Source organism: Schistocerca serialis, chromosome 1 (assembly GCF_023864345.2).
Source record: "Schistocerca serialis cubense isolate TAMUIC-IGC-003099 chromosome 1, iqSchSeri2.2, whole genome shotgun sequence".
NCBI classification, from domain to species: domain Eukaryota; kingdom Metazoa; phylum Arthropoda; class Insecta; order Orthoptera; family Acrididae; genus Schistocerca; species Schistocerca serialis.
In genome coordinates, this window is record NC_064638.1 from 310,065,376 (window position 1) to 310,353,733 (window position 288,358).

Sequence of the window (288,358 nt, forward strand, 5' to 3'; positions counted from 1 at the left end):
AGTTTACTTTGGAGCCTAGTATTACGTTTTTCACAAGCCATTATTGTCACAATATTTCACACGATAACACAGAAAAGCACAATTTGAAGAGAAAAAATAAGAGAACACATTAACATAGTACTGAAAATAATATCTAGTTAATTGCAAGCACAGCTGCGAAATACTTGGTGCAAATTAACATGCATGCCACAACAACAATGAAAGACTGCAACTACAAAGGAGATTCTCTCTACAATTACACGCTAGCAATAAACAAAAGCTACACTAATTACACAAACTACAAGAAAAAAATCATCAGAAGATTCCAGTGAGGTATCCTGGCAGGGCCGCCATATGAAACGTCCCCTTAGAACAATTTATACAAGACTGTGCTTAACCTGACACACAATATTTTTAGCGCAACGCAATCTGACTATCAAAGATCCCTGCAAAAGAATGGCCCTGAGTAACATTAAACTATACCTTTCACAAATTACTTACCTCACAAAAATCTTCATTACTCGAACTACTGCAATACAGCGAGCGCCACTACTGCCAGCTAAATAAAAGATTCAAACTACGGAAGGCACTAACTACTGATAGGGATAGTTAGCAAATGAAAGATATTAATAGAGAACAAACAATGTATTTACCTTAATAGTCATAATATATATAGCAGTTCATGACAAATTACAAAACTCCGCCATCTCTCTCCGCACATCCACCACTGCTGGCGGCTCACCTCCAACTGCACAACGCTACGCGCTGTTAACAGCCCAGCTGCCCAACACTACAATGGCGAGTATTACAACAATGCAAAGCAGCCACAGACTGCACACAGCACAGCCAGTGATTTTCATACAGAGGTGGCGTTACCAATAAAAAAACCTAAACAGCCTACTTACACATGATGAACTTTTTCTGGCATCATGTTCCTCACGCTGCTTCACTTTATCCCCCCTGACAGACGCCCTGGCGAGCAAAACGATTTTCAGTGCATGCAAGGTGCAAGGGCCCCAAGGTATGACGTGCGTTTTCAATGGCCTCAAGATAGCTCTTAAAAACGCCCTCACTCTCGCACACCCAATTGCAGACCCTCACATCTCCATCACTATTGATGCAAGCGGATCTTCGATCGGTGCGGTTTTGCAACAACATATTGGTGACACCTTGCAATCATTATGCTTCTTTTCCAAAAAAAACCTTCCTCCTCATTACGCAAATGGTCGACCTGTGATAGAGAATAGTTAGTGATCTACGAGACTGTCCATTACCTCTGGGAGGACATAGAAGTGTGAAAGATTATGGTTTTTACCAATCACTGACTGCGTGTAGATATTCTTCTTAACCCTACAGCTAACTTCCCACCACGCCGTTTCTGGAACATAGATCTTGTCTGATAATACGCCGGAGATGTCCACTATAGTTAAGGAGCTGACAATGTTGTGGCTGACTATATTTGATGAGTGCACATTATTTTCTCCCTACTCGAATTAAATGAACTAGCTCACCTGCAAGTGCAAGACCCTGATGTCCAAAACCTGTTACATGATGTCTCTTCATCTTTGCCTGTGCAACCAGGTCACCTTCCCAGTTCTTCATTGCTGAATTTGTGCAACACATCTACGGGTTGACCACAACCTGTGTTCACCACATCTCTATGGCATAAAGTTTATATAGCCATTCATGACTTGGCATACCCCAGCATCAAGGCTATCATGTGCCTAGTGACCAAACGTTTCATCTGGCTAGGAATTAGCAGTGACTGTCGTGCATTAGCTCGTGCATACTTACCCTACCAATGCACCAAAGTTGATCGACATGCCCAACCTCCTCTGGGACATCCTGAGATCCCTAAAAGTCGGTTTCGTCATGTACATCTAGACCTCGTAAGCCCCCCCCCCCCCCACCTCTTCTGATGGTTTTACATACATTCTCTCCATGATTGACTGCGGCCAGAATAGGGGTGGTAGTAATGCCCTTGACTGACATTTTTTCCTTCACTCTTGCAAGCTTTCGTCGACAGATGGCTCGTCCATTTTGGCTGCTCCTCATCCAAGACAACCAACCTGAGAAGACAATTTGAGTCTCTTTTTTTTCAGCCTGCACAACTTGTGTGGAACCAACGAATTCAACATAACTGCATATCACCCTCAGAGCAACAGGTTGGATGAGTGTTGGCACTGCCCTTTGAAAGCAGATCTGATGTGTCATGACGGATTCTGGTTCGAAGCGCTACCTAGGGCGTTAGTTGATGTTCGTACCACTTTCAAGGAAGATCTCAACTCCTCATTGGAAGAGCTCGTGTATGGTGAACATCTTGTACTTCTTGCTAAGTTGGTCGAGGATTCTGCTCCCTTTCTCCACCTGAGCTTCCAGCACTAGTCGAGTGTGTCCACTCTTACATCACCCACATATGTACCTCCTCCATGTGGGCATTTCTGTGCCTCATGTGTTCATCCACAAGGAACTCAACTGTTGTGAGTTTGTTGCACTATGATGGCTCAGTTCAGGCAGCTTTGTAGCCCCTGTACTCAGGACTGCACAGAGTACAGCAGAGCCCCAGTAATTCAAGCCCCAGTATTTCGAAGTTCCATCTACATTTTAAGCACTTTCGAATGTGTTATATTTTGAATTTTCTTCCAATTTTCCATGTACAATACAGGTGAAACTGTCTCACATACGGTTTTCCTTCATAATGCACAGAAATAACTTTTGCTGAAGACTGCCAATACATTTCGATTACAGATGGGCAAGTATCATTAGGTTTCGATGAGTGACTTGCTCTCTCTTTGTCGACCCTCCACTAATTTATTGTTTCTCAGAAGATGGGGCGAAAATCTGCTAAAAAACGAAGCTCTATTTTAAAGCAAAGGACTATTGACAATTTCTTTAATATGTAACTTATATTTTTGCGACGTGGACATGTGTGCCCATATATTTACAAATAACACATGTATATAATATATTGTTTTTTATTTATTTTTAATTATTGCTGTGGTCATGAAACTTTTATTCATGATTTACCCCCTGGTCAAGTGATATTTCTGTATTATACGATGTTGTTTTTGTAATTTAAGGTATCGTAAGCCCCCGTTAGTTCGAATTAACTGAGCTATACTGTACTTCATTGTCGGTGTTCAAACAATACGATGAACATTTACGCGGACGACAAGCGCCAAACTGTAACACTCAGTAGAGACAAACTGGCATGGACACTCAACATGGGCCCTCTGCAGTCTCTGGTCTGGACAACGTTGTTCCTAGTGCCTTCTCCTTCGGGTGTCTCAGCCTGGAGCCTCCCATGTGCGATTTAGAGAGTGTGGCCTCAGATTCGAATGTTGTAGGTGCCATGTCCCCCCTAGTGCTCTTTCTTCCAGGTGCTGTAGTCCAGAGGCTCCCCCACTCTTCCGCCATATGTGCCCATAGATACAAGCGCTGCATGAACTGCCTTCTCCCCTGGTACCTTCTTCAACATCATCGCTCCCCACTCCATCTACTGTGGCGACTTTTTGCATCGACGTTTCATCATACTGCACTGGGGACCTCTCCCTCCAATTAACGATGGCACACTCTTTGTGCCCTTCATGCCTGCCCCTCCACTTTTTCAACAACCCTTCCATCAGCCATGGTATGCTCCTCTGTTATCATCACCTTCCACCTGATGCTGGTGATGAGAACATTTTGGCTTCGATCGACGCCAATTGCTACTCTGTGGTCATCATAACCCCCGTCTTGCCCCCCCCCCCCCCATCGCCATTCATGGTGCGCAACCAAATGATTCCAATTTCCCGTATGAGCTGTCTGTTACACTCACCATATTGGCTGCGGGTCTTCATCGTCTCGGCCTTCAGCATCGAGTTGACACCACACTACAAGAAATGGTCTGGTCGTGGCTTCCCGTGGGGCCAGCCATGACCTGACCAGTCTAACAATCCTACCACAACAAAGGTCAAAAATTAATTATGATTGTAGTGTTGCTCACGCTGTTAAATATTGCATTTTCGGGCAACAACAAAGTTATATTATGTGGCAGGTGTCATTAGAGGATAGTTAATAAAGTCATTTCTTGAAATAATGGATAAACTAGGCACTCATCTTTTCGTGTTTCCCACGCTGGTCTCGTTGTGAACTCATGGCTCAATCGTAGAAAATCTAGGTAGTGATCATTCCAAGCTCAGATACAAAGAGGCCTAGGTGTTATTCTGCGATATTCAAAAGTTTTATAGATGAGTTTCATAAACCATTCTTGAGGATTAAACTTTTGCAAGTTAGGACAATGGTGATGTAAAAAAGTAATCAGCACTCCGAATTTAAGTTACACTTCTTTTTTATTACTTTTGTTGCAATATCACGTAACTCGTTCCAAAACATCACTTCACGATATAAAACATACTTGAAAATATCTCCCTCACTGTTAAAGTTCACATTTCATAAACTGACTACAATTTGCGTCTTTTTAACATGACGACCAAAGCTTGACTCTCTAATAACCGCTTACGCGCACAAAAATCAGAGTTATAAGTGCATCAAAGATCATAATGACAAAAGAAAGAATACACATAAGAATAATATCATTGCAATATATACATATCAATGTATCGAAGTACCTCTACATTAATGAAATCAAATCTGAATGTTGTCACAGAAATATGTTAACTATTTTACAGAAACACAGTAGAATATTACTGGTATCGAGAGGTTGAGGTGAGGTGCCGTAATGGTTATGTAATTCAAGTACCATGATCCGAAGCTCTTTGACTGGACGTTACTCGGCTCCATCTTGCTCATGTGTACTGTAGCGTATGTCTCTTGCATCAGTGTATTGTGTAATAAAATCCCAATCTTCCAAGCATGCTATTCTTCAGCAAGTATAGGACCCAATTTCCCAAGGCGAAGAAATCCACTTCCGTACTGTTACATTACTCTGCTGACAACAAATAAGTGAAACAGTATCTACCATAATGTACCTAGGAGTAACCACCCAGAGAAATTTACATTGGAGTGGCCACGTAAAATAGAAGAAAAATCAGATGCCAGATTGAGATTCGTTGGAAGAATTTCAAGACAGTGTAATTCATATACAAAAAAAATTAGCATACATAACACTCGTTTGACTGATTCTTGAATAATATCCGTTAGTCTGAGAACCTTGCCAGATAGGATTAATAGAATGGGTGGAGAAGATCCAATGAAAAGAGGCACGTTTCGTCAAGGGATTGTTTTTGTACTAGGGCGTTACAGAGATGCTCCACAAAATGGCAGATAACAGAGGCATTTCGGATCATGGAGAGGTTTACTGATGAAATTTCGAAAATGTATGTTTCGAAGAAGAGTTGGTTAAGATAGTACCTTCTTCCACAGACGTCTTAAAAAATGACAACGAGAAAGTTAGAGAAATTATATGTAATATGGAGCTTCACAATAACAGTCTCCCCCACACATCATTCATGAAGGCAACAGCAAAGACTGGGTAATACAGTTGTACCAGAAGTACCCTCCACCACACATTGTAAGATGGCTTGCGGAGTTTAGATGAAGATGCGTTGATTTTGTTATTTTCTTCACTGAATATGTAAAGGAGTGGCATACTTACATTTTTTTGGGAGAGGGTCTATGCCTTTCATTTTACGATAGATCGAATTAAAAATTAATTTTATTGACCAGTACTAATTTAAACATATTTAATGTCCAAGACTATATAAATAAAGAGTGTCATTGGTTTATAGTTGTTAGAATACTAATGACATTACGAAAACGATTTATTGAGGTTATGAATTACACCATGAAATCAGTTTTATAAGGTTATGAAGCCGGAATAATTTCAATAAAACATAATCCACTTTCTGAGAGAATATTCCACACCGATTCTATTAACTGCCTATTTTTGCAGTCTAGGCCTAAGTTAATTTACTTTGAGGTGTATGAAAGTTGCTTTTGTGTGATGCTTTAACACACATAAATAGAACAAATATTAAACCATTTACTAGAAATTTGAATTACAAAAGAAGACGGCAGTCTCTTTGTTTGCGTATCACTTACCACAGTTTGAACATTGATCCCTTATTCTCGATGAATTGGCGAGTCCATTAAGACGTGCCTCACTACTTGTATTCCTTAAGTATGTGTTTATTCTCTTAAGGGTAGGAAACAGTGGCCGTTGTTACTAGTAGAGTTGTCAACAGCTGTAGAAATCGAAGCACATTAAGATAGATCTGCCAGTCCCAGACAACAAAAATTCCATTGTGTTTTGTGGCAACTGGTCCAGTCGACTCAGGAGTTGATGAAAATGTTTCAACTGAGCCGTTATAGTTGTCAAATCGGCGACTAATGGATCTGAAGCATAAAATGAATGATACTTATGTTTTCTTTTTGTGGTAGAAGACAGTTAAAGTAGTTAAAAAGTTCACAATACGTTAAGAACCGGTCCTGATGTCAACCAATGAATGCACGAAGAAAGGGTATGAACACAGACACTTTATAGCAACCCTCCACATCATCATCGGTATTCTGATTTGTATGATGTTTATCTTAGTAGAAGTACGTGTTTGCTTGGTTTCAACTCCATTGGCCAAAGGTAATTCCTTGACTTATAAGAAAAGCTGGCTGAAAGTATCATTAACATTTTCTTTCATTGCCAGCAGTTCCCTTTTGAGATCCCTGTCAATGTTGATTAACTCTGCAAAATCTATATTTTGACGCTGCAGTTGACAGCAGATGGACTCACCCAGCGCAAACACGTCAGAATGTATAATCGAGCAGTAGAAAAAATCTCCATTGGTGATGGCTACTGAGAGAATCATGGTATCGTGGGATGTGGTCTTGTTGTCGAATTCTTAAATCTTCCCCAGAGCTAAAACAACACAACCATATATTTTCTTAAAGTGTTGTGCGCTGCAAAGACACTCAATCCGTCTAGCATGTGTGGTATATTTCAAACTCATGATTCGGATTTTGGTTAATTATTCAGAGCAATGTTTCATATCTGCCTACACTTCGGTGGCCCAAAGAGTTATGTAACATTTCCAGTGTTCCTAATGAATTCCTGATAAGTAGAATCTTGCATGTGTCAGTGACAATCAAATTGAAATAATGAATTGCAAAATGAGAATTTACAGCTAAGGGGTAGTCCTGTTGTACGAATTCATGAACCCCATTGGCTTTTCCCGACATGGATGCTGCACTGTCATAGCCCTGTTCCCATAAAAATGACACATAAAGACCAAATTTTACCAAGTTATCAATTATAGATCCAGCCTTGCTCGCATGGATGTTGAAATATTAAAGAGCATGGTCCCATGTCCCAAACTTGGAGGTTACTAGGGCTCCAACATTTTGATGACTATCTTCACCCTACTTGTCTTAGAGACAGTATTTACAAAAGTCACTGTCCTGTTTGGGAGGGTATATTGATCAAAAATATTTCTCCTTTCCAACTTAGGTTAAATCTATGATATTAGTCACTTTGCAAAGTGATGGGATGTGTCATGAACGAAAAGATTTTGGAAATGTTGTTGCTTCATGTGGTCAATAACTTTTTTATTATTTGGTAGCAAACGATCACTTATGTGATACTTACAGTCTGGTGAAGGATTGTCAGAGCTTAATTTGTCAATGAAAGTTGTGATTTAATATCAGGAGTCAACAAAGGTAATTTTGTATTACCAATAATGCTTCTGTAGTTTGGAAACGGCAGTGGCGGCAACTGTGGTATATCACTGAGTTCCTCGGCCTGAGAGGACAGAATTTCTTTTGCTCATGGTGTTTTGGAGAAGTAGTTCAAAATGTTTTCACTTTGTTTTTTGTGGTGCTTTGTCTTAGATCTCAAAATCAAGATATCACTATAGAAGCTAAAATAGCACAGGTTTTTGCAACACTGTCGTACCAACAGTTTAACAACTGGCAACACAGAGAATTGTGTACAAAACAAGCTAGGATATTTCCTGGTCAACACATGCACCAATAATGAGTCCACCACTTCTATAATATTCATTGTTTCTGTATTCATTAACATTCATTTACCAGTACTGTAATATACTGAGACTGAGCTCGTTAACTTTGTATTTAATTCACCATTGATGTTAAATTGATATGTGTTACTAAAAGAAACCAGAAAATATGAAATGCTACTATGCAGTGGAACATGTTTTTTAAATAAATAAGCCTTATTGCTTAAAAAGCTCTATTTATTATTAACAGTCACAATGTACAACCACGCCAGTTATGGATGATTCTCTTTTGTGTGAGATTCGTTCGGAAACTGTCTGCTGTTGGCATACTGCAGAAGCACATGCCCACATTTTCACATACTGAAGCAGAGATGTTGTTAACCCTTGTTTTCAACTCCCATAGTATTACGATATTGTGTGCAGAGATGTAAGATAAACATATGTATAATTTCACATGTAGGCAGGGGAGGCATAAGCCCAGAAACCTACCCCCCCCCCTGCCCTCCTCACCCTTAAATACAGGAAGAATAATGGTCAGAAATTGTTAAATAGTTTCTCAAATTCTTCAGAATGAGAGCTGCAGCAGGCATTAAACACAGTTTCTTAACACCATTCTTGTGATTCGTCTCAAGTTATTCACATGTAAATTAAAGAAAATAAATGAAAACAGATTTAAAATGGAATATGATATGGAATTTAAGGCTTTTACATAATTGTAGCATGAATAAAGTTGACTTAAAAAGACGTTAGTATTAAGCGAAAAAAAAGTTCACTGATTTGGGAATGATACTATGAACTTGGCATTTGGAGTCTCACATGCTACCAGTTATGTTAAAGGTGATATTGTGTTGCAAGTTCTAAGTAATGGGGTATATAAATTAATTGTTACATAATCCGCAATGAAGAAATGTTTATATATCTCAACTAGTCCAGCAGACTTGTATGGGAATGAATCTTTCCTTCCAGTTCAATGTGGCCATATCTTGCACCTTTCCATAATCCTTTTGCCTAGTGAAATTTGAGAAGAACTTCTGTCCTTGAACAGCAATTTACTGCGCAACACTGTGGCGTTCTTCACTCCAGACAACTTGGCATGTTTTGTTAGGCTCTTAATTTAATATAAAATGGGTCTGTATGTTTCACACACCTCCATATACTAAGATAATGGCTAATTAGATCAATTCTCCCATTTACTCTCAGGTAATACTAATGGCTGCTTTGTACCATGTGATGTTCGGCTGACCAATCCACACATAAAAGGTTGTCACTGCTTCCTTTATGCAGGGCTTTAGCATGTGTTGCTTCTTATCAGCCGCACTGAGCTGCTCGTCACTACACAGCCTACACTGTGAACTGCCATTCACAGAGAGGTCCTGAGGACTCGAGGCTGACCAAAGCTTCCCCTTGCTCTACAGTTCCATGACACAAGCAGCAGTCGGTAATGAGATGTAGCAGATGTTAACCAGGGAGTCATAGAAGAAATGTATGGGGATACTGTGGAGTCCTTATGCGTGTGAGAAAATTTGCACTGTTACCTTCATAATATGAGGTGAAAAATGCAAACTGTTGTACCTTCATAATACAAGGAGTAAATTACAAAACGTTGAAAATTTATTTATTATGTTTCAGGCAGTGTCAAAGAATAAAACTACATCTTATTCTACCAAGTGGACCATCTGTCATTGTTGCTATTGACATATGCAGAGCATTTCCTAAAGACAGAGCAGATGTGACATATGGAACTGCTTAACAAGCAAGGCTGGGTTAAGCCATGTGGAGGTCCAGAACTAGAAACATATGTGCGGCCCATGCTGACTTCATGTACGCCTAATACATTTATGGGGAAGTACAGTAAGAGAGTTAAGGGAATACACATAGTTCAATGACATCAGCCGTGCCATTCATTAGATGGTATTATATGTAATGGAACTTTCCAAAAGCATAAATAAACAAAGTTACCTTATTAAATAAAAAAACGAGTTATTTTCTTCTCACACTACACAAAGAACATGTAAACGAGAAACCTATATACGCAGTGACGCCGTATGTAGGAACAATATCACACAGAGTAGTGAAAATATTCGGGAACAAAAGTGTTCAGATAAGCTTTAGGACTGAAAATCATCTGCAGAATAACATCCTGGTAGTAACCAATACTACCTCACCATTTGCAAAATCAGGGACATACAAAATTAATTGCAGTAGCTCTAATAAGTTCTACATAGAACATTAGAACATACAGGATGGAGCTTCAAGGTACAACATAAGAGACACACTAGTAACTGGAAAAATGCGTTCTGGGGCATTTTGTAAGCGTGGCTTGCATACATTTAGGGGCAAACTTGACTGATTTAAGAGCTCCTCCTATTCCCCTTACCTACTGTTCTGTTAATTGATTTATGACCTCTGGGGGTTGATTTATCAGCCCCTGGGGATAATCTGCCCTTCTGATAAACCCCCACACTCCTCCCACCCCTCATCACCCACCCCTCTGGGAAACCTCCTTGGGGATACAAGCACACATTAAATATCAAATTTATTGACTAATTAATCAAATCAATGGCTTAATTAACGCCTCATCCTTTGGGGAAACCCCCAGCTCTTCCATCCTTCACTCACACTTTCTCCCTCCCCCCTCTGGAAATTGGCAAGAAAAGGACTCAGCCTGTGCTGGAGAGAAAGGATCTCACGACAAGTAATTCAATTACGTAGCAAAGGATATACTGTTTGTTTATAAAACTCAATTCCCAGGGGTTGGATCTCTTATTTCCTTGGTGGGAAAAGCTCATCATTCTTTCCTGTTTCGTAAGATGCAGATCTTGTATAATACATTGTAAAGAAGTAATTAAATAGATTGCTTTTTTTCCCGATCGCGCAAGGAATACTGTCACGAAATCAACGTCAGCATAACTCTGTTGTGGCGTTACCATAAACGCCGGAACGAAGAGGCGGAATGCAAGACCAGAGAAGGCTGTGAGGAAACGGCGGCCAATGGTGCGCGGAATCAGACCGCGCTGCGCCAGGCGCGCCCCCTGCAACAAGTGCATATAAACGACGCTCCTACTAGCCTCGACCGTCCAGATCGGCCCGAGTCTGCAACGTAATCAGTATGAAGTGTTTCCTTGGACTTTGTGTATAGCAAGAACTGTACTGTTTTCATGTCGCCTCTCGCTAGCGACATTTGCTATAGTGAAGTGAAGTACGGTCAATATGCTTTCTGGAAATAAACTACTAATGTTACTCGATTGAATTGCTGTATAGCATTCCGAGAACGCTGCATCCCGTAGGCATCCTATTAGCAATGAGTGTGCAAGACCCCATGTTGTGTCGGCAGATTAGCCAACACAACGCACACTAATTGAGAGAGGAGGACGAAATGCACGCTATAAGCTCACGCAGGATAGCGTGAGGTCTGAAACAGGATACGTAATGAATGCTATAAAGAAAAGTACGTAGCTGTTGGAATACTTAACTTTAATCCATCCTTTGTATACATCGTTCTTGATGAGACATGCTTCATACGATAACTATCAATTGCTATGGCTCCTTGCTAGGTCGTAGCCATTGACTTAGCTGAAGGCTATTCTAACTATCTTCTCTGCAAATAAACGAGGCTTCGTCAGTGTTGCCTCGCTAGCTAAGTCGTCCGTTCAACTGGGGCGAGTGCTAGTAAGTCTCTCGAGACCTGCCGTGTGGTGGCGCTCGGTCTGCGATCACTGACAGTGGCAACACGCGGGTCCACATGTACTAATGGACCGCGGCCGATTTAAAGCTACCACCTAGCAAGTGTGGTGTCTGGCGGTGACACCACACCCCACATATTCAAGACACGTAATTACACTGTTAAAAATCTTCCAACTGCATCTTCACACCTACTGCAGGACAGGGAGAGAGCCTGCACTACACCTGCTTGCACCCGACGACTGTCGCACCGTCAGCTACCTTGCATATTACTATGCATTCATGTCAGCAGAGAGGCACACAGACAGGAAGTCACATTAATTCCCAAACAAAGTGTAAGTGATGGGACCCTTTGATATTGATACCCATTAAATTCCTGTCGAAACACATGCTCTCTCTCCTTCTCCCCTCCCCCCTTTTTCTCTCTCCCTCTCTCTCTCAAGTAGCCAGGTCCTGTTGTGTAGCACTTCTAGGCATGCACCCACCATCAGTCGTGGCCGGACTGAACTGCAAGCAAAGTAGCTTTTGCCTGGGAAACTCCAAAGCCTTGTAGTGCTACAACGATGAAAATTAATATTACGACGATGTCAAACCTTATTTTCATGATTTAAAGAAGTATTCATGATATTAAAAATGCAATTATAATTTTATTATTTTCATTTTTGTGCTCAGTGTATCAAAGACTTTCTAGTGCACGGAATAAATTAGCATTGTTTGTACTACGAAACTAAATATGATTGTTAAGGGTTAAGCATGTAATAATTCGATGCAAGACATTTTGTTGAGTCTGAATTTTGTTCTCGTACTGGTCGGTAGAGAAGGAAAAGTTCCTTAATCGATGTGAAGGTATAAAGGCTGTAAAAAGGAGAGAGAGAGAAGGTAAATACAAGTTATTCAAAACAAATATCTCTAAAGTGTAACGTCTTGTGATTTCCTATAACTAAAAATTGCAAGGTCTAATCTGAGCCTGTCCTGAATAACAGCTAAGAACATTTATGTTATCATATATATTCTTCGTTTGATCACGGTTGTGATTCGCATGTTTCTTTTTGTTACGCGACGTGTTATAGTATTTTCATTATACGCGCAAAAGTGCACACAGCTTTAATCGAACCTGCGTCTTTCGGAAACGATAACTTTTAATCAGTACAATTACGCGAATACCGTCTAAATCGCAACCGTGATCGCAAAAGTGTTTCCTGGATCAAATAAATCTTATAAAATGTGTATTCTCCAAAGCGAGCAGCATTGCACTATCGCTGACTCGCAACAATCGAAAGGGTAAAAACAGTGCTTAAATAAAATTGCCACGTTTTAATAACTATTATTATCCCATTAAATAAATAAATAGCAATTCAGTGGCTATCCAATCAATAAACAGAGAGGGCAATTCAGTGGCAACCTATTGACAGGACTAGCTTATATATGTGTGCTAATGTGTGTTTTTTCAATTTGTTTCTTGCTGTAATGAACGGAAATCTACGACGACCCTAAGCACGATATTTTTGCTGTACCATTCCATCCCAGCGGCAGCAGAACGAAGCACTGCATAAGGTAGGCACATCATCTTCTTCAACCTGGTGCTGAAAAAAAAATCACGTTTTGTGAGTGTGTCCTCTTAGGAAGCTATAAGAGTCAATTATATTTAAATAACTGCGAGAAGGATCAGTAAAATACAGCATCAAGTGTTTTCAGTAGAGGTTAACTGAACGAGATTGGAACTGAATTTTAATCAAACGAAAGTGAACATTTATAGTACTGATTCCAATCTGGTGCAGTGTAGTAATTATTTTATGTTTTGTGTGACGGAATAATTGATGTGTTGCGTGTGACGTTTTCCTGATTAGACTTGCACCCAAACATTTGCAAACATGGTGAAAACAGTGCGACGTGTAAGAAAAGCTACACAGCAGGAAGTAACTGTAGAACATTCAGAGGAGGAAGGAATAACTAGTGATGTAGAAATTGATAATATTTTTTCAGATCAGACAGAGGATATAGAACAGGACACTAATATTAAAGTCAGTGATCCATCTGCTGTAGAACACTCAGGTAGAATACAGACGGTAGTTCAAGTGCATACTGAAGCAGAACCGCAAGAAACACCAGTTACAGTCGATTTACAACCGGTAGAGCCAACACAAACAGTAATGGATCCATTTTCTCTCTTAATGATGAAAATGGAACAAATGTTTAAAATACAGGAACAATCACAGATACAGCGTGAACAAGAAACTGCTAAACAGCTTGCAACTGAGATTAATAATAATATTAGCAGAGTAGATGAACGGATTAGGACCTTGGATGAACGCATCAGCCAATTAGACGAACGTACGCAGTTAAGCTTTTCACAGTTCTCAAAAGAGATAGATCAAAAGCTTGAAAACCGGTTAAAAGAACACGATCGCCAGCTGCGACAGTAAACAGATGCCCACTTGTCTGCTATACAGAACAACATTTCAAGTGTGCAACAAACATACCATGACTTACCACAGAATGTAAAGCAAGTAACCCAGGATGTGGACAAATTGCAACAAACACACACTTCTTTGGAAGCAGAAATACGCAACGTAAGTACACGTATAGAAAACCTTACGGTTGATAATCAAAACGTAATAGAACAAAAATGCAAAGAACAAGAAGAACGCGTTGTGACCACATTCAACACACGGCTAAATGACAAAGACAAACAAATTAGCACTGTTATACAGAAGGAACTACCTGTGATGTTACAACGAGCAGGAACACAACTGATACATGAGAACAACATAAAGATTCATGAACTCCAGACTGAATTACAAAACGTGCAGAAAGTGCTTAATGAAATACGTATGCAAACATCTCATAACAGTTCACCGGAGTGTGTTAGTATCACAGAAACACACCCTGATCATTATGAAACGCCTTTAACTGAAAGTAGGGGGCAGACGGGCAATAATTTTAATCCAACACGTGGAGTAACATCCGTTTATCAAGACCATACACAATCATTGGTGACTCAGGATGCTTTAGTGAAGAATTCACAGTTTCAGAAGTTTACCAATGATAAGAACGGACCCCATCCAATTGTGTTTATCAAAGGGATCCGCGGAATAATGCCAAAAAGTTGGAACGAAAGGGAGAAAATTGTCTTTACCATTACCCATATTCAAGGTGAGCCAACGTTGTTCGCGACACAGAAAGCTGAACAATGCAGCTCCTTCCATGAATTTGAACAAGCTTTTCTAAACAAGTATTGGTCGCGTGGGATACAAGAACGATTAAGAAAAGAAGTTTATAGTCCTGAGCCATTTAATAGAAAAGGCGGTACTTTGCGGAAATATTTCGAAAAGTATCTGGACAAAGTGAAATATTTATCCACACCAATTCCTGAGTGTGATGTTTTAAAGATATTAAAGGAGAAGTTACCGCGTGATCTAAAGGAGAAATTGTTTCACATTCCTGAAGACAACGTGGAACATTTTCTATCTGTACTGGACTCTTTAGATTTGGTTATCGGAGAGGACAGACACCATTATGGGAATAATTCGTCGAATAATGGTAATGGCAACGGGCGAAACCACAAGAACAATAGTAATAGAAACACCTACTATGGGAATCAAAATCATTGGAATAGTCCGAATTATTCAGGATGGCAGAATCACAATATGAACACAAGTGGACGGTACGGTAATGCACCGAATCACAATTATCATCCACAGAACAATAGTGGACAAAACAATAACGGAAATTTTTCAAAGAAACGGAAACGAGATTTTAGAGCTAACGCCAATTACAATCACGGTAATTTTTCAAATAATCAGCAAAACATGCAACCACTACATAACTGGTCAACACAGAATTATGCACAACAGCAATGGCAGCAGCCTAGGCCACCGCAATATCACAACAACAATCATGTACAACCCCCGTACAATACAAATACGTCAAATAACATGCAGCAGCATATGAATGCGCAGCCATGGCAACCACCGAATCAAAATATCAAGATCATTGAGGTAAGTGAACCGCAACCATCAACCAGTACCAGTCAGTCAAACTAGATGCGACGACATTCTGCTCCCGTGTGTCAGTCGCAGGGTGTCTAGGGGGCACTTGCATGAATGATGTTAGTAATAACGAGCAACCAAGCGTGCAGACAACCAGTGTAGTAACAATGAGAATGTGTGTCGCATAGAATCAGCAGCGATCGGGTCGAACGACGCAAAAGATGCAGTGTGTAGGAATAATTCTGTTGATGTTGCTCAGCAACGTAGTTCAACTATGCAGATGTTAAGATATAATGACGGAGTTGATGTTCAGATGTGTGTGAAATCTTATGGGACTTAACTGCTAAGGTCATCAGTCCCTAAGCTTACACACTACCTAACCTAAATTATCCTAAAGACAAACACACACACCCATGCCCGAGGGAGGACGGAGTCGATATACGAGAGGAATTATGTCAAGATTTTCGGAAGAAGTGTAATGTGTTTGAACGGGAAGTTGTACAAGCAGCTATAGTTTGTGATATTTATGGTATTCAAACTACGGTGATATTAGATACTGGAGCATCAGTTTCTGTGCTGAATGAATCGTTCTTTCTTCACTTAAAGAAGATTAGAAAGATTCCGGTTTTTCCAGTCACTAATTGTCGAGTTACAGGAGCCATTAGTCAGAAAGCCCAACTAGTTCGTGAACAGACACGGATTTGTAATAATTTTGGAATGGGAGCCAAAGAGTGCACCTTCCTTATTGTAAAGAATTTAGCCGTGAACTGTCTCCTCGAATTAGATATTTTGCGAGAAACGGAAACTATAATCGATCTCGCAAAGGGTGAATGCAGCATGTGTTTCGGTGACACGAGAATCAGGTTAGACTTGGTAAAGACCAAAGAATTGCATGTCAAATTTTAAAGATAGAAGCGATTCGCACACATTTATGGCGGCTTCAAGATAGTTTCAATTTCAGTACATTCCCGGTCATGGAAGATGTGAAGGACGAGGAGAATATCCCCCTCTGAAATAGTAGAAAAAGTACAACAATCCTCTGGTGTTGACAGTCCGCAACAAAAGTAATTATTAGACACACTAATTATCGTAAAGTATTTTTGAAAAAACCTGGACTAATTAAAGGTTACATGTACGACATGCAAGTGTTTCCCCATGAAATTTACTGTCATCAAACGTACTCAGTACCCAGCACGAAAAGGGAAACAGTAACAAAAGAAATTAGACGAATGCTGGAATGGAGAATTATTGAGACCTCGTTATCACCATATAGTAACCCACTTTTACCGGTGATGAAATCCGATGGAAGTGTAAGGTTGGTTCTCGACGCTCGCCGGATTAATCAAATTATTATGCCTGTCAGGATGCGGCCTGAGAATCTAGAAGAACTATTACAGAAGTTCCATGGGATAAAGTATCTATCAAGCCTCGACCTCCGCGCGTCATACTGGCAGGTGGTCTTAACGCCAAGACCTAGGAAATATACAGCATTTATTTATAGAGGAAGAAGCTATCAATTCAGAGTATTGCCATTCGGATTGAATGTCAGTGCCGGAGTCTTTGTTAATGCGCTTGACACTGTCCTAGGCCCGGATTTGTTAGAGCAAGTTACTGTCTATGTGGACGATTTATTGATTGCTTCACCAACGTGGGATGAGCATATCAAACTAATTAACTTGGTGTTACACAAATTTGAACTTGCAGGTGCTATGGTTAACCTTAAGAAGTCCAAGTTTGGAAAGACGGAGATAAAGTTTCTAGGACATATAGTATCATCAGAAGGAATCTTCCCGGATAGTACAAAACTCAAGGCTATCAAAAATTGTCCATATCCAGCCAACAAAAGACAATTAAAGGCATATATGGGTCTTGTATCCTTTTTCCGAAAGTTCGTGCCTAATCAATGGCTTAACAGCGAACATCTATTGGGGCTTCTGAAAAAGAACGCACCGTGAGTGTGGACTGACCAGTGTGCACATGATATCGACACGATCAAGCATTGCTTGTTAAATGCTGAAATCTTGCACCATCCAGATCTCAGTAAGGATTTTTGCATAACCTCAGATGCTTCATGTACTGGGTTAAGTGCGTGTTTATTTCAAACAGAAACAGTAGACGGACACGAGCAAATAAAAATAATATCTTTTGCAAGTCGTGTATTATTGGAATGCGAACGCGCATATTCCACTACAGAGCTTGAAGCATTGGCAGTGGTATAGGCGTTTCGCAAATTTCATTATTATGTTTATGGTAGACACGTTCGGGTATACTTTGATATCAGGCTTTGAGTTTCCTGCTGACCTGTAAACTTCTCCATGCACGTTTGGCAAGCTGGACATTAGTGTTGCAGGAGTATGATTTCCAGATTATTTACATAAAAGGAAGTAATAATATTGTGGCAGATGCTTTGTCTAGGCTACCCGTGAACTCACAGAGCAAGCATCGAAATTTAAAGTGTTACTAATGGCGGACAATGTTAATCGTAAATATTTTCTAGACATGTGTAAAAATATGGCACAAAAACAGGATACAGATAATATTTGGCACGAGATCAAGGATAAACTGAGGACGGATCCTACTTCGAAATTGCATAAATATTACATGTTACATCAGGATGTGTTATTCTTTAGAAGACATGAGGATTCACGAAACTGGCTAGTATGTATTCTGCAGCAATGTGAGCAAAAGTTAATAATATATACACATAATGTTTGGGGTCATTTTGGTTCAAGGAAGTGCCTGGCGAAACTGAGAATGTATTGTCATTTTAATAACATGTATAGAAAGATCCTACGGATGAGGTGAGCATGTGACATTTGCCAGCGCGTAAAGCCGTGTGCTTTATCATCGCAGACATTAATGCAGTCAATTGTTCCAACTTCTTCGCGCCAACTTTTAAGTATTGACATCGCTGGACCTCTGCCAACCGCCAGAGGAGGGGGTCAAATACCTCGTAGCAGTTCTAGATAACTTTATTAAGTTTGTAAAGCTATTTGCTACAAAAACAACAGCCACGAGAACAATAATAAACCTATTGGAAAATGATTACATACCTCATTTCGGAACGCCAGAAACATTACTCTCTGACAATGCCTCAAATTTTACGAGTGTTACCTGGAAGAAATTCTTAGAGAAACATAATATAAAACCAATTTTCGTTTCGAAGTTCCACCCCGAAGGTAATCCCACGGGACGTGTGTTCCGCGAGTTTAATCGCTTTGTGAGAACGTACAGCTCAGCTAAACAAACTAAGTGGGTAGAATACACAGAGCCATTTGAAAGTGTTGTAAACTACATACCACATTTATCGACAGGTTTTACTCCAGCAGAACTCACATTAGAAACAAAAGAGAACAATAGTTGGGTCTACCCACTTCCAAAACTAAATACCAAACCGGAAGACTGGGAGTACAAAGTGAGACAAGCATTGGTCACACTATACGAGAATGCACAGAAACGGCAAGAATCACACAACTGGAGACTACAGAATACTCAACAATTTAACATGAGAGATGTGGTGTTAGTAAGGAATTATCCGAAGTCATCATTATTAAAGAGAAAAATAAAGAAGTGGTTTCCGTTATATTCAGGACCATTTGTGATCTTAGGTACACCACATAAAAATAGTTATTTCTTGGTCTATCCCAACTCAAATAGACAGAAAGGACTATACAATCACAAAGACTTGAAAAGATATGTATCTTAAGTACAGTAGATGACCTTTTACGTGTGTCGTAATGAGGTGAAGTCAAACATCAAAGACTCAAGTACTGTGCGAGTAGGCTAAGTGACAATTATTAATTAATGGACTAGTGTATAAGTATTTCATGGACACACTGCGATGTGGCGTGTGGGAGAATAGGAACATACAACATTGGAAGCATCAGTACTGCTTGGAGGAAGAGTCTCTCAGAATACCAATTAGTTGTAAGAAAATTTCAGCTCCAGTTCGATGGAGAAGAGGACGCCGAGCTGCAGCAAGGAGAAGAAGAATTGCTTCAAGATGATTCCACCCTAAGACACTTAATCAAACATAATACAAACTTGTTGAGATTTAGTAAACTTTCAGGAACTTATGCGTGTGAAACTACGAATAGTGAACAGAACTGCATATTTCACACAACAGTAGGATATAGTGACTTTAGAAAATAAACGTTTCATTTTGTTGATTGTTAACTATTTTGAACTCACTAGGGTGAGCAGGTTATGTTCTTTTTTTCTTTCAGACTGTGTACAGGATACACTTACAACATGTAAAGTTTACGTGAGTTACGTATAGGTTTAACAAATTTTCCACCGTAAGTTAGTGCTCGGACTTGCATGAGCTATAAACCAGGTCGAACAAGATGTTGTCCATGACTGAACAGATCATTACACAGACAAACATATACAGACTTGTGTTTATCACTGCACAATTCTTTGTAAGTCCAGGAGCACCTTTTCGAGAAAATATATGACTTAGGATTTGCTTTTATATTGTAAATGACTACAATTATGTACTTAATTTGACATGTACAATCATTCAGTTATTTATCATTATGTAACTAGACTGTGTAAAGACATTCTTATGGGTAGCACAAGGACTTTACCTTGTCAGACTTGATAACTGTGATCAAGTGACTACGTGGTAGAGTGAACATGTCACAGATGACCTATGAACAAAGACTTCCTGTGAACATTATCCTCTGCGCATACGAACTTTATTTCACTGGCAAAAGAGTGGAATTAAACACAAAAGTGGACACTTAATGGGTGCGTTGTGTTACCATGATTTCGTTTTCAAATTTTGTGCTACGAGTGTTTAGTAATGCCAAGTATTCAGAGCGTTATTGGGACCACATGCGTGGACATAACATTCCAGGCAAACTAAAGCTCAAGAGCAAGTGTTTTTATCGATCAGTCAGCAACAGTGGTGAGTCGTAACAGTGTTGGGAACTGCTACTGACTATATCATTAAACCCGTTGTAGAACTGTATCAATGTTGGAACGTAATTACATGAACCTTTAATTGCAGATAGTCAGTTACGTCGGAAGGACGAATGGACTTGCATCATGATAAAAAAACTCACAAACAGTCAAACACTTCACAAAAAAAAAAAAAAAAAAAAAAAAACACATTCTTCTTGTTGAGTGAAAGAGTGCGTGAAATATGATGTAATTTAGATGTTAATTTAAGGAACTGATACTGCTGTTTGAATTTCATGTGACTGTATGCTGCGATGCTGAGCACACATGCCGGTGAGGGCAGCATACTGCAGCGACATCGTCCGTCATCCCTTGCCGCACCCTGCCACGTCATCGCAGTCCATCGCAGACTTACCTGATGGGGCGAGACATTGGTGTTGCAGTACACCAAGTTGCCAGCCGTCGTCACCAGCAGCACTATCACGAAATTGTACCATTATTAAATGTCATACGAAGTGAATATTCAAATATTGAAAATTAAAAAAGAGGGTATGGAAGATGTGCTCGCTCTGCCGTGGTTTTTTTTTCCGGGGTTTTTCCCATTGGCCTTTGCCCGAATGTGGGAGCGTAACTCAAAATCCCTGAGGCTTAAAAGTAAACAAAGCACATGCTTCCAAGTGAAAGAACACAGTGAACTTTAAACAGAACAGACAAGGAAAATAAGCCTGCTTGGATGTCCAGTCAGACAAGTGTGACTGTACATCCAAAGGGGGCAATGTAGTGCTACAATGATGAAAATTAATATTACGACGATGTCAAACCTTATTTTCATGATTTAAAGAAGTATTCATGATATTAAAAATGTAATTATAATTTTATTATTTTCATTTTTGTGCTCAGTGTATCAAAGACTTTCTAGTGCACGGAATAAATTAGCATTGTTTGTACTACCAAACTACATATGATTGTTAAGGGTTAAGCATGTAATAATTCGATGTAAGACATTTTGTTGAGTCTGAATTTTGTTCTCGTACTGGTCGGTAGAGAAGGAAAAGTTCCTTAATCGATGTGAAGGTATAAAGGCTGTAAAAAGGAGAGAGGGAGAAGGTAAATACAAGTTATTCAAAACAAATATCTCTAAAGTGTAACGTCTTGTGATTTCCTATAACTAAAAATTGCAAGGTCTAATCTGAGCCTGTCCTGAATAACAGCGAAGAACATTTATGTTATCATATATTTTCTTCATTTGATCACGGTTGTGATTCGCATGTTTCTTTTTGTTATGCGACGTATATTTTCATTATACGCGCAAAAGTGCACACAGCTTTAATCGAACCTGCGTCTTTCAGAAATGATAACCGCAACCATGATCGCTAAAGTGTTTCCTGGACCAAATAATTCTTATAAAATGTGTATTCTCCAAAGCGAGCAGCATTGCACTATTGCTGACTCGCAACAATCGAAAGAGTAAAAGCAGTGCTTAAATAAAATTGCCACCTTTTAATAATTATTATTATCCCATTAAATAAATAAATAGCAATGCAGTGGCTATCCGATCAATAAACAGAGAGGGCAATTCAGCCTTCCCCTGCTGGATACCAGTGCATGGCAAATGCCTAACTGGGAATCTATTGAACTGGGTGTCCGCATGTATAGATCAGTACAAAACCACCGAAATACTTGGCAGACAGGTAGAAAACATGTTGTCCAGGCATAGAACCAGTTGTTTGTCATTGCAAGTCATTCTGCATATCGATACCGTCGAAAAAATAACTCCCAATCATACTGCTGACTGCCACGTAAATCACTGTGCACAGGGAACGTCGCAGCTGCAGAACCACACTAATCCTCTGCTAACACATCATCATGTAGTGACATCCCTCTGAAATTTGATACCAGACTCACTTCCTGCCTCACTCTCTCCCTCTCTCTTTCTCTCTCCCTCTCTGTGCCTCAAGTGGTTCCCTCCTGTTTGTGTAAACCAACATATGCAAACACACACGGACCAAGATGTCCTTCCACCTCTCCTCCTTTTCATTCCTCCCCTCCTGCCCTCCTCGCCTCTTTAGCAGGCCTGGCGTTAGTAGCCGGTACATCCCTTTGTTCTCACACTTCCACTCCTATGGAAACTCGTAATACATGGAACAAAGGCATTCAAGAAGAAATAGGTAGCATGTGTCACATGCCACACTAACCCTACATTTGTCCTGAACAAACTAGCGGGCACCTGGGAAATCCCCAGCTATGGATCTCTTGGAAATATTCCCCCACTCTGTCAGACTGATCGACTAATTAACTAATTAAATCGATCCTCTTTGTGTGTGGGCAGTTTTCCCTTGCATCCTATTGGTGGATATTAGGACTGGTTTATGTGGCAGGATTCTATCCTTCAACCGCCCCTTTGCCAAACACTTCCAGACTTTCTTTTCCTTGCCTGCTGTTGATGTATAATGGCACATTGAGGTCATCAGGCAGTAGGTCCATTACGTTGGAGGTAGCTGAGAATTTCAAATTTCAGCTCAGTTGCATGCCATGTTCTTACACAATCTGCTGAGAGGTTGGGTTGATGTGTGTGCTCTTAGTAACAGTATTGGAAACAATAAATTGACCAATCAGAGTTTTGAAGTCTTGATTGGAAACAGTGCTGTATGAAATGATAAGTGGAACTTCAAACTTCGGCGTGAATTTATACCGTCATAGTTGTGGAATTCCCAATCTCTTTATGTCTGCTCAGTAGTTGTCATGGCTAGATGCCTCAGATCACTGAAAACTCATGTACATACAGCCCACTCACTCACCAGATGTCCACATGCATCGTGCCGGTGCCCTTGTACACCATCCGTACCAATCCGCAGAGTTTGGGGAAAACTTCCACCAAGTTTGCAGTCATGGGTGCGTGTGCATGCTACAGTACAATGCACCAGCCATGGAGGACATCTGGGGATGATTGGAGTGATAGAAATTCGAGTGTTATCAGTATGTCCAACGCCAACAATTGGCAGTGATTGATATTAAATTGCTCAATTTCCCACAGAGAATACATGCAACACACACAATCACAGACACAGCCAATTACTACTGAATATTGGTTCGCTGTTTAGCTACCCAGAGAGCGCCGCGAGGGCCACCAATGGGATTTGTCACCGCAACTATGGGCAAGAACGGATTATCCGGCCAGGTGGAACTTGCCTTTGTACCCACTGCTCATGACAGTTAAACCTGAAATGTCAATTTGTTCTGACCACAAACCTGAACAGTCGTCCTAAGAAATCCAGCCACATATTTATAACTGTAATTACAATTAAATATTAGAATTGGAGCACTTATCTGGTGACATTCGACAATGAGTGAAGCACTGAAAATACCTCCTCCTGACAGTTGTGGCTCTGGGACGAGTCTCACGTTGAAATATCACTGTCTATATCCTCCTTATGACTGGACATAATTTTCCATGTAAAATCTTTCATCCTCCTCATGGCTATCGATGGGCTGAAATCGCAGTTTTCCACGTCAAATCCATATCGCCCTTACGACTGGAGATAGTGTTTTTCTTGGCACGTGTCATAACACAGTAACTTGACACCTCAACAAACACTTTATAAACTTGCCGATCACAGCGAATCTATCATATATCCCCTACTAAATATAATACTTTCTGGATAACTGAATGCTGGAGGTGCAGTTAGCCTTCTGCCACCGAGCAGTGTGTCAGGAGGGCGCAAGTAGCAGCAAGTGGCTTATTTAGCGTTCATATAAGTGTTGTAGTCAAGTTGAAAATTTGTTGAGTGTTCTTAATGCACTTGTTTAGTTAAATCCGCCAGATCATTGTGTGGTTTCGTATTTAGCAGGGGTAGATTTGCATTTTTAATATCTGTGACGTGTAAAGTCGTGTAGTCATCTGTCATTTGTTTTTTTCTTTCAAATAGTCTTTGTATGTTACTGACAGTACAGTTAGCCTTCTGCCGCCAAGCAGTGTATCAGCAGTGCGCAAGTAGCAGCATTACTCCATTTACTAGGCAGTCTTGTATTTTAATAACTGTTTAAATCTTGTGTTGAATTGTTTGTGCTCTCTGTAGATTAGTTCAGACGTTCTTTGAACAACAATATTTAGCATGGATAGGAACTTCAACTGCTGTGTTCAGATGAGGGCTGAGTTGGCATCCCTTTGCTCTCAGCTTCACGCAGTGTTGGATTCGGTCACACAGCTTGAGGCTGTTGCCAATGGGCATCAGTGTGGGGGTCCGTACGGGGGTTTGTGGGGGACGGCCAGCTCGTCCCACGCATCCCCTGATCGGACTACGGCTGTGGCTGCCTGGGATACTGCCCATACTGAGGCTGACCCCTCACCAGTGGTAGAGTGGGAGGTCGTCTTGAGGTGTGGGAGGGGGCGAAAGACATTCCGGAGGGCTGAACGGAAGGCCTCTCCAGTTTGTCTGACGAACCGATTTCAGGCTCTGTCTCTGGCTGATACTGATTTTTCGCCAGACACGGCTGCTTGTCCTGTTCCAGGGTTGTCCCTCAGTCTACAAGATCTGGGCGGTTGCAGAGGGTGGGCTTACTGGTAGTTGGGAGCTCCAATGTCAGGCGCGTAATGGGGCCCCTTAGGGATATAGCTGCAAGGGAGGGGAAGAAAACAAATGTGACTACTAATGTGTTTTGCATTCACGATATTGCGAAGAATAAAGCCAAAATATACATTTATCATAAGGGTATTGCCAGGAAGGGATGCAATGAGGTATGTTCTTTCTTGTATAATTACCTGCAGGACATTCCTGCTGAAAATACAGAGCTACATTTGTATTCCATTAACTGTGCAGGGCAGAATAAGAACCACACTTTAGGAAGGCTGCTTCTATTTTTAACAGACACTGGCCAATTTAAACAAATTGAGCAGTTCTTTCCAGTCAGAGGTCATTTTTTTTTTGCCCTGTGACAGGGATTTTGCTACAATCAAACGCACCCTTTGAAGGCATGATCAACTACATTGTGTGCATGAAATAACCAAACTGATCATAGAGAGTAGCACATCAGTGAAATTTAAACTATGTGACATGAAAACAGAGGATATCTTGGATTTCAAGAACTGATGACCAATTCTTTATAAAAGAAACTGCATATCAGAAGAACTATACTGAAGTCAGTACCATGAAACCAGAAAGTACACTTCGGAATCAGTACAATGATGTACTTTTCATACAGTAGCCAACTCTGTCTATGTATAATAACATCCCAGTGTATTGATGATATTGTGAAACACACATTCCATCTGTCTCAACCTGGCCTTACGTCACATTCTACTTTTCCACCCAAATGTGCAAATCCCATGGGGAAAGCTCCAATAAAAGCAGCAAAAATAAAGGAAATTACTAGATTATTACCTTATATACCGAATGAGCATGAAGAATTCTACCACAAAGTGACACATTGTCCCACAAGGGACGTTGTTAACAGTGAAGAGCAAGATGACTAAAGAAACTCAAAATGATGTATTGAATTGTTTTTCTTCTCAGTTATTTTCTTAACAAATATTAATTGAAAACCAGTTGTTTTGCTTTATCTAATGCTCATGATCCTTCCACATTCCTAAACTATAAGCATATCCTCAAAGTAACAAAGGAATCATTATATTTTCCTCAAGAAACTACTAAAAGCCTGAAAATCTATTTTGGTCCATGCAGAAAGGACTTCAGTCCATCACCAAAAACATTTTTTTCCTAAATTAAAACACTTTACATGCCTGATACTCAGTCGATAAACAACATATATTTTTTCTCTTAGCTTTGATCTTACACTCTAGTGTCTAGATTTTTTTTTTTTTTTCCTCGAAATGAGGTACAATGGACTGAGGCCCCCTCTGCATGGAGTGTTATTTCCTGGTAAAGTTAAAAATCTATTTTACACTTCAGATTCACTTTTATAATACATCATTTAATCTCTGGAGTCCTCCTCTACTTCTCAACTCCTATACCATTAGTATGTACTATGTCTACGTACAATTCAAGTCTCACTATCCTACTATTCATCAATTTATCGAAGTATTTGCTACACTGACTTTTCTTAAATAAGCATCATGATTAGATAAGATGTAGGTTATTGGAAGCCACGGAAAGCAGGAAGGACTGCTGCGATAGAAGTAGATGAATATGGGAAGAGGGAAAAAATAGATAGGTCCTCAAATGAGAAGTAAGAAAGGAAATAAATAGAAATGGCTGCTAAGATCAAAGAAGAGAAAGAAGATAGCCCCAAAGACAGGAAACCCTTCCCAGCGCCCTTCCCCAGGATCCCTACCTTGTAGGTACTTGAGTGAGACACTGCAGGAGGTTTGGTGTTAAATTGTCTCCTACAGAATGGACATTCCCACCATCACCCTTGAGGTCCCAGAAAGAAATCTTAGCAAGCCTATGGAAATGGCAAGTGATGAAGAACCAGGCACCCTTGTTTGTGAGAGTCGTTTGTAAGGTGTCGTGTGTGTTTTGTGTTAGTCATGAATTATGTGTTCTCGTAAATCATGTTGTTATCCACAATACCCACCCCTTTCAAAACTGATATAAACCCTCCCATCTACAAAACATCTCATAAAAGGGATTCTGTACAAGGCAGAAAATCTATATACAGTGTTATCACAGTTGTTTAATTAGTCATCCAACATTATACGTTTTGCTAACTTATATTTCCTTCAGTTCACTATGAAAAATATGCATCAAGAAATATAAATTGGAACTCTGGGCTGATTATATTACATTCAGTATGAGAATAGTATTCTCATGACTTCAGAACTTACTTTGAAAGTTATGCACCAGGACACATTTCTCCATATTTACCTAGAAATATGTGACCAATCAGAGGATTACCCGGCATCTTTCAAGAAAACCAGTGTTGGAGTCATCGTAATGACACCTTATATCAATAATATGTAAAAAATTGATGACACTGATTTTACCAAGACCTCTACAAACAGGTTTGCAAAGAAACTGGTGAAGAGATTATGTATGAAGATCATTCCAAGCAAAAATATGACTTAATTATACGTGGAGACCACACCAGTCGAAACCGAGGGAGATGAGAGCTCACCAGGTGCACTTAATATATCTTGTCCCAAGGCTGGCTGTGCCAAATGACAGAGATTGGCGACAACATGTGTGCAAATTTCCACCTCATGCTGCACCTGAGCAAAATTGGGACAAGTCTGGATTGGGGACAGGCAGGTGCGAATGCAGTGTGCAAATCCCTACCTCATGCATACATAAGAGTAGTACCAGAAACACATATGCAGAAGCTTCTTGAGTCCCCAAAGTGATTTTATAGGGAGTGAGAGGTTGTTAGTAGTCTGACTGAATGGAACAAGGAAATCCCCCACCAGGAATCATTGGGGATGACGTAATCACAAACGCTATTTAATACTTTTTTTTTCATAGTATCTTTGAGTGTGGGATGGTAGAGTAGCTTAAAATTTTGAAGAAATTTGGTGCACAAAAAATACTATTGAAGAAACACTGAAAACAGCTCGGGACGCGACGGTCGTCACTCTGCCCGTTAACTCAGAATGTTAGCGTCCCTGGGGGATATATGACTCCGCCTGGGTCCCACGGATCTGATATTAACTTTTCTTGTGCACTGGCAGACCAGTATTTCTCTTCAAATTTCCTTTGAAAGTCTCCCCACTGCAAATCAGTCGCCACTTCCCTAGTTAACCCAACATTAGGTGAAGATACTCTTTTTTCTAGATGTTCCTGGATAACTTTGACTTCTCTCCAGAGTTCGTCTATGCACTTCCTGGTATCAGTAAATTCAGAAGAAGCCATAGGCAATGCATTCCCAGATGTTATTCTCTCTGTAACTTTGCAGTCTATAATTTACTCTACCTGCTCCTCCAGACTACTCACATTTATGATACCAGACCTTGCTATCTTCTCTTTGAAGCTTCTTTCTACACTGTCTACTCGTGTACTTACACCTGTAATTTGCGACTGAATGACAGGCATTAATTTGCTATGCTTATCAACACAAGGCCCTGGGAGTAGACAAAATTCCATTAGAACTACTGATGGCCTTGGGAAAGCCAGTCCTGACAAAACTCTACCATCTGGCGAGCAAGATGTATGAGACAGGGGAAATACCCTCACACTTCAAGAAGAATATAATAATTCCAATCCCAAAGAAAGCAGGTGTTGACAGATGTGAAAATTACTGAACTATCAGTTTAATAAGTCACAGCTGCAAAATACTAACGCGAATTCTTTACAGACGCATGGAAAAAATGGTAGAAGCTGACCTCGAGGAAGATCAGTTTGGATTCCGTAGAAATGTTGGAACACAACTTATCTTAGAAGAAAGATTAAGGAAAGGCAAACCTACATTTCTAGCATTTGTAGACTTAGAGAAAGCTTTTGACAATGTTGACTGGAATACTCTCTTTCAAATTCTAAAGGTGGCAGGGGTAAAATACAGGAAGCGAAAGGCTATTTACAATTTGTACAGAAACCAGATGGCAGTTATAAGAGTCGAGGGGCATGAAAGGGAAGCAGTGGTTGGGAAGGGAGTGAGACAGGGTTGTAGCCTTTTCCCAGTGTTATTCAATCAGTATATTGAGCAAGCAGGAAAGGAAACAACAGAAAAATTCGGAGTAGGTATTAAAATCCATGGAGAAGAAATAAAAACTTTGAGGTTTGCCGATGACATTGTAATCCTGTCAGAGACAGCAAAGGACTTGGAAGAGCAGTTGAATGGAATGGACAGTGTCTTGAAAGGAGGATATAAGATGAACATCAACAAAAGCAAAACAAGGATAATGGAATGTAGTCAAATTAAGTCGGGTGATGCTGAGGGAATTAGATTAGGAAATGACACTTAAAGTAGTAAAGGAGTTTTGTTATTTGGGGGGCAAAATAACTGATGACGGTCAAAGTAGAGAAGATATAAAATGTAGACTGGCAATGACAAGGAAAGCGTTTCTGAAGAAGAGAAATTTGTTAACATCGAGTATAGATTTAAGTGTCAGGAACTCTTTTCTGAAAGTATTTGTATGGAGTGTAGCCATGTATGGAAGCGAAACATGGACGATAAATAGTTTAGACAAGAAGAGAATAGAAGCTTTCAAAATATGGTGCTACAGAAGAATGCTGAAGATTAGATGGGTAGATCACATAACTAATGAGGAGGTATTGAATAGAATTGGGGAGAAGAGGAGTTTGTGGCACAACTTAACAAGAAGAAGGGACCTGTTGGTAGGACATGTTCTGAGGCATCAAGGGATCACAAATTTAGCATTGGAGGGCAGCGTGGAGGGTAAAAATCATAGAGGGAGACCAAGAGATGAATACACTAAGCAGATTCAGAAGGATGTAGGCTGCAGTAGGTACTGGGAGATGAAGAAGTTAGCATAGTATAGAGTAGCATGGAGAGCTGCATCAAACCAGTCTCAGGACTGAAGACCACAACAAAAACAACATATCAACACTATCTTTCAAAGTATGCCATCCCTGCTTCATAGCATTAAACTGAGCATTACATACATTCTCCAATGATCCAAACTTTTCGTTAATCTCTAATTCTACACTATTTATTTCTCCTCAATATTCAGTTCTAATTTTTTGGTCAAATTCTGAAAATTATTTGTCTGTGTTTGGTTGAATTCAGCAAACATTTGATTTACATGAATGCTTAAATAATTAGTTAGTTCCTTCTTTAAATCTAATTTCAAATTTTCAACTTTACCATTTAGAGTATCAAATTCAGTCTTTAAAGCATCCATGCCTTCGCTTAGATTACTAAATTCTCTACTCTGTGCGTCAACCTTGGCACTTAATAAAGCTAGATTGGTTGCTTGACTATTCAAGGTTTCACTCTGGACATCTAATTTATTATTTATTTGAGCATTTACTGAGTCTAACTAAAGACTATGGGTATCTATTTTTTCACTTAAAGTCACATTTAGTTCCTTTCTTACAGTAGCATTTTGAGCTTTGATTAGATTTACTAACTCAGACCAGTCTGGCCCTTCTTTACTTATTTTCATAGCCGTGCCTGGTTCTGAAGTTTCTCCGACGTGCTGTTCCTGATCCATAATTTTACAAGCTTTAGCCCTTGTGAGCATCTAAAAATTAACCTTTAAGTATAATAACTACACTAATAAAGTTCATTCAACAGTTTGTACCACATTGTATTAATACAATAAAGTTCTGCTTTACGCTCACCCGGCATAGAATTTGGGCTGCGTCACTGATCGGATGTGTGCACAGCACTGGTGAACAGCAATTGGTGCCAGCAGCGTCGGATGCTGGTTTCTGCATCTGCATACCCACGATGTGTGAGAGCGGTATTCTCCCCAGACAGATCTTCTTAGTCGTATCGTTCTATGCGTATCTCTTCTTAGTCTAATATGTCGAGATCATCTCTCCAGTTTTTCTCGTTTTGGTTTTTTCACTACTTCTCCCTTATTTACATTTACAAATTTTCTCCATCGGATATTTAGGCAGAATCCAATTCCATGAAATGGTTCTTTTGTCTTATGCTCGGTTGCTACAACAACACATGACAGCTTTTTCTCTCGTTTTTGTCTCAAAATTCCGTTTTTCCCCTTGGTCCTTTCACACCGGTCACCACGTTCTAATGTTTTGACGACAAGAATATGTGAAGCTGGATTGCTACCTTCTCACTTCTTTTACATGCGTAAACTTACTTGATATGCACAGCCCATCTTCTTCTCTGGATAGCCGGCTACGTCAGTCTCCAAAAACTTCTTCTCCGAAGAATGATGCTAGTGAAAGGAATATATATATATATATATATATATATATATATATATATATATATATATATATATGACTCTCTCTCTCTCTCTCTCTCTCTCTCTCTCTCTCTCTACTCATGAAATAAGTAGGTACTCAAAGGATACTTTTAGTTTACTGTCGGTGTGTTTCAACTTCCATAAAGAACAAAATTATCATTTCTTACATAAACATTAGACATCTTGTAAGTCACCCGTGTCATCTCACATACATTTACCAAATAGTTGATTCGTCAACCACAGAAGTTCCTTGGGGCTGCTGTGTTCTTTCATTACAACTTCCCTGGTGCTATCAACAAGTATCTGTTGGTGCCATTCGACCACTGTGTCTACAGTCTTCTCACTACACACTTCAGAACTGTACACAAAGACAGGTGACGCGCGCAGTAGATCGTCTCTCTCACACTTATATTTAAAATATTGTGTGTTCGAGACGGTAGAAGGCCGAGCGGTTCTAGAATTTACACAGAAATTATCAAAACACTACACCCTCACCTGTGGTTGAGTGGGAGGTTACCTTGGAAAGTGGCAGACTGTGAAAACCTTCCGGGACGGGTGGAGGGAGGGGGGGGGGGGGTGGATAATGCCTCCTCCGTAGTCTGACAAACATGTTCCATGTGCTATCTCCGTGGCTGACAATGCCCCTGAGGCAGATGCAGTCGCTTGTCATGTCTTAGAGGAAACCTCTCAGGTGGCAAAATCTAGCCAATCATGGAGGGTGGGATTACTGGTAGCTGGGAATTCCAATGTTAGATGCGTTATGGGACCCCATAAGGATGTGACTGCCAAGGAGGGGAAGAATGGCAGTGTACACTCTGTGTGCATACCAGTTGGAGTCATTTGGGACATGGAATGGGTCCTTCCAGATGCCATGATGAGCACAGGGTGCAGCCAACTGCAGGTGGTGGCACATGTTGGTGCCAATGATATGTGTCACTTTGGATCTGAAGAAATTATCTTTAGTTTCAAGCAGTTATCAGAAGTGGTAAAGGCTGCCAGTTGCTTGCAAGATGAAAGCAGAGCTCACCACTTACAGCATAGTTGACACGACTGATTGTGGTCCTCTGGTACAGAGCTGAGTGGAAGGACTGAATCAGAGGCTCAAATGGTTCTGTCACTGTAGGCTGTAGATTCCTCACTTGCGCCATAGGGTGGTGGGGTTTCGATTTCTGCTAAATAGGCCAGGAGTCCATTACATTTAGGAAGTGGTTACACGGGTAGCAGGGTCAATGTGCCATGAACTGAGCAGCCATAAACTGGGCAGTTTTTTTCAGGTTAGAAGGCCTTGGGGAGACCAAGAAGGGTTCAGTCTCAAAGGGCGCAGGTCAAATGCAGCAAGAATCTAAATCTGAGAAACACCAGTATAACAGTTGTAAATTGTTGAAGCTGTGTTGAGAAAGTATCAGAGCTCCAAGCACTAATAAAAAACATCAGTGCTCAAATCATTAAAGGCACTGAAAGCTGGCTAAAGCTGGAGATAAATTCAGCTTAAATTCTTGTGAAGGACCTAACGGTGTTCAGAAAGGGTAGGATAAATACAGTTGGCAGTGGCATGTTTGTTGCTGTTAGTAGTAGTTTATCTTGTAGTGAAGTTGAAGTAGATAGTTCCTGTGAGTTAGTATAGGTAGAGGTCACTCTTTAACACAGATGTGCTAGAGGCAAGACTTGTTCACGATTTCCATGGTTGTTGAATCAACTATGTGGTAACTGTATCTTAATTTGTGTCTAATGTGGGACGACATGGGTGACTTACAAGAAGTCTAATGTTTATGTGAGAAATGATAATTTTGTTCTTTATGGAAGTTGAAACACACCAACAGTGAACTAAAAGTATTCTTTGAGTACCTACTTATTTCATTAGTAGAGAGAGAGAGAGAGAGAGAGAGAGAGAGAGAGAGAGAGAGAGAGAGAGAGAGAGAGAGAGAGAGTGATCATATATATTCCTTTCACTAGCATCATTCTTCGGAGAAGAAGTTTTTGGAGACTGACATAGCCGGCTATCCAGAGAAGAAGATGGGCTGTGCATATCAAGTAAGTATACACATGTAAAAGAAGTGAGAAGGTAGCAATCCAACTTTTCACATTCTTGTCGTCAAAAACATTAGAATGTGGTGACCGGTGTGAAAGGACCGAGGGAAAAAGGAATTTTGAGACAAAAACGAGAGCAAAAGCTGTCAAGTGTTGTTGTAGCAACCGAGCATAAGACAAAAGAACCATTTCATGGAATTGGATTCTGCCTAAATATCCGATGGAGAAAATTTGTAAATGTAAATAAAGGAGAAGTAGTGAAAAAACCAAAATGAGAAAAACCGGAGAGATGATCTTGACATATTAGACTAAGAAGAGATACACCTAGAACTATATGATTAAGATGATCTGGTGTGGGGAGTATACCGTTCTCACACATCGTGGGTATGCAGATGCAGAAACCAGTATCCGATGCTGCCGGCACCAGTTGCTGTTCACCGGTGCTGATCACACATCCGCTCAATGACGCAGCCCAAATTCTGTGCCGGGTGAGCGTAAAACATAACTTTATTGTATTAATACAACGTGGTATAAGCTGTTGAATGAACATTATTAGTGTAGTTACTATACTTATAAGTTAATTTTTAGATGCTCACTAGGGCTAAAGCTTGTAAAATTATGGATCAGGAACAGCATGTTGGAGAAACTTTAGAACTAGGCGTGGCTATGAAAATTAGTAAAGAAGGGCCAGACTGGCCAGAGTTAGTAAATCTAATCAAAACACAAAATGCTACTTTAAGAAAGGAACTAAGTGTGGCTTTAAGTAAAAAATAGATACCCATAGTCTTTAGTTAGACTCGGTAAATGCTCAATTAAATAATAATTAGATTCTTTTACTGACCTCACAACGCAGTTGATAAAATTGCTGAAAGGTTCAATAAAACTTGAGTCTAATTTCAAAGACGAACCCAACTCATACAATTATAGTTGGTGGTGACTTCAATTTACCCTCGATATGTTGGCAAAAAGACATGTTTAAATTCAGAGGTAAGCATCAAACATCGTCCGAAATTCTGCTAAACTCATTCTCTTCAAATTATTTTGAGCAATTGGATCATGAGCCCTCTCAGGTACTGGCATAATTGAAGCTGTGAGGACGGGTTGTGAGTTGTGCTTGGGTAGCTCAGTTGGTAAAGCATTTTCCTGCGAAAGGCAAATATCTTGAGTTTGAGTCTCAGTCTGGCACACAGTTTTAATCTGCCAGGAAGTTTCATATCAGTGCACACACTGCTGCAGAGTGAAAATCTCATTATGGAAACATCCCCCAGGCTGTGGCTAAGCCATGTCTCCACAATATCCTTTCTTCCAGGAGTGCTAGTTCTGCAAGGTTCGGAGGAGAATTTCTGTGAAGTTTGGAAGGTAGGAGGCGAGGTACTGGCAGAACTGAAGCTGTGAGGACAGGTCGTGAGTCATGCTTGGGTAGCTCAGTTGGTAGAGCACTTGCTCACGAAAGGCAAAGATCTTTAGTTCGTGTCTCGGTCTGGCACACAGTTTTAATCTGCCAGGAAGTTTCACCTCAACTACTATTTTTGGTTATTATTCTTATGGCTCTTTTCTGGAGTTTGAAAGTTGTGTTCATGTTTTGTGCATTTGTTCCCCAAAATGAATTCTACTATGGCTGGATCCGTATTTTTGCCACTTCAGAAACCAAACTGTGATTCACTTAAAAGATTGTATTTATTCAGGTAATTCATTAATCTGTCTCTCATAATTGCTCCTATTATTTTTGAGAATGGTGACAGCAGGGAAATGGGCTGGTAATTTTCTGTGTTTTCTGCATTACCTTTCTTAAGCAAAGGTACAAATATTGCCTGTTTTAACTGCTCTGGAAATGTCCCTGATGTTAAGAATACATTTATTTTACTTGTTAAGGGGCCTTGTATAATACCTACGCATTGTTTCACGATACACATTGGTACTTCATCTAAGCCTAGTTACTTTTTTTTTTTTAGTTTTTGACCAGTTTTATTGACTTCATTCTCTGTGGTTGGAAGTAACATCATTGTATTTAGTGCAACATTATTTACAGGTGTTATATTTGTTTTGGGGAATTTTTGCTGTAACTTCTCTGCAATACTTGAAAAATGATTGTTTACATAGTTTGCTAAGTGTTGTGGATCATTTATTACCTTATCCCCCTCCCTTACCTGTATGTTATTCTGCATTTTTTTGCCTCTCCCCATTTCCTTTTTTATAACATCCCAGACTGCTTTCTTTTATTCTCTGCATTATGTATTATCTTGTCATTAAATGACTTTTTTTACAGCAATCACCTCCTTCCTATAGATCTTTTTATATCTATGACAGAAATTTAAGAATTCTGGATCATTGCGACTCTCTTTCATAGATCTGAGATATTTAAGTGTTTGTGAGGACTTCTTAATACCTGCTGTTTCTGTGAGATGTTGATACAGACATACATACTTCTGGAAATAATTTAAATAATGTGGAGAATTTAGAGAATTTCTTATTCACATTGGTTTCCTTATACACTTCATCCAAGCTTTGTTTTGCTAGTTCTTTTGAAAAAGCTTTTATCTTGATTTATGATAAGGTGTTGTTTGTAGGCTTGTAGTTTAGGGAATGATTCAATGCCTGATTTTACTGTTGTTATTTGACAGAGATTGTGTGATAGTCCGAGATCTTTTACAGCTACATCAAATTTTTCCCTGTCCATATTTGTGGCCACATGGTCAATTACTGATGCAGTCATTGCAGTAACCCTTGTAGCACTATTGACCAATAGGGACATGCCAAAACTTTGAAGAATATTTATGAGGGTGCTACTGGATTAATTTATGATATTAGTGTTGATGTTAATGTCCCCACACAGAATTATGTTGATGTTTGTACTTGAGACTTTATCTAGAACTTCTGTTAATTTATTGAAAAAAATGTTCACGCTACCACTGGGAGATCTATACACACACAAAATGATTAATTTCGTGGTGATATCAAGTCCTGATAATTTCAAAGTGTTTGTCTTCACTTACTGTACTTAGGTCATGTCTTGATTTGAACTGCATTCCTTTTCTGATATAAATGCATGATCCTCCACCCATTGAAGTAGTTCTGCAGTAAGAGTTTGCCCTTTCATACAATGATAATACTACATGTTGGATTTCTGTGTCTCTACACCAGTGCTCAGTAACACAAACTAATGTGCAGTTCGAAGATTGGAGCTCAACTTCTAATAGTTGTATTTTATTTTTTATTGATTGCATGTTTTGATGGAGGATTGTTAAGTCTGTGAAATGCCCCATGTTACTCTTCCCAGGTTTTTTTTTTCTTTGTGACATCTGGCATGTGTGATATTTGTAGTGTTAAAATCTGCCTTGTGAGTGATTGTTTCAGTATTTTTTAAACTGCTGGAGATACTCTTTATGCAGGGGAACTTATTGTCTGGATTTATCCTAAAAAAGACTAAGTTTTCCTATCCACGACAACAGGTATTTGACCATGTGTGGTCCGAGAATCCTATCATCATGAATCAGCTGCTCCAATCTTCCCTTCCCAGTCCTGTTTAGGTGTAGGCCACACCTACTGATACGCCATCTGCTGATAGCCCCAATGGGCACCATAGAAACATGAACAATGTTGGCTGCCCTCAGAGCCATCCTCAACCCCACATTGATTCACTCACAGCTCCATCAAGGTACCAGAACAGCTCAACAAAGTGTACGTTGGTGCCGTGAGTTAGGGAAGCTATATTGTCCAGGTCACCACCTATGTCATATGCTCCATCCCTGTCCAAACTGTTTCCTGCCCCACCCACTATCACTACACCGTCCTCTTGTGTAAAGTCCTTACATGAAGACCGTAAGTCCTCTATTGCTTGACTTATACCTGCATTTGGCTTGTAAATACTGGTGGTCTGGAACACTGTCCCTAAACTTTCCTGTAACTGAGGGTCTACACCTCGCCCATGGCTACTACTTAGCAGCAGCACTTTCTTCTTCCTAACACTTTGCACATTCCTAGGCTTCTTGGTCTCTGTTGAAGTGTGTTGCACATTTCCTGCTCCTCATTCTACCTGAGGTGCTTCTCCACTTAACTCTTGTAGTGGTAGATACCTGTTTTTGGTGTTGTTGATAAAACTGTCAGATCACGTTCTCTTTCTTCCTATCCTCCTATCAGCTGCCAGTTCCCAACCTCCCCCCCCCCCCTCCCCCAAACACCCTTTTAATACCATACTTCACAATTGTCAGTGAAGTCATCAGAAGATCAAAACAAATTGCAAACTGATTTACATATCTGTATGGTGCAAAAACTGGCAGCTGACCCTAAATAATTAAAAGTGTGAGGTCATCCACATGAACGCTGAAAGGAATCCATTAAACTTCAATAAAGAGACTGCCACCACTACGTTGTCCATCCTCTTTTGGAGCACTGCAACATTGTATGGGATCCTTACCAGATAGGATTAACAGAGTATATCGAGAAAGTTCAAAGAAGGGCAGCATGTTTTGTATTATTGAGAAATAGGGGGGAGAGTGTCAAGGATACGATACAAGATATGGGGTGGACATTACTAAAACAAAGGCATTTCTCATTGTGGTGGGATCCTCTCATGAAATTTCAATTATCAACTTTGTACTCCGAATGCTAAATTATTTTATTGACTTACTCAAATGGGGAGAAACAGTCATCATAATAAAATAAAGGAAATCAGAGCACTCTATAGATGTAAGTTTTTTTCCATGTTTGAGAGAGCAACAACAGAGAATTATTGTAAAGATGGTTCGATAAACCCTCTGCCAGGCACATAAATGTGATTTGCAGAGTAGCCATATAACAGCACACGGATATAGGATTTTCACCATATGAGGTAGTATATGATCATAAGATTCTGTATGTTAAAATCCAAAAAAGGTAAGACAGAAGAATTGGTTGAAGAGTTCGTGAGTGATAAAGGAAATATGGAGCAAGGTCCACAAGGCTAGTACAAGGGCACTGGAAAAGCTAGAGGAAGCAGTGCGCTGTACAGCTAAGGTGCTGCAATGATGGTCAAGAGGCAATGTTATTGGCTTTTTACACTCAAAAAGGGGAAGATGAAGTAGTTGTTTTACAAGGATCAAGGGACATACCAAATTGTGGAAACTATTTCACCATTGAATGTCAAGATTCATTTGCTAACAAGGATGAAAACTGTACACGTGGAACATTTGAAACCATTTCAGGGGAGTCTGGAAGTTACCTCATGAATTGGGGAGTCAGACCAGAAAGGAAAAGTGAAAGAGAAGGCACAGAAAAGTGAACAGAAGGTTTTGGACAAACCAATAAGAAGTAGTCTGTTCACATTAAGACCTTGGAGACAAGAGTAGAATTATGTGTTGCATTTGTTACGTATAAGTATAGTGAAGGCATAGTGTAGGCAAAATGAACTGCTGTGGACCAGCACCAGACTTATTGGAGAGGAAAGGGTAGTCGGTATCGCTGTCCTCAGGTTAGGTACACCTTGTGACAAGGTGTAGTGTAATAAATATGTGATGTACTGAATCGACTGTGAGAAAGCTAAGTGGCAAAGATGTAATCTGAGAGACTCTATGATAATTATATCGTTGACTCGGAATATTACTCTCTCTGTGGTTTACTCGTAACTAAGGGTAACTAGAGTTTTCTGTTCGCTTTTTTTGATGTTTTGTGGAGAATTGTACAAGAGACACAATAAAATGTTATTATTTCATGAGAACAAAGGTGAGCATCACAACCTTTATTAGTATTTTTGGAAGTATTGAAATAGCAGAATTGTTTCAGATTGAATGCGACGTGTACGGGAAGAGACGTGGACAACAGCACTCGAACCTGCAATCTCACGTATGAATAGTTGCTAAAAATGTCCAGCCGTCTCTCCCAAGACTCTTCATATGCGCAACAAACATTAATTCTTTTAACAGCACTATCAGAGACAATTTTATCACGTTGTTACGACCTTTTACTGCGAGCATAATACATCGACAACAGACAAACAAAAAATAGACACACACATAAAAGAATCTACCACAAAGGACGGGTGGGATCGATGTTGGGGCTGACTTCTGAAAAGTGCGTTTGGAGCAGCTGACGAGGACACATGGAGGATGAATGACACAGTAGAAGAAATGAAACACTGGATAAAAGGAAACAATGCAGAAAATGAGTGGCACACCACACAGATTGCAAGTTTGGAGAAAGATGTTTTTAAACAATACTTGGTTACTACACTAGCTGACTGGGACAGTAGTGAAGTATGCGAAAACTGTGGAGGAATCGGTGAACCAGAACATTAGAACATTACAAACCAAAGAAAAATTACTGGGTATGGAACTAGTGGTGACAAATGGTTACGATTCTTGGAAAACAGCATGTGGGATGCACATGGGCAAGTATCAGAGTTGTTGGAAGCTATGCAGAAAGCTGCAAGAGGAAGACCAGGATTAAACTTGTCGTCACCAGATCAGTACGTAGAGGGGCTACAGGAAGAGCAAAAGGAGCTTCCACCAGGATTATGGTTGACTTCAGAACCTAGTCACAAAAACTTACATTTTTATTTTAACCTAGCCATCATGAAAGTAAGGACCAATGAAGCAAAGATGTACATTTCAGTTTCCCTTCCAGTCAGAGGGAAGCAGGCACAGTACCAATGTTACACTACATGATCAAAAGTATTTGGACACCCCCAAAAACATATGTTTTTCATATTAGGTACATTGTGCTGAAACCTACTGCCACGTACTCCATATCAGCGACCTCAGTAGTCATTAGACATCGTGAGAGAGCAGGGGGGATGGTCTGTGGAACTCATAGACTTCGAATGTGGTCAGGTGATTGGGTGTCACTTGTGACATACATCTGTACACAAGATTTCCACACTCCTAAACATCCATAGGTCCACTGTTTATGATGTGATAGTGAAATAAAAACACGAAGGGACATGTACAGCACAAAAGCGTACAGGCTGACCTCGTCTGTTGACTGACAGAGACTGCCGACAGTTAAAGAGGACCGTAATGTGTAATAAACAGACATCTATCCAGACCATCACACAGGAAATCCAAACTGCATCAGGATCTACTGCAAGTACTATGATAGTTAGGTGGGAGGTGAGAAAACTTGGATTTCTAGGTTGAGTGGCTGCTCATAAGCCACACATCACACTGGTAAATGCCAAACGACACTTCATTTGGCGTAAGGAGCATAAACATTGGACGATTGATCGGTGGAAAAACGTTGTGTGGAGTGACGAATCACGGTACACAATGTGGCGATCCGATGGGGGGGTGTGGGTATAGTGAATGCCTGGTGAGCATCATCAGCCAGCATGTGTAGTGCCAACAGTAAAATTCAGAGGTGGTGGTGTTATGGTGTGGTAGTGTTTTTCATGGAGGGAGCTTGCACACCTTCTTGTTTTGCATGCACTATTGCAGCACAGGCCTAAATTGATGTTTTAAGCACCTTCTTGCTTCCTACTGTTGAAGATTAATTCGGGGATGGTGATTGCATCTTTCAACACGATCGAACACCTGTTAATAATGCACAACCTGTGGCAGAGTGCTTACATGATAATAACCTCACTGTAATGGACTGGCCTGCAGAGTCTTGACCTGAATCCTATAGCACACCTCTGGGATGTTTTGGAACGCCAACTTCGTGCCAGGCCTCACCGGCTGACATCGATACCTCTCCTCAGTGCAGCACTCTGTGAAGAATGGGCTGCCATTCCCCAAGAAACCTTCCAGCACCTGATTGAATGTATGCCTGTGAGAGTGGAAGCTGTCATCAAGGCTATGGTGGGCCAACACCATATTGAATTTCAGCATTACCGAAGGAGGTCGCCACGAACTTATAAGTCATTTTCAGCCAGGTGTGGGTTGAGTTGGGCTGTTTGAGGGACGAGACCAGATAGCGAGGTCATCGGTCTCATTGGATTAGGGAAGGACGGGATAGGAAGCTGGCCATGCCCTTTCAAAGGAACCATCCGGCATTTGCCTGGAGCGATTTAGGGAAATGACGGAAAACCTTAAACAGGATGGCCAGTTGCGGGATTGAACCTCTGTCCTCCTGAATGCGAGTACAGTGTGCTAGCCATTGCGCCACCCTGCTCGCTCAGCCAGGTGTCGGGATACTTTTGATCACGTAGTGTATGTAGTCCATGCATACCCCATTAAGTGGGGTATACTGAAAAAGTTTGTCATAGTGAAGGTACAGTGGTTTGTACTGATTGAGGATGATGAGCAGGCATATGAAAATCGAAGAAATGGAGTTGCAGAAGTATTACAGAGGTGAAGTTAGAGTTTGCCCAAACAGAGCAGTTACAGAAGGTCAGAACCCCTGTACAGGGAAGATACTGGTGAGTCAGAAAATTGGAAATGATTGCAAGAAAGATGTGATTAGGCCTGAGTTCTATTTCTAGCATGTTGAGGCACATTGGCTGTACTCCACCTTTGATAAAGTGATAGTAGTAGCCAGTTGTTTTGAAAAGGGGAAAAACACGATAGCAAAATGATTGGAGCTGAATGGGAGCGGATTGTTAATGAATGGGACACCATTTGAAATAGTGGGATCTCCTTTCCATCTGCCTGCCACAGTTTCAAAAATAATCTGTCTATGCATTCTGCAGCCTCAATTGTATTGGCCGGAGGAACCAGTGGATGTGTTACCAGCCACAAATCTGACTACATTGAACCAGACATTAGGACCCGAGATAATTCAGTCCACAGACAAAATCATTAATGAGCAAGAGGGATAAATCTCTGTGGAGACATTGGTGCAGTATGTGACTCAGTACTGGAAAATCAGTACCATAGCAAAACACCGATCACTTCCATACCAGGTGCCACAGTGACACTTACTTGCTAAGCATAGCCTTTATTTGCATGTACAAGAAGCAAAACAAAAGACAAAGTTTGGACCTAGCCATTGTTCAAATCCTGATAGATTGGATTCCCAAAGCCTATGAGGCAGAAGAGGAGACTGTAACTGAATCTTCAATAGACAGCAGACCGCGCCAGTTGCAGCAGCCACCACAGAACTTGTCATTCTAGTTACATAAGAGTAACTTAGTTTAAGGTAACCCGAAGGACCTGGTCTAGGACTTATATTGGACCAGTATCAGCCACAGGCTAGCACAGATGCTATACCTTACAAAATATAACACAGCTGTCATAACATTGCAAAGCTAGCTGGTCTGGTAAGGTGTGGAAACAGTCTCTCAGCATTGATGGATGCTATGCACATAGGAGACTGTGGAATGCCACAGCCACACTCACACTGACACTGTCTGTAATGAATCACGGTGAGAAGCCACAATCAAGTCATTTGGAATTTCTGGCTGGCTGTCTGGCATTTTCCTGCTCCTCCTGACTCCATCAGTACTTTGTACATCATTTTGGCACAATATTCATAAAATTGTAAATCAGAGAAGTATAATGTTTCAAATGCATTTATCTGAAAATTTGAGAGGAAGATTTGTCAAGAAATTAATTTAAGAATTGTAATCATAGCAAACTCTCAACAACTTAGACAACATCACAGTTTGTGCATTACAAAAGATAAGTGTGCTACCAATAGTATCAGTACTTGACTTTGTGCTACAACTGTGGACCTGGGTCCAAAGACTATGTTTATGTGAGCACTTAACTGCAGGGGAAAACTATTTCTTTCATACATTTACACTTGCGTTTGTGAAGTCAGTCTTTCTCTTAGTGGATGTCTAGGGTAATGTCCCTGACTAGTAATCAAAACATCTTGGGTCCAGAGTTCAGCCCCATTGACTGTTTGAATTTCGATTAAACACCATAAGCAATGATGGCCAAAAACTTCCAGTTTTGGGGTCACCTTCATTCTACAAATAGCTTTGGTAAAGAGCTAGGGGGAGCTAACAAAGGTTTAGCGTACCCTCTTACCTTTGGGATGGGAAACTGCCGCTAATAGATGGAAGAATCAGCAATGATCGATAGCATATTGATGCAGAAGGTAATGGAAACCACTGTATCAAAGAGATACAATATGTATCCACAGAGCAAATGGACTGTAATTGAAAAGGTGTCATGATATCCTTTCCATTGCTGAAAATTCTAGATTAGCACCCTATCTGAATCCCTGGGAGACGAGTGCCAACAAGCAGACAACCATGAGAAAAAGGCTGAATAATTAATGGAAGGGTGCTGTATTGCAAATCAAAGTGTGGAATGTCAGATGTCTTAATGCAGTAGGCAAGTTAGACAAGATGAAAATTGAAATTAAAGTCTCAGTATAAAAACGGGGGAGGGGATGGGGTGGAGGATGGAGGTTAGTGAAGCAGAATGAAAAGAAGATAAAAGATTTGTGGTCCAGCAAATATAGGGTACTATCACCAGCAGCAGAAAATGATGTAACATGAGGAGGATCATCATGAATATGTAGGTAAAACAGATAGTAAGTTGCTGTGAACATTCCAGTCATAAGATTATTATCATCAGAATTGAGAGCAAATCAACACCAACAGCAATAGTTCTGCATACATATTGATGTCAGAAGCAGAAGATAAGAGATGGAGAAATGCATCAGCCAAGTACCAAAAATACCATCACTGGAAAAAATGAGTATTTTTCATCCAATAGAGGCACTAGTGTAAAAAGTGAGGTAAATGGGCAAGCAACAAATGATATATTCCCCGTACCTAATTTTAAATTGCTCCATCAGAATGTTCAATTGCTGTCCAATAAACTTAATGAAATAAAAATAACATTAAATAATCTGAATATTTCTGCCCTATCCTTTACCAAATACGGGCTTAAACAAGATATGTTGGAATTACCTCAGTTCAAGCTTGTAATGTGTAATGTAGGAAAATATCTAGTCATGAAAATTATAATTGGTACACTACTTTTTTGTGATCAGATGCTACAAGCAAGATACTTATTACTGTACATATGTTAAAGAAAATACAGAATTCAACAGTGTAACTGAATACCATAATCTGTCCAGTGAAGAAGATACATAACTCTTTATAGCTGAATTACCAAGGTAAAATGCAATTATTATTTGTGTGTAGGGGTCACCAGATGGAGAGAGAGAGAGAGAGAGACGTATTTTATAATCATACTGTAGCGTACCGACCAAATTTAGTCAAAAATGTGCAACACAAAGTAGGAAGTAGATTACAGTAGAGCCAGATACAGATGACCATGGATATTAAGCCTTACAAAACATAACACAGCTGTTGCACATTGCGAGGCAAGCTAGATAGGCTACGTGTGGAAATAGTTGACACAGCAGCACCTAAGCAGAAAAAGGCAGAAGCCTTTCCACTCCAGCAATCATGGAAGTGTTTAGTATACTTGCAACAATGCATAGCAGAGCCAAAGAAAGTGCAGATCATGAGCATGTAAATACCTAGCCTTTTTTGTACTGAAATCATTTTGCTTTAGTATCGCAGCACTACCACCATGGGGTTGTGACACTTCGGGTCCCATACTGAATGCTCTACAGGATCCACTGTTTAATCTTGCATCAGGGCACCCTGCTCTGAGAGACGAGACGCAGAGCCACCACTACCATGGTGGCAACTGTGGATCCACATCTGCTGCCAACCTAAAAAAATAATTGTGCTGCAGTCACTACCAAATGCTGTGTTTTGTGAATTGTGCATTGTTTTCTTTTCTTATTTTAGAATAAGTGAACAGACTAATCCTGCTCCATCATGGGGCTCTCGTGCAGCTCTCATTACACCAGAAGGAAATGGTCATTCCCATGACTGTGTGCCAGTCCAGCTTCTGCAGGAGTGCAAATCCTACTGGCCCAGCGAGAGGAATGCAGGGCTTGTTTCCCAGCATCACTCCTCACCACTCAGCTCTCCAAATTCTTACTAGTTTATGCTCGGAGCTGACTGCTTCTGTTATCTTTTTATGATCTGAAAGTTGACTATATAGGTAGATGAGTGTTGTTTGTCTATTTATGGTACATTCAAGAGGATTCGTGGTCAAATTCTCATCTCTACTCAAAATTTAAGGTGTCTGGCAATCATTTCAATCATTTTTGAAAATGCTTATATGGATCCTTTAAACCAGCCACTGTTGATTTCGTTCCCTTCATTGCCCAAGTGGGATGTCGTCCATCTCAAATGAGCAGGTGTCAATGACATGTCAAACTAAAGTCTTTGTTCTCTTGTTCCTTGTTTCAAATTAAGCATTACACTAGGCTATTGTAATCATTTCTATTTATAACTTTATTCTCTAAAAGATGTATTGTAGTTTTGGTTTTATATTTCCCCTTTCTTAGTTTCAGCTGACTTGCACAGTATTTTGTAATTAAATAAGCAATAATTATCATAATAATCAGTACAGAAAAACCTGTTTTCCATAGCATGGAAATTATACTTGGTACACAACTTTTTTGTGATCAGGTCCTACAAGCAAGATACTTATTACACACTTAAAGGAAGCAGTAAAACAAACAAAAAATTCATTTCATACTTTTTTTATTAACTGCCATTACAAGTGATAGATTAGGAGGAAAGTTGTGTGACACAAACAACATGTGAAATTCCATATCACAGGACAACAGTTTCAAAATAGTTTTAAGGATCACACACTGTGAAAATCAGTTCATTACAATACTTTTACTATAGTACTATCACACACTTAAAGAAATGAAAGATGAATAATTTAATACAAAACAGCACAATGTACATTATGGATAATGGAAACTTGAGTCAGTTATAGTCTTGGACGGACTGATTATTAGAATTGCAAATATAATAAAAGCTGTGCTTTGTGGTTGGCAATATTCTGCCACATTAGTAACAAAGACTGCAAAACGATAATTTCCCTAATCAAAATATCATCATATATCTGAAAAAATATACAATTATCCCCATAAATTAATATTGTGCTTTCCAAAGCAGCTGAATAATGCCATGCACTTTATAAATTGTGTTCATCTATACCTCTCATATAATATTTACATGTACAACAATGATGGGCATGAAAAGTTAAAGAAAATGAGTGAAATGAGGGAATGTGGGTTAAAAAGGAACAGCAGAGGTGAGGGAACAGAAATATAAGGTAGGTTGAAATAAGTTCCTCTTTTTGGGGGGGGTGGGGTGGGGGGTGGGGGGGGGGGGGGAGAGGGGAGGGGGTATGATGAAGAACTTCCAAGATGAGAAGAGAACGGCTAAAACAAAGAAAATGAAGATATGAGATTTGGAAATAAGAATATGAATGGGGAGCAAATAAGGTGAAAGGGATAGTGTTGTGCTTGAAAAGGGGAGATAAGTGGTGAAGACAACTTGAGATGTACCCATGAAGTCACTGACATATTAAAGCTTAGTCTTACGTTTATTCCTAATCATATTGTAGAGCAGGAGCACCTACTGAATAAGTTAATAGATGAAAAGTGAAGCCCAGTTTTAAAAGCAATTAAATATCTTCCTAACAGACATTTGTGCTTCCAGCCAAAAGATCTTCCTGTTAAGTAGAAAACATCCACACACACTCACACAAGTACAACTCACACACATGTGATCACTGTCTCTGGCTGCTGTGATCTGATTCCAGAGACAGCGTTCATTTGTATGTTAGTTGTACTAGTGTGAATGTGTGTGTGTTTTCTACTTCAAAAGAAGGCCTTTTGACCACAAGTTAAAATGTATAGCAAACTTTTTGTTGTGCTCATCTTCTCTATATGGTGAGTAGCAATCTATTCTTTTCATAACACTGTTGTTATTCCATCCCAGACTTGTCAGTGTTTAACTGACATTTGCATCACATGATTTCCTACTTATTAGTCAGTGCAGATTCTTTGGTACCAAATGCCAGGAAAGACTTCTGGAACTGATTGCCGCTGTTTTACGAGTTCATAATAATAATAATAATAATAATAATAATAATAATAATAATGGACCAGAACAAAAAAATCACCGAATGACTAGAACTGTTAATAATGAAAAAAAGAGAAGAGTGATCTCAAAACCGATTAAAAAATTGTGAACATTAGTTTGGCATTGAACATCAGGCAGTTATGGAATATGCAATTCAGAAATCTTAAATGTTTAAGTCTGACATTATAATACCTTTTATAACTAGCTAGAAGGAAAAAAATGCTCTTATTCTCAAGAGAAAATATAATGTACTATTCAACAGAAAATAATCTAGCTTTGCACAGAACTAACAAACTTTGTAACTGCTATAGACACATTGTGCATGAAATAGTTGGAGAATATGAAAGAAGAGCTATGACTCAGTAATCAAATTACTTTGTCAGTGATACATTGATCAAATTTATAGAGACATTACAAAGTACATACTACAGAGTTTCCTCCTTTTTAATGAGTTAAATTGTCAATATTTGCTGTGTGCTAGCACTCAGTACCTCCTAATGCAGATATTGTATAGTTTATGTAAATCTTTTTCTAACAACTTCTCCTACTTGGTGAATTGTGGAGAACAAATTTTTATTGTAAACTGTAATTTTAATGAAGTAGCTATTTGAGAAAATTTAATACAGGACATATGGTGCAAATGCTAAACAAACTGTGGCCTCTACTTCTAATGTTTGTAAGTACATGTGTATTTTAAATCAATAGATATTACTTGTTTTAAGGTCACTTATCCTAACAAAATACTAATTTGTTTAAACTAATGATACTCTTCCATAACAGTCTTTACTAAAAGCCACAGTACAAATTATCAGCTGATCTATCCTGTCTGTGAATGGAGTAGGAAAAAAACGTGACAAGCAGTGAGTACAATGACTCAGGAAATATTAAACATCAAGGATACTCTTGTGTAAATATTTCTGATTGATAAAATGAAAACAAGCAATGAGATATTAAGTGTTGTATCAGTAAACTGTGCTTGTACAACATATGTGTACTACACATAAGGAATTAACTATATCACTTTATCAATACTGCAAACAAAACAACAATGTAATATGAAACTTCCTGGCAGATTAAAACTGTGTGCCCGACCGAGACTCGAACTCGGGACCTTTGCCTTTCGCGGGCAAGTGCTCTACCAACTGAATTACCAAAGCACAACTCACGCCCGGTCCTCACAGCTTTACTTCTGCCAGTATCTCGTCTCCTACCTTCCAAACTTTACAGAAGCTCTCTTGCGAACCTAGGAGAGCTTCTGTAAAGTTTGGAAGGCAGGAGACGAGATACTGGCAGAAGTAAAGCTGTGAGGACCAGGCGTGAGTTGTGCTTTGGTAACTCAGTTGGTAGAGCACTTGCCGGCGAAAGGCAAAGGTCCCGAGTTCGAGTCTCGGTCGCGCACACAGTTTTAATCTGCCAGGAAGTTTCATATCAGCACACACTCCACTGCAGAGTGAAAATCTCATTCTGGAACAATGTAATATACTGTCTGGTCCCTTGAAAACAAGTATCAGAACAATATTTCTTTCATGGCAGCTCTTTCTGCACAATAGACTACTGAGATACTAAATAACACCATTATCTCAATAAGTGGCATTATCTTCCACAACCATAAAGGCACCTTTTGTGGAAATAAACTACTAACAGTGACTAGGAATGAGGCACATTTTGTACATTATTTGTGGAAATATTGTAAAAATATAGACTACCAAAATAAATTCTGATGATAAGAAACAAAATTCTCAGATGCCAAGAATGTACACCGATGATAATGATAATAATAAATAATAATAATAATAATAATAATAATAATAATAATAATAATAAAGATAATTACAAAAATTACTTGAGGGCATTTATATAAATTAAACACAAAAATTGTGTAACAGGTATGGCATAATGGAATGATGAGCAACAAATATCACTGATACTGTGGGTTTTCTTCAAGAAACTTCTTGAGCCTCGATGGATAATCTGTCATAACTCCAGATGCACCCAGTTCGAATGCTGTTCTGAATTCATCTTCATAATTAAGTACCCAGAGGTATGTCTAAAACGAAAAAAAGATAATTTTCTATGTTTCATATTTCTTAAGAATGATACCAATATTTAACATTTGTAAAACTTGTCTTGGTTACGTAAAATACACACTGACAGATAATGTATTGTACATCACAGTAAACTACATCAATTTTTTGCTATTCCAAAACTCATTTTGTAAATGGAGAAATGTGAGATCTCTGCTAATTGTTGCTTTCATTTCCAGTGTTTGTTCTCCATAGCTAGAACATTGTTGTACCATTTCTTTAGCCCAAGTCACAATGCTGGAGCAAGAGGCACCATTATCTGTTGTGCTGCACATTATAATCAAGTTTCTCACCACAGAAAGCACGAAACCATCCGAAATTTTTTAAAGACTTGCAGTACTGTTCGGGGCAAGACCCTGAGAAAGAATCAAGTGTACTCATGGCAAAACCAGCTTTTATGAGGACGAGAAACAATTTAGAATGCAGCATACTGACATCACCAAAAGCCATATCTCGGGGGAGGGGCAAGGTTTTTGCTAGAATCTTTTTTGATTTCAAAGGAATTCTTCATCAAATTTCTTCATGAAACTTGGGCTGTGAACACTGCATACTAATGCCAACTTTTGGGTCAACAAAACATGTTTATCAGAAGAGATGTGCATTTCCAATCTGGGATGTGTCATGCATCCTCAAAGTGCTGGACCCCTCACAGCTGCCCGAACTTAACAAAAAATTAAGCAATTGTTCTGGACCACACTAGAACATCCTACCTACAGTCCACACTTACTGTGCTGTGATTGTCATTTGTTTGGCCCCCTAAAGGAAGCAGTCAAAGGACACAGATCTGGTGATGATGGCACTGTCGAAGTGTTTGTGCACAATCGGTTGCTATAACAGAAATGTTCATTTTACAGAAACCGGATGAAGAAACTGCCTGGGAAAAATGTGTTTCCTGTTCAGGAGACTACATGGAAAAATAAGCGTGCGCATGAATTTTTCTGATTTTTTTTTTTTTTTTTTTTTTTTTTTTTTTTTTTTTTTTTTAAAAAGGTCTAGTTTGTATCTGATTCATCCCTGTACCTTGTCTGAATTCCACTCCATTAATTGAGTTGGCATCACTGTTATTCGAAGTATAGCAATAAAGTTTCACAATGTCAGTGCCACTGAAATTGAGAACAGATTTTGTGCTCAGTTTGGAGAGATCTTCTTTGCCTGGGCGTTGACCAGAGGAGACAAACATTTTAGATGTGATGTGACAGCCATGTATGTCAGGCAATAAGATAACAATTTATGTCTGGTTTCAATGACCAAAGGCACTTTTGGGCTTTAGCCTCAAAACTAGTTGTGACTAAATAAATATAGAAATAAAGTGTAGCAGTGGAAAAGTTAATTCCTAAAACTCTCGAATACAAACTTTAAATTTTCACAATGAGAAATTTGTGAAGGAAGAAATATAATTCAAAATGCAAGTCACAAACACTGAACAACCTCAATGTTTGTCATATTACTGAAGGTGATTGTTGCTCAGCTCTGATAGATTGACTTTTTTTCCTTCCTCGCCAAGGGATTCGTTATGAGAACAGCAGGGGTGTTCAAGAATATGAAAACTACAGAAACACAATACATTACCAAGTCTAATATGGTGTGGAAAAATGCTGGGTTCGAAAACAGCTTCCAGGCTTCTCAGAATATATAAATGCATGTCTTGTGTAGTTTTCAAGCGAATCTTGTACCATTCTTCCCGCAAAATAGTAACAAGTGCAGATAACGATAAGAGGCCTTTGTTGAGTCAATCACAAAGGCTCATAATATGGACATCTGGTGATTGTGGTGGGCAAGGGAAATGTGCCAATTCACCCTCAGGGTCATAAAAACAGTCCTGGATGATGTGAGCAGGGTCCCAATTGTCTTGGAACATGGTATACCCATTGGGGAACAAACAGTGTACCTAGGGATGGACCAAATCAGCCAAGATGGTCATGTAATCCTTGGCAGTAATGCGACCTTGCACACTTACCATGGGGACCATGGAATACCAAATATAGCTGTCCTGATCATCATCGAACACCAGCCATATTTCACTCTTGGGATGTAAACTTGGCCAGAAGTTGGAAACAACGTGAAACAAGATTCATCGGACCAAATGATTTTGTTTCATTGCTCCATAATCTAGGCTTTATGGCTATGGCAACACATTTTCCGGTTACAGGCATTTGCATCATTTATGAGTGGTTTAAAAAATTCCAGCTCACTCTACAATTCCCTGCTTACAGAGCTTCCTTAGTGTTATTTTGGTGCTGCATTCAATTCTGTAGTGGCTTTTGAAGCTGTTGTCCTCTTATTTTTTGTCACAATCCTCTTCAATCACCATCTGTCATGATCACTCAACATGCAATTTTGTCCACATTGTGACTTAGCAGATGACTTTTTCCACTCTCCACGTATGCAATATAAATCTTCAATACTATGCCTCTTGAAACACCAAATACTTTAGCTATCTTAGTTATGGAAGTACCCATTATACAAATACTAACAATCTGCCCATGTTTGAATTCACTTAGCTCTGACATAATGCACTCACAACTACACAGAACACTCCATTAAATTTCGGGCATGCAGCTGCGCAAATAAAATTTCCTCTACTGATATTTTGGCCGCGTATCGTCCGGCCATCTTCAGAGCAAGTCACAAGACTGACTCACTCTGAAGATGGCCGGACGATACGCGGCCGAAATATCAGTAGAGGAAATTTTATTTGCGCGGCTGCATGCCCAAAATTTAATGGATTATTCATTACGCCGCGAGAAGTTGAAAATGCACATACACAGAACACTATTATGACCACAGCTGACACTTGCAATATATTGAGGACCTTTCACAGGTGCCATTCATGGTCAAACACAACAGTTCAATCTGCAGGCTTCCTAGCATTTGCATTTATGTTCAAGGATGTCTTTCTTCTGGTGTTCCCAAATTTTTGTACAGCCTTTTTATGTGACCACAACATGTCTAACTCAAAGAAGGTGGGAGGAAGGTATAACATAAAGATAAAAATCTGTCAACTTCCATGTGGAAGGAACAACTTTGAGGATTCTGAAGGTTCTCTGCTAGAAAATTTTATCCTCAGCTGCAACTGATGACACCTACTACTGCAGCCTCCGGGAGGAAGCTTTGTTGACCAATCATTCCAATACATGTGCTTTCCTCATTCAGATAAGATATTGTTGCAATGACTGAAAATAAGATTAATGTGCACTAGGTGGAAAATTCAAGGAAGAGATAAAAGGAAGAAGGAGGAATAATTGCAATTGGTGTAGACAAGGGCTCATTGGGCTTCAACTGCCAAGTTTGGGTTGGCACGACATTTTCTGTTCCTGTAAATACAAAGAAAAGCCTCATTTCAAAATGGTTCAAATGGTTCTGAGCACTATGGGACTTATCAGCTGAGGTCATCAGTCCCCTAGAAATTTGAATTACTTAAACCTAACTAGACTAAGGACATCACACACATCCATGCCCAAGGCATGATTCGAACCTGCGACTGCAGACTGAAGCATCTAGAACCGCTCAGCCACACCGGCCGGTGCCTCATTTCATTCTAAGCAATGTCTATAGTTATCAGCTGTGTAATCTGGAATTAATGCTCTAGGCGTAGTACAGAGAGACCCAAGCATTCCTTACAACACAGATAACATAGAGCATACTTTATTTCTCATCAATAGCAGATAGTGATTACCACGACAAACTACCAATGTACCATCCATAGGAGTATTTCAGGCTCTAATTTGTGAGGAAGGACTCATGTTAAATGTGTTAACCTCTAACCTCTGTGAGATGGCTGCCGAACATTTTGGTGGACATCCCCTAACCTTCTTCAGTCATTTCACCTTTTCTCTTTTTGTGTATCTCTCAGTTGGAATGTTGACTTCTTGCTGTGAAGGCGGGGTGCCAATTGCACTAACTGACCATTGGTAAGTTCACAGTAAACCAGCCCTGATGTCTCGCATATGCACAACACAAGTGCAATTATTATTCGAAGACATGTTTATCAACATTTCATGTTTATTGCGATGATTCTGGTGTAATACTGTATAGTTATTATTGACTGTGTTTCCTAATTAATTTGCACAATGTGGAGTCTCTACCAGGTCCAGCTCAACTTTCAAATGCATTTGGAAGAAATTAATGAAGTTTTTGGTGACAGTCATATTGGTCCAGATTATGAGATAGAAAGTGATGATGATAGGAGTTCAAAACATAAAGTGGATGAGGGTGATGGAAATGGATTTGTAATGGATTGTAAATGGTGAAAAACTTTGACTCAGGTGTGGTAAATTATTATAAAACTGTAGTATAAACTGCCTGAGAGAATTGGGCGTTCCGTGCTACGGATGCATCTCCCCGGAATAAGAAACCAAATATGTATATTTGAGGACTCTGTGTGAAGTGGTTACGGAGATCAGGTGTGTTTTATGTTGGAGAGATTTTGCTATTGTTGTGCGATGCTATTAAGCTCCATTGTGAATGTTTACTTAGTCGATGGCACAATAAACTAAATTGAAGAAAAGAATACGCATTCAAGGTGTGTATTTATCAATTTATAAAGATTTGACAAAAATCCTTCAGATATCACGTGACGTAGATCGATTGGAGGTGCAGTGTGGAATGATAGTGCGAACCTGCATCTTGTCACGGTCAATATTCTTCGAGAGAATATCTCAGAAGCAATAAACTTTTCATAGATAAAAAAGTTAGACACATCAATCCATACACATCATACAACATAGCACCTGGTTGTGCCGAACGATCTTCATAGCAAACTAAACATTTTAGAGATTTCAGGTGGAGCTGTTCCGACTAGGAGTATCAGCAAGATCGACGCTGTGGTATTTAAAACCAAAAGACTTATATTCTTTAGCTTTTAAAGGACTGAAGCTAAAACCTAAATAAAACCACTGAAAATCATAACTAAAAATCCCAAAAATAAAGAAGAAGCAGAGAATTTTCTTAAACAAAATGTCGTAAGTAAATAAATAAATAAAATTAAAATAAAATATAATAAAGATTGGAGGGTATATAAATTGTTGAAGATGATCTGAGTAAAACAACAGTCATATGACTATGATTTCTACTTTTATTATAGGTGAAACTCTACTTTTATGATATGTGAAACTGATTCAAATGGAGAAAAGCACAATCACCAACTAACAATCAGAACAAGTCAATGTAACACAGTGTTGCAGATTCCTGGTCTGCACCTTTGGGCTAATGCCATGGATAATAGAAATCGAACTGCTGAAGAACTATGGGGTCTACATTTTGCTCATAACATTTTAGATGAGATTCTGCAGTGATAAAAGAATAAGCAGTCAAATAAAAGTTCTCTCAAAAGAATATATCATTTCTACAAGATATTGATGCTCTTGAACTGAAAGCTTTTATAGGCTTATTTGTATTCACAGCAATCTCCAAATCTGGTAACAAATCCATATATAAGCTTTTCTCAGTATGTGGAACAGAATGTACTATTTTTCATAGAACTGTAACAAAAAGTTTTTGTTCATATTGGTAGCTCTTCTATTTGCAGTTGCATATAAGGAGTCTACAATACATGCATTAAGAATGTGTATTAGGAGGAGGAGGAGGAGGAGGAGGAGGAGGAGGAGGAGGAGGAGATTAGTATTTAACGTCCCGTCAACAACGATGTCATTAGAGATGGAGCACAAGCTTGGAGTTGGGAAGGATGGCGAAGGAAATTGGCCATGCCCTTTCAACGGAACCATCCCAGCATTTGCTGGAAACGATATAGGGAAATCACAGAAAATCTAAATCAGGATGACCAGAGATAGGTTTGAATCGTCATCCCCCGAATGCGAGTCCAGTGTGCTAACCACTGCACCACCTCGCTCGGTTTCTATTTGCAAGCTCAGATGGTAGGGCTGAAAGGAAAAAGGGTAATGTGAATGCCACAGTGCCAAACATTTGTAACAGATTTGTTGTTAACTACGAGTAGTGTTGTTCCCCAGGCTGTACTATGTGCATTGACAAAATACTTGTGCCTTCCCCCATTTGATGTAGATTTCAGGTTTAACAGCTAAAAAAAAAAAATCAGTGAAATATGTGTTCAAGATTGTGTGTATGTCAGACAGCAGGACCCAGCCTGCACTGTGGCCTGAAAGTTAACATCAAAATGTGAATTTATACTTGAAATTTTCAATACTTTATATCTGTTTCTGATTCTTGGTCATTCAAGAAAGACTGGCATAGCATCAGATTAACAACTAAAAGTTTTATTTCTATATTTTCAAGAAACTTAGGGCAGTCCACTTTTTTGGAACATTGTTTGCATATTTTCTTTGTTTTCTTCTTGCTTATGAACCCTTTCACTGCGCATTTACTCTCAGCGGCTCCCGCCCTGTGCGCGTTATTTTCACCCGGTGCATATATATACGACTGTAGCAGTCTACTGTTATTATTGAGATAAAAATGAGATGCAAAATCGAGTATTGTCGGTGTGAATCGTTTCCTTTTTTTAAAATCTTTGTTCAGAAAGTCTTATTTTGTTCAAAAAAGGTACTTTATTAGGTGAAAAAATAGAAAACATATTACATTAGTAATACTTCAAAGTGTGATATCTCTTGAAACAAAAATTCAAACATAAAGGCACATTACATTTTACACAAATGTATCTTGTGTCACTTCGTTTGCACATACAATACACCTTCTCTGGGTGGCCTTCTTCTTTGAAGTTCCTGGGATTAGCGAGATAAAGTGGCGCTCGGTTAGGAGTAAGGGGATTGTCACCATCAGCCGATCTCCTGCCACGACATCCCTCTGTTTGCTTTTGGTGGTGAATCTCCTTGATAAGTTTCTGTTGAAAATCAGATAGTGAAAATTCGACTCGTTCCACATCATTACGAAATATCGTATTCATGATCCATGGAACTAGTATTAATCTAATCTAATCTAATCTAAAATATTTTGTCCTGTTTGAGTTTTATATAATGCATGTGCATTGAGCAGAGACAGATCCACCAAATGAAAAAATACTTTTTTATACCATTTTACAGTTTTTCGTACACATTCTACTGAACTTAGCATCATGTCACTCCTGTCGACAGCCCCCATATTTTCAGTGGTTTTGTTTTTGGTTAATTCGTGGTTCTGTCAATTTTGTCAGTCGCTGTAATTTCGCTTTTATGAAAAGTTGAAAGCATCCTCACCTCCCGCTTGTCCTGCCACTTCAGAGCAAGAAGTTTATGTGTTGACATAAACTCAATCTCGCCTTTTCTAAGTTTTTTTGATAAAGCAGGCATGCCTTTGTGGTTTGTTCTCACAGTTCCACAGGCATTAGTCACTCTGTCAAGCAAATAAGAAAATAACGTTGGGCTAGTGTACCAATTGTCAACGTATAATGTGTGACCTTTACCAAGGTAACGTTCAATTAAAGTGAGAACAATGCTTCCAGGTATTCCAACATTTACACTAAAGTCAGTTTCTTTTTTTACGTCTGCTGCTGCACTCGCATAAATAATAAAGTCAAGAATATAACCAGTTTCACATTCACATAACACAAAAAATTTTACACCAAATCTGTGGCTTTTGGAAGGAATGTACTGCTTGAAGAAGACACGACCTTTGAAGAGAACTAAACTTACGTCAATGCACAAATTTTTAAAAGGATAGAAAGCACCTGGAAATACTTTTCTTAAGTGATCCACAATTCGACGTAATTTCCAGATTTTTTCATCTGCAGGGTCCTTACTGTTATCAGCATAATGTAACATTCTAAGTAACAGAAGATATCTATCTCTCGGCATGATTTGTGCAAACATTGGAGTAGACAGTAACTGATCATTGGTCCAATAACTGTTTATTTCATTTTTTCTCACTTGAGCCATCAGAAAATTTACAGCAAGGAAACAGTAAACTTCGTGACTGTTTGTGTTTTTCCAACGTCGCAGTCTTGATTTTTCAATGGCATCATTGCAAAGGTGTTCATAATATAAAGTACACTGCTCAGCTACGTAGCTCACAATTTCTTGGCTAAAAAAAAACTTTGAAGCAGTCGTATACAGTACATAAATCATCTAAATTGACGATTTTGCAACCAGAACCACTGTTATCGAAATTATACACTTTAGGGTCCAAATCAGAGCCTTTCCATCTAAAATCAACTGTTTTGTGTCTCTTAGGAGATTTTTCAGTCATACGCTCAGGCTCTTCTTCAGAATCGGAGAAAGAATTGACGATAACATCAAAATCTGGATCTGCATTTACTGGTTCAACGTTTGTTGGTTCACAAATACTTTTTATATTTGAGGTGACAGACTTATCTGCCAGCTCGTCGTCGTCATTATCTGTCCACCCATAATCAGCTGGATTGGGCATGATGATGATGTCCTCGTCGTCACTTTGGTTTAGAATACTCAGCAGCTCATCGTCTGCAAACAGACGGTAACATCGTGTCATTTTATTCGGTAACGCGGAAACGGCCACACGCAAACTAGGTAATATAGTGATACGAATGAACTCAGCAGAAAGAGAATTCAGCATTCAATAGTCGTTCAGGTATTTCCTAGTATTCCAATGATTAAACTGCATACTTGCGCAACAATTACCTCCGACTCACTGGCCCGATTGTCGACGTTATAAGTAACTATACAACTGTAGCAGGGAACCGATGTAAGTATTTTTTATAGCACATAGTATATATCCGTCTGGAGCACTGAAACGATTAGCGTATATTTACGTCTGGAGCAGTGAAAGGGTTAATATTCTTTGAGATATTTCACTTTCATATGTTTGAAAATACATGATATGACTAGCTGAGGTCAATAAACAATTAATAAGTTAAGACAATGTATATAAACTGACAATAAATTTCTGAAGTCTGACAGACAATGTGATACCAATTACGTTACAAAATCGTATGATATGCGTAACGAGTTAAGCAGGGTTATGGTGTGGCTAAAGTGACATTGATGAACTGCACACTAATTCAGTGAAAGTTAGGAGCAGTTAATGATAAATTAGTCCAAGAAAGAATGAAAAAACTGTAGATTACAGCAAACACATTTATAAAGGTTCACTGAATGACCAGATACAATGTAAAAATAATAATCTGTTAACACATAGCCTAAGAAGGAAGGAATGTTAGATTAAACATCCTGTTGACACTGAGGTAATTAGAGACTGAACACATGGTACAAATGAACAAGGATGGAGAAGGAAATAAAGTGTGTACTTTCCAAAGGGACTATTCTGGCATCCACCTTAATGTAGGAAGCCCATGATTCAGGTCATATTCCTATACTTTTGGTGTCTCATGGAGTCCATTTTTGCAAATTAGGTTGTGTAGATTATATTAAATATATTTATTTATTTATCACAATATTTCAGTTACTATCATCATCAGATCGAAACTTAGAACTTGTAAAATAGCAATAAGGATGAGTCAGGCAACAGTGAGTTGTTGTACAATGAGCAAGGTAGAAGGATTTTTGCCAAACACAGATACATCAGTAATATTTACAAGGTGGTATCCAAAATGGAATTATTTTTTTAAAAGCTATATATTTTCAAATTGTTTACAAAACAATCTTATCCCATTCAAAATATTCTCCATTTTAACTAATACATTTGCCCTATCAGTGCTTCAATTGTCCAAAACATTTTTTGTAGTCATCTTTAAAAATGGATGACAGCTCCTGCCTCATTTTTTTTCCCCTTGACTTCTTCAATATTGTCAAATTGGTGTCCTTTCATGCCCCTTTTCATGCATGGAAATAAGAAAAAGTTGCATGGAGCCAAGTCTGGCGAGTAAGGAGTGTGGGGCATGCCATTTTTAGTCAAAAACTGTCCGAAACTGTCCGACAGCGATGGCAGTGTATGCAGTTGCACTGTCATGGTGGAAGAACCAGTCTTCTGTATGCCACAAATAGGGTATTTTTTGACTAACACTGTTGCGCAATCTACTTGAAACTTCCAAATAAAAGGTCTGGTTGATGATCTGGCCTAGGGGAACAAAATCTGAATATTTCCACTGATTTTGGCAGTTGATGGGTGTCCAGAATGAGGTTTGGCATCAATCATCATGTTGCCATGTTTCAATCATGCAAACCACTCGTACATTTGAGTTTTTCCCATAGCGTCATCTTGATAAGCTGTTTCCAACATTAAAACAATTTCAGCAGCATTTTTACTGAGCAGAGAACAAAATTACACAGCTGCATGTTGCTCACTTAAACATGCCACCACAAAAAACGAAACAAGAACAAAACAGCACTAGCAAAGACAATCACAGTAGATGAACAGAAAAAATGGCACTGAACTGGCAGTGAGTTGCACTATGCATGCCCATCTGCAGAAGGGTGTACTATGCAAGCTCCACCCACAGCAATGTTATTCAGGTTTTTTTTTTTTTTGTGTACCACCTTGTATGGACATTTCTTTCTGTTATTTTGGTACATGTCACACACTAAAATTATGAACTAACTATGAAACAGTTACATGCAAAATGGTAATCATGCATTGACCATAAACAAAAACGTAAACAAATTTCTGGAGTACTTTAAAGAGAATTTATTTTGTGGGCAGTGGAAGTGTTTGAGAAAGAAGTGGAGGTGCAGTAAGAGATGGACGTGCAGTAAGAGATGGAGGTCCACTGAGAGGTGGAAGTGCACAGAGAGATAGAAAGTGGAAGTAGAGGTAAAGGTACAGGTAGAGGTGAAGACAGATGCAGAAGTAGTGTGATGGAGATCAAATCAAGAGGATCCACTAAGTTTTGTATTTGTCACTGCACACACATGGGTTCGAACCCAGCCACTGCTTGAATTTTGAATACATATCATCAGCAATGGCAGCCAAAGTCTTCTGGCATAAGAAGACACTCTCATTGTGCCAATGCTCTTGTCAAAAAGGGTAGAGAATCAGACAGAGGTTTAGGGTACTCTCTTGTCTCTGGGGTGGGAAAGTGCCCCTTCAAGGTGGAAGAATCTGCAGTGATCATTGACATGAGGATGCAGAACACAATGGAAACTACTACATTAAGAACACCTAATGTGTATCCAAAGGAAATGTGGCCTGTGAGTGAACAAATGTCATGAGGATCTCTCCAATCACAAAAGATCCTGCACCACTCCTCCATTCAGATCTCTGGGAGGGGTTGGGACTGCCAAGGGTGAGGTGACCATGAGAAAAAGATGGAATAGTAAATGATGGGATAACATTCTACGAGTTGGAGCTTGGAATATAATAGCGAAGCTAGAAAATCTGAAAAGAGAAATGCAAAGTCTCTATCTAGATATAGTGGGGGTCACTGAAGTGAAATGGAAAGAAGATAAGGATTTCTGGTCAGGTGAATATAGGGTAATCTCAACAGCTGCAGAAAATGGTAAAATAGGAGTAAGATGCATTATGAATAGGAAAGTATGGCAGAGAGTGAGCTACTGTGAACAATTCAATGACAGAATTATCAGATTTTACAACAAACCAATGCTGACAAAAATAGTTCATGTAGACACATCAACGTTGCAAGCAGAAGATGTAGAGAGAAAGTGTACAAGGGTATTGAACAGGTAATTTGGAATGTAAAAGGAGATTAAATCTAATAATCATGGGGGACTGGAATGCGGTTGTATGGGAAGGAATAGGAGAAAGTGTTACAGGAGAATATGGGCTTGGTATTAGGAGAAAGCCTAATTGACTTCTGCAATAAATGACAGATAGTAACAGTGAATATTCTGTTCACAAATCAATAGAGGAGGAGGTACACTTGGAAAAGACTAGAAAGCATGGGATCATTCCAGCAGGATTACATGATCAGACAGAGATTCCAAAACTGGATATCAGATTGTAAAGAATATATAAGAGCAGACACACTCAGATAACAATTTAGTAATGATGAGATGTGTTTCACTAATGTTGAGGATACAGCAACAAGGTATCCCACGATACCCATTTCAATTGAGGAGGAGTGTACACTTCTAAAAAGGGCAATCACAGATGTTGGACAGATAAATGTAGGTATAAGGAAGTTAACTGAAAAGAAACCTTCACTCACAGAAGAAATATTTCAAATGGTTGACAAAAGAAGGAAGTACAAAAATGTTCAGGGAAAGACAGGAAAACAGCAATATAAATCCCTTAGGAGTGAATTTCAGATATCACAGGGGAAAATGGCAACCAAACAGCTATTCAGGTTGGTGTGTAAAATCTAAGAGACAGGACATGTTCCATCAGACTTTCGTAAAAATATCATCCACACAGTTCCAAAGATAGGATGAGCAGGTGTAAGGACTATCGCACAATCGGCTTAACTGCTCATGCATCCAGGCTGCTGACAAGAATAATATACAGAAGAATACAAAAGAAAATTGAGGATATGTTAGATGCTGATCATTTTAGCATTAGGAAAGATAATGGCACCAGAGAGGCAGTTCTGGCATTGTGCTTGATAATGGAAGTAAGACTGAAGAAAAATCAAGGCACATTCATAGAATATGTCAACCTAGAAAAAGCATTTGACAGTGTAAAATGGAGCAAGATGTTAAAATTTCTGAGGAAAATAGGAGTAAGCTATAGGAAAAGATGTGTAATATACAATATGACCAAGAACCAAGAGGGTACAATATGACTGGAAGACCAAGAACAAAGTGCTCAAATTAAAAAAGGGGTAAGACAGGTACGCAGATTTTGCCCCTACTGTTCAATCTATACAATAATGAAGCAATGATGGAAACAAAAGAAAGGTTGAAAAGTGGGATTAAAATCCAGGGTAAAAGTATAAGACTCTCGGATGACATTATGATCCTCAGTGAAAGTGAAGATGAATTACAGGATTTGTTGAATGGAATGAACAGTAAATGAGTACAGAATATGGATTGAGAGTAAATCAAAGGAAGATTAAAGTAATGAGAAGGAGTATAAATGAGAATAGCAAGAAACTTTACATCAAAGTTGGTAAGCATGAAATAGACAACGTTAAGAGATTCTGATATCCTTTGTAGTGCATCATATTACTTTAATGAAGTGACATGTTGCACAAGCATTTTTCAAACCAAAGAATGATGATCACCTCTATAAAAAGTTTATTTTCATGATGAATTAGATAACTTGCTGTTTGGATGTAACTTTTATTTATGTACATGTATTACAAGATGGGTGGATGCAATGTATATGTAAGCTGGGACAACAATAAATATTGCACCACATTTGTGGTACCAACTCTCTGCAAACTCAGTGAAGAAAGGAACTTATGGAAAACAATGACAAGAAGAAGGGACACGATGATACAAAATATGTTATGACATCAGGGAATAACCTCCATGGTGCTAGAGGGAGTTACAAAAGTAAAAAACTGTAGGGGAAGACAGAGTTGGGAATACATCCAACAAATAACTGAGGACATAGGGTACAAGTGCTACTCTGAAATGAAGAGGTTAGTGCAGCAGAGGAATTCAAGGTGATCTGCATCGAACCAGACCTAAAAAAGAGGACAGCTGTTGACAATGAGCCAGTTTTGAAACATTCCAGTAGTTATGAAGGAAGATAGCAACTCGAAGAAGGAATGAAAAACCGTATAAATTCAAATGGTCATAATACTGGAAGCTGTTCAAGTGTGACAAGATGGGGGAATACCTGCAAAGCTAATATGTGAAACCCACAATATGGTTATATTAAAAAAAATAAAACTGCACAAGGTTTCTGAGAATTGCTGCTAGAAGTATAAAATTGAAAAATATTATGTGCTTTGTAGGAAGCTTATGGTGAGGTTATTGTTGTTGGGAGTAAGAGAAATAAGATGGTATGGACACAACAAAAGCAGAGGCAAAAATTAATCAGGAAGAAGAGCTTTAAAGTGATACAATCATGAGGCAGATGATTGACCAGAATGGGACTGAACAGCATACAAGAAAATTACGTAAGTGGGACTAATAAAGATGAAATATAAACACCTACGTGAGACTGATAAAGATGAAGTAGAAAAGCAAAAAGAATGCTGCTGTCTTTTTTCTACTGTGAAAATTCATGGTTATTTCCACTACACCTTTTGCAAGTACTGTATTCTATTTAATGTACTTCATATTTTAAACTATTGAAACAAATATTTATTGTCTTTAATGATTTCTTCTATCAGATTCCATAAATGTTTCCAATTTTTCAGTGAAACTTAATCCAAAAATTTAAGTCTTAGTAGTGGATGTCACTATTCATAAAAAGTATCATATTCATATTTTCAAGTTCATGACCCTTCTTAAATGTAAATATGTTTTTAGAAGTATGTTGTGAATAAAAGTTCAAAAATGGTTCAAATGGCTCTGAGCACTATGGGACTTAACTGCTGAGGTCATCAGTCCCCTAGAACATAGAACTACTTAAACCTAACTAACCTAAGGACATCACACACATCCATGCCTGAGGCAGGATTCGAACCTGCGACCGTAGCGGTCACGCGGTTCCAGTCTGTAGCGCCTAGAACCGCTTGGCCACAATGGCCAGCTGAATAAAAGTCACTGACAATTTATGGAATTGCATCTTTTCAAAGTTTTTGTGATGATCATAGAGAACACCCCCGCCCCCTCCTCCGCAGAGCACATTATAGAAAATGTGTTTGTAATGCTAAGATAGTGCTAAAAGATATTTTCAGGTTCTGGGCTCCACTTACACACCTGTATCAATTTAAAAAGTATGTTGTTAATGAAAGTTCAGATCCATATTCTGGAATAACATTTTTAAATTACACTGGTCTGGAAGAAAAATTGTTAAGAATATAAACAGACACAGGACCAAATCTGGGTGTCCCCCCCCCCCCCCCCCTTCCATCAAATTTACGTAGTACAGTTGCCTCTATAATCGACTATTACACTCTTATTTTAAAAGTCTCTCTCATCATTACATTTTACATTCATGTAATTATATGTCCACCATTTCACTTTAATGACATGCATTCTCAGTTACAAAATTACAACATAAGAAAAGTACCTTCAGCATTGAAAGAACTGCTAAGTCATGAAATTCAACCCAAATCTCAATTCCAAATTCATCTCAGTACTGTGTTTGTATTAGACAGATGCTCAGCTGTTCGATATTACTCATAAAAAGAATCTAACATTGCTTCTATTGATTCTGGAGTATCAATGAATTCACTTAACAACAATAAATGAAAATGCTTAAATAATCAACAAGACATTACTTGGATGGATCATGTACAGAGTAAGTACTATTTATTTACTATTCAATCAATTACACAACTATAGTTATTAGGAATAACAAGAAAAAATAACTTACCTGGATTCCACGCTTTTCTAAGTGGTTAAAAAGAATGCGTCTCATGAGAAGCAAGTCCATACTTCGCACAAAGAAAGTGTGGAGAGGTAAATATGAGGTATTATTGATTCTTTTCCTGAAATGCAACCAACATTATTAGGTGTTCTAACATAGTATGGATAAATAACTTACATTACACATGTTGCATACACATTTTTGGACTGTCATTATTTATATTTTCTGCATGAGATAAAATGTAAGTAAACATGTAACTCAGGTATGGTTCTTATGTTCACCCATGTACTTGAATCACATCATCTGTGTTTTGCATTTGTAGTAATCACATAACTTGTGCGGGAAGCTACTGAGACATTCATAATGTATACAACACTCAAAAAAGTTAATACCATTTATAGAAAATGCTGCTATACTATGGAGCAGTGGTGTGGTTGTATGTTGAAGAACATTCAGATCATGCCAAACAATCACAATCTATCTTTGGAAACATTGTTAAAAAAAGTTCTGGAAACTGGAGGTGTGGAGAATAAAATATGCCAAGGAAAAAGAGGAGCAACTGATGAAAGAAATGGAATTAACATTTTAGCATAAGCAACACATAATGCAAATGTCACTAAGAGCCATCTCTGAAGGTGAGAAGGATCAACTAAATGAGTGTTCTGTGAACACTACATTCCATCACATTTCATGCTCTTCATTTTAAAAGCACAAAGTCAGATACATTTACTTAACATGTAATAACTAATTTTAGATAATGGCAAGAAATTGGTTATAAAATACATTACCTGATCAACCTTAAATAAATAGCAGGTAGAAAAATTTCAAGATGTGTCTCTTTAATGGGCACAAATGGCAAGAGTCCAGTGTACAGCAGCAATACTAGCAGCAAAACCTGTTTCATTGAGAATAGGAGATTGACTCGTGGATTCTGTTGAAATTTAAAACACTGTTACTGACAAATAAAGTATATTACAGCAAATACAACAGGGAAGTTACTGTCAATATCAACATATTACTTCCAAAAAATGTCCATAAGTAAATATTAGCAACTTCTAACCTTGGAAAACATATAGTTGTGAACATTACAAGTTATGTATAGTTACAAGATGCTTCTTAACAGTTGACACTGGCTAGAAACAGAAATGAGTGTTACAGCTGGATAACAAGTGCAAACAAAGAAAACCAACCTGTGTAGCACAGAATAGTTATAGCACTGAATATATTGTAAATAACATGAAGCAGAATGAGCTGTAATAATGAATAGATAACACACACACACACACACACACACACACACACACACACACACACACACACACACAGCTGTTACCACAATCACTATTAACAATCATTAAAGTAATCACTGAAACATCACTAATCCTATGTTTTTACAAAATTGAAAAAAATATACTGAAAATAATAGGGCAGTTCTAAATCCCACAAAAAGAAAGCGGAACATGAATGTCCTGCTATTTTAGAATAAAATGTTTCTTGATTTTTCAGCCATAAGTGTCTAAGCTCAAAAACTTTTGAAGCAAACACATTATGTCTCAGGTAATTACTTTTATCTTTAGAGGACTTTCACAGCACTCCTAAGCAAAGTACATTATTTATTGAAAACTAAATGGATCTGACCAATGTTAGGCAACATTTGCGCAATATATCACATTGAACAAAACCAAGAAATGAATAGGCTGAAACAACAGACAAACAAATGAAAGAAAAGATCTGCTAAGGTTATATAAAAAGATACAGCACAGAAATGTCCACAGGCGTGTGATCACTTCAAGAACAACAATTGCCACAGAATAGACAAAAAATATCAGTATAATATTATGGTGTGGCAACAAAATAAATTAAACTGAAAGACAAACCTATAAACAACTTAGGAAAAGATAAATTGCTACCTACTGTAAAGATGCCATGTTAATTTGCAGACAGACACAATTAAAAATACACTTTCACAAAGCTTTTGGCCACAGCATTTATCAGCAAAACAGAAACACACACCATTCATATACACAAGTAAGCACACTTCATGCACACATGACTGCCAACACCAGCAGCTCAGGCCAGAAAGGCATTTGGTCTGAGCTGCCAATGTTGGCAGTCATGTGCATGAGGTGTGCTAGTGTCCATAGTTAGACAAATCTATAAATCTGTCAATACAAACCTGATACTGATGGGTGATACATGTTCTTGTTTTGAATATTGCTGATGGTCAAAAACACTTCAATAAATCATTTCTGAACAGCAAAGTGAATAGTTATTTTAGTGACCCACTCAACAGTGGATAAAGATTCGACTTAACACAATGGTCGTATGCCTCCTATGTGACTTCATGTAGCACCTTAAGTTACTTTAGAAAGTGTGTAGTACAAGATATTTATTGATCTGGAGAATATTATGCGATTTAGAGAAAAAAAGTTACCCTTTGAAAAAGCAATTTACTCTTTGACTTTTGAACTTAATCACATTTGTGAAAATACATTTTGTGGTTGATATGTTCTACGTACAGAAACCAGATGGCAGTTATAAGAGTTGAGGGGCATGAATGGGAAGCAGTGGTTGGGAATGGAGTGAGAGAGGGTTGTAGCCTATCCCCAATGTTATTCAATCTGTATACTGAGCAAGCAGTAAAGGAAACAAAAGAAAAATTTGGAATAGGTATTAAAATCCATGGAGAAGAAATAAAAACTCTGAGGTTCGCCAATGACATTGTAATTCTGTCAGAGACAGCAAAACACTTGGAAGAACAGTTGAATGGGCTGGACATTGTCTTGAAAGGAGGAGATAAGATGAACATCAATCAAAGCAAAACGAGGATAATGGAATGTAGTTGAATTAAGTCGGGTGATGTTGAGGGAATTAGATTAGGAAATGATATACTTAAAGTAGTAAAGGAGTTTTGCTATTTGGGGAGCAAAAGGACTGATGATGGTCGAAGTAGAGGAGATATAAAATGTAGACTGGTAATGACAAGGAAAGCGTTTCTGAAGAAGAGAAATTTATTAACATCGAGTATAGATTTAAGTGTCAGGAAGTCGTTATTCTTATTTCATTGGACAGGTTAATTGAATTCATACTAGGCTGTTGTCCAAGGGCTACAATTTTATCTTTAATGTCCAGTAGATCTTGGCTTGTTAAAGTGCCAAATACAGTATGAAGGACACTTCCTCAAAAATCAAACCAGGCACATTTGCACCTAATCAAGATATTGTGTGGTAAAAGGTTTAAGAAACAGTTAATCTCTTTTTCATAATTAGCAAATGTAGACTCTACCTGCATTCTGCCAGTTTTCCAACTGTTACACCAAGACATTCCCATTTCTAAAACAGTGTCATTATCTTTGATTGAACGAATCAAATTAATTTGCTTCTTAACAGAACTGAATTGTTGTTGAATCTCACTCAAGTTGTACTCAAGTACAATCTTAGCATTATTTGTTGGAACTACCATGTCTGATCGTGATTCAAACAAAACACCTGTTGTCTGTGGTACTATTTCTATAGCATTAACGGAACACATTGTCATAGTAAAAATTAGAATTGTGGTAAACATGGTTAATTATTTCTAAACACTAGGGTTACACAATGAATAGAATACAAATGTGTCTTGTGTGGTAACCTGTGGAAGAAGATTTTGTTAAACTTGCGCATTTTATGTAATAGCTGCACTCTGTATTTGTACAACACATTTGTATATGTACATGGTTGAGAAATAAAACACAAGTTTTACACTCATTCACACTACACATCTCTACAAAGATTGCAGGGATGTCTGGGATTGGATCACTCAGTGTATAGCGACGGCTTGTCCTCAAAGTCTCGACTGCAACCTTGCACTGCTCATGTCCTGCATTTAGGAACATCTTGTTGGCCCCTAGGTCGGTCCTCACCGTCCTCTCACAATGTTACAGGAAGTCTACCTAGAAATGGTTTTACATAATTGATACGAACGACTATTGAATGAAAAGGCAGTTGGAGCTTAAGAGTGACTGGCAACAGCACCTCGAAGATCAGTTCTCCTTTCCAAAACTTATTAAACTTTTTAACCTGACTCTTCTTTAACACCACATTGCTCAGATAGATAAGATCTCCGACTCTGTACTGTTGTGCAACTGCTTCGTGATAGTGTTGTTTTACTTGCTGCAGAAAAGATTGATGATTCTGCCATTTACTGCCTTCCATGCCTCCTTTAGCTTGCATGCTAATTCCTTTACGTGCACATTGCTGATTCCAGCAGTCAATCGTGCAAAGTCCAAGAATGAATGCATCCTTCTTCCAAATACAATTTCGTACGGGCTTAGGCTATTTGATGAGTGCATTTTTGCATGTAAGCACTCACGACGTATGGAACATACACATCCCAATTGTCATACTTGCTACTTATGTAGTGGCTACCATCTTAATGATTGTCCTGTGAACTCATTTAACATGTCCATTTCCTTCTGGGTGTGCCAACATAGTTCTTACTTGCGTTATTTGTATTAGCTTACAAGTCTGTTCAAGCAATTCCCTCATGAAATTTGATCCTTGGACACTAATTATGCTTAATGGTGATCCAAATTTTAAAATCCACTCTTTTACAAAAACCTTAGCCACAGTCTCAGCACTCTGATCAGGTATTGGTATCTTGAGAAGATTTCAGGAGAAATGATCTAACATATGTATTTATTCCCATCTTTAGTCTTAGACAAAGGTCCAACGACATCAAGTACAACTCTTTCAAATGGTTAACTAGTCTCTGGCAGTCATGGTAACAATGCCTTAGTTTTTCCCAAATTATTGCATCTGTTGCAGGAACAAATTGTGAAACAAACTCAGTAATGTCAGCTTTATGCCTTGGCCACCAATATACATCAGCTATTTTAATGTTTGTTGCTTTCTTGCCGCAGTGTCCAGATAATAAAGAATCATGTTGCTCCATCATTATTTGCTCTCTCATGCTTTCCAGAATAAGTAGGTGGTTTCCTTTTGCTAGTGATCTTGTACAGCACTCCATCTATTTAGACAAAACATTGATTATTTTTTCATATTTTGTATTGTGGATCCTCCTCCTGAGCTTCTTTTAACTCTTCCTTGTGACTTATTGTAACACAAACATGTACCTTTAGGTCACCACGTCAGCATTTACAATGATAACTTTAAACTGAAACTCACCCAGTCTCAAAGCCCACCTTGTTCGTCTGGAACTTGAGTCCTTTAAGCTCAATAGCCATTTAAGTGTGGCATGGTCTGTGATCACTGTGAATTCTCTTCCTGTCAAAAAACATCTGTTAATCTGTTATGTGTTGTACCATAAACCAAAGCACAAAGCTACTTTTCTGTTGTTGTATAATTACATTCTGCTTTGTTTAATTGTCTGGAAGCAAATGATATTCGGTACTCATGGCCATCAATTTCTTGAGACAAAATAGCACAGACATCAAAATTTGAAGAACCATCTGTTGAAAGACTGAAGGGCATCATGAAATCGGGATAGGCTAACATTGGAGCTGTTGTTAGGGCAGTTTTAAGTTCTTCCACTCACTTCATGCATTCTGTTGAACAACTGAATGTAGTTCCCTTTTTCAGCAGCTGTGTTCATTGGGTGTGCTATATTTGCATAACCGGATATGAAACACCTATAGAAATTTGGCAATCCCAAGAATGATTGTAACTTCTTTATATTATGTGATTCCGGAAAATTCTTGACAGCTTCAATTAATTTTGGATTAGGACAGATGGCTTCACTAGTTATAAAATGTCCAAGGTAGTTAACTTGATTTTATGCTAAGTGACATTTATCTATTGACAAGGACAGATGTGTGCTTCTTATATGCTTGAAAACTGCTTGAAGTCTCTTAGTATGCTGCTTCACGTTTTCACCAAAAATTATTAAGTTGTCGAGGTATACAAGAGATTGTGCTGGTGTGGTAAAACGGAATCCATCAGGTGTTGAAAGGTGGCTGGTGCATTGTGGAGTCCAAATGGCAAACACAAGTATTTATACACTCTTGTAGTTGTAACAAATGGAGTTTTCGCTAGATCATCTGGACGCACTGTCAGTTGATGATATCCACTTGTTAGATCATAAACTGAAAAAATTCAACGTCTGTGCAAGTAATCCAGGGTTTCTATCAGGTTCGGTAAGGAGTAAATGTCAGGTGTGGTTACTGAATTCAGAGCAAAATAAAACAAGCAAAAATGGAACTGTGGTTCTCCAGAAAAAGATTTCTTCTTAACAATGACAACCGGTGAACACCATGGTTGATCTGCAGGATCTCTTGGTTCGATAATTCTCGCTTCCAGTTGTTCTTTAACCATTTCTTCTATCAGCCTTCTCTCACTGAATGGTATTATGTAAGGTCTCTGAGTGATCTGTGCTGCATTTCCAGTATGTATACGATGCTGAACCAGATGAGGACAGATAAATTTGAATGTTCTTGGAAAAGACCTGCATACTCCAAAAAGCAGGCACTAAAATCTTCTGCTCTTCATGTATCAAATGTTCTATCTTCTGCCAAATCTTGCTCTTTATTTCATTATTAATTTTGACCCCCAACTGCAATTTTTCGGTACCACTAGAAAAATCTGTCTTCGTAACTGCGACATTTGAAGCTGTATGACATCAATTTTACTTATGCTCAACACTTCAGCAACTTTCTTTCCTCGCAGCAATATAACATCTTTGGTGCTCATGTTCAGTATTGTTATTGGGACTCTAGCTACATTCTGCCTCACCACTATAGATACTCTAATGCTTCTGGCAACATAACAACACATTTTGTCCAGTAACTCACATTTATCTGACCACTCGGTCAATAACAAAGTTCCTTCTTTGCATCGGGGTGACTTGACTTCGACATAGATTGTTTTCCCTGTTGCCTGGAAATTTTGCTGAGGCTGATCAATCTGTACATTGACTTGGAGGCGGTCGGGTTGATCGCTCCCACGATGTCAGTGTTGCTGCTCCTTTGAGTATGATCTGAAGAATGATTTCCTAGGTCATAGTTTTCACGGCCTAGCTTGATCCTTCTATCTGTGACAAATACCTCTTCCCCCTTAGTGAACAAGAAATCAAATCCAAGTACACTGTCGTATGCATTTCATTATTTGTAACTACTTGCATCCTAGCCATGTATTTTTCTATGCTTGTTCATAATTCTATGTCATCTTCTCTGTGGTTATGTAAATTCCCATCATTTAACCCACATATCTTTAGCTGCGGATGTCTTAACATACTCTGCACTCCTATGTCAATAAGTTGCTTGATCTGTCATCCACGATATACAGCCCCTATCACCAAGTCACTATCGATCTGATTTTTGGTGAAGCTGACAGGAATCACTATCTTGGACATAGGGTGGACAATGTGATGGCCCATATGACCCCGTACTCATTTAACGTTCTGCCAAGTTGTCTGTTGCTCAGATTACCCTTTCTTTTATTGTGGCAATATTTCACTATGTGGCCCTGTATCCCACATTTGTTGCAAAGTCAGTTTTCCTTACAGCCTTTAGCTTTATGACCAGACTTGTGACATCTGGCTCTACATTTGTGTTGAATAAGCGATGCTCTTCTTTTCGTACATCATTTGGCTGTCTTAATGCATCCACAAAGCTAACAGCTGCGTCTACTGCTTCCTGAAAAGTCTTACATAGTGCAAATCTGACAGCTTTGCTTACTTCCTTGCCATACAACCCACAAACGAATGTATCTAAAGCTCTCTGATTGGCTTTGAACAACTGAATGCGACTCTCATTCTCGTCTTCGAGCAGCTCATATTTTTGAGTGTTAGTGTTTGGAATTCGGTCAGAAAACTGATCAATACATTTGTCCTGTCACATCCGCAGACTATGGAGTAGCTTCCTGTAGAATCTGATAGCATTTTTGTGTTTGAATCTCTGAACAACTGTCGCTTTGAATTCATTGTAATCTTCTGATTTCACACAAGTGGGCTCCGCGCTGATGAAATCTTGTGCAGCTTCTTGAATTCTGAATTTAGCAACTGCTAATTTATCTGAATCAGTCCATGAACCCAACAAGGCAGCTCCTTCAAGTTTACAGAAGAATACTTTTACTCCTTCCTCAGGTTTACCACTAAACACTGGTACTGATGGAAATAATGAGAAATTTTTTTTCAGGCCAGCACTGCAAGAGCTATCATTTGACAAGTCATGTGAAGGGCTGTGCCACAAAATCATTCTCTTACGGCAAAAGTTTTACGAATCCATCACTGCCTTTTGTATTCGAGTCAAATTTGAGTAGAGTAACCTGAATTCCAGCATTGGATGACACCTTGTTGTCGAATGACATCCACGATGCTGCTGCTGCTTCACCACGGAAATATGCCAGGAACTCAGAAATTCTCACACATCGCTGCACCTTCTCAGGGCTGCAGGATTTCCATAAATGTTCCCCATGCTAACACCACTTTCATTAGGTGTTAATGAGGTTTGTATCCTCGACTGAGGGTCTCCCTTGGTATTTGTCAGGATTATTGTGAGCCTTTGGTTCATGGGGTACAGAAATAAGTGAACTACAAGTTATTAGCCACCACCACTTTATTTCTAAGAAGACATCTACAATAACATGCTCACTATGCCGACTGGTCATAAATGTGTCTGATGTTCTACAATGAACAAATACAGATCTGTCAATACTTCATTGCGGGTCGAAAAAGACATAGTTCTGTGTCAGAACCATATGTGTTGGAAACTGTTCTGCCTGCAGCCAGCAATGTGATGCTACTACTGTGTGTTTGAGGCACTCTGTGGCTGCGTCCAAGCCTGTGACCCTTACAATGTTATGGAAATACACAGTGTACACTGCATAACAACAACATGGCTCATAGTTGCCTCCCCGTTTGACTGGTCCATGTTACCTGGTGTTCCTGTGAGATGTCCCACCACTGTTCTTGGAGACTGTATCCCTTGTTGTTCACGAAAGGGTGTGTTTTCAACACAATGGACCACCAGCCCACTCCGATCTTAATGTCCACAAACACGTGAGCAACACACAACCTCATCACTGGATTGGATGGGGAGGCCCTGTCCCATGGCCAGCATGAAAGCTGCCTGTCTCCTACTCGAGCAGACACCAGGGATCTTTGAGAGAGTGTAGCAGAACTTCATTAGCCTTTGACATTTATGCGTTGACATTGCTGGTCATCATTTTGAACAGGTACTATGAGCTACATTGTTGTCATGGGGTGTTCGATACCTATGTCCATAACACAATAAATACCCGTTTCTGACCGTTGGTTTTCTATTTAAATATAATTGATTGTGAACCCACTATTATCTTTTTCAATTTGATGCTAAAGGTCTGAGACATCCTGTTTAAAACAACCTTAACTCTCAAGTGTTCGTATTAGTAGCTTATAATCCATTACTTGACTGAAAAGCATTATCTCGAAGGGACGTTAATACCAAAACAGCATCAGTTCACAGCAATTGTAGGGCTTGGCACACAAAGCCCAAAATTACATAACTTAAGAACTTTCACACATTTTCCCCCAAAAAAGCTGTATAGAGGAAGGTGTTTATCAACAAGTTACTTTTATTCCATCATATGATTCCTATAAGTGCTGTGACAAGCAATATTTTGAGTTCTTCCAGTGACATGAGTGTCCACAAAATATTCTAGCTAGCTTCCTTGTCATAAAACTACTACTTTACCTTTGAGTACAGTATACTTTGTGTAACTTAGTGCTACTGTACCTTTTCTCATTCATGAAGAGCAGGCACACTTTGCACCATTTTACTACAGCAGCTGATGCATGAAGATGCAGCAGACCGCAGTGTTTAGCAGATGAGCCATGCCTGCCAAAGGTTGGTCTACCTTTACATGCCACGCTAGTATGACAAAATTGTTGACAATTGATACATCATGCGGGATTGCCTATATTTGGATAAACATTGAGGGTTATAAACTTGATGTAATGTTCTGGTAATTTTGGTGGATTAAAGTAGTTATGAAAGCAGTAGTCTTTTCTAATTCTCCGTTTATCTTCTTCACAACGTTTCTCAGTTCAAAAACACCAACTTCTCCTCATGCCCGCCTGTAGCAGCTCTTTTGTACCAAGTTGCATAATAACTTGGCAGCTGTCAATGGCTTTGCTAGAACTTAATGCAGTGTACACTTCAGTGATGGCACATTCTCATGTATTTAAGTACTTAGTCACTTGGATAGCTCTCATTATTTGTATGAGATGTTATGTACACGAATACTTGATTGAAAAGGAGACACTCCAGTGGTTCATGAATGTAAAAGAAGAAGAAGAAGAAGAAGAAGAAGAAGAAGAAGAAGAAAGGCGAGGTTTGTGAACGGTTCAGTTGCATCTTTTAACAATCATAAATGCAAGGTTAGGCACAGATTGTTGTCTATTACTACAATTTACCACTCCAGCTTGTTTATTCTGTAGGGTGTGATTACTCGCCAGCAGACACCTGAACTGCTGGAAGCATTTCAGTTAGAAACTGTACACCCCATAAAATTCACATGAGTATTTGGAGGAATAGTGTGCCTATGTAGGTAAGTGGTCAACATGCCTGACTGCTGTGCAGGGGAAAGAGGTCCCATTCCTTGTACTGCTATAGATTTTTTGTTGGTGGGAAGACTGAAATGGAGTGCACTCATCTTCATGATGCCAACTGAGGGTGTACTTGAGTGAGAAGTAGCTGGTACAAGGTCTGGGACAATGACAATGGTCAGGAGAGCAGCGTGTTGCCTCTGACGCCCCCTCCATTCTCCCGTACTGATTCTTAATTACGTCACTGCCAGAGGATGACACAGTGGCTAATCGGTACTGATTGGCCTGCTAGGATGATTAGCAGTTCTGGTATCTGGGGGATTCAAGATCAATAAAAAAAAAAGAGTTCCACATTACCTGTATAAACCTAATACGATTGTTGTAGGTGCACCAGAGGTTACCCACAAACAACTATTTAGCTTCAACAACCACCCATACCATCAGCACAAAGCACACTTTGGAGATGAGTTTTTTAAGTTGAGAACAATCATAGGTAGTTAAGCCAGAACTCTGTGACACACAATGTTTTGCCAGTGTACTGCATTGCAGTCACTGAATCATGCCATGACACTACAATTACAGTGCACACTAAATCTCAGCCCAGAAACTTCAGGTTCACTAAACTCGTATCCATCCAAAACTAGCTAACATCCCTCAGCTGCCCTCAGCTTGGCTAAAATAATGGCAAAAATGTGATGATTACTAGGCTCTCTGGAACAACTGTGGAAACATTACAAAATGAAGGAAAACTTAGTTTCTTAGAGACATGCATTAGTTTCAATTATTAGAATGCAAAAAATACTTCCTTCTTCAAAGAGATCATACTGTAATTCATGATTATTTGCCAACAATGAGTATTTTTCATTTTTGTATATAACATAAAATTAATTAAAAACCAATATTCAAGTGAGGCTGACAGGTATGATATCCCAATCCATTTAGACACCTGAGTGGAGGACAAAATCATACTTTGAAGCAAAGATAAAGTATAAGTGTACCCATGTACAATGATGTTTACATCCTTTCCCTCTAAACTACAAAAGACAGTATAACAAACACCAATTATAACAGAAAAAAGAAAATGAAAAAATTATAGTTTGGTGATCCAGGGCATCATAAGAAAAGCTGAACAAGAAATATAAAAAGAATTGTTAGAAAAGAGGATTGTTCTGCTCCTTACCAAATAAATATGATAAAGATCTAACCAGAAGAATTACATTGCTATCTTGTATGGGAAATGTTCTAAAAGAAATAGCCAACACCATGCAGAGCCCTGTCCCACAAACACCTTCATTCAAAACTTATTGTACTCAACCTTTAATTCTGGCAAAACTAAGTCCTGTGCTTCACTGATCTTTGCAGGGGTCTTCTGTATTGACTTGACAATGCAGTGGATGTGGTAACCAATGCTGGAAATAATGATTGCAAAGTGATATATACATCACAGTCTCACACAACACAATAATTTATATCTCTGTTAGCTTGCCACTGCTTCAATCACTTAGTGCAGGAAACTATTTATTATACTTGAGTTGATGCTCCCAAATACATCTTTACTTTTTAATTACTGTGCAAAACTACTTCTGCAAGCTAGAAACTATACTTTTCAACCTATTTTCTGAAGTTCTAGGATACATTAACTTAAAATTCTGCCTTCTCAATAGTATGACACAGATAAAATACCAACTCACTCTTCTGTCTTAAATCAAAACCATCCAGAAAGCATTTACATCTACACATATACTCCACAACCCACCGTATGGCCTGTTTATGTATGATACACTAGAGCAATGACTGCAAATGTCTAATGCATTTTGTAAATCAACTTAGTTAATAAGAAGTGAAAAGTACCAACATGATCATATCACTGAAATTTTATCAAACAGATAACGCAACAGTTTATTTACTTCGGATGCATTTTCAGAAAAAAAAGACAAGAAGAAAGCCTGGGTAATTTGAACAAAACCTATGTTTTGCAAGAAGTGGTTGTATAATATTAGATACATTACAGCTCATAATCAGAAAATGTTTTGTCGGATCTCCATTTTAAAATTCAGAGTTATAGTAATTAATTTAAATTTCTTGTCTATGACCCATATCAACAGGCTTTTATCTCCATTGACAATATAGATAAATATTTTAATTTATCACATGAATTTGTTAATGCAATTTTAACAAAAAAAAAAAATCAAAGCATTGCCTCTTAAAACTGTTTGATTGCTTGACCTTCAATACATATACCTTTTCCACTTGGATGCATCCAAACTTAAAATGAGTGGGATATCAATGGGATATCAACTTTCTAAACAGCATGGATCTTCAAGTAACTCATCACTACAAATTTTCAAAAAGGAAGAACTGATTAATTACTGCATATTCATACAGTGCGGGCTTTCATGGTAATAAGGCTGGGACAGCCAGAGGCAGTGGTCAAGCAAGCAAGAGGTGTGCTTGCTCGTGTGAATGTGTGAGAGTTTTCCTTTCCGAAGAAGGCTTTGGCCGAAACTTCAATGTGCTTGTCTTTGTTGTGCCTTTCCGTAACTGAACATGTCATCTTTATGATGAGTAGCAATACATCGTTTTCATAATATTGTTGATATTACAATATGGACTTTTTCACTGTTCTGGGACTTTTCCACTCTTCTGCTACCCAATTTTACTTTTGATTATGGTCATCTTACAACCTCTCTTCAAGACACTATCAGTCCCATTCAAAAGCCCTTCAAATTCCTTTGTCATCTCTGACAGAATTAAAATGTAATGGAAGGATCACAAAAATTTTTATTCTCTTCCCTTTACATATTTCTCCTTAGTTTCCTTCACAGCTTGATCAACATACAGATTGAATAACACTGAGGATAGCCCACAGCCCTGTCTCACTTCCTTCTCAACTATGGTTTCCCTTTTATGTGTTTCAGCTCTGCAGTCTGGTTGTTGCACAAGTTGTAAATATCCTTTTGCTCCCTGAATTTATCCTTGGTATCTCCAGAATTACAAAGAGACTAGTGCAGTCAACATTGTCAAAAGCTCTCTCTAAACCCACAAGTGTTATAATACACACAGATTTACCTTTCTACAGTTAATCTTCTAAAAGAAGTCATAGGGTCAATATTGCCTTGCATATTTCTACACTTCTCCTGAAAACCAAACTGCTCTTTCCCATTGGTGCCTTCAACCAGCTTTCAAGTCTTCTGTAAATTATTCATATCAGTGTTTTGCAAGAATGACTTATTAAACTGATGGTTTTGTAATATTCACACCTTTCAGTGCCTAGTTTTTCTGGAACTAGAATTATTACATTCTTTCTGAAGTTTGAAGGTATTCCCCTGTCACCAGATGGAATAGTTCTGTTACGGATGGCTTTCCCAAGGATATCAGTCATTCTGAGGGAACATCATCTACTCCAAGGCCCTTGTTTTGACTCAGATCTTTCATGCTCTGTCAAATTCAGCTCACAGTATCATATCTCCCATTTTGTCATCATATATTACCTCTTCCCATTCTGTTGTCTTAATTTCTCTCGTAGAGCCTTCTCTTATTTGTTTAATATTGGCTTGCCATCTGACTGCGAGCTTTTAATATTCATACAGCTCCCTTTTTCCCAAAGATCTAGTTTTTCTATAGGCAGTATCTATCTTTCCCCTAATTATAAATGCTTCTGCAGCCCTGCATTTGTCCCCTGTCCATTTATCCTTAGCAATTTTGCATTTACTGCCAAACTCATTTTTTATATGTCTGTATTCCCTTTTGTCTACTTCATTTTCTGCATTTTTATATCTTCTTCTTTCAGTAGTGAAATTCAATACCTCTTGTTTAAACACAGAGTTCGACTAAGTCTTGTCTCTTTAGCTACCTGATCGTATACTGCCTTCACTATTTCATATCTCCCCTGTTTCAGTCAAATGTTGCCTAAGGCTTCTTCTGAAATTCCCAGTAATCCTTGATTCTTTCAACTTATCCAGTTCCCATTTCCTTAATTTGCTGCCTTTATACAAATTCCAAAGTTTTAGCACACAGTTAATAAATTATGGTCAAATTTCACATCTGTCCCTGGCAATGACATACAGTTTAAAATCTGATTTCGAAAGTTTGTTAAACATTAAAATTTATTGATGCATAACATCAAGCTGGTTTCAACCTTAGAGGCCATTTTCCAGTCGTCTTAGCAAATTGAACATAATATGTGCCTCAAACTCTTATTCTATTTCCCCAGTCATTCTCTCAATGTTCAGCCAAGAGCATGACCAAAATTTAAAACACTTGAGTAATTAATATAAAAACATTTTTGAACAATAATTCTGAGAAAAATGATTTTGTGTAACTAATATAAAAACATTTTGAGTACAACAATTATAAAAATAATGATTTTGTGTTATTGAGCATAACAACAAGGTCATCATATACCATGAAATTACCATTCATGATTAATGTGATTAAAACACTTTGAGAAAAAATAGTAATATTGACACTCTTGTTAAATTTCATTGAAAACAGTACAGACGAAAACAATAATCAAAACTTTGTAGTGGGTATTGCATGTATGCATACATATACACAAGTTAAGCAATAATAGACATGCATACTGAAAAAAATTACACAATATGGCCAAGTTAACTGCTTAAAAATGGCTGAGGCAGCCACACTGGCACACAATAAACTCTCCCTCTAGACTTATAGGATGGGTACAGAGTTTTAAACAACACATGAAGAATCATAATACAGTCACTTATTCCAGTCATGGGTGGGAACTAAATTTTGTTTCAAAGTACCTTTTTCCACATAGGCATGGTTTGCTATTGTAACTGACATCATTACCCCATATTCTCACCCCCCTTGATACTAGACTGGTTGATATCTTATTTTCCTGATTTGATACATACTGGGAAGTGTTACAAATGTCCTAAATCAGTCTCTGAGCTTGGTCTATTTTCTGTATTGTTTATCTGTTGCAACAATGTCCCATACAGGGAGTGCTACAGATTACAATTCATAGCACAATGAGGAAGGAAAGCATACTCACTGCCCTCTGATTGCTACTTGCAGGAGATCCTCACTTGGTAGTATTCACACCACAATGACCATTTCTGGCTGTCTTGCCATTCAATTTTAGCAAATTTCTCAGATGTCTTTGCAGAAAGCTTCAGCACCAATGTTAACAAGTGTTATATTATTATACTCTTCTTTTCAAGTTCTTTTGAGTATATTTAAAAACTATATAATTCCATTTTCTTTTTTAAAAAAGTTAGCAGTATTAACATAAAACAAAAGTCCTCCTCTGTCTACAATAATTTGCCAAAAACCTTGTTTCAATACCCTGAACTGTTCACAAAATAAAAGGGTTGTTATGTCTTATATGACTTGCCCAGTACATAAATGACATAATGGATAACATTTCCTCCCCACCACATATTAAACATCTACACTTTTGGGGTTCTTCTGTGGGAGGTTCTGGGTTTGAGGGGATGAGGAAGTGGCTCTAGTTATTTGCTTCTGTACCAGGTTGGGAGGGTAGTTGCGGGATGCGAAAGCTGTTTTCAGGTTGTTGGTGTAATGGTTCAGGGATTCCGGACTGGAGCAGATTCGTTTGCCACTAAGACCTAGGCTGTAGGGAAGGGACCATTTGATATGGAATGGGTGGCAGCTGTCATAATGGAGGTACTGTTCTTGTTGCTGGGTTTGATGTGGACGGATGTGTGAAGCTGGCCATTGGACAGATGGAGGTCAACATCAAGGAAAGTGGCATGGGATTTGTAGTAGGACCAGGTGAATCTGATGGATTATGTCTGCATGAAAATAGACATAAAAACGGGGCAACGAGTTTGTGTTAAATTTTGTTTTAAAACCGAGAAATCAGCTTCTGAGACTTACAAACTGTTAAAAACAGCTTTTGGAGATAATTGTATGAGCCAATCAAATGTCTTAGTCTGGTTCAACAAATTTAAAAATGGCTACGAATCATTGGAAGATGAACCACAGTTTGGCCTTCCTTCCACCTCAAAAACTAATGAAAATGTTGTGAAAGTTCATGGCTTAGTGTGCTCTGATCATAGACTTAAAATCAGGGAGGTGACTGATGAACTTAATTTAAGTTTCTATGCAGTTCAGTCAATTTTAACTGACAATCTGAACATGCATCGAGCGTCCACAAAATTCATTCCAAAAGTGTCGTCAAGTGACCAGAGAAAATATCAACTTGAAGTGTGGTAAGAACTGATTAATCGGACTAAAAATGACCCAGGTTTGATAAATAGGGTAATTACTGGTGACGAATCGTGGGAATATGGATATGACCCTGAAGCCAAAGAGCAGTCTTCGCAGTGGCAGACTCCAGGTTCACCACAACTGAAAAAAGCATGGCAAAGTTGGTCGAAGGTGAAGACAATGTTGGTGATTTTTTTTTTTTTTTTTTTTTTTTTTTTTTTTTTTTTTTTTTTTTTTTCGATTCTACCGGTATTGCGCATCACGAATTTACCCCTAGAGGACAGACAATTAACCAGGAAAACTACAAAAGTGTCCTTGAGTGTTTGCACAAAAAAGCGTAGAAAAAAAGGCTGCATTGTGGAAAGACAGGAGTTGGGTGCTACACGATGACAATGCTCCGGCTCATCGTGCCTTGTCCATCGTTGAATTTTTGACCCATTTCAAAATTCCTGTGCTTCCACAACTGCCATATTCCCCTGAATTGGCTCCTGTGGACTTCTACCTGTTTCCCAAACTGAAATTTTCACTAAAGGGGAAACGATTTGACTCGATTGAAGACATCCAGGCAAATACGGAGCGCCCTTAACACACTTCAGGAGAAAAATTTCCAGGAATGTTTCCAAAAATGGAAATACCATTGGCGTCAGTGTGTTCAGTCAGAAGGGGACTATTTTGAAGGAGATGCATCACAGTAGCATGTAAGTACCACTTTTTTACAATTACAATCCCATTCTTAAAACTTTCCATGAGAAGGATTATTAATAAAGTTTCAAGAACTGGATTTAAAAGATTACTCTAGAAATATACTACAAGCCCCACCATATCACTCACATAGGGATCATGAGGATGAGATCAGAATAATTACAGCATGCACAGAGCCACTCTAACAATCGTTCTTCCCATGCTCCATACGTGAATGAAATGTGAAGAAACCCTAATAACTGGTACAATGCCATGCACCTCATGTGGTTAGCAGAGTATAGATGTAGATGCAGATATAGAACAAGGACTACAGGCACAAAGGATATGTTTTAGAGAGTGTTCAGACTTGCGCAGTTCGAAAAAGCTGGTGTTGGTAGGAAGAATCCAGTTGGCTGTGAGGCAGTCACTGAAGTGAAGCACACCATGTGGGGCAGTGCACTGTCAATAACTGTGTGGTCCAGTTGTAACTTTGCCACAGTTTGGCAGTGGTGATTCATGCAGACAAGACAGCTTTTTGTTTGTCATGAATAGAAAAATGGCACAATGGTTGCATCTTAGTTTGTAGATTACATAGCTGGTTTCACAGGTAGCCCTGCCTTTATGGAGAATGTGATGCCTGTGACAGAACTGGATTAGGTGGTAGTGGGAGGATGTATGTGATAGGTCTTGCTTCTACATCTATTTCAAGGATATGAGCCATGAGGCAAAGGGTTGGCAGCAGGGGTGGAGTACACTTGACAAGGATACTGCATAGGTTCAGTCAGTGGCAGAATATCACTGTGGGAGGGATGGGGATGACAGTGGGGAGGATATGAATATCCTCTTGCAGTGGTATTCTGCTGTCCACCAAACCTACGCAATATCCTTGCTCACTACTCCATCCCTGCTCCCAACTTCTAGTCTCATATCCCATATCCCGGCAATAGACACAGATGCAAGGCATGTTCCATACATCTTCCCACTACCAACCACTCCAGTCCAGCCCAGGCACAAGCATCTCATACCTGTGAAAGCAGCCATGTTATCTTTAATCCTGCGGCAGGCGCACTTAATATTGTTCAGTCAGTGGGCGCATATGGCACTCAGTGCCGCCTACAATTAAATACATAAAAAAACAGTTTTTTTAATTTTTTGGTGGAATTAATTATTTATTGTTTATAACATCAACTTTTAATATGATCTGTGTTCATATATCCAAGGTGCATGGGAAAATTAGAAATGTTAAAGAATATCTGACATACGTTTCCAGGATATTTCCTAAGTGCTACTTTAATAACTAATTCTAAATAAATTATAGCCACAGATATGATTCGATTGTTTACCATTGTTAAAGCAAGTTTTACAAAAACGTGTAATATGTGTAAAAACTTTGTAGTAATAATAAAGAATAAAGCAGTCAGTAAATACATATCAAGAATCACACACTTTCTTCCTCTGGAGAAGCTCTGCAATCATTACATGTGACAACATTGTGGCAATGTTGCTTGCAAACGAATTTTGGTAGATATTGCAAGTGACAGTACTTTTATCATTTTTTTTTTTTTTTTTTTTTTTTTTTTTGGCCACCATAAAGATGGCACCTCCCACACCTTCTTACAGTCTCATCGTGATTGGCAGGAACTGATTGATGAGGTAACATAAATCCTTGAATATTTTGTGGTAGAGTAGAGAGCTGAGCCCTTTCTTTCAAATGGCAGTCCATCAGAGCTAAGGCCAGGTTTGTTAGGTAGGTTCTTCTTCTGAATCTTTTCTCTGGATTGTTTGCAAAAAACAAGACCTGGGAATTTATCCCAGTAATATCCAGATAACGAAAAAACGATGCTAAGGGCCATCTTCTTGTGGTCCTTTGTTTAGACACATAATCCACAGTATCGACTCCACCTTTTGTTGCATTGTAGCCAAATTTGGAGCAGAATTCCCTGTAGTCATGTCGATTTCAGCAGTTTCATGCATTGACGACAGGAAAAGCACAGCGTTGTTCCTTTTTGTTGGCATGAAACAAGATAGAAGTAATCTTGAAATCCGAAAAGACAGTTCCCAATTTCTCTCGATCTGTTGGGCAAAAATTCTTCTTGTTCTTTTTCAATATTCCAATGAACGTTAGCCCATTTTCTAAGAGATGCTGGGCTACATGGTAACTACTGTAGTAGTTGTCCGTAGTTACATTCCTGTGAGTTCCCTCGATTAGCTCAACCAATCTCTTCACAATATCCATTGGCTGGTTAGATGCAACATATGGTCCAGAATTCTGTCTGCCGCAGTATACTTCAAATTTAAAAGTATAAAATGTCTTGCTATCGCACAATGCATACAACTTCAATCCATACTTAGCGGGCTTATTCGGCATGTACTGAACAAAATCACAACGTCCGCGAAATGGGACAAGCATTTCGTCTATGGTTGTTAACTCCCCTGGACTGTAGTTATTTCTGCAGTTGTTCAAAAATGCCGAGTGGAGATTGTGGGTGGCAGCAAGTTTATCAGTTGCTAGTCGTTCTTTTCTTGTAGAAGTATCGTCAAACCTGAGTGACCGGAGCAAGAACAGAAAGCGCTTGTAGCTAAATGCTGCCCTTAAAACAATCATTCCTGTTCCATTTGATGCCCACAGTTCTAATACATTTGTGCGTCTTCCTTTTTGTACAGCAATGAGTAACAGTGCTCCTAAAAGAGCCATTATTTCAGAAGCAGAAGTAGTTTTGCAATCTCTAGCCCTCGAGTAATTCACAAACGATCTCTTGTTATTTATGTACTTGTTTGTGCTTGCAACGGCATAATCAATTATCTCAGGATCTCCATTGCGTTTCGGGTCAGGTAGGACCTTGATTATATTCTTACGTTTTGGTTTCCCTGGTAGTGCTAATGGATTATTTATCCACAAAGTTTCTTGGTCCTTACCAATATAAAAATGGCAGTCATCATGTGGCATTCCTTTCACTTCATTCCCGTCAACGCATGACTGCTCAGATTTGCTGGAATGATCTGCAGTTTCAATTATTTCTGAGTCCTCATCGCTGTCAGAGAAATCTGCGTAATCTTCTTCGTCAGATGATTGCAGAAGAAGACACTCAGTTTCTTCTGGTGTTAGTCCTTTCCTTTGTGCGGACCTGGGAGACAATAAAATAATTCTAATATGACAGCAGTGTTAATAACTAAATCATCATTCACCCACAGAGTTGTACAACAAAGCTTCTAATCATCAAAACATTCGACAGTGGTATGGCTACATGTACTTACATTACCGGGCGCGTGCAGTACGCAGTGCCGTCTCGGTTCAGTCGTCCACTTCACAGGTGAGTCGCAACTGTTATGGTGGGTATAATGACGGCGCAGTAATGCAGTTTGGCGCATGACTAAACAATCGAAGCATATCTAGCACCACTGTTGTGTGCTCGGCGCGCTGACGTAATTATTGAACGAAAACAAAATTGGCGGCACTGTATGCCGCCACGCGCCTGCCGCAGGGTTAAACTAAAGTGCAACCACCGGACCACATTCTATATGGACATCACAACTGTCAAGCTGTGTGCCCGCATGAATGCCCAATGACAAACTGTGAACAATAGACATTTGGACCCTCCAGTTGCTGAAGGTGGTGTCCAACATGACGTGCTTCAATACGATGACTGTTTCACAGCCTGTGCCACCTGGATTCTTCCTATGGACACCAGCTTTTCTGAACTGCGCAGGTGGAAACTCCATCTACAACATATCCTTTGTTCCTGTAATAGCCCTTGTCTCAAACTTCACTAGTTCCCATCCACCACCATCTACCCTCTTCCCTGCTCACACTTCAGCCTTCTATTCCACCAACATATAAACCACCATTTGGCAGTGTATTACAGTATACATCTTCTGCACTATCTAGATTTTGGCTTTTATGCCATTATGAAGCACAATGCTAAAAGTTCTTAGACCATTAATATGTCATATCTTTCAAGACAGTCCAAAGTAGATAGACAAGACGTGTTTACCTGCTTTAGACTGCCTTAACAAATATGACATGTTAATGATCTAAGAACTTTTAGCACTGTACATGATAACTGCATAAAAGCCAGAATCTAATAGTACAGAAGCCACACTTAGCTGCCATGGACTACGCTCGTGTGTATGAGTTGCATTTGTGTGTGTGCGTGTGTCATCTATTTTGACAAAGGCCTTATTGGCCAAAAGCTTATTCTGTGACAGCCTTTTTGTTGTGCCTATCTGTGACTCAGCATCTCTGCTATATGATGAGTAGCAACTTTCCTTTTCATAATAAAGGAGTAGTAAAACTACATAAAGGAAAAGATAAGTGACTGAAAGTGCAAATATTTCCGGCCCACGTTTAAGTCAATTCTTAAGCTACTGCTTATAAGTCAGATGGTTTCTCCCTTCTGAGGTGAATAGATGCGTCAGGTATAGAAAATACAAAGATATCTAAAGTGAAAATCGTGAAGCATCAGTTACAAGCTGTGCAGTAACTTTAAAGTCATTCATTCACACATTATGTTCTGTTAATTTCAGTAAGAAGGAGAGCATTCAGCATTGTGGAACAACTCAACTTATACACTCCTGGAAATGGAAAAAAGAACACATTGACACCGGTGTGTCAGACCCACCATACTTGCTCCGGACACTGCGAGAGGGCTGTACAAGCAATGATCACACGCACGGCACAGCGGACACACCAGGAACCGCAGTGTTGGCCGTCGAATGGCGCTAGCTGCGCAACATTTGTGCACCGCCGCCGTCAGTGTCAGCCAGTTTGCCATGGCATACGGAGCTCCATCGCAGTCTTTAACACTGGTAGCATGCCGCGACAGCGTGGACGTGAACCGTATGTGCAGTTGACGGACTTTGAGCGAGGGCGTATAGTGGGCATGCGGGAGGCCGGGTGGACGTACCGCCGAATTGCTCAACACGTGGGGCGTGAGGTCTCCACAGTACATCGATGTTGTCGCCAGTGGTCGGCGGAAGGTGCACGTGCCCGTCGACCTGGGACCGGACCGCAGCGACGCACGGATGCACGCCAAGACCGTAGGATTCTACGCAGTGCCGTAGGGGACCGCACCGCCACTTCCCAGCAAATTAGGGACACTGTTGCTCCTGGGGTATCGGCGAGGACCATTCGCAACCGTCTCCATGAAGCTGGGCTACGGTCCCGCACACCGTTAGGCCGTCTTCCGCTCACGCCCCAACATCGTGCAGCCCGCCTCCAGTGGTGTCGCGACAGGCGTGAATGGAGGGACGAATGGAAATGTGTCGTCTTCAGCGATGAGAGTCGCTTCTGCCTTGGTGCCAATGATGGTCGTATGCGTGTTTGGCGCCGTGCAGGTGAGCGCCACAATCAGGACTGCATACGACCGAGGCACACAGGGCCAACACCCGGCATCATGGTGTGGGGAGCGATCTCCTACACTTGCCTTACACCACTGGTGATCGTCGAGGGGACACTGAATAGTGCACGGTACATCCAAACCGTCATCGAACCCATCGTTCTACCATTCCTAGACTGGCAAGGGAACTTGCTGTTCCAACAGGACAATGCACGTCCGCATGTATCCCGTGCCACCCAACGTGCTCTAGAAGGTGTAAGTCAACTACCCTGGCCAGCAAGATCTCCGGATCTGTCCCCCATTGAGCATGTTTGGGACTGGATGAAGCGTCGTCTCACGTGGTCTGCACGTCCAGCACGAACGCTGGTCCAACTGAGATGCCAGGTGGAAATGGCATGGCAAGCCGTTCCACAGGACTACATCCAGCATCTCTACGATCGTCTCCATGGGAGAATAGCAGCCGGCATTGCTGCGAAAGGTGGATATACACTGTACTAGTGCCGACATTGTGCATGCTCTGTTGCCTGTGTCTATGTGCCTGTGGTTCTGTCAGTGTGATCATGTGATGTATCTGACCCCAGGAATGTGTCAATAAAGTTTCCCCTTCCTGGGACAATGAATTCACGGTGTTCTTATTTCAATTTCCAGGAGTGTACATTAATAGGAAGAAGCAGTAATTGCAGCTTACATCCATAAAGTATGCTAACAAGTAGTTACAAATAGTGTTGATCTGTCACATTATTAATTAGGAGAATGGCTAATTCATTACTTTTTATAATTGGAATATTATGTAAATTAGTAAAAAGATAGTTACTTTAAAAAATCCTCTGCTCTTCTTCTTAAGCTATTTTGCTGCTGTTTTTATAAACGACTTCATATATATTAAGCATCTATGTAACTTAAAGACTTCAGAGTATTTGGCTGTTTAAATACTGGAAAAGTTAAAAACTAATTAATTAGTTAGTTAGTTACTTACATGTTCCACAACTCATTTTTCATGAAAAATCATTGAGATATGGGATGAATCATTTAACATTCATACTGCAAATTAATTTGTACATCTGTTTGTACTCTAAACATCACCATATAAACCCCCCCCCCCCCCCCCCCCCAAATGAAAACAGAACAGAAGGAGTTGTCAAGGAGAAACTTTTTCAATTTATTTTCAAATTTTACCTTGCTGTCTGTTAAACATTTTATATGGGTAAGTGGTCAAAAATTTCTGTTGCAGTGTTGTGTACTCCTTTCTGTGCTTAAGACAACCTTAATGATGGGTAGTGAATGTCATTTTTTCTTCTAGTATTGTAATTATGAACCTCATTGTTCCTTTTGAACTATAGTGGATTATTTACAACAAACTTCATGAGGGAGTAAATATACTGTGAAGCAGTAGTCAGAATGCTAAACTCCTTAAGAGATGTCTACAAGATGATCGTGGGTGAGCACCACATATTATTCTTACAGCATGTTTTTGGGCAATGAAGAACGTCTTTCTTAAAGATGAGTTACCCCAGAACATCATTCCATATGACATTACTGAATGAAAATAAGCAAAATATGTCAACTTACTGATTTCTCTCCCCAAAATTGCTGATTCTAAGTGCAAATGTGACTGAACTAAGTTGTTTTAGAAGTTCCAAATTTTTTTTCCTTCAATTTAAATTCTCATCAATATGGACACCTAAGAATTTTGAATTTTCCACCCCTATGTATTATTTTATGACCATGTGTTAAAGTTATCTTATCAATTGGCAACATGAAGTCTGTACATGAGTCCACGATCATTTTATTTTTAGCACTTTTATTTTCACAAGTACGTCTTTATCACATAGATTTCTTTACACTTTATGACCGGTTTCAGCTTATTGCCATCTTCAGACCTGTTGTAAATATAAATATTGTGTGAGCAACCAGGTTCAATTACTTAAGATTAAATCTATACAAGTCTTGGTGATGCATGAAGTATAAAATATTTATAGCCATGTATGGCAGCCATACATATCATTAAAATATTCTGATATAAATCATCGTCAAGTTAAACATGTGCGTGCTAATACTCAGATTGCACCAGCATTTATACAAAAACCTAATGCCAGCAAAGGGCACTTTAGCCAGAGTACATAGTAAAACAGTGTTGCCAATATAAAGATTAAAATGACGTATGCAGTGTCTTCAGTTAAAAAATTTTCCCCCTTGGCTAAACGAGTGTCTGTCATTAAAAACATATACTGATTTACTATATGTGAAATTAGACTCACACTCGAAATCCATAGAAAGTACAAATAATATATAATACAGCCCTTAGCCTGGTCAGGTAATATAAATTTTTATGAACGCCAGTATAAAAAGTATAAAATTAAAAATTAAAAAATCACAAAATCACAAAATATTCTATCCTAAGATCAGTTAACAGTGAACAAAATCATAATACAATTAATAAATTAGTGACCCTTAATTAAAAATAGAAAACTGATAATCGTTATTATATTAGAGTGCAGTATTGATAGCGAATATGCCGTGGTTTCTCTGCATGACTTCCTTGTTTTCCTGTGGTTGAGCTCACGGAGGACGGCCCAGTCTCCTCATCGCTGGCAGCCGGCACATGCCAATCTGCTGGGATGCTCCACACTACTCAAACTATTAGGTCTCTGAATATACAGTGTAAGGATTCAAGTTAAACTCGTTCTGTTTATTCAGCAGTAATTCCAGTTGTTGTTTCCTGTGCACAAATCTCCAGTTCTTCGAGCAGGTTCATTAACTGTCCCTTTGGTGCCCTATGCAACACTTTCATATTACTATCTATACGTCCTACCGAATGTCTTTTTCTGTCCAAATGTGTACCAAAGCTCTCTTATTTTGATTATATGTATGTTCTCTAAAATTAGTCTGGAAATTTCTTCCTATACTAACATCCCAATAAATGATAGATATGTTGGATATTATAAAGAGGAACTTGCTAACACATATGAAGATTAGTCAGGGTGAAATAATAGAACTGTTGGAAATTTTGGAACTTGTCCTATCATTTAATAATTTTAAGTTGAGCAACAAGATTTTTTATCAGAAGGAGAAACTCGCAATGGGCAACAGTTTGTCTTGTACTTTAGCTGAGATATTTATAAATGAGCTAGAAAATTAGTTTTTTAAACAAAATCCTGATGTCTGGGAGAAAATTGTCTATTACAGATGATATTATACTACTATACAAAGGAGACGAAAGTGAAATACACGGGATAGCAGAGAGAATGGATGGGATGCACGAAAAAATTAAATACACAGTGGAATTGGGAGAAGGAAGTATAAGTTTTTTGGATCTTAGGTTAACTAAAAGAGATGGAAGACATAAAATTAGCATATTTAGGAAGACAATGGCCACTGACACTATAATAAATGGAAGGTCCTTTCACCTAGTAAGCCTAAATGGGCATACTTCAGAGCTGTGTTTAACAGGATGCTAGAACTGTCACTTACCCCTAATGACGAGATAGAGGAATTTAATGTGATTAAACAAGTAGCCAGAGCAATTGCACACAAAGATTGTGACATAATGAAACTTTATTATAAACTAAAATCAAACATATGTGACAAGAAGAAGCCCATAGAACCAGAGAGCAAGAAGTTTGTGGTTGTGTCATACAATGTTGTGTTTTCAGACAGAATTATACAGGCCTTCAGAAAAACGAAAATAAAAATTGGGTTTCAAACGAAAGATACAGTTGGTTGTAAGCTACGGCACAAAGTTGGCAATGACAGCAATAAATATATGGGATCTGGTGTTTATAAGTTATTAGCTGCCAGGACTGTGATATATTTTTCATCGGTTAGACAGGGAGAAATTTCCAGACTAGTTTTAGAGAACATACATATAATCAGAATAACAGTGCTTTTGGTACACATTTGGACAGAGAAAGACATTCTGTAGGACGTATAGATAGCAATATGAAAGTGTTGCATAGGGCACTAAAGGGACAATTAATGAACCTGCTCAAAGAAATGGAGCTTTATGTGCACAGGAAACAACAACTGGAATTACTGCTGAATTAACAGAACGAGTTTAACCTGAATGCTTACTCTGATATATTCAGAGACTTACTAGTCTGAGTAGCTTGGAGCACCCTAGCAGATTGGCATGTGTCGGCTGCCAGCGACAAGGAGACTGGGCTGTCCTCCGTGAGCTCAACCACAGGAAAACAATATCGATTATCAATTTTCTATTTTTAATTAAGGGTCACTAATTTATTAATTGTGTTATGATTGCGTTCACTGTTAACTGATTTTAGGATAGAATATTTTGTGACCTTTTTTATTTTTTATTTTATACTTTTTACACTGGCATTCATAAAAGTTTATTTTACCTAACCAGGCTAAGGGCTGTATTGTACATTATTTGTACTTCTTATGGATTTCAAGTATGAGTCTAATTTCACATATAGTATATCAGTATATGTTTTTAATGACAGACGCTCATTTAGCCAAGGGGGAAAAATTTTTAACTAAAGACACTGCATACGTCATTTTAATCTTTATATTGGTGACACCCATTTACTGTGCACTCTGGCTAAAGGCATTAAGTTTTTGTATAAATGCTGATGCGATCTGAGTATTAGCACGCACATGTTTAACTTGACGATGATTTATATCAGAATATTTTAACGGTATGTATGGCTGCCATACATGGCTATACATATTTTATATTTCATGCATCACTAGGACTTGTATAGACTTAATCTTAAGTAACTGAACATGGTTGCTTACACAATATTTATATTTACAACAGATCTGAAGATGGCGATAAGCCGAAATTGTCATAAAGTGTACAGAAATCTGTGTGTTACACTTATCATTGGTGCAGTACCCCTAGAGGTGCAGAACTGAATATTATATGTCTTTGTGAAATTCAGGGTGAGACCATTTGTAGAAAACCAGTCAATGATACTTTTGAGAACTTCGTTCATCATTTCTTCCATTTCTGTATGTATATTGGGCGTGATTAAAATACTGGTGTCATCTACAAAAAGAACTAATTCTGCTTATTGTACATTAGACGGTAGATCATTTACATATATGAGAAAACAGTAGTGGACCTAAGATTGAGCCTTGGGGAACCCCATACATGATTTCTCCCCAGTCAGAATTATGTCGCTGGATTCTGTTGGTTGAATTACTACTAGGCACAGCTTTCTGCATTCTTTTGGTTAGATATGACATGATCCATTGGTTGGCTATACCATCAATCCCATAAAACTTCAAATTATCTAGGCATATACTATGATTCACACAATCAAATGCCTTGGATAGGTCACAGAAAATACCTACAGGTGCTATTTTGTTATTTAGTGCTTGTAATATTTGGTGTGTGAACATGTAAATGGCATTCTCAGTAGAGCAACCCTTCTGAAACCCAAACTGTGATTTGCTAAGGATATTATTGTTGCCAAGGTGAGATACTACGCTCGAATACATCACCTTCTCAAAAATTTTGGAAAATGATGTCAGCACTGAAATAGGTCGGTAGTTACTGACGTCTCTCCTATCACCTTTCGTAAAGAGGGGTTTAACAATGGTGTATTTTAGTATCTCTGGAAACATGCCTTGAAGTTAGTGACGCATTACATGTTGTGGACAATACTGGGCTTATTATATGGGAACAAATCTTTAGTAATCTATTGGAAACACCATCAAAACCAGAAGAGCTTTTATTCTTGAGAAAATGTATGACCTCTCTTAATTTCAGAAGTAGAAGTTGGTGGTGCATTCATTCATATGATGTAATTTTATGAGAGTTACTTATTCAACATATTGCTGTGATCTTTCTCTTTAACTGTTAGTCCCTTTGCTTTCTACTATGTTTAAGAAACTTCTTCTTCTTCTTCTTCTTCTTCTTCTTCTTCTATTCAGCTAAGGACCACGATATTCAACCTTTCAGCATGGAGAGGGACTTGATGTTTGCCCAGTTGCCCAGTGATCCCGCATTCTCTGGCTATGTTTCTCCTCTCTCTCCTTTGTCCAAAGGGTGCCAATCATATTATGGGGTGATCTGTACCTGAAACCTCTTTTCTTTTAGTATCCTTCTGAGAAGTGCTCAGTTTCTAATGTCACTTTCAGTTATGTTCAGTTTCCAGATGCCTTTCTTGACTTCTATCAGCCGTGGTGTCACGGTCTTCCTGCTCTTCCAGTAGTTGAGGAGTTGGGTTAGCCAGTCTTGTTTGGTCCATCCTCGTGATATGTCCATAGAAAGTGAGACATCTCTTCCCGGCTACATCTGTGATTTTCTCAGTATGATTGTATAGCTCCTGGTTTTATTGTCTTCTGGACTCACCATCTGTTCTGATCGGTCCCAGAATTTCTCTCGGGATCTTCCTCTCCTGAATCTCTAATCTGTCAAGCTCTTCCTGCTCAGATTCAAGCATTCTGAGGCATATAGGGCTTCAGGGTGGATAACTGTTTCGTAGTGTTTTAGTTTGGAATTGCAAGATAGGCATTTCTTATTATAAATGTTCTTGGTTAATGATATGCTAATTGTAACTTATTAATCTGAGTTGTTAGTGCTGTTCCTTCTGATAGATTAGGTTCCAGCCATTCTCCTAGATACTTGAATCTATCAACTTTCTCAATCTGACCTTGTTCCAGCTGTAGTTCACTGGGAGTATCACTGATGTTGGGGAGGTATTTTGTCTTTTCTAATGACAACTGAAGTCCTACCTTGGCAGCCTGCATTTTGAGCATACTGATTTGCTTTACTGCTACTTCCACTGAGCTTGCTATAACGGGGTGAATACATGGACAAGAAAAAAAATAAATAATTCCAGGATTTCCCAGTAAGTATACATTTTCTCCTGGGCCAAAATACACTTTTTCCGCATTAAGTGACAGAATAATTTTCCTCGGAACGGTAAAACTTATCAATTCTTTGAATGGTTGTGGTTTCATACACCGGCGTAGGATTTCCCGGCCCTATAGAAAACCAAACTCAGTAAAAATAAAAATAAATAAATAAAACACACATTTTGGAAAGATCTTTGATGTGCAGCAACATGTACGCTGCATATTTTCATATTACGAATGTATAAATTTAAATTACACCAAACACCACATGTTACTTTCTGAAGCACTGAAATCGAGATTGCAATGCACTTTTGTAAGCCAGTCATAGCTCATGTCACGTGATCTCGCCAGCCGATAACAGCGTATATTCAGAGGATAGGACATGTGACATAGTCAGCCAATAGCAACATCACTGTTAAGTAGTGCGTATACACCAATTGGAAAAGTTAACGGTTTAAATTAATATACATAGTGTTGCTACAAGAAAAGCAAAGCTCCATACATAATATTCATCTCAAAGATTAATAAGCTGCAAGAGAAGCTAAGCTTTCACATATGATCTTTTTTGTGCATGTTACACTTCAAGCTGCATCACACAAATGTGACAGTAAAATTTTTAATAACGACATAAATGTCTGATCTTCTGGGCTCGAAATTTTTCTAAATGGTCGCCTTCAAAGAGTTGATTTTCAAATGAGAGGCAAACGCTCTGTGATTTAAGAAATTCATTGTACGCTCTCACACATAGTTCAGCTTGCCTAAGAGGAAATTTATTTTGAAAGTAACGCTTTTCAAACAACCATTCACAATATTTTCCTGCGACCTGTTAGAAATAGGTTCATTTCAGCAATTGCCAGAGAGTGTCAGGTAACAGGCGCCACCGCGCTTGTGCAGCTATGATGGCGCAGGAAGCCTGTATGCTCGTACATGTAAAACATTAAAAGATCTTACATTATGTCATAAAAGAAACAAGATATCAGAGGATACTCCAAGAGCATCGGAATATCGTGATCCATAGAAATTTGCATAATTCAGCTTACAGTGCACATTCGTATGTCCAGATTCGGATGTAAATTTTCTTGGAGTATCAGTACTGTATTATCTCATGTTTGGTTCTTTATTATGGCATAATGCCATATGTGCTACAAGATGAAGAGATGCCCTTTGGAAATGCAGCAAACAGTTGAAACTAGCCAATAGTGTGGAATTAAACACTTCATTTCAAATAAATTGACTGCCTCAGCAGAAAAGATTAATAAAAACCAAATTTCTTTAGCAAACCGACAAAAATTACTTCATTGTTCTGCAAGGCGATTAATGCTTCACTGTCAGAAAAGTGGAAATAAAATCTGAAACTAATAACATATTTTGGCCTTCCATAATTATGTGAATGCATTTTAATTCACTTGATAGCTCCCGGCCACAGAAATACATTTTGTTTTCATTTTATGTGAGAGCAATAAATGAAGAGGAAGCAGCAAAATCACTAAACGTAAACGAGGGTCGCGTGGAGATTACCCACCTCACCACTACGACTCAGACTGTTCAGTGCATCAGCCCCGGATCTATGATATTTCTGAACTGTGGCAATACTAGATAGTGGTTCCCTCCCAACCCTCTCCCTTCCTCCCTCGATTGTTTGAGTTAGGACTCCAAAATTTGAAGGAAAAAAAAAAAAATCGACTTTTCAAAAATATGTTCATTTTGTAGCACACACCTTTCTCAAGAGTCTGATATATAAAGCATGTGTTCAAGAAAATTTAAGACATATTATTTGGTCTCAAGTGCACCAAAGTGCAGTGTCATGCCTCTTCACACAGCATTCTTCTATCGCAAGTCATTGTACTTTGCTCTGTGGAATTCAAATGTACACTCCTCGAAATGGAAAAAAGAACACATTGACACCGGTGTGTCAGACCCACCATACTTGCTCCGGACACTGCGAGAGGGCTGTACAAGCAATGATCACACGCACGGCACAGCGGACACACCAGGAACCGCGGTGTTGGCCGTCGAATGGCGCTAGCTGCGCAGCATTTGTGGACCGCCGCCGTCAGTGTCAGCCAGTTTGCCGTGGCATATGGAGCTCCATCGCAGTCTTTAACACTGGTAGCATGCCGCGACAGCGTGGACGTGAACCGTATGTGCAGTTGACGGACTTTGAGCGAGGGCGTATAGTGGGCATGCGGGAGGCCGGGTGGACGTACCGCCGAATTGCTCAACACGTGGGGCGTGAGGTCTCCACAGTACATCGATGTTGTCGCCAGTGGTCGGCGGAAGGTGCACGTGCCCGTCGACCTGGGACCGGACCGCAGCGACGCACGGATGCACGCCAAGACCGTAGGATCCTACGCAGTGCCGTAGGGGACCGCACCGCCACTTCCCAGCAAATTAGGGACACTGTTGCTCCTGGGGTATCGGCGAGGACCATTCGCAACCGTCTCCATGAAGCTGGGCTACGGTCCCGCACACCGTTAGGCCGTCTTCCACTCACGCCCCAACATCGTGCAGCCCGCCTCCAGTGGTGCCGCGACAGGCGTGAATGGAGGGACGAATGGAGATGTGTCGTCTTCAGCGATGAGAGTCGCTTCTGCCTTGGTGCCAATGATGGTCGTATGCGTGTTTGGCGCCGTGCAGGTGAGCGCCACAATCAGGACTGCATACGACCGAGGCACACAGGGCCAACACCCGGCATCATGGTGTGGGGAGCGATCTCCTACACTGGCCGTACACCACTGGTGACACTGAATAGTGCACGGCACATCCAAACCGTCATCGAACCCATCGTTCTACCATTCCTAGACCGGCAAGGGAACTTGCTGTTCCAACAGGACAATGCACGTCCGCATGTATCCCGTGCCACCCAACGTGCTCTAGAAGGTGTAAGTCAACTACCCTGGCCAGCAAGATATCCGGATCTGTCCCCCATTGAGCATGTTTGGGACTGGATGAAGCGTCGTCTCACGCGGTCTGCACGTCCAGCACGAACGCTGGTCCAACTGAGGCGCCAGGTGGAAATGGCATGGCAAGCCGTTCCACAGGACTACATCCAGCATCTCTACAATCGTCTCCATCGGAGAATAGCAGCCTGCATTGCTGCGAAAGGTGGATATACACTGTACTAGTGCCGACATTGTGCTTGCTCTGTTGCCTGTGTCTATGTGCCTGTGGTTCTGTCAGTGTGATCATGTGATGTATCTGACCCCAGGAATGTGTCAATAAAGTTTCCCCTTCCTGGGACAATGAATTCACGGTGTTCTTATTTCAATTTCCAGGAGTGTATAATATTTTGTAATGGATGCTATCAAACTATAATCAGGAGAGTGGAAATTAAAATGTCCTGTGGTGTCTCTCCTGCTCTCAGTCAGCCAGTTTGACATCCAGCCCCCACGCCCCTTTTCGTTTTCTTTTTTTTAGAAAAAGAAACCCCGCAATTAATATTGGATGGGATTATTTGTAACCCAGAGAACAAGAACTCTTCTCTTAAGAAAATCTGCACTCTTTATTGCCTATTAGCTAATAACTTGCTTTTTCTGTGTAACATAAAATTAAACATAGGATATATGAAACCAATAAAGACAAGTGACAAGCAAGACAGTACACATTTCTTCAATCCTTAAGTCCTAGCATTTTTTTTCTCTCTAACCTTGCTACAGCTTTACATGGTGTCCTTTCCTTTCTGCGGAAGGATCTGTTACCTCATCAAACATTTTGCCACATGAAAAAAAAACGAAATGTCATTGTCTAATACTGAAAAAGCTGTTAATACAAACAGTACCCAAGACTGGTGTGGTTTCTCCATCTGATTACATGTATTTTGTCACTGTCTGGTAGATAAAATGAAATAGGTCTGTCTAATATTGCAACAATTGTAACACACACCAAATAAACAGGCTGTTTTAGCACAAACGGTCACTTTCTTTTAATATCACAGAATATAATTCATGAAGTAACAACATCAAATGCCTATTAGGCCTACTACAAGCAAAAAGCTTTATGTTTGGAAATAGTTTCACATTTCATTCATATGCTCCAGCTTCTCAAGCATGAGATCGAAAAGTAGTAGTATGAATTTTTTTATATAAAGTTGGAATCGTCATATTCTTCTATAATTTGTGTGATGTCCTCATTTCTTCTCCTCCCTCGTTCTAACAGACAATCTTGTCATCACTAATTCTGTTAACTATTCCTGCCAGTGTCAAAACTTATTCTCTGGTTAATTTCACTAACCCTGCCACAATCAACCGCTTAGTTATCCCGTGTTTATTCCCTGGTTAGGCGTTATTACGTGTCTGTACAATGCGTTTTCTGCACTATTCCCAGAACAGAACTTAGGCAGCTGCTACTGGGCCGTTCGGCTTTATTCTGTTCAGCTCGTATAGCCTCGTCCCCTTCTGTTGGCAGGAAAGCTTATTTCTAGATGTGATGGGGATTCCCCTGGCAGAAACATCATGTACACTATGCATGCATTCAAAAATCAACTTTTGATCCATTCAGAAATAAACTTAAAATATGTTCAAAAACCAACAGGGACGCGTTTCAAAATCCTATGTATAATCAACAGACCAATGTGCGCTGGACACTAGGCGCTTTGTGAAAAAAGGCTGTTTCCTCAAGAATATGAATTCTTGCTGCCTGGGGCAGATATCCCAGTTTGCCCTCATTGAATCTGGCAGCTTGCGTGCACCAGTAAAATTTTTACGGGTAGCATCTTGCTGCTTGCTGCTGCTGCTTATATGGCTAACAGCCACACTTCCGTAGCCAGAAACGGGAGAAGGCACTACACATGCGCAACTCAACTGCGCATGCGCATGAGCCGCTCACAACTGCTCAAACGAATCTAATGTAAATGGCTGTGACGTCACGCTCATCAGAGGCAGTTTGTTGTTATGAAGCATTGCACAGTCTTCCTAATACCTTTGACATATTTTGCTGTTGGCAGACATTTGTATGAGTACTGTTTTTTGCTGTTGTATATGGCACATTTCCTTTGCAACTTAAATTTTACTTTCAGTTTTTTTTTCTCTCATTCATGTTTTATTGCTGCAATATTATCCTGCAGTAGTGGGATACCGTAATATACTTTGTAAAGTATTGTTTCCTACCAGTCAAAATTACAAAAATTTAAAAGAAAACTAAAACAAAACAAAAAATTCTCAGAATTCTAAAAAATTCCCAGGTTTTTCCGTTTTCTCCCGGATGAAAAAATTCCCAGGTTTTCCCCAGATCTCCTGTCTGTCCAGGTCGTATATACCCTGTATAAGTGCCGGATCATCTGCGAAAGCTACACAATCTACTACTAGTCCCTTCCGTATGTGTCCCAGGTAAGTACCGCTTGGTATATTTTGTAATTCCAATTCTTTTCGCGACTCTCTGATCACCTTGTCCAGTGCACAGTTGAAGTGAAAAGGTGAAAGTCAATCTCTCTGTCTCACTCCTGTCTACATCTCAAAGCTTTCTGGAAATGTTCCTCGAAACTTTACTCATAATCTGGTGATACTCAGGGTCTTTTGGATAAAGCTGTGGGTTTTTTGGTCCAGGCCTGTTTCCTGCAAAATTCTCATAAGAGTATGTCTGTCGATTGAATCGTATACTTTCTTGAGGTCAACGAAAGTAACTACATATTGTTTATTCACTAGTTTAATTTGACTTAATACTGACTTCAAGTAAAGGATCTGTTCAGCACAAGAACGTCCTTTTCTAAAACACCCTGATAACCTCCAAGTTTTGGGTCCATTTGAGGTACGGCTCTGTTCAATAATGCCTTAGATAATATCTTACAGGTGACGTGTATCAATGAGATCCCTCTATAATTGTTGATGCAGTCAAATCACCCTTCTTGTGTAAGGCATGGATCAGAGCAGATGCTTCACTTTATTGCATATTGCCTTAAAATTGTTGTTAGATGTACCGATTTCTGACATTGTGTGCATGTTTCTTGACTTTTTAATAACCTTGCTTAATAATATTCAGTAGTTTTTGTAGTGTGCAACTACGGCAGCGTCTCTACTTGTTCTTCCCAAAAGATACATTTCCCTTTTCCTTTCACACGATACTTTAATCCCCTTAGTGATCCATGATGTTTTACATGGCTGTTTAACATCCTTTCTGATTAGCTTAGGCAAAAAGCCACTTTCAAATGCTGATATGAATTTATCATGGAATAGATTAAATTTTACATTGGCATTTGGTTCTTTATAAATTTCATCCCAGGTTGTTTCTTGTAAACTACTCTTAAAAACATTTGCCATGTAGTCATTAATGATTCTGACTGACTTCCACTGAGGTGTATCCACACTGTAAGGCACTATGTCATTTATCCTGACTAAATGTGCATCATGATCAGAGAGAGCATTTGTTACTGGGTAAACAGCTATTTTTCTTGCTTTGTGCCTCATTAAAGAAAACATCAATTAGGGACCTAATGTCTTTATCCACCCATGTTGGAAAGTTAACTACTGAGAGCATATTGTAGGCTCCAAATAAGGTTTCCAGATCATTTTTCCTATCAGAATCTTTTAGAAAATCTACATTGAAGTCGCCAAAGACTATTAACTGCTTGCTGATAGACAGCACAGTAATAAATCCAGATTCCTCATAAATAATTCAAAATTTCCCACTGGGGATCTATATACTGTTACAATTAAAAGTGAACTGTTTTTCAGCATTAAGTCACAAGCACACATTTCTATGTGCTGATCACTACAAAATCTACTTGTGCCAATGCTTTTCAACCTGTGTTCTGTCTTAATATATGCCACAACTCCTTTTCCCACATTAGTTCTGCATGAGTAAGCTGCTAGACTGTAATCTTTTATATGTAACTTATCTAACCCTGTGGTTACGTGGTGCTCAGGATGTCTATCTTTTCCTCTAAATTTTGCAAGCAGGCAAGAAGCTTTTATACGTTATTACTCAATCCTTTAATATTTTGGTGGAATAAGCTAACCTTACATTTCTGTGCATTCTTGTGGGGCTCTTCTGTTATAGTGACTTCTTTCAAAACAGGGTGCATGAAACTGGATTCTTATCTAAAAAAGGTGCCCATCTCACACCAGTAACCAATCAACTTAAACATTAGTCTTAAACAGAATTTGCATCTCTGAGTCGAAATACTCTGATAAATTATAGAAGGGGTGGGCAATACACTATGATTTATCTGAGTATTTGAAATTTACTGTAAAACCTACTGAAGATCATTACAGCAAAATACAAATCTCCACCCTGCATCCTAGACAGAGATGCAAAGTGAATATGAAAGTTAATGTTACTTCTAGAACTGTGGTAGTGACTTTGACAATACATCAAGAGTTCATTCTTATTATTAATCACAAATACTATTAAGAAAAAAAATTAATGGCAGGTGTGTCTCTGAATGGGAAGGTCCCTGAAGAGGTCCCTGGACAAAGTTTCATTACTGTCCCTAATAACATATGAAAAACACAAACATCTGACTTATTAACACAGTCCAAACGCAACAAGTGAGGATTCAAGACATAGAAGAAGGTACTAAATTCCCACGTACAGGTAACCAAACAAACACAAACAAACAATATTAATTGAGAAATACATAATCTACTGACTTACCACAAGAAAGCAAACTGACGTACCCATAAAATGTTAGGGTGTCACAAAATAATAATGAGCAACAGTTACAATGTATGTTTAGGATGTGAAACAGTGATGCTTTCCTAAATACTGACATCAATGGCCCACATCCAGATTGTGATATTTGATCAGCAAGGCAGAAGAAATATGAAATTATTTTCTCGGCCTACAGTACATGAAAATTCTAAAATAAAATTTACTGTTCTGTCTAGTATCTTCAAATACTACTGACTGTGAATTTTCTTTTGACTGATGTTAAGCCTCAGCAGTCTCTCACCGCTGGAACGGTTTACACACCAGCAAGAGATTTAATTATCTGTGTGTTCTCGTATTGCTACCAATTTTTTCTGTTCATGCCAAAAGCAAACTTTTGTAAAGGGTGTTATGTTATACTCTTAAAAGTTATCTACTGCCTGTACATACTACTATTTATAACAGAAATGGAATGCATTGAGTAAATGTGAAAGAAAAACCTTTCATTTCAGTAAATATACATTCTTCTAGGGATATTCTTATTGTTAAGGGCTTCAAAAATCTATTATTATATGAGGAAAATATATAAGACACACAAATGTTGAAGAAAAACAAATACAAACTAATACTTAACACATATGAACAAAAATTAATAGCACACATACATGAAAATTCGTACAAAAACAGGAAAAGAAGAGAAGCAAAGAATCTGAGCTAGGGTGTTGCAGAAAGGGGATGAAAATTAAGTGGAGTGACAAGAAGCAAGGAAATTCTCTGCAGAATTGATGAGGAAAGGAATTATGGAAAACACTGACTAAAAGAAAGGATAGGATGATAGTACAGTAAACTTTCTTATAAGTACACGTTCAGTGCAATGTATAAGAGAGGCTATGCAACAGGAGGAAAGTAACTGAGATTAAACAACATTTAATGTAATGCTTTTTGTTAAACTGTTTGAGCACTCCTTTGCATTACTACTGAAAAGGTGAAAACTGTGAATAGATCACATTTAGTGTAAGAAGACTATGTAAACTGTGAGCATACTACAGCGTAACTACTATTTTTTAGACTTGCCATTGAATAAAGTTTCCTTGTAACTTTGTCACTGAAGTTACCCCAGACTGTATATTCTTCCCTATTGTATTGAACAATCAATCTTTCAACTTCTTTCATAAGATTCTCATCATCAATCTTGATATCTACATTTATAGGTACGTTAGGGAACATCTGAAATACTTCTTCCAAAAGTACAATTCTTCTCTCCTCTTCTTTCCCTGAACCAACAAAAGTGTGACCTGCAAAAAGTATTCCTTATGACCAAATAACAATAACAATAATGTAGCATGTCCACAGCCATAATATTATTAAACTACAAAAATAAAGCATTACACGACTATGTTTATAAATAAATGATGCTACCACTCTAAAAAATAAGTTAGTTATTTAGTTAAATGTTCCGCGGATCATTTTGTACGACAAATCATAATGATGTGGAACGAGTCATTTTATGTTCACATCACGAATTAATGTGTATGTATGGCTATATTCTGAACATTTACAAGTTACATGCATGCACGGGCGAATGCTCCTCCCCTGCCCCACACCATAAAGTGTATTTTTCACACAAACATACACTTTTTTTTTTTAAGTGGAACTGTGCCTGTTGACATTAACAGAACTAATGATTGCAGGTTGTGTTCTAAATGACCACTGTCAGTGGCAATACACGCTTCCAGTCTGACAGTCTGATATGGAACAATGCTGCACATGTGCTAACATTTCAGCACAGATATCCGAGCCGGCTGCAGTAACAAATCATTGCATTTAATTTGGTGTAGTTGGTATGTCCTTGTAACAGCGTCTTTCAGCTTTCCCCAAAGAAAAAGGTCTACAGCAATCAAATCTGAAGACCGACCGGCCACGGAACAGGTCCAGTGAATACAATACAATCCAATCAAATCAAATCAAATGATTTGGAAACAATTTGTGAAGACAACTACAGGTTCCTCCTCATCTGAAGAGGAATTGGGGGAGGGGGAGGGGGGGGAGATTAGTGTTTAATGTCCCATCGACAACGAGGTCATTAGAGACTGAGCGCAAGCTCGAGTGAGGGAAGGATGGGGGAGGAAATTGGCCGTGCCCTTTCAAAGGAACCATCCCAGCATTTGCCTGAAGCGATTTAGGGAAATCACGGAAAACCTAAATCAGGATGGCCGGAGACGGGATTGGCCGTCGTCCTCCCGAATGCAAGTCCAGTGCGCTAACCACTGCGCCACCTCGCTCGGTCTGAAGAGGAATGTCTTCCAGCATCAATGAGAGGTGGTCTTTTAGTAGGCTGCGGTACCTGCGCACCTTCAGTGTTCAGTCTATGAAAAACGAGCCTATGAGCCTATGGTTTACTATCCTATACCACACATTTACACTCCATGAATACTGACATTCCATCTGATGAAGTCAATAGGGATTGTCGACAAACCAATAGAGCACATTTGAGAGATTTACCTGGCCATGATTGGTAAATGTGGCTTCATCGCTACAGAAGATAAACAATATGTTTGGAGTATCCTGTCTTAATGCCCATGTACAGAAGGTAACACGATTCTCATAATTGCTTCTATGCAGCTCTTGATGGAGACAGATGCAATAGGGATGAAACCTATGTTGATGGAGAATGCATACATCATTTGCCTGGCTCTTGCTACTACCTCATGCAATTGCATGGGAGCAAATGTGCAGATCGACTGCAACAGCAATAAGAATATAAATTTCCCACTTTTTGTTTGTTTTGTTCTGTTTTGTTTTGTTTTAGGGTGCAAAACCAAGTGGGGTCATATACGCCCAAATCAAAACTAGAGAACATGAGGACAGAGATAAGTTAAAAAACGACTATACGTCAATCGTAATTGACATAACAGAAGACTGCTAGAAACAGGGACGGGGAGAAAGGGCTACAAAAGATACCATACAGAAATGAAGGTCCAAAAGTGAAAATTAAATGGCCTCTGCCACATTGCTTTGACAGATAAAAAGTAAAACGCAGTAGACAGCCCCCACATCATTTGCTAAAACAGCTGATAACTCAGATGGCAAACCAAAGCTGGAACGTAAACAATTAAAAAAAATTGGCCTTCCCTCAGGAAGTGGAGGACAGTTAAGACTTGGGCGCAATGTGGACAAAGTGGTGGGGGAGTACCACTTATCAAATGACGACAGCTAAAAAGGTGGTGCCCAATATGATACCTAGTTAAAATGACCTCCTCCCGGCGGGAGGGCCGAGCGGAAGTCATCAAAGTCACTGGGAGAGGCTTAATAATCCAGAGCTTATTCCCATGAAGGGAGGACCAATGGCGATGCCAAGGGGACGCCACCTACTGACAGATGCAACACAAAGATCAGTAGAGGAAATATAAGAAATAGTGGGCTGAGGTACGAGGACTGTAGCCTTAGCAGCAGTCGGCAGCCTCATTTCCTGGCAGACCGACACGACCAGAAACCCACATACATATCACAGTGGCTCCACCAAGAGTGAGCAAGTGTCAGTTTTCCTGGACCTGTTGCGCTAAGAGATGGACAGTGTACAGTGCACATAGACTTTGTAGGGTGCTGAGTGTGTCTGAGAGAGGACACAACTGAAAAGTCTGTGTTGTCAGATGTAGTCTGTGGTCTGATACAGGGCGAAGAGCTCAGCTGTAAATACTGAGCATTGTGCTGGAAGCCGATATTGAAAGACATTGGCGCCAATGACAAAGGCACTCCCAACACTGTGGTCAGTCCGAAAGCCATCAGTGTACACAAAGGTACTACCGTGAAGTTCCATGCAAAGGTCCTGAAACTGAACGCGACAGAGCAAGGCTGGAGTAGTCTCCTTAGGAAGCGATTTTGGCCAAAGTTAACACAGGCCACTTAATGAAGCCAAGTTTTCTATCGAGCATGAGCCCCAGGAATTTCATAGTTTCAATGAATGGAAGAGCAACACGCCCAAGATGTAAGGATGGTGGGAGAAATCAATTGCTCCACAAGAAATTCATACAGACGGTTTTGTCAGTGGAAAAGCGATGCTCCATGAGTAAAGATGATCAAGACATCACTGAAGATGCCACTCAGTGAGACAGGTCCATGAAGAAATGCATTAGATGGCAAAATTGTCAACAAAAAGAGAGCCAGAGATGCTCAGCGGGAGACGTGCCATTATAGGGTTCATGGCGATAGCAAAGTCAACAACCGAACCTTGAGGCACACTGGTCTCCCAGATAAAGGTGTCTGACAAGACAGAAATCACACGCACCTTAAAAACTCAGTCTTTTTAAAAATTCCTGAAGGAACCAGGGCAGGCGGTGACCGAAGGCCCACGTTTAAAGAGTACAGAGGATACTAGTTCTCCAGCAGGTGTCGTAGGCCTTCTCCAAACGAAGAACACGGCCACAATCTGGGATTTCTGCAGGAAACCATTCATGAGGGAACATGGGAGACAGGGCAAAGGAGGAAGCTGAAAATCACGGCGAAGAGAAGCAAGGCGGAGCCCAACCGATAAACCCGCCCGAGGGCAGGAATCATGTGGCGACGTCCTTGGTCTGGGAACAGGATAGAATAGGAAGGATGAGTGGGAGAGGAATGGGCAGTGATTGCATAAGAAACCAGAAGCTGGAACCGCTGAACAGAAAGGGGGGGGGGGGGGGGGGATCCGAGCTTCAACCAGGAGACTATCAACAGGGCTAGTCGGGAAGGCACCGGTGGCCAAATGGATACCATAATGGTGGACCGGATCCAGAAGGTGCAGTGTGAAAGGAGCAGCCAAACCATAAACTTGACAACCATAGTCCAAGCAAGACAGCACTAAAGCCCGATAAAGGAGGAGAAGAGTGGAACGGTCCGCACCTCAAGAGGTGTGGAGAAGGATGTAAAGGACATTGAATTTACGAAAACATCCTATCTTCAGAAGTCTGATATGAGGCAACCAAGTGAGCTTGTTGTCAAAAAGAAGATCCACGAAATGAAACTGTGGGACCACAGGTAATAGTTGTGCATCGAGTTAGAGCTCCGGACCGTAGTACGGCGACAGAAGTGGACCACCCACGATTTTAAAGGAGAGAATTGAAACCCATGTGAGAGGGTCCATGCAGAGGCACACTGTATAGCACCCTGGAGCTGGCGCTCTGCAGAGGCCATCGAAGAGGAACTAACCCAAATGCAGAAATCATCCATATACGGAGCAGGGGTGACCAAAGGACCGATGGATACCACAAGTCCATCCAAAGCAATGGGTAAAAGAAGTGCACTCAATACGGAACCCTGTGGGATGTCATTCAAACAGTGCCAACCCGAACCCTAAATGAAAGATGGGACAGGAGCTGGAGGATAAAAATAGGGAGTGGGCCCCGAAGGCCCCACTCATGAAGTGTAAGAAAGATGTGATGGTGCCAAGCCGTGTCATAGGCCTTGCAAAGGTCGAAAAACACTGCACCCAAATGGCAGCGCTGGGAAAAATCCTGCCATACTGCGGATTCCAAGCGAAGTAAATGATCAATTGGAGACCGTCCCTCTTGGAAGCCACACTGGTAAGGGGACAACAGATTCTGAGATTTGAGGATCCAATTGAGCCCACGGGCTACCATCTGTTAAGTAACTTGCAAACAACATTTGTCAGACTAATTGACCAATAGCTTTTGACAAACAGGGGGTTCTTACCAGGCTTAAGGAAGGGAACCATGATGCTATCCCTCCATTGAGAAGGGAAGTCACCCTGGAGCCAAATACGGTTAAGCAACTGGAGAAGATGTTGTCGTTGTGGAGCACTGAGATGTTGAAGCAATTGTTTATGAATAGAGTCTGGGCCAGAGGCCATATCATGAGAAGAAGAAAGTGCGGAAAGAAGTTCTCATTCAGTAAAAGGTTCATTGTAAGAGTTTGACTGACAAGGGGTAAAACTAAGGTGGAAGCTTCAGCACACTGTTTCTGGTGAAGGAAAGCAGCCGGATAGGAGGTTGATGCTGATAAGAATCATTGGGTCCATGCAAAGGCCGTCCGGAAGGGCAAGGCCCGGGAGGGTAGACCGCCGATGGCAAACTAGGAGAGAGCAAAGTGTAGCCCATACCCACGACATAGCGACAGTAGAACTGAGGGAAGAAACTAAGCGTTCCCAAGAAACCCGTTTGCTACGTTTGATTAAGTAAAGGGGTTTGGCGTGAAGGTGTTTAAAGGTAATAAGATTGACAGTGGATGGGTGCCTCTTAAGGTGTTGCAAAGCTCGACGGCGATGGCAATGGCCGTACTCCACCACAGGGCCTGCCAGTGGCGAAATGGTCCAGATGAGCATGGGATAGCAACTCTAGCAGCACGAACAATCGCATCAGACATGTCACATATGATGTCATCAATACAACCCGATAAAGAGGGAGAAAAAACGTCCTGTGCACTATATAGAGGCCAATTGGCATGTTGGGAAGACCAACAAGGTAACCCGTCCATCAGGGAGCAGGAAGGGAGCGAGAGAATCAACGGGAAGTGGTCACTATCGCTAAGGTCGTCATGTGGCGACCAGTGTAACGAAGGGAGGATGGAGGGAGAAGAAAGAGAAAGCTCAATGGCAGAAAAGGTACCATGACCAGCACTGAAATGGGTAGGGGAGCCATCATTAAGAAGGCACAAGTCGTGGCCTGCAAGAAACTAGTCTACGAGAAGACCCCGTCCAGATGGAAATGCGCTGCCCCACAAGGGATGATGAGCATTAAAATCCCTGAGGAGGAGGAAGGGAGGAGGAAGTTGCTGAAGAAGGGCAGTGAGGGCAGCAGGTGTAAGAGTCCTGTCAGGAGGGAAATAAAGATTGCAAACTCTGACCACAGAGTCCAGGTGGACCCTAACAACAGCAACCACTTCCAATGCAGTTTGAAGAGGAACCCACGTGCTAGCAATGTCTGTATGGACCAACGTACAAACGCCACCAGACGCCCATTGGGGGCCGACCCGAATTTGACAGAAAGCATGGAACCCACAGAGGGTCGGCGAGTGATTATCAGTAAAATGAGATTCCTGTAGAGCCACACAAGCTGCAGAGTAAAATGAAATAAGGGATTTCAACTCCAAAAGGTGACGGTAATACCCATTACAATTCCATTGGATAACCACAGAACGATGATTCAAATGGAGGGGGGGGGGGGGGGGGGGGGGGGGGAAACAGGCTAAAGCCAGTCATGCCACCGGGTGGCCACCCATCACCGACAAGGAGGGGGTGACATCCATGAATAGCAGGTCAGAGCCAAGTAGTGAAGGTGGGTACGGGGCCTCTGGCAACACCAGAGGCTCCTTGTCCCGGGACTTATGTTTCTTCTTCTTTTCTGTTTGATATCGAGGAGGGCTGTGCTGCAAAAAGGAGCCAGCTGTAGAAAGATCTGGAACAGAAAGAGAGCGGGTGACCTGTGAAGTGTTGGCAGAAGAGCCAACACTGTGTTGCTAGAGGAGGCCGAAATGCACGCGTTTAATTACATGCTGACTGGCATGAGGTCTGGAACAGTTAAGGGAATTAATAGTAGCAAATAAAGTACGTAGTTGATATAATACTTAACTTTAATCCACAATTGGTGTACATTTCTCTTGACTGTACATAATTTCCATTTCAATATACACTGGTAATGGCGCCTTGCTAGGTTGTAGCAAATGACGTAGCTGAAGGCTATGCAAACTATCGTCTCGGCAAATGAGAGCGTATTTGTCAGTGTAGCGTCGCTAGCAAAGTCGGCTGTACAACTGGGCGAGTGCTAGTAAGTCTCTCTAGACCTGCTGTGTGGTGGCGCTCGGTCTGCAACCACTGACAGTGGCGACACGCGGGTCCGACGTATACTAACGGACCGCGGCCAATTTAAAGGCTACCACCTAGCAAGTGTGGTATCTGGCGGTGACACCACAACCTGGGTGCCCACAGACCATGGTTCTCATGGTCATCATGTGGCAGCAGACCTTTGGCCTGCAAGGGGCCAAGAGGGGGGGGGGGGGGGTGTCCTGGGAGGGGTGCCCTTGAGCAGCAGACACCGAAGAAGTGGGACACTTCTCCTGCTGGGGAGGGGAAGCGGCACCCAGGGGGAGAGTGTGGGAACCACAGGGGAGGGGGGACAGGAGAGGAGTTCGGGACTGGAGGAAGGAAGATGTAACTAAAGCATAGTTAGATGTCATTGACACAGGATGAAGACGTGCATACTTCTTACGAGCCTCAGTGTAGGTTAGACGATTAAGGGACTTATACTCCTGTATCTTCTTCTCCTTCTTATAGGCTGGGCAATCTGGTGAACATGGAGAATGATTGCCATGACAATTAACACACACAGGAGGGGAAACACAGGAACTCCCCTCATGGAGTGGACGTCCACAGAGAGGAGTCTGCGAACAGTGGGAAGACATGTCCAAAACGCAAGCACTTAAAATATCTCATAGGTGGTAGGATGTACGGCTTCACGTCACATCGATAAACCATAATCTTGACCTTCTCAGGAAGGGTATCCCCTACAAAGGCCAGGATAAAGGCACCAGTATCAATGCGATTGTCCTTCGGGCCCTTCTGAACACGCCGAACAAAGTGAACACCCCGCCGTCTTAGATTGTCCCTAAGTTCCTCATTAGTTTGAAGTTTGAACCATATTCAAAGACTGGTGAGGGGTAAAGGACACAGGAATTGTGCCAAGATGGTCACAGGCAAGAAGGGCCGCAGACTGGGCAGCTGAAACAGTTTTGATCAACAACAAACCCGACTGCATCTTGCTCAGAGAGTTCACTTCGCCAAACTTGTCTTCAATATGTTCCACAAAAAATAAAGGTTTGGTATTGGTGAAAGTATCCCCATCAGTCCTGGATCAAACCAGATAGCAGGGAAAAAGTTTCGCTCCTAGCCGACGAGCCAGACCCTCCTCCCAAGGGGTAGCCATGGAAGGGAAGGCCGAAGGGGCAGAAGCAGCAGCACTAAAAGAATCAGTTCCATTCAAAGAGATTGCCATAGAAGAATGGCCATAGTTATGGACCAGTATGCCTTTTATTTGCATAACGTCTGCCCTGATCCCTCCGATCACGAGCTTTCCCCACGGGTGCCACCCAGCAACAGCAAGGGCCGTATGACATGGCGTCCAGTGCCGGGAGTTCCAATACTGCAGGATGACAAGCAACCACTCCTAGGCTTACATGAGGAAGTCACAGCTTAGGTATCAGAAGTGTGATCCCTGTGATTTCAGGGGCCTCAGCCAAAAGGGTACATAGGGACCCCACCACACCGGCTGGCTACCGTGCTGGCTATATACCCTAGCATCAGACAACGACATGAAGGAAAAGATGGAAGGAACTAGGATGGCATACATCGGAGGCACTGTGTAAGGTGCTCTTCCCCAAATGGCTCACACTATGAAATAGAAATTTAGTAATGGAGGTCAAACCCCAGAAGGGGACCAGAGAATGCCAAAAGGATGAGGTAATTACTCAACAAAACCAAATTGCAAAGCCAACGTAACCAGGAGGATAGCAGAGCCAACATAAACAAGGACACCAAGAGAAGGAGAGGAGAGGGCAGAGGGGAAGGAGCAAGGACAGGAAACGAGGGGAAGGGAAAGGAAATGCAGCCTGGTAAAGAAGGAAGGCTGCAATAGCTCGGTGCCCTGTGCTCGCCACACACATACTCATGAAAGGACCATGAGCCCCCTGGGTTGCACGTAGGTGGACTAGGAGTCAGCAAACAGATAGCACATGGGAAATGGTCGCTCGAGTAGGTGTCGGATAGAATGGACCACACAAGACAATGGGCAAACTGGACAGTGCAGAAGGATACATCCAAATGGGAATAGGTGTGCGAGGAGTCAGAAAGGAATGTGGGTGCTCCAGTGTTAAGACAGAAGTGGTTAAGTTGATTAAGGAGGTCAGCCAAGAGGGCATCTCTCTGACAGGTTCTGGGAGAACCCCAAAGGGCTTGGTGTGCATTAAAGTTACCGAGCAGCAGAAATGGGTGAGGTAGCTGACCAATAAGCTGAAAGAAGTCTGCCATGGTGACTTCGAATGACAGAGGGATGTAAACAGTACAATGGGAAAAGATCAAGTGACAAAGGAAAAGGCAAACTGCAGCAGCTTGTAGACGAGTAGTCAGGGAGAGGGGTTGACTATGAATGTCATCCCCTGTGAACAGCACGAATTCCCCATGAGATGGGATGCTGACCTCAGGGGGGAGATCAAAACGAACTGGGAAGAAATAAGAAAGCTCAAAGTGGTCTTGAGGACGCAATTTTGTTCCCTGAAGGCAGAGCATAAGGGGACGCTGAGATGCTAAAAGCAGCAGTAAATCCTCTTTGTGGGACCGAAGGCTGCAAATGTTCCAATGGAGGACAGTCATGACGAGGAAGAAATGAAAGGGGGGGGGGGGGGGGTCACCTCGGTGGCTGCCGAGTGACAGCCTGTGAGACTCACTGCTACAGGGCACAGAAGCAGGAGGATCCTGCTCCATGAGGTCCACAGAAGCATCAGCCAGCTTGTGTTGTTGGTCTGTGAAGTCAAACACAGAAAAACGATTGGTGGTGTGCACCGGCGACACAGAGGCCAGCCAGACTAAGGTATCATGTAGCAACACCATTGAACTCTTCTTCGAGTCGGCGAAGGAGAAGACAGTTTGTCTTTGTTGGACTTCTTCGAGCCTTTCTGCTTAGTAGAGGAAGATCAGATGGTGTTTGGCTGGAGGGGCGTAGGAAGTCTTCACGGGAGTACTCCTCCTGTCTTTCCAGCCTATCAGTTGTGTAGCCGTTTGCCTGGAGGGGCGTAGGAAGTCTTCACGGGAGTACTCCTCTTGTCTTTTCTAGCCTATCAGTTGTGTAGCCCCAGTGGCTTCACCCCCTGAGGCGAGAGTTTGATGGCATGTTGCACAGCTGGACAGGGGGATAGCAATGCTACCTTGACACTGGGCAATTTCACAACCTCAGAGCTGAATTTGAGGTAGCATGTCTGCGTGGCCATGTCCTTCATGGAGTGAGAGGTCACAGGAACAGAAGGACTGCCCGCTCATCAAGATGCATGGAACAACCCTGAGAGAAAGCAGCATTGCCAACATTGCAGTTGATACACGTGAGAGGAGGAGGTTGCCAATCGCCCTCATGTGCATCCCTACAAGAGGTTATGCATTTGGCTGGGTGTTGACAGGATGTTCTACTGTGGTTGAAAAGATGACACTGGTAGCAACGCATCAGGTTTGGAATGTAGAGTCAGACTGTGATAATTTCATAGCACCTTTGGTCTTGGATGGAACAACCACTCTATCAAAGGTGAGAAAAAGAGTGTAGGCGGGCACTAAGGAGGGATCTACCTTTTTCATCAACCGATGGATGACAATGACACCTTGATCAGAGAGGTAAGATTGTATCTTGGCCTTGCTCAGACTGTCGAACAGCCCAGTATAAATAACACCACAGGAAGAATTCAGAGTTCTATGGGCCTCGACATGAACAGGGCAGCCGTGGAGAAGCTAGGTGGCAGGCAGTTGTCTTGAGAATTGGAAGTAGTTTTCAAAAGCGAAGTGCCGTTCCGTAAATGAGAGCAGGATGATACAGGGCCGGCAATGGCATCAACACCCTTCTGAATGATAAACGGATTTATTGTTGTAAAGAACTGATCGTCATCAGTATGTGAAACCACGAGGAACCGTGGTGCAGCTGGAAGGGTCTTTGAATCGTTAGCCTCATTCCGTTTACATTTCGTAGATGCTGATTGTGAAGATAATTGTTTCACTATGAGAAAATCCCCCATTATTGCCAGTGTCTCCGACGGTGCGCTCCTTTCAACTGAGGGCCCATTCACAAGGGGGTGCAACTGCCTTAGGTGATTGTGTTCACACCTCAGGTCACACCTCCCGAACAGCTGACAGAGGGACCGATGGACAATTTCGGAAAGTAGCAGCTCAGGCAATCACCCGTCCCTGGGCCTGGCTGAGGAAGAAGAAATAGAAGAACATCAAATGCCAAGCAGAGGAATGAGAGAAGGGAAACAAAGAAGGGAAAAGGGAATGGAAAACAGTGGTGAGACTGTTCTTATGTCAGCGACAGACAATGCAGAACATTCCCAATAACATCCCAGACATGTTCCCCATGAGAGGGGAAAAACAACAGCAAGAGGATATTTCCATAATGAGATTTTCACTCTGCAGCGGAGTGTGCGCTGATATGAAACTTCCTGGCAGATTAAAACTGTGTGTCCGACCAAGATTCGAACTCGGAACCTTTGCCTTTCGCGGGCAAGTGCTCTACCATCTGAGCTACCGAAGCACAACTCACGCCCGGTCCTCACAGCTTTACTTCTGCCAGTATCTCGTCTCCTACCTTCCAAAGCTCTCCAGCAAACCTGGCAGGAGAGCTTCTGTAAAGTTTGGAAGGTAGGAGACGAGATACTGGCAGAAGTAAAGCTGTGAGGACCGGGCGTGAGTCGTGCTTCAGCAGCTCAGATGGTAGAGCACTTGCCCGCGAAAGTCAGTAGCTCAGATGGTAGAGCACTTGCCTGCGAAAGGCAAAGGTCCCGAGTTCGAGTCTCAGTCGGGTACACAGTTTTAATCTGCCAGGAAGTTTCAGCAAGAGGATAGGCATGCAGCATGGAAGGGAAAAGATGGTGCAAAGGCTGGGGCCCCGTGGAAGCCAAGCACGAACCCACCAAAGAGTGGCAAGCCAGCTGCCCCCTCCCCACCCCTGTCTTCTGTTGTCACACTTGTTTCACTCTGTACTGTATCGTGTGTTACACTACCACTTTCACATAACTGGTTGAAGAGGTTGATAAATAATTGCTAAGATGGTTGTCGTCTATTGGGATACCTTGCCGTGTACACCATACAAGAACAAACAATATTCTTCCTACACTCTCGACACACTATGAGTATGTTGGCTTTTTCTGCTATGGTAAATCCCATCATCCGCTCATGACCTATTGCTTAGACTGTCGCATGCTAACTGTCTAGCAAGTTGCAATGCACTCAAGGAACACACAAGCTCACTGTAAGTTAAAAATTAGCACCATCGTACCTAGCAACTATGCAGCTGGAAAGGCACAAACAAGTGTCAGCTTGGAAACTTTTCAAAATACAATATCTCTTAAATTACTCGCACTAGAATCCTGCAACAAACAGCACTGAAATTCTAATTCGCCCCACATTTAGTTTGTTAATACCATTAGGCAGGGCTCCATTTAAAAAACACACTTTCTAAGTATTATTACACTCTTCTGATTGGCTGACAACATTTGCCTGTACTAGCAAACCATTCTATGAAAACCTTATGTCAATAGCAAGTGCAAGTGCAAGTGCAACTTTTAGATGATGAATTCTGTGTATGTATGTATATATATTACAAAAAGAAAAAAGATATACCATTGTGAGTAATTCCTACCTACCACCTTTTACAAATTACAGTAATAGAAATTCTTCTGCAGAATAGAAGGAGTTGACAAGAAGTAACTTCTTTGGTTTGTTTGCAAATTTTGCTGCCTGTCACACATTCTACATGACTGGGTAAGTGACCAAAAATTTTTGTTGCAGCATTTTGCACCCTTTTTTGTGTTTTTCCTTCTGGTACTGTAATTATGTACACCATTGCCCCTTTTGAACCATACTTCATGAGGGAATAAATATACAATGAAGCAGTAGACAGAATGCAAAGTCCTTAAACAGATGTCTACAATATGATCATGGGTGAGCACTACATATTACTCTTTCAGCAAATTTTTACACAACAAAGACTTTCTTTCTTAAAGATAAGCCCAAAACATTACTCCATATGACATTATTGAGTGAAAACATGCAAAACATGTCAACTTACTGACTTGTCTCTCCATGAGATTTGCAATGATTCTAAGTGCAAATGTGGCTGAACTAAGTTGTCTTAGGAGTTCTAAATTGTAATTTTGCCAATTTAAATTCTGATCAATATGGACACCTAAGAATTTTGAAGTTTCAAAAGTATTTATTATTTTGTCACTATGTTTTACACTTATCACTGGTGTAGTACCTCCAGAAGTGGAGAGCTGAATATGTTGTGCCTTTTTAAAATTGAGGTGAGACCATTCACAGAAAACCCGTCAATGATACTTTTAACAACTTCATTTATCATGTCTTCTGTTTCTGCATGTATGCTTGGATTGATTACAATACTAGTGCAATCTGCAAAAATAACTTATTCTATTTGCCTATTAAATGGGAGATGGTTTACATATATGAGAAACAACAGTGGACCTAAGATTAAGCAATAGGGAACAACCTATGTGATTTCACCTTAGTCAGAATTATGTCCCATGCTATACTGGTTGGATTACTAAGTAAAACTCTTCGCAGTCTTTTGTTTAGAAATGACATTATCTGTAGGTTGGCTATACCATGAAACCCAAAAAATTTCAATTTATCTACGAGAATACTGAGGGTCACACAGTCAAATGCCTTAGACAGATTGTAGAAAATAACAACTGGCACTATTTTATTATTTAATGCTCATAAAATTTGGCGAGTGACCAATTAAATGGCATTCTCAGTAGATCAACTTTACTGAAACCCAAACTGTGATTTGCTGAGGATATTATTGTTGCTAAGGTGGGATGCTAATCTAGAATACATCGTCTTCTCAAAAATTTTGGAAAATGATGTCAGCAGTGAAACAGGTCAGTATCTATTACACCTTTTTTAAACAGGGGTTTAACAGTGGCCTATTTCAGACTCTTAGGAAAAATGCCTTGAGTTAGTAATGCATTATATAATGCAGATAAGACTAGGCTTATTAAAAAGGAACGTATCTTTGATGCTTCCATATGATTGAATTTTATGAAATTAACTTTTTCAACATACTGCTGTGACTTCTATCTTGAACTGTTTGTCCCTATACTTTTTACTATATTTAAGAAATGATTATTAAACACATTAGCTGCCTGTGACTCATCATTTACAGCACTTCCATTCAGTTTAATTGTGATGTCACTTGTTCTGTGGCTGATTGTGCCGTCTCTAATGTCACTACATTCCATATAGCCTTAAGTCTGTTGTCCGAATTACTGGTTTCTGACATTATGTGCAAGTTTCTTGATTTTTTAATAGCCTTTCTTAGTAATTTTGAGTAGTCTTTGTAGTGTGCAACTACTTCAGAGTCCCTACTTGTTCTTGAAAGATACATTTCCCTTTTCCTTTCACAAGATACTTTAATCCCTCTAGTGATGAATGGTTGTTTACATGGCTGTTTAATGTCCTTTCTGATTAGCTTATGCAGAAAGTTATTTTCAAACAATGATATCGATTTATCGTGGAATAGATTAAATTGGTTCATTATAAATTTAAAGAAAGTACTATACTTGGAAGCTTTTCCATTACATATGGCACATAGTGACAGAAACCAGACTCCCTCAAGTGAATGAGCAACTTGAATTGTAATAGAAACATGCAATATTGAAACTTCACTCAAATAAATTGTATCTTAAACATATCATTCTAGAAAAAGAGGTATTCTAGTAGTTCTGTATTCTTCGTATCAATTCTGACAATGTCTTTTATTAAATAGTATAACATATAAACATCACAAAATACCAGTTACCTTGTGTTTCTTGGAAATACTGAGGTTGGTTGCAACTGTGACAAACTACACTTCAGGAGAGTTAGCTGTAGAGGGTTACAATTGCCTGTCACCTTTGAACCTACTTTGTAACTATCATGAAAGTACAACGGCTAGAAGATGATAAGTCTTTATCCCATGTAAACATCACAAGACATTAGTCATAACAGGCAAAATGAGCAAGGTTTAATGAGACACTACATAACTGTGCAGTTCCTATTACGTTTCTCATATGTAGCACTGAAATTCCAATATGATAAAAACAAGTTCTTTACACTAACATTGTATAACAACCACCATGCACTATCCCCATTACGACACTAGTGCAAAGTTACTGACCTTTGCTGTATGTGCTGTAAAATTAAGGGACTTAGACAAAATAAAAAAGCATATGCATTTTAGAAAGCAGAATCCTATGTCTGAGTCGTAATAAAATTCTGATTTTTAAGCAGTATTTGTAGTTTAATTTGCTCATGTTGCAGCTTCTGAGAAGTGACAAGATAAAAAACAGTTCTACTTCATCCCTAAAATTCTTTCATCTACTTCCAGCAATGGTGTGGGATCAGAATGTATTGATCTGTATTTACTTTTTTCGTAGGGGAACAGTAAGTTGTGTAACGTTATTTTGCCAATGACATTTGTGTCATATCATCACAATGATAACAACAAACTATGCCATTGGCAAAACTAATCAGTGCACAAAAATTCCCCAGTTTGGATAAATTAACTTTTGTTCATGACTCTCAAAACATTTCGCATTCACACACTTCCACAGCAGCAATAAAATAAGTCCTTACATTCTATTATTTTCTGGAACGATATACTACATTCATAATGGAAAGAAACAGATTTGATACCTGGGTCAAAATCAACAGGTAGTTCTGGTTTTAACAGAGGAAGATCACAGTAATTGAGTTGGGAGATATTGCAATCAACACCAGTGCTGCGTAGCAAGTTTTGATCATGTGAAACAACTACTTTGCTGTCTTTTGTAATTTGACAGTCCAGCTCCAACATATCAGTTCCCAAAGCAACAGCCCTGCAACACACAACATAATCAACTATGAAGTTTCTTTAGTTACTTTCCATGAAGAGATATATACCTGTGGTATTTTAAAGTGTGTCTATACCTTCCAATACTTTGAAGAACAGTTCAGGTATATTTCTCATGTAATCTAAATAACAAGGTTAAAAAAAGGAGTAATTAAACACAGAACAAAAACGGAGTGCCTTTTTACCAACGGCTGAAGGAAAAAAAAAAAAATTACAAGCACATGGAAGAAGAAAAGCCAGTCTGAGCCCAGAATCAAAATATAAAAATAAGGTAGAGAAATTAAGGAGATAACTATAGATTATGGACTATTGGTAGCTCACTGGCACACTGGAATTTGATTCTCAGTTATTGCAATTAATTGTACTTCTGTCAGTCCTATCTTACTCATTCAGTCACTCTTGATAAAAAGTTCACACAGACTCATCTTCATATCACATCTACTTCTTTTCCAATACCATCATAAGGATTAGAGAGTTAACAATTATATTGTTAATTCACAAGAAAGACACTAGTAGGAGAAACATGGTAGCAGGCAGACATTTTTTCTTATAATTATCTCTCTTCAATATCATTTTGAGACGGACGGGATTTTACCTTTGACCCCATGTTTTCAATAAGATGTTACCACTCTCTTCCACAACTTTTTTGAATGGACTGCTATGCTATGCTTCTCTCTCTCTCTCTCTCTCTCTCTGCATCCACCTCTCATCTGTTATTGTTTCACAACCAAAATTATGAAATTGCAAACTCTGAGGATAACTGACAAACATTGTTAAAAAACTGAGATTGTGACCTGAGTGTCAATCTTCTTTTGAGGAGGACAGGGAGTGCACACAGATGCACATCACATCACTTGAGCACATTTCACATCTACTGAATACACCACACATCTACAGACTGAATCCTGCCAATTTCAATACATTACAAGGAAGTAAACATGTCAAAGAACACACAAGAGGAAGACAGTCCACATCACTGACACCGCCCACGCCCCCTGGTCCATGACCCCAATTTGGGTTTTCAGCTTCACGTTGTCGACTGCCTTTGTCAAACAGTCAGTAACATTCTTCTCACTTGTGATGTATTCCAAACTTATGTTGTTGGCTTCCACCTCCTCATGCACAAAGAAAATCTTCAGATCCATATGTTTAGTCCTTTCAGAAGCCTCACGATTTTCAGCAAGTTTCTTCGCACCTAGATTGTCAATGAAAATCTTCATGGGGTGGTGCAGAAAACAATCTTCACCAATTTCACCAAGAAAGCTATTCATCCACTTTGCTTCTCTTACAGTTTCACTCAGTGCAACAAACTCTGCTTCAACAGTGCTTTGTGCCACAGTTCGATGTTTCCTGCTGCTCCAACTTACAGCTGCAACCCCCAAATACTGTCAAATATCGACTAAAGGATTTATGGTGGTTTGGATCAGCTCCCCAGTCTGCATCAGTATAGATCACAATCTTCTTATCAGTCTTACGGAAAACAAGTGCATCATTCATTGTACCACACAAATAGCGTAGTGTATGTTTGACAGTACACCAGTGCTCCTCACTTGGATTGTTGCTGAACTGGCTCAAGTATGTCACTGGGCATGCTAAATCTGGCCTTGTACCCATATGCAGTTACTATGAGTTCACGTTGTATAGCATAGTACACACATGGGTCAGCTACTGATCGCAGCATCTGTTGCTTGCTCAGGAACTCGTCAAGTGTTTTGTTCCATCTCCTGCCCGATTGATGCAACCCACAGATGCACTTTCCTAATTTGCAGATCCATTCACCATTGCGCAGTTCTTCTTGATCTGGTATGCCATTGAATTTTCTTCTTAGTTTGTCAGTGGCATCTGTGAAACCCATGGGTAGTTCCACATAGACCTCATCTCTGATGTCAGCCATCAAATACGCTACATCATCTAAATGGTGAACTTCCCAGTCTTGTTCAACTGCTGTTCCCATCAGTAGTCGCATACTTTTCATTTTTACTACTGGACTTCTACCGTATCTTCCTTCGCCATCGGCGTTGTCGTTGTTACCGTGAGACACCGTTATACCAAGAGGAAAGGTGCGTCGATCTTAGAGCATGAGATATGATGACCTTAAGCCATTGACAACACACAACGGTCACGGTAGCACCTGATTCCAGAATAGCTACAGTAGTTAAGATCTACGAACTATCCCCTGTTGACCAGGTCCCCAAAACTTAACTTGTAATGAGATCCCTTCAAAGCAAATTGTCATAACGATCGTCTATAAAGGCTTCGCACAACGAGAAGAAATGTTATGGTTTATGGAAAAATAACAGATACGACCAAACTGTCTTGTCTCTTCTGCTTTATTTAACATAACTTTGTTCACAGTTTCATTTCGCATTCACCACTCATTCACCGAAACCCTTTGATGAACAGTTTTGGTTGCTTAACACCAACATCTTTTCTCCTTTTTATAAATTGCAGCCCGCTCTCCGTGATATAATTAAAAAAAAAAAAAACCGGTCTCAATACCGCGTCCCTCGTGAAATGCGAATAGACTTATCCCGGAATTGACTGCCCTGTAGGTGTACTCAATTTAATGACCACACTTCGCAGTCCGCTATTTCGCGTAACTGAATGTCCATTGGTTAGTCTGATTATACACTGTAGCTATTTAAAATTCGCCCCTATATTTTTCACAACGCACAATTAGCACTTCGTTACTTTTTTTTTTTTTTTTTTTTTTTTTTTTTTTTTTTTTTTTCCTCTAAGAGTAAATGGAAAAAAAGACACCGTATCATCAGCTTAGTCGACATAAAGCAAAACACCTTAATATGCCCAATTTCACCTCTTCTTATAGGATCGGCTACCTTACTCATTAATTTACTACATATTATTTCCAATAACACTAAACAGGTATTGCCGTTATATTTTAATTGTATTCAAAAGCATATTACTACTATTATGACCAACCAAATCGTCACAAATCGCACGGTGTGCATTTTTAATGATAACTTTATGCTATTCAATTTCCGTTACAGCTATCTTGACTCGTAATGTTACACGGCCCCCCAGACTGTGATGTCTTGAAGAGGGTTCCAGACAGAACAGGCTTTTTTTTTTTTTTTTTTTTTTTGTACAATGACAGGAGAGGGTATTTGTTTCGGCGAATACACTCACTCTCCGATTCACTCAACAAGTCAGTACATACATTCTACAATATTTAAGTTGAGTTAATGGGCCTAGACAAAATGCCCTTAACTAATATTATATGTTCTCTTAGAAACACTTCGCACTAATCACTTCATATTCACACCACATTTTTTTTTCTTGGATGAAGCCCTCAGTTCTTCAACCGACTGTGCAAGGCAGGGATCACAGCCGGGTTCGACGATTGGCATCCTAGGCCAAAACCCTTATTAGGCCACTTGTTTAACCAGAGAGGATTTGGTCCTTTTCTTTTCCTCTTAATTCCACTTTTAAATCATCCATCCTCGCTGTTCGGTGAGAGGATAAATCGTATTTCAGCGTCGACATTGTTGCTGATACCAAGAAGGTATCTCATGGAAATCGTCGGTACATTCTTTAATTTTCTTTGTAAATTAGTATAAGAACGTATTTATCCACTGGTGCTTTTATTTAGTCCACTGAGTGTAGTCCTGGTATCATTCAGTGTTTCTTGAATCTATATTTTGCTCATTATTGATAATACTTCTTCAGGTCTATGTGAGGGAACAAGCCTTTAATTACATCAGTATCACAATCTGCCATGAGGTAGCTCCCTTCATGAGGTATTTTCATTATTTTGTATGGACCTGTATATAAATATTGCCATTTCTTATTCAGTCTTTTCCTGGTTGATGCTTTTGGGTGATTTCTCAATAAAATTTCTTCCCCTACATCATATGTGACTACTTTCTTCACATTTTTATCAAAACAGGTTCTTCTCAATTGTGCTTGATGCTTCAAGTTTTCGTAGACCTTCTTCACCATATCTTCTTTCTTGGTAATCTTTTGTTCTATCGCAGGTAATTTCTTCATCCATTCTGGCACAATACTTTCATCAAATACTATTTGGTTAGGTGAATAACCTGTCGATAAGTGTGGTAAGTCATTATACACTTTCTCAAATTCATAAATCTAATCGATCCATTTATAATGTTGTTTGGGTATGTACGTCCGTAAAAATCGGTTCAACTCTCGGAAGATTCCCTCAACCGGATTTCCACAAGGGTAAAATCTTGAGATGTAAATGTGCTGGATTCCTTGTTCTTTCATAGTGTCTCTCCATACTTTGCTTGTATAATAAGCAGTGTTGTCTGTCAAGATCATTATAGGTTTGCCAAGCTCAGTTATATAGTTGTTGATAAATTTGCGCAACATGGGTCGAACGTGGAGATTTTTCAAAGGATATAATTTCACATATTTTGAAAAGAGATCATAGAAAGCCAATACATATTTGAACCGTCCACGTGTCATGGGACATGGCCCACAGACATCACATGACACCAACATTAAAGGTTGTTGTGGGATGATAGGACGTAATTCTATCTTCCGACAATAGTTTATGGGTTTCGCCTTCTGACATATTTTGCACTTCTTAAGAATATTTGTAGCTATACGTCCCAGATTTGGATGATAGCAGTATTGTGCTATTTTGGCTGTACATTTAGCGGCACCAAAATGACCCCAATTCAAGTGAGTGTACCATACTAGTGATTCTAAATATTTATTTGGAACACAAACTTTCCAAACATCTTCTTCATCCTTCCTCCGATACAATATTCCGGATTTTAATTGATACTGTTCTTGAGAGTGACTTAGCGTTTTGCTTTCAACAGCATGCCTAATGGCTTTCCACAACTTATCATCTTCTTGCAGTTGTGGAAGACTTCGACATAGCTGTGAAATCTGCCTTGATAAATTCATGACTTTAAAGTCAATAGTCCATTCTTCACACTTGTCGTCATTCTTTCTTTTCGGTAGTCTTGAAAGAGCATCGGCTATGATGTTGTCTTTCCCTCTGATGTATTTGAGCGTAATATCATATTCTTGCAGTAGCAAGGCCCACCGGGTTAAACGTGAATGGAACATCCTTCCTGTTAAAATAAAAGATAAAGCTTTGTGGTCGCAGAATACAATGAGCTTCTTTCCATATACAAAATAGCGAAACTTTCTAAGGGACCAGACCACGGCCAGTACTTCCAATTCAGTAGTACAATATGCACGTTCACGGCTACAGAGTGTTCTGCTGGCAAAACCAATTATTTTGATGGTACTGATATCTTCTGGATTGTCCATCTGGAAAAGAGTGGCACCCAATCCTGTTTCAGAAGCATCCACAGCAATATAAAAATCTTGATCAAGTCTCGGATGATGTAACAGTGGAGCATTAGTCAAAGCATTGCGGATGTTATCAAAAGCTTGCGTGCATTTGGAATTCCACTCCCACATGACATTTTTTCTTAACAGCCGTAACAAACAGTCTTGGCTTCCTAACTGATTGGGTAAAAATCATCGAAAAAATGAAACTAAGCCGATAAATGACTTTAATTCCGTCCTATTTTTTGGATAAGCACATCTGTTAATCGCATCCATCTTTTTAGGATTTGGTTTTATCCCTTCAGGAGTGATTATATGTCCAAGAAATTTCAATTGGTTATGAGCAAACTTGGATTTGCTCAAATTTACAGTAACTCCGTATTCCAAAAATTTCGCAAAAACTCTTCTTAATAAGTCCAAATGTTCCTCCCAAGTTTCAGAAGCAATTAGCAAATCATCCACATATAAAGTAACTTCATTCAAAAGGTCTCTGCCCAGTACGGTATCTAATGCCGATATGAAAACACCACCGCTTATTTTCAACCCAAATGGCATGACGGTAAATTGGTAACTTCGGCCCAGAAAAACGAATGCAGTATATCTTCTAGATTCTTTCGACATTCTAGTTTGCCAATATGAACTACGCATATCCAAAGAAGTTAAGAAGCGGGCACCATAAAACTTTTGTACTAACTCTTCTAGGTTCTCCGGTCGCGTTTGTACAGGTATAATGATCTTATTGATCTCTCTGGCATCCAACACCAATCTGATGTAACCATTGGGTTTAATTACCGCCATAAGAGGGTTACAATATTCGGAATCTGAGGGCTCAATAATACCCCATTCTAACATTTTATTGATTTCCTTTCTGACTACTTCTTTCTTTGTCCATGGATAGAATAGGAAGTACGACAAAAGGGTTTATGTGCATACGTCTTTATATGGAATTCAAAGTCTTTTATTATACCCGGACGTTTACTAAAAATCGACTGATATGCTTCCAACAAGTAGTACAGTTCGTCCCTTTGGATAACAGATAAATATTCTGATTCTAACACCTTTTCCTGCAATGACATTTTATCAATCATTTCTTCAGAACATTCAATAAGGCATATATCATACACATTTTCATCATCAATACTGACATATTTTACCATTAGATTCATACACAACTGATTTGGAATTACTCGGCCCTTTCTCAGGGTGGCTGTCAAAACATTACCATTGGAATTAAATATACATTCACCTTTCTCTAAATTAATGATTGCACCGGTCTCACATAAAAAATCCAAACCCCAGATACATGGTACTGTCATTTTAGGAACAACCAGGAATGTACTTTCTATTTGAGCCCCCCGTATTGTAATGTCAACACGTACCTGTTTCACAACTTTTTGCATTTTTGCGCTGAACGCGCCAGACACGGTACATCCTGTGATAGGAAAAGTGGGCATTTTTACCCCTCGGCTTATCTGTTTTAAACAGTCCAGCGTAATGACACTAATAGTTGCTCCAGTATCAATTAATATTTCAACATCAACATTATTTATACTTGTTGGAATTATTGCCTGTAAAATTTGTCCACATTTATTAGAAACTTCAGGTTTTTCTTCAATTAATTCATTCCTTATATCCTGATCATTATTGTACCTTAATACTCTCAGTTCAAATTGATGCCTGCCTACCTTCTCCTTTCCAATCATCCTAGGAAGGCATTTGGTGACTGGTTTTAGTTTAATATATCTCGTTGAGTCATCGGTGGGGGGTTCAAGAATTTCCACAATCCGTACAGTATGATCCGAGTTATGGTATTCACCCCGTCGCACATTGGAGGCTCCTTCGCCCATTGGTATAACTCCTTGTGCTGGATGAGGACTCGAGGCATTTGTTCCATCCTGCCGATGAACATTATGCTTCGAATTATCTTCCCAAGGTCGAATACTATTGGGTTCATCACTTGGGTATCTGTTACTCTTATTAATATCACTACTATGCACATTCGCATCACCATATCGAGGTTTACCTCTAGCACAGTAAGTATCTCTTCTATATTTATTATAATCATTGTTTTTATTGCAACCATAGGATGAAGATTGTCCACGCTCCTGTGATGCGGGTTTGACCTGGTTTTCGGTATTATTATTATCATACGTTAAATTATTATTATAATTATTCGTATTACTATGAGTCTGAGTCGACATTTGATTACTACTCATTTGTCTCGCGTCTTCTATAATCATATCTATAGAGTCAATCACCGACAAGAACTGTTCTACATCGTGGTCAGGAACATTTATTAACTTTTCACGTATATTTATGGGCAACCTTCCCTTCAAAATTCTGATCACTTCCTTGTGAGAAATTGGATCACTCCAATAACGTGTCTTATTTATGTACTTTTCAAAATATTGCCTTAAAGTACTCCTTTTACTGTTAAAATACTCAGGTTGGTAAACCTCTTTTCTTAATTTCTCTTGTTTACTCGACGACCAGTATTTAGCCAAAAAAAGTTGCTCAAACTCAGCGCAAGTATGGCAACTTTCACTTACTTTGGCGGCCCATAATGCGGCTTCTCCGGTAATTTTGGATACTATAAATTGAAGTCGGTCGTGTTCTGACCAGCTACGTGGAAATATTCTTTTGAAATTATTGATAAAGATTTTCGGATGCAGGTTGTTCTTTTCAGTGGAGAATGTTGGGAATTGTCTACTTTTAAAAATGCTGTTCTCCACCTTTAAAGAAGACAAATATCCTCGCTGACCAAAAGAATCATCATCTTTACCAACCGAATCATCAACTTCCCAATGCAAATTTTCACCACAATTGTTCTTTGTATTATCACAAGTTCGGTTGTTTTTCGACCTATTCTCCGAACTGTCAACAAATTTTGTGATGACTTTCGTTCTAACTCCGCCAATTTATGATTGGTTTCCTTTTGCCATTTAGGTAACTCATCAACTATTTTCTCTTTTATTTTCTGAATTTCGCTAGTGAAGAGCTTAATTAATTCATCATTTCTACTTAGGTGCTCATTGATATTTTCATTTGGCTGGGATCCAATAGTAGTCTTAACCTTGTCTACAATTTCATTTCCTTTTATCTCTATCCATTCAGATAGATCTTCGTCAAGTCTTTTAGTTTGATCTACTAAATACTTGTCAATCCCCTTACGAGCATCGGACTCAAACTCGACTATTTGTTTCAAAAGCTCTTCTATCTGTGCGCTAGCATTGAAACAGCTGCTTTCACACTTAACCATCCTATTGGACAGGCCATCATAACTCTTCGAAACTACCTCATATTTCTTTTCTACGTCATGAAGTTTTCCCATTAAATTATTATATCGCCCTTCTAAGGTGTTAGAAAACTCTACATCTAGTTCTCCAAATTTCGCATTTAATTGAGTCTCCCAGTCCGCCTTTAATTCTTTCTTAGTATTTTCCAGTTTATAATCAAAGGTGTTCAGTTTGCTTTCCAAAGAATCCATTTTAACTTCTAATGAACCAAATTTGGCCTCAAATTTTTCATTTAACTTTTGATTGTCCTCTTTTAATTGCTTATTATCTTTTTCTAGTGAACCAAGTCTTCCATACATTACACCCATTTGAGTATTTATTGATACCAGCATATCAAACATTTTTTGATTATTATTTTCAATTTGAGGATCAACTTGCTGATCTACTTCTGAAACCTCAAGATCTTTATGTTCTCCCATGCTGCTTACCTTACTTATCATTGTATTTGAATCTCCTAACGGCTCTAAATCAATAACTGTATTATTATCTGTACATGTCTCCTGTCCCACATTGAGCTCATGGGATGCATCATCCCTATCCTCTTCACTTTCCTCTCTCTCTCTACTCATTACTCTACTCAACTGCACATTATCATGTATTCTTTTCGTTCGTTTTGACATGATTATTCACTACCAAGACATACACTTATTTTCACTATGTATTTATATATATTTATCTACCGAAATCACAAGTCTCAACTTCCTTTTTTTTTTTTTTAATTATACAGTTATTTTAATCATACCTGGTAGTATCGATCACTTTTAGCAATTATTGAAGAATACCTCTTTCATTGAACAGACTCACTGGCTGCTACAATATTTTCCAACTCTAGGGTTCGTGAATCCGGATGATACTCGACTCGATGCAGCAATCCTCCTCGATCGAGCCCCACGTTGGGCGCCACTTCTACTGTATCTTCCTTCGCCGTCGGCGTTGTCGTTGTTACCGTGAGACACCGTTATACCAAGAGGAAAGGCGCGTCGATCTTAGAGCATGAGATATGATGACCTTAAGCCATTGACAACACACAACGGTCACGGTAGCACCTGATTCCAGAATAGCTGCAGTAGTTAAGATCTACGAACTATCCCCTGTTGACCAGGTCCCCAAAACTTAACTCGTAACTAGATCCCTTCAAAGCAAATTGTCATAACGATCGTCTATAAAGGCTTTGCACAACGAGAAGAAATGTTACGGTTTATGGAATAACAACAGATACGACCAAACTGTCTTGTCTCTTCTGCTTTATTTAACATAACTTCGTTCACAGTTTCATTTCACATTCACCACTCATTCACCGAAACCCTTTGATGAACAGTTTTGGTTGCTTAACACCAACAGTCAGTGATAATGATACAGCTTTTCTCCTTTTTATAAATTGCAGCCCGCTCTCCGTGATATAATTAAAAAAAAAACCGGTCTCAATACCGCGTCCCTCGTGAGATGCGAATAGACTTATCCCGGAATTGACCACCCTGTAGGTGTACTCAATTTAATGACCACACTTCGCAGTCCGCTATTTCACGTAACTGATTGTCCATTTGTTAGTCCGATTATACATTGTAGCTATTTAAAATTCGCCCCTATATTTTTCACAACGCACAATTAGCACTTCGTTACCTTTTTTTTTTTTTTCCCCTCCTAAGAGTAAACGGAAAAAAAGACGCCGTATCATCGGCTTAGTCGACATAAAGCAAAACCCCTTAATATGCCCAATTTCACCTCTTCTTATAGGATCGGCTACCTTACTCATTAATTTACTACATATTATTTCCAATAACACTAAACAGGTATTGCCGTTATATTTTAATTGTATTCAAAAGCATATTACTACTATTATGACCAACCAAATCATCACAAATCGCGCGGCGTGCATTGTTAATGATAACTTTATGCTATTCAATTTCCGTTACAGCTATCTTGACTCGTAATGTTACAGACTGTAACTTTTGTCAAAATCTATGCCTGGTTCTTGCTCATTTCCTAAAGCTACCACTCGTGCTCTGTGCCTAATAATTCTTCCGTTTCATCATATTTCCATTTGAAGACCCATTTTGTTCGTATTGTTTATATTGGTGTGTGTTATTGGTATGTGGTACAAATGTCCAGGTTTGTTTTTGCAGTAGTTTTTCCAATTCTTCTTTCTAACATCGCTTCTTGCCATTTGTTTCTATCTTCAGCTGATATGACTTCCCGTACACTTTGTGGATCATTTTCTCTTGGTGTACTCTCATTCACTATTGCATATACCTTCTTTTCTTTTGTCTCATAGTCTGTAGCCATTTTGGTGGATTGACTTGTCATCCAGAATGTGTTCTGTAGTTTTCATTTATTTCAGATTCTTGAAGTTGACAGTCATTATCCTCTGTTGTGGGGTAAACGCTTTCAGCACTCTGATCCTTGTCAGCACTCTCCTCCTCAATGTCAGTGTTTTCAGAAGGCAAGCATGTTTCCATAGCTTCGCTTCGTTCAATTTCAGGCGCCTCTTCTGTTTCCATAATATCCACATTCTGTAATGCCTCTTCATCATCTGTGATGTTAGTGGTCTTCAGGTCAATCACCTTTGCAACACTTTTGCTGTTTTGCAGGAAAGAGTCTTTCATCAATTAGCACATCTCTGGCAATAGTTGTATTTCCTGTCATTGGATGCCACAGTCTGTAGGTCTTTATAGTTTCTGAGTATCCAATCATTACATAAGGCTGTCCTTTTGGTTCAAATTTGTCACACTGGTTTTTCATTTTTGCCCAAGCACGAAATCTGAATAATCGCAGATGATCAATTTTTGGTTCCCGTCAATGCCAACTTTTGTAGGGACTTTCTCCATCATTTTCTATTGTTGGACATCTATTTTGCAAGTAATTTGCTTTAGCTATTGCTTCACCCCAGAAATTTTGTGGCAATCCACTCTCTAACAACAAATATTGCACAATATTTGAAAGAGTTTGGTTGAACTGTTCTGCCACACCGTTTTGTTGAGGTGTGCCAGGGACAGTCAACTGCCTCTAAATACCTTCTTTTAACAAGTGTGTTTTGAATTCTTTATTCATATATTCATCTCCACTGTCTGAACGTAGTGTTCGTATCCTACTCTGTTGACAATTTTCTGCATATGCTTTATATTCTTTAAATGAATGAAACATTTCACTTTTGGCTTTTAGTAAATATATCACTGCATATCTCGAGTAATCATCAATAAATGTGACAACATATTTTGATCCACCAAGTGACTGTGAGCCAGAAACACACATTACATCACTGGATATCAAACGTAGTGGTTCATTTGTTCCGTTTACAGTCAGTTTGGGGGAAGACTTGGCTTTAATCTTGCCTTCGATGTACACGCTACACATTTCAGTTATCTGGTCATCAGATGCTTCGAGAGTAATTCCACTGCATTTGACTTGTTTCTTTGTCTTTTCGATGTGAATCTGACCTAGTCTTCAGTGCCACAAATCTAGTTCCTGACTAGTGTTAAGATTTGCAGTATGGTCACGTCCACTCACTGAAGGGCTGGAGCTGTCTTCACAAAAGTAATACAAATTGCCTTTTCTTGGTCCTTTCGCAATTATTTCCCCACATTGTTTCCTCACAATGCCACAGCCAGAACTCAACAAATATCCACCACCAGCTACCTTTACCGATTCTTCACATTCGGTGAAAGTGATGAATTTATCCTGTTGGTAAGTCATGTGGTCTGTTGCTCCACTGTCCAGAATCCACACATCGTTTCTTTTGTTTTCACGGAAAGTGGGGTACATCACATGTGAATGCACAATAGTGACCAACAAGGTCACACTTAATTCCCATGTAGCATGAAATTTCATGTTAATGTGTTTCACTGTCAGTAATGCACTTTTGTTAGTGGTTAACGCAACAGAATTTGAGGATGTTTTACCTGCTTCCTTTCTCTGGTTTACTTGTTTGTCATTTGAAACATTATCGTCAAATTGTGGGAAGTTTCTTCTAATGTGTCCGTACTCTTGACTACGAAAACATCGTCGACCATGGCCATATGTTTTCTCATAACTGCTGTGACTGTTATCACACTGGTTGTTTCTGCGGCCTCATCCCCTTTGAATATTTCTGCCACACTTCGTTAGTTGTGGTTGTCCTCTTCTGAAAGCTGAAACCTTTAAGGCTCTCACTTCACTTTTGCATTTCATGTTTGTGTGTCGTCCTTCTTCTTTTAAAAGACGGCTTTTGAACTTCGTAAGTGAGAAATCCGACTCATCACATCGTCGCATACTTCTTGCAAAAGTCTCGTACTTTGAAGGTAGACCCATCAAGGTAAGCACAGCTGCTGGCTTGTCTGATAATTCAACGCCAGAACCCCGAACTTTGAACAGAAGTGCATTGCGTCTTGTAAGTTAATCTAACATTCATTCATCTGCTTTCTTTTTGATGTTCACGTATTACTTTAATGCAAGCATTCCATCCCACATATCTCAATGAGTATGGGAATCTTTCAGCACATCCCATACCTCTTTCACTTTTTCGCAGACTTGTATATTGTCAAGTGAATTATCATCTACTATTGTTAGCAGAATACCCATTGACCTTTCATTTGCTTTCTGTTTGTCTGCTGTGGGTGTATTTCCCATGCCAGGATCAATAGCACACCAACACTGTTTGCTTATGAGAATCCCCTTAATTCTTTGTGACTGGTGACAGTAAGTAGCTGCATTCAACAGTTCGATTTTATATTCATCCACCATGTTAGTGCTTTAAATATATCGTGCAGCAAAGAAAGATCCTCCGCTCATAACCCTGTGCCCATCCTCAAAGAATTCAGTCGCGCCCACCGCCCTCACACAAAACTCAAAAGTTTCTTATTGACTTCCATTTCTTGTAGTGACAGTCTTAACATTCAGTTAATCATGGCTCCAAAATACGTCATCTTGTACTGCATAAATCACTACATCAGTGGTAGTTGGCTTCCGTAAACTCTCGAAGTAGAAGATGTGAAGTTTGTCATAGTACCTATTTCAACATTTTAAAAGAGTCACTCGCTATTGTGGTGGTATCTAGCCACAGTCGGGTTCCCATCATAAACCACCTCCATTCTTTGAGGTGCTCAGGTTTTGACACCTGCCCATCAAATATCAACATGAGTCCATGGTTCCTTGTACACCATAAACTGTAAAACAGCCTGCATAACTGCTTGTTCTATGGCTACTGCATGCTCATGTACTGCCCATGCAATGAGCCAACTCCTTTCGTCACATCAGACAGCCACCTTCTCTTTCATTACATGAGGTGTGCATTTTCAGCAAGGTCCGCTTTGTTGTAGACACTAGTAGTTCACGCTCATACCGCAATGAGTGCGTGTGTCGTGTAACGGCATGCCTCAGGAACAACTGTGCTCACTTTCAGCTCTGTAGCTAACCTCTGTAGCTCTGTAGCTGTTCTGTGCTTTCAAAATGTTTAAGACTATCAACTCGCCCACTGCGTGTGAGGTTTGCTCAGTGATGCGGTTTTTGTCAGCAAGGAACCTATCTGGAGCAGAAATTCATTGACAGATTTGCAAAGTGTACGGTGATAGTGTTATGAGTGAAAGCAAACTGCGTAAGTGAATGCGAGAATTCAAAGATGGCCGTGACAATGTCCATGATGAGGACCGCTCCAGTCACCCTTCTTTGATTACAGACGATTTGATGGCTTCAGTTGAAGCAAGGATTCGGGAGAACAGGTCCCTCAAACAAATTTCCTGATGTGTCGAGATCATTGCTTTACAACATTGTTTCTGAACACCAAAAGTTTAAGAAACTGTGCTCCCGTTGGGTCCCAAAACTCCTAACAGAGGACCACAAAAACCAAAGATTTGAATGTGCAATGACTTTCTTGACTCATTATCACGAAGAAGGTGATGTCTTCTTGAGTCAGATCGTAACTGGAGACAAAATATGGGTTTTGCATATCTGTAAAGGTGAAGGCCAAACAGACTCTGTCCCAGCACAAAAACATGGTGTCGGTGTTTTGGGATAGGCATGGTGTTTTGTTGGTCGACTTCATGCAACGAGGAACCACTATCAATGCAGAAGCATACTGCCAAACCCTGAGAAAACTATGCAGAGTGATTCAAAACAAAAGACACAGCATGCTGACAAAGGGAATTGTCCTTCTCTATGACAATGCAAGACCTCATACTGCAGGTCAGACCCGCGATTTATTGGACAGTTTTGGCTGGAGTTTTAGACCACCCACCCTACAGTCCTGATCTTGCGCCAAGTGATTACCATCTGTTCCTCCACCTCAAACAACACCTCAGTTGCAACCGTTACAATGACGACGACAATGTGAAAATGGCAGTTAATGCTTAGTCATACGAGAATGCGGAAAAGTTTTTATGAAGAGGGTATTTTAAATTTGGATGAGAAGTATGATATGTGTTTGAACAAACTTGACACCTATGTCAAAAATAGAGTGAAGTATGTACTTTCTGAAAATAAATTTACTTTTTTGAAATAACCTTTCATTGTGTACTTATGTTCAAATGGACCTTACTTAAAAACATGTCTCATACCTCTGTTTCCTTTAAGGGGAGTATGCATGGTGAAATTGGTCAAGAAGTCACATTTTCTAATTATTATCTCTTAATATTATTTGATCTCTCCTGAATAATTTGAATGCATCATTTGTTGAATAATTCCTATTGGAAGTGTACTTTTTATCATTTCAAAGGTAATAGTGCTAGTATAAAAAAATACGGTCTTTCTGCATTGACTTGCTATCTCTGGAACTATTCAATCTACAAGGCTGTGGTTTTCAGCTATTTATTCCTTGAATTCATGTTAAGAGGTTGGATGCACTGTGTAAACAGAAATGGCAGTATTGCACATGCATCTTGTGGACTTACTTTGTGTGTGTGTGTGTGTGTGTGTGTGTGTGTGTGTGTGTGTGTGTGTGTGTGTGTGTGTGTGTGTGTGTGTGTGTGTGTGTGTGTGTGTGTGTAGTGTTCTATAGACATTGAACTATAAACATAGTGGTGTGGCGTATTATTACATGTTCTTATACCTCTTTTCAACGTGACTAAAAGAAAGAGTTCTTTTAAGAAGTGACATTTCCATGGAAATCAGTGTATAACTGGATCCGAATGCAATGCTCATTCTGAAATAGATGTTTCACAGACACACGAAAAGGACACACCTAATAGTGCTTTGAGGAGAAAACTTGGAAACCATAAGGATTTATTTATTGACAAAAGAGATCATGTAAGTAGTTTAGGTTATGTTTTATTAGATTTGAGTGTGTCAGGGCAAGTTTTACAAGCTGCTGTATCATGCTAGGTTTGTGGTGGGTAAATTAACATCTTTGAGGACACATCTGCAAGGACTGGACTAGATAACAAATTTGTTGTTCAGTGCAAAGTTTGCAGGCTCTCTACACCATTTTGGACTTCGCAAAAGAGAGCAATGTCAGTTTCTTGTATGGAATGAGGTGCCTAGGTAAAGGATTCACTGCACCTTAAGTATTATGTGCGACGCTAAACTTGTCAAACCCACCAACCACATCACGTAAGTACATAGAAGTAATTGATGAATGGTTGGTTGGTTGGTTTGTGGGATTAAAGGGACCAGACTGCTACGGTCATCGGTCCCTTTTTCCAAAAAAAACTAAAACCACCCAAAGAGAATAAAAAACAAACAACAGGAAAGACAGCAGACGACACAGGACAAGAAATACTCCGACAGAGATCAGACAAAACAAATTAAAACACACAGAGTGTGCGGTGGTTGGCCGACCATAAAGAAAAAAAAGCGGAAAAGCCAACCACCAAGAACACATTAAAAACTCAGTTTAAAATCAGAGGTTAAAAGCCAGAATCAACACAAAAAAACGTAAACACTCAGATAAAACGATAAAAATCCCCTGCCCGAATAAAACGCAAAACTAAGTCCACCATGGGAGAGTCATCTATTAAAAGGGCAGGGAGCGTGTCATGCAGAGCAAACATCTGCCTGAGCACAGATAAAAGTGGACAGTCCAACAAAATGTGGACCACTGTCAATGTCGAGCCGCAGCGACAGAGAGGGGGGTCCTCACGGCGCAATAAGTGGCCGTGGGTCATCCGTGTGTGCCCAATACACAGTCGGCAGAGGACGACAGACTCCTTGCGAGAGACTCGCAAGGAGGAGTGCCACACAGTCGTCGTCTCCTTGACGGCACGGAGTTTGTTAGCGGTGGCCAGACTGCGCCATTCAGCGTCCCAAAGCGAGATAACTTTGCGGCGTAAGACTGCCCTCAAATCAGTCTCTGGAAGGCCAATGTCTAGAGTGGGTTCACTGGTGGCCTGTTAGGCCAGGCGGTCAACACGTTCATTGCCCGGGATACCGACATGACCAGGGGTCCACACAAAGACCACAGAGCGGCCGCAACGGGCAAGAGTATGCAGGGACTCATGGATAGCCATCACCAGACGAGAATGAGGGAAACACTGGTCGAGAGCTCGTAAACCGCTCAGGGAATCGCCACAGATAACGAAGGACTCACCTGAGCAGGAGCGGATATACTCTAGGGCACGAAAGATGGCGACCAGCTCAACAGTGTAAACGCTGCAGCCATCCAGCAAGGAACGTTGTTCGGAATGGTACCCTAGAGTTAACGCATAACCGACACGACCAGAAACCATCGAACTGTCAGTGTATACAACGCCAGAACCCTGATACGTGGCCAGGATGGAATAAAAGTGGCGGCGGAAGGCCTCTGGAGGGACTGAGTCCTTCAGGCCCTGTGTCAAGTCGAGCCGAAGGCAAGGGCGAGGAACACACCATGGGGGTGTATGCAAAGTGGCCCGGAAAGGAAGTGGAACAGTGAAAACCCTAAGCCCGGAGAGAAGATCTTTGACGCGGACCGCGATCGTACAACCTGACCGGGGCCGACATTCTGGCAGATGGACGACTGATTGCGGGAACAGGAAACGATAGTTTGGATGCCCGGGCAAGCTAAAAACATGGGCAGCATAAGCGGCCAGCAAACATTGGCGCCGTAACTGCAGGGGAGGGACACCTGCCTCCACTAGTATGCTGTCCACAGGGCTGGTCCGGAAGGCACCAGTGGCAAGTCGTATTCCACTGTGTAAGATTGGGTCCAGCACCCGCAACGCAGACGGGGATGCTGAGCCATAGGCCAGGCTCCCATAATCCAGATGAGACTGGATTAATGCCTGGTAGAGCCATAACAGGGTAGATCGGTCGGCGCCCCAGCTGGTGTGGCTCAAGCATCGCAGAGCATTTAGATGCCACCAACATACTTGTTTAAGCTGCCAAATATGAGGCAGCCAAGTCAACCGGGCATCAAAAAGTAAACCCAAAAACCTGTGGGTCTCCACCACAGCAAGAAGTTCGCCGTCAAGATAAAGCCACGGCTCAGGATAGACCATTCGGCGCCGGCAGAAACGCGGGTCTTGGCAGCCGAAAACTGAAAACCATGCACTACAGCCCAAGACTGCGCCTTGCGGATTGCGCCCTGTAGCTGACGTTTAGCAGCTGCAATGCCAATAGAGCTATAGTAAAGGCAGAAGTCGTCAGCATACAGGGAAGCGGAGACAGAATTTCCCACCGCTGCAGCGAGCCCGTTTATTGCAATTAAAAACAGGCAGACACTGAGGACAGATCCCTGTGGTACCCCGTTCTCCTGGACTCGGGAGGAACTATGGGAGACTGCGACTTGCACGCGGAAGGTACGATAAGACAGAAAATTGCGGATAAAGATCGGTAGAGGGCCCCTAAGACCCCATCCATGAAGCGTACAAAGGATGTGATGACGCCGTTCAAGCAACTTGTAAAGAACATTGGTGAGGCTAAACAATACTTTCCCGCCATTGCGACGGAAACTCACCCTCGACCCAAATTCGGTTGTAAAGGTTGAGGAGCCGTCGCTGGCAGTCCATTGAAAGGTATTTCAGCATCAGACAGTGGATGCCATCTGCCCCAGGAGCGGTATCAGGGCAAGCAGCTAGGGCACTGCGAAATACCCACTCACTGAATGGAACATTGTACGATTCTGGATGGTGGGTGTGAAACAAAAGGCTCCAATGTTCCATCTGCTCTTTAATGGAGCGGAAGGCCAGGGGGTAATTCGCAGAAGTGGAACTCATAGCAAAATGCTCTGCCAATCTGTCGGCAACTTCGTTGGAGTCCGTACAATCTGCTCCATTCAGTGAGAGCGCTGGGACGCTGACAGGGGTCCGATAGCCATAGAGGCGTCGGATCTTGGCCCAGACCTGCGATGGAGAGACATGGAGGCCAATGGTGGACACATGGACACATACCGCTCCCAGCATTCCTGCTTGCTTTGGTGGATAAGGCGGTGGGCCCGCGCGCGGAGCTGTTTGAAGGCGATGAGGTGTTCTATGGAGGGATGTTGCTTGTGACTCTGGAGCGCCCGCCGGCGATCTTTAATCACTTCAGCGATCTCAGGTGACCACCAAGGCACAGTCCACTGCCGAGGGGATCCAGAAGAACGGGGAATGGTAGATTCGGCGGCAGTAATGATGCCGGTGGTGACCGATTGAACCACCGCATCAATGTCATCACTAGAGAGAGGCTCAATACTGGCAGTGGAGGAGAACAAGTCCCAGTCAGCCTTATTCATAGCCCATCTGCTATGGCGCCCAGAAGTGTGTCGCCGTGGCAGTGACAGAAAGATCGGAAAGTGGTCACTATCACACAGGTTGTCATGCACTCTCCATTGGACAGATGGTAAGAGGCTAGGGCTGCAGATCGAAAGGTCGATGGCGGAGTACGTGCCATGTGCCACGCTGAAGTGTGTGAAGGAACCATCATTTAAAAGTGAAAGATCGAGCTGTGCCACGAAATGCTCAATGGTGGCGCTGCGACCCGTCGCCACCGACCCGCCCCACAGAGGGTTATGGGCGTTGAAGTCGCCCAGTACCAAGAAAGGTGGCAGCAATTGGGCTATCAGCGCAGCCAGGACATGCTGCGCAACATCACCATCCGGTGGAAGGTAAAGACTGCAGACGGTAACAGCCTGTGGCGTCCACACCCGAACAGCGACAGCCTCTTAATGTGTTTGTAGAGGGACAGACTCACTGTGAAGAGAGTTAAGGACATATATGCAGACGCCACCAGACACCCTTTCATAAGCTGCCCGGTTCTTAAAATAACCCCGATAGCCACAGAGGGCGGGGGTTCGCATTGCTGGAAACCAAGTTTCCTGAAGAGCAATGCAGAAGAAAGGGTGAAGGCTGATAAGTTGTCGGAGCTCAGCTAGATGGTGGAAGAAACTGCTGCAGTTCCACTGGAGGATGGTATTGTCCATGTCTGAGAAAGGCGTGACGGGACTTGGAAGGCAGATTACGCCGCTGGGTCACCTGCTGCCTCTGATTGAGCACCTGTGCTAGTGCTATCCATGGTGTCTGAGGGACCGGCGAGATCGAGGTCCTCAGCGGACGCCAGAATCGCCACCTCGTCCTCAGACGCAGAGCTGGAAGGTTGCTGTGGGGTGGCTGCCACCGTGAGTTCCTTGGGCTTAGAGCTCTTCTTCTTTGGTTTCTCACACTGCTCCTTGGGTTTCACTGGCTGGGAGGGCTTCACCAATTCAGTCTCCGAGACGGAGGAGGATCGTGAAGCCCTACGACCAGCCGATTGTGGGCACTTACGCCACTGTCGGTCGTCAGCCTTCCCGCTGGTGGAAACCTGGGAAGGGAGGGACCCAAGGGACCCCTTGCGAGCATGAGAAGCCAAAGAAGTTGGACACTTCTCCGGCTTAGAAGCGGGGACGGACGTCCCCAATGGGTGGGATGGTGTTGCTCCTGAGGCAGGTGGCGCAGGAGCAACCCGGTGGGTAGAGCCCCCCACTGGCGAGGGGGCAGGAGGTGTTGTACTACTAGTCGATCCGGCCGGAATTCGAGAAACTGATGGGGCTAGCACAGGTGTTGTAGCAGCGGCATAGGAAGATTCTCACAGGATGGAGTCGGTTGTATTTCCTTTTGGCCTCAGTAAAGGTCAGTCGGTCCAGGGTCTTGTATTCCATGATTTTACGCTCTTTCTGGAAGATTCGGCAGTCTGGCGAGCAAGGTGAATGGTGCTCCCCGCAGTTGACACAGATGGGAGGTGGGGCACATGGAGTATTGGGATGTGATGGGCGTCCGCAATCTCGACATGTGAGGCTGGAAGTGCAGCGGGAAGACATATGGCCGAACTTCCAGCACTTAAAGCACCGCATCGGGGGAGGGATATAGGGCTTGACATCACATCGGTAGACCATCACCTTGACCTTTTCTGGTAATGTATTCCCCTCGAAGGGCAAAATGAAGGCACCGGTAGCAATATGAATTTTCCTTCGGACCCCGATGAATGCACCGGACGAAATGTACACCTCGGCGCTCTAAATTGGCGCGCAGTTCGTCATCAGACTGCAAAAGAAGATCCCTATGGTAAATAACTCCCTGGACCATATTTAAACTCTTATGGGGTGTGATCGTAACGGCAACATCCCCCAACTTGTCACAAGCAAGTAACCGTCGTGACTGGGCAGAGGATGCTGTTTGTATCAGGACTGACCCAGAGCGCATTTTGAACAAGCCCTCCACCTCCCCAAACTTGTCCTCTAAATGCTCTACTAAGAAATGAGGCTTTGCGGAGAGAAAAGACTCCCCATCAGCTCTCGTACAAACTAAGAATCGGGGTGAATAACTGCTACTGCCATCCTGAGACTTACGTTCCTCCCACGGTGTGGCCAGGGGGGGGGGGGGGACGTTTTCGGATCGTACTTCTGAGCATTAAATTGAGCCCGAGAACGCTTAGAGACTGCTGGTGTCTAGCCACCAGCGAGAGATGATGTACCACGCTTCATTGCGCGTCATCCGCCCTGATGCCACCTACTCCGACCAAGGGCCCTCCCCACGGGCGCCACCCAGCCGCAGCAAGAGCCACCTGGCAGGATGGCGGTTGCCGGGAGTCCCGATACCCCAGGAGGATAGGTATCGACTCCTTGGCATACATGGGGAGTTAACGGCGCAGGCATCAGTAGAGCGATCCCTGTGTTGTCGGGGCTACAACCAACAGGGTACATGGTGGCCCCACCACAACAGACTGGCTACCGTGCTGGATGTTAGGTAACATGTGGTCCATGGTCACCGTCAGTGCAGAAAGAGGCACTGCACAGTGCAAGGTGTAATCTGCATGCAGGAACGTAGTCATGCCCAAGAGATGGAGAGTGGGCAGGACTGCAATTCAACGGCGAATAAGCTGACAAAAGGTCTGATCACAAGATGGACACAATGCACCAAGTAAGGCGCCCTTCCCCAATTGGCTCGCTCTTCGGAAAATTTTGAGAGATGGAGGTCAAACCCAACAGGGGACCATTACATAAGGCCGAAAAGTTTGAGACTCCTTTTAGTTGCCTCTTACGACAGGCAGGAATACCGCGGGCCTATTCTAACCCCCGAACCCGCAGGGGGCAATTGATGAATGTGTCAAATATGTTGCTTCTATGAAAGCTGCTGCTAAAGAAGGAGTACAATTAAATAACACAACAGACTTATTGTGGCAGTTGATGGTACATGGCAGAAGAGAGGCCACACATCTAAAAATGCAGTTGAAACCGTCACTACTGTAGACACAGGTAAAATTTTAGACATTGAAGTGATAACTAAATACTGCCATCAGTGTAATTCAGTTGACAATGAAACAAATGAAAGTCATAAAACAAATGGTGCCAAGAATTATGAGGGAACTAGCGGGGGTATGGAGGCTACACTGAGTTCTTGGGGAATGGTGATTCAAAGGCCTTCAAATCAGTCATGGAAAGCCAACCTTATGGTGAAAAGCATATTTTGAAGATTGAATGTGTGAGCCACATTCAAAAACAGACGGGAACATGCCATCGAATATTGAAGCAGACTAAAGGAAAAGAGAAGTTATAGGATAGAAAGACTCTAAATGGTAAAGGAAGACTTACAGCAAAAACACTGATGAACTCCAGCAACATTATAGTATAGAAATAAGAAACAACATGCGACATACAAGGAATCAAAAGAGCAGTGAGGGCTACATTCTTCCACAAATCATCCACTGATGATACACCTATACTTGGTCTTTGCCAACCTGGTGCTGATTCATGGTGCAAATACCACAAAGCTCAGGCAGTGGGTGCAGAGGAACAATTTTGGCCCAAAAACAGATTACCATCTGCAGTGATGGAGGTAATTAAGCCAATGTATAGAGTTAGCCAATGCCGATCTTCTTTACAAATGTCTCCATGCTCGAACAGAAAACCCAAATGAGTCTTTCAATAATGTCATTTGGACCCAAATACCAAAAAACATCTTTGTAGGCATGAAAACTCTATGCTTGGGTGTTTTTGATGCTGCGACAAGGTTTAATGATGACAATAAGGGAAGAATTAGGGTACGCTCCAGGATCCAATACACTGCAAGCCTTCCAGCAAATGGATCGACTTAGGATCATGAAAGTGCAACATGAGGCAGAGGAAATGACCAAAGAAGGAAGAGGCAGCAAAAGAAGGAAGCTTCTAGGTTTGCAGGATGATCAAGTACACGATCCAGATAATGCTGATTATGAGCCCGGCTGTTTCTAGGAGATGGCATGACTCCATATGTGAGTTGATATCAAATTAAATGATCAAACTTTATTTCCTGGAAATGACATTTTTTAAAATATTTGACCCAAATCTCACAAATTATTATGGATACATGTCTTATATTACACTATGTAATATCTTAGTACACTGCACAGTTTTTACTTAGAGAAGAAACTGCAGGGTGGAGGGGGAGAGGCGTGGGATGGGGAATGGGGTGGAGGGAGGATAGGAGGAGTGGGGGTGGGGGTAGGAGGAGAGGGACAGCAGTGCAGGAGGGGGAGTGGTACAGGAGGGGGAGTGGTACGGGAGGGGGAGTGGGGCGGGAGAAGAGGTGGAGTGAGAGGTGAGGCTGGCAAGAGGGTGAGGGCGCATTAGGAAAGGGGAGGAGGGCACAGGGCGATTGGGGGACGGGGCAGGGCTGAGGGCCGTGTCGGGGTGGGGGTGAGGGTGAGAAGGCGCGTCGGTGAATGGAGAGGGCGCGTGGGGGAGTGGGGAAAGTGAGTGAGCACACGAGGGGAAAAAGGAGGGTGTGCATGGGTGAGTGGGGAGGTGGAGAGGGTGAGGGCGTGCGTGGGGGTGTGAGGAAAGGGAAAGAGCTCATGTGGGGTAAGAGGACAGGGTGAGGAGGTGCGTGAGGGAATGGGGAAGGGAACGAGCGCATGTGGGGGTAAGAGGATGGGGTGAGGGGGTGCGTGGGAAAGGGGGGAGGGTGTGACAGGGTGTGTGGGAAAGGGGGGAGGGTGTGACGGGGTGCGTGGGAAAGGGGGAGGGTGTGAGGGGGCGAGTGGGAAAGGGGGAGGGTGTGAGGGGGCGCTTGGGAAAGGGGGGAGGGTGTGAGGGGGCGTGTGGGAAAGGAGGGAGGGTGTGAGGGGGCGCTAGGGAAAAGGGGGGAGGGTGTGAGGCGGCGCTTGGGAAAAGGGGGAGGGTGTGAGCGGGCGCGTGGGGAAGGGGTGGTGGTGTGAGGGGGCGCGTGGGGAAGGGGTGGTGGTGTGAGGGGGCGCGTAGGGAAGGGGGGAGGGCGTGAAGGAGCGCGTAGGGAAAGGGGTGGTGGTGTGAGGGGGCGCGTGGGGAAGGGGTGGTGGTGTGAGGGGGCACGTGGTGAAGGGCGTGAGGGGGCGCGTAGTGAAGGGAGAAGAGGGCGTGAGGGGGCGCGTAGTGAAGGGAGAAGAGGGCGTGAGGGGGCGCGTAGGGAAGGGAGAAGAGGGCGTGAGGGGGCGCGTAGGGAAGGGAGAAGAGGGCGTGAGGGGGCGCGTAGGGAAGGGAGAAGAGGGCGTGAGGGGGCGCGTAGGGAAGGGAGAAGAGGGCGTGAGGGGGCGCGTAGGGAAGGGAGAAGAGGGCGTGGGGGTGCGCGTAGGGGAAGGGAGAAGAGGGCGTGGGGGGGCGCGTAGGGGAAGGGAGAAGAGGGCGTGGGGGGACGCGTAGGGGAAGGGAGAAGAGGGCGTGGGGGACGCGTAGGGGAAGGGAGAAGAGGGCGTGGGGGGCGCGTAGGGGAAGGGTGAAGAGGGCGTGAGGGGGCGCGTAGGGGAAGGGGGGGAAGGGCGTGAGGGCGCGCGTAGGGAAGGGGGGAGGGCGTGAGGGCGCGCGTAGGGAAGGGGGGAGGGCGTGAGGGCGCGCGTAGGGAAGGGGAGAGGGCGTGAGGGCGCGCGTAGGGAAGGGGAGAGGGCGTGAGGGGGAGCGTAGGGAAGGGGGGAGGGCGTGAGGGGGAGCGTAGGGAAGGGGGGAGGGCGTGAGAGGGCACGTAGGGAAGGGGGGAGGTCGTGAGGGGGTGTGTGCGTAAAGGGGGAGGGCGTGAGGAGGCAAGTGGTGAAGGGAGAGGGCGAGGGTGGGCTGGGGAAAGGGGAGAAAGGGTTAGAGGGCGCGTGGGGAAAGGGAGGGGGTGGAGGGCTCCGTGGGGAAGGGGAGAGAGGGTTGGAGAGGGTGTGGGGAAGATGAGAGGGGTAAGATGGCACAAGGGGGAGGGGGTGAGGTGGCACAAGGGGGAGGGGGAGAGGGGGCACGAGCGGGTGACGGGGCACGAGCGGGTGACGGGGCACGAGCGGGTGACGGGGCACGAGCGGGTGACGGGGCACGAGCGGGTGACGGGGCACGAGCGGGTGACGGGGCACGAGCGGGTGACGGGGCACGAGCGGGTGACGGGGCACGAGCGGGTGACGGGGCACGAGCGGGTGACGGGGCACGAGCGGGTGACGGGGCACGAGCGGGTGACGGGGCACGAGCGGGTGACGGGGCACGAGCGGGTGACGGGGCACGAGCGGGTGACGGGGCACGAGCGGGTGACGGGGCACGAGCGGGTGACGGGGCACGAGCGGGTGACGGGGCACGAGCGGGTGAGGAGGGTGAGAGGGCGTGTGGGCGAGGGGGTGAGAGGGCGTGTGGGCGAGAGGGCGTGTGGGCGAGGGGGTGAGAGGGCGTGTGGGCGAGGGGGTGAGAGGGCGTGTGGGCGAGGGGGTGAGAGGGCGTGTGGGCGAGAGGGCGTGTGGGCGAGGGGGTGAGAGGGCGTGTGGGCGAGGGGGTGAGAGGGCATGTGGGCGAATGTATTGAGATGTGTGAGGGGGGTTGAGAGGTTGAAAGGGGGAGGGATGAAAGATGGGAGAGTGGGAAGGAGGGCAGAGGGATGGGAGAGGGGAAGGAGGGGATTGGTAAGGGAGTGTGAGGGGGAAGATGGGACTGGTAAGGGAGAGTGTGGGTGAAGTGAAGTGATTTTGGGGGGGGAAAGGGCGTAGCAGAGGGGGAGGGAGAAGCAAGTGTGCAGTGGATGGGGGAGCAAGAGCATGGCGGAAGGGGGTGGGGGGAGCAAGAGCTCAGTGGAGGGGGGTGGACTAGCAATGTCGTGGCGGAGGGGGGTGGGGGTAGCAATGTCGTGGCGGAGGGGGGTGGGGGTAGCAATGTCGTGGCGGAGGGGGGTGGGGGTAGCAATGTCATGGCGGAGGGGGGTGGGGGTAGCAAAGTCATGGCGGAGGGGGGTGGGGGTAGCAATGTCGTGGCAGAGGGGGTTGGGGGAGGGAGGATTGTGGTAGCAGAGAGCATGGTGTGGGAGTGGGAGGGGAGAGGAGGGGAGCAAGAGCTTGGGCAAGGGAGGGGAAGATGAGGAAGAATGTGGGGGATGTAGGTGACTGTGAGCAAGTGCATGGGAGAGGGAGAGGAATGGGCGCATTGGAGTGGTGGAGGGAGGGGAGGGGTAGCAAGAGCGTGATGGAGGGAGGGGAGGGGTAGGAAGGGCATGTGGTAGAGAAGGAGGGGGAGCAAATTCGTAGGGTAGAGAGGGGCAGGGGAGTAAAGGCATGTGGGAGGGAGGGTGTTGGGAACAAGTGTGAGGGAGAGGGAGGGCGTGAGGGAGAGGGAGAGCATGGGGGAGGGTGGGTATGGGGTACGAGGGGTATGAGGGAGGGCATGAGAGTGGGTTGAGGGTGTGGGAGTTGGGGCATGGGGGGAGAGTGTGGGAGAGATGGGATGGGGGAGGGTGTGGGTATGAGGGAGGGCGTGGGAGCGGGGGAGGAGGGGCATGGAGGCCGTTAGGGAGTGGGGGTGGAGGGGCATGAGGGATGCATGGGAGCAGAGGAGGAAGGGCACCTGGGTGGGCGTGGGAGGATGGTCATGGGAGAGAGCGTGGGGGAGGACGGGAATGGGGTTGGGAGCATGGGGGCCTGTATAGTAAGAGGGCACGAGGGGGAGTGAGTGTGGGAGTGCGTGAAAGGGATGAGGTGGAGGGAGGGCGGGAGTAGAGAGGGGGAAGGACGAGGGAGAAATTGGGTGGGAGGAGCAAGGGGTAGAGAGGGCGTGTGGCTAGAGGTAGAGAGGGCAGGAGGGGCAAAGGGTGAGAGGGCGGGTGGGGAGAGGGGCCATGTGGGGAGGGTGGGGAGAGGGGGCGTGTGGGGAGGGTGGGGAGAGGGGGCGTGTGGGGAGGGTGGGGAGAGGGGGCGTGTGGGGAGGGTGGGCAGGTGGGGAGAGGGGGCGTGTGGGGAGAGGGTGGGCAGGGGGGAGAGGGTGCGGTGCGGAGAGGGTGCGGTGCGGAGAGGGTGCGGTGCGGAGAGGGGGCGGTGCGGAGAGGGGGCGGTGCGGAGAGGGGGCGGTGCGGAGAGGGGGCGGTGCGGAGAGGGGGCGGTGCGGAGAGGGGGCGGTGCGGAGAGGGGGCGGTGCGGAGAGGGGGCGGTGCGGAGAGGGGGCGGTGCGGAGAGGGGGCGGTGCGGAGAGGGGGCGGTGCGGAGAGGGGGCGGTGTGGAGAGGGGGCGGTGCGGAGAGGGGGCGGTGCGGAGAGGGGGCGGTGCGGAGAGGGGGCTGGTGAGGAGAGGGGGGAGGGAGCTGGCGGGGAGAAGGGGCGGGTGGGGAGAGGGGCGGGTGAAGAAAGGGGGCGTGTGGGGAAAGAGGGTGAGGGGGAGAGATGGTTAGTTGGTGGGAGGGCAGGGGGGGCGAGCGTAAGTGGGAGGGAGAGGCGAGGGGTAGAGAGGGTTAGAGGGTGGGCGGGGTGTCTGGGAGAGAGGGTTAGAGGGCGGGAGGGGCAAAGAGGAGAGAGGGTTAGATGGCGAGAGGGGCGAAGTTGAGAGAGGGTTAGAGGGTGGGAGGGGCGAAGTTGAGAGAGGGTTAGACGTCGGGAGGGGCAAAGTTGAGAGATTGTTTGAGGGCAGGAGGGGCGAAGGGAAGAGAGGGTTAGAGGGCGGTAGGGGCCCAGTGGAGAGAGGGCGGGAGGTGTGAGGGGGAGAGGATAGGAGGGGCGAGGGGGAGAGAGTATTGAGAGGGCGGTAGGGGGGAGATAGGGGGGAGGGGCGAGCGGGCGGTAGGGGGGAGTGAGGGTGGGAGGGGCGAGTGGGCGGTAGGGGGGAGTGAGGGTGGGAGGGGCGAGTGGGCGGTAGGGGGGTGTGAGGGTGGGAGGGGCGAGCGGGCGGTAGGGGAGAGTGAGAGTGGGAGGGGCGAGCAGGCGGTAGGAGGGAGTGAGGGAGGGAGGGGCGAGTGGGCGGGAGGGGGGAGTGAGGGAGGGAGGGGCGAGCGGGAGAGAGGCTGGGAGAGATTGGAGAGGATGGGAGGGGTGAGAGGGAGAGAGTTGCAGGGTCGTGGGAGAAAGAGCTTGGGAGGGGCGTGGGGGAGAGAGTGCGGGAGGGGTGTGTGCGGGATAGAGGGCGGGAGGGGCGTGGGGGGAGAGGGCATGGGGGGAGAGGGTGTGGGGGGGAGAGGGTGGGAGGGTCGTGGGGTGGAGAGGGCGGGAGGGGTGGGGGGGAGGCCCGGAGGGGTGGTGGGAGGGTGGGAGGGAGAGGGCAGGAGGGGGGGTGGGAGAGAGCAGGAGGGGCTTGGGGGGAGAGGGCGGGAGGGGCATGAGGGGAGAGGGCGCGAGGGGCATGGGGGGAGAGGCGGGGGGGAGAGGCATAGAGGCCGGGAGGGGCGTCGGGGGCAGAGGGAGGGAAGGCCGTCAGGGGCAGAGGGCGGAAAGGGCGTGGGGGCAGAGGCGGGAAGGGCGTGGGGGCAGAGGGCGGGAAGGGCGTGGGGGGCAGAGGGCGGGAAGGGCGTGGGGGGCAGAGGGCGGGATGGGTGAGGGGAAAGAAGCCTGATGGTAAAGAGGAAGGAGGGGAATGAGGGATGAGGGGCAAGAAGGGGGAGGAGGAGGATGGTTGAGGGGCTAGAAACCTGGAGGGGAAGGATGGTTGAGGCGCAAGAAAGCTGGAGGTAAAAGAGGGTTGAGGGGCAAGAAAGCTGGAGGTAAAAGAGGGTTGAGGGGCAAGAAAGTTGGAGGTAAAAGAGGGTTGAGGGGCAAGAAAGCTGGAGGTAAAAGAGGGTTGAGGGGCAAGAAAGCTGGAGGTAAAAGAGTGTTGAGGGGCAAGTAGGCTGGAGGGAAAAGAGGATTGAGGGGCAAGTAGGCTGGAGGGGTGAGGGGAAGTAGGGTTGAGGGGCAAGTAGGGTTGTGGGGCATGTAGGCTGGAGGGGTGAGGGTAAAGAGGGTTGAGGGGCCAGTAGGCTGGAGGGGTGAGGGAAAGAGGGTTGGAGGGGGCAGAGGGCGGGAAGGGCGTGGGGGGCAGAGGGCGGGAAGGGCTTCGGGAGCAGAGGGCGGGAAGGGCGTGGGAGGCAGAGGGCGGGAAGGGCGTGGGGGGCAGAGGGCGGGAAGGGCGTGGGGGGCAGAGGGCGGAAAGGGCGTGGGGGCAGAGGGCGGAAAGGGCGTGGGGGCAGAGGGCGGGAAGGGCGTGGGGGCAGAGGGCGGGAAGGGCGTGGGGGCAGAGGCGGGAAGGGCGTGGGGGCAGAGGGCGGGAAGGGCGTGGGGGGCAGAGGGCGGGAAGGGCGTGGGGGGCAGAGGGCGGGATGGGTGAGGGGAAAGAAGCCTGATGGTAAAGAGGAAGGAGGGGAATGAGGGATGAGGGGCAAGAAGGGGGAGGAGGAGGATGGTTGAGGGGCTAGAAACCTGGAGGGGAAGGATGGTTGAGGCGCAAGAAAGCTGGAGGTAAAAGAGGGTTGAGGGGCAAGAAAGCTGGAGGTAAAAGAGGGTTGAGGGGCAAGAAAGTTGGAGGTAAAAGAGGGTTGAGGGGCAAGAAAGCTGGAGGTAAAAGAGGGTTGAGGGGCAAGAAAGCTGGAGGTAAAAGAGTGTTGAGGGGCAAGTAGGCTGGAGGGAAAAGAGGATTGAGGGGCAAGTAGGCTGGAGGGGTGAGGGGAAGTAGGGTTGAGGGGCAAGTAGGGTTGTGGGGCATGTAGGCTGGAGGGGTGAGGGTAAAGAGGGTTGAGGGGCCAGTAGGCTGGAGGGGTGAGGGAAAGAGGGTTGGAGGGGGGCAGAGGGCGGGAAGGGCGTGGGGGGCAGAGGGCGGGAAGGGCTTCGGGAGCAGAGGGCGGGAAGGGCGTGGGGGGCAGAGGGCGGGAAGGGCGTGGGGGCAGAGGGCGGGAAGGGCGTGGGGGCAGAGGGCGGGAAGGGCGTGGGTGGCAGAGGGCGGGAAGGGTGTGGGTGGCAGAGGGTGGGAAGGGGGGATGTGCAGGTGGGGAGAGAGGCAGGTATGGAGAGGGGGCGGGAGTCGTGAGGGCATGGGAGTCATGAGGGAGGTAGTTGTGAGGGGGAGGGAGTTGTGAGGGGGCGGGAGTTGTGAGGGGGTGGGAGTGGGGAGAGGGCCAGAGGAGGCTGGAGTGGGTAGGGGAGGGGACTGAAGAGTAGTGGGAGGCGTTGAGTGGGTAGTGGGAGGGGTGGGTGCGATGACCAGAATGAAGGGCAGAGGGTGACAACTGGATAGGTGGTGAGGTGAGGGGAGGGGAGGGGAGGGGATGGTATGACGGTGGTGCTGTAGAGCAGAAGGCTGTGGGAGGGTGATGGGATAGGTGGGGAGGGGGAGGGTGACGGGAGGTGAGGTTGGAGGACGACTGGTGGAGAGGGGTAAATGCGACGGCAGGGGAGGGAAAGTGTGATGGCGACATAAGCAGGGTGTGGGGAGGTGCAGTGGGGCAAGGGGAGGCGCAGTGTTGTGTGCAGCTGGGGGCAGTGTTGTGAGGGGATGGGGCAGTGTTCTGAGGGGCGTAGAGGGAAGTGGAGTCACTGTTTCCTATGACTAAATTATTATGTACCTCATGTAGCACTTTTCCATTCAGTGTTTACTACCCCGTCCTGCTTGAAAGGTAATTAGGAAGAAGTGTTAACCCCTTTGTGGGATGTTACACCTGTGATTGAATTGCCAGATAGGCCAGTAACTATGGGAACATAATGCCCTTCGTAGCCAACCACTTTGGTTACAGATACTACTCACTTTTGCTGCCATGTATAGAACTTTTTATGTTGAGCTTACAAATGCTTTTTGTAATACGCACAACAGTGATCTTTTAAAACAGATCCTTAAGAAGGAGTTATTTTTTGTGGCTCTTTTCTGCAGTTTGAAAACTGTGCCAATGTTTTCATGCACTTAATCCCCAGAAAAGAATTCCATAGTTAATATGTGAACGTACAAAGAAACAGAATGATACCACAAAGCACTGGCTGTTACACACTGATGATAAGACCCTAAGGGAATAGTGTGCTGCAACATTCTCTTTGCCAGTGTGCTCACTTTCTCATTCCATGTCAATAATCAATACTTATCCCTAATAACTTTGTGTTTGCAATGTAATTTACTATGGATTTACCACTTTTATTTAAAGTTCCCAAAATTTTCAGTGTATACTTTGTGAGAATTTATGCAAGTATTTGTAACTGTCTTTACTTTCAGCACTTTGAATCTCATCATCTGCATATAATTTTCGTGGTAATGTTTTTGTGCCTTTTTAAAAAAAAAAAATTGTTGCTTAATTTAATCTGATATACATACTGATTCTTGAATAAACAATTAGAATGAATAATTCTATTTTTTGCATGACGTGTTTCATTATTTCTTAATTTGTGTATATTTTCACTCTGTATGTCATTATAGCAGTGCATACTTAAGCAGCATACTTGGGTGAGAGCTACATCGGGCCACTTTTTCTGCTTCTCATTCTACCTAGTAGAATTTTTTACTTCAAAACTATCACTGTCATTTTCTAGCAGAATACTTGGCATGTATGTTTTACATCACCTGTAATGAACACTGTAGTGGGTAAGTATCCTCACCATACCTAAACTAATATGAAACTAATGTCAAAGTTGTAGACAGGCCCAAGTTTGCACTGCAGGAAGGTGCGGCAGAATGATGCAACTGGCTGCGGAGTGATGTTATACACTGCTCCTTGCCACTGTACATTGCCTCCCTCACCCACTATCTTATATGCGCACCACTATTTATTACCACTTGAAATTCTAAGGAGTGTTGAGACCATCACATTCTGTATTGTTTCCTGATTATGTGACAAAAATTAGTTATCTCATTTTTAGTTCCATTTTGCTATTGTTAAGATCATTTTCATTTTTCTTCTGAAAGAATGTGTTACATATTGTTCTTCTTGACAAATTTTTGTTAATAGATGAGTGCTGCCATTTCTTTCCCACTGAAATACTAGTCTTTAATATTTTCCTGCTAGTGCATTAAAATCCCAATTATCTTCATCATAGTGAGTGAAACCAAAGCAGATGTTTATGGCACAACTGAAGCTCCAGCCTCGTGTCCCGGCCAACGACCACCAGGGTCCATTAGCCGAGCACCACAGATTGACAGCAGCACCAGAGATCACAATCAACAACCGAACTATTTTCCTATGCCACTCACATGATCAAAAATAGTCCCAGAAGATCCATCCGCCAACCAGCCTTATAAGCTGGCACGATGCCAGCCAGCCAGCAGTTTGCCATTCCACCTGGACTTGTAGAGATCTGCCACCCCACTAGTGACATCTGCACACCTCATCTGCTGGTAGTCCTGGATTGTAAGGAGTGGTAACTTCGGTCTGTGACTCAGGAGTGTCAGGTAATGGTGGTATGGCCTCGCTGGACAGCTTTGTGGTAATCCTGTTCCGACCACACACTAGTAGTCTCGCTTCCATCTTTTCTCTCTCGGTGGACCTTTTCGAGCAAGAGATTTGTGAGGAAAACTTTTTGTTTTGTTATTCTTCTGTTATAAGATTTGAAGTAGGATCCATACTTTGTTTCTTGCTTAAATTGTGTTTTGTTTTGACTACACTGTTCACACCAGCAATGTTTCTTATTTATTGCTTTTCCCAATAAAAACGGATTAAAGAATAATGTTCGTGTTTTGTCTCTGCCACTACAAATACAGCACACAGTGAGTTTGTTTGGTGAATTCATCTTATTAATTTGTGCTATCATACTTTTTTTCCTATCCATTCTACTATATATTTAAATTTTTCAACCCTCTTGTAATGCAAAGTGAACACGTCTGATCATGTATGGATCAGTTTAACTCTGTAAAACACCCTGCAGTGGCTTTTCATTATGTGGTGTGGTAGAAAAAATAGGGAACTGCCTGTTCACTGTTCATTTTGCAGACCTATGAAGGAGGGCAGTGCATGACAACAATCTAGCAATCTGCCTAGCAACACAAAAACTATCAGACTTACAGAAAAAATGAACAGAATCTTTTTTGTGTGAAATTTAATTTAGTTTAATTTTGTACTGAGAAGCATTTTCGCTAGAAACTGCTGCTTTTGAGATGGTGAACCGAAACTATAAAAAAGTGATTTTTAAACTTCCATTCCCTCCCATGCTCATATCCCTCCAGTCAGGATTTTTAGAATGTTATTCATTACATTCGCACCTACAACTGAACAAAATTTTGTGACATCAATTTTTTTCCCCTATTTTCCTTCACTATCCGTACTATTGTATTGGATAACGTCTTTTTGCTCAGCTCATTGAATTTTCTATCATAATCCATAGCATAAAAAACTTTCAAGCACTTGTTTTGCTAACAAATTACTAATGCTAGTACAAAATTCTTGCTTCCCTGTTTTTGAAATGAAGTTACCAGCTTCAGATTCAAAAACTGTTCCATGCATGATTTGCCCTTCCTATTATTCACCAGTTTGTGAATTTTGTTAATTTCCCACTCTGTTCATCAGTGTCCTTGAGCAAATCATTATTTATCGCTAAGTCAGCAATATTCCTTTGTAGTTATCCACTCTAAATAGTCTCCTTTCCTGTGCAGATCATTTACTAGTGAAAGCATCCACACTGCTGAAAACTTTTATCCTTCCCATATTTTACATATGTGTAAGTTCAATGAATGCTTTCTCAACAGGAAATTTTTAAGAGCTCAGCAATGTACAGTCTTCCCCAGCAGATTTATTTTTCTTTAGGGTGTTTATGATGTTCACAAGCTCTTTCATGTTCATGGTTCTGAGACTGGCTTTTGATATTTCTGGTTATAACTGAATGTATCAGATGGTAGCAAGATGTAAGCACAAAAGCAGATGGGTACCTACACTCATTGCCAGAGTTTCCTCAGTCCACTACCCCAAATGCTATTTCACCCAGATCAGAATACAGACCTCCCAGTCCCTGGATGCATCACAGTAGTGGCTGCATGAGACCTATCAGTGATTCAGCTGTAAGCCAGCACCCTGAGTTTGGCAAAACTCATGAAAAATGCTAAAGGTCAGCAGAGATATCCTCACAGCAAACTCAGCCCATGAACGAATGCTCCTGAATATCAGAGCCTGAGGTCAACAAAACCAATTCACGTGCTGATACTGCACCAGTAAAAATCCCTCATTTCCCTACTCAATATCGTTATTTAGCAGTTGGACAATGTTAGTAGGTCTCCGTTGCAGTCCAGTCTACTATGGAGATAGGTAGTCACTGAAAGGTATCTATGAAGCTGATTATCTTATTAGTACTAACAAATGCACAGAGTGAATGTCTAGACTGTACACTGAAATGTAACAAAGTTAGTTTCCTCACACATCACAAATATGAAATTGGTAGAATCACTTTTTGCAAAAGACCGTGTTCTGAACCTGCATCACTGAAGAGAGGGTGTTCTGACTCCTACAAAACACAGATAGGGATATCAAAAGTGGGGATAGATGGCAGTTGGCCTTCACAGCCCAAATGTTAGTACTGCTCATGGTATCTGAGCAACTAGCATACTGCATGACTGTGCAGTGCATCATCAGATTTTTTATTCTCAAAAGCATGAAATGGGTGGAAATTTTATGGAAATTGAAAGAACAGTTTGGTGAAACAGGCTGCTTGACATAAGGGGTTCAAGGAAGGCCACACACAGGTTGAGAAGTACAGCATGAGTGTTGTCTGTGTACAAGCATTATGGGCAAGAACATTAGCACCACTTTAGATCTCATTGTAGGTGGTATATCTGATGGTATCAGAAAATGATCCTCAGGTTGGATTAAGTTATGGAAACTATCAGGCCATCATAGGAACTAGGTCACTGTACAATGAATTCAACTTTGGAGCGAAGAACAGAAGTTGAAATGCATGCCAGTTAGTGAAAGGATCTCAGCAATATCTGCAAATCAAAACAGTGCATTTCTGAGGTGCATCCTGATCTGTGATGAAACAGGGTATACCATTACACACCTAAAACAATACAACCCAGTAAAGAGCAGGTGAGGTAAGGATAAAGCAAGCACAGTGAAAGCCAAGACTCTATAGTAAGCTGGCAAGGTGTTTGGGACTGTCATTTTTTAACTGACAGTCTTTTTCAGACTGAGTTTTGCATTTGCACTGCACCAACCCATCACAGTACTGTAACCTTTTGAGTGAGATTACAGATTTGCTTACCCCAGCAAACAACATGGTCAACCAATACAAGTCAATCTCCTTCACTTTGCCTGCCCCCATATTGTGCTCTTACGCAACATAAAAAGGAAAAGATGGGATGAACACTGTTTGACTACCGTGTTTTACAGCCCATATTTGACCCTGTGATGTTGTGCAAACAATTTGAGGATGAATCAGCTGTGGAAGACTTTATACGCCATTGTCTAGCAATATGATTCTGTTCTTTCAACAGTGATGGCATTAAGAAGCTGCCAGCAAACAGGACTAATTGCACAGCTAGTCACAATATTACACAGAAAAGTGTTGTGTAATTGGTTATGTTGTTACCATAGACAAAAATATTTAAAAACGAAGGGTCTCATCTATATCTGCTTCGCTCTCGAACATATTTCTTGTTTATCTCATGTCATCATCGTTTGAATATAATACAATTTGAACAGATACAAACATTTTGGTAAAATTCCTGCTTTCCTGGTTATACTATTTGCTTAATATCTCAACAAATTATGGACAGTTATTAATAGAACTCAGTTATCATAACAGTCTCAGGACAGAAGGCTATTTGCCGTGAACATTATTACATTGCATAGTATCAACAGGGTGTTTTGATCTCAGAATCTAAATAATCACGTTTTGTAAAATGGTTGTTAATAAGGTATGTCTTTAGTTCACTTCTGACATAGATGGTTTTCCCCAGTTTCCAGTCTGTGGGAATTGAATCATCACTTCATGCATGTTTGTGTTATGAAACTCGAATGCTAAAATGAAACTCAAACGCTGAAACTCGAAAGTCTGTGATGAAACAGGGTATACCATTATAGGCCAAAAACAAAACAACCCAGTAAAGAGCAGGTGAGGTAAGGATAATGAACCACGGTGAAGGCCAAGACACTATAGTAAGCTGGCAAGGTGTTTGGGACTGTGTACTGCCTCGAGAATTTCAGTATAAGTTCTAGAGACACTTGGCTTTCTGTCATCTCGAACACCTGACATTTTAAGTACGAGGTGCCAGTTTCTGTGTGTGAAGGATGGACTTGTATCAAGAGAATACTGCAATAGTGATGGTCGATCAGCGCAGACAAGTGTTTGCTGCTCGCGCCATAGAAGCTGTATGTCCAGTACAAGGAGCAAGCATAGTTTATTCCTTGATGGTATAATGACTGTATTTGTTGTGAACAAATGAATTATGTATTGAACTAAAGACACATTTCATTTTATGGTGTAGGACTTGGTAGAAGCAAGAATTGGTTTTATAGTGGTTATTAAACCAAACATATTGTAATTGTATCTGTTAGTATCTAATGGTCCAAAATGGGGGTTGACTTGCAAGAGTTGAACACTATGTCAAACTTGTGAAGCTGTGTTTCCTGAAAGTACAGAATCATTTCAAGAGTAGAAAAGAAGTCTATTCTGAAATTAGTTTAACCAGCTATAGCCTTCGGAGAAGAAGAGTTTGTGAAGACTGATGCAGCCGTCTGACACGAGAAGATCGGCTGCACACAGCACGTAGTCAACTGCGAGAGACATGTGAGTCTTGCACCCCAGTACCACACTGTCTCATGTTGTCCAAAAAAAATGTTAAAATGTGGCGACCTAAGTGACAGGACCCAAAGAAAACGGGAATTTTAAGACAGAACGGGAAGAAGATGATATGAGTTGCCATAGCAACCAGGCCTAACAAGATGTGAGAACTGTTTAAAGTAATTGTATTGAGTCCAATAAACCAATGGGAGAAAGAGGTGAGTGCAACATAGTAAAAGGCATGAGAAAGTAATAGCGAAAAAGAAAAAACCGCAGAGAAGACCTCAACCTTTCAACTAAGAAGACTGGGTGTGGAGAGTAAGCAGTTTTCACACACATACATCATGCGGACGCAGTAACCAGACACCAATGCCGACTGCACCAGCTGCTGCTCACCGATGCCGACTCCGTGTCCGCTCGCCGCCGCCGAAGCTAAAACTGACATTCGACACTGCCGGCGCCAGTGCCGTCCACCGGCGCTGATTACACATCTGCTCACCAATGCAGCTAGAGCTCTATGCCGGGTGAGTGAAAAACAATAATTGATTGGTAAAGTTGAAGGAACTGTTGAATGATAAACTGTTAGTTTAGTTGTTGTACTCAGTGGTGAATTTTCATTTAGATGATTACTAGGTCTAAAATCAATAAAGTTATGCATCAAGAACAGCAACTAGCAGAACCAGCCATGACTACGACAGTGAATAAGGAAATGCCAGACTGGGCTGAAGTAGAAAATTTAATCAGAGAACTAAGTCTAAAGTTAGACTCAGTGAGAACAGAGTCGAATGCTCAAAATACTCAGTCGAATGTTACGTTGGATGACCAGAAGGCTGATTCAGTCACTCTAAGTGAAAAATTTTGTTCAGAGTGAAATTTTATGTAATCAAAGTGAAATCTTGAAGTCAAACAGCAAATACAGTTTTATTAAAGACTGAATTTGACTCTTTAAATAATATGGTAGAAAATCTGAAGTTAGCTTTAAAGAGTGAACTCACTAGTTCTTTGAATACTCATGTTAATCAACTATTTACTGAATTTAACCAGAGACAGGAAGAGCAACTTCAAGGTTTAAATAAAAAAATTAGAATTTGACATTGAAGATAAATGTAATAATGTAGAATCGGAATTAAGTGAAAAATTAAAATTTTGTGAAACTGTATGTAATGTTAAATTTAATTCTGTAAGACAGAAAATGATTACTTTGAAACAGAGCAGAGATTGATCTAAGGAAGTAATGTCGATTATTCAATCGAAAATCCCACATGTTACTACACGCATTGTTAGTTTGCGAATAGATAATATAGGACAAAGTTTAAAAGGAAAAATAGCCAACTTTGACATTATAAATGTAAGCAGTTTGGTGGAACCATTTGAACTAATTGAAGATCGAGAATTTACCGAGAGTATAATCTCCGGAAACATTTCGACAGTTGCTTTTTCCGAACTTAGTGATGCTAGCAAGGTTATGGACGACTTGTGCGAAGAATTCAAACTTGTCTATGACAAAGTAGAAAATAGAATAACTTTACTTAACGTTGTGTTTCCTAGTAAAGTGGTAACTTATGTTGTGGGGAGGCTTTCACTAAGAATTTAATGAGAAGTACTGGTTTGCACTTGCTCAAGCGAGGTTAAGATCAGACTCATGGGCTCTGGGTGGAGTCACATCTGTTTCCCAGGGATGTTAATGTTCTGTGTTAACGAGTGGAGTGACAAGCGTTGGATCCTGAGTTGTTTTCAGTGTTTCTTCTGTACTATTTTCCCTGCACCGAATTCCCTTAAAATCTTAAATTGTTCTGTCACCTATTCTTAAATTATCCTATAATTTTATTATGTAGGAAACTGGATATGACTTCACGATTGAGACCAATTTAAGAGAATCACCGATGAGCAGTGAGCTCTAGACATGAAGCGAAATGAATAGAAGCTTATATTAGTGGGAAGTATACTATGATGGTACTATTTAAACCGAGTGATGTGAAGACAACATAAACTGAATAGAGGATTTTATGTGTGTATAAAAGTATAGTATAAACTGAATGACTAAACAACTATGTTAGCGTAGTGTACAATTTCTAATTTTTATAGAACATTTTATATACCTTTTATGAGATGTGATGTATAAGGGAGGGTTTGTATTAGTTTAGGAAGAGCAAGCACAAGCGTAATTAACACTAAACACACACCACACCTTTCACAGACAACCCTTGCAGACAAGTGTGACTGGTTCATCACCATTTGCCGTTCCATAGGGGTTGCTAAGATTTTACTTTGGGGACTTCAAAGGTGAAGGTGGGAATGTCCATTCTGTAGGAGATGTTTAACATCATACCTCCTCCGGCTTCTCACTCAAGTATCGGCAAAGTAGGGATCCTGGAGAAGGGGTGGGGGGGGTTGGGGGGGGGGGGGGGGTGGGGGGGGGGGGGGAAGGAATTCCTGTCTTTGGGGCTATCTGCTTTCTCTTCTTCGATCTTAGCAACCATTTCTATTTTTTCATTTCTTACTCCTCATCTGAGTACCTACCTATCTTTCCTTCTTTGCATATTCATATACTTCTATTGCAGAAGTCCTTCTGTTTTTCCGTCGTTACAAAGTACCTACAACTTATTTCACATAAGTAGGCGGAAGAATCAGGCTGCACAAACACTCATAGACATACACACAAAGAGAAACTTATACACAAACATGAAAATTACGGATTAGAAAACTGAAGATGTCCGAATCACCAAGGGATGTAGGGGAATAAAGACATATGTACATCTGAGTTAGTTAATTGGAGTTAGTCACACGAGTCTTTGAGTAGATGCAGATATTACATTGTTCATATGTGACAGTTCTGCATCGTTATTTTTTTATTGCTCTCATATATATTCATCGTTATTTTTTTATCGCTCTCATATATATTTACATCTATATAAAGACATAAGAACAACAATTAACACATGTGCCTAGAGAAGCAGTAGCAGGAGAACTGGGGCAATAAGTACAAAACAGGGATAAGATAATTGGAGTTACTCACGCGAGTCTTTGAGAAAAGGCATAGTATCTACTGGGAGTTGGTAAATACAGGTAGACATAGCATCTATTATGTGTAGGAATGATATCTGTTTATATAGCAGGAGTGAGGAGTGAAAGAGGACTCTAGGGTATTAGATGGAGTGTTGGAAAGTGGAGTTGAGGTGTAAAGTAGATTTGTAATTTTACCAGAGAATATTTTTTAGATTAGATTAGATTAATTATTCATTCCATAGACCCATAAAAGAGGGAATCATCCTGGGTGTGAAACATGTCAGATAAACACAATCCTCAGTCGTAGTAAAATTATGTACATGAATTAAATTTAAACTTCTAATATTTACAGGTTTAATACTTACATCTGCTTTCATTAAATCCATCATTCAGACATTTGCTAGTTTCTTGGCTATTACAACCAACAATAAGAATAGTATACATAAAGATGTATGCTAGAGCAATGAAGCAGGAGGCCTACTCAAGAAGAATATGAAGGGAGCAATCGACATTTATTGGATGAGAAAAAGGGTGGATAGGCAGACATGTGAAAGGCTAACATATACTGCGCAGATGGGGGCACCAAGAAAGGGAGACCTGTACCATAGGAGGATAAAAAAGGTACGTACTTACCAAAATGGAAGGAGAAAGGGTACTCTTTGGATCAACTCATGTAAGATATAGGTACTGTTCCCAAAGGGAAAAAGGGCAGTATTGTGACAGAAGTCACACGTTTACAGGGATGAATCTGATAGGTTTGAATTCTATACAGCACTAGCATTTTTACGTTTTAGATTTACAAGTGTCAGAAGAAGGGAACACTTATTTTACCCACAGATCCTCCAGATTACAATAACTAATGAATAAGTACATACTTAGGAAAAGTAGTACAGGAAATAGGAACTAAGTAGTAGAGTATTCATGAGTTATATACACATGGAATTTACGACTGGGAAAAGGCAGAAAACAAAAATTTGGTACACACAAATTGCCAGAGAATTGAAAAGAGCTAACCCCAACAGGGATAGAAAGATTCACATCTTAAATTAAAAAAAAAAAAAAGTAATAAGTAATGAGAACAGGCATGTTCACCATTATTGATAGAAAAGATACATTGTTGAAAGATGAAGAGTTATCCTATGTGTCCTTACTGTATGTACATGATAATTATGTATAAAATATCGCGTGTTCAAGCTAAGGGGAGTGATATGTAGTGCCTTGAGAATTTCGGTGTAAGATCTAGAGACACTCGGCTTTCCAACGTCTTGAACACCCGATATATTAATTACAATGGTGAGAAAGTGAAGATGCCGCCGGTTTCTGTGTGTGCAGGATGGACGTGTACCGGGAGAATACTGCTATCGTGATGGTTGATTGGCGCAGACAAGTGTTTGCTGCTCACACCATAGAAGCTGTATGTCCAGTACAAGGAGCAAGCATACTTTATTCCCTGATGGTGTAACGACTGTATTTGTTGTGAACAAATGAATTATGTATTGAACTGAAGACACTTACATTTGATTTTCTGGTGTTGGACTTGGTAGAAGCAAGAACTGGTTTATAGTGGTTATTAAACCAAACATATTGTAATTGTATCTGTTAGTATCTAATGGTCCAAGATGGGGTTGACTTGTGAGAGTTGAACAATACGTGAAACTTGTGAAGTTGTTTTAGTGTGGATATGAAAATACAACAGAGTTGAACAAAAAGTATCCTGAGAGTACAGAATCATTTCAAGAGTAGAAAAGAAGTCTATTTTGAAATTCCTTTAACCAGCTATAGTCTTTGAAGAAGAAGAGTTTGTGAAGATCAACGCAGCCGTCTGACCCAAGAAGATGATTGGCTGCACACAATATGTAAGTCAACTGTGAGAGACGTGTGAATCTTGCACCCCAGTGCCGAACTGTCTCGTGTTGTCAGAAACCATTAGAACTGTCATACATTTATCACAACATAGTATGTATTACAAATGCTCTCCAGGCAGCATGGCAGTTGTGCTGTTCAATGATTTTCAATATATGGTAAGCAATGAACATTTGCTGTGACTTTGTTGTTGTGGTCTTCAATCCTGAAAGTGGTTTGATGCAGATCTCCATGCTCCTCTATCCTGTGCAAGCTTCTTCATCTACGACTAACTACGGCAACCTACATTCTTCTGAATCTGCTTAGTGTATTCATCTCTTGGTCTCACTCTACACTTTTTATCCTCCAGACTTCCTTGAAATACTAAATTGGTGATCCCATGATGCCTCAGGATAGATCCTACCAAACGACCCCTACTTTTAGTCAGGTTGTGCCATCAATTCCTCTTCTCCCCAGTTCTTTTCAGTACCTCCTCATTAGTTACATAATCCACCCATCTAATGTTCAGCATTCTTCTGCAGCACTACATTTCAAAAGCTTCTATTCGCTTCTTGTCTAGACTATTTATTGTCCATGTTTCACTTCCATACGTGGCTACACTTCATACAAATACTTTCAGAAAAGACATCCCGACACTTAAATCTATACTCAATGTTAACAAATTTCTCTTCTTCAGAAACGCTTTCCTCAGCAGAGTCAGTTTACATTTTATATCCTCTCTGCTTCAACCATCATCACTTATTTTGCTCCCCAAACAGCAAAACGCATCTACTACTTTAAGTATCTCATTTCCTAATCTAATTCCCTCAGCATCGCCTGATTTAATTTGACTACATTCCATTATCTTTGTTTTGCTTTTGATGATGTTAATCTTATATCCTCCTTTCAAGACAATGTCCATTCTTCAAATGTCCTTCCATGACCTTTGCTGTCTCTGACAGAATTACAATGTCATCGGCAAACTTCAAAGTTTTTATTTCTTCTCCGTGGACTTTAATTCCTACTCCAAATTTTCCTTTTGTTTCCTTTACTGCTTAGAATACAGATTGATTAACATCGGGGATAGGCTACAAAGCTATCTCACTCCCTTCCCAACCATTGCTTCCCTTTCATGGCCCTCGATTCTTATAACTGCCATCTGGTTTCTGTACAAATTGTAAATAGCCTTTCACTCCCTGTATTTTACCCCTGTCGCCTTCAGAATTTGAAAGAGAGTATTCTAGTCAACATTGTCAAAAGCTTTCTCTAAACCCAAATGTTAGAAATGTAGGTTTGTCTTTCCTTAATCTATCTTCCAAGATAAGTTGTAGGGTCAGTATTGCCTCATGTGTTCCAACGTTTCTACGGAATTCAAACTGATCTTCCCCAAGGTCGATCTCCACCAGTTTTTCTATCCGTCTGTAAAGAATTCGTTTTAGTATTTTGCAGCCATGACTTATTAAACTTATAGTTTGGTAGTTTTCACACCTGTTGACACCTGCTTTCTTTGGGATTGGAATTATTACATTCTTCTTGAAGCCTAAAGGTATTTCACCTGCCTCATACATCTTGATAATCAGATGGTAGAGTTTTGTCATGGCTGGCTCTCCCAAGGCTATCAGTAGCTCTAATGGAATGGGTATTTCACCTGTCTCATACATCTAACACAGTTTTGTCATGGCTGGCCCTCCCAAGGCCATCAGTAGTTCTAATGGAATGTTTTCTACTCCCAGGGCCTTTTTTTGACTTAGATCTTTCAGTGCTCTGTGAAATTCTTCACGCAGTATCATACCTCCCATTTCATCCCCATCTACATCCTCTTCCATTTCCGTAATATTGTTCTGAAGTACATCGCTCTTGTATAGACCCTCTATATACTCCTTCCATCTTTCTATCCACTTACTACCTTTCCTTTTCTTCCTTTCTCTACTATTGAATTCCAGTTCCCCTTAACTATTAAATTTTTGTCTCCCTTAACTATCTGAATAATTTCTTTTATCACATCATACATTTCTTCAATTGCATCATACATTTATTCAATCTCTTCATCATCTGCCCAACTAGTTGGCATATAGACTTGTACTACTGTGGTAGGTGCAGACTTCATGTCTACCTTGGCTACAATAGTGCATTCACTATGCTGTTCATAGTAACTTATCCACGCTCCTAATTTTTTATTCATTATTAAACCTACTCGTGCATTACCCCTATTTTATTTTGTACTTACAACCCTGTGTTCACCTGACCAGAAGTCTTCTTCCTCCTGCAAACGAACTTCATTAATTCCCACTATATCTAACTTTAACCTATTCATTTCCATTTTTAAATTTTCTAACCTACCTGTACAATTATGGGATCTGACATTCCATTCTTCGATCTGTAGAATGCCAGTTTTGTTTCCCCAGATAACGACGTCCTCCTGAGTAGTCCCTGCCCAAAGATCCGAATAGGGGAGTACTTTACTTCAGAATATTTTACCCAAGAGGACACCATCATCATTTAACCATACAGTAAAGCTGCATGCCCTCAGGAAAAATTACAGCTATAATTTCCCCTTGCTTTCAGCCGTTCAAAGTACCAGCACAGCAAGGCCATTTTGGTTAATGTTACAAGGCCAGATCAGTCAATCATCAGACTGTTGCCTCTGCAACTACTGAAAAGGCGGCTGCCCCTCTTCAGGAACCTCCCTTTTGTCTGGCCTCTCAACAGATACCCCTCTGTTGTGGTTGCACCTATGGTATGGCTATCTGTATTGCTGAGGCATGCAAGCCTCCCCACCAACGGCAAGGTCCATGGTTCATGGAGGGGCTTTGACTCTATACTCAGGTTAATAAAAAGAAAACAGTCAATTAAAAAACACAGCTCTCACTGAAAATGCTCCAGACACACGTGAAGTACAAATAATAATCATTGTTTTTAAGCCACAATAATTTTGTACCTTCCCTCAAGCAATTTTAACTCTTATTTTGTTGCATATACATACCTGATTGTGCAGCAATTGTTGCTCATATAATTTAACAATGGCTCTTTTTATTATAATTACACATAAATTCTCACCAACGGCTACGGTACACACTGAGTGCAACCTGCTGGAAATAGTGGCTCGTGTAGGAACAAATGACGCTTTCCGTCTGGGTTCTGAGGTGATCCTTGGTTCCTTTAGGAAGTTGGCTGGATTGGTGATGATGATGATGATGATGACAACAACAATGATGATGACTGGTTTGTGGGGCACTCAATTGCATGGTTACCAACACTCGTACAAATATTTACACTGTTCGATCTTGTCACTTTCACGAAAGGTGATGAAATTATGAGGACAGCACAAACACCCAGTCCCCAGGCAGAGAAAATCCCCAACCTGTGGCTGGATTGGTGAGGGCACATAGTATTGCAGGTAGTGTGCAAGCATGGCACACCACTTGCTGTGTCATACCTTAAAGTCGATCATGACCCACTAATATGGAGCTGAGTGCAAGTTCTGAACTAGAGGCTTGGGTAATTCTTCAAGGATCTCCTAAGCGAAGTTCTCAGCCTCCGCTATTGGATGGGGAATTGTTGGACCCACACCCCCCAACAAAATCATCAGAAGTACACCACATAAATGAAGCAGCTATCAAGTAGCACAATCTGTGTGTGGTCCACATGGGGCTTTTTTCATTAGGGAACCCATTCTTGTGAAATGTCTGCAGAAATAAAAAGACAGATCATCCACATTACTCTCACAGGAGACTATTCCACCTTGCAGATTGAAACAAGAATATTTTAATATGGCGTTAATAAACTGCAGAAGCATTTATGGTAAGGTCTCAGAATCAGTCTCATTTATTTAAGGTAATAATGCCCACGTAGTATTAGGAACAGAAAGTTGTCTTAAATCAGTAATTAGCAGGAAAATTTTAAATTCAGATTAAATATACCCTTCACGGCAAAAAAGTGACTCACCCAGATGGGGAGGAGGAAACGAAATGAAACTTTACAGACTGAGAGGGTATGTGATGTTATTTCAGTGATTACAAAATCAAGTCAAATTTGCAAAGAACTTGGCAGTATAAGCTCACTTACCAGCATGATGTCACACCCTGTCTGACATTAATGTATGCACTGATTAGAATGGGATAGGTGTCATGAATCTTAGTATTTTCCCTTGGGGCTACCTGGTCCACAACTGTTGTGACTCACCACTGATATCCACGATACTGGCACTGGAATGGAACTGATGTCCATACTGATCCCACATGTTCTTTTTGGGACAGATCTGGGCATCTTGCTGGTCACAGGAGTACCTCAAAATCACACAAACAGTTCATTGACAGCAGTATCATTTGTGGATGAGCACTGTCTTGTTCAAAAATGGCACCACAATATTGTCACATAAGCAGTAACATATGGACGAGCATTGTCTTATCCAAAAATGGCACATCAATGCTTGAGCAGTAACACACAAAGAGACAGGATGTTTGTGGCATACCGTTGAGCCATCTGAATTCCCTCTATCACTACCAGAGGCATGACCTTAAGTAATACCCAATAATTCCTCACACCATGTGGCAAGAGTAACACTACTGTATCTCTGCAAAGCATTGGAATAATGAGTCCTCTCTCCAAGTTGCTGCCATGGTCATCCAGTGTGCTGCAAAACTGTGACTCATTTCTGAACACAATATAATGCCATTCATCATCAGCCCATGCCTCCCAGTCATGGCACCACTCCAAGCACAGGTGTTGCTGCTGTGGCATTTACGACAACCTACATATGGCACAGTAAGTCCGTAGTCCAGCTGCTGGTAGTCTACGAGATGGTGCAGGATAACAGAATGCTGCTGGGAGTCCATTATTTGTTCTCATATGGCAGGTGCTATAATGTGCTTGGTGCACAATACAGCAGGCCCCCCTTGTGGTGGGCAGAAGTGGCTGACTATGCCTGGGCCGCTGAAACATGTCACTTCAAGGTCACTCCCCAAGTGCCGTAGAGTTGGTAGTATAACTAACAAGTGAGGAACGGGAGGTACCGTGTCTACTGAACCAATAACAGCACCGAACAAAAGCCAGTTCCGGCGTCGACGCTACCACATTGCCGGCTTCCATGTAAACATTGTATGTTAGAGTGCGAACACCTGCTGTTGTGTTGTGTTACCACCTCGACTACAGTTTTTGTTTGTTAAACAATGTCTCCAAAACGATGTCGTTCACCAAGCAACAATCTGTTGCGCTGTGGAGTGCCATTAAATAGTCAGGCTTTGAAATTACTACGGAGGACGCATGAGTTTTACGAGCAAGAAAAAGAATTTTTTACTGTTCATGGGCATGCATTGATTCCTGCCGATAAAGTTTTAGAGTATACCTCGAGAACTCTAGGACTCAGTGAAAGAACAGTTATAAGGAAACGGGTGCTACTTCAAGACTTACAAGACAGTGAAATAAACAGTGTGGAAGAAAGCCCCTGTGGAAGAAACAGTGTGTTTTTAAGTACTCCGGGCAAGAAAAAGAAGATATTGATTCTTTCCAATCCAATGCAATTCGTCGGCACTTATACAGATACTATAAAAGGAAAGAATACCCCACAATAGCAAAGTTGCTAATTTCTTTAAAAGAAAGCAAACTTTTCTCAGGAGGGAAAACGTCACTTAAGATGATATTAAAAAGTATGGGCTTCTGTTTTAAAAAGTTTGATGGACGAAAACTGTCACTAGAAAAAGCTCACGTCGTTGCAGCTCATACCATTTTCTTACACAAAATTGTAGGAAAGGACATACACTCAGTCATATGGTTAGCCACAGTTTCTACAGTGGTTTAAAAACTTGTTGCCCCAATTCAGTATTCCAACCGTTTTTGTGATGGACAATGCACCGAACCATTCCATGATTTTAGATAAAGCTCCCACCACTAGTGACTGTAAAGAAACTATGGTGCAGTGGTTGCAGGCGAGAGACATTGCTGCGGACATGAGCATGACAAAACTGCTGTTATACTCGCTTGAGAAACAAAATAAGCCTGTGACGCCTAAATATGTTGTAGATGAAATTGCAAGCGAACAGGGTCACTTGGTAATTAGGCTACCACCTTATCACTGTCATTTTAATCCAATTGAATTGGTTTGGAGTGAAGTCAAGGCGTACATTAGAAGTAACAACAAGACTTTTACTACACCAGAAGTGGAAAGACTGCTACGTGAAGGTCTTGCTACGGTAGACGCTGCCTCATGGAGGAAAAAAGTAGACCATGTAGCTAACTGATAAGAGAAGCACAGACTATAGATGGCATTATAAATAAAAACAAACAGTTAATGATTTCTCTTAATAATAATAATGATGATGATGATGATGACCAAGACAACGGTTTTGGCGCCGATTCCGATGACAGTGAAGGAGAACTGGATGGAACTCCACCATTGACATCGTAAATTGGTGAGTGTAAATGTATACAGAATTCTTTTTCTCTCTGCAATCGGTAAGCTATGTATGTCTTGCTTTATTTCTTTCTATGAGTGTGGATAGCGTGTTATTTGGTATGCTTAAATTTGCAATATTATACGACGTTTTACATGCAGTTATTACTGTAACAATTTGGATGACTTTTCATAGGTATTGTCATTAACTTCAGGTGTTTTTATTTCCCGGTTTCATATACTATCAAACGCTTGGTCTCCATCTTCATTCTCTCCATTGTTAAAAAAACGTACTTTGTTGCACTTACATACAAACGTTGATTGTAGCTTACATTTACAAAACGTACTTTGGAGTTGTGGGCGTGTGCGGTGGCAGCTATTGCAACCTCGCAATTGAGGTGTAGCCAACCACACGCGAGCTGTCAAGTGACATGTTTCATTGGCCCGGGTGTAGAACCTTGACGAGTATGCCTGCCCTCCTCATCTACATCTACATGGATACTCAGCAAATCACGCTTAAATGCCTGGTAGAGGGTTCATCAAACCACCATCACAATAATTCTCTATTGTTCCCATCTTGAACGACGTGCTGAAAAAATGAACACCTATATCTTCCCGTGTGAACTCCAATTTCCTTTATTTTATTATGACGATCATTCCCGCCTATGTAAGTCTGTGTCAACAAATTATTTTTGCATTCCAACAGTGGGTCGCTGTTACGTTCAAAAGCCCCACAGATCTGGATACTGCACGATTTGAACAAGTAGCCTAATGGAGACCCACCACGAGGTTTGTTTGTTGGTTTAAAAGGGGGGGGAGGAACAAAACTACAAGGTCATCAGTCCCATGTTCTCAGTAGAACAATTATCCAAGGGAAAGAAGAAAACAAAAAAGACGTACAGCACAATAACAGAAGAAAGGAACAACCAGAAGAAAGACAGAAGGACAACAAACACGATAATGGACAAAGCAGGACAAGAAAACCACAGAGAGATGCAAGAAACAGGGAGAAGAGATTAAAAACAAGAAAGCAGATTACCATGGCTGGCTGACCATGAGAATAAAAAAGGAGAAGCCAGCCACTGTGCAACACCTTAAGAGTCCTAGGGTGGAGGACACAGAGGGACAAAGGACACGTGCTAAAACTCAGATCAAGTGATAAAACCCACCCTCACGAATAAAACGTAAAACTTAAGCTGCTGTTGAGGCATTGTCACCCAACACCGAAGGTAGAGTGCTGGGAAAGTTAAAAGTCCACATCAGAGCGGCTATAAGTGGGCAATCCAGCAAGAGCTGGACAACTGTCATTTGAGAGCCACAGCGACACTGAGGTGGGTCCTCATGACGGAGGAGGTAACCATGTGTGAGCCACATATGGCCAATGCGGAGTCGACAAAGAACAACTGATTCCCTGAGAGAAGCCCGCAGGGAAGACTTCCACACATTCACTGTCTCCTTAATGACACGCAGTTTGTTGTGCATACTCTTTGCCATGCCATCTCCCAAAGCTGAAAAACCTTGTGGCGTAAGACAGAATGCAGGTCAGTTTCAGAATTGCCCATCTCCAGGAGCAGTTTCCACGTAGCCTGTTTGGCCAGCCTGTCAGCAAGTTCGTTGCCTGGGATTCCGATGTATCCTGGGGTCCACACAAATACCACTGAACGACTGGAATGTTCCAAGGCAGAGATGGACTCCTGGATGTTCGCTACCAAAGGATGGCGAGGTTAGCACTGGTCAATAGCTTGTAAGCTGCTCAGGGAGTAAGAACAGAGAAAAAACGACTCATCAGAAAAGGAACGGATGTACTGAAGTGCACAAGCTCTGCATTGAATACACTGCAGCCAGTGGGCAAGGAATGCTGTTCAATATGGCCTCTGTGGACATAGTCGAAGCCAACATTACCATCAGCCATCGAGCCATCAGTGTAAACAACTTCAGAGCCCCGAAACATGTCAAGAGTCGAGAGGAAGTGACAGCGGAGAGGGGTGGGGTTAACGGAGTCCTTAGGACCATGCAAAAGCTGCAGACAAAGTTTCGGCCGAGGTGTATACCATGGAGGTGTACATGAATGGATCTCAAGTAGAGGTGGTAAACGGAAGGACTCCAGTTTGGAGAAAAGGGATCGCATGTGAACCGCAATTGTGAGCCCTGACCTGGGCCGCCGATATGGGAGATGAACTGCCATGGGTGGGTAAAGGAGACGGTAATTCAGATGCTCAGGAGGACTACGAATGTGTGCAACATAACTGGCAAGCAGTTGTGCACTTCAGATCCGCAATGGAGGGACTCCGGCCTCCATCAGGACACTGGTCACCGGACTCATTCTAAAAGCTCCCGTTGCTAAGTGAACACCGAAGCAGTGCACCGAGTCGAGGAAATGCAATGCTGACAGCGCCGCGGAACAGTAAACCAGACTCCCAAAGTCAAGGCAGGATTGAACAAGGGCTCTGTAGAGCTGCAGCTGTGTAGAGCGATCTGCATCCCAGTTGGTGTTGCTCAGGCAGCGGAGAGCATTGAGTTGCTGACAGCAGTCCCACTTAAGATCACAAAGGTGAGGTAGCCAAGTCAATAGGGCATCAAAAACCAGTCCTAAGAATAAATACATATCCACTACAGTGAGTGGATTGCAATTAAGATAAAGTTCAGGTTCCGGATGAACGGTACGACGCTGACACATGTGCATCACACACAACTTAGCTGCTGTAAACTGGAAGCCGTGGGCTAGAGCCCATGATTACACCTTGTGAATGGCTCCCTATAGGCACCTTTCAGCAACACCAGAACTGGAGGAGCAATACAAAATGCAGAAGTCATCCCCATAGAGAGAAGGGGAGACCGACAGCCCTACAGCTGCTGCTAGGCCGTTGATGGCCACTAAAAATAGTGGTACACTCAATATGGAACCCTGCGGAACGCCATTCTCCTGAATATGGGGCGAACTATGGGAAGCACCAACTTGAACACAGAATGTATGAAGCGACAGAAAGTTTTGGATAAAAATCGGGAGCAGGCCCTGGAGACTCCACTGATACAATGTGGCAAGGATATGATGTCGCCAGGTCATGTCACATGCTTTACGCAAGTTAAAAAAGACGGCAACCAGATGTTGGCGTCTGGAAAAGGCTGTGGGGATGGCAGACTTAAGGGACACAAGATTATCAGTGGTAGAGTGAGCCTGGCGGAAGCCGCCCTGACATGGAGCCAGTAGGCCACGTGACTCCAGTACCCAAGTCAACTGCCGACACACCATACATTCCAGCAGCTTACAGAGAATGTTGGTGAGGCTGATGGGCTGATAGCTATCCACACCAAGCAGATTTTTACCAGGTGTTAGCACTGGAAGATGGTGCTCTCCTGTCATTGCGATGCAAAGACGCCATCGCACCAGATATAGTCGAAGAGGACTAGGAGGTATCGCTTGAAGTCAGACGAGAGATGTTTAGTCATCTGATTGTGGATCCAATCTGGCCCAGGAGCTGTGTCAGGCCAATGTGCAAGGATGCTGAGGAGCTCTCACTCTGAAAATGGGGCATTATAGGGTTCACTGTGGTATGTAGTGAACGAGAGGACTTTCCACCTGACACTATTATAGCCGCCATAGTTCCTGTAATATCCCTTATAGCCACTGAGGGCAGGGGTCCACTTTGCTGGGAACCAGGTTTCCTGGAGGGCAATGCAGAAAGCAGATGCCACGGCTCAGCCAGTTGGTGGAAAAAACCACCACAATTCCACTGGAGGATGACGTGATTGTGAGACTGGGAAGGCATGAAACACTCCATGAGGCAGTTTTCGCCTCAGGGTCACCTGCTGCCCCCAACTTATTTCCTGAACAGGCTATATCCATTGTGGCTGAGGGTCTGGTGAGATCTAGGTCCTTAGCGGATGCCAGAATCTGCACCTCATCCTCAGAGGCAGAGCTTGTAGGTAGCGGTGGTGTGGGTGCCACCGCAAATCCATGGTTTTGAGGGTGTTCTTTCTGGATTTCTCTTGCTGATCCTTGGGTTTCTCTGGCTGGGAGGGAGTCACTGATTCTGTCTCTGGGATGGAGGATGATCGTGAAGTTCTATGACCAGCTGCTTTTGGGCACTTCAGGTACTGGCAGGTGTCATCTTTCCCACTAGCAGAAACCTGGGAAGGGAGTGACCCAAGGACCCCTTCCTAGCAAGAGGAGCTGAAGAAGACTTATGCTTCTCCGTCTGAGAAGTGGGGACTGGTGTCCCCAATGGTTGGGGGGCACAGTGCTCCAGATTAAGGTGGTGCGGGAGCAACAGGGAGGGAAGTGCCCCCCCACCATCAATGGGGCATGTGTAGTCTTCCGGCTCTGAGAGCCGACTGAAACTCGCAGAACTGATGGGGCTACAATTGTTCTCATAGTAGCAGGCATAAGAGGTCGTAGCCACAGGATGTAGGCGCCCAAATTTCCTCTTAGCCTCAGTGTAGGTCAGTCGGTCCAGGGTCTTGTAATCCATGATATTCCTTTCTCGCTGTGAAATCCTGCAGTCTGTTGAGCAAGGGGAATGATGCTCTCCACAGTTGACACAGATGGGAGGCAGGGCACATGGAGTATTGGGATGGGATGGACATCCACAATCACGACATGTGATGCTGGAAGTACAGTGGGAAGACATATGGTCGAACTTCCAGCACTTAGAGCACTGCATTGAGGGAGTGATATATGGCTTGACATCACAGTGGTAGACCATCACCTTGACCTTCTTGGGTAATGTGTCACCTTCGAAGGCCAAGATGAAGGCATCGGTGGTAACCTGATTATCCCTCGGACCCCGATGGACGTGCCGGATGAAATGAACTCCTTGTCGCTCTAAGTTGGCATGCAGCTCGTCGTCTGACTGCAAAAGAAGGTCACTGTGGAATATAATACCCTGGATCATAATTAAGCTCTGATGAGGCATGATGGAAACTGAGACATCCCCCAACTTGTCACAAGTGAGTAATGCCCTTAACTGGGCAGAGGATGCCTTTTTTACCAAGACTGATCCTGACAGCATTTTGGACAAGCCCTCCACCTCCCCAAACTTGTCCTCTAAATGCTCTACAAAAAACTGAGTCTTTATCAAGACAAAGGAGTCCCATCAGCTCTTGTACATACGCGGTACCAGGGCGAATAAAGTTCGCTGCCATCCTTAGCCTGGCATTCCTCCCATGGTGTGGCCATGGAGGGGAACGATTTAAGATCATACTTCCTTGCATTGTACTGAGACTTGGAACGCTTAGAGACTGCTGGCGTTTGATCACCAGCAAGTGATGATGTGGTACACTTCATCGCAACACCTGCCGTGATGCCACTCACTCCGACCAGGGGCCCTCCCAACCTGCACCACCCAGCCGCAGCAAAGGCCACCTGGCAGGATGGCCATTGCCGGGAGTCTCGATTCTCCAGGGTGACAGGCATCTACTCCATGGCATACGTGGGGAGTTAACAGCGCAGGCATCAGCAGAGCGATCCCTATGTAGTCGGGGCAATAACCAACAGGGTAAATGGTGGCCCCACCACAACGGACTGGCTACCGTGCTAGATATGAGGTGCAAAGAATTCCATGGTCATCGTCAGTGCAGGGAACAACACTGCATAGTGGGCTAAAGATCTATTTGTGCGATGGATACGATGCACTGTGTAAGGCACCCTTCCCCAATTGGCTCGCTCTTCAGGGAAAATTTTGAAAAATGAAGGTCAAACCCTACAGGGGACCACCAAATAAAGGCCAAAAGGTGTGAGACTCCTTTTAGTCGCCTCTTACGACAGGCAGGAATACCTCAGGCCTATTCTAAACCCCGGGCCCGCAAGGCCACTACGAGGCCCCTTTTAAACTATCTCAGGTGCTGAAAACACTGTCACACATGAGTAAGTGGCATCTCCATGTCCTTCACAGTGATCACTCAACCTATGATGCTGTGACGCTCCGTATATACCCTACTGCAGGTGATAACAACACTTATGCACTCTGGTCAGTCTAACATCAGAGAGAATTGCAACTCAAATCATTTTCATAACTGCCAACGGCGCATCTTTATTACATATTCTGAATGAGAAATAATATATGTCAAGGTAAGCATCAAAAGTGGATCAAACACAGTAATTGCGCACTTTTATGACCACCTGTATGAAGATCTGCAGTGGCCAAGTGCTTCAGAGATAACTTGAAGAGTAACCCCTTTAAGTTCTCTGATCACACTATCTAACAGCTTGCCAGCTATAGATTTGGAGTATCATGCAATTCAGACTTGTGCAAAAGAAATGGATTCACGTCATATAGTTCTGAATGTCTTGTCTGAAAATTACTTTGAGCAGATAGTTACAGAACCTATGTGTAAGGGCAGTATGATAGACCCAATAACTAACTGATCTGACTTTTTGAACCAGTTACACTGAGGGGAGAATTAGTGTTCATAAGGCTGTAGTGACATCAATGACTAAGGGTTTTACAAGGAATTTTAAAAGAGATAGGTAAATATTTATATGTAGGAAGTGAGACAGGACAATAATTATAGAGTACCCAGGTAGACAACATCAAATCAGCTCTGAGGCTGAAGATTTGAAGCATAAATGGATAAAACTCAAAACCTTTGTACAATATGCCTTAGACAAGTACATGCTGAGCAAGGTTGTGGCAAATGGGAAAGACCCACCGTGGTTCAGTAGCTACGTTAGAAAGTTGCTGTGACTTAAACAAAAGCTTCACTTCCAAATTAAATTAAGTAAAACCATAGAACACAAACAAAGGCTGAATGAAACCAAAATGAGTGTGCGGAGAGCAGTGCTGAGTGATTTCACAACCTCAGAGATGAATCTGAGGTCATGTGTCTGCACGGTCATGTCCTTCATAGAGCGAGATTTAGCAAGAATAGTACTGTAAGTGCCAGATGATAGAACGCATGGTTTGCAACTGGTCAATAAGTGGCAAGTGACCGAGTAAAGCACTTTTTCCTGGGCAGCCCTGCCATTGAGATACACGGGACAATTTGAAGAGGTGGCGGCATGGTCGACATTGCAGTTGACACAGTGGTGAGAAGGAAGCGGACAATTGCCCTTGTGCGCATCCCTACCACAGTTTACGCATTTGGCCAGGTGTCGACAAGACACTCGAGTGTGGTTGAAATGATGACACTGGTAGCATTGCATCCGATTCAGAATCTATGGTCGGCTGTGATAACTTCAAAGCCTGCTCTGACCTTGGATGGAAGTACCAGTCTAGCAAAGGTGGGAAAAAGAGTGTGTATGGGCACTAAGGATGCATCTACCTTTTTCATCACACTATGGATGGCAACGACACCCTAATAAGACAGGTATGTTTGAATTTCTGCCTCAGTCAGACCATCAAGCAGCCTAGTGTAAACACTACAGGAAAAATTCAGAATTCTATGGGCTTCAACATGAATAGGATAGCCATGGAGAAGGCAAGTGGCAACAGTTGTGCCTGACAATCCAAAGCAGTCACCAAAAGCAAAGTGCCATTCCGTAAACGAGAGCAGGATTCCACAGTTCCGGCAACTGCATCAACACATTTCTGAAGAAGAAACGGATTTACCACTGCAATGAACTGATTGTCTTCAGTACGTGAAACCACAAAGAACCATGGTGCAACTGGGAGGGTCTTTGAATTGGGAACATTTGATTACGGATGTTGTCTGGTCCTGGGGACGTATCCTTACATTGCTCAAAAGCATTATTTAGTTCTTAGACCATAAAGGGTATGCTGTCAGTTGCCAGTTGGATATAAAAGATATTATATTACATTATGTTACATTACAAGGAGATGCTGAGTGAAAGTAGGATGGAAATCCTTAGATGCTGACATTTCTACATAATGTATTGCTACAAGTTCAACAATTTCACAGAACACAGTGTTCATTTTGTCAAGAATTCCCTGTATTCTATTAGTGGCTTCAAATCCCCCAATCTGCTGTAGTGTTTACCGCATTTGTGAGATGGTTGTATGTACTGTCATAAAAAAAATATACTATTCCCAGCATTCTCTCTTCTTTTGTTTCACTAAGTAACATGCTTTTGCCCTTGATCTTTTGCACAAAATTAAATTTTTGGTAGAGGGGTGGCAGCTTCGTTACAGAGCCCTTCATTGTTCTCTGATGGTATCTGCAATCTCTCTGTACCACCATGAAACAGACTTCTTTCTAGGAGGACCTGAAGGGAATGGTACCATACTGTTTGCAGCCTGAGAGATGTGTGTGTGTTGTGTCTTGTACCAATTCTCTGTACTTCCTGTGATAACAGTGAAAGCATTCCAATTGGCTCTCCACAATCACCAATGTGGTAAACAATCAATGTGGTGAAAAATTTGGGACCAATGGATCATAGATGAGAGGTTAGGGCTGCAGACTGTTAAATGTGTTGCAGAATAGGAGCCATAGATGATGTTGAAATGTGTTGAGGCTCCCAAATTTATTATCTACCTGGAGTGTAAGGTTTCTGTTAAAGATAATTGCTTGCACCATATTCACAGTTTTATGTGGAATAACTGTCACTGGGATGTCACCAAGTCTTTCACATATGTGTGAAGTGCTTGAGATCGTGCAACAGAGGCGGCTTCAATCAATAGTGACCTATTCAACATTTTCAACAATCCTTCTACTTCTCCAAATTTATCTTCAATTTCATCTATAAACATAATGGCTACATCGCAGTAAAAGTATCTCTATCTGTTCTAGAACACACCAGGTACTGAATAAATTGTTTTGTTTCTTGTCTTCTTGCTTGTCCCCCTTCCCATGGGGTAAGTACAGTTGGGGAAGCAGCTGGACTGTAAACATCCACACTGAGCTATCAGTATCTGTTGAGACAGCACCAGATCAGTATGACAGTTTGACATGATGCATTCCATGTGCGAAATGTGTGTCCTGATGCCACCTACTTTTACCAAGGGATCTCCCCATGGGTCCACTGAGTCACAGTAAAGGTCATCTGGAAGACAGCTATTGCTGGGAGTCTGATGCACCAAGAAGATGGACATCTCCCTTGGTGTGGGAAGCTAGCAGCTCAAGCTTCAGACATGTGATCTCTATGTTGACAGAGGGCTCTATCAAATGGGTATGTAAAGAGCATATTGCGATTTCACGGCTCTACAATAACTTTATTATTTGAGATACTTTCACAATGCTTTGCACACACACATACAAAAACTCAAAAAGTTTTTTTAGGCATTCATAAATGTTCGATATGTGCCCCTTTAGTGATTCGGCAGACATCAAGCCGATAATCAAGTTCCTCCCACACTCGGCGCAGCATGTCCCCATCAATGAGCTCGCAGTTCTGGCACGTTTCTTGGTAGAGGAGGTTTAAACACTGAATCTTTCACATAACCCCACAGAAAGAAATCGCATGGGGTTAAGTCGGGAGAGCGTGGAGGCCATGACATGAATTGCTGATCATGATCTCCACCACGACTGATCCATCGGTTTTCCAATCTCCTGTTCAAGAAATGCCGAACTTCATGATGGAAGTGCGGTGGAGCACCATCCTGTTGAAAGATGAAGTCGGTACTGTCGTTTTTTTCGCAGAAGAAAAAGGGGCCATAAACTTTAAACCGTGAGATTGCACAAAACACGTTAACTTTTGGTGAATTGCGAATTTGCTGCACGAATGCGTGAGGATTCTCTACCGCCCAGATTCGCACACTGTGTCTGTTCACTTCACCATTAAGAAAAAATGATGCTTCATAACTGAAAACAAGTTTCGCACTGAACGCATCCTCTTCCATGAGCTGTTGCAACCACGCCGAAAATTCAAAGCGTTTGACTTTGTCATCGGGTGTCAGGGCTTGTAGCAGTTGTAAACGGTAAGGCTTCTGCTTTAGCCTTTTCCGTAAGATTTTCCAAACCGTCGGCTGTGGTACGTTTAGCTTCCTGCTTGCTTTTATTCGTCGACTTTCATGCGAAACTTGCCCGCACGGGTTCAACCATTTCTTCGCTCACTGTAGGCCGACCCGTTGATTTCCCCTTACTGAGGCATCCAGAAGCTTTAAACTGCGCATACCATCGCCGAATGGAGTTAGCAGTTGGTGGATCTTTGTTGAACTTTGTCCTGAAGTGTCACTGCACTGTTATGACTGACTGATGTGAGTGCATTTCAAGCACGACATACGCTTTCTAGGCTCCTGTCGCCATTTTGTCTCACTGCGCTCTCAAGCGCTCTGGCGGCAGAAACCTGAAGTGCGGCTTCAGCCAAACAAAACTTTATGAGTTTTTCTACGTATCTGTAGTGTGTCGTGACCATAAGTCAATGAATGGAGCTACAGTGAATTTATGAAATCGCTTCAATCATTTGTAATAGCCCTGTATATATATAAAAATAGAATGTAGAGACATAGCCAGGTAAGATAAGTAAGGCTAGTCGGAGATGGGAGATTGCAAAGCTTGGGGACCAAAGCCTGCCATGCACATATTCACAAGTCCTCTGAGGGGAGATCACATGAATGAATTTACTCCCATGCTGGCAGTGGTTTATCTTAGGACACTGTAGCAATGAAGGGCACCTAGTGATTGGAAAAATCATTCAGAAAGGGGTGATGAACATATATGGGTAGTTATAGACCTATAACACTAACATCAATCAGTTTTAAAATTGTGAAACATTTTCCATGCTCATGCATTGCAATGTTTCTAGCTAACTAACATCTCCTCTACAAAAAGCAACATGCATTCCATACACTGAGATCTTGTAAAAAAAAAAAACAGATCACTATTGGTGCATGAAGACATTTAGTTCAGTTCTGCACTGTCATTGATGCAAAAAATACTGACTTACTGAGTACTAAATCAGATTTGTGAACGGTTTAAAATTCAATGTTATTCTTAACAGAAGAAAGTCAAAAGAAATGGGTGGATGTAACTTTGATTATCCAAAGGTGGTGTCATAAGGCTGTCACAGTTTACAAACTGAATTAATGATTTAGTGGATAACTTTGGAGGCTGCACGAAGCTATCTGCAGATGACGATGATGATGTCTATAGAAAGGTTGCAATGCCAGTACACTGCATCGAAGTCAGGAAGGTCTGCAGAGAATGAACAATTGTTACAGGGGCTAGTAGTTGCTCCTGAATGTAAATAAATTAACATATTGCATACAAACAGGCAAATAGGTCCATTTCTATTTGATTTCACTGTATGGGAGAGACATCTGGAAACAGTAGCTACCAAAAAATAACTTGGAATAACCATGCAGAATGGAATGACAACATAAAACAAATTGTAGGAAGAGTAGATGTTAGGGTGATATACATTGAGCCAATCTTAAGGAGAAATATAATTCATCCCCCAAAGAAGTGGCTTACAAAACACTCCCTTGGCTATGTCTTACGTCATCAGTACAGTACAGGACTCTAACCAGGTAGGAATACTGGGAGAGGGAGAGAGAGAGAGAGAGAGAGAGAGAGAGAGAGAGAGAGAGAGAGAGAGAGAGAGAGAAGGTCCAACTAACAGCAGTACATTGATACATGGTGGTTTATGCAGTGTCAGTGTGTTACAAAGATACTTAAAAAAACTTCAGTGGCGTACTCCACAAAGAGAGGCATTGTGCAACAGGAAGAGTATACTATTTAAATTACAAGAGAGCACATTCAGAGAAAAGTCAGTTAACATAATAGTTCTGCCCAGATACATTTCTGAAAATAATTGGGGAGAGGGAGGGGAGGGCGGCCTTACAAGTTGTTAGACAATATGAGTTTGTTCAGGCTCCAACGACTTTGGCTATTCTCTCTCTCTCTTTCTTTCTTTCTTCATGTGTGGGTGGTGGTTTTTTTTCTTTTTTTTCCCCAGGCCTAGTCCGTGTCACTTCAAGCAGCATATGTTGAAATTTAGGAGTAAGTAAGAAACATGTATTTTTTGTTTTCTAAAAAAACTGCCCCAAGATACATGCCTCCAAAGATGACACTGAACACCACTTTGAAGATGCGAATTTCAGAAAAATTTTTAAAATGCTGTATCTCTGTAACAGTTCTAGATATTTTGTTAGAGTTTTTTTTCTATTTGAAAGGTAATTGCTTCATGATTGCAATGGTATCCTCCAATTGGATTTATCTGTCAAAGTTCTTTTTTGAATTTTTTTATGATTTACAGATTATTTTTATTTATTTATTTTCCAAAAATGCTAATTCAGGAAAGTTAGATTTGTTTTCTGTTCTTTAGAACCATGTAGTACTATATTGTCTGTAAAGGACAGCTTCCACTCTTAAGTTGGACAGGTTTTATTTTTAAAAATCATTTTTTAACTTTTAAGGGTAATGTATGTCTTCACTGGAGTTGTTTCGTACTATTTTTTTTTATTGCAATATTTATTTCTACTGTCTTTAATGCATTTATTTCTTAGCACTTCCTTTGTTGTAGTTATTTCTTTTCACTTTCATTGTTGCAGATATTTCTCACACTTTGTTGTAGTTTCTTGTCAGTTTCTTTGTAATGGTTGCTCAGTGCTAATTTCTTTACTGAATAGGCTTCTAAGAAATCTGAGACCATCCAGTGAGTTCTGCGTTTTTGTGAGGAATTTGCCAGTTGACACAGTTGCAGCGTGTTTTCTGAAAAGGATTGTTTGAAATGTCTTCTGACTGGGGCCACGGGAGAGTGAAGTTTGCTGACTATTTGCATTTCCATAAAAGAGTGATTTATAAGACAAACAAAACAAACACTTTGTACAGGTTGGGAATAAATGTTCCCAGTGACGACTTTTTGTGTTCTAAATGTTTTCACAAAATAAAAACAATGATAGTAACTGAACAATGTGAAGCCTCCCATGGTGCAGATGATGCAGATTTTGCATCAATAGAGGAAGAATTAAACACCCTGAATCAGTCAACTACAGAGGGTCCTGTTAAGAAACCGTGGTCAGTGAAGCCGAGTTATAAGGTCTACGCATCAAGAAAGTGCAGAGAAATTACTAAAGCTGTGGATGAATACACTACAACGAAACTGACCACACTCCTCAAAGTTGAACTTCCATCTTCAGAAGAAAACGAACAACACCTCTTGCCAGGAATTTTTCACAAATATAAATTCAGCTGTTGAATATTGTGCATCCTACAGTGGAAAGGTGCAAGTTTTAACTATTATTCCAGGCACATTTTCAAAAGAAACAAGTTTGAACCACGTTCCATCAGCATCAAAGTACATGGTAGGCACACAAAGAAATAAGAGGTCTGTAAAAGGAGTCTTTGGAAGACCAGATCCCTATTATGGTCATCCTATAGAAGCAGCTCAAGTTCAAATAGTGCAGTCAGTTTATCTAGAAGATAAATGGGACTGTTCTCACCAGAGTGCCAACAAAAACATACACTATAAATGTAACAGTCGAAGGTTAAAAAGTTGTGAAAGTGAAGAGGTACATGACTCGCAGTATTACAGAAACTTTTGCAATTCACAAGAGCACCTACATAACTTCGCATATTGAAAGATCAAACTTTTATGCACTATGACCTAGTGGGTAGTTCCACACCCACCTAGAGATGTCTGTTTATGTGTGTACTGAGCGAATTTTGCATTTCATGTGGTAACTTTGAAGAACTTAGTGGAGCATGTGACATGTGACACCTTGGTTGAGCGTGTGAAGTCATTAGTAGTCTGTGATGAGAAGCAAGAGACTTGTTTTGTTTCAAGAATGTGGTGCTTGCCCTGGAAAGGGAGGACTGTCTTTACAGACACTTGGCCTGGAAGACATAGCGTGGGGGGGTGGGGGGGCGGGGGGGAGGGAAGAAAATAAACTAATTAAGAAATTTGGGAAATTTGTGCAAAGGTCTTATGGGACCAAACTGCTGAGGTCATCGGTCCCTAAGCTTACACACTATGCAATCTAACTTAAACTAACTTACACAAAGGACGACACACACACCCATGTCCAAGGGAGGATTCGAATGTCCGATGGGGGTAGCCGTGCGGACCGTGACAAGGCGCCTCACACCATGCGGCTACCCCTCGCAGCACTAATTAAGAAAATTGTTGCCTTTGACAGTTTCATTGATGAACTTGGTAAATGGTCAGTGAAAGCAGTAACACACCAGCATCTGAAGAAATTGCAACAACACACTGCAGAAGTAGAAGGGTGTGTACAGGCTGAAGCTTCACTGTGATTTTGCTGAGAACTGGTCTGTAATTCTCCCACAAGAAGTACAGGGTATCATTGGAGTAATGACCAGGTTTCAATTTTTACAGGAGTGACCTTTTCGAAACAAGTGTTGCAGTTATAAGTGATGACACAGGACATGACTCAGCACATGCTTTGCTAGCAATACGCAAAATTCTTCAACTGCAAACAGGGGCAGAGCAGGTCATCATCATTTCTGATGGTGCTCTTAGGCATTTTAAAAATCATTACCAGCTGTTTGAATTGAGTAAGTTGCTTGTGCCAACTGACTGTGCTACTGGTCATGGGAAGGGGCCTTGTGTAGGTGGCCTGCCGAAGCACCATACTACAAAACTTAATCTTTCCAGACCAAATACAGCTGTGATTTAGAATGCTGAGGATTTTACGAGAATCATCAAATCTTACACATCCATTCTTTTGTCCAAAACGGAAATTGAAGAATTCCGCACCTCAGAAACAGCAAGACAATATTCAGTTTCACAAAATGCGAAGCAGGATGTTTGTGGCGTGTGTGTACGACTGCTTCCCCCTACTTATACCTCCCGAGGAGATCACGAATGTAAAATTAGAGAGATTCGAGCACGCACGGAGGCTTTCAGACAGTCGTTCTTCCCGCGAACCATACGCGACTGGAACAGAAAAGGGAGGTAATGACAGTGGCATGTAAAGTGCCCCCCGCCACACCATTGGGTGGCTTGCGGAGTATAAATGTAGATGTAGTCACTGTCCTCACTCATCCAGCCCTCTCTCTGTTCCCATTCCTGCACCATACAGCAGTCATTTCACCGCCACACCCATTCTTTTAATTTCTCTCCTTTCCGCTACTTACCCCCCCCCCCTCCCACCTTCTCTCCTGCCCATCTAAACGGCAGCACTTCAATGTCCCCCACCCCCACCATACCATCCCTCCCCGCTCCAGCTTCCTCCTTACCCCCACCAAGTTGCCACTCCCATCATGCACTGTTGCTGCTGCTCACAGTGTGGTTTCAGTTGTCTGAGACTGCAGAAATATATATAAGGCCTTAATGGCCAAAAGCTATAACTGTGTGAATCTTTCTGTTGTCCCTATCGTGACTCAGCATCTGCATTATACGGTGAGTAGCAACTTTCCTTCTCTAATATTGTTACATTCCATCCTGGATTTTCCATTGTTTGATTAAAACTAAAATTATGCTAAATATAGCTAGGTTTTAATTTTTATGAGCCTGTTATGTGATAATGTGGTAAAACAGGTTTCATGTATAGCAAAAAATTCAATTATTTATACAATCTGTTCAACCTAAAAGTGGAAGCTCTCTTTCTGGGAATGTTGAACTATAAGGTACTAATCAACAGGGGGGAAAAAAAAAAAAAAAAAAAAAATCAAAATATTATGGATTGGCATTTTTGAAAAAAAAAAAATTCCGCTCATAAAGCAATTATCTTTCAAATAATAATAAAAAACCAACAAAATATCTAGAACTGTTCCAGAGATACAGGATTTTAATTTTTTTTTCCAAAATTTGCATCTTCAAGATGGTATGTGCAATGTCATCTTTGGGGCTGTATCTCGGAGCAGAAATTTTTTTGGAGGATACAAAAAAATACGTACTCCTTACTTAGTCCTTCATTCTAACATATGCTAAATTCAATAACATCTGAGACTGTGAAGATAAGATTTTTTTCCTAGCCTGCCTGAAGTGATATGGACTATGCCTACAGTTAAAGTCAACTGCTGGCAGTCATCTGCACGAATTCAGGAAACGTGGGTTCAGTGCTACCCAGTTTGGAGCAACTGAATATGTTCTCTGCCTAGGTTTTGACTACCCCTTCCAACCCTTTGCTCTGTGGCTCATACTGAGATGCAAGATCTGTCCCATACATCCTCCCACTACCACATAACCCAGGTCTATCACAGGCATTTCATAACCCCTCAGAAGCAGGAGCACCTGCAAAAGCAGCTATGTAATCTACCAACTAAGCTGCAATCACTGTGTGGCTCTCTACGTGGGCAGAACCACTAACAAGCTGTCTGTACACATGAATGCCCACCACAAAACTGTGGCCAAGGAACAGCTGGACAGTCCAGTTGCTAAGCATGCATCCAAAATGATATGTACTTCCAGTGACTGTTATGCTGTCCACGCCACAGCTTTACTGAATTGCACAGGTGGGAACTCTCCCTGCAATACATGCACTGTTAGATCAATTTTGATTTTGTGGGTTTCCTATAGTCACACTGACACTATTAATGTTTAAACTAAAGCTGTGGCTTTCATTGTCTCCCAAGTCCAACTTTGGCACCTCTACTAACCCAAAAGCTTCATCCACAGGAACTTTCTCTGCTGAGTAAATGTGCTTTCCTTCTTAGAGAAACAATTCGAATGATGGCCAAGTTAAATTACAACCTGCATATAATGAAATAAGTGCATTTTAATACTCTAGAAATATATGTAACAATTATGGTGTATTAGCTGCAATCCTGAAATGTGCTTCAACCTGTATGTCAATTACCATTGCTCCTTGTAATTAAAATACAGCACCAAACAACAATCGTGTAACCGTAGCCACAATAACAAAAAAAACTACGCATTTCTGGCAGTTGTATACCGATAGCAAAGAATTTACAGCTCTCTCAGTGAATACTATAAAGCAGATTGCTAGATATATTTCTCTCTTTGAAGAATCCTTTGATTCCTCACCTTCCTGCGAGCGTAATACGGTCTTCCACCTCAACCTTTTTTCTGTTGTTAAACAAGCCAAAATGAAACGTGCAGCACACAAAACCGAATGTGGGGGGCCACAATTTGCAAGGCAAACGCGTAACAAAGGATTATAACATGGTTCTAACTGTTTGTAACTGATACATTTGCTGCAAATCTCTACTGTGTAACGCATAAATTGATTACAAATGGTTTATTTACACACCGTTTAAACGCCGTCATTGTGTTTTCATAGTTTTCGCCAGCTCCTGAAATAAAATATCAATTCTGAAAACCAGTAAGCATTCAAGCAGGATAGGCCAAAGCTTTATTTAGGTTCTCTAAATTGCCACATAAAGAGAGCGACAGATCTCTCATAAAGCTTTGTCATCTCTTGGTGCGGAAAGTTCATTTAAATTCATGACTTATGTATATTTACCTCCACGATGGCTGATATGTCTACATTTAAATTTTAACTTTTTTCGATTGTGAATTAAATTCGGATATTTCAACAATATCAAGGACGTCATAACGTATCCTCCTAGTACAGCAACAATTACCATGACTAATGCTAGTAACATACACTAGTATTACTACAGAAATTTAGTATCATTAATCTCAACTCCCGTCCTGATGACTTTCTGAAATGGCGCCAAAGTTCAGTGGTATGGGCTACAGAGCAAACCCCACACGCATGCGCCACTTTGTTCACAGTAAAATTTTATATTAGTTAGAAATTAAAGAGTTTGCTTGAAAATGATGGACTCAATTTAGCATATAGTTTAATTTGTTTTATAAAATTATTATTTTAAAATGAAATTAAAGAATATATAATCTTTGACACAAATCGATATTTGGTTACGACGCCATTGGTCTTGCGCTGTTGCAACTCTTTGCTGGCGAACTTTTGCGCGTAGAGCGAAGTGGGAACTGCGGTGGTAAGTACTGGAGGCGTTATTGGTGGTTCTATTGAAATTTTGTAGTTAAGTTTGTTGCATTCAACGTACAGATCAGCATTTATTTGCTTAGTATTAATTAGTTAACTCTAATACCGAATTGAAACATTATTTAGAGGTGTGTAAAGTGCCGGTGCTTGAGATCGGGCGTTGTTGTAGAGTAAGTGAGAAGTTATAAGTTTTATGGAAATATAATACGTTTCCTTGCATTACTGTGGCTAATTGTGGTCATATCAATTAACATATGGTTGTAGTTAATAAATTTATATACTTTTCGTGTTGCGGCGTAGCTTTGTGACGATTCACACAAAATGGCTGCTGCAACCATTAAAACGGAGCCAATGGATGTGGATGAGGGCGGAAATCAAACTCCGGCTCAGCCAGCATCTGAATCAGCCCCAGCAGCTAATGGGGAAGTTGAAATGAAAACTCCCAAAGAAGAATCTAGCTCAGAAAAGGAAAAACAAGCCGCCACTGAAGAAAGTAAAACTGGTGATGAGAAGGAAGCTGAAGCAGCCAAGGTTAATGGCGAAGGTGACGCCGACGGGGAAGTCGATAATGAGGATAAAGAGCCTATGAAAGTTTCGGGCACTTACAAAATTAAAGTGAGCGGTCTACCAAGATTTTGTCCGTTAGGGGTATGTATTTATTTATACTGATATAATTAATTGTAAATTCGATTTGATCACGGAGTCTTAGGAACGTGTTGTAGTTATTGATTTGAAATGTAACAAGGCTCTTCTTTTGTTTGTTGCGTGCACCACAGTTATTCAATTTTTTTCACGTTTAGTTGTAGCAATGGTTAATTTATTAACATCGTGCTAGATTATGTTTCACTGTTGAAGCATTCTGAGATTTTCGATATTGCAATTACAATCAAATGTTAAATTTTGAATGTTCAAGCAGGTATGAAAATGTACAGTTAGATCCTTTTGTCAGATTTAAGTAATACATAGAATGAACCTGATGCTATAGGGAAACTATTTTATATCAGCCAGCTGTAAGTCATACAAGGGTATTGTCAGTAAGAATTGAAGTGCAATGGAAAGAGTCAGTTATTGATGAATGTTTAACCTGGAAATGTTTTTTAAAAAAAGTTACATTTGCCGAGTGTCGTTGACCTCATCTGAAGCATAAAACTATGGAAACGTTAAATTACAGGTTCGAATCCTGCCTCGGGCATGGCTGTGTGTGATGCCCTTAGGTTAGTTAGGTTTAAGTAGTTCTAAGTTCTAGGGGACTGATGACCACAGCAGTTGAGTCCCATAGTGCTCAGAGCCATTTGAACCTTTTTTCCCAGTATTTTATTTGTATCTGTGCAGATTAATTTGCATTGGTAGCTCGGCAAACTTGTGTTGTTGGGGAGAAATTTCCATTATATCATTCACTTTATCTGGGCTGTTTTAATATATTTGCAGAAATACATGGCTAGTCTATTCATTACAGGGTTCGAAGACACTTCTGCAATTGGAAAGGTACGTTAGAGCCCTGTTATGTCTAGTCATCATACTTGACATATTTTCTGTTGACATTGCTCATTAATTGCAGTTGAGTAATGAAGTTTAGTTTTGAGTGACTCATTGTCTTACAAGGAAAGGGCTCATTTCACAATCAAAAGCATTACTTAGCAGCTACACTAACATGTCTTTGTACAAGTTATAAAGGCTCTGTGGCCTGCATGAAAAGTGTTGTGCACCACACAAAAATGATTACAGAAAATGTTAATTTGGAGTACAAAGCTGCTTTTTAAAGTCAGATACATAACTTATAGAAATAGCTGATAAACAATTGAACCTAAAATTTATCGTATCTAGATAAATACAAGAAAGGCTAATTCCATATGAGATAACCTTTGGCCCCGTACGTGACTCAAATTGTCATTGTTGATGCTGTTACCAAGATAAACCATGCACAAGTTTTCAGTGGACAGTGACTTACTTAATCAGTTCATATGAGCAGTTGGCAGCGGGCTCATGCGCAGAGCTGAATTCACGTATGAGCAGTGCCTTCCTCCCGCTTCTGGTTACTTGAAGCGTGGCTGTTTGCTGTACGAGCAGTAGCAGCAAGTAGCCACAAGCTACCCGGGAAAATTTTTCTGGCGTGCCAAAGCTGCCAGATTTGCGCATGCACAGAGGAAGCTGAGTTATAGTGGGGGGGGGGGGGTGTCCTTCCCCACGTGACCTGTGTATATGTTTTGTGTCTTCAAATGAAATCAAAACGGATTTCCGTGGCCAGGAGCCATCAAGTGAATTAATATACATTCTCACACCAAAATAAGTTATGAGTTTCAATTTTATATTTCCACGTTACTATTGGCTACTTTCAACCTCATTCAATTTAAATTGCAAATTTTCATTTTCTGGGACGAATAACGTTATACCATAATAAAGAACCAAACATGAGAATACAGTACTGGACCTCGAAGAAAATTGGTATCACGAATACCACATGAAAAGCTGAATATCAGGTACTTCAGAGTGCATTAGGACTTAAAAATGTGCAGTTAGAGCGGAATGACCCATTTTAGTATGGTTTATGAAATTCCGATGCTGCTGGTGTAGTCTCTGATGTCCTGTTCCTTTTATGACAGTGTAAGATCTCTTAATGCTATATACGTACAAACATATGTAAACATTGACTTGGAGCTGACCAAGTAGGCAAATTTGGTCAGTAGTTTTGTACTAAATATTTTGTTTCAAATATGACAGCTGTAGCAGAATTTTACAAATCTGCCTTCTGTGAAAGTGTTTTTCGATCGCAAGGCACATGTCTAGTACTTCCTCTAGGCCTGGAGTTTTCTTAATTTGTGTTTGTCTTAAGTTATAGAATGGCATTCTATGCAGACGGGCAGCATACCGTGTTTTATCGTTTTAACTCCCCACATGGCTTCATATTTATTCCTAGAATAGAATATACACTGTCAGTTGTACAGTTTCTTTGCCTCACAGACAACCATGTTAATTTTTTCGCATTTTGAAATAGTCATGAAATTTATTGTCCTTTATTCCGGTGTAAGCTACACAAGCAACTGTTTTTACTTTTTATTTATTTTTTTATTTTTTATTTTTTTTTTTTTTTTGCAAGAAATTTGAATTCGATCCTACTAGCTTTTTGCAGTGCTGTGTAGATGTAAACCTGTTGGAAATGCTACATAACAATATTGCAGAGTACGAATTGAAAAAAAAAGTCTGTCAGTCACCCCTTAGCAAAATTTTATGGTACCTCAAGCTGTGGAATCTAATTTTGAAATGATAGTTTGCCAAGAACTGCTTCCTTATTTGCATCCTTTATCTGTGTGGAATATGATAAAATAATTGCTCTAAGTACAACTCAGTATGTCCTCTCAACAACATGCTGCACGTGATGCCCCACCACACAAAATTCCATCAGAAATACGACGAAAAGCGTATAATCAGAGCAAGCACCAAGCACGGGCTGCCTGCGTCGTTATAGCTGCGCGTGCGCAATACGGCCTGTTGTCTGGCGCTTTCTGGCAACTGTTGTTGTCGTCGTCGTCTTCAGTCCTGAGACTGGTTTGATGCAGCTCTCCATGCTACTCTATCCTGTGCAAGCTTCATCATCTCCCAGTACTTACTGCGACCTACATCCTTCTGAATCTGCTTGGTGTATTCATCTCTTGGTCTCCCTCTAAGATTTTTACCCTCCATGCCGCCCTCCAATGCTAAATTTGTGATCCCTTGATGCCTCAGGACATGTCCTACCAACCGATCCCTTCTTCTTGTCAAGTTGTGCCACAAACTCTTCTCCCCAATTCTGTTCAGTACCTCATTAGTTACGTGATCTACCCATCTAATCTTCAGCATTCTTATGTAGCACCACATTTCAAAAGCTTTTATTCTCTTCTTGTCCAAACTATTTATCGTCCATGTTTCACTTCCATACATGGCTACACTCCATACAAATACTTTCAGAAACGACTTCCTGACACTTAAATCTGTACTCGATGTTAATAAATTTCTCTTCTTCAGAAACGCTTTCCTTGGCATTGCCAGTCTAAATTTTATATTGTCTCTACTTCGACCATCATCAGTTATTTTTCTCCTCAAATAGCAAAACTCCTGTATTACTTTGTGTCTCGTTTCCTAATCTAATTCCCTCAGCATCACCCGACTTAATTTGACTACATTCCATTATCCTCATTTTGCTTTTGTTGATGTTCATCTTACATCCTGCTTTCAAGACACTGTCTATTCCGTTCAACTGCTCTTCAAAGTCCTTTGCTGTCTCTGACAGAATTACAATGTCATTGGTGAACCTCAAAGTTTTTATTTCTTCTCCATGGATTTTTTTAATACCTACTCTGAATTTTTCTTTTGTTTCCTTTACTGTTTGCTCAAAATACAGATTGAATAACATCGGGGAGAGGCTACAACCCTGTCTCACTCCCTTCCCAACCACTGCTTCCCTGTTGTGCCCCTCGACTCTTATAACTGCCATCTGGTTTCTGTACAAATTGTAAATAGCCTTTCGCTCCCTGTATTTTACCCCTGGCACCCTTAGGATTTGAAAGAGAGTGTTCCAGTCAACATTGTCAAAAGCTTTCTCTAAGTCTAAAAATGCTATAAATGTAGGTTTGCCTTTGCTTAATCTTACTTCTAAGATAAGTCGTAGAGTCAGTATTGCCTCACGTGTTCCAGTATTTCTACAGAATCCAAACGGGTCTTCCCTGAGGTCGGCTTCTACCACATTATTCTATTCGTCTGTAAAGAATTCACATTAGTATTTTGCAGCTGTGACTTATTAAACTGATAGTTCGGTAATTTTCACATCTGTCAACACCTGCTTTCTTTGGGATTGGAATTATTATATTCTTCTTGAAGTCTGAGGGTATTTTGCCTGTCTCATACAACTTGCTCACCAAATGGTAGAGTTTTGTCAGGACTGGCTTTGCCATGGCTGTCAATAGTTCCAATGGAATGTTGTCTACTTCCGGGGCCTTGTTTCGACTCAGGTCTTTCAGTGCTCTGTCAAACTCTTCCGCAGTATCGTATCTCCCATTTCATCTTCATCTACATCCTCTTCCATTTCCATAATATTGTCCTCAAGTACATCACCCTTGTATAGACCCTCTATATACTCCTTCCACCTTTCTGCTTTCTCTTCTTTGCTTATAACTGGGTTTCCATCTGAGCTCTTGATATTCATACAAGTGGCTCTCTTTTCTCCAAAGGTCTCTTTAATTTTCCTGTAGGCAGTATCTATCTTGCCCCCTAGTGAGATAAGCCTCTACATCCTTACATTTGTCCTCTAGCCATCCCTGTCAATCTCATTTTTGAAACGTTTGTATTCCTTTTTGCCTTCATTTACTGTGTTTTTATATTTTCTCCTTTCATCAATTAAATTCAATATTTCTTCTGTTACCCAAGGATTTCTCCTAGCCCTTGTCTTTTTACCTACTTGATCCTCTGTTGCCTTCACTACTTCATCCCTCAGACCTACCCATTCTTCTACTGTATTTCTTTCCCCCATTCCTGTCAATTGTTCCCTTATGCTCTCCCTGAAACTCTGTACAACCTCTCGTTTAGTCAGTTTATCCAGGTCCCATCTCCTTAAATTCCCACCTTTGTACCTAAAATGTGCATCCTTGTCTTAAGAAACTAATTTTTAAGCATCTCGTGTTAGGGGCGTCATATACTCTTAACTACATGATAGGATTTAATTTTGTAGGTATATTGTGGTACGGTGAGATGTCCTAAAAACTATGGAAGAATGATGTACGTGGTCTATACATAAAAAAACTATGCACATCACAAATGTTCTAACTTTTCACAATTTCTTGTGCCGTCTGCCACACACCGCTTGGTGGCTAGCGGAGTATAGATGTAGATGGATGTGATTAAGTGATCTAACATTGCTTGCTCTGGTGCTTAAAATGTAAGTTTTGTTCTGTGTTTTCCCCTGCTGGAACTTGAATGGTAGGGGGACTTGATCCTCTAGGATATTTGACTCAAGCATATGCCATCATTGAGCCATACAAGAGAGCTTTGTGCTCTTGAGGGAGCTTGCTCCTTTCAGCTGTTTTAAAACACCAACACAGCAACACCATGTTGCCTAATGTTAAAAGGGCAGATAAATTGTAGGTTAGTAGCCTCTCCAGGTCACCTGCATTATGGATGTACCTGGAAGGAATGAAAGCCACTCTACCTTGGCAAGGTTCGTGTTTATAATTATTCGCCCGCATCTCGTGGTCGTGCGGTAGTGTTCTCGCTTCCCATGCCTGGGTTCCCGGGTTCGATTCCCGGTGGAGTCTGGGATTTTCTCTGCCTCGTGATGGCTGGGTGTTGTGTGCTGTCCTTAGGTTAGTTAAGTTTAAGTAGTTCTCAAAGTTCTAGGGGACTGATGACCATAGATGTTAAGTCCCATAGTGCTCTGAGCCATTTTTTTTATAATTATTCCATGAAATTAGCTGCATTTTCCCTCCAGAACAGGAAAACACTGATATGGAAAAGAAAAGTGTGGAAGCAAAACAGACCAAATCAAGTAAATAGTTTTCTCTCTCAAGCTAACTGGAATGATTCATCTGTTAGTCTATACAGTATAGCATTGCCAGTAAACAATTGGCAGTGCACACGTGGGGAAAGCGGTACCAGTGAGGTTACTGGCAGGTGCTGGAGGGGAAGTGCCAATTTAAACTGAAACCTGTGCTCACATTTTTTCTAAATAAGTGGAGCCCCTCCACACCTGCACTTGCTTGCTCACCATTCATGTCACCTCTGCTTTGGTTAGTATCTGAAAAGAATTCTGCTGTAAATGACGATATTTATTTTTACATGTCTTGTTACCCATTAATAGCTTTCAGAGAAGTGTTGAGTGGTGAATTTTGAGTTAAACCTGAAATTTTTGAGTGAGGAGCTCAGGAAAAGTAAGGTTGGTAGGTAGCTTATGAAGAAGCACACACTCGCTACAAATTAAATGTGAGAGTCTACACTTCCATTGTTCCAAAACCTATAGCATGTCTTGTTTCACCAGATATCATTGAAAGTCAGTAGTTGGAGTAACATGGTAGATAATAACTATATGGTAAAATACTTTCCTGGTTTTGTGCTATAATTGCCAAAATCTCATTTTGATATTTCACATCATTTATGAAACATTGGAATGTTGAGTGTTTAACTGTGGTGTTGCTGGTGCTTCATGACAAATGAGGGTGCTAAATCAGATTAATTTTCTCCAGCTTGGTGACGGAGACCTCCACCCAAGTCTACAGAAAAATCCAGTATGTCAGCTAAATTTCATACACAGCTAGACATTGTGTAATACACACCAAACAAATTCCTGTTTAACGCAAATTTCACATAATACCTTAGTTCCATGTAAATATCACAATACCTATTACCATTAAAAAATGACTATGAATTATGAACATGGCATATAAAGCTTTGAGTTGTGCAAAAATGAATTTTTTTTTAAAACAGAATAGTTCCAGTAAGATCTTGGAAAGGTTGCAGGATATGCATCTTGAAAGGTTGGAAACACTGATGGCATTCTACTGAACAAATGAACTTGTGTGCTTCGGCTGAAAATTGGTTATTGTGTATTGGCCACTGTATACTGTGTGGACTCTAGCTGCTGCTGTGAATGGAAAATTTTCCTTTTTATTGTTAGTTTACCTAATCATTGACACATGGCACTGGTGTGAATAGATTAGAAGACAGTAGTAGAGGTGCAAGAAAATTCTGCACAATATTTTTAAAATTAATTTTCATAAATGGCTGAAGATATGCCTTTTCATGTTTGTGCATATGGAATGAAAAAGCACTTTGTTAAGCATAACCTTCTTCACTTTGGACTATCTCAATAATTTTTTCTGCAGGAATTCAAGAAGTTAGTAAAAGAAGAGCTTGGGTTAGCTCTGAGTTATGTGAGATGTCCTAAGAGAGGAAATCCATGGCTTCACCTTACATTCAATACACCAGAAGAGCAGCACCGAGCACAGAAGGCTTTGCATAAGTATACATGGAAACGCAAAACGTTAACGTGCAGTGTAAGTACTCTTAGACCTTTAACAGAAATTTATAACTCTAATTTGTGAATATACTTGCAATGTAGCTAAAAGTGAAGATATGCTACTAATATGCATGTGGCACAGTGTTTTGTTAAGAAATTTCAGGTAATGAATGAATCAGAACTATACACAAAATTAACTGTATTTTTGTGCCCAAGTTAAAAGAAGAAATACTTTGTTTTGCAGATTGTTACAACAGATGCTCAAAAAAGAAAACCTGAAGATAGTACAGGTGATGATAGTGATGCTAAAAAAGCAAAGCTTGATCTGTCTGTTGAAGAACGTGTGTTAATGGCAACCATTCCCTATCACAACATTCCATATGAGGAGCAGGTGAGTTACAAAGTAAACTTATGTTTGGTGAGTGGTGCAACAATTCATTGGTAGTAATAAACAGTGCAAGAGGAGATATCTTCTGCATATATTGTGATGGAAAATTTTGTAATCCTTGCCTATTAGTGTGTTAAGGGCTATTTCTTTGGCTCTGAGTTAGTTGTGAGACTGCTGCATATGCATGCATTTAAATAATTTGTCGGTTCTATTGGTCAGCAGTAAAAAATTCCCAACACTTGACATTATTACTTAAATTCCTTCTGACCATCTGTGTAGAGATTTTATCTATGACAAGGAAAGCACTTATACAATAATCTAGGAGTAAAGGGGCCACTGACCGAATTGTAGAGTCGTTGATAGGCAAACAAAATAAAAGAATGAAAATGCTGGCTTTAAGACCAATTCTTTGGACTACCGTAGGCATTCATACACCTAACCACATATAGACCCCCCTACAGCTTCTCTCTCTCTCTCTCTCTCTCTCTCTCTCTCTCTCTCTCTCTCTCTCTCTCTCTCTGTGTGTGTGTGTGTGTGTGTGTGTGTGTGTGTGTGTGTGTGTGTGTGTGTGTGTGTGTGTGTGTGTGTGTGTGTGTGGGGGGGGGGGGGGGGGGGGGTTGATAAAGGATTTGTCCAAGTTTTCATTTTGCGACCATCAACTCATCACTTCTACTATTTGGTGAATAGTCCCCTTTACTCCTCAGGTCTTCTAATATTGTTTCTGGTGCTGAAAAATGGGAAGTGGGATCTTCCTCTCACTTTCCAAAATTGTCACCAAGAGGGGTCTTATGATTTGTTACTATAGTTCTTTTCAGGAATTGAGTCAGCTGAACCTATTGATACCAGGTGTAAGTTTTGTCCCATGGCATAATGATGTGGCATTTGACGACTTATATGTGCAAACAGAATTTAATATTGACAATATTGCTTTTGCATATAGGAGTTTTTGAAATGTAGGTTGTTGGTAGGGTGGTCTGTAGTATAAAATGAGATCTGACCGGTTGATACTGAGAGTTTGTAAAACCAGTGAATGTGAATACGAAATTAGAGGTGCAGAACAGTTGTAATCTGCTAAAAAGTTTGAATGTGGAAAAATTGCTTAACTGTAAGAGATGTGTAGTAATTAGACAAACTGACGAAATGAGTTTGTAGTGATTTTGTGATTGGTGTTACTGGGATGAACTAGGAAGGGGTGATGGATAAAATTGGTTTCATTTATAATGTCTATATTGCATTTAACGATGTCTACCGTAAGTTTTTGTATGAGTTGAGTATCATTCAGTGATTGGTTTTGTTTTCTGATTCGAAAAACTGGAGAAAAGCTGTTGTCAGATAATTAATATAGTATACTGTGTGAACTATTGAAATTTCCAAGTGGGTAGAACACTTCAGTCGAACTAGTGACAGATGAGCTTGCCAGTTAAAATGTCAACTCCTACGTTCACTTAATTATTGATGAAGAAACACACATGGTAAAACTTGAAGTAATTGCTATCACTGTTCATAATGTTTTCTCTAACAAGCTTCAATACACAAACAAGTGCAAAGTGTCTAAAAGAACTGATGCAATGGCACAAGGAGACAAGCCAGTGCAGGCTTAAGAAAAATCTGACACGTAAGGTGACCCTTTTCAAAAAAGATTGACATATGCTTTATTCCCTGAGGAGGCATTATGTGGAGAAAAGTTCAACAATGAGGTCAAAGAATTTGCTCAAACACCACTTCTTTGCATAAAGTATAGAAAATAGTTGTCTGAGACAAGTGTATTGGTATTGTTGGGGATTTGTAAGCATCAAGTCTCCTTTTGTGAAAAACAGTTTTTTCTAAATAAGTTTTTTCGTTACTGAAATACCCTTGTACCTTTTAAATGTAAGGGTTGTCCTTTAGGAACTGTCACAAATTTCCATCTGTTTTTGTCTGTATGGTGCTTGTGCTCAGTCTTAAATATCGCCAGTCACATTAAACCAAGTGCTCCTTTATGCTGTGACCTCAATTTGAAAAACATGAGGAAAAAGGATAATTTGCACTTACAGTTAAAAAAGAAGACTGAAGAGTTGAAGGCAATGGCAACTAGACTTGGGGACCTAATTGTCCGGCGCAACCCAGAGCTGGCAGGCTGGGCTGAACAACAGAGGGAGAAGCATGATGGGCTTGTCTTTCAACTAGATGAAATTCGTCCTTCACCTGTTACAGATGCATACCGAAACAAATGCGAGTTCCGTATTGGTAAGTATAGCTAATTACCAAGTAATGTCTGTGGCTCCCATTCATACTCAAAACTTTATACATACTTGGAATTCCTTGAGCCAAATACTAAAGCTAAAGGATTCCTTCAATAATTTTGCAGTACTTGAACTTGAAGAGGGAATTATCCGTATGTTGCATTTAAACAAGTTTTAAAAATTCTTGTTTGATCTCATCAGCACACTTTAATCGAAGTATGAACATCATATATTGTGTGCAATTGATGTTTTAACGGTAAATTTTTTGTAGATATTGCAAATATCGAAGTGTGGAAAACTTCAGTTTGATTCAGAAATTGTAAATTTTTTTCCTGTTGGCTCATTTTTAATGGGCTGCTGTGATTATTAAGACAATCGAAATGTGAAATATCTTTCTTTGTGTCATTGCAGTATGTGTATCATGAGATTTGGTCCACCTAATGTGGACTTTATGTATTTACCAATGTGAAATGAACATTTTGTTGTAAGTAAGTTGTCCAGGACCGGCTCCTTTTTGTTTACAAAAATTGAGCCCGGTCTTGTGCCAGTGCTCGGCTAATGGACATGCTACGTGCTTGCTTGCACCTGTCACGGTCTAGGGCTAAACCCCGACACGCAAGAGCGCACGGTGGGGTGCCGTCTGGAGAACTACAAGGACGGCTCTATGGGGGTTGGACCAGCAGATTCGCTAAAACATTTGCCTGACCAAATGAGAGAGGCTGTTAAGGTAGGAGTCTTAAGCATCACCGAGCAGCCAGGCTGTGGGGGTGTATTCTCGAAACAGCCCGCTCCTGGTCTCGTGATGATCAATACATAAATATCGCCTTTTGTAAAAGTACTTAGCTGCTGTGTAAATCCACATGTTGGAGTTGCAGCATGTGTATATTTTGCAAACATAGGGACAATTAATTGTTTTGCATGCAACCAGATCACTTTGAATGGTTGTTTAATATAAGATGCTCATTTTGATACAGAGCTGTTTTCAACGTGACTTCTGAACGGTACTATAGTTCTATTTTAAGTAGTAAAATGTAATAGTAATGGTAGAATTTAAATTAAAAAGTAGTTGCTGCTACATTAAATTTCATTAAAATTTTGTGCATGTTACATGGATAATGAAACCTAATCGGATTTTTTCACCCCTCCCACAATACCAGCTGTTCCAAGATTATATTCGCAAATCAGATAAAGAACCATTTAGTATTGAACAACGACAAGGTTATTGGAGACACCTTGTTGTAAGAGTGACAAGCAGTGGTGAGATGATGATTGTTGTTGTGGCTCATCCCCAACAACTTAGTGAAGAGGAGCTAACAAAGATGAAGGATGACATCCGTGACTACTTTGTCAACGGAGAGGGACGAGCTTGCAATGTTACTTCATTGTATTTTCAGAAGTTCACTGAGAAGTAAGTTCATATTAACCATCTTTCTGATCTAATATGAATATTATTGTGTGGAACATGTCACTGCAATGAAAGTTGTTTGAAGCACAGTTAATGTAGCTGCTTCAGTTACTATTTTATTAGGTTTGTAATTTCCTGTTGTATCAAAGCTTGCAGTATATATACAGTCCATTGTAAATTTAGAACAGGTGCCAAAATTAAGCTGCGTGATCACTGGTGTGTAGAGTACAGATTTGATATATTACTCAGGAATGTTGGCTTTCACATTCTTTGTTTATACTGATTTTACTTCTCTCTTGATTTTTGTTGCCAAGATTGTCTTCACACAAGGATATGGGGCATTGTTCAGTTCAGTTAGGGAAATGAAATTAGCATTTTCTAAAAATAACTTGTTCATGTTTCGTAGTCCTTTAAAGTCTAAAATCTAATAAGCCCCATCCATAAGTTTAAAATTGCTACTTGTATGTGTAATAATCTTCTGCCTTTGTTATATCTTGTGTGCCAAGACAGGCCAACAAGTGAAGTTTATCTTAATTTCTGCGATGAACAATTTTTTGCACCATGCTTATTGATCTGCACCTAATAAAGGTAATCGGTTTTAAATTTCTAGTCTAAATTTCTTGAATTGGGCAGATAACAAAACCATCACAAAAAACTTCATCTACTATGCCACTATTACATCTTATTATCTGAAGATGGATGTGTGTGTTTGTATAATACTTCTTGGAGGGGTGAAAGAGGTGAATAGGGAAGCATTTTTCACATAACTTTTAGTATTACAAGTTAATAAATATAATTGGATAGATAAGAAATCTACTTGTCAAATGGTGGCAGGAAAACACACAATGTACAGTGAAACCTCTATATAACGTTTTTCAAGGGACCACAAATTCTGAACACTGTATAGAGGAAAACACTATAAAGAGGAGGGCTTCCAAATAATAATTATAGGGCATTACTGAAGATCGGGATACCACTAATCAGCTTTGACAAATGGTGCCATAGATGACATTTTAAATTTTTGCAACACTATAATGTGATATTCATTCCAAATGATCTGTGTATCAAATGATTAGTGTTTTGTAATTAAAACATAGGGCCCGGTAGGTGAATGGGTGAAAGTAAATGGACCAGTTTGTTCTGTAAAAAGTTAAAACAGATTCTTAGAATATGACATTGTCCAAAGCTGACAGGTGGTATCCCGTTCTTCAGTTGACCCAATTATAGAATATGAGCCAAATTATGTTTATGGTATACTGAACATATTACATAAAAATGCAGAAAATGGTGCAGATTAAAAAAGAATTAGTTACAAAAAAATTACTTTAATAATTAAATTATGAAACGGATCTTAAATTTGCACAAAACTCTAGGAACCTAAGCATTCTGAAAATCGCATACCTATGATTTTTTAAAATATTCAAGCAAGCATGTTTGTTTTCTATTTCTCCTAGGCTCTATGGCAATCATTTCTTGCTCCAAATGAGCAAGTTGAACTACTGTTCTGTCCTCAAGTCTATGGGCCATCATATATCTCCTGAATGTTTCAAGGGCTTCAGCTGTTTTAGTATATGAGGGCACAGGGTCATCTTCCTTGTCACTGTCACTTTCACTACCACTATTATTCTCCAAGCTTCTCTCTGCAGTCAGCTCCTCAATACTTCGTACTCCTGTGGTTGCCACATTGTCATCCACAGACACAGTCCTCAAAAGTGACAGAATCACTGCCTATTAATTCCTGAAACTCTTGCAAATCACTTGCAACGTCTTTCACAAGAGCTGTTGTCTCATTCTCACAGAATCCCGCTTTTGTGAAACAGTTTTTAATAGTTTCAGCACTGACTTCCCTCCACGAGTCCATAATTAAATTCACTGCCTGTAAAATATTCATCTTCAGTTGTGAGCTCTGCTGGGTTCCCGCTTTTCTTTGGTCCATCAAATTCAAGGCCTTTTTTTTACAAGGGCTGTCCTATATTTAACCTTAAGGGCGTGTATTATTCCCAAGTCCAAAGGTTGCAGATGGCTGGTGCAGTTGGGTGGCAGGAAAATTACTTTCACATTTCTCAGAAAAGATATGTCTGGTGGATGTACCACACATCTATCCACAAACAGCAGCACTTTTCTTGCAGCACTCCCCATTTTGGCATAAAATTCTCTGAGGCGTGCTTGCTGAAACCAAGTTAATAAAACTTCCTCCATTGTGTCGTAAGTCAATAGTTTCAAATGCATACGTTTCAAATTTCCACAATTCTCAAATCCTTCCATTATGGATGATCTGTTTTTCATAATAGTGTTGAGGGGGCCAGTTCAAATTGCTTCGCAAGCTCCACACGACTCACCAGGAGATGCCTCCACTTTTTTAATAACAGAAACCTTCTCTTCCAGAGAAATGTTCTTCCGCTTTTCACTCATGTCCACTGATGAAAGCTTAAAATAATTATATCGAAGACGCACGTGCGCGCACGCACACACATACACACACACACACACACACACACACACACACACACACACACACACACACACACACACACACACACACACGCACGCACGCGCGAACTGTTTGCTGCTCAGCTCACACAACACTACGATTACAAAGCATTGACTGAAATGGCGCCAAAAAGTGACTGAAATGGCGCCAAAAAGATTGCAAGCAGAATGTATGTCACATGACCGGGTTCTGCCGCTGACATATGAAAAACGCTGAGCGCAGGCTTTCCGACCCGGTGCAAACCGTGAATCCACAGAACGGAAAACGATGTGTCTACATCCAGTCACTTAAATGTTATAAAGAGGTAAATAATTGACCAGGGTTCCAAAAATATGACTGTTACATGGGGGAAATTGTAATATAGGGGAAACATAGTAAAGAGGAAAATTAAGATTGTTTATATGGGCTTTTAGTCGGGACCGAAAAAAATGGATGTAACATAGAGGAAAACATTATATGGAGGAATGTTATAAAGAGGTTTCACTGTATTAATGTTTGCAAGCTTTTGGGGCCATTGGCCCCTGGCAGAACGGTTGAAGAGAAGGAAGACTGGTGAGATTTATTGAAAGGGGAATTTGTGGAAAAATCATCCCAAACCATGTCAGGGAGACTTACTGGACAGGATGAGAAGGAAAGAACTTTGCTTCTCATCCCATCCCGTAAGTCTCCCCTGTTCTGGGTGGTGATTTAGAATTCTACCTGTTCCTCCTAAGCCTCACCAATCCTTTTACTTCATCCTCTTGCTTCCCCTTCAACCCTTCTGCCAGGAGGATCCAGTGGCTCCAAAAGCTTGCAGGCTTTAATAATTTTTACACGTTTTTAGCTGCTGTTTTGTGAGTACATTTATATGTCCAATTAAATTTTCAGAAATTAATTCTGATGATTTGTCGTCACTGTTACAGGCATTTTGTACCAACATTGTATGAGATTAGGTAAAGTGGTATTAGGAAAAGCATTTATGCTTATTCTACTTTCAGTACTTTTCAAACTGTGCTAATCACAATGAAAAGATCACATGATTACTTTGGAGAGGCTTGGTGTATATTGCTGGAACCTTTCTGGAGATACATGTAACTTAATTACTGAAAATTTAATTTCCAAATCTTAGGGAAAATCATCATAAGATATGGCAGTTTAAGTACTTTCAGAAGCACATTGAGCTGATTCCATCCTCTGCACCCTTTGTGAAATCTTTCTTACCCTGGCACTCTTGAACATGGTTGTTGCAACTTTCTTCACTTGGCTATTCCCTAACCATTTGCGGCTAAGTGCACCAAGATTGAAACATTTTCCTCACTGCAGGTCTATATTACAAAGTCAAATTTTCGTTGTTTATAAGATGACCCCCAGGTATCTCTTAAATTTTCCATCTGCAAAAATCTCCCAACGAAGTGCTTCGTCTGTATTTCAATATCACTTCGTCATCTTTCATTAACTAGAATGACCTTTAGTTACAAAGCGTAGTGTAGTTTGGAAGAATTGCCTGGCTGTTTTTCCTGTTAAACAGATAAATGTTAATGTCCCTACTTACTTTCAAATTTTGAAGTGAAAGTTATAAGACTTAAATTCATATTAATTTCATTCACCCTTGTTCATCAGCCCAATGAAATGTAAGTTAATGTAAAGTCATCTTTGTAGATTTACACATCCAAACAGTAATTTACTACAGCAAAGAAAATGGGCACTGATTCGGGATCTAACTCTTCTTGGACACTGACTTACAGTATATGTTAGTGGAATTGATTTGATAAATCATATTTTCTGGTTGGTTAGTAACATCCCTGACTTGATACTGGTTGTGGGCCTCACTTGATATGTTAGTAAACATATTTTTTGGCCAGAAGAAGTCTGCAGTGCTTGTGGTGCAAAAGATAAGATTTTTGTTATAGATTTCCAGGTCCCTGTTAAAATACTTTATTTGCTTTTTGTGCTGGGTTTGGACTGTTCATTTGTGTTATTAAACTTTCTGCCCATTAATGCACTGGACATGCATACAAAATACAGCAGTTATTTGTGCAATCAGTATGAACAGATTTTTAAAAACCTTAAATGATTTTTTGCTTTTAGCTGAATAAACGAGCAGCTTCTCCCAGTTCCTAACATGACAAGATCCCATAGACTCATCAGATTGAACAGGGAAAGCATTTATCCGTGAGGTTTGGAATGGGGGAATCACATAGATGGCAAAAACATTTTTTACATACTGGACTGTAAAGAATATAAAGCATTAGTGGGCTCTTTCGGTATCATTGCTCAGTGTGTGCCATCCCTCAATGTGTTTATTTACATTTGGGTTGAACTAAGGGTGAATGGAGTACAACCACTGATTACAAGGACATATAAATGGAGGTCTGTAGCATGTAACATATTTTTTGCTTGTGAGTTGTATTGCAAGCCTACCAGTTCATAATATACAGTAAGCTGTACTTTATGTGCTTTGAATAAATTTCCATTTTAAGAATGTCACTCAGATCTGTGCAACATGATTGCTATATGAATTTAATGATAATGTTCCTTGTTTATGTCTAATTGAGCACACTATTTAAATTACCTATTAATGCCTACCATTCATGTGGTGTTAGGTGACTGCCTTTCCTATGGAAACTATATCTCAGTAACAGAAAGCAAACTGTAAGCTACAACGGTCAAAAGTCAGTTACTGAATGTCACTAGAGGTGTTCCCCAAGGATCAGTGCCTGGACCATTACTGTTTATAATATTTATAAATGACGTGCCCAGCAATATGCCATGCAAATCTGTGCTTTACGCTGATGATACAACTTTCATCAATTCAGAGGAGGACATTAAGTGGAGGAGCAAAGTAATGATTTTCTCGGATTATCCAATATATCGTTCGAAGCAAATGATTTAGCTATTAACTATGAAAAGACTGTAAATATATCCTTCAGCTTATCCAATGCTGATATTGAGTACACTTCTACCAAACTTCACGGCATATACTTAGATACGAAATAAACCTGGCAGTCACACAGACATCTCTAAAGCTTTCGTGAGTTATCTATCTACTAAAATAATTACTCACCTGTGTTTCTGAAAGTCTGATGATCAATTCCTATTATGCATTCTTTCATTGCCATATTAGCTATGGTATTCTTCTATTGGGAAATTCTCCATGGTCCAGGAAAATTTTTATTTGGCAGAAGAAAGCCATCAGGAGCATCTCTGGGATTACCAAAAATAACATATCATTTAGGTCATACTTCAAAGAATTACAGTTAATGACAGTCCCTTCTCTTTTTATATTCAGCTGCCTTTTGTACATAAAAGAAAACTTTAATGGTTACAAACTCTTCAAAAATAGACCTGACTTGTGAAACAATTTGCAACTTTGTTTGTACCTCATCCTAAGGTTTTTGTCTCTGTAGTTCCACATTTAAGTGTTAAACATGTGGAGAAATCCTTATGTATGAAATGTATTCTTTTATTATGCACGTTCTTTAAAATGCACACTTTAGTTATATGGGATATCTTTGCATCAAATGTATTCCTTTATTATGTTATGTTCTTTTTAAATGTATACTTTAGCTTTGTGTGATACCTCTCAATAGTTATATTTCTTAATATGTAAGTGTGATACCTCTCAATAGTTATATTTCTTAATATGTAAATCGTACATTATTTATGACATCGATTGAGTGTAAATGCTTAAAGACGGGCAAATAAATAAAAAATAAATATATGCCATTAAGTTGGTTGGATAGGATGTTTGGAGCTATGTATTTAACATAAGAAGAAAATTGTCCGCAAATGAGATACAAAGGCAGTTTGGAATGCAGACTGCAATTGCTTACATAACAGTAAAATGTAGAAGATATTTGAGTAAGAAAAAAATGTTCCTGGAATCTTTAACTGAACAACAGTAAACAAAGTATCTCCTCTTTAGGTTAATTGGAGTGCCACTACCAGATATGGACCACCTTTATGGCAAGACACACCTGGAGGAAGTAATGCTTGATCTAACATTTCGTTTATCACCCTCCTCGTACTTCCAAGTAAATACAAAGGGTGGAGAGGTGTTATATTCTGCTATCATAGAACTTGTCGAACCCACTGAAGAGACAACTGTGTTGGACCTTTGTTGTGGAACTGGTGGCATTGGTTTGTGCATTGCAAAGGTACGTACTGTAAATTACTATTGTAATGTTGCTAAGATTCTGAGTTTTATACAGAATATTGTATAGCTGAAGAAAATTCTAATTTTGTATTGACTTTGTTATTTGTTTTACCTAGGGAGAAAGTAATAGCTATTTGTAGAGAAAGGAACTGTCAGGAATGTTAAGCATCCATTGAATTTCCTTCGGTGATCAAATTAAGTGCTAAATAGATGTCTTGTTATTCCTTCTGAATAAAAGTTGACTGTATCTAAAATAAAAGTTTTGAGACTAAAGTTATTTTTCTTGTGGAATTTAGATTGCAGCTGCCACTTGCTTTACATTGGCTAAGTACTTACTTTCTTCCACATCAAGCTCATAACTTAATCTATCTGTATATTGACTTTAAATAAGGATAAAAGCACATTATGTGTGTTCCGTCAATTTATACCACAATTTCTTGAGCACTTATGAAGAAAAAATATTGATAGTCTCTCACTTGGATCTTTGCCTTACACTCACAAGTGCTGATACCCATGTGCTTTTGTATGTTTATTTGAAAAATTGCAACTGTATTTTGCAGACTTGACATGTAGTGTATGCGTTTCCTCAATTGAAGGTTATCAATTTCCGGAATAAAGTAATTGATTAGTGAAGGGGCAGAATTCAATAATTGTCAGAATAAACGCTATTGGCCAAATATATTGGTGGAAGTGGTGTTTATAGTGTACCAAATGTGCAGGTAATAAAGAGAAACATAACTGGTTGCCAGAGCTTAATATACTGAGTGTGAAGCGAAATTTCTTTGAAACAAATTGCTCATACAAAAATTCATACCTTTGGAATTAAAGCTGCTGAATGGGTGTGGTTTTGAATGTATTACAGGTTTGGATATTATTGATTTACTTTTGAATTTTGTTACATGGATCTAAAAATCTGTACACTTCATTTTTGTTTTCAGAAATGTGGACAGGTGTTTGGCATAGAATACCTTGAGCAGAATATTGAGGATGCCAAAAAGAATGCAGAAATCAATGAAATTACAAATTGTGAATTTATTGCTGGTCGTGCTGAAGATGCATTACCTACTCTGGAACCCAAAATAACTGGAAAACATGTTGTACCAATTTTGGATCCTCCAAGAACTGGATTGAGTTAGTACAATAATATTTAGAATGGTTTCAGTGTTCATTGTTAGTTTCTTGTCTATATTTGTGAAGCATATTATAAATAATGCATCTTTTGGGTTTCAGATCAAAAAGTGATGCAACAACTAAGGAAGATGGAAAATGTGCAGAAGCTTATTTATGTGTGTTCCAATCATAAGGCTCCAATACGCAACTTCCTTGACCTCTGTTGTCCAGCGGGGAAGAATGGTATGACAGGACATCCATTTGTGCCAACTCGCACTATTCCAGTGGACGTAGTTCCACATACTATGCATGCTCAGATGGCAATGTTGTTGGAACGAGTTGATCCTGCCACTCTACCAAAGGCAAAACATCCTATTCCAAGAGGAGTGCGTAAACCTTTGCGTGGTCGCACAGGACGTGGTGGTCTGAAAGTTGGCATGATGGGACGAGGAAGAGGTGAGATTTTCTATTTTCCCTGTTTGTACGCATCAATAATTGCATATTTTGCTAAATGTGATGTGCACCTTTTCCAAGGCAAGACTTGTTTTTAAATAGCTAGTCTTGTACGTAAGGTGCAGAGAGCAAGTGAAGATAAGCAGAGCTTCATGTGGTTGAAATTTACTTGAAGCTTTGAGTTCTTCTACAGTTTTTCATTCAAATCTTAATTGGACATTTTCTGAGACATTAACTTAAGATACTGTCCTTATTTTTTTAAAAAGAATTCCTTTTATTCAGGTGGACGAATGCGTGGAGGCATGCCCGGCATGATGCCAATTGGTGGCCCTTCAATGCGTGGTATGAGGGGAGGAATGAGAGGTGGTATGCGGTCTGTTCCTGTTGCCAGAGGCATGGCACCAAGACCTTATCCATCAGCCCCTGGATTATTGGATCATCCTCGTGACTATGGGCGCCCCCTCCGTGCTCGTGACATGTATGACGATGGGTATGGCCCAACACCATTGCTGGAACGTGATTATCTGCCCCCACCGCTAACACAAAGTGCGTACCATGGTGGCAGAAGAGGTCCTGACCCTCGACGTGGGCTTGATTTTTCTTCAGATGAGTTGACCTTGAGTCGATACTCAGATTTCCGCCGTGATGTTGAGGATGCAATTGACTCCTCCTTTTCTCCTCGCATGGGAGGGCGCAATGTCCGTCCACTGCTGGCTGGAGGCCCTGCTGCAGTAACAGCAGCAACCATGTTAGAAAGAGAAGAAATGGCTTACAGAGCTGGTCTTACTCGTGGTCTTGTTGGGGCAGCTGCATTTACGCCACAGCCATTGTATCCTCAGTACCATAGTGCACAATCAACTAGCAGTGGAATTCCTTTCAAAGGTAGTAGAAGTGGCGGCAAGAGAGGTGGTCGTGACACAAGAGGTCGCCGTGGTAGTAGAGGTGCTGGTGGAAGAGGGGGAGGCAGAGGTGGTAGAAGATGAATACAGTTAGATGTATCTTCTGGTAACGAGCACTTAGCTGTGCAATATTTGAGTGTTTAAAGCCGATGAATTTGTTTTGTATGATATTTGTAATGTTTTCTTTTAATGTCATTGATTTGTGTCAGTTCTTTCTGTCCCTGTGGCCCAAGATGTATCACAAATTTTTAATAAATGAATGTGAAAAGAGTCAGCGTTTGCCATTTATTCTGCCAAAGACACATTTATTTGAATGTGACGTGCTGTATTAGTAGTACTAGAAATGTTAACTTATTGTCCACGGGGTGCAACTTTCTCTAAAAATTTGAGTGTGGTATTCACCTTGGACAAATAATTTTAATCAAAGTTGCTGGGTGCTTGAGCAATAAATTGTATGCCTGCTTAGATCAGGATCAGAGTTGGTATTGTGAAATAGTATATGTTCCTAGTGGAGATTTCGCAGTCTTCTACCATCTTATTTGTTCCTGTGATTGCTTGGATACTTGCAGAGCTCATCTAATTTGGTGAATGTTCAATGTTGGAAAGCTAAAATTATAGAAAGTGTGCAGTTTTAGTTACTATTATGCACCATACTCAAGGGCTGTAGATGTTTATTAAATGAGCAAATTTGAATGATGGGTGGAAGTTAATTTAGAAGATACCAATACAAAGTTTTATAAACTGATGGTAATCAACATCCAACAGTGATAACTAGACAGTAGATAAGATGTGAAGAAATTGGTTTTGATGGCGAGATTTTTGTGGTAGGCTATACACTACAAACTAAGTACGGAAGGAATTCAGAGTTTTAATATGGGAGGGAATGGATATCATTAAGCCTACATGAGCTTTGACAGATATCCAAACACTGCTTCAAGAAAAGTGAATTAGCCGGGGCATGTAGTCAAAGATTTCTCAGTAAAAGGAAAGTGCAGTAACAGTTAATACTGTTAGTAGTAGGTACATTTGAGAAACACATTGCTCGAGAGTGAACCAGCTCACCAAAATATGTAGGTAAAAGGTTGCAAGATGGTACACTAATTTTATTATTTGTCCCGTAGATAAAATCAGTACAATGGCTTGTACAACTGATACGGGATCTAATACTCCTGCTGAAAGTGCAATTTTCAGAATTCCTTGTGAAGTTTCAGATATAGTAATATTTAATATTCAAAAGTATGGCAGGCTGGAAAAATAAATGCTAAGAACAAAAGCATATTACTAGAGAAGACAGCTGCTACCAAGGAGCCAGCCTAGGCCTGGGCTACCAGTGAGCATGCCGCCTTGTGTGCTGAATGGCTGGAGTTTTGCAGTCGTCACTGAAGCTTTGTCACTGCCGAGAGGAACATTATTATGGGTAAAAATTAGTTTTTGACGTTGAGGTTGTATGTGCATTAATGTTTACTAAAAATCCAGATATATACAAGGATGGCTTCTGAAAGTGATTTTGGTAGTTACTTGCCCATATATATCAATGTTCAGAATAGCTAAAAATTACTAAAACTGTGTTTAGTCTTCCCTTTGTTAAATAAATTTGCTTTTTGTTATATGAATATTTTTGAATCCCGGATCATTGCTTACTTTGTGTGCAGATGATAGATTTCTTGTGTGTTGTAACATAGTTGTCACACAGTACTTCCATAAACAATTTTATTATTTTTGTCTCGTGCATTATATGCTTTATTTTTACTTTTGAGTACTTCATAACTGAAGTAGACATTACAGCATTTCAAACTGCCAGTTCATTTTTGTCAGCATAATGCCAAAAATAATATGAATGGCAGGATGCCTGGATCATTTCCTGTTTGATAGTTGGGTGCTGAAGGAAAATCATCAAATTTGTGGTTAAGTAGACAGTCTCTTCCTTTAGCACAAAATTTGCCATTAAATTGTACTTTATCACTTTTGGATTTGAATAAATGACCAGTTACATCTAGTATTGAAAATACGACAGTAGTATTACACCTGTTGTAGACTGCTTAAGATTATTGCTTTCAGAATCTGTAGTGTAATCACTTCATTGAATAATTCACCCATAGTCTCAATGTATCCCCACACAATTCCTCAGTAAAGTAGATACAAACATTGATGCCAGTGAAGAGGGTGCAGTCATTGTTACTATTGTGACTATGCTGATAGCAGATCTTTCCAAATTAGTGTACCTGTGCATGCACGGTCTGTGTAGCTGATCTTAATGAGGATTTTCATAACTTAAAAATTCAATAATTTATGGATACTAAATTGTTTGTTTAAATGAGAGGTGGTATGTCAATTTTGATGCCTAATGTTGCTGTAGAGGGACTTCTCCTTCTGTGATAGGCGGATATTAGCTATATGAATACTGGTCTCTGGTGATTTTGTGTGTTTATCTTGATTCTTTTTTGCCAAAACAGGTGGGCTATCTCACAGGAATGATTTGCTTTTGTGTGGATTGGTCCTCCCCAAGTCCTCCAAGTCCTTAGTGGTAGGGTGACTGGTGCTGCACTGGAATCCGAGTCAGCCATGGGGCTCTACAACTGTTTGAATGACGACCATCTGCAGAAAACCTTGCAACTTTTTGAGTTGGAAGGAGAAACACTGATCACTGAGAGAGAAAAAGAGCACATTTCCTATAGGGATGTCTCCAAACATCTGGGAGAATGGCAGAGCACTTCACTTGGATTACTACCACTGATAGATCCTCTGCCTCATCTGTGAAATGAAATGGAATGGAGTGGGGAAGAGAGTTTAATTTTAAATCCAGCAGTACTAGAGTTTTTAACTGCTGCCCCTCCCCTCTGGGTGGGGGCTAGATTCATCAGGCTGTGTCTCAATGTTTTAACCATTTAAGCCCCAATGGTTTCTGCCCAAAACTTTTCCCTTTTGCATTATATCGCCGAGACAGTTCCAAGATAAGACTTCTAATAGCACACTGAGGCATGGTATGAATGTAGTGCATTGTAGTAGTGTGTATTCAAACCAAGTCGGTGTGGAACTGGGCAACGTCATAACTGACATGCTGTATTTTATATGGCCTCATTGAGATCATTGACAGTAAAATTACTTGTAAGTTATGGAAATGTAAATTTGAATTTGTGCTACAGCTTTCATTAGTATTATCGAAATGAAGACACTGTGACAGTACACAGTTATGGGACAAAAGTTATTTTTTTCTAGGAAAAATGCGAATTTGCTTGAGATACCACATGACATGGATGGTGGAAAACTGTTTCAGTGATTCAAATATGCAACCACTGCCTTAAAACAATTGTTTACTTTCTGCCAATTCTTATATTCGTTGCATACCCTCGTCATAAAAGTTTTGTGTAAATAGGTTGATTTTTAGCAAGTGCTGAAACTGTTGTGGGTCTAACAGTCTGAACTGTTGCGAAGCTTTCACATACTTGGTGCGGGCTGCAGTAGACTTGGTGTTGTTGAGTCTGCTGCTGTCATCAGTAAATAAACGTTTGTACACTAATTAGATTATCTGCTTTGGTGTTTTATCATAAGGTTGTGAAAACTGTCAGATGGAGAAGAAAAAGATAGTTTGTGAACAACACACAAAAATATTTTTAAAATTTTTTAAAATTATTTATTTCTCAATAGTGATTATTTTTTAATATGTTCTTAATGTTACAGTTTATAGGCAAGTGTCACCATACCTTGTAATGTTTTTCTGGTTGCTTGAGCTCCCTTGGTTGTTCTCTCAACTCGTTGGCAGAATCGTGAAAGTTCGGTAGCTGTAGGCACTGCTGCCTCCAAACGCGATTTGCAGTGTCTGATACTATAATGAACAGATGTTCAGTGTGCAGTGGACACGTAGTGATTGAATGACTTGTTAATGATCAGATTGTTCTGAGGATTAAAGTAATTATTTACATGTTTTGTCAGTATCTCACTCATTGAATAATTCTCACACCAGGATTGACTTTTTTACATTCATTGATATAAAAGTGTACCCCATGTTAGGTTAATGCTGTCACAAAACGTTTTTGCACTTTAATGCTGTTTACACCACAGCAAGCGAAGACTTCAAAGCGCAAACAGTGCACATTTTGGCGATACTGCGAGGAAGCAAGCCATTTTCGTGTTAACGCAGTGGCCTTCCATCAGCCCAGGCGACTAGTAAAACTTCACAAGGTGCGTTCGTTATGTTTATATGCGTGCAATATGTCTCGAAGTTGTAATGTGCGTTTAGATTGTTTTAACTCTCATCATTATTATTCGCTTGTTACTGACAATGGCAAAGAAGGAACAATATTTGAAAGACTGAGCATCTTCTTTTTAGACTTTTCAAAAACAATCTCAAAAATTACCCTGTTGAATCTTTACCATAGAAAATACATACAGGAGTCTCGATAATCCGACCCAAACCAGCTGCGGCAAGGTCGGATAACACGGAAAATAATACAAAAAACCACTAAAACTAAAGTAGGCCAAATGAGTAAAACATTTAATACAATAAAAATCAAATTAGACTGAATAGATATTTACTGTATGAAGAAGATAGTAATGGTCTTTTCTTTGGTCACTAAATCACGTCTCCTCTTAAGAAGTAAAACCTCTGTAGACAATGTTTCCTCCAGTTGCTCTACATATTTTAAAGCAGTTTTCATTGTGAGAAATTTTGGGGGCACTTTCCTCAAATACATCCGATTCTTGGTCTTCTTTTTTGTTTACCATGTTGACTATTTCTTCATGTCACTTCAAATTCTTTGTGGACAATCCATTCATTGTCATCTTCTGTGGCGTCAGCACATCCCAGAACTTTTCGTAACAATGAAAGCAGGGTAGTATTTTCTGGTTCGGTCTTCTGATGTAGATTTTCATCATCTGGAGAATTTTCTTGATTTTCCTGTAGCAAAATTTTTCCGGGATTTTGCGATTGTATTTGCTCCAACACACTCCCACGATTGGGCCACGTTGTAAGCTACGTCTTTCAAATTAATTTGGTGCAACTGCTCTAGCATGTCATCTCCCTTGTCCATAGCATTAGTTAAAGAGGAAAGCGAGTTTCTGTAGTAGTTTCGCCTCAGTGTCTCTAAGGTCCCTTGGTCCTTAGGCTGGCATAAGGATGTGACATTTGGAGGCAAAAACGTGGCCTTTATATCTTGAAGTTCATCTTCATTAGGATGACAAGTGGTATTGTCTAGAAGCAACAGTGCTTTGTGGGGCAAGTTGTTGGCTTTCAAAAACTTTCAAGTTTGTTGCATGAACTCATCAAAAATCCATTCTTAAAAAATGTCTTAGCTCATCCAAGCATTATCTACATCAGGGGCGGGCAGGAATCCTGCACGTGTGCGGTGCACTTGCACGCGTGCAGGTAACAGGTGTTTTGCGTGCACACAGGGCCAAGCTGGCCACCCGCTTATCTCCCCTCCCCACCATACCTTCTGCCCGCTCCTCCTCTGTAAAGCGTTTTGTTTCCTAGCTTGCTTTATTGAATGAAGGAATAAGGTTAGTAGGAGTGCTTGAAAGAAATCGTGGTTTGAAAGAGTACATATTACCTACAATACGTTTTACTTAATCATCACAGATGGAGTTTACAGTACGTTTAATATCTGGAACAAAATTTCTACATACAGACAAATGCAAACAGTTACGTAAATTTTCGTCACTGGTGTTTGCTCTTAACCGAGACTATTAATTCAGCAAATGGTACTCCAGCTCTCGTTATATTAAGCCCATTCTTATAAATTGCACATACCACTGGGCTATTATTGTTGTCGTCCTGAAAAATTAAAAACAGTGCTCCATAAAATGTTAAATCAGTTCAGTGAGAGACATGCCGAAAGAAAGTCTCAGATCTCTCGTGACAACAGCAACTACGACACATTTGTCTAGTATCGTCAGAGCGCTCTTCTTACGCTCAGTCAATTTCCCCATCCGCTCAGAATCCGACAGTAAATTGTACTCGTCCTTGTGAAATTTATTATAATGGCCTTCAATACTAAACTTCCACTGACCAGCGAGAATACTGCCACATATTAAAACATTTCGAATTTTCACGTTTTTGCACAAAGAAAAAATGATTCTCCCATTACTTTTTAAAAGATAGCAAATCTCCACTTCTCCGTTACCTTTTTTCACTCTGCATTTTCCGGTTCTTGAAATACAACGTTCACTACATAGTGGTCGCTTCGCATCAACGTCCGCAGCTTAGCCTGGTACTACACTGCCGCAACTTGCCGGCTGTCACCACTGTCCCGGTCGACGATTGCACGCGAGCAGCACACGTGCAGTGCTGTGCGCTCATGAGCCACGTGCAACGTTTGCCCGCTCATGATCTACATCTACATGATTACTCTGCAATTCACATTTAAGTGCTTGGCAGAAGGTTCATCGAACCACAATCCTACTGTCTCCCTACCATTCCACTCCCGAACAGCGCGCACCTAAACCTTTCTGTTGGAGCTCGGATTTCTCTTATTTTATTTTGATGATCATTCCTACCTATGTAGGTTGGGCTCAACAAAATATTTTCACATTCGGAAGAGAAGGTTGGTGACTGAAATTTCGTAAATAGATCTCGCCGCGACGAAAAACGGCTTTGCTTTAATGACTTCCATCCCAACTCACGTATCATATCTGCCACACTCTCGTCTATTACATGACAATACAAAACGAGCTGCCCTTTTTTGCACCCTTTCGATGTCCTCCATCAATCCCACCTGGTAAGGATCCCACACTGCGCAGCAATATTGTAACAGAGGACGAACGAGTGTAGTGTAAGCTGTCTCTTTAGTGGACTTGTTGCATCTTCTAAGTGTCCTGCCAATGAAACGCAACCTTTGGCTCGCCTTCCCCACAATATTATCTATGTGGTCTTTCCAACTGAAGTTGTTCGTAATTTTTACACCCAAGTACTTTGTTGAATTGACAGCCTTGAGAATTGTACTATTTACTGAGTAATCGAATTCAAACGGATTTCTTTTGGAACTCATGTGGATCACCTCACACTTTTCGTTATTTAGCGTCAACTGCCACCTGCCACGCCATACAGCAATCTTTTCTATATCGCTTTGCAACTGATACTGGTCTTTGGATGACCTTACTAGACAGTAAATTACAGCATCATCTGCGAGTAACATAAGAGAACTGCTCAGATTGTCAACCAGGTCATTCATATAGATCAGGAACAGCAGAGGTCCCAGGACGCTTCCCTGGGGAACACCTGATAACACTTCAGTTTTACTCGATGATTTTTTGGTTGTAGTATTTCACCGGTAAAGCATTTTTAGATACATTTTTAAATGCTCTCGGTTTATTTGCTTACCTATCGTAGACAGTTTCATTTTCAAATTTACTGTGGCGTTACTGCATGCAAGAATTGTCACTCTTTCTTTGCTAGGTTTGTAGCCTGGCACTGCCTTTTCAGCCTTTGACGCTAATGTTTTTTCTGGTAACATTTTGTAATTGAGACCAGTCTTGTCGCAGTTAAAAATTTGATCGCCTGTTAAGTTTTCCTTGACCAATACCTTGTGAAGTTTATTCCTAAACAATTGAACAGCTTCAAAATTTGCTGAAAGCTTTTTATCACAGACATTAAGTTGTCGAATTCCGTATCTTTTCTTCCATCTATCAAGCCAGCCTACACTAGCTGTGAAATCAGGTTCACCTTCTTTTAGTTCGTTACGAAACTTTAAGGATTTTTCCTGCAAAATAGGTATTGGCATGGGTACACCTTTCTCTCTGAGTAAACCATAGGAATAAAGCTTCACTTACTTTTTCATAATCACATTTTTTCATGGTTTTCCGATCTTCCAAAACAGCAGAGGTTGCTCACTGAGAACACCACTTCTCAATTCATTGCTGTTCCTTTTCCAGTCTCCAACTGTTGTTTTCCTGACGTTATAATCTTGTGCCACTTTTAATAAAGTTTCACTATTACCTAGTCTTTTTAAAGCTTTAAGTTTTTCTTACATTGAAACGACCACTTTTTTCCATTTTGAAGCCATCACCAAAAATTTTTACAATAAACAAAGTGCAACACATCCACTCCACTACAGATCTAAGTTAGCAGTGAGGAGTAGCAGATGGCGACAATGAAGTATCAACAAACAACACGTTAGTCACTGACCTGTAGTCGGCCGGCGCGGTGAAAGGGTTGGATAACCGAGGATCAGATAATCGAGACTCCACTGTAGTAGTTCTTGTACTGTTCAGATTTTTCACATGGCCAGCACTCGTTCCTCGCACTGGGGTAAAGTTAAAGTTATGCAAGTAGTCTGTGCAACATTTTTTTTTTCATTTTCAATGAAAGTAATCTCAAGGAGGGCTACCCAATCTCTATCATAAAGTACACAGATCAACATTGAGTGCTACGACTTTCTTGTGTGGCCGGCATTCGTTGTTCATAACAGATATTTACACATCTTGATACATTGGACACTGAGAGTCACCCACTGATGCACAAGAAATCCACAATTACTCATTTTTATTTATACTTACTGAGGTGGTTGTCTTTCAGTTCAAGGTCAAAGCTATTAACGCATTGCTGTTGGCACTGACACTAAAGAAACAATTTGCGCTGCTTTTTGGAACCATAATTTTTGATTTATTGCGACTTGTTCATAACTGTTCTGCAACTGTCACTACATTTTATATTCTATTAAGTTTCTGAAAATAAATACATTTTTATGTAAGAGCTGCTCAAAAATATTCTTCTTGGGTCCCTTATTCATTTGTGTTGGGCAGTTAGGATCTTAATTACTGTTCCCTTTAGGAATGAAGAGTTGTAAGTCCTAATAAGTCATCTGCAAACTAACAAACAAAAAAAATGTTAATTTTAAACTAAAGAGCATTTACTTCGTTAGAAGAGGGCTTGCATCAATTTTCAAAGCAAACTCAGTCCTTGCGTGTATAATGTACATAATTATACAGTTGCATCACTCACTATGAAATATGTCCCTAATTTTTAACTGTCACTATGATACGCGATGGTGGCATGCTTTATCATGCAACCACTTTACAAGGATTACATCGGTACTGCATGTATCCGGTTGTTGCATAATTTACTCCAGGAAGACCTCAGCAGCTTCAGCACCAGCAGTGTGAGAAATATTCATGCGCTCTCCTCCTGGGTCTTCTTCTTCATTATTACTTTCTTGCGCACTTTAGATTATTTCTTCATATATTAAAGTTTGGTCCGTATCACAGTTTTCCTTGTTCAGACACTTAGTAACATCTTCATCAATTTCTTCTTCTCCTCCTGGAAGGTTGCGGAACATATCAGTGTACAAAGTACTTCATAATTCCGAATTGAGTGGCTCATTGCTGTCGCCCACTACTGGATCCAACTCAGCACTGATGGATGGCCACAGTTTTCTGCAGCTCTTCATTATGGTAGCACTCGCCACTTTATCCCATGCTTCGGCTCTTTCCTCACTGCTGGTACATACGTTTCATGGAACCACAGAGAGAATATTTGCCTGTCCATCCACGCTTTCTTCTGATCGCAATACTGCACTGGTAGAGTATTTAAGTCAGTGTGTTGAAAACGATGTGGATGTTGGGATTTTTGAATCACCATAAGTGGTACTTTGACTCCCATTTGCAGTACAACATGTCATTAATGTTACGCACTGTTTCTGTTGCTTGTAACCCTGAGCTTCCTTCTCATTTTTGGCAGCTTATGTTTTTGAAGCAAGCACCTTGTAAAAGAGTCCTGTTTCATCAGCATTATACAAGGCATCAGCAGTTAAATCTTTTTCCTATACTACTTTCCCTATCTTGCTTACAAACTCATCAGCATCCTTATTGTTAGCTGAGTGACTTTCCCCGATGATTGTCAGCTACCAAATGCCAAGTAGTTTTTGCCAGTTTGATAGCCAATTTGCTGCAAACAAGTTACTACCGCCAAGTTGTTTGTTAAATGCAGCTGCTTTTTCCTTTATAATTGGGCCACTGACTGGACTGCCTGTACTGCAATGTTGTATGAACCATCTATACATCCAGTTCTTCATTCTCACTCTTTCGCATAACCTTCTGTTTTCCCAACTCACTATCCATTTGTGTTGAGTACTGTCGATTAACATCTTTCTTTTTGATGTCATAAATAGTTGCTCATCCAAAACTGAACTTGGCAACAATGGCTTTCTGCAAAGAACCTAGATTTAACTTATCTAAAATTTTGTGTTTCTGCTTGAGGTCTAGCGTAACATGTTTCCTTTTAGAAGATGTGATTCCGAACTGTAAAGAAAGCTACAATTTTAAATACAGTATATAAAGCATTGTTTAACTAATTGTTAGCCGGCCTCTGTGGCTGAGCGGTTCTAGGCGCTTCAGTCTGGAACCGCGCAACCAGTATGGTCGCAGGTTCGAATCCTGCCTCAGGCATGGATGTGTGTGTCCTTAGGTTAGTTAGGTTTAAGTAATTCTAAGTTCTAGGGGACTGATGGCCTCAGATGTTAAGTCCCATAGTGCTCAGAGCCATTTGCACCACTTTGAACTAATCATAGTCGCACGCAATAATTCATTGTGCATGTGTTTTTATATGTGCACCGGATTAGCGAGAGTCTAGTGCTGAAGAACCAAAATACAATGTTTTGTTTTCCTTCATATTTACATAAGTATATGTTGAAGACAGTAGATGCTCGGATGTTACATCTTTTCATTGTCAGATCTGAGCAGTACATGAAATGGCTATTTGTTATTTGTTCGCATCTCACCTTTTCTTTCTGAAAAAAAGTGTTTCATTTAAACATTTCTGGCTGCTGTTATGAGAATTTGAGGACAAACAATAAATTTAAAAGACGTGCAAGCATGTCCTTACAAAAGGGGCAGTCTGGGGATATAATAATAAAAAATATTAGTAATAACCGTAAATTAATGTTTCAAATAAAGGTTGTGGAATATCCATTTTGTAGATCACATTCACTATGCGAAGTGAACCCACGTATTCAAACAATATGGTCGGAAGCACTGTGACCACCCAATTGGTCGATGTATGTTGAAAATAATCTGATGACAGATGTCTGTTGCACTGTGACCATACCCTTATATGTGCGTGGATTATTTAGTTAATTAATTAAGAATTTCATATTCGCAGCCTCTCTGGTGTAGTGGTCCGTGTTCCAAACTATTAAGCAGAGGGGCTGTAGTTAGAATCCTATGGGTAAATGTAGGTGTGATGAGCCCGAGCATTTATACCAATAGCGCGAATTTTTCTATGTGTTCAAGCATCTTTATTATGCTGTCTAGTTGCGATAGTACCAGCTTCGACTTAGTTTGGGGCTAGCGATGATTGGTGTGATTTGTGAAAGATTTATTTGTTATCTTTTCTTTTAGGTTGATAATGACTTGTTGTTGTTGTGGTCTTCAGTCCTGAGACTGGTTTGATGCAGCTCTCCATGCTAATCTATCCTGTGCAAGCTTCTTCATCTCCCAGTACTTGCTGCAACCTACATCCTTCTGAATCTGCTTAGTGTATTCATCTCTTGGTCTCCCTCTACGATTTTTACCCTCCACACTGCCCTCCAATGCTAAATTTGTGATCCCCTGATGCCTCAGAACATGTCCTACCAACTGATCCCTTCTTCTGGTCAAGTTGTGCCACAAACTCCTCTTCTCCCCAATTCTATTCAATACCTCCTCATTAGTTATGTGATCTACCCATCTAATCTTCAGCATTCTTCTGTAGCACCACATTTCGAAAGCTTCAATTCTCTTCTTGTCCAAACTATTTATTACCCATGTTTCTCTTCCATACATGGCTACACTCCATACAAATACTTTCAGCAACGACTTCCTGACACTTAAATCTATACTCGATGTTAATAAATTTCTCTTCTTCAGAAACGCTTTCCTTGCCATTGCCAGTCTACATTTTATATCCTCTCTACTTCGACCATCATCAGTTATTTTGCTCCCCAAATAGCAAAACTCGTTAAGTGTCTCATTTCCTAATCTAATTCCCTCCGCATCACCAGATTTAATTCGACTACATTCCATTATCCTCGTTTTGCTTTTGTTGATGTTCATCTTATCTCCTCCTTTCAAGACACTGTCTATTCTGTTCAACTGCTCTTCCACGTACTTTGCTATCTCTGGCAGAATTACAATGTCATCGGCAAACCTCAAAGTTTTTATTTCTTCTCCATGGATTTTAATACCTACTCCGAATTTTTCTTTTGTTTCCTTTACTGCTTGCTCAATATACAGATTGAATAGCATTGGGAATAGGTTAAAACTCTGTGTCACTCCCTTCCCAACCACTGCTTCCCTTTCATGCCCCTTGACTCTTATAACTGCCATCTGGTTTCTGTACAAATTGTAAATAGCCTCTCGCACCCTGTATTTGACCCCAGCCACCTTCAGAATTTGAAAGAGAGTATTCCAGTCATTGGGTCAGTATTGCCCATGTGTTCCAATATTTCTACGGAATCCAAACCGATCTTCCTCGTGGTCGGCTTCTACCAGTTTTTCCATTCGTGTATAAAGAATTCGTGTTAGTATTTTGCAGCTGTGACTTATCAGACTGATAGTTCGATAATATTCACATCTGTCAACACCTGTTTTCTTTGAGATTGGAATTATTATATTCGTCTTTTAGTCTGAGGGTACTGTCAAACTCTTCACGCGGTATCGTATCTCCCATTTCATCTTCACCTACATCCTCTTCCATTTCCATAATATTGTCCTCAGGAACATCGCCCTTGTATAGGCCCTCTATATACTCCTTCCACCTTTCTGCTTTCTCTTCTTTGCTTAAAACTGGGTTTCCATCTGAGCTCTTGATATTCATTCAAGTGGCCCTCTTTTCTCCAAAGGTCTCTTTAATTTTCCTGTAGGCAGTATCTATTTTGCCCCTAGTGAGATAAGCCTCTACATCCTTACATTTGTCCTCTTGCCATCCCTGCTTAGCCATTTTGCACTTCCTGTCGATCTCATTTTTGAGACGTTTGTATTCCTTTTTGCCTTACTGCATTTTTGTATTTTCTCCTTTCATCAATTAAATTCAATATCTCTTCTGTTACCCAAGGATTTCTACTAGCCCTCATCTCTTTACCTACTTGATCCTCTGCTGCCTTCACTAATTTCATCTCTCAAAGCTACCCATTCTTCTTCTATTGAATTTCTTCCCCCATTCTTGTTGATGGTTGCCTAATGCTCTCCCTGAAACACTCTAAAACCTCTGGTTCTGTCAGTTTATCCAGGTACCATCTCCTTAAATTCCCACCTCTTTGCAGTTTCTTCAGTTTTAATCTACAGTTCATAACCAATAGATTGTGGTCAGAGTCCACATCTGCCCATGGAAATGTCTTACAATTTAAAACCTGGTTCTTAAATCTCTCTCTTACCATTATATAATCTATCTGATACCTACTAGTATCTCCAGGATTCTTCCGTGAGGCTATACCCCATCTGGGAATATTTCTGGAATAACAATGATGAAGCAACTTGGAAAGTATATAGTAAATCACTGTGTCTTGAGAGTACTTTACCAAAAAGACAGACCATTATAAATATTACAAATCATTTGTCGATACTTTATTAAGTGAATGGGCATCTTATTATAAGACAAATGAAAAACAGTAGTTTGATCCAAAAAGAACCAGACACATGTAACTCTTCACAAGACAAAATGGTAGTCAAACCCTCTACTTCACCAGATATAATTGAGAAAGTAGCTCCCCTGTGGCCTGATAATCATCTGATACTGTTGTGAATCGATGAATGTGTTATGGATTTTATTATCGTCGATATGCTGCCATAAAACGTTGTTGATGTAGTTTGTAGGCTCAAGTTGACTGACCCTGACACTCCATCCAGGTACAGGAAAAATTCTGAGAAATACTTTAGAATGACTTTATGCCAGCAATGTACGCAAAATTGAAAAGAATAGTAGTAATCCTTTTAGAAAAGGCTGAATGGGTCAGCTTTACTACTTAACATATTGAGTAATCCAGGAAAAGCGTGCTTACTGCTGAGTTGCATAACCAACTTTAAAAAAATCTCCCAAAGGAAAAAAACTATTATGGCAGCCGGTGACTTGGAACAAGATCACACAGAGAAGCATATTACAGAGAAATTATTGCCAGATTTAACAAATAAAATCCACACAGGTATCTACAACAATGCTTTTAAGGTGCAAGCTGCCATGCAGTGCGGAAACTTTGCTTATATAGGATGTGTAGCTCATTCACTGCTGGTACTTATTCGTGATGTTATAGCCAAAGAAGCTACTGTAATGGATGTAATTGTAAAAATGTCCCAAAATTATAGGACATTTTAAAAGAAGTGAACAAGCTTCCCGATATTTCAACGAGTTTAAAGAAACGTGCGACCTAACCACACACATTGTTATTCTTGATGTAAAAACCCACTGGAATAGTACGTATTTTACATTGGAAGACTCCAACAAAAAACTGCTATCAATTGTTGCGGCCACATGTAGTAAGCGTTGCTTCACGCAGTGGAGAATGGCAAAACAGAGGCACGCCGGCGGTCGAGGCATTGCGAAATAAGCACGCACAGATAGCCTTGCTGACAGCAGCAGTCTACCAACAGACTGACGCAAGGACGCACACAGACTATGCGCCAAGCGAAGCCTGGGGTGTGCTGAGTAAGGGGTAGTGGGGCCAGCATGCTAAGTTACGCTTCAATATACTGCGGGAGTAATAACAAAAAGCTACCACCGAGGGTAAAAAACGACGTCCTGCCGGATATAAATAGTGGCGCACGCAGCAACAGACAGAAGCTATTAGGAAGCAGAAACTACAAAGAAAGTTCAATAAATAATTGTAAAACTCCACACCGTCTCAGTCTTTGGCTCAGCCACTGTGTCTGCTGCTAACAAGTGGTCCAGAAGCCATAACTAGTGGTATCAGGTGCACCCACGCCTAGACTTTGACTAGCGCCATGCGGAGCAAACGAGAAACTCTGAATAGGGTGAGTCCAGGAACTGCCTTCTCTCTATGTTTTCTGTGTAGCTAGACATGACGACGGTAACGTTAAGGGATGTGAGAGTGTCTTTTGAAAGGCCTAGCAGCCCTGTTGACTTATCGCAGTTTCGTGGGAATGATAGTCACGTTAACTTAGTATCATCTAAATGTGTAGTGTGTGGATTAACAGGTCACGTCCCTCCTTGCGATAAATTTGTACCAAGCACTTGCGATGTGTGTGGTGTCTATGGTCATGTAACGGGGCAATGTGGTAAGTCTAGATGGCTTGCCATTGGCCGTGCTAGGAATTAACTTGCTTCTGGGTAATACAATTTTATTTTTGTGAGGTGAGGTATACCACACGGAAAATGCCAGACACACGTGCAACCAGGACAAGTGACGCCGTAGTAGAAAGAGCAAGTTAAGAAACTGATTGAAGAAAATAAGTTGCAAAAGCAGCACATGCAGAGGATGGAGCAACAATCGTTGCAAAATACTCAATAAGGCTCGGGAAGTGATAGTGTAGAATGCAAGGGTACTGTCTTTTCTGGTGTGGCAGATTGGAGCAACAGTCGTTGCAAAATGCTCAATCAGGCTCGGGAAGTGATAGTGTAGACTGCAAGGGTACTGTCTTTTCTGGTGTGGCAGATTGTTCAGCGGCTAATTTGATACCTTCCTCTCGGGTAAAACATCAGAGGATGTGAATGTTTTCATTGGTGACGTACGCAGTACAGTCAGACTGTGTGGCTGGTCGGATGAAATGTGTTTGCAAATGGCGAGGTTACGGTTAGTAGGTGGCGCATACCACGAAGTGCTAAAGGATGCTACTACATTGTAATGGTACTTTGACTACCGCGCCTCCGCCAATACAAAGATATAATTTACGATCGCGCACGCAGAAAAGCGCTGCGCCAGTGACCGATTTTTATAAATAATTTTGTTCGTCTTTTTACTTTTGCGTAGGTTTTTGTTTTTAACTAATTGATTACACTCTCTCTCTTGTCTTCATACGAAAGACGTGTATTTTTCGGTGATGTGTTGAATGTGCTTTTGGGTGGAAAATATTACAAAGCGAGGTTGTTTCAATAGTGATTCGAGGTGGTTATCGCCAAATTTGTAAATTGATCATGACAGTGACAACTTGAAGAAATTTTCAACAGACGGAGAAAAGTGAAAGACGGGTCGTGCTACAAGAGAAATTAGGAGGACAGCCATGAAGACTATATTGTAATTAATACTGCGTATCTAACAAGATTATAAGGTAAATTTCAATTAGTTTCTGATGCTATTTCCGTACAGTCGCTTTTTGTAGTGTTGCCGACCCGGTCTGCCATGCACAGTCAAATTACAGCACGATCTCAATCAATAATACGAAGTCCGCCTTATCCGTAACTGAAACCACCAAAATTCAAAACCCAATCCGATTTTCCATTTTATATTTTTCACGGCAGAACCCCGAGGAAAAGGAAACACTACAACGTTCACAGAGTTGGCTGAGGGATTATTGCAAAGGTCTAGGAAACAAAACAGTGCCAAAATTTTTAGAGAAAAATTGGGGAGGATGATGCAAAAAACGGGTGAAACGGTAGAAGAATTTTCAGACAGAATTAGGAGAACGAATGCGCACACGCATGAGTTAACGCAAGATGCAAGTGCAAATGGAGTTCTATTGAAAGAAGCAGAGAATAGAGCTTTAGATGCATTTTTGCGAGGGGTCTCACCGGATTTTTCACACTGGATACGGATGGAAAATACAAGTGACTTAGCAGCAGCATTGCGCGTAGCTACACATTTGCAGGAAGTGGATAGCGCCACTAGAAGTCACAATGACAAGAAAATATTTTCGTCTTCCAAAGAGTGTTACCGTTGTGGGAAGCAAGGTCGTTTTAAGGGGGGTAGGATGTCAAACAATTTTTTCGTCTTCCAAAGAGTGTTACCGTTGTGGGAAGCAATGTCATTTTAAGGGGAGCAGGACGTCAAACGGGCTGACTTGGAGCAGGAGAGGCATCACAGGACATTTTAATTTCCACTGTCTATACTTTTACAAATAAATCTATTAAAAACTATAGTAAAAATTGAGGTAATTAACTAGAAAATTTGTGTTTTTTCTAAACATGAAGTTTAAAATATAACAGCTCATTCGTTTTTTTCATAAATTAAATAAATTCTAGAGTTTCATACACCTGTAAGTTTGGTTTGTATGCTGTGCAAAATTCGCAAAATTCATCGAAGGATCTCTCTTACTTATGAAGAAAAGTGTACCTATAGCAACAAATGCTGCCTTTAGTAAGTTAAAAAAATGATGAAATTTCACATGTAGAAAAAAAATTATTTTGTTATGTTTTCGAACTTCCACTGCTGTGGGTGTAAATTCTGAATCCTTCCTGGTCATGCTGACAAAGTTTTACGAATTTATTTGTAAAAGTAGAGACAGTGGAAATTAAGATGTCCTGTGATGCCTCTCCTGCTCCAAGTCGGCCCGTTTGACGTCCTACCCCCCTTAAGGGACAATGTCAGGAATCGCAGTTTTTCAGTTATCAGGAAATAGGGCATAAGGCACGGCAGTGTAGAGCCAAAAGACGGGTTAATGATACAGCAGGTAAAAAACTGTTAAACGAAAAAGGGAGTGTTCCTACCGTCAGGAGGCATTCCCAGTAAAAAGAGGTACTCAGAGAGTGCACAAAGTGGCGGATTGTAGTTTGATGGTTTGGATAAAAGATACGTGGTGACGAGTTTTAGTGGATACTGGAGCGCATGTATCAGTTGTCAGTGTGGACCTCGTGGGCAAGAAAGGATTGGACGCTCCGAGATAACAGATTGCGCGCAGTAGGTGATAAAAAATTAAATGCACTAGGGACAGCACAGCTCAAGTTTAAGATAGGGAACATGTGGTTCCGGGAGCAAATGGAGATGTTATCAACTGTGGGACAGGGATTTTCAGCGATACTTGGGTTGGACTTTCTGATTAAACATCATGCCAAAATTGACCTTTCGCAACATACGCTGGAACTCGATGGGAACTTGTTCTCAATGGGTACAGCCATTGCAGATGTTTCGGATTTGCAAGGTGCACCGATAGCTGAAGTGATACCAACTAAACTGTTTACAAGTGCATTAAAGGTGATTTAGTGTGACAAAGTACGAACAAGTACAGGGAAGTTGATCTGGGTACTGGTGGATGTCGATGTGCCACAGCAGGGGTTATTCTTGGTAGAGCCACTACCGAGTAATAAGGTTTTAGACGAAAAGCATTGCTTTATTCATTGGAGTGTATCACGGGTAACGGACGTAAGCGGGCAGATTATGGTTCTGGTGAGTTTAGATAACTTCGGGCGGGATGATGTCGATCTGCCGAAGGGATTAGTAATAGCCACAGCAGAGTTAATGGATGAAGAGGACATCAATAGTTCGAGGCTAGACTATGATGTAAAGCAAACCGTCAGCACGTCTGCACTTCGTGTCAAGGTAAATCATTTGAAAGGAAATGATTGTTCGGTTATGGAAGCATTATTACTGAAGTATAAAGCATTGTTTGAAGCACGGGGTACGTTACCTGCTACACCGATAACACGGCATCATATTCCGACAGGGAATTACATTCCGGTGTATCATAAGCCATACAGACTACTGAAACAATTACAACCAGTAGTAGAGCAATTAATAGAGCAACAACTGGAAGATGGGATAATCCAGCACAGTAATAGTCCTTGGTCTAGTAGCGTGGTCCTAGTTCCAAAGAAGAAACCGGTCGGGTCGAAAAAATTTCGCTTTTGTTGTGATTACAGACATTTGAATGAACGGACAGTGGCGGACATATATCCGATTCCGAATATCACAGAAATGTTAGACAACGTAGGGCAGTGTAAATTTTTCTCCACTATGGATTTGCGAAGCGATTATCACCAGATTGAAGTAAGTCTGGAGGGCAGGCAAAAAACAGCATTTACGACACATTGTGGTCACTTCGAGTATAAAAGAATGCCGTTTGGACTGAAAAATTTCAGAGGTTGTTGGATGGAGTCCTTTGCGGGTTGAAACTGAAAAAGTGTATGGTGTATCTGGATGACGACATAGTTTTTTCAAGAGATATAGAGCAGCTTGTGGAACAGTTAGAGGAGGTGTTAAAAGACTAGAGACAGCACGGCTAACATTAAGTTTGGACAAATGCCATTTTGCGCAAGCACAAGTAAATCATCTCGTTCATGTTATCAGTCAGGACGGGGTACGGACAGATCCACGTCTCACGTCTGCAGTACAAGATTTTGCTGTTCCGCAAACGGTTAAACAACTGCAATCGTATATTGGTCTTGCGAGCTATTATCGAAAATTCGAACAGGGGTTCGCAGAAATAGCGAGGCCACTTATTAAGTTGCTAAGAAATGGTATTACCTTCCAGTGGACGTCAGAGTGCGAGAAAGCATTTCAACAGTTGAAATGGATACTGACATCAGATCCAGTTTTGAAGTTTCCAGACTTTTCGAGGGAGTTCATACTACAATGTGACGCGTCTAGTCATGCTCTTGGGGTTGTACTTGGGCAAGAAATTGATGGTAAAGAACATCCGATTGTGTTCGCGTCTCGTCAACTTAACAAGGCGGAACAAAATTACTCCACGACGGAGAAGGAATTGTTAGTGGTAATATACGGGATTTCGTACTTTCGATGTTATCTGTACGGTAGAAGGTTTAAGGTTGTGACGGATCATTCAGCTCTGAAATGGTTATTAGGTCTGAAAGACCCAGCGAGTAGGCTAGTGACATGGGCGCTGAAACTAGGTGAGTGTGATTGTGAGATAATACACAAGCCAGGCGTGAAACATGCCAATGATGACGCATTGAGCAGGAAAGTGGCAGTATTACAAGTAACAGGGGTGACTGAAGATGAGTGGAAAAGGGCAGAAGACATGGATAGTGATTGCCAATTGTTCAGAAAGCAACTGCAGTTCCTAGTACAGGACGGGTTACTTTGCAGGTCGACAAAATGCGGCCCGCGCGTCGTCGTACCAGCAGCGTTAAGATCTGAAGTTTTGCAATAGGTGCAGGACCATTTTCTTTCAGGACATGGCAGGAGAAGAGCTATGGATAGGCAGATAGCGGAGAAGTTTTGGTGGAGGACACAACGTCAAGACGTGGACGAATACGTCAGAAATTGTGAGCCATGCGCACAGCGGTCGGACTTGAGCCATCAAAAGATTCAGCTTCAAAGATTACCAGAGGCAGACAGACCTTTCCAACAAATCGGAATTGATGTATTAGGCCCATGTAATAGGAGTGCAGCAGGGAATAAGTATGTGTTAACAGTGATTGACCACTTTTATAGGTATTTAGTCATGGTCGCATTACCAGATCAAAAAGCAAGTACGGTGGCACAAGCTTTAGTTAATAATTGGTTACTCAGGTATGGGATACCTCTCGGATCAAGGTACTAATTTCACGTCTGATCTGATGAAGCAACTGTGTAAGTTACTGAAGGTAAAGAAACTATGGACTAGTCCATTCCATCTGCAAGCAAATAGATGAACGGAGAGAGTGCATCACACGATCACTAAGATGTTGAGTCACTATGTAAATAGTCAACTCACCGAGTGGGATGTGTACTTGCAATTCGTAACCAGTGCATATAATAGTAAGGTACTGTAATGGTACTTTGACTTCCGCAAAGTTATAATTTACGATCGCGCACGCACAAGAGCGCTGCGCCAGCGACCGATTTTATAAATAATTTTGTTCTTTTTTTTTTTACTTTTGAGTAGTTTTTTTTGTTTTTAAGAACTAATGGAGGTCTCTCTCTCTTGTCTTGATACGAAAGACGTGTATTTTTCCGTGATGTGTTGAATGTGCTTTTGGTGAAAATTAAAATTACATTACAAAGCGATGTTGTTTCAATAGCTAATAAGGAGAAGATAAATAAAAGGTAACACTACAATTGGCGACAGTGACAGGACTTGCAATCTTCGGATTTGATACAAGTGCAGTTTGGATTTGATACAAGTGCAGTTTGGATTTGATACAAGTGCAGTTACTATAAATTTTGGACATTTTATCTAATTTTAACCACTTAATAGCATCAGAAAATGAATTTGGACTAAGTCTCATTCATTTCAATTGTAATGTTACGTGCATGAAATTTACAACAATATTGTTTTCCCTGTTATTAATTTGTGTTAATTTTCATTTTCATGCTGAGAAAATTTTTTTGGTAAAAAAAGGGAAAAGGATAACGTTCCATAAAATAATTTGCACGGTCGCGAAAGAAAAATTTTGGATTGAAAACTGTATATTTGACGCTACATTTGCAACATAAGACTGAAAAAAATTGTTGAGTACAGAAATTTACATTTTTTTCCAGTTTCAAACAGCCATCTGTACTTCCTTTATTCCGATCCATTTATTTCGAAATTATTTTTTCAAATTGTAGTTAAAATTGATTTACTACTATTATTGGAAATGGTAAGTGAAGAGCATATTCACAGTCATTTATTTGTGAGAGGGAAATTTCAGTACCAGTTTAATAATTCAATTTCTAATTAGAAATCATATAGAAATATCCATTTCCATAAGAGAAATTTCAGATTCAACATATCATATTTTAAAAAAATTTTTTTACCATTGGAAAATTTTATTTGCAATTAATTATGAAAATCGCAAGATGGACGCTAGACGCGTAGAGATTGTACCCGCGGACGAGCTTAGTGAAAGTGACACATTGCAAAACATGTCCGACAGTCAAATGAATATTGAACTTAATAGGGAGGATGTTCAAGACATAATTTTACCGAATCGATTAAGACAACAACCCCTATATTTAAACAGATATACAGGCAAATGGAGAGTGAGTACTACGCGACAAAACGTGACATTGACAACGTCAACTTCAGAACCAGACATCAATCAGGCACGAAAAAATGACGAAACTAAGACACAGGACTCTGACATGCTCAACCAGATTCTGAAGTTACTTGGTGACCAAAACAGAAAATTTGACAAAAGATTTGACGCTTTAGACGAGAAAAATGAAAATTTAAAACGTGACATTGGGAAATTTGACACTAAATTCGATGAACTGACACGGGACCCCCTTAAGGGACAATGTCAGGAATCGCAGTTTTTCAGTTATCAGGAAATAGGGCATAAGGCACGGCAGTGTAGAGCCAAAAGACGGGTTAATGATACAGCAGGTAAAAAACTGTTAAACGAAAAAGGGAGTGTTCCTACCGTCAGGAGGCATTCCCAGTAAAAAGAGGTACTCAGAGAGTGCACAAAGTGGCGGATTGTAGTTTGATGGTTTGGATAAAAGATACGTGGTGACGAGTTTTAGTGGATACTGGAGCGCATGTATCAGTTGTCAGTGTGGACCTCGTGGGCAAGAAAGGATTGGACGCTCCGAGATAACAGATTGCGCGCAGTAGGTGATAAAAAATTAAATGCACTAGGGACAGCACAGCTCAAGTTTAAGATAGGGAACATGTGGTTCCGGGAGCAAATGGAGATGTTATCAACTGTGGGACAGGGATTTTCAGCGATACTTGGGTTGGACTTTCTGATTAAACATCATGCCAAAATTGACCTTTCGCAACATACGCTGGAACTCGATGGGAACTTGTTCTCAATGGGTACAGCCATTGCAGATGTTTCGGATTTGCAAGGTGCACCGATAGCTGAAGTGATACCAACTAAACTGTTTACAAGTGCATTAAAGGTGATTTAGTGTGACAAAGTACGAACAAGTACAGGGAAGTTGATCTGGGTACTGGTGGATGTCGATGTGCCACAGCAGGGGTTATTCTTGGTAGAGCCACTACCGAGTAATAAGGTTTTAGACGAAAAGCATTGCTTTATTCATTGGAGTGTATCACGGGTAACGGACGTAAGCGGGCAGATTATGGTTCTGGTGAGTTTAGATAACTTCGGGCGGGATGATGTCGATCTGCCGAAGGGATTAGTAATAGCCACAGCAGAGTTAATGGATGAAGAGGACATCAATAGTTCGAGGCTAGACTATGATGTAAAGCAAACCGTCAGCACGTCTGCACTTCGTGTCAAGGTAAATCATTTGAAAGGAAATGATTGTTCGGTTATGGAAGCATTATTACTGAAGTATAAAGCATTGTTTGAAGCACGGGGTACGTTACCTGCTACACCGATAACACGGCATCATATTCCGACAGGGAATTACATTCCGGTGTATCATAAGCCATACAGACTACTGAAACAATTACAACCAGTAGTAGAGCAATTAATAGAGCAACAACTGGAAGATGGGATAATCCAGCACAGTAATAGTCCTTGGTCTAGTAGCGTGGTCCTAGTTCCAAAGAAGAAACCGGTCGGGTCGAAAAAATTTCGCTTTTGTTGTGATTACAGACATTTGAATGAACGGACAGTGGCGGACATATATCCGATTCCGAATATCACAGAAATGTTAGACAACGTAGGGCAGTGTAAATTTTTCTCCACTATGGATTTGCGAAGCGATTATCACCAGATTGAAGTAAGTCTGGAGGGCAGGCAAAAAACAGCATTTACGACACATTGTGGTCACTTCGAGTATAAAAGAATGCCGTTTGGACTGAAAAATTTCAGAGGTTGTTGGATGGAGTCCTTTGCGGGTTGAAACTGAAAAAGTGTATGGTGTATCTGGATGACGACATAGTTTTTTCAAGAGATATAGAGCAGCTTGTGGAACAGTTAGAGGAGGTGTTAAAAGACTAGAGACAGCACGGCTAACATTAAGTTTGGACAAATGCCATTTTGCGCAAGCACAAGTAAATCATCTCGTTCATGTTATCAGTCAGGACGGGGTACGGACAGATCCACGTCTCACGTCTGCAGTACAAGATTTTGCTGTTCCGCAAACGGTTAAACAACTGCAATCGTATATTGGTCTTGCGAGCTATTATCGAAAATTCGAACAGGGGTTCGCAGAAATAGCGAGGCCACTTATTAAGTTGCTAAGAAATGGTATTACCTTCCAGTGGACGTCAGAGTGCGAGAAAGCATTTCAACAGTTGAAATGGATACTGACATCAGATCCAGTTTTGAAGTTTCCAGACTTTTCGAGGGAGTTCATACTACAATGTGACGCGTCTAGTCATGCTCTTGGGGTTGTACTTGGGCAAGAAATTGATGGTAAAGAACATCCGATTGTGTTCGCGTCTCGTCAACTTAACAAGGCGGAACAAAATTACTCCACGACGGAGAAGGAATTGTTAGTGGTAATATACGGGATTTCGTACTTTCGATGTTATCTGTACGGTAGAAGGTTTAAGGTTGTGACGGATCATTCAGCTCTGAAATGGTTATTAGGTCTGAAAGACCCAGCGAGTAGGCTAGTGACATGGGCGCTGAAACTAGGTGAGTGTGATTGTGAGATAATACACAAGCCAGGCGTGAAACATGCCAATGATGACGCATTGAGCAGGAAAGTGGCAGTATTACAAGTAACAGGGGTGACTGAAGATGAGTGGAAAAGGGCAGAAGACATGGATAGTGATTGCCAATTGTTCAGAAAGCAACTGCAGTTCCTAGTACAGGACGGGTTACTTTGCAGGTCGACAAAATGCGGCCCGCGCGTCGTCGTACCAGCAGCGTTAAGATCTGAAGTTTTGCAATAGGTGCAGGACCATTTTCTTTCAGGACATGGCAGGAGAAGAGCTATGGATAGGCAGATAGCGGAGAAGTTTTGGTGGAGGACACAACGTCAAGACGTGGACGAATACGTCAGAAATTGTGAGCCATGCGCACAGCGGTCGGACTTGAGCCATCAAAAGATTCAGCTTCAAAGATTACCAGAGGCAGACAGACCTTTCCAACAAATCGGAATTGATGTATTAGGCCCATGTAATAGGAGTGCAGCAGGGAATAAGTATGTGTTAACAGTGATTGACCACTTTTATAGGTATTTAGTCATGGTCGCATTACCAGATCAAAAAGCAAGTACGGTGGCACAAGCTTTAGTTAATAATTGGTTACTCAGGTATGGGATACCTCTCGGATCAAGGTACTAATTTCACGTCTGATCTGATGAAGCAACTGTGTAAGTTACTGAAGGTAAAGAAACTATGGACTAGTCCATTCCATCTGCAAGCAAATAGATGAACGGAGAGAGTGCATCACACGATCACTAAGATGTTGAGTCACTATGTAAATAGTCAACTCACCGAGTGGGATGTGTACTTGCAATTCGTAACCAGTGCATATAATAGTAAGGTACTGTAATGGTACTTTGACTTCCGCAAAGTTATAATTTACGATCGCGCACGCACAAGAGCGCTGCGCCAGCGACCGATTTTATAAATAATTTTGTTCTTTTTTTTTTTACTTTTGAGTAGTTTTTTTTGTTTTTAAGAACTAATGGAGGTCTCTCTCTCTTGTCTTGATACGAAAGACGTGTATTTTTCCGTGATGTGTTGAATGTGCTTTTGGTGAAAATTAAAATTACATTACAAAGCGATGTTGTTTCAATAGCTAATAAGGAGAAGATAAATAAAAGGTAACACTACAATTGGCGACAGTGACAGGACTTGCAATCTTCGGATTTGATACAAGTGCAGTTTGGATTTGATACAAGTGCAGTTTGGATTTGATACAAGTGCAGTTACTATAAATTTTGGACATTTTATCTAATTTTAACCACTTAATAGCATCAGAAAATGAATTTGGACTAAGTCTCATTCATTTCAATTGTAATGTTACGTGCATGAAATTTACAACAATATTGTTTTCCCTGTTATTAATTTGTGTTAATTTTCATTTTCATGCTGAGAAAATTTTTTTGGTAAAAAAAGGGAAAAGGATAACGTTCCATAAAATAATTTGCACGGTCGCGAAAGAAAAATTTTGGATTGAAAACTGTATATTTGACGCTACATTTGCAACATAAGACTGAAAAAAATTGTTGAGTACAGAAATTTACATTTTTTTCCAGTTTCAAACAGCCATCTGTACTTCCTTTATTCCGATCCATTTATTTCGAAATTATTTTTTCAAATTGTAGTTAAAATTGATTTACTACTATTATTGGAAATGGTAAGTGAAGAGCATATTCACAGTCATTTATTTGTGAGAGGGAAATTTCAGTACCAGTTTAATAATTCAATTTCTAATTAGAAATCATATAGAAATATCCATTTCCATAAGAGAAATTTCAGATTCAACATATCATATTTTAAAAAAATTTTTTTACCATTGGAAAATTTTATTTGCAATTAATTATGAAAATCGCAAGATGGACGCTAGACGCGTAGAGATTGTACCCGCGGACGAGCTTAGTGAAAGTGACACATTGCAAAACATGTCCGACAGTCAAATGAATATTGAACTTAATAGGGAGGATGTTCAAGACATAATTTTACCGAATCGATTAAGACAACAACCCCTATATTTAAACAGATATACAGGCAAATGGAGAGTGAGTACTACGCGACAAAACGTGACATTGACAACGTCAACTTCAGAACCAGACATCAATCAGGCACGAAAAAATGACGAAACTAAGACACAGGACTCTGACATGCTCAACCAGATTCTGAAGTTACTTGGTGACCAAAACAGAAAATTTGACAAAAGATTTGACGCTTTAGACGAGAAAAATGAAAATTTAAAACGTGACATTGGGAAATTTGACACTAAATTCGATGAACTGACACGGGACCCCCTTAAGGGACAATGTCAGGAATCGCAGTTTTTCAGTTATCAGGAAATAGGGCATAAGGCACGGCAGTGTAGAGCCAAAAGACGGGTTAATGATACAGCAGGTAAAAAACTGTTAAACGAAAAAGGGAGTGTTCCTACCGTCAGGAGGCATTCCCAGTAAAAAGAGGTACTCAGAGAGTGCACAAAGTGGCGGATTGTAGTTTGATGGTTTGGATAAAAGATACGTGGTGACGAGTTTTAGTGGATACTGGAGCGCATGTATCAGTTGTCAGTGTGGACCTCGTGGGCAAGAAAGGATTGGAAGCTCCGAGATAACAGATTGCGCGCAGTAGGTGATAAAAAATTAAATGCACTAGGGACAGCACAGCTCAAGTTTAAGATAGGGAACATGTGGTTCCGGGAGCAAATGGAGATGTTATCAACTGTGGGACAGGGATTTTCAGCGATACTTGGGTTGGACTTTCTGATTAAACATCATGCCAAAATTGACCTTTCGCAACATACGCTGGAACTCGATGGGAACTTGTTCTCAATGGGTACAGCCATTGCAGATGTTTCGGATTTGCAAGGTGCACCGATAGCTGAAGTGATACCAACTAAACTGTTTACAAGTGCATTAAAGGTGATTTAGTGTGACAAAGTACGAACAAGTACAGGGAAGTTGATCTGGGTACTGGTGGATGTCGATGTGCCACAGCAGGGGTTATTCTTGGTAGAGCCACTACCGAGTAATAAGGTTTTAGACGAAAAGCATTGCTTTATTCATTGGAGTGTATCACGGGTAACGGACGTAAGCGGGCAGCTTATGGTTCTGGTGAGTTTAGATAACTTCGGGCGGGATGATGTCGATCTGCCGAAGGGATTAGTAATAGCCACAGCAGAGTTAATGGATGAAGAGGACATCAATAGTTCGAGGCTAGACTATGATGTAAAGCAAACCGTCAGCACGTCTGCACTTCGTGTCAAGGTAAATCATTTGAAAGGAAATGATTGTTCGGTTATGGAAGCATTATTACTGAAGTATAAAGCATTGTTTGAAGCACGGGGTACGTTACCTGCTACACCGATAACACGGCATCATATTCCGACAGGGAATTACATTCCGGTGTATCATAAGCCATACAGACTACTGAAACAATTACAACCAGTAGTAGAGCAATTAATAGAGCAACAACTGGAAGATGGGATAATCCAGCACAGTAATAGTCCTTGGTCTAGTAGCGTGGTCCTAGTTCCAAAGAAGAAACCGGTCGGGTCGAAAAAATTTCGCTTTTGTTGTGATTACAGACATTTGAATGAACGGACAGTGGCGGACATATATCCGATTCCGAATATCACAGAAATGTTAGACAACGTAGGGCAGTGTAAATTTTTCTCCACTATGGATTTGCGAAGCGATTATCACCAGATTGAAGTAAGTCTGGAGGGCAGGCAAAAAACAGCATTTACGACACATTGTGGTCACTTCGAGTATAAAAGAATGCCGTTTGGACTGAAAAATTTCAGAGGTTGTTGGATGGAGTCCTTTGCGGGTTGAAACTGAAAAAGTGTATGGTGTATCTGGATGACGACATAGTTTTTTCAAGAGATATAGAGCAGCTTATGGAACAGTTAGAGGAGGTGTTAAAAGACTAGAGACAGCACGGCTAACATTAAGTTTGGACAAATGCCATTTTGCGCAAGCACAAGTAAATTATCTCGTTCATGTTATCAGTCAGGACGGGGTACGGACAGATCCACGTCTCACGTCTGCAGTACAAGATTTTGCTGTTCCGCAAACGGTTAAACAACTGCAATCGTATATTGGTCTTGCGAGCTATTATCGAAAATTCGAACAGGGGTTCGCAGAAATAGCGAGGCCACTTATTAAGTTGCTAAGAAATGGTATTACCTTCCAGTGGACGTCAGAGTGCGAGAAAGCATTTCAACAGTTGAAATGGATACTGACATCAGATCCAGTTTTGAAGTTTCCAGACTTTTCGAGGGAGTTCATACTACAATGTGACGCGTCTAGTCATGCTCTTGGGGTTGTACTTGGGCAAGAAATTGATGGTAAAGAACATCCGATTGTGTTCGCGTCTCGTCAACTTAACAAGGCGGAACAAAATTACTCCACGACGGAGAAGGAATTGTTAGTGGTAATATACGGGATTTCGTACTTTCGATGTTATCTGTACGGTAGAAGGTTTAAGGTTGTGACGGATCATTCAGCTCTGAAATGGTTATTAGGTCTGAAAGACCCAGCGAGTAGGCTAGTGACATGGGCGCTGAAACTAGGTGAGTGTGATTGTGAGATAATACACAAGCCAGGCGTGAAACATGCCAATGACGACGCATTGAGCAGGAAAGTGGCAGTATTACAAGTAACAGGGGTGACTGAAGATGAGTGGAAAAGGGCAGAAGACATGGATAGTGATTGCCAATTGTTCAGAAAGCAACTGCAGTTCCTAGTACAGGACGGGTTACTTTGCAGGTCGACAAAATGCGGCCCGCGCGTCGTCGTACCAGCAGCGTTAAGATCTGAAGTTTTGCAATAGGTGCAGGACCATTTTCTTTCAGGACATGGCAGGAGAAGAGCTATGGATAGGCAGATAGCGGAGAAGTTTTGGTGGAGGACACAACGTCAAGACGTGGACGAATACGTCAGGAATTGTGAGCCATGCGCACAGCGGTCGGACTTGAGCCATCAAAAGATTCAGCTTCAAAGATTACCAGAGGCAGACAGACCTTTCCAACAAATCGGAATTGATGTATTAGGCCCATGTAATAGGAGTGCAGCAGGGAATAAGTATGTGTTAACAGTGATTGACCACTTTTATAGGTATTTAGTCATGGTCGCATTACCAGATCAAAAAGCAAGTACGGTGGCACAAGCTTTAGTTAATAATTGGTTACTCAGGTATGGGATACCTCTCGGATCAAGGTACTAATTTCACGTCTGATCTGATGAAGCAACTGTGTAAGTTACTGAAGGTAAAGAAACTATGGACTAGTCCATTCCATCTGCAAGCAAATAGATGAACGGAGAGAGTGCATCACACGATCACTAAGATGTTGAGTCACTATGTAAATAGTTAACTCACCGAGTGGGATGTGTACTTGCAATTCGTAACCAGTGCATATAATAGTAAGGTACTGTAATGGTACTTTGACTTCCGCAAAGTTATAATTTACGATCGCGCACGCACAAGAGCGCTGCGCCAGCGACCGATTTTATAAATAATTTTGTTCTTTTTTTTTTTACTTTTGAGTAGTTTTTTTTGTTTTTAAGAACTAATGGAGGTCTCTCTCTCTTGTCTTGATACGAAAGACGTGTATTTTTCCGTGATGTGTTGAATGTGCTTTTGGTGAAAATTAAAATTACATTACAAAGCGATGTTGTTTCAATAGCTAATAAGGAGAAGATAAATAAAAGGTAACACTACAATTGGCGACAGTGACAGGACTTGCAATCTTCGGATTTGATACAAGTGCAGTTTGGATTTGATACAAGTGCAGTTTGGATTTGATACAAGTGCAGTTACTATAAATTTTGGACATTTTATCTAATTTTAACCACTTAATAGCATCAGAAAATGAATTTGGACTAAGTCTCATTCATTTCAATTGTAATGTTACGTGCATGAAATTTACAACAATATTGTTTTCCCTGTTATTAATTTGTGTTAATTTTCATTTTCATGCTGAGAAAATTTTTTTGGTAAAAAAAGGGAAAAGGATAACGTTCCATAAAATAATTTGCACGGTCGCGAAAGAAAAATTTTGGATTGAAAACTGTATATTTGACGCTACATTTGCAACATAAGACTGAAAAAAATTGTTGAGTACAGAAATTTACATTTTTTTCCAGTTTCAAACAGCCATCTGTACTTCCTTTATTCCGATCCATTTATTTCGAAATTATTTTTTCAAATTGTAGTTAAAATTGATTTACTACTATTATTGGAAATGGTAAGTGAAGAGCATATTCACAGTCATTTATTTGTGAGAGGGAAATTTCAGTACCAGTTTAATAATTCAATTTCTAATTAGAAATCATATAGAAATATCCATTTCCATAAGAGAAATTTCAGATTCAACATATCATATTTTAAAAAAATTTTTTTACCATTGGAAAATTTTATTTGCAATTAATTATGAAAATCGCAAGATGGACGCTAGACGCGTAGAGATTGTACCCGCGGACGAGCTTAGTGAAAGTGACACATTGCAAAACATGTCCGACAGTCAAATGAATATTGAACTTAATAGGGAGGATGTTCAAGACATAATTTTACCGAATCGATTAAGACAACAACCCCTATATTTAAACAGATATACAGGCAAATGGAGAGTGAGTACTACGCGACAAAACGTGACATTGACAACGTCAACTTCAGAACCAGACATCAATCAGGCACGAAAAAATGACGAAACTAAGACACAGGACTCTGACATGCTCAACCAGATTCTGAAGTTACTTGGTGACCAAAACAGAAAATTTGACAAAAGATTTGACGCTTTAGACGAGAAAAATGAAAATTTAAAACGTGACATTGGGAAATTTGACACTAAATTCGATGAACTGACACGGGACCCCCTTAAGGGACAATGTCAGGAATCGCAGTTTTTCAGTTATCAGGAAATAGGGCATAAGGCACGGCAGTGTAGAGCCAAAAGACGGGTTAATGATACAGCAGGTAAAAAACTGTTAAACGAAAAAGGGAGTGTTCCTACCGTCAGGAGGCATTCCCAGTAAAAAGAGGTACTCAGAGAGTGCACAAAGTGGCGGATTGTAGTTTGATGGTTTGGATAAAAGATACGTGGTGACGAGTTTTAGTGGATACTGGAGCGCATGTATCAGTTGTCAGTGTGGACCTCGTGGGCAAGAAAGGATTGGAAGCTCCGAGATAACAGATTGCGCGCAGTAGGTGATAAAAAATTAAATGCACTAGGGACAGCACAGCTCAAGTTTAAGATAGGGAACATGTGGTTCCGGGAGCAAATGGAGATGTTATCAACTGTGGGACAGGGATTTTCAGCGATACTTGGGTTGGACTTTCTGATTAAACATCATGCCAAAATTGACCTTTCGCAACATACGCTGGAACTCGATGGGAACTTGTTCTCAATGGGTACAGCCATTGCAGATGTTTCGGATTTGCAAGGTGCACCGATAGCTGAAGTGATACCAACTAAACTGTTTACAAGTGCATTAAAGGTGATTTAGTGTGACAAAGTACGAACAAGTACATGGAAGTTGATCTGGGTACTGGTGGATGTCGATGTGCCACAGCAGGGGTTATTCTTGGTAGAGCCACTACCGAGTAATAAGGTTTTAGACGAAAAGCATTGCTTTATTCATTGGAGTGTATCACGGGTAACGGACGTAAGCGGGCAGCTTATGGTTCTGGTGAGTTTAGATAACTTCGGGCGGGATGATGTCGATCTGCCGAAGGGATTAGTAATAGCCACAGCAGAGTTAATGGATGAAGAGGACATCAATAGTTCGAGGCTAGACTATGATGTAAAGCAAACCGTCAGCACGTCTGCACTTCGTGTCAAGGTAAATCATTTGAAAGGAAATGATTGTTCGGTTATGGAAGCATTATTACTGAAGTATAAAGCATTGTTTGAAGCACGGGGTACGTTACCTGCTACACCGATAACACGGCATCATATTCCGACAGGGAATTACATTCCGGTGTATCATAAGCCATACAGACTACTGAAACAATTACAACCAGTAGTAGAGCAATTAATAGAGCAACAACTGGAAGATGGGATAATCCAGCACAGTAATAGTCCTTGGTCTAGTAGCGTGGTCCTAGTTCCAAAGAAGAAACCGGTCGGGTCGAAAAAATTTCGCTTTTGTTGTGATTACAGACATTTGAATGAACGGACAGTGGCGGACATATATCCGATTCCGAATATCACAGAAATGTTAGACAACGTAGGGCAGTGTAAATTTTTCTCCACTATGGATTTGCGAAGCGATTATCACCAGATTGAAGTAAGTCTGGAGGGCAGGCAAAAAACAGCATTTACGACACATTGTGGTCACTTCGAGTATAAAAGAATGCCGTTTGGACTGAAAAATTTCAGAGGTTGTTGGATGGAGTCCTTTGCGGGTTGAAACTGAAAAAGTGTATGGTGTATCTGGATGACGACATAGTTTTTTCAAGAGATATAGAGCAGCTTATGGAACAGTTAGAGGAGGTGTTAAAAGACTAGAGACAGCACGGCTAACATTAAGTTTGGACAAATGCCATTTTGCGCAAGCACAAGTAAATTATCTCGTTCATGTTATCAGTCAGGACGGGGTACGGACAGATCCACGTCTCACGTCTGCAGTACAAGATTTTGCTGTTCCGCAAACGGTTAAACAACTGCAATCGTATATTGGTCTTGCGAGCTATTATCGAAAATTCGAACAGGGGTTCGCAGAAATAGCGAGGCCACTTATTAAGTTGCTAAGAAATGGTATTACCTTCCAGTGGACGTCAGAGTGCGAGAAAGCATTTCAACAGTTGAAATGGATACTGACATCAGATCCAGTTTTGAAGTTTCCAGACTTTTCGAGGGAGTTCATACTACAATGTGACGCGTCTAGTCATGCTCTTGGGGTTGTACTTGGGCAAGAAATTGATGGTAAAGAACATCCGATTGTGTTCGCGTCTCGTCAACTTAACAAGGCGGAACAAAATTACTCCACGACGGAGAAGGAATTGTTAGTGGTAATATACGGGATTTCGTACTTTCGATGTTATCTGTACGGTAGAAGGTTTAAGGTTGTGACGGATCATTCAGCTCTGAAATGGTTATTAGGTCTGAAAGACCCAGCGAGTAGGCTAGTGACATGGGCGCTGAAACTAGGTGAGTGTGATTGTGAGATAATACACAAGCCAGGCGTGAAACATGCCAATGACGACGCATTGAGCAGGAAAGTGGCAGTATTACAAGTAACAGGGGTGACTGAAGATGAGTGGAAAAGGGCAGAAGACATGGATAGTGATTGCCAATTGTTCAGAAAGCAACTGCAGTTCCTAGTACAGGACGGGTTACTTTGCAGGTCGACAAAATGCGGCCCGCGCGTCGTCGTACCAGCAGCGTTAAGATCTGAAGTTTTGCAATAGGTGCAGGACCATTTTCTTTCAGGACATGGCAGGAGAAGAGCTATGGATAGGCAGATAGCGGAGAAGTTTTGGTGGAGGACACAACGTCAAGACGTGGACGAATACGTCAGGAATTGTGAGCCATGCGCACAGCGGTCGGACTTGAGCCATCAAAAGATTCAGCTTCAAAGATTACCAGAGGCAGACAGACCTTTCCAACAAATCGGAATTGATGTATTAGGCCCATGTAATAGGAGTGCAGCAGGGAATAAGTATGTGTTAACAGTGATTGACCACTTTTATAGGTATTTAGTCATGGTCGCATTACCAGATCAAAAAGCAAGTACGGTGGCACAAGCTTTAGTTAATAATTGGTTACTCAGGTATGGGATACCTCTCGGATCAAGGTACTAATTTCACGTCTGATCTGATGAAGCAACTGTGTAAGTTACTGAAGGTAAAGAAACTATGGACTAGTCCATTCCATCTGCAAGCAAATAGATGAACGGAGAGAGTGCATCACACGATCACTAAGATGTTGAGTCACTATGTAAATAGTCAACTCACCGAGTGGGATGTGTACTTGCAATTCGTAACCAGTGCATATAATAGTAAGGTACTGTAATGGTACTTTGACTTCCGCAAAGTTATAATTTACGATCGCGCACGCACAAGAGCGCTGCGCCAGCGACCGATTTTATAAATAATTTTGTTCTTTTTTTTTTTACTTTTGAGTAGTTTTTTTTGTTTTTAAGAACTAATGGAGGTCTCTCTCTCTTGTCTTGATACGAAAGACGTGTATTTTTCCGTGATGTGTTGAATGTGCTTTTGGTGAAAATTAAAATTACATTACAAAGCGATGTTGTTTCAATAGCTAATAAGGAGAAGATAAATAAAAGGTAACACTACAATTGGCGACAGTGACAGGACTTGCAATCTTCGGATTTGATACAAGTGCAGTTTGGATTTGATACAAGTGCAGTTTGGATTTGATACAAGTGCAGTTACTATAAATTTTGGACATTTTATCTAATTTTAACCACTTAATAGCATCAGAAAATGAATTTGGACTAAGTCTCATTCATTTCAATTGTAATGTTACGTGCATGAAATTTACAACAATATTGTTTTCCCTGTTATTAATTTGTGTTAATTTTCATTTTCATGCTGAGAAAATTTTTTTGGTAAAAAAAGGGAAAAGGATAACGTTCCATAAAATAATTTGCACGGTCGCGAAAGAAAAATTTTGGATTGAAAACTGTATATTTGACGCTACATTTGCAACATAAGACTGAAAAAAATTGTTGAGTACAGAAATTTACATTTTTTTCCAGTTTCAAACAGCCATCTGTACTTCCTTTATTCCGATCCATTTATTTCGAAATTATTTTTTCAAATTGTAGTTAAAATTGATTTACTACTATTATTGGAAATGGTAAGTGAAGAGCATATTCACAGTCATTTATTTGTGAGAGGGAAATTTCAGTACCAGTTTAATAATTCAATTTCTAATTAGAAATCATATAGAAATATCCATTTCCATAAGAGAAATTTCAGATTCAACATATCATATTTTAAAAAATTTTTTTTACCATTGGAAAATTTTATTTGCAATTAATTATGAAAATCGCAAGATGGACGCTAGACGCGTAGAGATTGTACCCGCGGACGAGCTTAGTGAAAGTGACACATTGCAAAACATGTCCGACAGTCAAATGAATATTGAACTTAATAGGGAGGATGTTCAAGACATAATTTTACCGAATCGATTAAGACAACAACCCCTATATTTAAACAGATATACAGGCAAATGGAGAGTGAGTACTACGCGACAAAACGTGACATTGACAACGTCAACTTCAGAACCAGACATCAATCAGGCACGAAAAAATGACGAAACTAAGACACAGGACTCTGACATGCTCAACCAGATTCTGAAGTTACTTGGTGACCAAAACAGAAAATTTGACAAAAGATTTGACGCTTTAGACGAGAAAAATGAAAATTTAAAACGTGACATTGGGAAATTTGACACTAAATTCGATGAACTGACACGGGACCCCCTTAAGGGACAATGTCAGGAATCGCAGTTTTTCAGTTATCAGGAAATAGGGCATAAGGCACGGCAGTGTAGAGCCAAAAGACGGGTTAATGATACAGCAGGTAAAAAACTGTTAAACGAAAAAGGGAGTGTTCCTACCGTCAGGAGGCATTCCCAGTAAAAAGAGGTACTCAGAGAGTGCACAAAGTGGCGGATTGTAGTTTGATGGTTTGGATAAAAGATACGTGGTGACGAGTTTTAGTGGATACTGGAGCGCATGTATCAGTTGTCAGTGTGGACCTCGTGGGCAAGAAAGGATTGGAAGCTCCGAGATAACAGATTGCGCGCAGTAGGTGATAAAAAATTAAATGCACTAGGGACAGCACAGCTCAAGTTTAAGATAGGGAACATGTGGTTCCGGGAGCAAATGGAGATGTTATCAACTGTGGGACAGGGATTTTCAGCGATACTTGGGTTGGACTTTCTGATTAAACATCATGCCAAAATTGACCTTTCGCAACATACGCTGGAACTCGATGGGAACTTGTTCTCAATGGGTACAGCCATTGCAGATGTTTCGGATTTGCAAGGTGCACCGATAGCTGAAGTGATACCAACTAAACTGTTTACAAGTGCATTAAAGGTGATTTAGTGTGACAAAGTACGAACAAGTACAGGGAAGTTGATCTGGGTACTGGTGGATGTCGATGTGCCACAGCAGGGGTTATTCTTGGTAGAGCCACTACCGAGTAATAAGGTTTTAGACGAAAAGCATTGCTTTATTCATTGGAGTGTATCACGGGTAACGGACGTAAGCGGGCAGCTTATGGTTCTGGTGAGTTTAGATAACTTCGGGCGGGATGATGTCGATCTGCCGAAGGGATTAGTAATAGCCACAGCAGAGTTAATGGATGAAGAGGACATCAATAGTTCGAGGCTAGACTATGATGTAAAGCAAACCGTCAGCACGTCTGCACTTCGTGTCAAGGTAAATCATTTGAAAGGAAATGATTGTTCGGTTATGGAAGCATTATTACTGAAGTATAAAGCATTGTTTGAAGCACGGGGTACGTTACCTGCTACACCGATAACACGGCATCATATTCCGACAGGGAATTACATTCCGGTGTATCATAAGCCATACAGACTACTGAAACAATTACAACCAGTAGTAGAGCAATTAATAGAGCAACAACTGGAAGATGGGATAATCCAGCACAGTAATAGTCCTTGGTCTAGTAGCGTGGTCCTAGTTCCAAAGAAGAAACCGGTCGGGTCGAAAAAATTTCGCTTTTGTTGTGATTACAGACATTTGAATGAACGGACAGTGGCGGACATATATCCGATTCCGAATATCACAGAAATGTTAGACAACGTAGGGCAGTGTAAATTTTTCTCCACTATGGATTTGCGAAGCGATTATCACCAGATTGAAGTAAGTCTGGAGGGCAGGCAAAAAACAGCATTTACGACACATTGTGGTCACTTCGAGTATAAAAGAATGCCGTTTGGACTGAAAAATTTCAGAGGTTGTTGGATGGAGTCCTTTGCGGGTTGAAACTGAAAAAGTGTATGGTGTATCTGGATGACGACATAGTTTTTTCAAGAGATATAGAGCAGCTTATGGAACAGTTAGAGGAGGTGTTAAAAGACTAGAGACAGCACGGCTAACATTAAGTTTGGACAAATGCCATTTTGCGCAAGCACAAGTAAATTATCTCGTTCATGTTATCAGTCAGGACGGGGTACGGACAGATCCACGTCTCACGTCTGCAGTACAAGATTTTGCTGTTCCGCAAACGGTTAAACAACTGCAATCGTATATTGGTCTTGTGAGCTATTATCGAAAATTCGAACAGGGGTTCGCAGAAATAGCGAGGCCACTTATTAAGTTGCTAAGAAATGGTATTACCTTCCAGTGGACGTCAGAGTGCGAGAAAGCATTTCAACAGTTGAAATGGATACTGACATCAGATCCAGTTTTGAAGTTTCCAGACTTTTCGAGGGAGTTCATACTACAATGTGACGCGTCTAGTCATGCTCTTGGGGTTGTACTTGGGCAAGAAATTGATGGTAAAGAACATCCGATTGTGTTCGCGTCTCGTCAACTTAACAAGGCGGAACAAAATTACTCCACGACGGAGAAGGAATTGTTAGTGGTAATATACGGGATTTCGTACTTTCGATGTTATCTGTACGGTAGAAGGTTTAAGGTTGTGACGGATCATTCAGCTCTGAAATGGTTATTAGGTCTGAAAGACCCAGCGAGTAGGCTAGTGACATGGGCGCTGAAACTAGGTGAGTGTGATTGTGAGATAATACACAAGCCAGGCGTGAAACATGCCAATGACGACGCATTGAGCAGGAAAGTGGCAGTATTACAAGTAACAGGGGTGACTGAAGATGAGTGGAAAAGGGCAGAAGACATGGATAGTGATTGCCAATTGTTCAGAAAGCAACTGCAGTTCCTAGTACAGGACGGGTTACTTTGCAGGTCGACAAAATGCGGCCCGCGCGTCGTCGTACCAGCAGCGTTAAGATCTGAAGTTTTGCAATAGGTGCAGGACCATTTTCTTTCAGGACATGGCAGGAGAAGAGCTATGGATAGGCAGATAGCGGAGAAGTTTTGGTGGAGGACACAACGTCAAGACGTGGACGAATACGTCAGGAATTGTGAGCCATGCGCACAGCGGTCGGACTTGAGCCATCAAAAGATTCAGCTTCAAAGATTACCAGAGGCAGACAGACCTTTCCAACAAATCGGAATTGATGTATTAGGCCCATGTAATAGGAGTGCAGCAGGGAATAAGTATGTGTTAACAGTGATTGACCACTTTTATAGGTATTTAGTCATGGTCGCATTACCAGATCAAAAAGCAAGTACGGTGGCACAAGCTTTAGTTAATAATTGGTTACTCAGGTATGGGATACCTCTCGGATCAAGGTACTAATTTCACGTCTGATCTGATGAAGCAACTGTGTAAGTTACTGAAGGTAAAGAAACTATGGACTAGTCCATTCCATCTGCAAGCAAATAGATGAACGGAGAGAGTGCATCACACGATCACTAAGATGTTGAGTCACTATGTAAATAGTCAACTCACCGAGTGGGATGTGTACTTGCAATTCGTAACCAGTGCATATAATAGTAAGGTACTGTAATGGTACTTTGACTTCCGCAAAGTTATAATTTACGATCGCGCACGCACAAGAGCGCTGCGCCAGCGACCGATTTTATAAATAATTTTGTTCTTTTTTTTTTTTACTTTTGAGTAGTTTTTTTTGTTTTTAAGAACTAATGGAGGTCTCTCTCTCTCTTGTCTTGATACGAAAGACGTGTATTTTTCCGTGATGTGTTGAATGTGCTTTTGGTGAAAATTAAAATTACATTACAAAGCGATGTTGTTTCAATAGCTAATAAGGAGAAGATAAATAAAAGGTAACACTACAATTGGCGACAGTGACAGGACTTGCAATCTTCGGATTTGATACAAGTGCAGTTTGGATTTGATACAAGTGCAGTTACTATAAATTTTGGACATTTTATCTAATTTTAACCACTTAATAGCATCAGAAAATGAATTTGGACTAAGTCTCATTCATTTCAATTGTAATGTTACGTGCATGAAATTTACAACAATATTGTTTTCCCTGTTATTAATTTGTGTTAATTTTCATTTTCATGCTGAGAAAATTTTTTTGGTAAAAAAAGGGAAAAGGATAACGTTCCATAAAATAATTTGCACGGTCGCGAAAGAAAAATTTTGGATTGAAAACTGTATATTTGACGCTACATTTGCAACATAAGACTGAAAAAAATTGAAGAGTACAGAAATTTACATTTTTTTCCAGTTTCAAACAGCCATCTGTACTTCCTTTATTCCGATCCATTTATTTCGAAATTATTTTTTCAAATTGTAGTTAAAATTGATTTACTACTATTATTGGAAATGGTAAGTGAAGAGCATATTCACAGTCATTTATTTGTGAGAGGGAAATTTCAGTACCAGTTTAATAATTCAATTTCTAATTAGAAATCATATAGAAATATCCATTTCCATAAGAGAAATTTCAGATTCAACATATCATATTTTAAAAAAATTTTTTTACCATTGGAAAATTTTATTTGCAATTAATTATGAAAATCGCAAGATGGATGCTAGACGCGTAGAGATTGTACCCGCGGACGAGCTTAGTGAAAGTGACACATTGCAAAACATGTCCGACAGTCAAATGAATATTGAACTTAATAGGGAGGATGTTCAAGACATAATTTTACCGAATCGATTAAGACAACAACCCCTATATTTAAACAGATATACAGGCAAATGGAGAGTGAGTACTACGCGACAAAACGTGACATTGACAACGTCAACTTCAGAACCAGACATCAATCAGGCACGAAAAAATGACGAAACTAAGACACAGGACTCTGACATGCTCAACCAGATTCTGAAGTTACTTGGTGACCAAAACAGAAAATTTGACAAAAGATTTGACGCTTTAGACCAGAAAAATGAAAATTTAAAACGTGACATTGGGAAATTTGACACTAAATTCGATGAACTGACACGGGACCCCCTTAAGGGACAATGTCAGGAATCGCAGTTTTTCAGTTATCAGGAAATAGGGCATAAGGCACGGCAGTGTAGAGCCAAAAGACGGGTTAATGATACAGCAGGTAAAAAACTGTTAAACGAAAAAGGGAGTGTTCCTACCGTCAGGAGGCATTCCCAGTAAAAAGAGGTACTCAGAGAGTGCACAAAGTGGCGGATTGTAGTTTGATGGTTTGGATAAAAGATACGTGGTGACAAGTTTTAGTGGATACTGGAGCGCATGTATCAGTTGTCAGTGTGGACCTCGTGGGCAAGAAAGGATTGGAAGCTCCGAGATAACAGATTGCGCGCAGTAGGTGATAAAAAATTAAATGCACTAGGGACAGCACAGCTCAAGTTTAAGATAGGGAACATGTGGTTCCGGGAGCAAATGGAGATGTTATTGTTGTGTCGGTAGCTGGGCCGACACCGTGAAGTTTAGATGGCTGAAAATGAAAGCTAGACTAACGCTGTAGCCGATAGGGCACGCACGGCTAAAGCAGACGGGCGTGAAGTCTGGAACATGAGAACTTATAAATGAATAAGAAGAAAAGTATGTAGATGCTTATTACTTATCTTTTATTTAGTCCTTGGAATACATCTCTCTTGAATACTCGTAAGCTATAGGCACTGATACAAATGGCGCCTTGCTAGTTCATAGCCATTAACTTAGCTGATGGCTATTCTGTCTCTCGGCTAATGAGAGAGAAAGGCTTCGTACATCTGGGCGGTAGCTAGGTTCTCGTACAACTGGGCGGTAGCTAGGTTCTCGTACAACTGGGGCGAGTGCTCTCTCGTATCACGAGACCTGCCTTGGTGGTGGCGCTAGGTCTGCGATCACAGTGGCGACACGCGGGTCCGACATGTACTACATGGACCGCGGCCGATTTAAGCTACCACCCAGCAAGTGTGGTGTCTGGCGGTGACACCACATTCCTCCCCCGCAAATCGGCGAACGGTCGTGAGATAAGGCTTCCGCCCGCCGTGGGGAGGACCACATGTTGACGTATGCGATGAGGTGGGGAGCCTAACAACAGGCGAGGCTGTGCCACCCGCACCCGGCCATTCGGTCCGAGGGGAGCTAGAAAACGCCGGAAAAACTAGTCCAGGGTGCACGTCAACATGCGGTGTATGCGCCCGTAGAGAGACAGGAGTGACCGAAGGATCAATCTCCATTGCGTCGGGGTAGCCGACGCGCGATGACGTCATGTGGTCCGGAGCGGGCGGGAGTTGCATGGCGGAGGACAGCTGGTCACGGGAAGCGATCGGCGGCGCGTGACCCTGGGAGGCGCTTGGCGGCTGCAACGAAGCGTCGAATGCGGGCGGCGCCGGCGGGAGAACAAGCGGCGGCGGCGGCGGCTGCTGCTGCTGCGGCGGCGGCGGCGCGTCGCCATGGGGCAAAATGGAAGGCATCGTCGGTAACACCTGGGGATGAGGCGAGCCAGTAGATGGGTCCCCAGGGCGCTGACCGGACGGCACCGTCGCTGAAAGCAGACGGGGAGCGGCAGAACCCGAGCGACGACAGAGGCGCAGCTGATTGAGATGCCGACGCACCTCACCAGAGGCCCCCAAAACCAAATACATCGCGCGGCCGAGGCAGCGAAGAATGCGCCCTGCGAGCCAACGCCGTGAACCTCGATAGTTGCGATAAAATACAACGTCGCCTGGAGCAAAAGCAGGAGTCTGCCGCTGCACAGGAACCTGATGCGGCGGATGCAGCAAAGACATCAAGGTGCGATGAGGACGACCGTGGAGCAACTCAGCCGGCGAGCGACCATCTCGGGGCTGAGAGCGATACGAAGACAAAAAGAGCAACAATGCGTCCTCCCGAGAATGCGACTCTTTCAATTTCAACATCTGTGACTTGAAAGTCCGGACCAATCGTTCAGCGGCACCGTTGGACTGAGGCGAAAACGGCACGGATGTCAGATGTTGAATACCATTGGCCTGGCAGAATGACTGAAATTCTGCGGACATGAATTGTGGGCCATTGTCGGAAACAATAGTCTGCGGAAGACCTTCAATGCAAAAGATAGCAGACAACGCTTGGATGGTGGCGGAGGACGTCGTGGAAGACATCCGGACAACAAAAGGAAAATTACTGAAGGCGTCGACCAGAACCAACCATCGAGCATTCCAGAATGGACCAGCAAAATCAATGTGCAAGCGTTGCCAAGGGGAAGTGGCTTGTGGCCACGCAAAGACTTTCCGCGGCGGTGCGGACTGTTGTTCGGCACACGCCGGGCACGAAGAACACATATTCGTAATCGCAGCATCGATTCCGAACCAAGTACAGTGCTGACGAGCAAGTTGTTTCGTTCGCACTATACCCCAATGTCCTTGGTGAAGAAGCCGTAAAACAGAGGACTGTAACGAACGTGGGACCACGACTCTGGACTGATCATTATCAGAACGCAACAACAAAACACCACGTCGAACAAAAAGTCTCTCCTTGTGAGCAAAAAATCGGCGAACCAACGGATCCTCGATCCGAGACTTTGACAAAGGCCATTGCGTAGCAACAAAACGTAAAACAGTAGCAAGGACAGGGTCAGCAGCTGTGGCTGTAGCGACACGACGAAAATCAATCGGAAACGATTCGACCACTTCATCGGTTTCCGAATCAATGAACATGCAAGCAAGTTCGGAAGAATCGAATGCTTTATCCTCAGCAACAGGCAAACGGGACAACGCATCGGCGTTTCCGTGCTTAGCAGTGGACCGATACAAGATATCGTAGCGGTACTGCGAGAGGAAAATAGACCAGCGAATGAATTTCTGCGCTGTACGTGGAGGTACAGGCTTGGTCGGATGAAAAAGCGATGTCAAAGGTTTGTGGTCTGTGATGATGGTAAAGTGACGACCATACAAGAAATCATGGAACTTAGTAACACCAAACACGAGAGCCAAAGCTTCTTTCTCTATCTGTGAATAATTTCTTTGCGCAGACGACAGCAATTTGGACGCAAAGGCAATAGGGCGATCATGCGAGCCAACTTTGTGCGCAAGCACAGCACCGATCCCGAAATCCGATGCATCTACCATCAACAAAAGGGGTTTCTGGGGATCGAATGGCGTAAGGCAAGTATTAGAAAGCAACGCCGATTTCAACTGGCGAAAGGCGCGTTCACATTCCGTCGTCCAGACGAACGGAACACCTTTACGGCGTAAGCGATGAAGCGGAGCTGAAATAGAAGAGGCATTGCGCAGAAAGCGATGATAATAATTAATTTTACCCAACACACTCTGTAGCTGTTTCACATTTTGAGGGGAAGGCAATTCTTGTATGGCACGGAGGTGCTCTGGACTCGGATGTATGCCTTGGGCATTAATGACATGTCCCAGGTATGGTAAGTCACGAGCAAAAAACACACATTTGTCCTTCCTCAAGCGAAGACCATTTTGCCGCAAGACCTGAAATAATGTTCGTAAGTTCGCAATATGATCTTCTTCTGTCTGTCCGGAGATCACTATATCGTCCAGATAGTTTGCTGCAGTAGGGACCGACGCACAAATAGTTTGTAAATATTGCTGAAACAAGGCAGGGGCGGATGCACACCCGAAAGGCAGTCTTTTGAAGCGGTATAATCCAAGATGCGTGTTAACCACCAATACGCGCTGGGATTCGTCGTCCACCGGTATTTGCAAGTACGCATCGGCTAGGTCCAACTTTGAAAAATATTTACCCGGGCACAGTTTAGCAAAAAGATCTTCCGGGCGGGGCAAAGGAAAAGTAGCAGTCACTAGCTGCGGATTCACTGTGGCCTTGAAGTCCACGCAAAGTCTCAATTTTCCGGAAGGTTTTGGCAAAATTACTAAGGGTGAGGCCCAGAGAGAAGCTTGCACACGTTCAATTACACCCTGTGATTCGAGATCGTGTAACGTTCTTGCGACCTCATCACGCAATGCGTGGGGAACATTGCGCGCCCTGAAAAATTTCGGTTGCGCGTTGACCTTCAGTTCTAAATGTGCTTCATAGTTTTTAGCGCAACCTAAGCCCGGTGCAAAAATGTCTGCAAATTCGTCACACAGCCGAGAAACACTGTCTGTAGGCACAGTCCGATTCACCGATAGGACCTGATTTACAATAGACATGTTAAACAACTGAAACAAGTCTAGCCCAAACAAGTTCACAGCAGAAGAAGAACGAAGAACGTAAAATGACACAAGTTTTGTTTGTCCCTTGTATGTTGCAAGAAGGCTGCACTGTCCTAACACAGGAATTGTCTGTCCGGAATATGTAGTTAGCTTAACATTTGCGGAACGCAACGGAGGTTTGCCCAGTTGTTTGTACGTGTCATGATTGAGCAATGAAACTGCAGCTCCGGTATCGAGCTGGAATGGTATCACTTTGCCGTCAAAGTCTAAGTCCACAAAAAGTTTACTGTCCTGCTGACGACAAGAGCGACTGTTTTGTGCCATTTGAATAGACACTGGTACAGAATCACTTGCTAATTGACGTGATTTCCGGCGACGTCGACGCACAGTTTTTGTGGGACGAACACAGTCACTGTTAGAGAAAGTGTCACTGGACGAAGTGGAATTAACGACATGAATGTCCATAGGCGAAGGTCCACGAGCCTGAGTGTCCTTGGTTCGAGTCCGGCGCGAAGCAAAGGGCCTGGAATGATTGTGATTGTCTGATCTGAGCTTTTTCTGGCAAACACTTTGAACATGTCCTTTCTTATTGCAGAAAAAGCAAATAGCTTGGCGTGACGGGCAATGTTCACGCGAATGTCTAGTAGCACACCGCGGGCATGATTTCACTGCATTTGTGGGCTGGCGCGGCACACCTGGCTTAGCACGCGGCGGTCGCTGTGTCGACGTGCGCAAGGCCCGGTTACCGGGCCGCGCAGCGCGTCCAGCGGGCCGGTTAATGTTACACACGGCTGGCGAAGTTTCAAAAGATTCCTGAGCACAGTCAAGTGTGTCCTGTCTATCCAATATGTCTATCACTTGTTGAAGGGAGGGATTAACTAGTTTCAAAATTTGCTCCCGTATGCGAACATCAGAAACGTTCTGTGCAATTGCATCACGCACCATTGTATCTGAATAAGAAAGACCACAGTCACATTCAAAGGCACAGTCCCTAGTAAGTCCTTGCAATGTTGCTACCCACTCCCTATTAGTTTGACCGGCCGTACGTTTTGTACGAAAGAACGTATACCGTTTTGCAACCACATTAACTGTTTCTTTGAAATAGGCATCTAATGCAGACAAAATTTCCTCGTAGGACAGAGTTGCTACGTCGCGTCGGGGAAACAATTTCACTATCACACGGTATGTGGACACACCGACACAAGAAAGCAAAAACGGCTGCCGCTCATTACCTTGAATTCTGTAGGCAGCGAGGTGAAAGGTGAACTGGCGAGACCACTCTTGCCAGGTCTCATCGGCTGCCACGTATGGACGAAAGGGAGGTGCAACAGCGTTTAGTGGCAGCGGTAACGAAGAAGCGGCGGCGGCCGCATCGGTGTGCAGCGCACGTTGACCCTGGACGAGCTGTCCAAGGGCATCCAGTAACGCCTGCGTCTGCTGATTCTGCAAGCGATAAAATTCGGACAGTACATCTGGAGAATGTGGCGAAGCCATGACACAATTAAATGTAAGCAATCAGAACACTTTAAATCGTCGCCAATGTTGCAAACGAATTAATACAAACTCTTTTGCTCGTCGCCAATAAATGTTGTGTCGGTAGCTGGGCCGACACCGTGAAGTTTAGATGGCTGAAAATGAAAGCTAGACTAACGCTGTAGCCGATAGGGCACGCACGGCTAAAGCAGACGGGCGTGAAGTCTGGAACATGAGAACTTATAAATGAATAAGAAGAAAAGTATGTAGATGCTTCTTACTTATCTTTTATTTAGTCCTTGGAATACATCTCTCTTGAATACTCGTAAGCTATAGGCACTGATACAAATGGCGCCTTGCTAGTTCATAGCCATTAACTTAGCTGATGGCTATTCTGTCTCTCGGCTAATGAGAGAGAAAGGCTTCGTACATCTGGTCGGTAGCTAGGTTCTCATACAACTGGGCGGTAGCTAGGTTCTCGTACAACTGGGCGGTAGCTAGGTTCTCGTACAACTGGGGCGAGTGCTCTCTCGTATCACGAGACCTGCCTTGGTGGTGGCGCTAGGTCTGCGATCACAGTGGCGACACGCGGGTCCGACATGTACTACATGGACCGCGGCCGATTTAAGCTACCACCCAGCAAGTGTGGTGTCTGGCGGTGACACCACAGTTATCAACTGTGGGACAGGGATTTTCAGCGATACTTGGGTTGGACTTTCTGATTAAACATCGTGCCAAAATTGACCTTTCGCAACATACGCTGGAACTCGATGGGAACTTGTTCTCAATGGGTACAGCCATTGCAGATGTTTCGGATTTGCAAGGTGCACCGATAGCTGAAGTGATACCAACTAAACTGTTTACAAGTGCATTAAAGGTGATTTAGTGTGACAAAGTACGAACAAGTACAGGGAAGTTGATCTGGGTACTGGTGGATGTCGATGTGCCACAGCAGGGGTTATTCTTGGTAGAGCCACTACCGAGTAATAAGGTTTTAGACGAAAAGCATTGCTTTATTCATTGGAGTGTATCACGGGTAACGGACGTAAGCGGGCAGCTTATGGTTCTGGTGAGTTTAGATAACTTCGGGCGGGATGATGTCGATCTGCCGAAGGGATTAGTAATAGCCACAGCAGAGTTAATGGATGAAGAGGACATCGATAGTTCGAGGCTAGACTATGATGTAAAGCAAACCGTCAGCACGTCTGCACTTCGTGTCAAGGTAAATCATTTGAAAGGAAATGATTGTTCGGTTATGGAAGCATTATTACTGAAGTATAAAGCATTGTTTGAAGCACGGGGTACGTTACCTGCTACACCGATAACACGGCATCATATTCCGACAGGGAATTACATTCCGGTGTATCATAAGCCATACAGACTACTGAAACAATTACAACCAGTAGTAGAGCAATTAATAGAGCAACAACTGGAAGATGGGATAATCCAGCACAGTAATAGTCCTTGGTCTAGTAGCGTGGTCCTAGTTCCAAAGAAGAAACCGGTCGGGTCGAAAAAATTTCGCTTTTGTTGTGATTACAGACATTTGAATGAACGGACAGTGGCGGACATATATCCGATTCCGAATATCACAGAAATGTTAGACAACGTAGGGCAGTGTAAATTTTTCTCCACTATGGATTTGCGAAGCGATTATCACCAGATTGAAGTAAGTCTGGAGGGCAGGCAAAAAACAGCATTTACGACACATTGTGGTCACTTCGAGTATAAAAGAATGCCGTTTGGACTGAAAAATTTCAGAGGTTGTTGGATGGAGTCCTTTGCGGGTTGAAACTGAAAAAGTGTATGGTGTATCTGGATGACGACATAGTTTTTTCAAGAGATATAGAGCAGCTTGTGGAACAGTTAGAGGAGGTGTTAAAAGACTAGAGACAGCACGGCTAACATTAAGTTTGGACAAATGCCATTTTGCGCAAGCACAAGTAAATTATCTCGTTCATGTTATCAGTCAGGACGGGGTACGGACAGATCCACGTCTCACGTCTGCAGTACAAGATTTTGCTGTTCCGCAAACGGTTAAACAACTGCAATCGTATATTGGTCTTGCGAGCTATTATCGAAAATTCGAACAGGGGTTCGCAGAAATAGCGAGGCCACTTATTAAGTTGCTAAGAAATGGTATTACCTTCCAGTGGATGTCAGAGTGCGAGAAAGCATTTCAACAGTTGAAATGGATACTGACATCAGATCCAGTTTTGAAGTTTCCAGACTTTTCGAGGGAGTTCATACTACAATGTGACGCGTCTAGTCATGCTCTTGGGGTTGTACTTGGGCAAGAAATTGATGGTAAAGAACATCCGATTGTGTTCGCGTCTCGTCAACTTAACAAGGCGGAACAAAATTACTCCACGACGGAGAAGGAATTGTTAGTGGTAATATACGGGATTTCGTACTTTCGATGTTATCTGTACGGTAGAAGGTTTAAGGTTGTGACGGATCATTCAGCTCTGAAATGGTTATTAGGTCTGAAAGACCCAGCGAGTAGGCTAGTGACATGGGCGCTGAAACTAGGTGAGTGTGATTGTGAGATAATACACAAGCCAGGCGTGAAACATGCCAATGATGACGCATTGAGCAGGAAAGTGGCAGTATTACAAGTAACAGGGGTGACTGAAGATGAGTGGAAAAGTGCAGAAGACATGGATAGTGATTGCCAATTGTTCAGAAAGCAACTGCAGTTCCTAGTACAGGACGGGTTACTTTGCAGGTCGACAAAATGCGGCCCGCGCGTCGTCGTACCAGCAGCGTTAAGATCTGAAGTTTTGCAATAGGTGCAGGACCATTTTCTTTCAGGACATGGCAGGAGAAGAGCTATGGATAGGCAGATAGCGGAGAAGTTTTGGTGGAGGACACAACGTCAAGACGTGGACGAATACGTCAGGAATTGTGAGCCATGCGCACAGCGGTCGGACTTGAGCCATCAAAAGATTCAGCTTCAAAGATTACCAGAGGCAGACAGACCTTTCCAACAAATCGGAATTGATGTATTAGGCCCATGTAATAGGAGTGCAGCAGGGAATAAGTATGTGTTAACAGTGATTGACCACTTTTATAGGTATTTAGTCATGGTCGCATTACCAGATCAAAAAGCAAGTACGGTGGCACAAGCTTTAGTTAATAATTGGTTACTCAGGTATGGGATACCTCTCGGATCAAGGTACTAATTTCACGTCTGATCTGATGAAGCAACTGTGTAAGTTACTGAAGGTAAAGAAACTATGGACTAGTCCATTCCATCTGCAAGCAAATAGATGAATGGAGAGAGTGCATCACACGATCACTAAGATGTTGAGTCACTATGTAAATAGTCAACTCACCGAGTGGGATGTGTACTTGCAATTCGTAACCAGTGCATATAATAGTAAGGTACTGTAATGGTACTTTGACTTCCGCAAAGTTATAATTTACGATCGCGCACGCACAAGAGCGCTGCGCCAGCGACCGATTTTATAAATAATTTTGTTCCTTTTTTTTTTTTTACTTTTGAGTAGTTTTTTTTGTTTTTAAGAACTAATGGAGGTCTCTCTCTCTTGTCTTGATACGAAAGACGTGTATTTTTCCGTGATGTGTTGAATGTGCTTTTGGTGAAAATTAAAATTACATTACAAAGCGATGTTGTTTCAATAGCTAATAAGGAGAAGATAAATAAAAGGTAACACTACAATTGGCGACAGTGACAGGACTTGCAATCTTCGGATTTGATACAAGTGCAGTTTGGATTTGATACAAGTGCAGTTTGGATTTGATACAAGTGCAGTTACTATAAATTTTGGACATTTTATCTAATTTTAACCACTTAATAGCATCAGAAAATGAATTTGGACTAAGTCTCATTCATTTCAATTGTAATGTTACGTGCATGAAATTTACAACAATATTGTTTTCCCTGTTATTAATTTGTGTTAATTTTCATTTTCATGCTGAGAAAATTTTTTTGGTAAAAAAAGGGAAAAGGATAACGTTCCATAAAATAATTTGCACGGTCGCGAAAGAAAAATTTTGGATTGAAAACTGTATATTTGACGCTACATTTGCAACATAAGACTGAAAAAAATTGGTGAGTACAGAAATTTACATTTTTTTCCAGTTTCAAACAGCCATCTGTACTTCCTTTATTCCGATCCATTTATTTCGAAATTATTTTTTCAAATTGTAGTTAAAATTGATTTACTACTATTATTGGAAATGGTAAGTGAAGAGCATATTCACAGTCATTTATTTGTGAGAGGGAAATTTCAGTACCAGTTTAATAATTCAATTTCTAATTAGAAATCATATAGAAATATCCATTTCCATAAGAGAAATTTCAGATTCAACATATCATATTTTAAAAAAATTTTTTTACCATTGGAAAATTTTATTTGCAATTAATTATGAAAATCGCAAGATGGACGCTAGACGCGTAGAGATTGTTTCCGCGGACGAGCTTAGTGAAAGTGACACATTGCAAAACATGTCCGACAGTCAAATGAATATTGAACTTAATAGGGAGGATGTTCAAGACATAATTTTACCGAATCGATTAAGACAACAACCCCTATATTTAAACAGATATACAGGCAAATGGAGAGTGAGTACTACGCGACAAAACGTGACATTGACAACGTCAACTTCAGAACCAGACATCAATCAGACACGAAAAAATGACGAAACTAAGACACAGGACTCTGACATGCTCAACCAGATTCTGAAGTTACTTGGTGACCAAAACAGAAAATTTGACAGAAAACCAGTACCCAAGTTGACGAATTACGACAGTCACACAATTCCGTAAAAACAAACCAAGAACACTTAGACCCAACGATTACAGACCTTTCAGACAGATTAAATGATGTAACATTGGAGCAGAAATCCTTACAGGAAAAGTTAGAAAAGCTTGAAGACAGAGCAGATGTAGCATCTTTAAAGAATATGGCAACTCTAGCAGAAAAACTTGTACATGAATGCAAATTATGTGATGATTATTTAGATGAGAAGTTTGAGACAATGACACAGATCATTTTAGATAAGACAAAGGTAACACTACAATTTAAGACAAAGGAACAAGTAAAGGCAGAATCAGATAATATTCAGAAAGAGGTAGGTAAACTTAAAGAGAATGTAATACCAAGTTCGTCAGTGATACCAAAACCCGTAACAGACAACCAAAACATAAATGAGAATCATAATAATGCTAGACCCAGCACACAGCCGAAAATAGAATTACCAATGAGTGACACAAATCCCAATGAACCATTTTCAATGCTACCACAAGATCAAAATTACTATCAGACATCACCACATACTATGCACAGTTTGACACAAAATACAGGACCCATAATACCATCGGGAGTAGCTGATGAAACATTAGTACGACATGGATACTTTCAGACATTTTCATGTGATGAGAAAGACAAAGTGCATCCGATTGTTTTCATCCGCTCTTTTGATTGTATTTTCCCGAGACATTGGTTAGAAGCCGGTAAAATTCGATATGTTACAAATTTGTTACGTGGAAGAGCAGCTAAGTGGGGAGCAGCAATTAAAAGACGATGTTTAACATTTGAACAGTTTGAACAAGCATTTCTTGAGGAATTCTGGTTGATCACAGAACAGCAAAGTTTAAAACGAGAAGTATACAATCCAGAAACTTAAAACCCGAAGAAAGAGACTTTACGACAATACTTTGAACGCTACCTAGACAAAACATTATATTGGACAAAACCAGCAGATTTACCAGATGTAATTAGAACACTTAAAAGCCACTTACCATTTCCTTACCGTGATAAATTAATAGGAGTGTCCGAGGACAACATAAAGAACTTTTTCAGTTATGTTGATGAGATAGATGTTGTTTACAGAGATGAGATCAGGAATTTCAATCAATTGTATCCGATCCATCCAAGCAATTCGCGTACGCACAACAGAAATGACAGCGGCTATTGGAATCTGCCTCCGACACCACAACAAAACACTCAAAGAAACAATTCACACTACAGTGGGGCAAATCCATTCAATATTAGGAGAAACAACTCACAGCATTGGCAAGGAAACAGTAATTATTACTATAATGGTTATCCAAACAGTAATTACAATCAGAACAATAACAGTTATATTCAAAATAACAACAACAGAAGAAGGAACCGAAATTATAGAGATCAAAGAAGAGAGGATAACAGGTACCATCCAGGATATTTTCAGAGAAACAACATCCAAACATGTATTGCAGGAATAACAGTAATGACAATACCAGTTACAGTCATGGGCGAAATAATGTATGGGGAAATCACAATGGACAACCGCCACGACACATGCAATACAGCAACCCTCAATTTGTACCTAACGGAACTCCCGATGCGACGTGGGGTAATGTCAACAACCAAACAACTGATACTTGGGTGATGCGCGACAGAAATGTAAATATTATTGAATTGGGCAATGAACCCAACCCGCAGCAACAACCGAATTTGCCGGAAAACGAACGACAACCGAGCTAAGCGCTCGAGTTACGGTCAATAGGGAGCAGAGCGCAACGGAACTGACGATTTGTTTTCTCTGATATGATGACAGTAAGAAAATAGAAAAAGAATTATATCAGGATGTAGATTTTAATAGTACCAGTAAAACAAAGAAGATTATTCAGGCTATAACACGAGTTATGATTGGTAGTTATGAAGTGGAAGTAATGTTAGATACAGGAGCAGCAGCAAGTGTCATTCCAATGTCCTTATATAATGACCTCAAACAAATAATGAACATACAAACATTGCCAGTACAGAATTGTCACATTATAAGTGCCACCGGTAACAAATCAAAGAATGTGAAATTTCAAGTGCTAATTAACTTCACATTTTCAAATATACCAATCAATTATAGTTTTCTGGTAGTAGACAAATTAGTTATGCATTGCATATTAGGAATTGACTTTTTGAATGAATATCAAGCAATCATAGATTTAGGAAAAGGGAAATGTCATTTAACCGTAAACCAACAACAACTGACAATAGAGTTAACACAGGGTAAAAACTTAAACAGTAAACAAGGTAAATTTGAACAGTTACATTTTGTGTATCCACCAGCAATAAACAGATGTGATTTAACTTTTAATGAAGCTGTATCTCAGGGAATTAAACCTAATGATTTATATGAGAAATGCACAGAATCTGACTATCTGACGAAGGAACAACAACTTGAATTACTTGAAGTTTTGCAGCAATTTGCTGAGGTATTTGTGGAAAAACCTGGAATTATTAGAGGCTATACTTATGAGATGGATGTTAAACCACACAAAACATACAGTAGAACATATTATAATATTCCTTGGTCAAAGAAACCTGCAGTTTTGAAAGAGATTGAAAAAATGCAAGCTTGGGGTATCATTGAAAGGTCACATTCACCATATTGCAGTCCAATACTAGCAGTTAATAAAGAGGATGGTAGTGTAAGGTTAGTGCTGGACGCACGAGAAATTAACAAAGTTATAATTCCAATCAACACACGACCTATTAATTTAGAACAACAACTTTTAAAATTTCATAATGTACAGTATTTAACCAATATCGACCTCCGCTCATCATTTTGGCAGGTGAACCTCCATAAAAACAGTCGTAAATACACTGCATTTCTATGTGAGGGACGTAGTTATCAATTTTGTGTTCTACCCTTTGGTCTACGAGTGAGTGCTGGAGTATTTATTGAAGCCTTAGATGCCGTTCTTGGACCACAATTGTTATCGCAAATCACAGTTTATGTTGACAACATTGTCATTGCAACCACTACTTGGGAAGAACATGTAAATCTTTTGAAGCAACTTTTGACTAAATTTTGTGACGCAGGTGTCACTATCAATTTATCAAAGACAAAATTAGGGAGGAGAGAAATCAAATTCCTTGGTCACATCATATCAACTGAAGGCATTTATCCAGACTCAAGAAAAATTGATGCAATAAAGAATTTTCCATCCCCACAGAATCGTAAACAACTCAAAGCCTTTCTTGGTCTATCTCCATTCTTCAGGAAATTTGTACCCTACCACCTTCTTAACAGTCCACATCTTCTATCTTTACTCAAAAGAAATAATATTTGGAAATGGACAGAGTTCTGTCAGACAGATTTTGAAGCGATTAAGAATGCTTTAGTTAATGCACCGTTGTTATGTCATCCTGACATGACGTCTGACTTTTGCCTAGTAACAGATGCAAGTTCCTATGGGCTCGGAGCATTTTTATTCCAAATTCATGTAGAAGATGAACAAACAGTCATCAAACCTATAAGTTTTGCTAGCTGCACGCTCGCTGAATGCGAAAAGTCATATTCAGTGACCGAGCGCGAAACACTTGCCATAGTATGGGCGTTTCGCAAGTTTCGCTACTTTCTATGGGGAAAACGTACTAAGCTTTATACTGATCATCAAGCTCTTTCTTTCCTGCTATCATGCAAGTTATTACATCCATGTCTTGCACGCTGGTGTGCATCACTACAAGAATATGATTTTGATATTATATATATAAAAGGAGAATCCAACATTATAGCCGATGCTCTATCTCGTTTGCCACAAGGCCTACAAGAATTTTCAGATGTGACAGAACAAACATCAGATTTTAAAATTTTACTCATGTATGACGGTACATTTGCACCTTACTACAAAAACATGTGCAGGAAGTTAGCCATATTGCAGGACAATGATCCCAGGTGGATCCAGATAAAGAATAAATTACGTGCAGGAACAGACCCACATCTTGAAAAATATTACACGTTACACAAAGAAGTATTATTTCACCGACGAAACCCTCAATTACAGCATTGGTGTGTTTGCTTACCTGAAGCTCATGTTGATGATTTTATTTTATTTACACACAGAACTTGGGGACACTATGGTGTAACCAAATGTACAGATAAGATTATACAATATTGCTATTTTCCAAATTTAAGGCGAAGAGTATTGAATAATATTAGGAAATGCATCATATGTCAGAAAGCCAAATATTCTAATCGCACAAGCATGAATGAATTGCACCCAATCATACCTAAGAGGCCATTACAGCTAATTTCTTTAGATATTGCAGGACCCTATCCACAAGCACGTGGAGGAATGAAATACATCCTTGCTGTGTTAGATGTTTTCACAAAGTATTTAAAATTATATGCTTTACGTTCAGTTTCTACCACTGCTATTACCAGATGTCTATTAACAGATTATTTTGTAAGAATAGGAAAACCTGAAGTTATGATCACGGATAATGCAGCATATTTTACCAGTTTAAAATGGAAGACATTTATTGAAGAACAGAATGTTAAACATATTTTAATTTCAAGATTTCACGCAGCAGGAAACCCAGTAGAAAGAACATTTCGAAAATTTGGACAGTTTATGAGAACACACACACCAGAGAAGCATACAAAATGGGTAGAATACCTAGCACCATTTGAACAAATAGTGAACAATTTAACTCACATTTCTACTGGATACACACCAACTGAATTAATTATGGATAAAAGAGAAAGAAATGAATGGATAGACCCTCTACCTAAATTTACAGCAACAACAAATCATGTTAGTTTAGAAGAAAAGGTAAGACAAGCTTACACAACATTATGTGACAAAGCTAAGGAAAGAAAGCAGAAATATGACAGAGGTGTCAGGAAAGCCCAAACATTTCAAGTTGATGAGTTAGTTTTACTAAGAACACATCCTAAACCCACAAAAGTGAAACATTTAAACAGGAAATGGCAGATCTTATACTCTGGACCATACCGAATTGCAAATATTCCACACCCTGGCTGTTATTCATTAGAATATCCATTAACACATAAACCCAGAGGTCTACATCCACACAGACATTTGAAAAAATACATACAGTAAAATGTTAGCTACTGAGGAGAAGATAATTAATATGATATACAGTTATGATGAGCCTACATTTAAGTTATACAGATACTTACAATCTAATGAATGCAGGTAAGTCTAGAAAGCAATGTGAACCATCCAATAGCTAATAAGATATTTGGTTATAAGAGGAGTTGCTATTGAGGCATATACACATTAGAGGAGGCATATACACATTAGAGGAGGCAGAGAACTAAACAGAATTATTTTCTTTAGGAGGCATGTGATAATAGTAATGTTGATATGAGTGATGTGAGTGACTGAATGAGTGAATGTAATTTTAGTTTACTAAGAGGACAAATAGTAATACGGAGAGAGGTAAATGGTATATAAGATGAGAAAATGGTATTATTATTATTATTATTGTTGTTGTTGTTGTTGAAGTAAAAAGTAAGTGGTGATGAATAAGAGGAAAATATATATATAATGCTGAGGAATAAGTATATGTTATTTTGTGAAGAATGAATAATGGATAGGTGAGAATGTTATGAGTAACTGAGAATATGTTGAGAGGAGAGAAACTAGATTTGAACGCTATATCACATGTACTCATGGAATACAGAGAAAGTAGTGGAAAGAATATTATTTATTGAAAGATTGGTATGCCTGAGATAATAACTTATGTGGTGTCTTATATATTCTTATAACTAAAGGTGAAAGTATAGATTTATGTGGAAAGAATTATTTACAGCTGCCACTGTTGGAAATATACCAGAAGATTTAAATCTATAGCACTTTAACACTAATCTAATGGGAACTTGTAATGAAATATTTGGAGTTATGTAGGCTTGACACTTCAGATTGGAAGAATTATTTAAGAGAACATATTTAGCAGTCATCTAATGACATAATTAAAGCTCATCTACTGTACTGAACTAATGCGCCATTAAATAGAAAGGAGAATAAGGAGAAAACAAAACGTCAGTCCTGTGTTGCGGTTCATACTCTCATCCCTTCCTTAGAAAAATTTATACATGTTGATGAAATATTTGACATTATATAATTCATGATTATCTGACAGTATGGAGAGACATACACACATATTTATTTATGAATAGAATTTTACAGGTACCACAAGGTAAATACAGAATGGATATACAGCATGGAACGCAGCAGCAATTATCTAAGAAGATTTATTTATTTATTTATTTATTAAGTAAAACATTTATTTATATTGCTTGATACTCATGAAAGGAAGGAGATGAACTATACAAACTTTATAGGAACATTATATATATATACACACATACACACACACACACACACACACACACACACACACACACACACACACACACACACACACACACACACACTGATGTACATACTTGTAGGATCCTGAGGGGCACCACTCTGAGAAACGGTAATAGAGGGGTACCACTCTTAGAAACAGCAACAGTGGGGACACCACACTTAGAAACGGTATTAGGTATAGGAACTTTTACATTATATTAAGTTAACATGTATTTTATTTATCATATTTTATTTTGCATAGTCCACTGTAGGGGATGACTTTACTATATTTATGAAGTAGTTAGCAACCATCCCATGAACCTATCCTCCTACAGAGGGCTATCTTGAGGCTTGAAATATGTGTAAATTTTATTCCAGGGTGCAAGATGAATTTTAAGTTAAATATTCTAGCGAGTTGCCACAATTATCTTCAAATGTTGCAAGTGTAACGGGGAAAAAAAAAAGAGAGAGAGAGAGAGCTAACAAATAAAATAAATAAAATGTATATTTCAATCTGAATGTAATGTAATTCACATGTCAGCACAATGATATTGAATGTAACGTAAAAAATTTACTATATTTTTCATTTAATTCTGTATATGTAGTATATGACAACAATGTAACTATCTCATGTAATGATTAATTGTAAATATTTGTATAATTATGTACTTACTATATCAAGAAATGTATTTTAAGGAGATCTTAACGAGCTGCAAAGGACTTGTGCATGTAGCACATGATTCATATAAATGGAAGTGAAAATGCAAAGAAGAAACCAACGTGATGGAACACTGGTCAAGCAATATTTACGTAGTGTCAATATGCTTTGAAGTGTATGGTGTTGTGGAAGCCGGCAGGTCTTCAGGTTGGTGTAAAAGACAAGCTCATCACCTGTCGTAGGCAGTGAGGTGTTTCCTGTGCCCTCATTGACCATTTATACCCCGGTAGACGCCACCAAAATTCGACTGCTGGAGATCACAATTTCGTGTTGACACATTGAACAAACTTTGGATTTTCTTCAAGTCACACGCACGAGATCCAGGCAGTACACACACACTCAGAATCCGATACTACGTTTAAAGACATTGGAGCAATATAATAGAAACATTTATTGTTCGAATTAATTCCATTGTAAACACGAATCATGTGAACTGAATTCAAACGCTGTGCTAAGCAAAGATAATACGCTGCAATTCAAAGACATTAATGTTACGACTCCTAAAGAAGATACACACCAAAAAGGCTGTATACAAAGACTGATATGCAAAGAGCATCATGCTCAGAAATATTTTTTGTAATATGTAAATTTCTTATTTTCTCATATATGTATGTATCTATGTAAATTTTCTATACTGCCACGCTCGCTTGCGGAGCGTGTCAGTAGAGGAGGCATTGTAATGGTACTTTGACTTCCGCAAAGTTATAATTTACGATCGCGCACGCACAAGAGCGCTGCGCCAGCGACCGATTTTATAAATAATTTTGTTCTTTTTTTTTACTTTTGAGTAGTTTTGTTTGTTTTTAATAACTAATGGAGGTCTCTCTCTCTTGTCTTGATACGGAAGACGTGTATTTTTCCGTGATGTGTTGAATGTGCTTTTGGTGAAAATTAAAATTACATTACAAAGCGATGTTGTTTCAATAGCTAATGAGGAGAAGATAAATAAAAGGTAACACTACAGTACATACGTTGACAGGATTGTTCCCATACGAAGTGGTGTATGGGCAGAAGATGCCATCACCTATTGAGTGCTTCGTCCAAGGCTGGAAGCGGAGGGCGAGCATGTAAGGCAATTTGCGAAAATCATTAAGAAGAATGGCAGAGAGTTAGACGAGCTAACACGAAAGCGTTGGAACGACAAGAACGGATGGGAGGTACAACGAGGAAGTTGCCACAGTACAGAGTAGGCCAATGGGTGCTACTAGCTACTCTGTATGTTCCAAAAGGGAGAACCAAGAAGTTGACAAACAGGTTCCAGGTAGTGGAAATGACATCACCTGTCAATGTAAAATTACAGTTGCCTACCAAGACAACGGTGGTTCATGTTAGTAGAGTTAAGCCGTTCCAGTGGGTAGTAGATCCGTGTATGTGTATTTCTCCTGGCAGAAAGCGAAAAGAAGCACCAGAAGCAGACAGTAAACCGGGTATTAAGTATAAGTCGCGTTCGAGGGATGTGTAGTTAGCAGTGATTATCATCTGTGTATTATTTTATTGGTATTGAAGGGTAGTGATGGGAGTTTTTCCTTCTCTCTCCATTCTGTAATGGGGTACAAGTATGGGGTGTAGTCCTCTGGCAGCTGACACAAGCTGGCCAGGTACAGCGTATGCCGTTGCAAAGTGGGGTGTTGTTCGGGAAACAACCATATGTGGTCCTCACGAGTCACGAGTGGATGCTTCGGCTGGCACTCAACATCCTGCAGGTAACGAACGAGATGCGGCAGCTACAGGAGGTGATATCGAGTGTGGAAATGGTTGCATCTAAGAACAGAATATTATGGGACGTGCAAGAAGAGTACGAGGCTTTGGATAGGTCATGTAAAGAAATAAGGGAACAACTGTGCCAAGTCGTGAGCATGATTCCAGGGAGGAGAAAGAGAGCAAAAAGAGGGGTTGGTTGAATGCTGGTGGGAAGTTGCTGAAAACGATTTTTGGAACACCGGATAGAGACGATATTGAGGGTTTCAACAATTCTTTAACAGTTATTCGCGACAGGGAGGAAAGCATAGGAAAGTTAGTGGATATAAACACAACAGAGATACGGAGATTAGGTACAGAGTTGTTGAATGTGACACGCGTGGTGCATGGGATGGCTACAGGGTTACGAGCATATATAGAACAAACAAAGAACAGGTACAAACGTGATTGGATATAGTGGAAAGGAAGCTGGAAACGATTAAATTGCTGCGGGAACTGGTTAACAGCATTGGTGATGCATGAGTGAGGATGGATGAATTGCAAGAGGCAGGACATCACGCATTGCACGGGCAGGTGAGTGTGACATTGATGTCACCAGAAAAATTCAGATGGAGTCTGAAGCATGCAGAGGGAGAGCTTCCAAAGGGGGTAGAGCACGTAGTGCCGATAATTGAAGTGAGTGTGTCACTTTTTTATCATATGTCTAGGATTAAGATAACAATAGATCTAGTTAAGATGCATATAGAGATTAGATTTCTAGTAACTAGTGTGGGGAGACAGTATCACTGTTACACAGTGCATCCTTATCCGGTCAGATGGGAGCGCATAGGGAAGGGCCTACAGTTCATGACACAGGAGGTTTTATTAATTTCTAAGGAGGGGGATACTCATGCTACTATGTCGAGTTTACAGTTGAGTAGATGCCTAACGGAGTCAGTTTCCATTTGTCCATCATGAGTTGTTTTCACGGGCAAGGGGTTGTGTGAGATCCAGTTATTTAGGGCAGAAGCAGAAGCTTCGGAGTGTTGGAGAATAATAGTGAAGCCTACGCCACATTTTCAGCAAGTTGGGAGGTATTGGTTGTATTCAGTATTCGCTACAGAGAGGATATCAGCCAAGTGTTATGACAATGGGATTGGACAGCAACCCTGGAGATGGAATTACGTGACAGTGGTTTGTTAATCAACGGGACAAATTGTGAAATAGTAGGGATTGTTTCAGCTTACCAGTGACAGTCACTGGAGTCACCAAAGTTACAGATACTCATCTGACATTGTACTGGCCAGATGTGTCATTCAGTATCGCTCCAGGAGAAAATTTGACGTATATTAACAACACCTTGGATGCTACACTATTGCAAACAATAGATAAACTAGTAGATTCGGAGAAAGGTCAAATTTCAATGTAGCAATTATTAAGGCTTGTGGAGGAGTACAATACCAGGCGGAAACATAGCATAGTGACCATTGGTATTTCAACACAGTACTATTACTGTGTTCGTTGTATTTATCGGTGTGGTATATGTCTTATTAAAATGGAGGATTCAGCATGTTAATGCAAGACCGCTACATGAGATTCCTGTAGAATGGTTTACCAGTAGGGCATGAGCCAGGGCAACCTGGATGTATATAGGGAAGAAGTAGAATATAGGATAGAACTAGAGTTAATGTATAGGGTAAATTTGGGGATGAATTTAATTTTTAGGAGGAGGCAGTGTTGCGGCCACATGTAGTAAGCATTGCTTTGCGCAGTGGAGAATGGCAGAACAGAGGCACGCCGGCAATCGAGCTGTTGTGAAATAAGCACGCACAGATAGCCTTGCTGACAGCAGCAGTCTACCAACAGACTGACACAAGGACGCACACAGACTGAGCGCTGAGCAAAGCCTGGGGAGGTGAGGCCAGCACGCTAAGTTACGCTGCAATATACTGCGGGAGTAATAATAAAAAGCTACCACCGAGGGTAAAAAATGCCCTCCTGCCGGATATAAATAGTGGAGTGCAGGCAGCAACAGACAGAAGCCATTAGGAAGCAGTTCGGATCTGAGGACGGACGTGGTCCATGTCCGAATGTTCAATCTTTGTAGGTGACGATTCTGGAAGTCTGTTCCAGCTCGCAGGAGTCATCCGTTCACCGCCAGATGTCAACGTCAGCTCTGGAGGTCGGCCCGAGTTCGGTCGGCACCATGGCTGACTAACTACAACGAGAACTTCCAGCAGGACCGGCCGCAGCGCTGTCTTGGTCACAGGCACCGCTGGGGACTGATGCCCGGACATCACGGCAACTCAGCCCCACGGCGCGTGGTCCGTCCATGATGGGACCTCACGGACATTGCAACTGACAGCTTCCCAGCCGCGAAGCAGCAGGCGTCGGCAGCTGACCTCACGGCGACACAGCTCAGTGGGTGTGCCCGTACTGGGACGACTGAGCGGCGACGAGTTCATCTCAACCTCAGGGCATCCTGGCTTCAGTGGAGCACTGGTGGCCTGAGGCTCCTGAGTGCGATCAGCAGCGCACGTTGCGCGCATTGTCGGAGAATCTACACCGCAGCAGCCAGGCGTAGGGATCCGCAGGGCTAGGCAGCGACGACGAGGGAGAAATTTAAAGAAAGTTCGATAATAAACTACTGTATAAACAGTACTTGAGTGCTTTCATCAAACAGCACTTGATATTTCAAGCAACTCTTCATCAGTACCTTTAATAATACCACTGATCGTCATGCTTAATTCAAAACTTACCCCAAAAGATAAAGATCTTGAAAATGTAAAATGGCACAAGACCCAGTTGTGAGAGTTGGTTAGCAGAAGATTTTCTTAAGTAAGAAATACTCTGCTTTTATTGATTGCAACTCTAATAGATCCCTGTTTTGAAATGAAGTATTTGACTGTCGGTGAAACGGGAAAACACGAAGACTGAAATATTATCACTTCTATGACAGAATGACTCTTGTTCAAGTCAAATTCCACATATGGACATAGATTAGATGAGCCTAGACCTTCCTGTCTAACGTCAGACACGGATATCAGAAATGCGTCCTCAAAAAATGATGCTTTGTGGGAGTCACATGATAAACTGGAATATCACTATCCTCCTTTTGAAGAACATTTAACATATTTAGTAAAAGAACCTTTGCTTCTGAGGAATGCTGTCGTTAATGAATATTGAACTTCTAGTCCATATACTTACCTATGCCCAATTGCACTTAAATATATATCTGCTCCTCCCAGTGAACAGTTGTTCAGTGCAGCAGGACAGATATATGTGGGCAGGTGATCTAACTTGACTGGTGAAAATGTGGACAATTATTGCTTTTAGCTTACAACATAAGACTGTTAAACTTTGATTATTAATTCGTATTCATTGATAGATATCAAAACACTGATGGAAATCTAAGATTCATTTGGCTATTATCTTTTTTTTCCTATTGTTCGTGTACTCTTTTAAGTAAATAATTGACTTTATTTCTGTGTGTATTTCTGACAGCTTACAAGTTGGTTATCATCATCTCATTAAATTGCTAATATTATATTTTTAAATAACCATTATTTTATTAACATTTTGCCAATCTTCAGCGGAATTTCTTGGGGCTAATAAACCTTTGGCTTCAACCAGAAATTGACCTTTGGTCAGACACTAGGTTAATGCACCTCATGAGTCTTACCTTCATTGACACCACCTATATTAAGGTGCTGAGGTCCCCCCCCACCCCCCACCCCCATTAGCCATTTAGCCACGGACCTTGCTGTTGGTTGGGAGGCTTGCGTGTCTCAGCGATACAGATAGCTGTACCATAGGTGCAACCACAACGGAGGAGTATCTGTTGAGAGGCCAGACAAACATGTGATTCCTGAAGAAGGGCAGCAGCCTTTTCAGTAGTTGCAGGGGCAACAGTCTGGATGATTGACTGATCTGGCCGTGTAACACTAACCAAAACAGCCTTGCTGTGCTGGTACTGCAAACGCTGAAAGCAAGGGGAAACTACAGCCGTAATTTTTCCCAAGGGCATGCATCTTTACTATATTGTTAAACGATGATGGCATCCTCTTGGGTAAAATATTCCGGAGGTAAAATAGTCACCCATTCGCATCTCCAGGCGGGGACTACTCAGGAGGACATCGTTACCAGGAGAAAGAAAACTGGCGTTCTACTGGTCGGAGCATGGAATGTCAGATCCCTTAATTGGGCAGGCAGGTTAGAAAATTTAAAAAGGGAAATGGATAGGTTAAAGTTAGATATAGTGGGAATTAGTAGAGTTCGGTGGCAGGAGGAACAAGACTTCTGGTCAGGTGAATACAGGGTTATAAATACAAAATCAAGTAGGGGTAATGCTGGAGTAGGTTTAATAATGAATAAAAAAATAGGAGTGCGGGTAAGCTACTACAAACAGCATAGTGAATGCATTATTGTGGGCAACGTAGACACGAAGCCCACGCCTACCGCAGTAGTACAAGTTTATATGCCAACTAGCTCTGCAGATGATGAAGAGATTTATGAAATGTATGATGAGATAAAAGAAATTATTAGGATATTGAAGGGAGATGAAAATTTAATAGTCATGGGTGACTGGAATTCAATAGTAGGAAAAGGAAGTGAAGGGAACGTAGTAGGTGAATGTGGAATGGGGTAAGGAATGAAAGAGGAAGCCACATGGTAGAATTTTGCACAGAGCATAAATTAATCATAGCTAACACTTGGTTTAAGAATCATGAAAGAAGGTTGTATACATGGAAGATGCCTGGAGATACTGGAAAGTGTCAGATAGATTATATAATGGTAAGACAGAGATTTAGGAACCAGGTTTTAAATTGTAAGACATTTCCAGGGGCAGATGTGGACTCTGACCACAATCTATTGTTTATGAACTGTAGATTAAAACTGAAGAAACCACAAAACGGCGAGAATTTATGGAGATGGAACCTGGATAAACTGACAGAACCAGAGGTTTTAGAGTGTTTCAGGGAGAGCATTAGGCAACCATCAACAAGAATGGGGGAAGAAATTCAATAGAAGAAGAATGGGTAGCTTTGAGAGATGAAATAGTGAAGGCAGCAGAGGATCAAGTAGGTAAAGAGATGAGGGCTAGTAGAAATCCTTGGGTAACAGAACAGATATTGAATTTAATTGATGAAAGGAGAAAATATAAAAATGCAGTAAGGCAAAAAGGAATACAAACGTCTCAAAAATGAGATCGACAGGAAGTGCAAAATGGCTAAGCAGGGATGGCAAGAGGACAAATGTAAGGATGTAGAGGCCTATATGACTGGGGGTAAAATAGATACTGCCTACAGGAAAATTAGAGAGACCTTTGGAGAAAAGAGTACCACTTGCATGAATATCAAGAGCTCAGTTGGAATCCCAGTTCTAAACAAAGAAGGGAAAGCAGAAAGGTGGAAGGAGTATATAGAGGGTCTATACAAGGGCGATGTTCTTGAGGACAATATTATGGAAATGGAAGAGGACGTAGGTGAAGATGAAATGGGAGATACAATACTGCGTGAAGAGTTTGACAGTACCCTCAGACTAAAAGAAGAATATAATAATTCCAATCTCAAAGAAAGCAGGTGTTGACAGATGTGAATATTATCGAACTATCAGTCTGATAAGTCACAGCTGCAAAATACTAACACGAATTCTTTATGCACGAATGGAAAAACTGGTAGAAGCCGACCTCGAGGAAGATCGGTTTGGATTCCGTAGAAATATTGGAACACATGGGCAATACTGACCCAATGACTGGAATACTCTCTTTCAAATTCTGAAGGTGGCTGGGGTCAAATACAGGGTGCGAGAGGCTATTTACAATTTGTACAGAAACCAGATGGCAGTTATAAGAGTCAAGGGGCATGAAAGGGAAGCAGTGGTTGGGAAGGGAGTGACACAGAGTTTTAACCTATTCCCAATGCTATTCAATCTGTATATTGAGCAAGCAGTGAAGGAAACAAAAGAAAAATTTGGAGTAGGAATTAAAATCCATGGAGAAGAAATGAAAACTTTGAGGTTCGCTGATGACATTGTAATTCTGTCAGAGACAGGAAAGGACTTAGAAGAGCAATTGAACAGAATGGACAGTGTCTTGAAAGGAGGATATAAGATGAGCATTATCAAAAGCAAAACAAGGATAATGGAATGTAGTCGAATTAAATCGGGTGACACTGAGGGAATTAGATTACGAAATGAGACACTTAAAGTAGTAAATGAGTTTTGCTATTTGGGGAGCAAAATAACTGATGATGGTCGACGTTGAGAGGATATACAATGTAGGCTGCCAATGGCAAGGGAAGTGTTTCTGAAGAAGAGAAATTTGTTAACATCGAGCATAGATTTAAGTATCCGGAAGTCATTTCTGAAACTATTTGTATGGAGTGTAGCCATGTATCCATGTATAGAAGTGAAATGTGGGCAATAAATAGTTTAGACAAGAAGAGAATAGAAGCTTTTGAATTGTGGTGCTACAGAAGGATGCTGAAGATTAGATGGGTAGATCACATAACTAATGAGGAGGTATTGAATAGAATTTGGGAGAAGAGAAATTTGTGGCAGAACTTGACTAGGAGAAGGGATCGCTTGGTAAGACATATTCGAGACATCAAGGGATCACCAATTTAGTATTGGCGGGCAGCGTGGAGGGTAAAAATCGTAGAGGGAGACCAAGAGATGAATACACTAAACAGATTCAGAAGGATGTAGGTTGCAGTAGGTACTGGGAGATGAGAATCTTGCACAGGATAGAGTAGCATGGAGAGCTGCATCAAACCAGTCTCTGGACTGAAGACTCCAACAACAACAACAACAACAACAACAACAACTGCTGAGGTTATGAATACCTATCAGTGCCAATAACCCAAGTGTGCTCCTAACATTTTCCTATTTCACATGCCAGAGCTCGACGAGTTAACATTTCAGTTGTGGTTTACTGCACCCCACTGTACCGTGCTTGTTACTGGAGTGGGGTTAACTACACTCCACCATTCTAAATGTGTTTCTTGTTTTTCGTCACTGCTGTGCTGGTCATAAGTGACAGATACTTTTTATTCCTGAACTAAATCGTAATAGATTATAATTTCAGATGTAAATAAGTTGTTTTATATCTGGACTGCTGGTATATGTATTATGTTTCAGATGTGGTTGTATGAACTGGAAACCACTAGGTTGATGGAGCAACTGCATAGAGTGGAGCAAGAGGAGGAGGCTGCTAAGAATTCACAGAAAGGCTAAGGGAAGGAATAATCTACCTGATGAAGGGGCAAGGAGTCTGATGGTCAAGTTTCAGAAAGAAAACATGACACTGTACACATGTAAAGATGTCAGCAATGATGAAAACAATGACCACATCAGATGTGGAGACTTTGGTATCACCAAGGGGATGAAGAAATCTCCAGGTATGCAGAAGGTCCAGACCAGCTTGTGAAACATCAAAGAGGCTCCTGGTCTGATGAGAAATGGAAAGAATGCAGACTCCAGAGGGAGCACTCAGTCTTTTTGTTACCCACAAGACTGTCCAGACAATTGGCGGCTATACCAAGAAGAATAAAGTGTACAGAAACCTACAAGACCAAGACTTGAAGATGAACAAACATGCAGTCATGAACCACCTAGGGCTTCTCTATATGATAGGAAGGTCGAAAGTGGGAAGAACAAACCTGAAAAGCTCCTCGGCCACTGATGGGACTACTGTTGAGATCTTCCCCCCCTGACGACAACCATCACTCAATTCAGGTTCCTCCTGTGTTGTCTCAGGTTTGATGATCTCGGTATTTAAGAGGTTCAGCAGCATGCACAGGATAATTTCACTGCAGTCTTCAACCTGTTTAACAAGAACTGCCAGACACCCCAAATTTACAATCAGTGAGAAAGTGGAGAGGTTTTGTGGCTGGAGCCCTTTCGTTTAGTATATCCCATCAAAGCTGGCCTGTATCTGGTATCTCTGTGACGGGTTATGTCTGCACCGATCCAGACGATTTTTCTTAACATTTTGCTTTCCATTATGCTCTAGCCTTGCATTTGGGAGTTATTTACCTGCATTTTGTGTCCTCAAATAGCAAGTAGGGCAATTTCCTTTACCATTTACTACACTTCACCTTAAAATGCTCCATTTAGTGAGTGGGAATTTCCCAGTTCCCTATCCATTTGCCCTGACATGGCTCAAGGACAAGTAGTCCACATTCACAGCCAAATACTCAAATACTTATTAGTGGATTGTCATCACATCGTTGAAGAGTTTCAACCATGTTTGGGGTGAGTGTGAGCTGCTGTCTCAGTGGCAAGAAAGCATTACTTGTCTTAGTACTGGAACTCAGTAACCCCACCCCCGAAGTGAGTTGCTGTGATTAGCATCACTAATGATCTGTGCCAGTTGCTCGAAAATATGGTGAGCTGATGGCTGTGTTGCTACGTTGAGTCTCGGGGTCTTTTGGCTCTGTCCCAGGGCGGTTTTTGCCAAGGCCATTCTACTGCTGAAAATTTGGTGTACTAGTTGGTCACCTTTTGCCCAACATCAACATCACTGTCTTCTTTGACTTGCATAGGTCTTAAGACACTAAATGGCATCACTATATCCTTGCTATCTTCTATGAGTGGTGTCTCCGGAGCCAGCACCCGATTTTTGTTTGGATCTTTTTGTCTAGCTAGAATTTACTGGGTCATGTGTGTGCGCGTGCATGCATGCGCTTCCCAGAGTACTCCCCATATACGAGAGAATGGGGTGTCACAGAGCACTGTAATGAGTGTGCCCCTTTTCTTAGTGGTTGTCAGTGGTCGAACTGCAGGTGTGGGGTTTACAGTGTCACCTTCCCAGTATGCTGATGACTTTTTCACTCACTATTGCTCCTCAACTGTAGGTGTTGGAACACCAACTGCTTAGTGCCATCCGAAAGGCACAGTCTTGGGATCCACAGCTTCCAGTTGTCCCCTGCCAAGGCTTCTTGTGCACTTCTGTGGATTGGTGTGCCCTGGCTTCTCCAAATAAACTGTGAACCATAAGGGAGACCACAAATGTGTCGCAGTCTTTCCTTCATACATATCAGGCCATATCCTGAAATGTGAGGATGCACTCCACTATCAGTGTGGTGCCCATCTCATGGTGGCCCACATCCTACTGAACGGCCCAAATTTGGCCATCTTATGGTGAAACCTTAAACTTGCTGACGTGCTACCTCTAGTGGTAGTAGATGACACCAAAGCAGCTGATTTGGTTTCACTTTTTACCCATGAAAGCAGTTTTTACTCCTTCGTAATGTAGGGCACATTAGCTTCATAGGCCACCTGAGGCATTTGAGAGGTGCCCCATTGCCTGCTCCGACTACATGTCGAGTTGCCAGCAGGCACAAGGAAAAGGCTATTGCTTCGTTTTGCCTGTCTGTCATCTTTAAGGTGAATAGCAATCTATCCTTTCCACCATCACTTAACACTTCCAGGCTGAGATGCCATGGTCCATACATAAAACTCTCCCCTGACGTTTCGCCTTTGACTGCCAAGGGCATCCTCTGAGGACAATCGGCAAACTGCAATGAGAGCGCGCGTGAGCGCCGTATATATAAGCCATCCAGGAGGCGCTGCTGTCAGTCAAGTGACGTCGGCTGTGCTAAGATCTCTGATATTCCCAACTTTCTCAATTGAAATTAATTGATTGTCACGCTGTTGCTGCAATGTTGACATCCATATCTTATCCAGCTTAATGCCTTTATCTTCTCTATTAAAGTTATTGCAGTGTTTGGCAATCTCAATGGCCTCTCTGTACGTTCGCACATAATAATGTGACATCTTTGCTATTGTTTCAGTTTACATATCCCATTGCTGTTTTAATCTACTGAGAGTAGTAAATTGTGTAAAGTTCAATGAAGTGCCGCAACCTGATTTGAGATCTAGTTTATCTTTTTCTCGTGTGAGAGTTATTTCGTTGCAGTCCATTATTATAATGCTTTAGTACTGCCCTTCAACAGAATGTGTGGCCAGATAGCACATAGGAAGCAAATGCTGTGTCTGGAAGCACTGTGGCTCATGATCAGCAGCCTTTCAGGGATATTCGTGTTTCCATGTATAGCTGCCTAGCATAGATATATAACCAGCCACTATATTTTCTATGACAAATATCGTCCAAATAAGTTGTCAACTGTAATGTGTAGTGTACATAACAGAATTGCGGTGATGCAGGTTTCTCAATCTTGTTTCAATGAAAAAGTAAATGGAGCATGATATGTGTAGTTATAAACTGTTCCTCTGACTAAGTATGTGAAATATTTTATCTCTAAAAAATACTGAGAAGTTCTCTGACAATTTTAATAATTCTTCTGGGCAAGAGACAGTTTGTTTGAATAGAAAGCAACAGGCTTACAAACGCCATCACGTTTCTATTGTCAGGCAGCTCCTGTGCTGAAGTTTGATGTTTCCACAAACAGTAGTTGAGCAAGTTATTAGTTCAACTTGGATTAAATTTTCCTCAGTTTTTCTTTTGTCATTCTTCTTACTTCCTTTCAGATTGTCATTTAGAATAAGTTGATTATGTGCAGTTGGTTCTAGAAGACGACGACAGTTTATGTACCTGGGAAATGTTCGTAATTGCTTCATAGTTTTTGGTTGACGTGACTTTACAATGGCTGTTACTCTTTCCAAGTCCAGTTCATTGTCTTCTGGTGTAATGATGTCATAAAAATGTATTTTCTGAGTATGAATGATAGACTTCCCAAGAATAATCCTCAGACCATATTTATTGAGATCAGATCAGCTGTTGCAAGTATTATTCTTTCGAACTAGATGCAATATGAGTGTCATCAATGTAAGTAAAACATAAATATATTCCTTGCAGTATTTTGTTAATAAATCTGTGAAAGGTGCTAGGTGCGTTCTGTACTCGGTGGCATGAAATTAAATACAGGATGATTATAATTTAAGTTACAGTTTCAAAATACTGTGAAAAAAAAAATCTCTGCTTAGAATGTCATATTTGAATGGTATTTTATTGAAGAAGGGATACAATGCTGTGGAAAAAAAAAAAAAAAAAAAAAAAAACTTAAAAGTTTACTAGTAGTTGCCACTGTAAGCGAGACAATACACATAGCCACTGTAAGCGAGACAATACACAGTGTACATGGCAGTTCTGTTTGCATCCGAGATGCTCACATGACTCTCTCAATGCAGAATCATGCGCTGCTGGTAAAGCTGTTTTACAAGAACAATGTAATAGCTCTGCAGAAGGTCCGGACACTAAACAGTATGAAAAGAGGCATTGTCCTGTTACTTAATTAGTTACTGCTGAAACTTGTGAGAGTATTCTGAACAAAGAAATGTCATTCCAATCCTTCAACAGTGTGGATGTGTGGGAAGGATCATGTTATGCAAGATGTCGTTTCTCTGCACATTACACAGCCAGTGTAGCAGCTGCTGCAGAGACATTTTGGAAATACTAGAATTATTAGCCATCAGTTCGCTACAGCTTGGCCATCCAGATCACCTGATCTTAATCTATGTGGCTATTGGCTGTGTGGTTATCTGAACGATGCTGTGTTCGGTGCTCTGATTACAGAAGCAGCTGAATTTAAGATACACATTGTGCAACACATTCTGAATGTCACCCTGAGACACTCTGGTATGTTCTGGAACATGCTCTTTCTTGATTTCGACATGGGGCAGAAAACAGTGGGCAGTAATTTAACAAGTCTTGCACCAATCTCATGACACTTAAAAACCGATTTCATTCTTGCATTTTATACAGTTTTTGGTCTGAGTAGGGGAAGGTGGGGCACAGTGCAACAGAAGAGTTATTTTCTTAAAGTTAAATAACAGTATTGTTGTGAAAACACAGTTCTTTTGTTTAAGGATCCTTTAACAATCATTTAAAACTCGCAGACTGAGTATAACTTTGAAATTGATGCATTTATTGAGAATATTATACAGACTGTTCATTTTAACTGAAGACATTGAAATATCTCAAACTACAGATCGGATCAAAAAAATATATAATTCTAATTTGTTTGTCTCAGAGGGCACATTCAACGATACCACACGCGACCCACCACCATACACTATGCGTGGGGAACTTTGAAATCTTCATTGGGTGCCCCATTTTTTATTTCAGATTACGATTCTATGACAAAATCTACATACATTTTGTCTGAAGTATTTTCTTTGCTGTATCCGAAGGAATAGAAATGGATATGCAATTGTAATTTATGACATGCTACTCAATGGCACTTGGGACTCCACCTCCATGCTGCGATAGTAGGACAAGCCAGTATTTCATATCTTCTCATTGGAAACCCCATTCACCACATTGTATTCTTCTGACATATCGAACGGGGGCCACTCGATGCTCCACTGTTTCTGTGTAGTGAACTACAATGTGTCATAACAGGCAATACATTGCAACCAGAACTTGCGTATCTTGCATACGTCGAACAGATTGAGGCACTATACATTATAATACTTGCGCAGTGTTTATTGCCTGCACATCTACCTACAATTTGGAGAACAGCCATGCAAATGGGCCATGAATGTTGCAACCACAGAAGAAAAAACTGAAATGATCCTAGTTTATGGAGAATGTTAGGAGAAATGTTGAGGCTGCTGTAGCCTTGTATGCCGAGCATTTTCCATTACTGGAGTGTAGAAAATCCCCACTGGTCACCGAAAGTTGACTATCAACGTCCCTGGTCAATTAACATGTGGTGTGACATCATGGGGAACAAACTCATTTATCAACAGCATTTGAATGGCCACAAATATTGACGTTTTTTGGCACAGGAACTACCTGTACCACTGTTGAATGTTGCCCTGGTCGTTCAACAACGTATGTGGTTTCAGCATGACAGTTGCCCAGTGCATTACACAACTGAAGCACAGGAGTATTTACACTGATCAGTGGATTGGCCAAGATGGCCCTTTTAATTGCACTGCTAAGCTGCCGGATTTTTTTTTTTCTTTTTTTTCTTTTTTTTTGTGGGGATATTTAAAAGACAATGTGTAGCAGCAAGTGCCAACAAGCCATGAAGACATAATCAGTCGTACCTGAAATGCCTGTGCTGATATTACCACAGATATGCTTTTGTTCTGTGTATGATCATTTGAAAAGTGGATCACTATGTGTTTTGAAGTTAATGGTACTATGTTTTAATAGTTATTCTAAATGGAAAACTAGAGTAGTGTTCACCTCAAGCCAAGGCCACAGTGGCATGTTCGAGATGTCAGAGGAATACAGTGTTGCGGATGGAGTTTCCAATTAAAAGTTGTTAAATACTGGCCCGTCCTACCCTGGCAGCATGGAGGTGGGGTCCTACATGCCAACGGATAGTCAAAGACCATTATGTATTATGTTATAAATTACAATTATGAGGGCTATCCACAAAGAACATTACATTTTGGAATTAAAAATAAATAAAGTATGGCAGTTATAAGAGTCGAGGGACATGAAAGGGAAGCAGTGGTTGGGAAGGGAGTAAGACAGGGTTGTAGTCTCTCCCCGATGTTGTTCAATCTGTATATTGAGCAAGCAGTAAAGGAAACAAAAGAAAAATTCGGAGTAGGTATTAAAATTCATGGAGAAGAAATAAAAACTTTGAGGTTCGCCGATGACATTGTAATTCTGTCAGAGACAGCAAAGGATTTGGAAGAGCAGTTGAATGGAATGGACAGTGTCTTGAAAGGAGGATATAAGATGAACATCAACAAAAGCAAAACAAGGATAATGGAATGTAGTCTAATTAAGTTGGGTGATGCTGAGGGAATTAGATTAGGAAATGAGGCACTTAAAGTAGTAAAGGAGTTTTGCTATTTAGGGAGCAAAATAACTGATGATGGTCGAAGTAGAGAGGATATAAAATGTAGGCTGGCAATGGCAAGGAAAGCGTTTCTGAAGAAGAGAAATTTGTTAACATCCAGTATTGATTTAAGTGTCAGGAAGTCATTTCTGAAAGTATTCGTATGGAGTGTAGCCATGTATGGAAGTGAAACATGGACGATAAATAGTTTGGACAAGAAGAGAATAGAAGCTTTCGAAATGTGGTGCTACAGAAGAATGCTGAAGATTAGATGGGTAGATCACATAACTAATGAGGAAGAATTGAATAGGATTGGGGAGAAGAGAAGTTTGTGGCACAACTTGACCAGAAGAAGGGATCGGTTGGTAGGACATGTTCTGAGGCATCAAGGGATCACCAATTTAGTATTGGAGGGCAGCGTGGAGGGTAAAAATCGTAGAGGGAGACCAAGAGATGAATACACTAAGCAGATTCAGAAGGATGTAGGTTGCAGTAGGTACTGGGAGATGAAAAAGCTTGCACAGGATAGAGTAGCATGGAGAGCTGCATCAAACCAGTCTCAGGACTGAAGACCACAACAACAACAACAACAACAACAACAATATACAGATGAAAGCCACACTTAAATACTACTTTTCTACATAGTTGCCATTTAAATTAAGGCACTTATCGTGGCGATGGACGAGCTTGGAAATTCTTTCATCATAAAATTCGGCCGCCTGCGCCTTCAACCACGTGGTTACCTCTTCTTTTGGGACAGAAAAGGTGTGATTTTTGTGGATTTCTGGAAAGAGGCACTACAATAAACTCTCAAAGGTATTGCCAAACTCTGCACAACCTCAGAAGAGGAATGCAAAAAAAAAACAAGCGCAGGGGAAAGTTGGGCTCAAAGATCTTGCTGATTCACGACAACGCCCGGACCCACACGGCAAAAGCCACTCGTGAAGTTCTCGAATCTTTTAAGTGGGAGTTGTTTCCTCATCCCCCGTACAGTCCCGACCTGGCACCGAGCGACTTCCACTTATTCCCAGCAATGAAGAAGTAGTTGGCTATGCAGCGTTTTGATGATGACGCACAGCTTCAAGTAGAGGTAACCACGTGGTTGAAGGTGCAGGCGGCCGAATTTTATGACGAAGGAATTTCCAAGCTCGTCCATCGCTATGATAAGTGCCTTAATTTAAATGGCAACTATGTAGAAAAGTAGTATTTAAGTGTGGCTTTCATCTGTATATAATAAAAAAAATTTCCAATACTTTATTTATTTTTAATTCCAAAACGTAATGTACTTTGTGGATAGCCCTCGTATGCACCCATTTCTACCCGTCTGATTACAGTGCCATCTGTGGCAAAATGAAGAAAATGCTTCAGACAAAATGTTTGTATATTTTGCCATAGAATTGTAGTCTACAGTAAAACATGGGAGTTCCCATTGAAGATTTCAAAGAAGTTGCACCCACCACCCATGCGTAGGTTGGCGGGGAGGTGAGAGATTGAGTGTGGTATCATTCCCATGTTAAACAAATTGGAATTATAATTTGTTTCATTTGGTGTGTAGCTTTCGAGGTATTCAATGTCTTCAGTTAAAGGGAACACCCTGTATATGAATGCAAACTGTTACAGAGTCCTCCAGTGGGGGGTTAGAGTGCAACACTTACTGGAGTACAGTGCAACAAGCATGTTGCCATAACTTATATTATTCAACACCATCAGAAAACTGGCTAGGTATAAATTAATACTTGGTTGGCCCACCGACTGCAGTCAGTTTTTGGCCTCACCATTCAGCCTCCTCCATCTTCTTCCATACAGTTTTGATGTGAAATCACTGCTAACATAACTGAGACTGAAAAATACCCAATATGATATGTAAAGTTGTGGAAGGGGTTACATCTACAGAAAAAAATATTTTTTATGTATCTGAAAATGAAGGTGTCAGTGGTATACCTGTCCTTGTTCCCAGTCACAGAGAACAGGGCCAGGTGTCATTAATGCCACACATAGTAATGCAGAATTTCAAACAGCAAATAAAAATCTTAAGTTTGGTTCCTGAAATGGAAAATTAATGAAACAATACATACAAAATTTCTAGGCAACTGGATGGACTATCAGTTAAGAGGGAATCAGAAAATTGGCCAGCTGCTCAAGATAAATAGCTCTGTTTTCTTTGCACTGATAGCCATTTTGCACTTTGTTGACAGACAAATAATACTGTTGTCATATTTTGCATATTTCTGTTCTATAAACTCCTGTGGTATAATCTTCTGGTGGTATGCTGCAGACGTTGAAAAAGTTTTCAAACTTCAAAATCGAACACTGAGTTTAAAATAAAGGGTGTTTACAAATGAATATCAGGGTTTTAACGCTTTATAATATTTATCAAATTCAGCTTACAGTTATAAATGACATGTCAAATGAAAGAGCAACCCAAACAGTTGTGTTTGGCACCAGTGAGGCACCACCTCACTGACATAGCGAAGTACATGATTGGTTGAACTTCACTGTATCCAAGTGCTAGATGGGCCACAAGGGGCCCAATGACAGGGCTTGCTTTGCATGGCTTCCACGTTCACCCGACCGGACGCCATGTGATTTTTTCCTTTGGGGCTTCATCAAGGATCGTTTGTACGTGTCTCCACTAACAGCAGACCTCCCTGAACTAAGAAACTGGATTGAAGCAGCTATTGCTATAATCACTGAAGACACACTTATCAATGTTTGGGAAGAACACAGCTATAGACTTGATGTGTGCCGTGTGGCAAATGGTGCTCACATTGAACATTTATAAGGTTCTTGGTAAAACTGTTTGAGTTGCTATTTCATTTGACATATCATTTATAACTATAAGTTTAATATAATAAATATTATAAAGTGTTAAAACCCTGATATTCATTTATAATCACTCTGTATATACAGAAACAGGATGTTGGTATAATTATTGATTAGGAGTCATCTTGGTGCAAAGTTGTGTTACCCAAGTTGGCACAAAGGGATTTTTATGTATGTTTGGAGTATTTAGCATATCCACCATAGAATGCCAAAAAATTACACACTGTTAAGAATCAGGGAATGACTTTGGGATGTTTAGGCTATCTACCGTGAAACGTAAATTTGTTGATATCACTGCACTTTATTCGCTATTTATACATTATTCTTCGGACCACAAAAACATGGCACATCACGCACACACAAAGCAGCAATGAACTCGAAACATCACCATTGAAAAAATATATCATTTCACTTTTAGTCCTCTATGGTCAATTATTAACTATTGTCCATTACACGTATACGATGACCCTATGTCATTAGGTATGTTACTAACCCCCCCCCCCCCCCCCCCCACACACACACACTATACCAGTTATTAGGGTTTCTTCCTGTTCCATTCACATATGGAGCATGAGAAGAATTGTTTGAATGCCTCTGTGTGTGCAGTAATTATTCTAATCTTATCCTCGTGATACCTATGTGATTGATAATTAGGGAGTTGTATGGTGCTGTCATTTAAAGCCAGTTCTTGAAACTCATTAATAGACTTCCTTAGTTTACATTTGTCTTCGAGTCTTCCAGTTCAATTCCTTCAGTATCTCTGTGACAGTCTCCCACAGGTCAAACAAACCTGTGACTATTCATGTTACCTTCTCTATATACATTCAATATCCCCTGCTACTCATATTTAGTATGGGTCCCACACAACTGAGCAATATTCTAGAACTGGTTGCACAAGTGATTTGTTAGCAATCTCCTTTGTACTCTGATAGCACTTTCCCAGTATTCTATCAGTAAACCGAAGTCCACCATCAGCTTTACCCACAACTGAGTCTGATCATTACATTTTAGATCCCTACAAAGTGTCATACCTATGTATTTGTATGAATTGGCTGATTCCAATAGTGGCTCATTGATATTATAGTCACATGATACTATGTTTTTTCGTTTTGTGAAGTGCACAATTTTACACTTTTGAATATTTAAAGCAAGTTGCCAATTTTTATACCACTTTGAAATCATATCAAGATATGACTGAATATTTCTGCAGTGTCTTTCAGGTAGTTCTTCATTATAGATAAGTTTGAGGTGACTATTAATATTGTCTGCAACATCATTGACAAGCAGCATGAACAGGAAGGGTCCCAACACACTTCCCTGGGGCACACCTGAAGTTACTTCTACATCTGATGATGAGTCTCCATCCAAGATAACATGCAGTGGCCTCCCTATCAAGAAGTCCCCAATCCAGTTACAAATTTCACTTGATACCCCACATGATCATACTTCTGAGAATAAGCTTAGGTGTGGTATTGGGCCAAATTGTTTTTGGAAATCAAGAAATACTGCATCTACCTCAGTATTTCAATATGCCGTGTGAGAAAAGTGTGGGTTGAGTTTCAGATGAGCAATGTTTATGGAGGTCATTCTGTTCAAGATAACTCACTACATTTGAGCTAAGAATATGTTCTAAGATTATACAATAAATCCATGTCAAGAATATTGGACAGTAGTTTTAGTTTTGTGGATCACTCCTGCTACCCTTCTTGTAGATGAGTGAGATCTGTGCTTTCCCCAAGAAATTGGGCATGGTATTTTGTTTCATGGATCTACAATACATTGTAGTGGCTAGCTCAGTTGCAAATTCAGTACAGAATGTGATATGGATTCCGTTGGGGCCTGGAGCTTTGTTAAATTTAACGATTTCAGTTGTTTCTCAACACCAGTAACATTAATGTTTATTTCATTCATCTTGTAAGTGGTACAAGGATTAAGTAGGGGCAGTTCTCTTGGGTTTTCCTTTGTAAAGGAACATTTGAAAATGGAGTCAAGCATTTCAGCTTTTGCTTTGCTACCCTCATTTTCAGTTCCTATTTCATTCGCTAGGGACTTGGTACTAACTTTGATGCGACAGACAGTACATACCAGACCAGAATTTCTTTGAGCTCTGTAAAACATCATTTGACATTATTTTGCTATGGTAGTCACTGGAGATGATGCATATTGCTCTCTTGACAGCCAAACGTGTTTCATTCAGCATATCTCTATCTCTAGCTCTACGCTTTGTTTTACACATATTCTGCAGTAAACTCTTTTTCTTTAGAAGTTTCTTTATAGTGACTGTATACCTCGAAGGGTCCCTGTTCCATTTGGTATATACACTGGCCAAAACATTATGACCACCTGCATAATAGCTTGTTTGTCCGTCTTTGTAACGAAATACATCACTAATCCTGCGTATCAGGGATCCGACACTTTGTGGGTAGGTTTGTGGAGGTATGTGGCATTAGATGTATACGCACAGATCATGTAACTCTCGTAAATAATGGGCCATTGACCTGCATATGAGGTGATGGCACCTGATAGTGACCCAGATCGGTTCCGTAGGATTTACATCAAGCGAATTTCGTCGCCAAGTCATCAATTCACTATATCGCTACCACCAGCCTGCATTCGTGGTACACTGCATGTTTCGAGCTGCCGTTCACCTCAATGATGTGTTTGTAGAGATGGCCAGCGGCCTAGTGTAGCAAAAATATGATTCATCCAAAGAGCAGACACATATCCATTCATCGACAGTTGAATCCCAGTGTTCCTGTGCCCACTGCAATCATAACTGATGATTTTGTCAAGTCAACATAGGAACGCAGGGGTGATCTGCTGCTGAGTTCCATGTTCAACAATGTGCGATGAACGATCTGCTCCGAAATAATTGTGTGTGCAACAGCATTGTGCTTTTTCAGCAGAGACGTCACAGATCACCATCTATCCTCCTTCGAAGAGCAGACAAGCGTCTGAACCCCATGTTCTGTGAAGAGTTGTGGACTTCCAACTAATTAACGCCTAGTGGTAATTTCACTGTCCTACCTCTATCCGCAGATGTCCTCAGCTCGTGGTCTAGTGGCCAGCATTGCTGCCTCTGGATCAAGGGGTCCTGGGTTTGATTCCTGGCTGGGTTGGGGATTTTCAATGCCCAGGGACTGGGTGTTTGTGTTGTCCTCATAACCACCACCACCACCACCATCATTTGTGACAGTGACTACACTGGATTGTGTAACAATTGGGTTATGTAAACATTTGGACATTGTACAGGCGCTGATGACTGTGCAGTTGAGTGCCTCACAAACCAATCATCATCATCATCATCTATGTGTAGATGCTTGTGATAGGAGCACGTGAACATCCGACCAGCTATGCCATTTTTGAGGTAGTCTTTCACAGGCTCTATATAATGAAAAAGTTTTTGTGTGAAGTAATCAAACAATGAAGTAAAAGCTCAGAAAACATGAGAAGATGAAATCCACTACAACAAAAAATGCAAGTGCTGTGAGAATAGGTTCACTATCACATGGGATATGCTGTTGTTAAGGAAAAGAAAACTAATGGGATTTACAACAAGAATAGCTAGATTTTAATAATTACTGTCAAGTCTTACTACTTAACTCGTTCTTTAAAGAACCAAAAAATCACTACTTCTCTCATTCTTTAAAGTACTGAAAAATATGATGTACACAAGAACCCTCACGACCCACTCTCGAAATAGTATACTTAATCACTCCCAATTCGTATATTTTTTTAACCCATAAATAACATTTAAATGACAGAGTTTGGTGTTTTCTTTCACTTGGCAAAAGCACGATTGTGAAATTCGTAGTAATGTCCTAGAGAAGCTAACCTTTTATGGTATCAGAGGTATTGCTGTTAACTGTTTTTCATCTTGTCTACCTAAAAGCAGGCAGAGTGTAGCAAGGGACTGTTCACACTGAAATACCATCTTCGGAAAGGGGAATAATCACTACAGGATGTAGTGCTCCACATCGCTCTCGAAGAGTGATGAGCATCCTTGCGTATTCTTCAAGCCATGTTTCCTCAGGCATTAATTTCCTACACGTCCATATCTCCACACACATAAGGCAGCTTACATGTGGAAACACCCAATTTGCAAATTGTCATGCTAACTTACACTTAAGTTACGAAAGTTGAAAAGCGTTCCACTTTTGTGCACAATGTTGGTTCCCCTGCCATCACCTATGAACAGCAACTACAGGTAGGTTGATCTGCTGTCATTCTATTCTGGTTTGTTGGCCAACTCAGATCTAGAATCGCTTGCGTATGTATGTACAAAATTAGCTTAATGCCAAAATAATACACTTAATCTTCAACTAAGTGAGTAAATACTTTCAAAAGCGGCAAAATGTATACTTAAACAGTGTGACAGAAATCAGTCTGCCATTCAACACCTAATAGTACTCACTAATTTGTAACAGAGTAAGGAACAAAATTGGATTTAAAAGTACTGCAACTGACAGGTTGAGGTTAATGTTACTCCAGAACAGAAAGTACCATAACGGCAATTTCATTTCAGTATAATAATGATAATTGTTTGATTTAGTCTTTGAGTGTACATACTACTGTGTAATGAAAATTTGTTTGTGCTTTAGAGGTTCAAAATTACTCATGACCCTTATTAAAACCCTATTTAAACATAAGGGATTGTACTGCAACTGACAGGTTTAAAATTACTCATGACCCTTATTAAAACCCTATTTAAACATAAGGGATTGTACTGGCGCTGTCACTGAGTAATGACTGTTCTGCAAAATAGTACAATGTTCGATTGCAAAATTAAGAAGCGTATCGGTAAAATAAACGTATATTAACAGAACCTGTGACCTATCAGAACCTTGGCTAATTCTTAAAAAAAAAAAAAAAAAAAAAAAAATATACTCTTGGGACAAAAACCCTACTTTCCCATGTACCTCCAGTGTATTGCAGAAAACATCAAAATTTGGTAGTGCTCTTAAGAGTGCAATATTAGATAGCTGTGACTTCAGTTGACAAGGTCACTTGTAATTTAACCTTCTGTCGGGCGTGGTGTATCAAATTGATCACACCGTTTATTCACGTGATCATTTATTAAATTCTGTTCACAAAACATAAGTGCCAAATATATTTAAAGAAAGACAAAGACGACATACGAGCACAACTGCAGTAGAAATATTCATCATTCAGATTTCTTATCGTCAATGTTGGGTTTTAGTAACAAATGATAAAAACGTCGCTTTTTCGAATGGTTCAAATGGCTCTGAGCACTATGGGACTTAACATCTATGGTCATCAGTCCCCTAGAACTTAGAACTACTTAAACCTAACTAACCTAAGGACATCACACAACACCCAGTCATCACCCCGCCGGGAATCGAACCTGGGCGCGGGAAGCGAGAACGCTACCGCACGACCATGAGGTGCAGATGTCGCTTTTTTTGCTTCTTTATTATATTTCACTAATAAAACACATTGGAAATGACAATTATCTTTACAGAAAGGCTATTATGACACCGGAGCAGAACAACAATGATATTACAACTCATGCATTTGTTTCATCGTCACTTTTTGACTGTGGTAACAAATGCGAAATTTTTCCGCATTCAGAGCAAAAAGGTTCAATGTGTATCAAACAGGCTTCTGACACATTTTGCAACAATATTTTGTCAGTCTTTTTTTTGTTTCTGTGCAGGTATTAACACGTTTTCCTCTTGATCCCAGTCCCTTGTTCTTCGTTTCTGCTTGTGTCTTCTGCTTCTTCTTCACACGTTGGCCTATATTGTTGTAGCCGCAGTTGAAGATCTCTGTGACTTCCTGAGGCGTCCAAGCGTCTACGAACCAAGTGAGGTAGAACTAACGCATGCGAGAGTTGCTTCAGGAATCCTTTTATTCGGATTAAATTCTCGTTGTTGCCATAGTAAATTACTTGTGAATTGATTCCACTCATATTGATCATTGCAAAAAATATGACCATGGGCCAACGGCACACATTTCTTGCTACGTTGTATGAAGCGGTCAACTTATCTGTAGTGTCGACTCCACCTTTGGTGCTATTGTAAAATGTTACAATGGATAGCTTCTGTTTATCTCCAGTGTCAGCATCTACTGAATTATCTTCAAACAAACTTGATCCCAAAATAACACACTTCCCCTTTTTAGGAACTTAGGAAACTAGAGTACAGCCTTTATTGAAGCCAAAAAGTGAACTATGGACAGCCCTGCCTTTATTGGTAGCAAACTCCAGAAGAATCTGAAGCTTATTTTTCTTCTTAGCTCTTCTATCAAACCAATACTAGTAAACCAATTGTCTGCTGTCACATTTCGACCTGACTGATAAATTGGTTCACATAGTCGCAGAACAAAATCTGAAGGTTTATTGCTAACGTGGTACAATCCTTCTGGCTGCAGCCCAGCGTATATTTCCAGATTATAGAGATAAAATACTCGGGAATCCACAAGAGCATATATCTTAATTCCATATTTGTTTGGTTTGCTAGGTATGTATTGGCGAAAACTGCACCTTTCACGGAATCCTTCAAGTTTCTCATCTACTGTAACATTTTCTTCGAGGGTGTAGGATTTCTGGCAATTCTGTACAAACAGAGAAAATATTTCCCGAATCGCTGTTATCGTGTCTAATTTTATCCTTTCATCGTGAGTCACACGATTTTCAAATCTAAGGCACCACATGATGAATTTGAAACGTTTTATGTTCATAAAATTTTCCAATTCCATCCCCATCACTTCCCCACAGATCTTCTAAGCTTTGTCTGTTACTTTTGTTAACACCAGCCAAAAACAGAAGACCAATGAAAGCTTTTAATTCAATAATATCTATAGGTTTTACGTCTTTCTCTCGCTGAAAAGAAGCTTTGATGCTCTCAGTATACTGATTGGTATACAGAACTATAATCGACAAAATGTCGTAATCTATGAGGCAATTCCAACATTCCAAAGGCGTTCTCAATGCTTTCGCTGCACCTACAGGACCAGGTAACTTTCGAATAATATTGTGGGCCCCGAAATGTACTCTGTGCGATGGTGGAACTTTATTCCATTTTGTCTGTTTGTCCCTTCCAGTATAATAATGCTGGCTTTCTTCAAGTACTTCCTCGTCATTTTCACTGTCGTTTTCCTCTGTTTCTGAATCTTCCTGCCGAACTTCAACTGCGTCAGCGCAATCTGTGTCTGCTTCATCTTCAAAATCCTCTTGAACTTCATCACTATCCTCTTCAAACAACATTTTTTGTATTTCTGCAACATGATTTGGGTCTAGGAGGTTGTACGTCTTACTGTAGCTTGCCATGATCTGA

The 288,358-nt window shown here is 40.9% G+C and overlaps 2 protein-coding genes across 3 annotated transcripts; one reads left to right on the forward strand and one right to left on the reverse strand.

The window, feature by feature from the left end:
• Window positions 1-12,425: 12,425 nt before the first annotated feature.
• LOC126469408 (lysophospholipase D GDPD1-like) lies at window positions 12,426-183,686 on the reverse strand. 2 transcript variants are annotated; one of them, XM_050096632.1, is made up of 8 exons: window positions 183,488-183,686; window positions 183,275-183,317; window positions 118,041-118,222; window positions 102,686-102,906; window positions 65,255-65,397; window positions 64,473-64,587; window positions 13,124-13,192; window positions 12,426-12,464 (listed from the first exon to the last, which is right to left on the reverse strand). In XM_050096632.1, exons 1-8 carry the CDS (start codon window positions 183,627-183,629, stop codon window positions 12,441-12,443), a joined length of 939 nt encoding a protein of 312 aa, XP_049952589.1. In that variant the 5' UTR covers window positions 183,630-183,686; the 3' UTR covers window positions 12,426-12,440. The 2 variants fall into 2 exon arrangements, with proteins under 2 accessions (XP_049952589.1, XP_049952587.1); XM_050096630.1 differs by lacking the exons at window positions 12,426-12,464; window positions 13,124-13,192 and adding an exon at window positions 48,499-49,204.
• A 155-nt stretch (window positions 183,687-183,841) lies between these two features.
• LOC126469434 (tRNA (uracil-5-)-methyltransferase homolog A-like) lies at window positions 183,842-205,349 on the forward strand. Its single transcript, XM_050096633.1, has 11 exons — window positions 183,842-183,986; window positions 184,295-184,642; window positions 191,839-192,009; window positions 192,217-192,363; window positions 194,394-194,586; window positions 195,182-195,309; window positions 195,740-195,990; window positions 202,383-202,614; window positions 203,552-203,744; window positions 203,844-204,179; window positions 204,459-205,349. Exons 2-11 carry the CDS (start codon window positions 184,316-184,318, stop codon window positions 205,157-205,159), a joined length of 2,679 nt encoding a protein of 892 aa, XP_049952590.1. The 5' UTR covers window positions 183,842-183,986; window positions 184,295-184,315; the 3' UTR covers window positions 205,160-205,349.
• Window positions 205,350-288,358: the final 83,009 nt, after the last annotated feature.

Coding starts and splice junctions, on each gene's coding strand:
- LOC126469408 (XM_050096630.1), bottom strand. CDS start 183,629: ATGTTACTAGCATTAGTCATGGTAATTGTTGCTGTACTAGGAGGATAC. Junction 183,318..183,487: donor ACATATCAGCCATCGTGGAG/GTAAATATACAT, acceptor ATTTTATTTCAG/GAGCTGGCGAAAACTATGAA. Junction 102,907..118,040: donor ACCTGTTGATTTTGACCCAG/GTATCAAATCTG, acceptor TACTTTTTGCAG/GTCACACTTTTGTTGGTTCA.
- LOC126469434 (XM_050096633.1), top strand. CDS start 184,316: ATGGCTGCTGCAACCATTAAAACGGAGCCAATGGATGTGGATGAGGGC. Junction 192,364..194,393: donor ACATTCCATATGAGGAGCAG/GTGAGTTACAAA, acceptor TTGCACTTACAG/TTAAAAAAGAAGACTGAAGA. Junction 194,587..195,181: donor CAAATGCGAGTTCCGTATTG/GTAAGTATAGCT, acceptor GTCACGGTCTAG/GGCTAAACCCCGACACGCAA.